Source organism: Lichenostomus cassidix, chromosome 26, assembly GCF_008360975.1.
Source record: "Lichenostomus cassidix isolate B80296 chromosome 26, HeHo_3.0, whole genome shotgun sequence".
In the NCBI taxonomy this organism is placed as follows: Eukaryota; Metazoa; Chordata; class Aves; order Passeriformes; family Meliphagidae; genus Lichenostomus; species Lichenostomus cassidix.
This window is the reverse complement of record NC_139506.1, coordinates 3,654,174-3,925,064: the sequence shown is the minus strand read 5'-3', so window position 1 is coordinate 3,925,064 and position 270,891 is coordinate 3,654,174. Positions and strand designations below refer to the sequence as shown.

The 270,891-nt window shown below is 54.0% G+C and overlaps 14 protein-coding genes across 33 annotated transcripts; 8 read left to right on the top strand and 6 right to left on the bottom strand.

Moving 5' to 3' along the window:
- Nucleotides 1–107: 107 nt before the first annotated feature.
- TAF8 (TATA-box binding protein associated factor 8) lies at nt 108–5,498 on the bottom strand. Its single transcript, XM_085082803.1, has 7 exons — nt 5,372–5,498; nt 3,799–3,955; nt 2,924–3,022; nt 2,665–2,727; nt 2,190–2,314; nt 1,348–1,495; nt 108–612 (listed from the first exon to the last, which is right to left on the bottom strand). The coding sequence occupies exons 1-7, from the start codon at nt 5,429–5,431 to the stop codon at nt 164–166; spliced, it is 1,101 nt and encodes a 366-aa protein (XP_084938929.1). The 5' UTR covers nt 5,432–5,498; the 3' UTR covers nt 108–163.
- A 24,616-nt stretch (nt 5,499–30,114) lies between these two features.
- On the top strand, nt 30,115–44,617 carry CCND3 (cyclin D3). Its single transcript, XM_085082805.1, has 5 exons — nt 30,115–30,766; nt 31,904–32,119; nt 39,172–39,331; nt 40,234–40,376; nt 43,044–44,617. The coding sequence occupies exons 1-5, from the start codon at nt 30,569–30,571 to the stop codon at nt 43,200–43,202; spliced, it is 876 nt and encodes a 291-aa protein (XP_084938931.1). The 5' UTR covers nt 30,115–30,568; the 3' UTR covers nt 43,203–44,617.
- A 723-nt stretch (nt 44,618–45,340) lies between these two features.
- Nucleotides 45,341–48,382, bottom strand: BYSL (bystin like). The gene is made up of 7 exons (XM_085082802.1): nt 48,100–48,382; nt 47,860–48,016; nt 47,460–47,598; nt 47,203–47,336; nt 46,903–47,063; nt 46,643–46,745; nt 45,341–45,970 (listed from the first exon to the last, which is right to left on the bottom strand). The coding sequence occupies exons 1-7, from the start codon at nt 48,371–48,373 to the stop codon at nt 45,622–45,624; spliced, it is 1,317 nt and encodes a 438-aa protein (XP_084938928.1). The 5' UTR covers nt 48,374–48,382; the 3' UTR covers nt 45,341–45,621.
- A 35-nt stretch (nt 48,383–48,417) lies between these two features.
- On the top strand, nt 48,418–51,517 carry MED20 (mediator complex subunit 20). Its single transcript, XM_085082806.1, has 4 exons — nt 48,418–48,515; nt 48,789–48,940; nt 49,702–49,955; nt 50,910–51,517. The coding sequence occupies exons 1-4, from the start codon at nt 48,502–48,504 to the stop codon at nt 51,123–51,125; spliced, it is 636 nt and encodes a 211-aa protein (XP_084938932.1). The 5' UTR covers nt 48,418–48,501; the 3' UTR covers nt 51,126–51,517.
- A 2,321-nt stretch (nt 51,518–53,838) lies between these two features.
- On the top strand, nt 53,839–82,335 carry USP49 (ubiquitin specific peptidase 49). 2 transcript variants are annotated; one of them, XM_085082799.1, is made up of 7 exons: nt 53,839–53,905; nt 69,472–69,609; nt 70,871–72,254; nt 73,737–73,941; nt 75,985–76,093; nt 78,011–78,216; nt 78,865–82,335. In XM_085082799.1, the coding sequence occupies exons 3-7, from the start codon at nt 70,899–70,901 to the stop codon at nt 79,053–79,055; spliced, it is 2,067 nt and encodes a 688-aa protein (XP_084938925.1). In that variant the 5' UTR covers nt 53,839–53,905; nt 69,472–69,609; nt 70,871–70,898; the 3' UTR covers nt 79,056–82,335. The 2 variants fall into 2 exon arrangements, with proteins under 2 accessions (XP_084938925.1, XP_084938926.1); XM_085082800.1 differs by having other exon boundaries at nt 78,011–78,065; nt 78,865–79,030.
- Nucleotides 82,336–82,345: 10 nt separating this feature from the next.
- TOMM6 (translocase of outer mitochondrial membrane 6) lies at nt 82,346–84,094 on the bottom strand. Of its 2 annotated transcripts, none has more exons than XM_085082808.1 (3): nt 83,924–84,094; nt 83,076–83,183; nt 82,346–82,581 (listed from the first exon to the last, which is right to left on the bottom strand). In XM_085082808.1, exons 1-2 carry the CDS (start codon nt 84,052–84,054, stop codon nt 83,087–83,089), a joined length of 228 nt encoding a protein of 75 aa, XP_084938934.1. In that variant the 5' UTR covers nt 84,055–84,094; the 3' UTR covers nt 82,346–82,581; nt 83,076–83,086. The 2 variants fall into 2 exon arrangements, with proteins under 2 accessions (XP_084938934.1, XP_084938933.1); XM_085082807.1 differs by having other exon boundaries at nt 82,346–82,588; nt 83,082–83,183; nt 83,924–84,093.
- A 3,529-nt stretch (nt 84,095–87,623) lies between these two features.
- LOC146427010 (uncharacterized) lies at nt 87,624–95,613 on the top strand. 10 transcript variants are annotated; one of them, XM_085082736.1, is made up of 13 exons: nt 87,626–87,889; nt 90,383–90,496; nt 91,886–92,041; nt 92,126–92,275; nt 92,393–92,481; nt 92,610–92,734; nt 92,821–92,960; nt 93,163–93,273; nt 93,514–93,630; nt 93,785–93,991; nt 94,105–94,284; nt 94,730–94,837; nt 95,118–95,613. In XM_085082736.1, exons 1-13 carry the CDS (start codon nt 87,872–87,874, stop codon nt 95,298–95,300), a joined length of 1,698 nt encoding a protein of 565 aa, XP_084938862.1. In that variant the 5' UTR covers nt 87,626–87,871; the 3' UTR covers nt 95,301–95,613. The 10 variants fall into 10 exon arrangements, with proteins under 10 accessions (XP_084938867.1, XP_084938866.1, XP_084938863.1 ...); XM_085082734.1 differs by lacking the exon at nt 87,626–87,889 and adding an exon at nt 90,058–90,191; XM_085082740.1 differs by lacking the exon at nt 91,886–92,041 and having other exon boundaries at nt 87,625–87,889.
- A 175-nt stretch (nt 95,614–95,788) lies between these two features.
- Nucleotides 95,789–104,425, bottom strand: PRICKLE4 (prickle planar cell polarity protein 4). Of its 3 annotated transcripts, XM_085082743.1 has the most exons (10): nt 103,460–104,425; nt 103,262–103,364; nt 102,852–102,984; nt 99,200–99,349; nt 99,007–99,111; nt 98,797–98,934; nt 98,505–98,705; nt 97,831–98,017; nt 96,943–97,236; nt 95,789–96,762 (listed from the first exon to the last, which is right to left on the bottom strand). In XM_085082743.1, the coding sequence occupies exons 4-10, from the start codon at nt 99,344–99,346 to the stop codon at nt 96,293–96,295; spliced, it is 1,542 nt and encodes a 513-aa protein (XP_084938869.1). In that variant the 5' UTR covers nt 99,347–99,349; nt 102,852–102,984; nt 103,262–103,364; nt 103,460–104,425; the 3' UTR covers nt 95,789–96,292. The 3 variants fall into 3 exon arrangements, with proteins under 3 accessions (XP_084938869.1, XP_084938868.1, XP_084938870.1); XM_085082742.1 differs by having other exon boundaries at nt 103,262–104,425; XM_085082744.1 differs by lacking the exons at nt 103,262–103,364; nt 103,460–104,425 and having other exon boundaries at nt 102,852–103,127.
- A 917-nt stretch (nt 104,426–105,342) lies between these two features.
- On the top strand, nt 105,343–116,749 carry FRS3 (fibroblast growth factor receptor substrate 3). The gene is made up of 7 exons (XM_085082810.1): nt 105,343–105,545; nt 107,350–107,494; nt 107,622–107,710; nt 108,871–109,057; nt 112,068–112,229; nt 112,714–112,865; nt 113,711–116,749. The coding sequence occupies exons 3-7, from the start codon at nt 107,645–107,647 to the stop codon at nt 114,590–114,592; spliced, it is 1,449 nt and encodes a 482-aa protein (XP_084938936.1). The 5' UTR covers nt 105,343–105,545; nt 107,350–107,494; nt 107,622–107,644; the 3' UTR covers nt 114,593–116,749.
- A 5,074-nt stretch (nt 116,750–121,823) lies between these two features.
- LOC146427007 (pepsin B-like) lies at nt 121,824–126,625 on the top strand. The gene is made up of 9 exons (XM_085082900.1): nt 121,824–121,879; nt 122,761–122,914; nt 123,226–123,343; nt 123,795–123,913; nt 124,796–124,995; nt 125,109–125,231; nt 125,354–125,498; nt 126,069–126,167; nt 126,300–126,625. The coding sequence occupies exons 1-9, from the start codon at nt 121,824–121,826 to the stop codon at nt 126,450–126,452; spliced, it is 1,167 nt and encodes a 388-aa protein (XP_084939026.1). The 3' UTR covers nt 126,453–126,625.
- A 675-nt stretch (nt 126,626–127,300) lies between these two features.
- On the top strand, nt 127,301–133,299 carry LOC146427006 (pepsin B-like). Of its 2 annotated transcripts, XM_085082987.1 has the most exons (9): nt 127,301–128,134; nt 128,719–128,869; nt 129,296–129,413; nt 130,286–130,404; nt 131,123–131,322; nt 131,503–131,625; nt 132,377–132,521; nt 132,787–132,885; nt 133,039–133,299. In XM_085082987.1, the coding sequence occupies exons 1-9, from the start codon at nt 128,079–128,081 to the stop codon at nt 133,189–133,191; spliced, it is 1,164 nt and encodes a 387-aa protein (XP_084939113.1). In that variant the 5' UTR covers nt 127,301–128,078; the 3' UTR covers nt 133,192–133,299. The 2 variants fall into 2 exon arrangements, with proteins under 2 accessions (XP_084939113.1, XP_084939114.1); XM_085082988.1 differs by lacking the exon at nt 131,503–131,625.
- Nucleotides 133,300–135,148: 1,849 nt separating this feature from the next.
- TFEB (transcription factor EB) lies at nt 135,149–150,737 on the top strand. 4 transcript variants are annotated; one of them, XR_014856645.1, is made up of 11 exons: nt 135,149–135,403; nt 135,452–135,600; nt 144,637–144,881; nt 144,953–145,207; nt 145,301–145,381; nt 145,943–146,063; nt 146,200–146,256; nt 146,624–146,699; nt 146,807–146,954; nt 147,756–149,872; nt 150,224–150,737. XR_014856645.1 is itself a non-coding variant. In XM_085083242.1 (9 exons), the coding sequence occupies exons 2-9, from the start codon at nt 144,687–144,689 to the stop codon at nt 148,194–148,196; spliced, it is 1,374 nt and encodes a 457-aa protein (XP_084939368.1). In that variant the 5' UTR covers nt 137,685–139,214; nt 144,637–144,686; the 3' UTR covers nt 148,197–149,768. The 4 variants fall into 4 exon arrangements, 1 of the variants encoding a protein (XP_084939368.1); XR_014856644.1 differs by having other exon boundaries at nt 147,756–149,966; XR_014856646.1 differs by lacking the exon at nt 150,224–150,737 and having other exon boundaries at nt 147,756–149,655; nt 149,707–149,768.
- A 21,805-nt stretch (nt 150,738–172,542) lies between these two features.
- On the bottom strand, nt 172,543–193,919 carry MDFI (MyoD family inhibitor). Of its 2 annotated transcripts, XM_085082933.1 has the most exons (5): nt 193,397–193,919; nt 178,600–178,767; nt 174,270–174,515; nt 173,279–173,955; nt 172,543–173,035 (listed from the first exon to the last, which is right to left on the bottom strand). In XM_085082933.1, exons 1-4 carry the CDS (start codon nt 193,449–193,451, stop codon nt 173,699–173,701), a joined length of 726 nt encoding a protein of 241 aa, XP_084939059.1. In that variant the 5' UTR covers nt 193,452–193,919; the 3' UTR covers nt 172,543–173,035; nt 173,279–173,698. The 2 variants fall into 2 exon arrangements, with proteins under 2 accessions (XP_084939059.1, XP_084939058.1); XM_085082932.1 differs by lacking the exon at nt 193,397–193,919 and having other exon boundaries at nt 178,600–178,872.
- A 12,419-nt stretch (nt 193,920–206,338) lies between these two features.
- FOXP4 (forkhead box P4) lies at nt 206,339–265,443 on the bottom strand. Of its 2 annotated transcripts, none has more exons than XM_085083178.1 (17): nt 265,174–265,443; nt 245,161–245,380; nt 234,522–234,611; nt 227,282–227,404; nt 225,521–225,607; nt 221,022–221,169; nt 220,088–220,292; nt 219,731–219,835; nt 217,359–217,446; nt 215,692–215,781; nt 214,838–215,039; nt 214,668–214,744; nt 214,408–214,509; nt 210,248–210,369; nt 209,935–210,001; nt 209,441–209,607; nt 206,339–207,915 (listed from the first exon to the last, which is right to left on the bottom strand). In XM_085083178.1, exons 2-17 carry the CDS (start codon nt 245,362–245,364, stop codon nt 207,771–207,773), a joined length of 2,022 nt encoding a protein of 673 aa, XP_084939304.1. In that variant the 5' UTR covers nt 245,365–245,380; nt 265,174–265,443; the 3' UTR covers nt 206,339–207,770. The 2 variants fall into 2 exon arrangements, with proteins under 2 accessions (XP_084939304.1, XP_084939305.1); XM_085083179.1 differs by having other exon boundaries at nt 215,698–215,781; nt 265,174–265,442.
- Nucleotides 265,444–270,891: the final 5,448 nt, after the last annotated feature.

Here is a 270,891-nt window from a genome sequence, read left to right as displayed (position 1 = left end):
CCAGCCTCGTTCTGCACTGAAATCTGCAGGGAGATGAAGAACCAGGATAAATCCATTGAGTTCCATTTCCCAGGAAACAGAGGCAGATTTCCTAAGCTGAAGAACCAGGACAATGCTCTATTCCATTTCCCATTTCCTAGCAGACAGAGCCAGAATTCCAAGCTCAACAGCCCTGGCAATGTTTAGATCCATTTCCCATTTCCCAGCAAACAGAGCCAGGATTTCCAAGCTGGAGAACCCTGACAATGTTCTGTTCCACTTCCCATTTCCCAGCAGACAGAGCCAGAATTCCAAGCTCAACAACCCTGGCAATGTTTAGATCCACTTCCCATTTCCCAGGAGACAGAGCCAGAACTCCAAGCTCAACAACCCTGGCAATGTTTAGATCCATTTCCCATTTCTCAGGAGGCAGATCCAGGTTTTCCAAGAGGGAGGAATGAGCCCCAGGAGCCCCCTCAGGTGTCCTTACCGTGCTCATGTGCAGAGGGAGGTTCTCAGTGTCTGTCTGCTCATCCTGCTCCGAGGAATCTGTCTCTTCCATCTGCTGCATTTCCAGCTCAGAGGGGAGCAGGGCTGTCAGGTAGGGCACAGTGAAAGGCCTGGCAGCAATCACTGGGATCAGGGGAAAGGAAACACAGTCAGCAGCGAGCTGGGAGAAAATTCCTGCCCTCAGAAACCAAAGTTATGCAGGTAAACATTTCACCAGTTCTGGACACAAACTTCCTTTTCCTGCTGCCCCCAGGGATCAGGAATGAAATCCACTGTCCCTAAAGGATGCCAGTCTGTACTTCCCAGTTTTCTGAGGTCCCTCCATGTTTCCAGCCAAGGACACAGCAGTGTTCCAACACAAAAAATCCTTCCTGACCTCCACTGTAAAATCCCAATTATCTGGGCACTTTGGGTTCCCCTTAAATGAACCTGTGCTTAAATGAACCTGTGGGAATTCACAGCTTTCACAGAATATTCTGAGTTGGAAGGGACCCACAAGGATGATCAAGTCCAACTCTTCCATGAATGGCCCATTCTCATCACTGCTCTGCAGGCAGGAAAACAGGAAAATTTCCAGCAGGAAAGCTTCAGGGAGAAGGAATTCTGGCTCAGGTTACAGAGGATGAGCCAGAATTGGGATGAGCTTTGGATTTAGCCCATCTCAGCCTTCTCCATCAACAGAAAAAAGGGAGCCTTGGGGATTTTAGAACTCATCTTCTGCTTTCCCCCCCCATTTTAAACCCCAAATCCCTCCTTTCCCAGCTTTCCAAACACCACGGGATGATTCCCAAACACCACGGGATGATTCCCAAACCCCAAAGGCGAGGAACAGGGATGCTGAGCCATGCAATCACTCACATGGGAATGTGCTGACATCATCCTTGAAGAGGCTCTGGGTCTCTCCTGTCTTGGCCATGAAGCGAGTGAGAGCTCTTTCCACATCCCTCCGTTGGGAAGCTGCCTTTTCCCGCAGCACCTGGTAGTCAGACACTGGCTCCCTGTAGGTCTGCAGCAAGGAAAAGAGGGATGGAACAGCTCCACTTCCAAACATCACAAAGGATGGAGGAGCTGCAGCCTCTGCTTTTCAGGATCCAAAAGGTTTTTGAGGAGTTGCAGAGGTCCACCAGCCAGAAATGCAGGGATTTTGTGCTGGGAAGGGTGTGGCTGCAGGTAATGGGATTGGCCAGGGAGTGGATAATGGGACGGGCAAGGGATTCTGAACTGGGAATGGACTGGGAGCAAATCATGGGATGGGCAAGGGATTCTGAACTGGGAAGGGACTAGGAGCAGATAATGGGATGGATCAGGGAGTGAATAATGGGATAGATCAGAGATTTTGAGCTGGGAAAAATCTGGGAGCAGGCAATGGGAAGGATCCCATCCCAAGGGATGTCCACACCCTGCAAACAAGGAATATTTTAAGCCAGGAAAAACAACACTTTGGGTAAATGGCAGCAGCACTGCTGTTAAAAAACACCACTCCTGGAGTTCTGGACTTCAAACCAGCAAAAAAATCAGCCAGAAATCCAGGGATTCTGGCTGATTTCTGGATGGCACAGGGTGTCCACAACCCACAAACAAGGAATGTATCAAGCCAGGAGAAATACTGTGAATAAAAAGTCCCAGCACTGCAGTAAAACCACACCATTCCTGGGCTTCAAAAAGACCCCAAACAGCATAAAAATGTTGGTTTCACTCACCGGTGTCTTGATGTAAGTGTGAGGATCTGGGAACTCCGGGAAATGGCCGGGAATGTGGGGTGGGTGAGGCTTGTTCTGCCCAGCTGTCAGGGCTTTGGGAGTCACAGGCTGGTTTGTCACTGGAGCTGCAGTGGGAAAACACAGCAATCAGGGAATTCCTCCTGCCACAGTCACCCCAAGGTGCTGTGATCCCTCCCAGACCTCACCCAGGGCATGGAGCACATCCCACGAGCTTGGGATTGGCATCCCAGGAGGGAAAAAAATCCCTTAGCTCCTCTGTCCTACAAACAAAACCACCCTGAGGATCCTCCAGAATGACCAAGGGCGTCAAGTGACTCCTGTGGTGTCACTCCAGGAACCCAGAATTCCCAGAATCATCCCTCAGGAAGCTCATCAGGAGCTCCCAGGAAGGCAGCAGAGAGGAATTCCAAAGCATTCCCAGCTCCCTGCAGGCCAGGAAGGGTTCCCCACATACGGGCAGTGATCACCATCCTCTGGGAACGCTTGGCATAGGCGGGGAGAGTTTCCACATTGAACCCTGGAAGGCAAAAGAGGAAACAAAAATCACACAGAGAGTTTATCCTGTCAAAATTCCCCTCCCTCCAGAATTTTTCCAAGGGTTACAAATGATGGGAGAAGGAAAGCTGAGTGTCTGCAGCAGTGGGCACCACCCAGATGGCAGATTTGGGGACAGATTTCCTGACCCAAAGGTGGGATAAGAAGGAGCTGCTCACCCATCTCCACGAGGGTCACCACGATATCCGAGAGGGTGGGCTGAGTCCTGGCTGTGTGCTCGCAGTAGGACTTGGCACTCCTCCCAATTTCTGAAATATCTGAGGGATAAAACCACCACATGTTTAATTGCCACCTCTGTCTCAGCTTCAGGGATGGGGAATTTTCCAAGAATTTAGCAAGGAATGAAAAATAACTCCTGGGATGGAGCATTTTGCAGGCTGGGTGTTTGAAATTAAAACGTAGGGACACTAAAGATTGAAGAATCAATGTTTGCCACAAAGGAAAAAGGCAAATCTGCATCTAGGCATGAAAAATAAACCCAGAAATTATCATTTCTGGATTCCAGAACAATCTGTAAGTGAGGTTTTCATCAAACACCCACAGAGGAAGGAGCAGAGCTGCTCCAAGAGGGACTTAATGAACCAAATATCTGGAATTTTGCAGTTTCTAAAGATTAAAGAATCAGTGTGTGCCACAAAGGGAAAAGGCAAATCTGCATCTAAGCATGAAAAACAAACCCGGAAATTATAATTTCTGGATTCCAGAACAATCTGTAAGTGAGGTTTTCATCAAACACCCGCAGAGGAAGGAGCAGAGCTGCTCCAAGAGGGACTTAATGAACCAAATATCTGGAATTTTGCAGTTTCTCCATTTATTCCAGCGATACATGGAGCTCCTGGGATCCAGAAATCACTGAATAGGATAAATAAGAAACCCTAAGCTGGCATAAACAGCAATCCACCAAAACCTACACCTCCAGAGCTGCACTCCTCCCACCTCCCCATTTCTCCAACCCTCAACAACCCCACCACCAGGCTCAGAGCCCTCTGGAAGCACAGAGCGATCCCTGGACGAGCCAATCTGGAGCACTCACAGCTCTGGATCATCTCGGTGAGCGTCTCCACCGCGGCTTTCTCGGCGCTCTCGAAGCCAGCCTCGGTGAGCAGGGAGCTGACCACCACCTGCAGCGTCCGGCGCCGCGCCAGGTGGTAGTTGTCGGCAGGGGTGCCGGCCTGCTTGCTGCCCGCCCGCTGGAACGGTGGGATGGGCGTTAGGGGATGGGGAAGGGTGGCTGGGTGTGCCGGGGAGGGGAGAGGAGGGGAGGGGAGGGGATGGGATAATGGGATGGGATTGATGGAGATGGAGATAGATGGAGATGGAGATAGATGGAGATGGAGATGGGGAGGTTGGGATGGGATGGGATCTATGGGATGGGATGGGATGGGATTGATGGAGATGGAGATGGAGATGGAGATGGAGATGTTGGGATGGGATGGGGATCTATGGGATGAGAATGGGATGGGATGGGATCTATGGGATGGGATAATGGGATGGGATAATAGGATGGGATGGGATGGGATGGGATGGGATGGGATGGGATGGGATGGGATGGGATGGGATGGGATGGATGGGATGGGATGGGATTGATGGAGATGGAGATGGGATGGGGATGGGATGGAGATGATGGAGATGATGGAGATGGGAATGGAGATGGGAATGGAGATGGGAATGGAGATGGGAATGGAGATGGGAATGGAGATGGGAATGGAGATGGGAATGGAGATGGAGATGATGGAGATAAGATGGAGATGGAGGTGGAGATGGAGATGGAGATGATGGAGATAAGATGGAGATGGAGGTGGAGATGGGGATGGAGATGATGGAGATGATGGAGATGATGGAGATGATGGAGATGATGGAGATGATGGAGATGATGGAGATGGGATGGGATTGGATGGGATGGGATCTACGCGATGGGATGGGATGGGATGGGATCCATGATATGGGGCAGGGATTGGGAAGGGACTGGGAAAGGTCTGGAAGCAGGGAATGGGAAGGGTCACAGAGCAGGGATTGGGAAGGGACATGGAGTAGTGACTTGGGAAGGGTCACAGAGCAGGTGGAAGGGACATGGAACAAGGTGTGGGAAAGATCTGGGAGCAGAAACTAGGAAGAGCCATGGAGCAGCTAATGAATGGGAAGGGTCAGTGAGCTGGGAAGAGTCTGGGAAGAGCAGACAACAGGAAGGCTCTGGGAGCAGGTGGACACACATTTACACATCTATCCATCCCCTTATCTACACACATACACACACATACATACACACACATACATACACACACATTTGCACACATGTCCCCATAGAACTCCCCGGCCGCCTTTGGGACGCGGCCCCTTTAAGAACCGCCCCCCCGCACACACCGCCCCGCCTCGCGCCGCCCCCCGCCGGCCAATCCGAGCGCACCATCCCCAGCCAATCAAATCACTCCTCCCCTCAGGCCCTCCAGCCAATCAGCGCCTCCCCCTCCCCACTCGCCGCCTCCTCGCCCCGCGGCCACCCCGAGGCCTCCTCCGCGCCCCGAGGGGATAGGGCGCTGCCACCCCTCGCGGCCCCGCCCGGAGACCCGCCCTCGCGGCCCCGCGCCCCGGGGATGAGCCGCCGTTACCGTGCCGGAGCCCCCGGCCGCTGTGTCAGCCATCTTGGAGCCATATGGAGCCGTGCGCATGCGCCAGGTGCGGCGGGGCGGGGGGCGGCAGCGCGAGGCATCATGGGAGTTGTAGTGCCGATGCGGTTGGGCGCGGGGCATTGTGGGAGTTGTAGTACAGGCTGGGGGGGCAACATCTGGATCCGCCCCCTCCCTCCTCCCCCCGCACAGCTGGATCCCCAGGGCGTGGAGCGAGGGGAGATTCACGGTCCCGTCCATCCCAAACCGTTCCGGGAGTGCACAGGACACACAGACCGCGAGGGTTTTGCCAAGTCGGCAAAGTCTGCATGGACATGGTGATTGATGACATCCCTAGAGCTCCTTAATTCAGGATGTCCTCGAGCAGCGATGGACCTGCGCCTCCTCCACTGATTAACTCTCCCTGCTTGCTGATTAGGCTCCAAAGCGCACAAAGACCTGACCTCAAAGAACACCCTGACTTGAGAGAATAATAATAAGAATAAGAATAAGAATAATAGTAATAATAATAATAATAATTTATCCCGCATTTTGCAATAAGCCCAGACCCAAACCCCCTGTCACAGCATCGCGTTCCCACTTGAAAATCATTCACCAAAACCCCTCGGAAAATCCCCGTAAGCACGGCGTTTCCTGTTGTACCCTGAGCCGCACCTCGGTGTCCCCGAGATCAAAGCGCTGCTGTCCCCGGAGCGCTCGGGGAGCTCAGCACAGGAAACCACCGCGCTGCAGCTCCCAGCCTCTCTTCCTGCTCGGCACACGTGTGGGAGAACCAGAGCGCTGCGAGAGCCAATTGCTGAGCGCCGGAGAACGGGGGGAAAGGGATGTAAACAACAGCTGCCACGCCGGGAATTAAAGGCGCTGGGGTGGGATGGAAAGGCAGCTCCCACACGCTGGTGGGTCTCACCTGCAGGAGCAGCGAAATCTGTGAAGAAGCAGAGAAATGAGGAGGTGGAGCTGGATTGTTCCAAGCTGAGGTGAAGGAAACTTCTGGAGCGGCAAAGGTAGGAGAAAAGAAATGGTTTCTGGGTTGATGATCTCCTGCCTTGTGTGCTTAGGGACAACGGGGTTGTGCCAAGGAGCTGGAATGTTCCTTGGGGTGGCTCTGGGGGTCTGGCTGTGGGAATTCCCGGGGTGTTGTGTGTGCCAGGGCTGGGGGACACGAGGGTCACAGGGATGGAAACAAGCAGGGATGGAAACAGCCGATCCCAGACTGGTTTGGGTGGGAAAGGACCTTAAAGCTCATCCCATCCCGTTCCCTGCCATGGGCAGGGACACCTTCCACTGTCCCAGGGTGCTGCAAGCCCTGTCCAGCCTGGCCTTGGACACTTCCAGGGGCTCTGCAGTGGCTTTGAGCAGCTGGAACAGAGGGGAGCAGCACAAAGGAATGTCCAGGAATGTCACTGGGAACTGCTGAGGCACCCAGAATGCTGTGTGCAGTTCTGGGCTCTCATTGCAAGACGGACACTGAGGGCTGGAGAGTGTTCAGGGAAGGGAAGGAGCTGGGGAAGGGCTGGGAGAATCCTGAGGGAGCTGGGGAAGGAGCTCAGCCTGGAGCAAAGGGGATCAGGGGGACCTTGTGGCTCTGCAGACTCCCTGACAGGAGGGATTTGGGATCTGATCCCAGGGCACAGGGACAGGAGGAGAGGGAACAGCCTCAGGCTGGGCCAGGGGAGGCTCAGGTTGGACAGCAGCAGGAATTTCCTCATGGAAAGGGTGGGCAGGGATTGGAACTGCTCAGGGAGGTTTGGAGGTGTCCAGGGAAGGCCTGGATGTGCCTCTCAGGGTGGACATTAGGCACAGCTTGGACTCGATGATCCCAGAGGGATTTTCCACCCTCAACAATTCCACGATGTTCTAATTCTATTAATCCAGTTTTCAAGGGACCAATTTTGGAAGCAAAACCCATCAGGCAGGGTTGTGTCCATATCTTTTCCACGAGTGCTCCCATCTGGAATTTCTATTCCATTTTCCCAAAGATCCCACAGGCACAGAGAGCAGGGAAGAGTTTCCAGGGTGCAAAAACTCTCTCAGGATGAGAATTCCGGTGGGGAATTTTTCCGGGAATCATTCCCTCTGTGGCTTCCCGGAGATGTTCCCCGGATGGGTCTGGAGCAAAGGATGGAGCTGCTGTGGTTGCTTTTCTCCCTCTTTCCCAGGATTTCCTGGCTCTCGCAGCCCCGCTGCCAGCAGAGGGCACGTTGGGACCGAGATATTCTGATTTCTGAGCCACTGCGTTCAGAAACCAGAGCACCGGCAGGGAATTAGTGTCGATTTTCACACCTTTCAGCTGCGAGGGTCTCAAAAACTATCCACCAAAATCCATCCTGCTCCCACTTGATACTGAAAAGCACCCCAAATTCCTTGGAATTTTGAAATTCCTTGGAACGTTTGAAGGGTTTTGGGGTGCAGTTTGACAAACACTCGATGTGCTCAGGAAGCTGCTGCTGGGCCAGGAGGGAATAAACTGAATTTCTGGGAGTGATTGGGTTGTTTTTTTTCCCCATATGGACATTGGGTTGTGCCTTGCAGGAATGAGAACTCCAACGTGGAGAGTTTAAATCCATGGGGTTGTTGGTTTCTATATTTTGAGTTTTGATTTTTTTTTTTTTCATATTTGAGAAATCTTAATTGTTTAAGTGTCATTGTTGGCAATCTGTGGTTATTAAAGGCTCTGGAAGTGAAAGCCTTGGAGTTTTCTCCCTGGATTTGTTACCTGGGAAAGGAATCTGATCTGGAAAGGAATTCCCAGTGAGGTGTGGGGATGTGGATAAGCTCTGAGTGATCCCAGCTGGAATTTACACTCCCTTCTCCCAAAGATGCCACAGAGGGTGGAGAAGAGTTCCCACCATACCAAACACCCCTCAGGGTGTGAGTTAGGATGTTCCAGGGGGGAATTTTTCCAGAGGAAAGCTTGGAGAGGTTTATCCAAACCTCCAAATAACCACAGGGGAGAAGCTGCCTGTGCTGGGAGCTCTTTGATCCCACAGAGACACAACAAATTCCAGGTGCTGGGAGTGCAGGGCAGCAGGAAATCACCAGGGAGTTGGGCTCCTCGGGGGTGCAGAGTGCTCCCAAATATCCAGCTTGAGTGGAAAAGTGTCCTAGGAGGGTTGGAATTCATCCCCAGAATGAGCTGGGGGGTTCACAGCCAGCCCTGACAGGCAGGAAAACCATTCCCAGGAATTCCCAGGGAATCCTACAAGGCATGGACACCCCGTGGTTCCTTCTGGGAGTGTTGCTCCATCAGGATGAGCCTGCAGCAGATGCCAGGAGCTCTCTGTGGCCAGATTGGGATATCAGACATCTCCCCCACTTCCAGGATTTGATGGATGTTTGCTTTGGGCTTTTGATTTCAACATCCACTGATGTCAGATCTGTTCCTTCCCATTCCACCAGCTCCTGAGTCAGGGCCACAGCTAATCCAGCAGGAATTTCACCCCCAACCTTCCCTCAGCCATCTCCAGCCCCACCAGTGACTCAGGGGATGTTCTGTCCCCCCTGCCTGGAACTTTGGGATCCAAAGGGATGAGGAGATGGGTTCAAGCTGCTGCTTTTTGTGCAACTGGGATGGGAACTTCCTTTTCTGTGGAGATGTAGGTTTTTGGTTTGCTGAGGGAACAGGGGAGCACTGCAGGTTTACCTCTCTGCACTCCCCAATCCCCTAAATTCCTTGGATTCTTCCACAAAATGCTCCTCCTCACCTGCCTGCTGCAGTGCAGAGGGTGACAAGTTCTCTGCCCAATGTCACCTGCAGATTGTCACTGTCACTTTGGGCAAACTGCAGCCGCTTTGGACACGCCAGAGGCTGGATGGGAGAGCAACTGGGACAATCCCTTGGGATCAGGGATGCTGGGAATCATCAGATCAACACATCCAGCAGAGCCAGGACTTGTCTGGCCCAGCCCTTCCTGCTTTGTCCAGGGATGATGAGGAGTTGATCATCTAAGGGATCTTTCAAACTGTCTGGAGGGACTCTGGGAGAAGGGACACGAGGCCTCTGCCTCATTTCCAGCATGGATTCCCTTCAGGAATCTTTCAAACTGTCTGGAGGGACTCTGGGAGAAGGGACACGAGGCCTCTGCCTCATTTCCAGCATGGATTCCCTTCAGGAATCTTTCAAACTGTCTGGAGGGACTCTGGGAGAAGAGACACAATTCCTCTGCCCCATTCCCAGGATGGACTCCCTTCAGGGATCCTCCAAAGTGCCTGGAAGGACTCTGGGACAAGGGACACAATTCCTCTGCCCCATTTCCAGCACGGATTCCCTTCAGGAATCTTTCAAACTGCCTGGAGGGACTCAGGGACAAGGGACACAATTCCTCTGCCCCATTCCCAGCATGGATTCCTCACCAGATTCTCCCTGAATCCTCCTCTTCCCACCCAGCCTCTTCCCCAGCAGCTGCAAATGCAACACTTAACCGCAGCAATCCCTGAATTCTCCATGTTTTTGGAGCCCTGGATCCCCATTTGGCTGTTCTGCCATGGGTCAGGAGCTCATTCCAGCTTCCTGCCTGGATTTTTCCAAGGCTCAGAGGTCAGGGCTGGCAGGGGAAGCTCTACACTCCAGGAGGCAGCAGCTCCTGGCCAGGTGAAGCCACCTGAGCTCGCAGGGACATCAGTGTCACCCGTCCCCTGCAGAGGGAAGCCTTGATGGCCCCACGAAGTGACATCCTGGCCCCGGAGCAGCCACATTTGGGTGACAAAACACCACTGTCACCGCAGGAAACCACAGCAGGGTGTTGCCTGCCGAGGGCAGGGGGGAGGGAGGGAATGCTGGGATGGGGATGGGGGTGGGATGGGCTCTGGGCAGCTCTTCTGGGCAGCTTTGCCCACATTCCCTCCTGGCATGGAGCATCCAGAGCCATTCCAGCAGTGGATCCCAGGCTGGCCTGGCTCTGCTTCAGAGCAGAGCAACAGGAAAAATATCCAGCTTGACTGGAAAACTCTCCTCAGAGTGTTGGAATTCGTCCCCAGAATGAGCTGGGGGGTTCACAGCCACCCCTGACAGGCGGGAAAACCATTCCCAGGAATTCCCAGGGAATCCTACAAGGCATGGACACCCCATGGTTCCTTCTGGAAGTGTTGCTCCATCAGGATGAGCCTGCAGCAGATCTCAGGAGCTCTTCTGAGGTGGAATTTTGTGCCAGAGATGGCTGATCCCAACTGGCTTTGGGGTCCTTTCGTGAGCAATTCCCAATTTCTGATGGACAAGGGGACTGATCCAGATAATTCCGGGTCTCATCCGTGGCCATGGCTTCAAAAATCCTCCCAGGATGGCCTGAGGGAGATGCTTCCCACAGTGAGATGTGGGACAAACTGCTGTTGGGATTCCAGGAGCCTTGGGGCTCTTTGGACCTAAAATGAACTTTTAGCTGGTTTTTAAAACGGTTTGAGAGAGGAAAAAGCTGAAGAAGCAGCAGGGTTGGAGTGGCTGAGCTGCAGAGCTGAGCAGCTCCTGGGTGTGACAGGATGGGTGACAATGACTGGGGTGACAGCGACTGTTGTCACCTCTTCTTGCTCATTAAATCAGTCGTTTTTAAGCTGCTGCTGCCTCTTAGCAAAGCACTTTGAGAAAAAACCCATAAATCCGAGCCCAGAGACTGATGAAAGTCCCTTTTTCCTTCCCAGTGGGATCCTGGAAGTACAGAAGGAACAGCAAGGGATGAAATGCAGGAAGTTGTGTGAACTCGTTGGAGCTTCTCAACAGCTCCAGCTGGGTTGAGAGCTTGGGTTTGGACTGGTTCTTGTTTGATCAGATCAGCTCCTCGGCCCCGTTTGCAGATGAAATGGAAATTGGCGCTAGCAGGGCAAGGAGCTGATAAAAGATCCTTCCTAAGAACAAAGCTTGGAGTTGATTCATCTGTGCTCCCAAAAAAAAAAAAAAAATCTTCAGGGAAGGGGGAGGTTTCTCGGGAAGAAATCCTGCAAAAGGCTGTTGGGAGAGTGGGGTTTGTTAAATCGCTGGAATAACATTGGTTTTCTTTCAAGGACCTCTTTTTTTCCTCTTCTCCCTCAAAAAAAAATTGCTTTTTATGGCTTTCCTTGACTTCAGACGGAGCTGTGTCCCTAAAAATCATCCTCTCACCCCTTCCCACCCAGAACTGAACCCACAGAGCTCTGCAGCCTTTTTGGGGTCCTGTTACCCCTTTCTAACTGAACCCACAAAGTTCTGCTGCCTTTTTGGGGTCCTGTTACCCCTTTCTAACTGAACCCACAAAGTTCTGCTGCCTTTTTGGGGTCCTGTTACCCTTTTCAACTGAACCCACAGAGCTCTGCAGCCTTTTGGGGTCCTGTTACCCCTTTTCAACTGAACCCACAAAGTTCTGCAGCCTTTTTGGGGTCCTGTTACCCCTTTTCAACTGAATCCCACCAGATCTCTGCAGCCTTTTTGGGGTCCTGTTACCCCTTCCTAACTGAACCCACAGAGCTCTGCAGCCTTTTTGGGGTCCTGTTACACTTTTCAACTGAACCCACAGAGCTCTGCAGCTTTTTTGGGGTCCTGTTACCCCTTCCCAACTGAACCCACAAAGTTCGGCAGCCTTTTTGGGGTCCTGGCAGCCTTTTTGGGGTCCTGGCAGCGCTCCCCACCAGCCTGGCAGGGCACTTGGTGTCTCTGGGGGCTGCAGAAGCCACCAGGGGTGAGGCAGAGATATGGGGTGGCAGCAGCTGTTCGGGATGTGCCGCTGATGCCGGGGACATCTCCCGCCTTTTTTTGGAAATCAAGAGTTGGGAGTGGGGCAGAAACAAAGGAGGAGCAGCTCCTGATAAAGGTCCCCATGGATGGCAGCCCCAAAAGGGGGACAGTCCCTGATAAAGGTCCCCATGGATGGCAGCCCCAAAAGGGGGACAGTCCCTGATAAAGGTCCCCATGGATGGCAGCCCCAAAAGGGGGACAGTCCCTGATAAAGGTCCCCATGGATGGCAGCCCCAAAAGGGGGACAGTCCCTGATAAAGGTCCCCATGGATGGCAGCCCCAAAAGGGGGACAGTCCCTGATAAAGGTCCCCATGGATGGCAGCCCCAAAAGGGGGACAGTCCCTGATAAAGGTCCCCATGGATGGCAGCCCCAAAAGGGGGACAGTCCCTGATAAAGGTCCCCATGGATGGCAGCCCCAAAAGATGAGCAGCCCCAAAAGATGAGCAGCCCCAAAAGAGGAGCAGCCCCTGATAAAAGTCCATAAAAGCCCTGAGAGCCACAGGCTGGAGCTGCCCCAGCTGGGAGGCCACGATAGGTCCTGTGTTGTCACCTCCCTGCCCTGGGCATGGGGACAGAGATGGTGTCCCTCCCTTCCTCCCTCCCTCTCTCTCCCTCCCAGCTCCATCTCTTCCTCTCTCAGCTGGAGGTTTCTCTGTAATTCTCCATAATTTCCTCTGGAAGTTTTTGCCTTGGCTCCACTCCTCTTGTGCAGCTCTCTGGGGGCTTTGAGGGATGCCTCTATCCCAGGAAATCCAATTTTGAATAGGAAAAATAAGTGAAGAAAGGTGCAGGGAAAACACAGATCTCTATCCCAGGAAATGGAATTTTGAATAGGAAAAATAAGTGAAGAAAAAGGCAGGGAAAACTCAGATCTCTATCCCAGGAAATGGAATTTTGAATAGGAAAAATAAGTGAAGAAAAAGGCAGGGAAAACCCAGATCTCTATCCCAGGAAATGGAATTTTGAATAGGAAAAATAAGCAAAGAAAGGTGCAGGGAAAACCCAGATCCCTCTATCCCAAGAAATGGAATTTTGAAGAGGAAAAATAAGTGAAGAAAAAGGCAGGGAAAACACAGATCTCTATCCTAGGAAATGGAATTTTGGAGAGGAAAAATAAGTGAAGAAAAAGGCAGGGAAAAACCAGATCCCTCTATCCCAAGAAATGGAATTTTGGAGAGGCAAAAGAAAATCGAGTGAAGAAAATACTTGTGGATAAAACCTGCTGCTGCCGGATCACATCCCTGGACAGCATTTCCCTTGAATTTGTTGTGAGGAATTCCATCAAGCCACAGGGATGCTGGTGGCACCCCAAAAACTGCTCTGAGCAGGTTTTCTGTGCCTTCAGGAGGGAAGGAGGTCTTACATCCCCATGGATTTGGGGTTTTTTCACTGGAAAAAGCTCAGGAATACTGAGCTCTTCCCCGATTTCAGAGGGATGAACAGCAGAGGAGGGAAATATTTTTTGGGGGGAAACATTTCAGGGTTGATCAATTTGAGTTCCCACGGGCCCAGCGAAGATCCTGTGGCTTGGGGACACCCGGGGGGGTAAGGGGGGGGACAGGCCACGCTTCACGTGCGCACAACTGTCACCCCGTGTCACTTGGGGCTGCTCGCCTTTCTTCTGTGACAAACGAGGTCCCCACATCTGCTGTGGCGGTTGGACTGGGACGATGTAATCACAGAGACACAGACAGGAGGGGAGGGGTGACAAGGGGGTGACAGGAAGGGGGGGGACAGGCAGGGAGTGGCAAGAACGGGGGACAGGCAGGGGGTGACAGGGGGTGACAGGCAAGGGGTGACAAACAGGTTGGGACAGGCAGGGGGTGACAGGAAAGAGGTGACAAGAAGGGGGTGACAAGAAGGGGGTGACAAGGAGGGGGGTGATGGGAAGGGGGTGACAAGAAGGGGGTGACAGGGGTGACAGGCAGGGGGGGACAGGCAGGGAGTGGCAAGAAAGGGGGAAAGGCAGGGGATGACAAGAAAGGGGTGACAGGCAGGGGGTGACAAGAAGAGGGTGACAAGAAGGGGGTGACAAGAAGGGGGTGACAAGCACAGGCCACCTGCTCCCCATCCCAGCACAGTTGGATTTTTCCAGCCAATTTTCCACTAGTTTTTCCCCCCTTTTTCTCCTCACCTTTTGCAGTGGGTGAACATTTTAATGGAGCTTTTCCAAACCTTTCCCCCTCCATCATCCCCTCCTCTCCCAACCTGGCTGGTAATTTTAACAGGTGGCAATTCCCAAGATAAAATCCACATGAAAATAGGACATAAAGGGGAAAAAAACCCAAAAAAATTGAGCAAAGAGAGCAAAGGATTTGGTGTCAACCCCAGCTGGAAGGGAACCTTGTGGAAAGGGTTAATCCAGGGCTGCTGAGAGCCTCTGGAGCCCTTCGAGCAGCGGTTTTGAAATCTGATTTTCTTTCTTGCAACCAAGTGAGGTTTTGATCAACTTCCTATGCGAGAGCAGAAGTGGGATGGGTGCAGGGAGGCCTGGGCTGCCTTCCCTCCTCCTCCTCGCTGTCACTCGAGTGTGGCACTGCAGGAGCCACAGCTTGGGAAAATGGGACACTCAGGGCAGGAAACAACCTCAAAATCATTCATTTTCAGTGTTTTGTTTCATTTTTGGTTTTTACCAGACCAGCCCTGCTGTTTGTGCAGCTTCTCTGGGCTCATCTCAGTGTCCACAGCCTGAATTCCTGCTGTCAAATCCCTTGGGGAAAACAAGAGAACAACACTTTGTGCCTTTGGAAGGTCCAGGGGATGAAACCTCCAAAATCAGACCCAAATTCTGTGGGTTTGGATCCCAAAAAAATACAGGAGCAACATCCCCTTGGAAATTGCTCCATCCTGTATTTCTCCTCCTCATGGGAAGCATTTTCCATGGATGTTGATCTTCAGGCTCTAAGCCCAGCAGTTTTGTGCAGTTTGGGTTCTTCCTTTCCTCTTCCAAGGATTTTTTTTTCCTTGGAAAAAGGCAGTTCAGGGTTCTGAACTCAGGTGTTCAGGGCCTGGTGTTCCCCAGCTCAGCTCAGGTTTCCCTGGGCAGGTTTTGTGTGGATTCCAGGTTTATGGAAAGCACCTTCCAAACCAGCCCTGCTTGGATTTCAGAAAATAAACCCATAAAAATGGCAGTTTTGCCCTTTTTTTAGTTTCTGATGTATTGAATTACATCGACAAGCAGAGCCTGGGTCAGCCTCATCACTGGAAATACCCCAGAAAAGTCTCAGATTTTGCAGAGATTTCCCCAAATTCTTCGTTTTAGCTTTATCTCAGCACTTTTCTGTCACCCTGCACAGGAGAGAGCCCCAAAGTGGTGGGGGACATTTGTGGGTCACTTGTCCTGTGTGGTGTGGCTTTGCCAAGGCAGGGAGAGATGCAATCCCAAAATCCAGGTAGGGAAAGGTGTAATCCCAATATTTGGGATGTTCCAAATGCTGAGTGCAAAGATGCAAAGATGTAATCCCAATATCGAGGTAGGGGAAGATGCAATCCCAATATTTGGGATACTCCAAATGCAAAGATGTAATCCCAGTATTTGGGATGTTCCAAACTCTGAGTGCAAAGATGCAATCCCAATATTTGGGATGCTCCAAATGCAAAGATCCAATCCCGATATTTGGGATGCTCCAAATGCTGAGTGCAAAGATATAATCCCAATAATGCTGAGTGCAAAAATGCAATCCCAGTATTTGGGATGCTCTGAATGCAAAGATGTAATCCTGATATTTGGGATGCTGTGAACACTGAGTGCAAAGATCCAATCCCAATATTTAGGATGCTGTGAATACTGAATGCAAAGATGCAATCCCAGTATTTGGGATGCTCCAAATGCAAAGATGCAATCCTGATACTTGGGATGCTCCAAAAACTGAGTGCAAAGATGCAATCCCAATATTTGGGATGCTCCAAACACTGAGCCCAAAGATGCAATCCCAATATTTGGGATACTGTGAATGCTGAGTGCAAAGATGCATTCCTAATATATGGAATGCTACAAATGCTGAGTGCAAAAAAAAACAACTGCAATCCCAGTATTTGGGATGCTCTGAATGCAAAGATGTAATCCTGAGATTTAGGATGCTGTGAACGCTGAGTGCAAAGATAAAATACCAGTATTTGGGATGCTCCAATGCAAAGATGCAATCCCAATATTTAGGATGTTCCAAATGCAAAGATCCAATCCCGATATTTGGGATGCTCCAAATGCTGAGTGCAAAGATATAATCCCAATAATGCTGAGTGCAAAAATGCAATCCCAGTATTTGGGATGCTCTGAATGCAAAGATGTAATCCTGATATTTGGGATGCTGTGAACACTGAGTGCAAAGATCCAATCCCAATATTTAGGATGCTGTGAATACTGAATGCAAAGATGCAATCCCAGTATTTGGGATGCTCCAAATGCAAAGATGCAATCCTGATACTTGGGATGCTCCAAAAACTGAGCCCAAAGATGCAATCCCAATATTTGGGATACTGTGAATGCTGAGTGCAAAGATGCATTCCTAATATATGGAATGCTACAAATGCTGAGTGCAAAAAAAAACAACTGCAATCCCAGTATTTGGGATGCTCTGAATGCAAAGATGTAATCCTGAGATTTAGGATGCTGTGAACGCTGAGTGCAAAGATAAAATACCAGTATTTGGGATGCTCCAATGCAAAGATGCAATCCCAATATTTAGGATGTTCCAAATGCTGAGTGCACAGATGCAGTCCCAGTATTTGGGATGCTCTGAATGCAAAGATGCAATCCCAATATTTGGGATGATCCAAACACTGAGCCCAAAGATGCAATCCCAACATTTGGGAAGCTCCAAGTGCAAAGATGTAATCCCAATATTTGGGATGCTGTGAATGCTGAGTGTAAAGATGCAATCCCAATATTTGCGAAGCTCCAAGTGCAAAGATGCAATCCTGATATTTGGGATGCCCCAAACATTGAGTGCAAAGAAAGATGCAATGGCAATATTTGGGATGCTCCAAATGCTGAGTGCAAAGATACAATCCCAATACTTGGGATGCTCCAAATGCAGACATGCAATCCCAGTATTTGGGATGCTCCAAACACTGAATGCAAAAATGTAATCCCAGTATTTGGGATGCTCCAAATGCAAAGATGCAATCCTGATATTTGGGATGCTCCAAATGCTGAGTGCAAAGATGCAATCCCAATATTTGGGATGCTGTGAATGCAGAATGCAAAGATGCAATCCCAATATTTGGGATGCTGTGAATGCAGAATGCAAAGATGCAGTCCTGATATTTGGGATGCTGTGAACGCTGAGTGCAAAGAAAGATGCAATCCCAGTATTTGGGATGCTCCAAATGCAAAGATGTAATCCCAATATTTGGGATTTTCCAGTGCAAAGATGCAGTCCCAATATTTGGGATGCTCCAAACACAGAATGCAAAGATACAATCCCAGTATTTGGGATGCTCCAAACACTGAGCCCAAAGATGTAAGCCCAATATTTGGGAAGCTCCAAGTGCAAAAATGCAATCCTGATATTTAGGATGCTGTGAATGCTGAGTGTAAAGATGCAATCCTGATATTTGGGATGCTCCAAACACTAAGTGCAAAGAGCTGAAGGAGCCTCAGAGCAGCAGCACTGTGACAACCAGAGGTGGCTGCGCTGTGACACCAACTCCCACACCTCCGGGCTGCCCCCCTCGAGCTCTGCCTCTCCCCAAACCTCCCGTGCCACATTTTTCAGCTCCTTCCACCCTTCAAACCCCACCAAAGCCCAGCTCTGCAGAGCTCAGCTCAGCACTCCCCGGCAGAATCTCTGCAGTTTTTGCTCCAAGCCCCCAAACACATCCTCAGCAGCACCTCGGGGCTGCAGGTGTGGGGCTGCCAGGAGATGTGGGGTGCAAAATCTGCTCGGGGTGGGCACCCCTGGAGCTGTCAGCTGTGCACCCACCCCGGGGCCCTGCAGGTGAGCAGAGATCGTTGCTCGGCAGCTATTTTTTCCCGCCCGCCTTTCACCGTGCAGGAAGTAAATAAACACTTTTTTTTTTGAATGCTTTTGAATGGGGTTGGAAGGTTAAAAATAAGTTGGTGGGGCTCGGTGGGGTGAGAGGTTGGTGGGGACCGCCTGAAATCTGGGGGGGTGAAGCCAGTCATGGTTTTAAGTCTTTTATTTGTTGTTTGTTGTTTATTTTCCTGCTGCCATCAGTCACAGTCTCCTGACTCCATCAGGGCAGGAATTGTCCAGGATTTTGGTGGTTAGAGCTGCAAAAATTGGGAATCTGAGGGTCTCTCCTGACTCCATCAGGGCAGGGGATTTTGGTGGTTAGAGCTGCAAAAATTGGGAATTTGAGGGTCTCTCCTGACTCTGTCAGGACAGGAATAATCCAGGATTTTGGTGGTTAGAGCTGCAAAATCTGAGGGTCTCTCCTGACTCCATCAGGACAGGAATCATCCTGGATTTTAGAGCTGCAAAAATTAGGAATCTGAAGGTCTCTCCTGACTCCGTCAGGACAGGAATCATGCTGGATTTTGGTGGTTAGAGGTGCAAAATCTGAGGGTCTCTCCTGACTCCACCAGGACAGGAATCATTCAGGATTTTGGTGGTTAGACCTGCAGAAATTGGGAATCTGAGGGTCTCTCCTGACTCTGTCAGGACAGGAATCATGCTGCGTTTTGGTGGTTAGAGCTGCAAAAATTGAGAATCTGAGGGTCACAGTCTCCTGACTCCATCAGGACAGGAATCATCCTGGATTTTAGAGCTGCAAAAACTGGGAATCTGAAGGTCTCTCCTGACTCCATCAGGGCAGGGGATTTTGGTGGTTAGAGCTGCAAAATCTGAGGGTCTCTCCTGACTCCACCAGGGCAGGAATCATTCAGGATTTTGGTTCTTAGAGCTGCAAAGATTGGGAATCTGAGGGTCTCTCCTGACTCCATCAGGAGAGGAATCATCCTGGATTTTAGAGCCGCAAAAATTAGGAATCTGAGGGTCTCTCCTGACTCTGTCAGGGCAGGAATCATCCTGGATTTTAGAGCTGCAAAAAGTTGGAATCTGAAGGTCTCTCCTGACTCCATCAGGACAGAAATCATCCTGGATTTTGGTGCTTAGAGCTGCAAAAACTGGGAATCTGAAGGTCTCTCCTGAGTCCACCAGGGCAGGAATCATCCTGGATTTTGGTTCTTAGGGCTGCAAAAATTGGGAATCCGGGGTGCCTTGTAGCATTTCCCAACCCAACTCATACAAGAGCCCTGGCAGCTTCAGGCCAAATGCACAGTCCCTGTTTATAGTTTATTATTTAGGATAAAGTTTATTACTTAGGGTATAATTTATTACCTAGGGTATAATTTATCACTTATTTCTAGTTTATTAATTAGGATAATATTAATCTCAAGCAGTATTTCTCTGAAAAAGAGGGATCTCCAGTTTCCCTGGATGTGTCCCCAAACAATTCCTGCAGACACCTTGCCTCAATTCCCAACAACCCACTGAGCAGAAAAACTCCAAATATCAATATTTGAGGTGATTTCAAGTCTCTCACACACAGAGTTTGAAGCAGGATGGAATTCCCAGAGGGGGCTGAGGAAAACTGTGGGATTTCCATTCCAAACCCTGTGGTTTCCTGGTGCTCAGGCAGCTCTTCCCCTCCTGAATCTGCAGGGTGGTGACACCTCAGGGCACGGGGACAGTGCCAGGGATCCCTCACTCCCGGGTGGTGACACCTCAGGGCACAGGGACAGTGCCAGGGGTCCCTCACTCCCGGGTGGTGACACCTCAGGGCACAGGGACAGTGCCAGGGGTCCCTCACACCCAGGTGGTGACACCTCAGGGCACAGGGACAGTGCCAGGGGTCTCTCATTCCCGGGTGGTGACACCTCAGGGCACAGGGACAGTGCCAGGGGTCTCTCACTCCCTGTCCCCAACACACTTGTTGGTCTCATTTCTCCTTTGAGGACAGCTGGATTCTGAGAAACCCAGCCTGGAGCTGCCAAAAAAAAAAAAAAAAAAAAAACACCCAAAAAAGCACAAAAAAGAGACTTTTTGCTTATCTCTGCCCTTTCTGGTGCCAGGGTGGTCACAGCAACGCCCGGGCTGGGCTGGCAGGATTAGACCCCGAGGTGGCACCTGCGAGGAGCTGGTGACAGCCAGATGTGGCACAGCTGCCCAGACATTGCTCCCCTGGGCAGCACAGCTGCTTTCCCAACAAACCTGGGTGGATTTCCCACATCTGGAAAGGCAGCAGGCATTCCTTAGTGGGACCTGAGTGTCCCCCTGTGGGTGTGACATCGTGGGATTGTCACACGGTGGAATCAGCCAAAGGATGGAGGATTTATGGGAAAGGGAAGACAGGCAGCTGGGTTGTTCCTTTAGGAAACCAGGCCAGAAGGTTTGGGTTCTTCATCCTGAAGATTTTTGTGGGATGGCAGGAATTTTTCCCCACAGGGAGGGTTTGTGTCACCCAAAATCCCCTTTATGACATCCCAGCCAGCACATCACAAATCCATTTTCAGGTAGAAAAACCAACCCCTTGCCAGCCTTTTTGGGACACAAACATCCTGAGCAGTTTGGGGTTTTGCTGAGGCCTCTGTGGGGTTGTTCCCACAGCGAGGGGACAGATCCCCAGGAAGGATGCTGCTGCTGGCAGCTCCACCCTGCCCCGGCCTGGGGTGACAGGGGACAGCCGGGGTGGAGTCTCTGATAGTTATCTCTGGAGGTTGTCAGGTTGGTTTTTTTTCGCTGGCCCAGTGTTTAGGTTCTGGTGAGGCAGCTCTGATTTCCTCTTTATTAATTGCACGAATCTCACTTTCTGTGTTGCTTCTAATAACGAGCATTTCCTCATTCCTGTTTTTATTCTGCACGGGGGGAACCTCTGGAGCTCAGGAATCTCTGCTTGCCGAGCTGGGGGAACTTTATTTACCACTTTTACCCAAATAATTCACCCACTTGACATCAACCCCGTTTCTTTTACATTTCTCCTGATTTAAATACAGTCACACCGAACTGGTTTCACCACCACAACATCCTTTGTGTGCAAAGCTTCGATCTGCCTGGAGCCCACCTGATTTGGAGGCAAAATCCCCCCAAATCCCCCCTGGGCACAGCTTTTCCTGTCGGGTTGCCCACGCTCCGGAGCCAGCCAGGTCCTGTCCTTGTCCCTGGCCTGGCACAGCACAGTGTGGGACAAACCCTTTGGCAGCTTCTCCCAGGAAACCAAATCCCACGTTTTCCCTCTTCCCTGGGTTCTCAGGCAGCTCCTTTGTGCGCCTTATCTCGAGGTTGGCACCTCCTGTGTGCCCAAAAAAAACCCCCAGATTTTGGGGATGGGGGTGCTTTTATCCCTCTGGGAAAGGAAGAATATTCCCAAATCCAGGAGCCTGTGCCACCCCTCGGAGCGGGCAGCACTTCAAAGTCCTCCTGGGAGCTGTCACTCAGCTCTGAAAGTCCCTAAATCCTGGCTGAAGCTGATTAATTCACACCGAGTTAATTACCAGGTGCCTTTCCAAAGGGGCTGAGCGTTTCATTTCCCGATGTCGTTTTTCAGGCCAAATTAAACCCTTTGTTTATGTGTTTGTTGTGGAGGTGTTTGGAAGATATCACCTCCCACCTGGGGATTTTCCACCGTCCTGAAGGCTTTCATTTCTTTTAATAAAAGAACCCAATTAATGATTAATCACCTAAATACGAGTGGGTTTCATGCCCTGGAAGTGCAGAATAAATGTGGTCAGTTGTAGAGATCCAATGCACACCTGGAGTGCCTGAATTCCATGGATCTTTATCCCACTTAGTTGGAGGGAAACTGAGGCCTGGAGCAGCTAAATGATCTGAAAAAGGCAAAAAAAAAGCTGGAAAAACCATCCCCAATGGATGGATTCTTCTATTATTCTAATCCATTCTATTCTATTCTATTCTATTCTAATTATTTCTATTCTATTGTATTCCTATTCTATTCTATTCTATTCTATTCTATTCTATTCTATTCTATTCTATTCTAATTATTTCTATTCTATTCCTATTCTATTCTATTCTATTCTATTCTATTCTATTCTAATTATTTCTATTCTATTCTATTCCTATTCTATTCCTATTCTATTCTATTCTAATTATTTCTATTCTATTCTCTTCGTCTCTTCTATTTAGACTGAAAATGGACATTGACTCCAAATACTGACCACATATTCTTATCTTACATCACATTAGTGGAAAAATGCTCATTTTTTCTCTCGGGAAAACTCATTTAGGAAAACCAGAAAATAAGAAATTGAAAGATTGGAGAGCCTGAAGGGCCTCAATGAGCTGAGTCAGGCCGGCAGGGCGACCTGCCCGGGATGATTTGCAAGAACCCTTATCGGGGCTGTGAGAACACCAAACCACCCAGACAATGTCCAGGCTCTCTGTCCCTGTCCCCCTGCCAGCAGCTGGCATCCAGGCCCCAGAGGAAGTGGCAGGAGCCAGCAGGGGCTGTCAGCTGTCAGCCCCACCAGCTCAGAGCTCGGGGAAGAGCGAGGTTGGGAGCGCTGCTGCCGATGGGAAAACATTGCCATGGGCTGCGCTGGTGTCTCTAGGAAACCTTTCAAGCACTCCCAGGCCCAGCAGTTTGCTCGGGAGACCCAGATCTCCTTCCTTTCACTGCTGCTGCCAGCAGAAAGAGGGTTTTTTTGGGTTTTTTTTTTTTTTAAAGCAGAATCTGCTGCTGGCTCCGCTGAGGCCAGGCAGGGCTTTTGTTGGGATTTTAAGCTCTTCCGCATCGGGCTGGGTGTGCTTTGGGGCTGAGGGAGCTCTGCTGTCCCTCTGTGCCTGGGGACACCCATGGAGCTTCCCCAAAAACCCCAAACGGCTCTTCAGGAGCTGCTCCAGGATTTCCCAACCGAGGATTTCCCAAGGGATCCCCTTTGGCAGGGTTTGTGGGGTTGGGGACACTTGTGGTGGCATGAAATCCCAAATGGCTGCTCGAAGTGGGGCTGAACCTCCTGCAGGATAAATAAATTCGATTTTAGGGTTCCACACCTCTGGAGTGCCTGGCTGAATTCCATGGATCTCCTTTATCTCCCACCTGGCCAGAGGGAAACTCAGTTTAAATGCTCTGAGAAAAGCAGAAAGGAGTGGGAAAATCAATCCCCAACCCCAGGCTCTTCCCAATATGCACTTTGCACTGCCAACGCTGACAACAAATATTAATTGTCCAGATGAGTGGGAAAACACTCATTATCCCCTCTGGGAAACTGGTTTGGGACACCCAGAGCTGTGTGTTGTGGCCATGGCCAGAGCTGAGCTCTGTGCAATCTTCATCCAGCCTGGGAAGGAGGGGGCAGATTCCCAAATCCTGAATTTCCACAGCCTGGATGCAAAAATCCCTGAGTGCCTTTGAAATTCCAAAAGCATTTGGTTTGGAAATCTTTTCGTTTTCCCTCCTTTTCTTCCTCTTCCTGGCTTTGGGATCATGAATCTCCCCAGCTCCTGTCTCTGCCTGGGCTGAGAAGTCAAAATCCTGAGCCAAATCTCACATTTGCCTCTTCCAAATGCAGGAAACCCCTGGAGCTGAGGTGGGAGGGGAAAGGAGTCCCTGTGCTTCCCATGCTGCAACCTCAGGGCTCGGAAAATGGGGAAAAAATGGGAATTTTCCTGGGTTGGATCTGCCCCTGTCCCTCCCTCATTTGTCAGCTTTTTCTCTCGGAATTCTGGATTTATCAGGGATTCCTGGGATCCCAACCCTGGAGAGCACTGGAAAGGCTCTTTGTCCCACTTTTTTCCAGGTCTTTGGAGCTCATCCTGGGAGGTGACAGTGAGGGGGAAGCCCTGGAGTGTCCCTGGGGTGTCCCTGGAGTGTCCCTGGGGTGACACTGAGGTGTCAACTCCTTCCCCCCTCCAAACCCCTGCCAGGCACAGAGCCCACCTCACTCCAAAGAACCAAAATCCAGCACGGATTGACGGGATGGAATTCCTCCTGCTCAGAACTCACTCCTGGAGGAATTCCCCTGATCCCTGCCCTGATTCCCTCCCTCCCAGCACAGGGAATAACCTCCTGGCAGATCTTTCCAGGCTCCACACCTCAAACTGGTTTTTCCAATGGAAAATGCAGTTCTCGTGGCAGGGAACAGCTGAACACAGACTGGAGGTGCTGAAAAACTTCAGGGATTTTTCCTGTTCCAGCTTTCCAGCAGGCAGAGCTGCTCCTTCCTCCAGCAAATCCCAGGAATTTCCCTTCGCCCCGTTCTGCTGAGCTTCCCACATCAAATAAAAAAAAAAATAACCCCAAATTCTTCGAAAAACCCCAAACTAATCTCCCTGGCAGGCAGCGAGATCAGGGCAGGGCGGGAAGGACAGCCCGAGGGCAGAGGAGGTGTAAAAAAAGCTGAATTTTAGATGTAAAATATCAAGGCAGCGTTTTTTCTCGCCATTTGCATAATTGGTGACCACAGATAATCCCCTGAAATGACCTAAATTTATCCCAACTGGGGGCTTTCCAAGGCCCCAGTCTGTTTTCTGAAATTGATTGGTTTCAGCTTTGCATTTTTAAATTTTTTTTTTACAGTTCTTTCTTTCTTTTTTTCTCTCTCTGTCTCTCCCAGCTGAGTCTGGCCGGTTTTTAAAATGCCAATTTGGGAGCAAAACCCCAATGTGTTCACCTGGGGATGTCTGTCTCACTCTGGTTCCGAGTTTGACTCGATGAAAATGCGATTTCCTTTGAGATTTCGGCAGGAAAAGGGAACTGAGGCAGCAAACAGCTGTGCAAATGACAAATGGGAGACCAAAAAAATCTGATAAAAATCAGGTGAAATGGCACTGAGGTGAGCTGGGCTCACATCACAGCTGCTCCAAAATTCACACTCCAGAGCCGTGGCCACTTGAATTGGACATTTCCTAAATTTCACATCTCAATTTTCTAGAAAATTGCCAATTTTTCTCCTGAATTATTTGCGAAATAATTAAAAATTCCTTCCCAAAATCCCATCTCAATCTCCCAGCTTAAGGCCATTCCCCCTTGTCCTTGTCCCCACGGAGGGACCTGGGCCAGGGACTGGTGACAACCACAGGCAGTGACACTTTGCCACCCTTCCTGTCCCTTGTCCCTTCCTGCCAGGAATAACCCCAAACCCTCTCTGTTTGGGAAAAAAAATGGATGTAAAATATGCCAAATTAAATGAGATCCTCAAACCAAACTCTCTCCATTTGGGAAAAAAATAAGATGTAAAATATGCCAAATTTAATGAGATCCTCAAACCAAACCCTCTCTGTTTAGGAAAAAATGGATTTAAAATATGACAAATTAAATGAGATCCTCAAACCAAACTCTCTCCATTTGGGAAAAAAATTGATGTAAAATATGCCAAATTTAATGAGATCCTCAAACCAAACCCTCTCTGTTTGGGAAAAAATGGATTTAAAATATGCCAAATTTAATGAGATCCTCAAACCAAACCCTCTCTGTTTAGGAAAAAAATGGATTTAAAATGCACCAAATTAAACAAGATCCTCAAAGCAAACTCTGTTTGGGAAAAAAAATTATTTAAAATATGACAAATTAAATGAGATTCTCAAACCAAACTCCTTCCATTTAAGAAAAAAAAGGTTTGAGAAAAAAAAAATTATTTAAAATATGCCAAATTTAATGAGATCCTCAAACCAAACCTTCTCTGTTTAGGAAAAAATGGATTTAAAATACAACAAATTAAACGAGATTCTCAAACCAAACTCTCTCCATTTGGGACAAAAATTGATGTAAAATATGCCAAATTAAAGGAGATCCTCAAAGCAGGGTGTGCAACACCCCCCTGGCTCCTTCTCACCCCGATGTCACTGGAGGTTGGGGATTTCCTGCAGCAGTGACAGAGCTCTGGGATGGCTGGATTTGGTTCCCAAGGCTTCCAGGGTTTCACTTGGATGTCACAATGACTCCGTGGTGACAAGGGAGGAGAGAGTTCAGCCCTGGGGAGCTCAGCAGGTGGGAGGTATTGAATCTAAAAAAAAAATTGAATCTAAATCTAAAAAAAAAATTAAAATCTAAAAATAAATTTAAAAATAAAGAGAAAAGGTGTTTCCTCTTCTCCCAGGGGGCAGGAGGAGAGGGAAATGAAGGGAAGGTTTGGGTTGGAATTCAGGAGGAATTTCCTCATGGAAAAGGCGGTCAGGTTTTGGAAATGCCCAAAACAAGGGGCAGCATGAGAGGGAATTGCCTGAAGGGAAAGTTTGGGTTAGAAATCAGGAATTTCCTCATGGAAAAGGCAGTCTGGCTTTGGAAATGCCCAGAATGAGAGGGAATGGCCTGAAGGGAAGGTTTGGGTTGGAAATCAGGAGGAATTTCCTCATGGAAAAGGTGGTCAGGTTTTGGAAATGCCCAAAACAAGGGACAGGATGAAAAGGAATTGCCTCAGGGGAAGGTTTGGGTTGGAAATCAGGAGGAATTTTCTCATGGAAAGGACGGTCAGGCTTTGGAAATGCCCAAAACAAGGGGCAGGATGAGAGGGAATTGCCTTAAGGGAAGGTTTGGGTTGGAAATCAGGAGGAATTTCCTCATGGAAAAGGTGGTCAGGTTTTGGAAATGCCCAGAACAAGGGACAGGATGAGAGGGAAAGGTTTGGGTTGGAAATCAGGAATTTCCTCATGGAAAAGGCAGTCAGGCTTTGGAAATGCCCAAAACAAGGGACAAGATGAGAGGGAACGGCCTGAAGGGAAAGTTTGGGTTGAAAATCAGGAATTTTCTCATGCGAAGGGCAGTCAGGTTTTGGAAATGCCCAGAACAAGAGGGAATTGCCTCAAGGGAAGGTTTGGGTTGGAAATCAGGAGGAATTTCTGCCTGGAAAGGACAGTCAGGCTTTGGAAATGCCCAAAACAAGGGACAGGAGGAGAGGGAATTGCCTGAAGGGAAGGTTTGGGTTGGAAATCAGGAGGAATTTCCTCATGGAAATGGCAGTCAGGCTTCCAGAACAAGGGACAGGACGAGAGGGAATGGCCTGAAGGGAAAGTTTGGGTTGGAAATCAGGAGGAATTTCCTCATGGAAAAGGTGGTCAAGCTTTGGAAATGCCCAAAACAAGGGACAGGATGAGAGGAAATGGCCTGAAGGGAAGGTTTGGGTTGGAAATCAGGAATTTTCTCATGGAAAGGGCAGTCAGGCTTCCAGAACAAGGGACAGGATGAGAGGGAATTGCCTCAAGGAAAGGCTCAGGTTGGAATTCAGGAGGAATTTCCTCATGGAAAAGGTGGTCAGGTTTTGGAAATGCCCAAAACAAGGGACAGGAGGAGAGGAAATGGCCTCAAGGGAAGGTTTGGGTTGGAAATCAGGAGGAATTTCCTCATGGAAATGGCAGTCAGGCTTCCAGAACAAGGGGCAGCATGAGAGGGAATGGCCTGAAGGGAAAGTTTGGGTTGAAAATCAGGAATTTTCTCATGCAAAGGGCAGTCAGGCTTTGGAAATGCCCAGAACAAGAGGGAATTGCCTCAATAGAAGGTTTGGGTTGGAAATCAGGAGGAATTTCCTCATGGAAAAGGTGGTCAGGCTTCTAGAACAATGAGCAGGACAAGAGGGAATGGCCTGAAGGGAAGGTTTGGGTTGGAAATCAGGAGGAATTTCTGCCTGGAAAGGACAGTCAGGCTTTGGAAATGCCCAAAACAAGGGACAGGATGAGAGGGAATTGCCTGAAGGGAAGGTTTGGGTTGGAAATCAGGAATTTTCTCATGGAAAGGGCAGTCAGGCTTCCAGAACAAGGGACAGGATGAGAGGGAATTGCCTCAAGGAAAGGCTCAGGTTGGAATTCAGGAGGAATTTCCTCATGGAAAAGGTGGTCAGGTTTTGGAAATGCCCAGGGAGGTTTGCAATCCTCATCCCTGGAGGTGTCCAAGGATGTCACACTCAGTGCCCAGCCTGGGGACAGGGCTGGGCTTTGTCCCAGGTTGGACTGGCTGATCCTGGAGGGATTTTCCAGCCCCACAATTCCCTGGATAACAAATGGCACAAAGCTCCAGCCCAGCCCTCTGTGTGCCACCAAACCAGCCCCACATCCTGCCTTGAAAAACTCCCAGCCACGCTTTTAACCTCATCACCAACATTCCAAAAAAAAAACTATCCCAATTTTATGATTCAGCAAAAAATCAGCATCACCAGGCCGAGCTCCTGGAAGTCTGGAGGCCACTGAGGTTTTTTTTTTAATCCATTTTTACTCCCAAAGAATTTCCTTTTTTAACCTTGCCCAAGCCAGGAAGCCTCCTATCTACTGCCAGCAGACCAAAATTTGGTTTCCCTGGAATTTTCCCTCCTTTCCCTCCACACACCCACACAATTTTAGGCTTCTCAGGATGCCTGCAGCCTGTAATTTTTGTCTTTCCATCCTGATAATTTGGCTTGCAGAGGCTCCACTTCTGCCCAGTCATCATCTGGAAGGAACATCGCCTTATGCAACATTCCCTTCCGGGACAGAACCACCCTACAAACACCAGGAGGAAAACCAGCAACTCTGGGAGGAGGGGGGCAAAAAAAAAAACCCTAAAAACTTTCAATTTCCAAAAACACAACCCCAAAACCAGCAGGCCCGAGAAGCCACCGCTGTGGTTTTCCCTTCCCTGAGTGGAGAGCTGCTGGTTTTTTTGCTGAAAATGTGGGATGTGAGTTCCCCTTGTGTTCCCCTCGGGAAGGGGGGATGCTGCAGCACCCCGGATTAAAAGCAGCTGACTGATCCACAGGGCTCTCTCCCCCGTGGATTCCTCAAATATTTCCTGCCTGCATCGCTGGGAGATTTATTTGTGAGGTGGAAGAAAGCTTGGAGAAAAAGCGATTTTTTTTTTTTTTGGGGGGGAGGGAGTTTTGATCTCACCTAGGAAAACTCCTCATTGAGATTTTGGTGGAGCTGATGGAATTCTTTTTCCCCCATTTCTCTCCTCCATTTCTGCATCATCTTTGGCCTCCTCAGCCAATCCCCGCTGGTGACATCATTACAAATTTGCCATCAATTGCAGCAAATTAAAGCCACCTGCCCCGGGGAGAGGAATGGGATTCCAGCACGTGGGGAAGGTGCTGTGGATGTTGTCACCAGGGGCAGTTTGGAGCCTCCAAACCTCTCGTCACAAAGATGGTTTTCATTTTTAACAACCTCCCAAAAAACCCCCTGAGAGGGCAGAACAAAGGCTTTGCTCGTCTTTTACTCGCACTTATTAACTTCGGGGTGTTGGTTTGTCATTAGAAGACTCTTTAGATGACAAAGAGGGACTGAATGTGTCAAAATGGCACGGCGAGAAGTGACCTGAGTGTCACTTGGGTGTGTGGGGGTAGCTGGGGTGGCACTTTTAGCCTAAAAATATGAATTTACAGAGGAATATTCCAGCAGAATCGGTCAGGGATGTCCAGCTGGTCCTTTTGGGGTTCAGGCTTTTGGCTCAGGATTTCTGCAGCTTCCATTCCTTCCCGACCAGAGTTTTGTGTGGACAATCTTTTTATTTTATATATTTTATATCTTTTAACCTGTTTTCTGACCCTTCCCGGCCGCAAAGTCACAGTTTCTGTAGCCAGTGACAATCATCAAGGTCCGAGTCACATCTTCCCAAACCGGGCAGGAATTCCTGTGGATTGAGGAGAATTAGGATCACTTCCAGCACTGAGCAAATCCCACGCCGGGGGAAGTCACATCGCGAAACTATCCCAAACGCTTTGAAATTCCTTTGAAGCCTAAGCAGCCTCGTCCATCCTGAGGTGTTCCCAAACAATTGTTAATGATTCGGGAGCAGCAGCCAAGGCTGACAAAGCCTTATCTCGGCAGCCCCCGCGCTTGTTATCTCCCCTACGGAGCCGCAGCAGGGCTCCAGCTGGGTGAGTTTTGGAAGCCGGCAGGCTCGGCACGGCCCGGCTCCAAAACATGTGCACAGCTGATTATTTCCAAAGCCTTGAAAAACTTCGCTTAAAAAAAAAAAAAAAAAAAAAAAAAAAAGAGGGAAAAAAAAAAAGTTACAGGGCTCGACACTGCAAAAAATGGGGTTGGCAGACGCCTCGGAGCGGGGAAACCAAGCGGGTGCGAGGGCAGTGTGCGGTGGGTGGTGGCGGGGGGTGACCCGGAGGCGAGGGTCGCGCTGTCCCCCCGCTGTCCCCCGTGTCCCCCCCCAACATGGCAGCAGCTCCCGCCGCGCCCCACGTGCGCCCGTCCCGCCGGCGCGCCTCTGACCCCGCCCACCGGGGGCGTGGCCACACTCCAGCTGCGCCACTCGGGCTTCTGATTGGTTACAGCCTGCTCTGACCACGCCTCCCAGCGCTGCCGGCGCGGCGGTGCCGCTCTCTGATTGGCTGTCTCTCGGCGCGGCCCCGCCCCCGGCGCTCGGGGCTCGGCGCGCCCGGCCGGGAGCTCCGCCAGTTCCCGGCGTCCCGCGGCCGCGGCGGAGCGGCGGTGGCTGCAGCGCCTCGCTCCGCCCGCGCCTCCCTCCTTCCCTCCCTCCCTTCCTTCCCTCCTTCCTTCCCGCCCGGCCGGCCGGCTCTGCAGCCCCTCGTGCTCCCCCTTCCCTGCCCCTCCGCCCCGCTCGCCCAGCCGCGGCCGCCCCATGGAGCTGCTGTGCGTGGAGTCCTCGCCCCGCGTGCCCCGCGCCGGCCGCGACCCGCGCCTGCTGGGGGACCGGCGGGTGCTGCAGAACCTGCTGAGCCTGGAGGAGCGCTACAGCCCGCGCGTGTCCTACTTCCAGTGCGTGCAGCGCGACATCCAGCCCTACATGCGGAGGATGTTGGCCTTCTGGATGCTGGAGGTATTCCCCGTGCTCCGCGTGCTGGGGGGCGCAGGGGTGCAGGGGACAATCGAGGTGACAATCCAGGGGACAGTCCGGCGCTGATGTCCCCTGTCCCAGGCACGCAGGGTGAGGAAGGCGCTTTGCCCTGGGCTGTGCTGGAAGGTGTGATTCTCCCCTGCAGGAGGTGCAGGAACCCCCCGAACCCACAGCTGAGAGATCCCCAAAATCTCCGGGCAGCCCCGGGGCTGGTTCAAGGGGGAAATAATACCTTTACTATGGACTTCCCTAAATGAAGAATTAATGCGGCTCTCTGCAGGGTGGAGTTGAGCGTGGGGAGATCTCACGGTGGGGTGGCAGGGAAAAGAATAACGATTCTGCAGGGATGAGTCCTGCCTGCCCGCCGGCCGGTGCTGCGGGAAGAAATCATGAATATTTTCATTCTTCTGCCAAAAGAAATCACGAATATTTTCATTTTAAAGGGCATTTCCCCCCCTTGCCGTTACCCTGTTCCTGCAATCCCCTTCTCAAGTAGGGTCGGTAGACAAACACCACTTTGGCGGCGAGATGACAGTGGCGGTTGTCACGACCTGCGTGTCATTGTCCCCGTGGCCGGGGCTGGCAGGAGGAGGAGGAGGGTGGTGTTTGCTGCAGAATTGAGGAGAAACCGCAATATTTTTATGGTTGTGTCGAGAGAAGGAAGTTCAGTGTGACAAGTGCTGTGATCCCGGTGGGAGATAACAGCGCGGGGCTGACATTCGGAGCTGCTGGACCCTGCTGGTGGCTCAGGGAGGGCGACTTGGGGACTCTTGGGTGCTGCCATCCATTCTCCCGGGCTGCTCCGGGTGGGATTGCCGGGATCCTGCTCTCCAGCTGGAGCTGCTCCTTCCCTCCAGAGCTCCCCAGGGCAGGAGGTGGCAGCTTCACCGCCCAGCTGGCACGGCAGAAATTGGGCCAAATCGGGCAATTTCAGCTTTATTCGTGCTCTCTCTGGAGCCACACCTCAGCTCTGCTGCTTCCCGCGATGCCCTGGGGTGTGATTTTGGGGCTCCTGCAGAGCCTGACAAGTGTCAAACACCAGCCTGAAGCCGCAGCAGGCTCTGGCTGCTCCTGTGCTCATCAAAACCTCCCTTTGCTCTGCTCTGCTCTCCCTGCCAGGTGTGTGAGGAGCAGAAGTGCGAGGAGGAGGTTTTCCCGCTGGCCATGAATTACGTGGATCGTTACCTGTCCTCGGTGCCCGTGCAGAAGAACCACCTGCAGCTGCTGGGGGCTGTCTGCATGCTGCTGGCCTCCAAGCTGAGGGAAACCATGCCTCTGGGCGTGGAGAAGCTCTGCATCTACACAGACAACTCCATCACAGCCCAGGAGCTCCTGGTGAGCACCTCGTGCCTCCCTTCTGGTTCTATTCCTGCTTTTCTGGTCCATTCCCTCTGATTTTCCCTCCTGCTTGCCCTGCTGGTGGAGGTTTTTCCATCCTCCCCATTTTTCCATCCTCCCCATTTTTTTTTCCATCCTCCCCTGGGAAGGAGAATTGTCCTCTCCTGGTTTAGAGGAAGCTTTCTGCACGCTGAGTAACTCCATCAGAATGGGATTGCCACACGAAATTTTCTCAGCCAAATAGATCCAGTTCATCCAAAAAAAAAGTCCAAATCGGCTCATCAGTTGTAAGGCAAAAAAATCATCAAGGTGCTGAAAAATAATCACCAGGTGATTTTTTTTTTTTTTTTCCCTGAGATCAGATGCCTGCAGCTCCCTTGCTCTACCTACCTGTGCTCTGCATCATCTTCCTTTGCCTTTGATTGTTACACTGCAAACCTACAGCAGAAGTTTTTCTGAGAAAAGAGGGAATCAAAAAAAAAAAAAAGGCACTGGGCTGTGACACTCAGCTGTCACACTGAGCTGTCACTGCGGTGACATCTCCACTGTGACATCTGCGAGGCTCCAGGCAGCTCTGCCTTCCCCCAGCTGCAAAAAAAAAAAGGGGGAATGTGGGAGATTTCACTTCAAATTTGCCTTCAAATCGAGTGTGAGGTGCAGAACGAAGGAGCAGAATGGGCTGGGAGGGATTTCTGAGCTGCTGAGGTCACTTGGGGCTGACAGTGCTCCAGGCTGGTGGGAATGAGTGGAATTCCAGCTCTGCTCCTCCATTCCTCCCATCCTGCACCCAGAAAGCAATATTCTGAGGCTCTGAAAAGCCAGATGTGTGCTGAGAGTGATGAAACCTCTGAGCTCCCAACCTGGGAGCTCAGCCTCAGCCACCAGGGAGGAAATGGGAGAAAAACCCCTTTTTTTGGGGGCCTGGGGAGGAAAGGGTCACCTCACCTCGGTGACAAAACACCCCTGGGGACCGTTGGCCTCGGGGAACTTCTCGGGGTTACTCATCACCTCATTCAGAAGCTGATTTTTTTCGGGTTGGGGCGATCAGAGTGTGATCAGAGTGTGATCAGAGTGTGATCTGTCCTCCCCTAGGTGGGCAGTGAACCCACAGAAACTTTCAGGTGTGACTCGAGGGCTCTGCTGGGAACTGGGGAGCTCTGAGACCAGCCTGGTTTTTTTACCAAGGCTGGGGAAAATCCCTTCCCCTCCAGAACCCTCTGCCCCGAGCCATTCGTGGGTGCTGATTGCCTTAATTAGCCCTCATCAGCTGCTGATGAGGGATTGGGATGCCCAGAGGAAATTTCCTGGGATGCTGAATCCTTTCCCCACCCCTGTGGATCAGCAGGAACATCCCAGGATCACTAATCAAGCACCTCGTGGGTCTCACTTGGGTTCCATTCTGATTTATTTGGTGATTTTTTGGGGAGGATTTGCCGTGGGGAGCAGGGCAGAGCATCCCTGGAGATTTCCCCTCATTCCCAGAATCCAGAGGGAATTCCTGCCTGCTCAGGCTCTGTTTTATTCCTTCCCCCCGAGGTTTTTCAGCAGGAAGCTGTGGTGCTGATCTTCCCTTCCCCTTCCTCCTGGGAGCTGCAGGAGGAAAACTCTGTTTTTACCCTATTTTTTTCTCATTTTTCCCCCATTTTTTCCTGTTTTTTTTCCCTCTGATCCTGCAGGTCTCAATCCTGGAATTCTCCTTCCTTCCCCTTTTTCCCCCCAGGATCCTGAATTGCTCTTGGATGCTTCTTGCTTCCCTCCAGAACCAGCATGGATGAAAATGGCTTTATTTTGGGGGTCAAAAATCCATTTTTGGGGGGTCAAAAATCCATTTTTTGGGGGGCTTTTCCAGGCAAGCTGGGTCCCTTTCTCCTTTCCCAATGGGAATGTGAGAATAAACTGTTATTTATGGAACCAGCCTGGCCCTGAGGGAAGGGACTGGGAGATCCCTGGGTGGGATTTCCCTGGATTTTAGCCCTTTTTGCAGCACATCCTGCTGAAACAAACAGGGATTGGAGGGAAAAGCCAGGGATCTGTGACAGATTTGCACCGACTTGAGGGAGTTAAATCAGATTTCAACACCCTGGGGCTGCAGCTTCCCCTCTGTGTCTTTCCCAACGCCCTGGAGCAGGGTGGGGACAGCAGGGCCAGGGAGCTTCTTCAGCCCTGCAGGACAATGGGGACATCCTGGCCTTCCTGCCCATGGCTCAGGGCCAGCCTGGAGGAAGTTGGCTCACATTCCCGGGGGCTTTGCTTCCTCCTCCTCCTCCTCCTCCTCCTCCTCCTCGGGATGCTTGGCACCAGCTCAGCCCTTCAGAAAGGACACAGAGCCCTGCTGGAGTTATTCTGGGGGAGAAGGAAATGATGCAAGGAGGGACTTGTCCCTTTGGAGGAAGTTGGATTTCCGTCCAGGCTGTTATCTGACCCACCTTGCTTTTTTTTTTAAATTTTTTTCCCCCCTTTTAGTTTTTTTTTTTCTTATATTTTTAGTTTTGTTTTTAGGTTTTTTTTCTCTCCTGGGCAAGAGGGGCTTCAGCTGCTCAGAGCTTGGGGAGAGCAGCTGGAAATCACCTCCATCCTCCTGCTTTGGCTTGGCTTGGAAATCTTGTTTTGCCGAGGGAAAAAAAATTATTCCCTGGAAAAAAATATTCCCTGGAAAAAAAAAAACAACCCAGGAGCCTCCAGGGAGAGGATGAAGGGACAGCAGAGAGAGTGAAAATCAGGGAAATCAGAGCTGAGGAGACAGAGATGTTCCCTTGGGACTCTGCAGGGTTTGTGTTTTCCCTTCTCGTGGCACAGATGGAGCCATTCCTCCATCCGGGGTTGTCACCTGTCCCTCCACACCCCAAACTCTGCTCAGAGTCTGGAAATCTGGTGTTTGTCCCACATTTTCCATGTGCAGATGGATTTTGGTGCTGCTGCAGGGGTGGGAGAGCAGCTTCCCCCTGTGAGTCACCTCAGGAGTGTCCCCAAGGGTGTGACAGTGTCAGGTGGGGACAAAATCCTGAAATTTGCAGGGACAAAATCCCTGAAATCTGCAGGGACAAAACCCCAGAAACTGCAGGGACAAAATCCCAAAATCTGAGGGGACAGAATCCCAGAATCTGCAGGGACAAAATCCCAAATCTGCATGCTCTGCCAGAGGACTCTGCTCACCTGGGCAGAGCAGGGAAAACGATGGGAATTTTCCTTTTCCTGCCTCCTTTTTTTTTGTTCCTTTCCTCTGGAATGCAACCTGGAGACATCAGCCTTCCAGGGTGGGATGATTTCCCCCTGCTGTGTGATTCCCACCCCACAGAGCTCTGCCCTGGGGGGAAATGATGAATTCCCAGCACCAGGAGGATCCCTGGGATACACTGGGATGCACTGGGATGTTCTGGGATGCTCCCAGGGATGCTCCAGGATGCTCCCAGCCCTTCCCCGGGGAAAGTTCCCTCAGGCTGGGGAAACAAAGCCACATTTCCCACTTTTCCTCCTCCTCTCCATGGCCCAGGCAGGGCTGATTCCACGAGGTGCAGAACAAAATGCCAGGAAAAGGATGTTTGCTCCACAGGCCTGGCTGCTGTTGTCCTGCTCCTTGCACGGATCCAGAGGGAGCTGGCAGAGGGCTGGGCTGGCAGGAGAGGCTGCTCTGAGTTTGGGGCTGTGGGATGGGGATGTTTCCTGGGTCAGGGAACAGGGAAAACGAGGAATCTGGGCCTGGGATGGAGCTGCTGGATCAGGGATCATGAGGAGAATCCCTGTCCAGTCAGATCTGCTGGGACAGGGATAACAAGGATAATCCTTCTCCCTGGGATGGAGCTGCTGGAGCAGGGATCATGAGGAGATTCCCTGTCCAGTCAGGGCTGCTGGAAGAGGGATCATGAGGAATCTGGGACAGACCTGCTGGAACAGGGATAACAAGGAATCTGAGCCTGGGATGGAGCTGTTGGATCAGGGAGGAGAATTCTGTCCAGTCAGGGCTGCTGGAACAGGGATAACAAGGATAATCCTTCTCCCTGAGTCAGATATGTTGGGATTCTCATGAGGACAATCCCTGTCCCTGGGACAGACCTGCTGGATCAGGGAAAACAAGGAATCTGGGCCTGGGATGGAGCTGCTGGATCAGAGATCATGAGGAGATCATGAGGAGCAAAAAACCTTTTAAAACATCTAAAGGAAGTAGTGTAATGTAGTTTAGAGGCTAGACAAGGTAAAAGTCTTGTTAGTCTCTAAAAAATGGGGGAAATGATGCCTGATGGTTTTTTGTCCTTTACACCCTTTTTACACCCTTTTTACACCCTTTTTACACCCTTTTTACACCCTTTTTACACCCTTTTTACACCCTTTTTACACCCTTTTTATCCTTTCCCATTCCTGTACTTTTCACTCCCTATATCTTGGCCCACATGTTTATAACCCTTGAACTCTAGCCTAGTTCAGGGAGAAAAAAGTACAGGAATGGGGAAGGATATAAAGTGTATAAAAAGGGTATAAAAGTATAATGGAAAAGGACAAAAACCCATCAGGCATCACCTGTCCCTGGGTCAGTTCTGCTGGAACAGGGATCATGAGGAACCTGGGATAACCCCAGTCCCTGGGATTATCCATGGCCAGGAGCAATCCCAGCCCCAGAGAGGTCTGGTGGGTCTGGAGCAGCTCCTTGGGGCAGAACATCCCAGCAGGGTGTGGTGATGATCTCTGTCACAGCCTCTGGTGGCTGCCAGCAGCTGGAGTGGCTCTGGGGGGATAAAATGAGGGTTGGGATGTGCTGGGAGCTTCCTTAGGGTCAGAGATCCCTTTGGGATGTGCTGGAAGCTTCCTTAGGGTCAGAGATCCCTTTGGGATGTCCTGGGAGCTTCCCTTGGAGCTGGTGATCCCTTTGGGGTGTGCTGGGAGCTTCCTTGGGGTCAGAGATCCCTTTGGGATGTGCTGGGAGCTTCCTTTGGGGTCAGTGATCCCTTTGGGATGTGCTGGGAGCTTTTATTGGGGTCAGAGATCCCTTTGGGATGTGCTGGGAGCTTCCCTTGGGGTCACTGACCCTTTGGGATGTGCTGGGAGCTTTTATTGGGGTCAGAGATCCCTTTGGGATGTGCTGGGAGCTTTTCTGGGGTCAGAGATCCCTTTGGGATGTGCTGGGAGCTTTTCGTGGGGTCAGAGATCCCTTTGGGATGTCCTGGGAGCTTCCTTGGAGCTGGTGATCCCTTTGGGATGTGCTGGGAGCTTCCCTTGGGGTCAGAGACCCTTTGGGATGTGCTGGGTGAGGAGGGAGCTGCAGGATCAGCTCTCCCAGCCCTCTGGAGCCCCTGGAGGGTGACAAGTGGGGACAGAGCCCTTCCCAGTGTCCCTTGGCTGCTTGGCAGCCCCAGGATGATCTCTTCCCACTCAGGACATCCCACACCTGTGGGATGATCCTGATCTCCCCTCTCTGCCCCAATCCCTCCCCTGGAGCTCCTCACCCTCTGGAATTCTTTCCCAAGGCTCCTTCCTGCTTTTATCCCACGGATTTGGCTCTGAAAAGCTCCCCAGCCCGGCAGGATGAGCAGCCATGGGGGAGGTGGGAGGCAGGAATGGTTTTCCCGGGGGAAAGTGGGGTTTGGGAGGGGCAGCTCGGGGTCAGGGTGGGGTTTGGGGCAGGTTGGGCAATGCTGCTCCTTTGAGCAACCCCGAGTGGGTTTGTTGTGTAAGGGGAAAGGAGGGAAAGAAAAAAAAAAAAAGAGAAAATTGAGAACTGAGTTTAGGGAAAGATGTCACTTCCTCAAATCCAGCTGGTCTTTGGCACCTCTAATGCTCAAATTTGGGGGAAAAGGAGATTTTTTGCCTGGCAGGGTGAGGTCCTGAGCTGGGGACAGCTGACCCAAATCCCACCCTCAGCTCCTGAGGAAATCCCTTTCCCAGCAAGGCCACTGTCACCTCCTTCTCGAGGACAGGAAGGACCTGGGGACACCTTTCCAGACCCCCAGCCCAGATTTGCTGCTGATCCCCATGATGGGAGTAAAATGGGCTGGAAAAATCATCATTCATGGCTGGGATTTGGGGGAATTGGGATCTGCAGAGAGCAGGTGGGAAGGGAAATAATCCTGGAAATTCACAGCTCTCCGTGGTGGTGTCACAGCCAGAGGTGACAGCAGTGACAGCTCCACGTGTGTGGCCTCCCAGTTGGATCCTGCTGCCTTGGCAGAGCAGAGATCCGAGGGATTTGGGAATCTTTGATGGGATTTGAATCCCAAATTCCGTGCTGAGGCTCCAAATGGGGCTCCTCTTGTGTCCACCTGAGCCTGGCACCTCCTGGGGGATTGTCCCTGTCCCTGGCAGAGCCAGGAGGGGCTCAGGAGCTCCAGCTGGAGCCAGGCAGAGCTCCCAGCCTTCCCACCATCTGCTCCCAGCCTGGTTGAGATCCCAAAAATCCTTGGAGGGAGGTGTTGGCAGCCCCTGAGGAGCTGCAGTGGGTGTTGCTGAGGCTGTGGATTCTCTGCTGGGCACAACTGGAGACTCTTTGGTGGAAAAAAGATGGGAATTCCCTGCCAAAAAGCTGCATTCCCAGCCTGGGAATTCCCTCCTGCCTCCAGGGTTTGCAGGGCAGGGTCACAGCCCCACAGGCTCCTCTGTGCCCTGAATGTCACCCTGAGCTGGGTTGGTCTGGATGTGATGTCTCTCCTCAGGAAGGGATGTGGGAATGGTGTTCCTATTGGATTTTTCTCTCTCCCTGCTCTGGATTTCCCTCTTTCCCTGCTCTATTTTTCCCTCTGTCCCTGCTCTGTTTTCACTCTATCCCTGCTCTGGATTTAGCTCTCTACTCTGGATTTCCCTCTCTCTCTGCTCTGGATTTCCCTGTCTCTGTTGTTTTTCCCCTCTCTCCCTGCCCTGTTTTCCCCTCTCTCCCTGCCCTGTTTCCCCTCTCTGAGCTGCTGCACACAAGGACTGCCCAGTCCTAATCCCTGGAAAGAACAAACCCCATTTCTTCCTTCCTCCTCAGCGCTTTGCCCAGGGCTGGAATTATCCAACATCCCCTCTTCCCTTCCCCTGGGGTGTCCTGAGTGACCCCATAACGCCCTGTCCTGCTGTCCCCACAGCACTGGGAGCTGCTGGTGCTGGAGAAGCTCAAGTGGGACCTGGTGTCAGTGATTGCCAACGATTTCCTGCCTCACATCCTGCACCGCCTGCCGCTGCCCGCCGACAAGGGCGAGCTGGTGAAGAAACACGCGCAGACCTTCATCGCCCTCTGCGCCACTGGTGGGTGCTGGGGTGGGGTCCTGGCCTTTTGTGGGAGCTGTGGGACACCTGGGATGGGATCCTTTCCTTTTTTGGGAGCTGTGGGACACCTGGGATGGGATCCTCACCCTTTCTGGGAGCTGTGGGACACCTGGGATGAGCTCTGCATCTTTTTTGGGAGCTGTGGGACACCTGGGATGGGATCCTTGTCTTTTTTGGGAGCTGTGGGACACCTGGGATGAGCTCTTCATCCTTTTTTGGGAGCTGTGGGACACCTGGGATGGGATCCTTGCCTTTTTTGGGAGCTGTGGGACACCTGGGATGAGCTCCTCACCCTTTTTTGGGAGCTGTGGGACACCTGGGATATGATCCTCACCCTTTCTGGGAGCTGTGGGACACCTGGGATGGGATCCTTGCCTTTTTTGGGAGCTGTGGGACACCTGGGAAGGGATCCTCACCCTTTTTGGGAGCTGTGTGTCTGCCTTCTTTCCACTCAGAGCCATTCCAGGTGGCATCATGGTCCTGTCCTGGTGGCTCTGAGATGCCAGGAGAGCAGGGCCACATGCCAGGCTCCTGCTGTGCCCGTGGGAAGGTGTCCAGGCCTGAATCCCAGCTTTTCAGGCCCAAATCCCAGCTTTTCATGCCCGAATCCCAGCTTTTCAGGCCCGAATCCCAGCTTTTCAGGCCTGAATCCCAGCTTTTCTCAGCCTCTCCCTCAGTTTCTAGAGCCACCTCACGTTGGTTTCTCCCAAAGTCCTGGCCTTGTTCCTTCATCCCAGTTTCATATCCCTCCATCCCAGTTTCTCCCTGCCCAGCTGCAGAGCCTCTTCCAGAGGCCCTGCCGAGCTTTTAGGGGAAAATCCCCATCCCAAATTCTGCCTGATCCTCACTAACAGTTTGTCCCTGTCCCTGTGGTGCTGCAGAGTACACCTTTGTGATGTACCCTCCGTCCATGATCGCCACGGGCAGCATCGGCGCTGCCATCCACGGCCTGAGCCTGTCCCTGAACGGCTTCAGCGGCGAGGCCATCACCGAGCTGCTGGCCGGCATCACCGGCACCGAGGTGGTGAGTGGACACTGGGGATGGCACTGGGAATGGCACAGGGAATGACACAGGGAATGACACCAGGAATGGCACAGGGAATGACACAGGGAATGACACCAGGAATGGGACAGGGGACATTGCCTCCCCCAGGGGATGACACCCAGAATGACACCAGGAATGGGACAGGGGACATTGCCTCCCCTGCTGCTCCTGCTCACAGGAAGGATTTTCCATGGAGGGTGGAACAGCTGCCCCAGCAGGGTGTGGGATTTCCCCCTCTGGGGACATTCCAAACCCACCTGGATGGTCACTGCCCCTTGGATGGGCTGCCATCCAACCCCAAACATTGTAGGGTTTCTGTGGAATTGTGGTCTTAAATCAGTTCTCTCCCTGGTTTGGGGAGAAGCAAGGCATGTGGGATGATCCCAAGCACAGCCCGGGCAGGGCAGGGAGGGCTGGCAGCCTTTGAAATGCCACACAAAGGGCAGGATCTGTTCCCTGCCCGGGCAGGTGCTGGCAGGATCGGGTTCAGGGTGTGGGATTGGGGACAGGGACACGTCAGGCTCAGCATCTGCTCCCCTCAGTGTCCGGTTGCAGGTGCTGGGGGGAAAGGGGGGCATGAAACCTTCCAGGTTTGGGGACATCAGGATTGGGAGGGGAGCAGGGACAGGGATCCTCTTGGGCTCCCCAGGTCTCTCCAATTGGGAATTTTTCCTCTCCCCTTTGATCTCCTCTCCTGCCCGGGGTTGGTTTCACTCCCCTGACAGGACCTGGGTCAGGAGTGGCTGCCACGAGGCTTTGTCCCCGCGGGAGGCTCCCTGTCCCTTTGTGCAGATGGAATTTTTTTGTTCTCAGGAGCCTTTTTGAAGAGAGAATCAGTGCAGCCACCTGCTGCCAACCTGCTGAGGGTCAGGGCTGGGCAGGGGACAGGTGGGAAGCAGGGAGGAGCTGAAATGGAGCTCAGCACCCTCCTGTCCCTCCCCAGCATCTGCTGTGCCCCCCTGCCCTGGATCCACATCCTGCAGGATCCTGGGATGTGGCCACAGCGTTTTGGGCTCCCAGGGGATCTCCTGGGCTCAGCCTGCCCTGCCTGTGGTGCTGCTGCTTCTCCCTGAGTGTGGCCCTGTGGTGTCCCCAGGCTGTGACTCAGTTTCCCTCCTGGAGGAGCAATTCCCATCCCACAGCTCCCAGACCCTGCTGGGAACGCAGGGATGGAGCTGCAGGGCTGGGCCAGCTCTGTGGCCAGCGGGAAACTGGCTCTGTGTTGCCAGGCTGGCTTTGGCATCTTGGCCAAAATGGCCAGTGGAGAGCCCAGGATGGGTGGCCATGGGGATGGAGAGACAGGGATGGGCAGCCTGGGGTGGACTGGTCATTATGGTGGAGAGAAGAGGGATGGACTGGCCATGGGGATGGAGAGAATGGGATGGACTGGTGTGGGGATAGAGAGCCCAGGACTGGGTGGCCATGGTGAGGGAGAGTCTGGGGAAGGTGAAGGAGACCTGGGGATGGACTGGCCGTGGTGATGGAGAGAAAAGGGCTGGCTAGCCATGGTGACAGCCTGAGATGGACTGGTCATGACGATGGAGAGCCCAGGGATGGAACTGGCCACAGGGATGGACAGCCTGGGGATTGACTGGCCATGGGGATAGAGAGCCCAGGGCTGGTGGCTGTGGTGAGAGAGAGCCAGAGATGGACTGGCTGTGGTGATGGTCAGCCCAGGGATGGTGCTGGAGAGCTGGGAATGGACTGGCTGTGGTGATGGTCAGCCTGGGATGGTGCTGGAGATCTGGGTGCCCATGGTGATGCAGAGCTGGGTGTCTGTGGGGCCAGGGCAGTGCTGGCAGCAGCAGGAGGAGGAGGAGGCAGCGCTGAGGGGAAGCTGGGGAAGGAGAGCCGAGGATGGGGAGCCGGGCGTTGCTATTTTTGCTCGCCACATCCTCTGTCAGTTTCTAAGAACTGCAGGCGGATTCCTGGTAAGAGATTTCGGGGTGTGACAATGTCCCGTGAGGTGCAAACTGTCACCGAGCCGGGCTGGGCTGCTCCGCTGTCCGAGTGGGAGTTTCCTCCTCTGCTTACAGCCTGTGGGGGAAAAACCAGAGCAGGGTTTGCATTTATGGCAAGGGAAGGCTGCTCTTGGCAGCCCCCAGCGCCTGCTGCGTGTGTCCCCAGCCCTGGGGAGTGTCACAGAGGGGACAGGAGGGTGACAACCTTGAGAGCAGCGTTGTTTTCCCAGTGTGGATGGGGTCGGGGTAGGAGCACCTGGCAGATTTGGGGTCAGAGAGGGTCCTGCTGCCTCAGGGGCACCCGGCAGAATATCCATGCCCAGCTCTGCTGCAGGAATGCTGAGCTGGAGGGGCTCCGTGCTCCAAGGACAGCCTTTTCTCCTGGAGCTGGGAAGTTCTGCCCTGCCCTTGCCGTGCTGCTGGAGCCACACCCTGCCCCGGGGGGCTTTGGGAAGCTCTGCTGGACACAACATCCCTGCAGAACTCCACCAGGGAGGTGGGGGGAGGACACCAGAGAGACCCAGAGCCCAGAATGGCTGGAGATGCCCCTGGATGGAGAAAAGCTCCTTTTCCCAGCTGCTTTGGGGGGTCAGGGATGCAGCCCAGCAGCTGCTCCGAGCTTTCCCCTAAACTCCCAGCCCCGAGGAGCACAGCACTGATGTCTCTGTGTCCCTCCCTGTCGCAGGACTGCCTGAAGGCCTGTCAGGAGCAGATCGAGGCTGCCTTAGCCGAGAGCCTGAAGCAAGCATCGCAATCCCAGCAGGAATTCAGCGCCAAGGCCGCGGCGTACGGGGGCAGCCAGCCCACCAGCACCCCCACGGATGTCACCGACGTCAACCTGTGACCAGCCCGAGAGCCTCAGCCCCTCCTGGACACACCCCCAGCTCGCCGCATCCCCCCACCCTCCCATCCAGCGCCTCCCAGGAGCCCTGCCCAGGCTGGGAATGTGGAGAGGGATCCGGAGCTGCTGCAGGGGACCGTGGGGGTGTCACAGGAACGCTGGGGACAGAGAGCAGGACGCTGGATGAAGTTGGAATTGTTTCTCTGTTGGTGTTCCGGGCTGTTCACAGTGACTTCAGCCCCGTGAGGGGCAAAAATCATGGAGAGCCAGCCTTGCAGGAGCCAAATCCTCATCACCCCCAGCTCCTGCGGGGCTATGGTGCTCATGGAGCAGCTGCTTGGTGGCCCCTCGGTCCCCATTGCTTCGTGCCACATCCCCACGGCTCCGGAGGGAAACTGCAGCTGCTTCTGCTTGGAGAGGAGCTGCGGGGCTGGTTGGGTGTTGCTGTTGGGTGTGGCATTTCGGGGAGGCGCTCCCCATCCGTGCCTTGCGAGGGGCTCAGGTTCGGGCGCCGTCCCCTCGGCTTTTTGCTGGCCCACGGAGGCTGCTTAATTTATTGTTCACTGCTGGGAAATGGGGAGGGAGGAGAGCTGGCGTTCCTCGGGGTGTGGCTCTCCCCTCCTTCCCAAAAAAAGTGCCTTCCCCCTTCGCCCCTTCCCTGGCTCCCTGGGCTTTGGGAGACTCTCACTCACTCGGAGGCTGTTTGGTCCTTTTGGTAGCTTAGGCATCAGACTAGGATTTAAGGAAAAACCTTTTGAATGTGCTGCTATAGTCTGGGATGCATCTCCACTCTTCCAGGGCAGGGATTTGGGATCCGAGCTGCCTCCTCAGAGGGTGGGAAAAACTTTGCTGCGCACTTGAGTTGGGAAAGCAATTACCGCATTTTTTTTGTATTGTTGTTGTTGATCCTGTTAGGTTTTTTATAAAAAAAAAAAAAAGTGTTTTAAAATGGGAAAAAAAAAATAATGCTGCTTTTTTTTCTATGAGAAAAACCTTTACAGAGTGGAATTAACCAGGAGAAGCCGGAGACTCCGCAGGAATGGGAGGCAGATGCTGCCTGGGGACCTCTGGACATGTGGCTGTTGTCCTCCCGCGGGGGATGTGACAAAAAGAGGTCGAAATCTTCCTTTTTGGATGCCACCAGCCACACAAAAATCAGGCGGAAAAAGGTGGGGCTGCTGCTCCCCCCTGAGGCTGCCTCGTCCGGAAAACCACGGAGCCACTGCCTCCTGCTAGCAGGAGGGCTGGGACAGAGCCTGGCTGTGCAAAAGGAAATGTGTTTCAATTTTTTTATATCTATATATATAAAAGAGTTTTTAATTTAAGAGTAAACTGGTTTGGTGTTCGCTCGCATGAGTCCCGCTGCCGGGAGAGCCAGAGAACCCCATGGTGTTGCAATAAAGGATTTTAAACAAGAATTGGAGGCTTGAGGGTTTCCTTGTGGTGTTCCCAGGGTGGAGTTGGGATCCCTCAGGGATGGGGATCCCTGAATTTCTGGGATGGAATGGGGAGAGGGCAGGCAGGACCCTGAGGGACAGCCAGGGATGGTGATGGATGAACCAAACACCTTCCTGCAGGTGTGGTGCCACAAGAGCAGAGGCAACACTTTGTTCCCAGGAGATGGGAAGGGGACAGGCACTGGAGCAGCTCAGGTGGTGACAAAAGCCTGCCCAGGGCGCCTCTCGTGCTCACCAGCCTGTGGCTTCGAAATAACAAAATCAGGAAGTCACAGAAAAGGCTGTGGTGTGTGGGGACTGAGCTACTGCTCCTGCTGCAGGAGAAGGTGACAACTCCCAGAAAGAGGAGGCAGCTGCTCCTGGCACTGCTCACAGCATGCAGCAGCAGCTCCTCTCCATGGGCCACACCTGCAGGAGCTGCAGGGCACAGACCCGGCAGTGTCACCTGCAGCAGGTCCCAGGGAAGCACAGCCTCATGGAAAAGTCTCCCTGGCTTTTCCAGCACAGTGCCAGCAGCAGGCCAGGCAGGTGGCCTGGGCCAGGTGAGGACAGTGGCCCTGTGGCTTCAGGAAATAAACCCTGGGGTGCTTTGAGTGTTTGGGGAAAAGCCCTGGGGCAGGGAGTTCCAAAGGCTGGAGGGGACAGGGACAGGCCAGCACCACACAGGGCAGACCCAGCCCTGACTGCCCGACATGGCTCCAGTTTTATTTCTAAATACAGGAACAAGCCAAAGTGTCCCCATGCTGGTGGCACCAGGATCCTGGCTGGGCCAGGGGCTGCCCTGCCCCGTGATGAGCACCACAGGACACCCAGTCCACTCTGTGGGCACAGTCTGATCCCAGTGACTGCTCGGAGCGGCAGGATCCACGATGGACATTCCCGATCCAGGATGGACATTCCCGATCCAGGATGGACATTCCCAATCCAAGCTCCCATCCCAGGCTGCAGCTCCTCCATCCCGCAGCTCACTCCATGGCCACGGGCTGCTCTCCCTCCACATCCCTCGTCTTGGAGTTCATCAGCTCGCGGCGGATCTCAGGCGAGATCTGCGGGTGGCTGTGGAACTTGAGCAGCTCCAGCAGCGCCTCCTTCTGCTCCGAGGACAGGTCCTCCTTGTAGCGCTGGGCCAGGGCCAGCAAGCTCTGGTGCCACAGCACGGGCAGCAGCCGCTGGTCCGTGCGGAAGGCCAGGAAGTGGAAGACCAGGGCGTCGAGCACGCGGAAGGGCAGAGCGTACTTCTTGTCGATGAGCAGCCGCAGGAAGATGCTGTTGGCGCCGCTGTACTGCATCTCAGCCAGCTTCAGCAGCGCCGCGCTGCGGGGACGGCACGGGGTCAGGGACAGGGGGACAAGGGAGGGGTGAGGGGTGAGGGGTCAGGGACAGAGCCATGGGGACAAGGGAGGCGTGAGGGGTGAGGGGTCAGGGACAGAGCCATGGGAACAAGGGAGGGGTGAGGGGTGAGGGGTGAGGGGTCAGGGACAGAGCCATGGGGACACAGGAGGAGATGAAGGGTCAGGGGACAGAGCCACGGGGACATGGGAGGGTGAGGGATCAGAGTCAGAGCCACAGGGACAGAGGAGGGGTGAGGGGTCAGGGACAGAGCCATGGGGACACAGGAGGAGATGAAGGGTCAGGGGACAGAGCCACGGGGACATGGGAGGGTGAGGGATCAGAGTCAGAGCCACGGGGACAGAGGAGGGGTGAGGGGTCAGGGACAGAGCCACAGGGACACGGGAGGGTGAGGGGTTAGGGGACAGAGCCACGGGGACACAGGAGGAGATGAGGGGTCAGGGAGTGCTGGGCTGGAGCCAAGGGGACCAAGAATGGGCACAAGAGGGGCCAGGTTGGAGCCACAGTGACCAAGGATGGAGCATGGCAGTCAGCGGGGCTGGAGCCATGGGGACCAAGGAGGGCTTAGGGATCCGAGGTGCTCCTCAAGGTCCCTGAAGGAGAAGCTGTGACCCTCCCAGCCCCTCATGGCCTCACCTGGAGTGCAGGACGGGGATGGAGCACTTGGTGAGGATGCTGCCGATGATGATGGCCTCCCTGAGCGTGCAGGTGCCCGACTCACACAGCGGGATGAGGATCCCTGGGAATGGGGACAGTCAGGCACTGACCACCTTCACCCACAGGCACAGCCCTGGGGCTCAGATCCTCCCTGATCCCAGGAAATCACCACTCCCTGCCACACCACAGCCCCTCAGGTACCCAGCCAAGCCCCAGAGGAGACCCTGCAGGACCCCTACCCTTGAACCAGGCTGCTGGCTTGAACAGAGCCTTCTTCAGGGCCATGTAGAGGTGGAAGTTGAGCCTCTTGTACTCGGCGATGTCGTCGCGGATCCGCGGCAGCAGCACCAGGTTGTAGAAGCGCTGGGCCATCCTCTCCTTCAGGTTGGAGGAAAATATCCTGGGAGCAGCAAAACACGAAGGGATGGATGAGGAAAGGAGGCCAAACAGGGAGAGGTTGGTGTTTGGTAAATCTGATTCCCATCATGGGAAGAAAAAGCAAGGAATCCCATGGCAGAGGCTGCCTGAGGTGACCTCACCTGGTGGCCTGGTACATGGCAGCAGCTGTCCACGTCTCTGGCTCGGTGATGTAGAGGATCTGCTCCCAGTTGGACAAGGCAGGAATGATTTTAAATGCCTTGGGGAGCTTCCCACTCCTGTACTTGGACAGCACCTTCAGAGACAGGGACACAGAGCAGGCCATGACCGTGGGCACTGACAGCAGGGACACCAGCGAGTTGTCCCCTCCCTCAGCACCTCAGGGTGGCTACTGTGGGTTCAGCTGCTCCAGCCTCACCTCCCTGACGCCCCTGTAGACCTCCAGCACACGGGGATCGAGCTGGGGCATGGGGCAGCCCGAGAGCTCCGACAGCGCTGTGTCCACCTCGGTCTGCTTCTCCGTGATCTTCTCCATGATGATGTCAGCCAGGGTGCGCCTGGGGACAGCACGGGATGGGGTCAGTGGGGGACAGGGGGGGCTGGCAGGGGATGGGGGCGAGTTGGCATCTGTGTGGGGCCGACAAGGGATCAGAGGGGGAATTAGGGGTTGCAGGGGGATGACATGGGATAGGGATTGAGTCGGGGGCTGACACAGGATGAGGGGCGAACCGGGGGTCGCACGGGTCTGACACGGGATAGAGGCTGAGTCGGGGTCCGTGTAGGGAAGCACCCCCTGCCCGGTGCAGCCCCCTCCTCACCTCAGCGGCGGGTTCTTGTTCATGAACATCTCGATAGCTTTCTCGTCCTCGGGGTCCACCTCCACCTCCCCGCCGTAGTCCCCGCTCCGTCCCGCGGCCGCCGCCGCCTTCTCCAGCGAGGGCCACTCCTCATCATCCTCCGAGTCCGAGCCGGGACCTGCGGGGAGCGCCGCTGGCTCAGCCCGGGGCTGCGCAGCCTCGGGGGTCCGGGGGGGTGCCGGGGGGTTCCGCGGGGCTCACCCAGAACCGCGCTGCGCTGCCGGGGTGCTGCGGGCGCTCCGGGGCCGTGCTCGGCCTCCAGCTCCTCCTGCTGCCGCCGCGCTTGCTCCAGGATGCGCCGGGACAGCCGCGCGTCCACGAACTCATCCCCGCCGCCATCCCCGTCCTGCTCCTCCGCCCCGCCGGGACCGCCGCGCCTGCCCCGCGCCCGCGGAGCCGCGTCCTGCAGGATCTGCTCGGCCAAGGGCAGCGCCGGGGCAGGGCCGGAGCCCCGTGCCCGCCGGGCCTTGGGCATAGCGGGGGGATCGGGGGGCGACCGGCACCGGGAAGCGACACGTGGGGTCTGTCCCCGCCTTTTCCGGGGGAGCTCCGCCTCTTCCCGGTGCTGCTGGTCCCGCCTGTTCCGGCGGCGGCACCGGCACCATGGGGGTCACCTGGTGAGGGCGGGGGGCTCCCGGACGGGCACCGGGGTGGGGGATGGCACCGGGATGGGCTCCTGGAACGGGGGTGCAGCACTGGGATGGGCTCCTGGAATGGGGGGGCAGCACTGGGGTGGGCTCCAGGGAAGGCGGAGGGCGGCACCGGGAGGGGCTCCCGGCGGGACAGCCCCGGGGACACGGGGAGGGTCTCCGGGTGGAGGGTGGGGAACAGTCCCAGGGTCGCGGCCGGCGGTGCCCTGGTGGGTGTGTGACTCCCGGTCCGTGTCGCAGCGTGTCGCAGGTGCCGGTGGCCGAGGGCAAGAGCGTGCAGCAGACGGTGGAGCTGCTGGCGCGGCGGCTGGAGGCGCTGGGCGCGGACAAGCAGGGGACGTTCGGCGTGGACTGCGAGACTTATCACACTGCGGCCGCACTCGGCACTCAGGGTCAGCCCTTCTCCTCGCTCCTTTTTCCCTTTTCCTCTTTTCCTTCCCGTCCTCTTGCTCCTTTTCCCTTTCTCCCTCCTTCCCAGCTTTCCCTGGAAGTGTTGAAGGGATGCCTGGATGTGGCGCTGGTTGATGTGGTTTAGAGGTTCAGGGGTTACAGTGGCAGTGCTGGGCTGAGGGTTGGGCTGGATCATCCTCAAAGTCTCTTCCAACTTTGCAGATTCTATTATTCCACAATTCCTTCTCCTTCCTTTTCCTTTTTCTCCTTTTCCCCTTTTCATTTCCCCTCTTTCCCTCCTTTTCTCCCTTTCCTTTTCCCTTCTCCTTCCTTCCCTCTGGATTCCCAGCTCCTTTACAGGCACTGAGCCCACACAACCCCAGGCTCTGCTCAGCCAGTGTTCCCAGACAGATCCATTGGAAGCTTCCAGAGCAGCTTTTTCCTGCTTTTTTAGCAGCTGGAACTTGGAGGAGAGGCTGAGCCCAGGCTCCCTCCATGCCTGTGGGTGGTGGGTGCTCCTGGGGTTCTCCCCTTCACCTCACCCCAAGTCGTGCTGGTGTTTTATCCTGGCACTGCCGAGGATTTCTTTTTCCCTGTAAATCTCCACAAGGAAATCCAAGCTATTCCCTGCACCGATTTTAATAAATACATGAGGGTTTAAAATCTCATGGAATCAAACCACGGAGGACAAAGGCAGGAAGAGGAGCTGCTTTCAGGCAGGAATGTTAGTTTTCCAGCCAGGTTTCCCTCGCTGTCATTCCAGGGCAGACAGGGAAGCTGATGTACGTCATGCACAACTCCGAGTACCCCCTGAGCTGCTTTGCCCTCTTCGAGAACGGCCCCTGCCTTGTGGCTGACGCCAACTTCGACACCCTCATGGTGAAGCTCAAGGGCTTCTTCCAGAACGCCAAGGCCAACAAGATCGAGAGCCGCGGCACTCGCTACCAGTACTGCGACTTCCTGGTGAAGCTGGGCACTGTCACCATGGGCCCCAGTGCCAGGGGCATATCCGTGGAGGTGAGAGCCCTTTGGGAAGGGTGGGGAATGCCAGGACAGGCAGGGAAATTCCACAGGGCAGGCTGGAGGTGGAGGGTTTAGGGGTGAGCTGATTGTGGATGTCTGAAGGGAGCCAACGGGGAAGATGGGGAGAGGTTATTTATTTATAACAGCCTGGAGTGGTAGGAAAAGTGGGAATGGCTTCCCACTGCCAGAGGGCAGGGATAGATGGGATATTGGGAAGGAATTGGAACATTCCAATTGTGAGGGTGGGGAGTGTTCCCAGGTGGAATACTGTCCTTCCTGGCAGTTCAAGGGGTCAGGGATGTGTTACCACATGGAATTCTGCCCCTGCCACCAGCTGCAGGGCTCTGGGCTGTGTTCCCAAGAGGAACAGTCCTCCCTGGCAGCTGCAGGGCTCTGGGCTGTGTTCCCAAGAGGAACAGTCCTTCCTGGCAGCTGTAGGACGGTGGGGATGTGTTCCCAGGTGGAATTCTGCCCCTGCCACCAGCTCCAGGGGTCTGGGGTGTGTTCCCAGGTGTAATACTGTCCTCCCTGGCAGCTGCAGGGCTCTGGGCTGTGTTCCCAAGCAGAACAGTCCTCCCTGGCAGCTCCAGGATGGTGAGAATGTGTTCCCAGATGGAATTCTGCCCCTGCCACCAGCTCCAGGGGTCTGGGGTATGTTCCCAGGTGGAATTCTGCCCCTGCCACCAGCTGCAGGGCTCTGGGGTATGTTCCCAGGTGGAATTCTGCCCCTGCCACCAGCTGCAGGGCTCTGGGCTGTGTTCCCAAGAGGAACAGTCCTCCCTGGCAGCTGCAGGGTTCTAGGCTGGGTTCCCAGATGGAATTCTGCCCCTGCCACCAGCTCCAGGGGTCTAGGGTTTGTCCTCCGTGGCAACTGCAGGGCTCTGGGCTGTGTTCCCAAGCGGAACAGTCCTCCCTGGCAGCTGCAGGACGGTGGGGTTGTGTCCCCAGGTGGAATACTGCCCCTGTGTGATCGCCAACGACTGCTGGAACCTGCTGATGGAGTTCATGCAGAGCTTCATGGGCAGCCACACGCCCGGCATCCCCTCGGTGTTCGGCACCAAGCACGACAGCGTCTACAGCCCCGGCGACACCATGGTGCAGTACATGGAGCTCTTCAACAAGATCCGCAAGCAGCAGCAGGTCCCCGTGGCTGGCATCAGGTGAAAAAGATTCCCTGGAGCTCCTGGACTGCATGCCATTTGCTGCCTGCCCAGCTGGATGAGGAGTCACGCCAAAATGGGGTTTTTTCCTTCCTGGTGTCTTTCCCCTTTTGAAGTTTTCCGGTGCTGGGTGTGTTTCTGGTTGTCCTGCACAGTTTGGGATTATTGGATCTGTGGTTCTTTGGACAGTGCTTCGTGCAGGGAATTGCTGTTAATCCACAGGGAAAAGAGAAATTCCAGCCAAAAGCAACGTGACTTTAAACAGCTGCAGGAGACGTCTCTTAAATTAAAGAGAGATCTCTTAAATATCTTGTTTTTTTATACCCGTATCAGTGTTTTTCTGTATTTCATCACAATAGAATGCTGGATTTTGGGAGGAGGAAGCAAAAAGGAAAAGGCTGATTTGTGGCTTGATTTTCTGGCTGAGAACTGCTTTTTTTTAAATATGATTCTCTGATTATCATGTATACCTGCAAACCTAATTAACAGTTAGAGTGCTCAGAGCTTTTAGTTGTGAGCATTTAATAAATTTAATCAGCACAGGGCCCAGAAAGAGGTGCTTAATGAGCCATAAGAAATGGCACAATGTCCTCTAAGTGTGGCAGAAATTCCAACACACTGAATATACTGGATTTTTTTGCAACTCTGAGCCCCAAGTTCATGACTTGTGTGGGACTGTTAACGTTCAGTGGTGAAAATTCAGGCTGCTGTTGTTCCACATAGTTAAACTGGGAAAACTAAGTTTTGTAGGGATGGTTATTCCTGTCCTGTTTCCCATTACAAGCCTTAAGGTTTAAAAAAAAAAACCCAAAAAAAAACCCTCTTAATGAGCAGATTAGTCATGGTGAATGTTGGTAATGCTTTGTTAATTCCCCGAGACTGCTCCGTAACCAGAAATGTCCAAACTCTGCTCACGTGCCTTAAAAACATGGGAAGTGTGTGCTGAAATCCCTGGGGATTTCTGGGCTTTTATTAATACATTGTGCTGTTCCTGGAGTTATAAAAAGGGACCCCTGGAGCCACGTTCTGCCTTTAATTAACCCCTTGACGTCAGTGGGTTTCCACAGACGTGAGGATGAGGAGGATTTAGTCCTTCGTGTCCCAGCAGAGCCTGTTGCTGCCTTCTGGGAATGAGGGAATCAGCTGCCCCACATGCCTCCGGGGCTTTTTACTCTCTTGATGGCCAAAATTACTCTTTTTTCCATCTTATTTGCTGCAAAAATCCTTATTTTGCCAGTCAAAACACTGTTTGGAAGGTTGTTTTCTTATTTTCTTGAAGAGGTGGCCACACTGTAGTCCTGTACCACCACGGATCCTTTTTTTTCTGCTTCTGCACCTCTCAAAACTCTCTTGTCAATGTTGTTTCATCCCCTAAATTGAAGCCTGACCTAGAGGAAACAGGGATTTTGGGAATGGGTGCATCACTCTTGCATAGTTTATTATTTTTATTTATTTATTTAGATAGGTGATGTTACCAGGGTCACAAGTGATTCAGTGACAGCAAGTCCCAAGTCTTGCTGCCACCCCAGGGGGGTTTTTGGGGCTTTTGTTCTGTTCTCGTGCTGTGGCATTTTGTTAATCTCACAAAGAGAGCGAGGATGGTTCATCTCCAGTTTTAATTCTTAGACATTACAGACTCCTTGCAGCCATGCCAGTGTGGATTTCCGTGCAGGTATGGGGTCAAAACAGGCCAGGCACTGGTGCCACCATCACCTCGGGGTCCCTGTCACCTCAGGGGCCGTGTGGGGTGTATCCCCCACTATCTCAGGTTCTCCATCACCTCAGAGCCTCCTTGAACCTTCCCCATCACCTCAGGGACCCTACCTCATCACCCGAGGGTCTTCATCACCTCAGAGCCCCAGAGCCCCACCTTGGTCACCGCCATCACCTCAGGGTCCCCGTGGGCTGTCCCCTCATCACCTAAGGGTCTTCATCACCTCAGAGCCCCTCTGCCTCCCCCATAACCTCAGGAACCCCTTAAGGTGTTCCCCCATCACCTCAGGATCTTCATCACCTCAGAACTCGCTTGCCCCCCTCATCCCCTCAGGGTCCCCATCTCAAGGTATCCATCACCTCAGAGCCCTCACAGCCTCCCCCTTGGTCACCGCCATCACCTCAGGGCCCCTCTGCGCTGCCCCCTCATCAGCTCAGGGTCTTCATCACCTCAGAGCCCCCCTGGGGTGTCCCCTCATCCCCTCAGGGTCCCCATCTCAAGGTATCCATCACCTCAAAGCCCTCACGGCCTCCCCCTTGTGCCCCCAGCACCTCAGGGACCCCCGTGGCTTGCTCCCCCATCCCCTCAGCACCCCCATCACCTCAGGGCCCCCGCGGCGTATCTCCCACCCCACGCCACCCCCCGCGCCGCCCCTTTCAGAGCCTCTTTGTCTCCGAGACACCCTTATTTACCCTCCCGTGCCTCGACCGAACTTCGGCCCCGCGATTCACAAAGCCCGGTACGTCACGGGGCGGGGGCGGGACTCGAACCCGCGCTGCCCGCCCCCCTCGGCGCCCATTGAACAGCGCCCCCAGCCGGCTGCGCGCCCTCCGCACACCGCGGGGTGCGTACGCTACGCAAACAACATCAATACCCGCGGCCTCAGCCAGCCAGCCGCGCTGCGCAATTGGAGTAAGCGGCGCCGAGGGAGGCGGGTGTTGGCTTTGAGCGACGCGCGCCCCAGCCAATGGGAGGGCGGGGCGGGGCGCGGCGGCCAATGGGCGGGGAGGGGGCGTGGCCGGCCGGGGCGTCTCGCGCTGGGTGACAGCTCGCGCGTGCTGGTGATGGCGGTAAATAAAGGGGACGGGGGGGGGTGAGGGGGGGCAGGGGACACACGGGACGCGACCCCCCCTGGGGACAGGGAGGGACAGACGGGTGGGGGGTATGGGGGCTCAGCAGGAGGAGAGGAGGGGAGGGGTCTTTGGTGCCCCCCCCCTCAAAGGGACCCCCCCTCTCGGCGGTGCGGCCGTGGGGCTGAGGCGGACCCCGTTACCCCCCCCCATCCCTCACGGGGGTCTTTGCCGCCTTTGTTTGCGGGCGGGACCTCGGCGGCTCCGCAACTTTCCCTTTGTTGAGGGAAACACTCCCCCCCTTTCTCTACGTTTCCCCCCTCATCCCCGGGATCCACTCCCGCCTCCCCAAATTCCTCCTTATCCTCCCCAAAATCCCTTTCCTAAACCCTCTCAGAGTCCTTTCTACCTCCTCATATCCCCCCTATCCCAGGACCTTCTCCCCTCACGACCTTTCCCCCTTCCTGGGACCGTGAGAGGGTCGTGGCTTTGCTGGAAAGGGGGTAAAAAAACCCTTAAAAAACTCCCTTTATAAACCCCCGTGCTGAGCGTGGTGAAAGGGGGAGAGAGCGTGAAAACGGGGAAAAGCCGTGCCGGTTTGAGTTTATTTAGGAAAAAAGAAAACAACCCCGAAAAGCTGTAGGTTTGTGTGCCCCACACTGGGGAAAGAGCACAGCTTGATCCGGCAGGGTTTGGAGGTGGTGAAAATCAGCAAAACTGCTTCAAAATCCCCCTTTTTAAACCTCCGAGGGGCTCCTCAGGGATAGCTGAGCCCCTCCAACCGGGAATTCAGCGCTGGAAAAGCTGCTAATTTTAGGAAAAGCGCCCTTTTAATCGCGTTACGTGGGGAACGAGGCTGATCCCTGTGTCAAAACAGCTCCAGGGACTCCCGGCGGGAGAGCGGCGTGGGGAAAAGCATCCCGTTATCCCGAAATATCGGCGCTGGGAGAGTGGGAAGTTGTCTTGACTTCGCGGAGTTCCTGCTGTACTTTTAGCCAGGGAAAGATGCCTGCAAGTCGCTGGGCTCGTCTGGTGTGAAACGATGCGAAATTCGGTCTCTTCACGCGCCGCTGCCTGCGGGAAAATGCTCGGGGAAAGATGCTCGTGGAGCCCTTGGGGAAAGAGGTGGTGATTCCTCATTCCTGGGCAAAACCGATGGACTTCGGCAGGAGTTTCTCCTGGAGTAGAGCCAGTGGTTCTTGTGTGGAGAAAGGCAGGGGAAAAGTGGATTAAAAGGGGTGATTTGGGGGGGGAGCTGGAAGCAGAAATAAGGTGGTGGGGAGGGGGTTGAGAGCTGAGCTGCTGCTGCTGGAGCAGAGGAACGTGGCTGGGGTGCAGGGAATGAGGGTGGGAGAAAGAGCTGGAGGATGAGAGGGGATAAATGGGTGGAATTGTGAATTAAAAACTCCGTGTGGATGCGAACAGTGTGGATTAAACTTGGATTAAACGAGCGTTGCTGCAAAGTGGCAGGAGCTGCCCCGTGAGGAATTTCCCCTGAATTTTGGCTGCTCTGCCTTAGGCAGCTGCACTCAGGGCTTGCCGTGCTTTATCCAGGGTCAGAGAGGTTGGGTGATGCTTAAAACCCCGAAAAGGAGAAGGCAACAAAAACGTTTGGGGTTTTATTTGGTGTTTTTAATTGCCTTGAGAGCGGGCTGGGTGCAAATATTTGGGAGTGATGTGCCAAGCGTGAGCAGCATTTGATGTCCCCGAGCTTCCAGCAAACCATGAATGTGCATTTATTCCTCCCCTGATCACTCTCCCGATGAAAACGAGCTGACTCCAAGTGGAAAAGGGCGTTTTGAAGTTGGCAGATTTTTTTCCAGTGTGGAATAATTCTCAAGTCTTGTGCAAGTTGGGTTTGTTACAGAGAATTTCGCTTGTTTCAGGAGCAGGGCTTTGGACAATAGTCACATATGCAACGGGTTAGGGGCTCGAAAAAGAGCCAGGAAGCCAAAACTGGGGATTTGTTTGGCTGTTGTGTGTCCAAGGATTGTTAGGAAGGAATCTCTTGCTGCAATTCCTGCCGAGATTCCGGCTCCATGTGGTCCAGAGCTTGACAGGAGGCCTGTGAGGATGGAGACATTTGGGGATCAGCCTCCTCTGCAGGGGCTGGGGAGCGTTTGGGTTGGGAGGGGAATGGTGAAAAGTGGTCACTGAATACAGAAAAAGGCAAATTCAGGTTCTGCCTCTGCTCTGGGTGTCTTTTTTGCAGAGGATTTCTTGGGACTGATGCAGCTTTGCCTGCATCACACACTGCAGGTTGTTTTCCTAAAACACACTCACTTGTTAATTATTATTTTTAAGCAGCCATGGGTCATCTCAGCACCTCCAAACAGGTGACAAGAAGCACTTTCTCGGCAGCAAAAGTGGTTTATTCAGGATAAATGGCTGAAAATGTCTTTTAGATTCTGTTTTTCTTGGCCTTTTTCCCCCTTCGTTAACTGTTTTTGTACTGAAATGTCACAGGACTTCTGCTGGGGCTCATAAAGGGAAATTTAGTGTTTTCTCAGCCCTCAGAAGACATTAACAGATTGATTTAGAACAGTTAAGAAATGGAAATACTCCAAAATTCTAAAAAATACTGCAGAATTCAGCTTCTGCTGTGTAAGGTGTGGATTCTTTCCCGTGTGTTTTCAGCTTTGGGGAAGTGTGAAAAGTTTTCTGAAGTGAACCCCAGCTCTGAGGCAAAACAAAACTGAGGGCTTTGGGTTGAAATTGTTATAAATAAACAGACACTGAATAAGTTGTCTGAAAAACTTTGCCTGTAACTGGGAGCAGTGGTTGAGGTCAGGAGGAATGGGAAGGTGGAGTTGTTCTTTGTGGTGGGAAGAGCTCCCAAAGATCCCCCTTTAATCCTTTATTTTCTTCAGGAATCCTCTCCAGCCAGCATGAGAAGTTTCCTTGCTTTGTTTAACAACCTTCGTGGTTTCCATGTTGAATATTTCATCAAGGGTTGGTTTTGTTGCTGGGTTTTTTTTTGGTTTTTTTTCTTCCCTTTGGGGAAAGAAACCTCGGGAGATATTCCTGTTGTTCCCAAACCCTTCACCTTTCCCAAACCCTTCACCTTTCCCAACCACTTCACCACAGGCTCTTGCATAGGAAAAAAAAAAAATTTCAATACCAGTGAAAGGAAGAGGATCCTCATTAGTGTGAAACCCTTAACGAGTGTTTGCTCCTGAGGGTGCAGAGCAAATCCAAATTGTTGAACAGAAATCATTTAAAAATCCCATTTAGAGATGAGAATATCTTGGTTGTTGGCTGATGTCTCCCTGTGTGCCCACAAATGCTCTTCACTTTGGGTTTTAGGAGATTTTAGCTCCATGATGGCTCAGGTGAGGCTGTTTGTGGTTCAGAAGCTAGGGAATTCCAGCTCCAGGAACCAGGGAATTCCAGCATGGAGCAGCCAGAAAAACAAAACAGATTCAAGGGGAGAGGAGGTAAAAATGGAGGTGAGATTTTTGTCCTTAGCCAGTGTTTTTGAGATGGAACTTCTAAGAGAATTAAAGCTGATTATTTGTGTGTTTGCAGTAATTTATATCCTGGCGTGCTGAGGAAAACGCAGGTTAAAAATCCACTGTTCTGCCGGGTGTAAAAAGGAAAAAAAAATCCCTTTTTGCAACAGTGTTAAGAAGTGTCTATAACAGGCATAAAATAACACAAAGCTGCCAAGTTTGTATTTTTTTCCCCTAATTGTTGTTAATGAGCCTTTAGCCTGCAAGATGCTAATGAGCAGCACGTGAGCTCTTCCACCTCCAACACGAGACAAATCAGTGGAAATCCCTCAGAAAACGGCAAATTGTTGGGACATACCTTGAGATTTTTTGAAAGAACACTCGCTAGGTGAGTTCCTTTCATTAGGTAATTATGCTGTAATTCACGGAGAAGTCTGGCTTTGTAAGAGCTTTGCCGAGGCGCTGGAAGATCTCTGAAAACCAGGAGCTTTTCTCGTTCCTCCCCACGGTGCTCCCACTTTTCTTGTCTCCCTGCTTGGCTCGGTAATTCAGCTTTCAGCTGCTTTTTCCAAATGGAGACGGAGAGCTGGAATCCAGGGATGTGACAGCTCCAAGTTCCTCTGAAATGTGTCTTGTGTAACGTGTCAGTCATGACAAATGGACTATTTAAAGAAAGATTCTGACTGAGGAGGTGGTTTTTTCGGCGTTTTTTCGGGGAGTTTGCTGACTGAAATGCCAAAGGGAAGAAAAAAAAAAAAAGGCACATCCTCAGGCATGGGAATCCCCACAGAAGGCTGGAATAGCTAAATAACTTGGATTTTAAAAGGAAATAATAGTTCAGGGGGGTGGTGTAGACCACAAAAACTTTCACACTCAACCCCTAACCGTGGAAAAAAAAAGCTGTTTTCCCCCCCCTCTGGGTGCAGCCAAGGATGGGTTTTTTTTTCAAAGCACCAATTTCCTGGAGCAAAGCTTTAGTGCATTTCTGCCCTTTTCAGGCTTTTCAGGCAAACCATGGAAGATCAAGCCAAGAGTTATGGGCCACAGCTGTGTCCCTGCATTGAGATGTTCTATAGGGGATCAGCTGAGCTGATTAAGGACCGAGGAACCACAATTCCCATCCCTTATTCCCTGTGAAAGGCAAATCCATCCCCTCCATGGAGCAGCTCTGCCTTGGGACCGGATTTTCCCACTCGCTTGCAGTGGGCGGCTTTGGATTTGATGAAGAAATACTGTCCTCTAATTGCATTCTGCCCCTCTCTCCCAGGCTTTGAAAAGCCTCCGAAGACAATTGGAGGGTTTGGAGTTGGAATAAAAGCGATGGGGAAGGAGCTGGGCAGGGTGGGGTGATGAAGTGATAAGTGGATTTTAGCTGGAAATTTTAAAAGTGTCCTAAGGAGAGCACTGAGTGCTGCTGGGGCTTTGTTCCCGTTTTCTGTTCCTGGCAGGGATGGTGTGTCCGAGCCTGATATTCCAGGAAATTCCTGACAAAACTGGATTTTGTGTTAAACCACAGAATCCCAGACTGGTTTAGGTTGGAAGAAACCTTTAAATTCATCTCATCCCACCTCTGCCATGGCCAGGGACACTTTCCACCATCCCAGGTTGCTCCAAGTCCTCTCCAGCCTGGCCTTGGACTCTTCCAGGGATCCAGGATCATCCACAACTCCCTGTGCCAGGCCCTCCCCATCCTCACAGGGAAGAATTTTCCCTAATATCCATCTAAACCTGTTCCCAGTCGGTTTAAATCCATTCCCCCTTGTCCTGTCACTCTGTGCTCATTTAAATCCTTTCTTTGGATGTGCTGGACCCATTCCAGCTCTTGCCTGGTGCTGGAATTGACTTTATCCAGGAATTTCAGCTGGTTGAGAGCTGCACCTTGTGCTGCAGGTTAAATAACAAGTGCTGTGTGTGTGTGTGAAGAAAATGATGGAGATTTGTGGCTGATTCCTACCTCGAGCATTAGCTTATTATTATATTTTTGTTCATAAATTCTGCACTGAACTGAACTGAAATCTCCATCATTTCTTCATGCACTGAACTTCAGCAAATGAAGTTAGCCATCAAAACCTCCTCCCTCCCCCCAAGAAGTAAGTCATGGAATGAGGAATTAATTAATGTTTTGTTGGTTGTTTTTTTTTTTATTAATTGTGTTTTCATTTATAGTCACTGTAGGGTTTTAGTAGTCAGTGGTTTCTGGGTGGATGGAGGGGATGTGAGGATGGAGTTACACGAGTCTTGGGATATATATTTAATTTATATCTGGATATATATTTGTGTGCATTGGTAGAACTGAACAGCACAGCCTGATTTTGGATGTTTAAGGTGTTTTCAAGTCATTGACAGTGAGAAATTAAATAATTCAGAGGTAGTGCTTAAAGGTGAATTGAGCAAAATTTGGACTGTGTTATTTAAAAACCCCTTGATGGGGATATGGATCAGTGGATCAGTGAGATTAAATCCTGGATTTCAATGCTCCAGTTTTCCCACCCAGTGACCTTCCAGGGCAGTTACAGGTGAATTTATTTTTGCTCTTGAGATTCCTCTTAGTGGAAACTTCTGGTGGCAGGGACAGTTTTTGGTGTCACGTTTGGAATATTTCATGTTTCATTTAAAAACAAGCCATGTTTAAATATCTGCTGGTTGCTCTATGGGACAAGTCAGGAGTTGGAATTCCCTGATCTCTCTGGGTTCCTCCCAGCTCAGGATATTCTGTGATTCTGTGAAATTTTGGTGTCTTCTGCAGCTGGAGAGAAATGTTGGGAATACCATGTGGGAAGAGCAGGTTGATCTGGAGAGCTGTGAGGAGATCCACAGAGGGGTTATGTCCTTTAAAACCACACAAGCCCAAAAAACATGTTTTAACTTTAAGGACAAACATCCTAGACTTAGCGTGGTATTAATTATGCTGAAAAAATCAGTGTAAAACCCAGCTATTCTTAAAAAAAAAAAACCTTAAATCAGCTGTTTATTCACTGGAGTTGTGAGAAAGAGCCCTGAGCTTGGGTTTAATGATGTTTAATCATTCTTTCAAAAACACAAAGGAGGCACTAAAAGCTGTTCAGCTGAGCTATAAAGAACTAATAGCTAGAACTCAGATTCAAAAGTGATTTAGTTCCAGAGGTAAATCCATAATCCGACCAGTCAGGAGTTAATCTGTCATCAGACTAAGACTAGAAGCAAATCTATTTAACTAAGAATAGTTAATTCACCTGAATCAGAGCAGGGATGAAGATCCTCCTCGCCAGAGTTTATTTTGAGGAAATAAAATATTTTTGATGGGGAGTGGAAACAGCAAGTGGCTTTTAAGAGAAGAAAATCTGGAATTTGCTCTTTTCCTGCCCTTCTCAGGATGGTTGGACCTGCTGGTTTGGGTGATGTGGAAATGAGTCAGTGAATAAGGAAGGAAATATCCTGTTTATCCTAAAATTGGAAGGGTTGAGGAGCAGCTTTTTGTGGCCTCAACCCCAAATTCACCTCTCCCTCCTCGCTCTCCTCGTCCTGTTGTTGTTTCATCTCAGGACAAATTGAAGGGATGAACTTTAACCTCTTAGGAGGATAATTTATTAAAATAACAGATGCTGCAGAATGGGGCCTGGCTTGATCTGCAGTTCTTAAGGAAGATTAACAACCTGAGCGTTCACAAATCGGGGTCCTGCTTCCGACCTCGGCTTGTGGGGAGGACAAAGGCACCACTCACATCCTGCCTGTAATTCACCAAAAAAAAATAAAAAAAGAAGATTTCAGCCAGAACAGGATCCATAATATGCAAATCAGGAATAATTCCATCAGGAAATGGGGGGGAAATTCTTCCTTTTGTGCCAGAAAACAGAAGCACAAACCTCGTGTGTGGCTGGGGCTGCAAACCCACAAATCTTAGTTTTATTTAACGCCACTCCAGGTCCCTGTTTGGCCACTGAGGAAGAGCAGGGCTTGCTGGATGGATTTGCTTTCCCCAGCACAACCCAGGCCCAGCAGCTGAGCAGGGGAAGAGGATGTGTAAATCCCTTAATTCTTTGTTGGCAAGAAAACACAGCAGCCCTCGGTGGAGCCCCAGGCTCTGACTGGAGGGGTCAGAGATTTGCTATTTCCAGAGCTGGGGATGCAAGCAGCACCTTCCATACGGGAATGTGGGAATGCTGATGGATCCTGTGCAGAAATCCCATCAAATCCCATCGAGCACCTTGGGGTTTGCTGGTCACACAAATAAAACACCCAAGTCCTCGCCGCGCTTGGATAAATTGGATAAACCGCTGTGATTTACTCCTTTCACCGAGGAACAGCATTGCTAAAACCCAGAGAAAATTCGCTGCTGTTACAAAACCCACAGAAGATTTTCCTGCCCTTACAAAACCCACAGAAAATTTGCTGCCGTTCTGCCTCGTTTGGGCTTTAAAAAAATTGATTGGCAAGTGGAGGAGAATGATGGAGAGCGTGTCAAAACCCGGCGTTATTTTTGTCTGGGGATCCCAAACCCATCCGTGGCACATTCCCTGCTCCCAGCCCAGCCTGTGGAATCGTGCCCTTCTCCTGAATGCTCTTTGCCTGTTCATTATGGCTGGGGAGATAATCAGGCACAGCCTGCTGGTGCTTTATCGCCTCCGAGATGCTTCTGACACCTCGGGGTGACTGATGGATCCCAAATCTCCTCCCTCACCCGCCGCGATGGGTTTGTTCCTAACCCCACGGAGGTTTTGCCGGCATGGATGTGAATTGTGCTCCGAAAAGAGCAGCGGAGGACTCCCCAGAACTTAGCAAGTGTTCCCTCCGTGCCGTAATCCCTCTTTGTGTCTGTCACAAAGAGATCCTGCGAGAGGCTGGGATTCCAGTGCCGAATCCCCGCGGCTGCTCCCGGATCCCTGCGGCAGCCGGAGCACCCCGAGGAGCTGGAGCTGCCAAACTTCCCCTCATCCCCGTGCCGTGGATTTGTTTGATTGAAATCCCCTGGGTTTTTGATGCGGAATTAATCGCGTTTGGAAATGCTGGAGGTGCTCGAGGTCGGGATGGAACCGGCTCTGCTTTTGCAGTCATGGAATTACTGAAGCTGGAAAAGACCTTTAAAGGTGATCAAGTCGAAAAATGCTGTTGGATTTTTGTTGTTGTGATTGTGAAGCTGGAGTAGGATTTTCCCTCTCAAAAGGCTGAGTGTGGGATTTTTGGTATTATTTAACATATAATCTCTGAACTGTTGCCGTGAACCTCAACTCTGGCTGTGTTGTTTTGCTGCCGATTGGTGATGAATGGGATGTGCCGAGTGGGAAAATAACCCTTAAAGAGCGTGGGGAAAAGCAAAAATGCTTCCTGCAGGCTGGAAAAATGCAGGGGGTTGTGTGGCTGGCTGTGATTAAAGGGAATGATAAAGCAGGCAAAGTGGGAATCCGAGGGAAAGGCTGCTGATCTCTGCTCCTGCTTTGTCACGTTGGGTGATTTGGTTTAACCTGTCCCTGGTTCCTTATTCCTTGGGCACAGATCTCTGTGTCTGGAGCAGCATCCCTGAGAGGTGGGAAGTGCAAAAGGAATTAAAGATGCTGGGTTTGGTGTGAATCCTGGCAGTTTTGGGGATGGGAGGCGCAAAAAAAGTGAATTTCCGGTGGGTTTGGAGTTGGTGCTGCTGATTTTGTGCTGTTAAAGCTCCACTCCTGCCTGCTCTGGAGTTTGGGGATGTTTGGGGTCAAACAGGTGGAAAACTTCAGGACATGCTGGTGTCACCCCTATGGAATCCTTTGGGAATTCCTGCGTTCTGCCCAGCTGGTGTCAAGTGAAATCACAACTTTCTATCACTCAGCATCGCCTCCCAGCCTGTCCTAATTCCTGATTTTCCCTGCTCCAGGCTGGTCATTCCAGTGCTGTGTGTTTGCTGGAATTGCTTCAGGCTTCTCCAGATGGGGGAATCAGGAGGTTGCTGGGGATTCCTTCCCTCTGGACTGGTTCAGCAGGGCTGGAGTTGGTCAGGAGTTGTTCCAATGCCCAGAGCTGCGTTCAGATCGTCTTTCCCAGCTTATTGACACTTCCAAAAGCCATCCCAAAAATAAAACCTGGATGCCTGTGGGGAGAAAGGGGAGAAGGGATTTTATGTGCTGGAATAAATGGAGAAATTAACTTCTAGAAAGCCATGAGCTGAGACATAAATAGCGTTTCAACAATGCTTGTTAACAGCCAGAGTTGTTAAATAGTAATTCCCACATTTTCAGGGTCTTGTTTATTTGGATCTCTTATTTCTTATTTATTTCACGGATCTTGTTTATTTGTATTGCAGTGACCCTAAAGAATACATAGAGAATTGAGCCTCAAAGCTAAAGCCAAGAGGTGAAAACTAAAAATACATCTACTTGACGTTTTAATCACTTACTTTTATTCATCTCATAGATGAGAAACCGAGCTTGGGCTTAATAAAAATATAAATATTTATTTAAAGTGTTCCAAATACTCCAAAAACTTCCAAATTTAAACTGGAGTGGTTTGCATGGCAGCGTAAACACAGAAAAACCCACGAATTGAAGGATTTCACCTCCTCTTTGCCTTCCCAGGATTATTTCCAAACCCTGAACTGCTGCTCCATTCCCAGGGAATGCTGCCCTGGCTCTGCTTTCATGGGATCTTCCTCGGGAAAAGGAATGTGGATAAAAGCCACATGTGCAGCCCTTTGTGTGGAGCTGGAGTTGCAGCTCCTGGAAGGTGCCAAGGAGCCATAAATTTCTCCCAACCACCCCCAGGAGGAGTTTGGTGGCTTCTCTGCCTCCTTGGAAGCACAGGGAGGTGGTTTGGGGTGGTGCAGCTCCGGCAGTTCCCCAGGAAAAATGAGTGGGAACAGCAAAAAAAAAAAAAAAAAAGGCAGAATTAGGTTATTTTATCCATTCCAGGCTTTGGGAATGGGGAATATTTCATTCCCTTTTCACCACAGCACATTCCAGTTTACAGGAAGCTCCAGGTTGAGTCTAAAGCAGTCTTGAAGACATTAAAGCTTTTTTTTCTGAAGTGCTCAGAATTCCAGAGTTTTAGGGGAAAGAGATTTCTCATCCTTGCTCTTCCCTGGGACTCCATTCCCTGAGAACTTCATTTATCCTGAGCAGTTTGGTTGATTTGGAGGTTGGACTGGGAGCAGGCAGGACCTGAAAAATGCTTAATTTCTATTTAAAGATAGGCCAAAATCCACCAACTTCAGCTTCCTGACAGGATCCAGAGAACCAAATCCTACAGAAATCCTGTTTATTCCCACCAGGAATGCTGCCAGTGCAGGGAATAGGATTTTCCTAATCCAAGTGCTTTGGGTTTTTTGACTTTCTGGGTTTGGTTGGGGTTTTATTTTTCAGTATTTCTTTGAAAACTGATTATTGAGAATTCCAGGTTTGAGCCTAGAGCAGATTTTGGGAGTTCCCAGGAAGAATTTAACACTTCCAGAACTGGAATTAACTGAGGGGAGTTCATAAACCTGAACCTTGTTGGGAAAGTTGGCAGGAAAATCCCATTTTTGGTGCCCAGAACTGGATTTTGGGACAGCCTGGTGGGGTGAAGCTCTTCCATGGCTGCTGTAGGATCCTGAGCTCCATCCTGGCCTGGAAAATTTGGGAATCCTCATGATTTGGTAAAATCCAGGTTGAAGATTTATCTGCCTCTGTGTCTTCCTCTTTTTTTCCTTGTTAATTTGCCTCTAACCCACTGGTTGTTGTGTCATCCTGGAGAGAGGGAAGCCAGCAATTGTGGGATGAAAAACTGACAGTTTTCAGGAAAAGAACTCCAGAATAATTGGGGAAAAATTCTCTCTGGAAAAAAATCTCTCTGGAAAAAAATTCTCTCTGGAAAAAAGTCTTTCTGGCCATTGTTGCTCCTGAGGGATGGAATTTGAAAGTCCCAACCCAGCAGGGTTTGAATGAGCAGAGGAAAGGGAGAAACCCTGATGGATTTTTGGAGAGAAAGAGAAAGAAAATGAGCTTCCTGCCTCTTTTCCTGGTTATTTTCCATGCTCTGAGTGAGTAATTCTGGACCATGAGGGTCTCTGAGGACAGGGGATAAGGGGGTGTGGTGGTGACACTCCTTCCTTGGAGCAGCAATTCCTATTTTCTAACAGAATATCAATTTTATATGGGTTTTTTTCCCTCCAAAAAGTGTCATTTCTGATGTATTTGAGAAGTTTGGAAGAATTCAGCAGGAATTTCCCCATGGAAAAGGTGGAAGGAGCTGCCCAGGGAGGTTTGAAATTCCCATTCCTGGAGGTTCCCAAGGAATGTGACACTCATTGCTCTGAGCTGGGGACAAGGTGAGGATCAAGCACAGCTTGGACTCATTTCGAAGGGATTTTCCAACCTAATTGATTCTGGAATTCCATAAAATAAAGGATTTTATCCTCCTGGGACAGCTCCTGGCAGGACTGGAACGTGGCTGTTGGAGAAGGATTTCATTCCCTGTTTTCTGTGCAGCTCAGATGACGAGTTTACATCACACATCTGGCTCCAGAATTGGTTCCTCACAGACAGGGAGCTCAAAACAATCAGGGGAAGAAAGTTTTCGAGCCTTTGTGTGGGATTCTTGGAGATCTCCCTGCAAACCCCATATTTTCATTTTTTTGAGTGTTTGCAGCAGGCCAGCAAGTGGAGAATTCCACATGAAAAGGGATTTATCGAGGTGGGAGGGTGGGAAGCGCTTGGGTTTTGCAGCCAAGATTTTTCAGCCTATTTCACAGAATCCCAGGGAAGGATTTCAGAGCTCATCCTATTCCACCATCCCAGTTTGCTCCAAATCCCACCCAACCTGGCCTTGGACACTCCCAGCAATCCAGAGGATTATGTTTTCCCCCTACAGTATTAAAAAAACCCATTAAAATGGGGCAAATATGCTTTATTTAATGTTGCCCAAATTCCCAGAAAGGCTGGAAAATGCTGCTCTGCTTCCCTTCTGCCATTCCCAGGAGAGGAATGAAGGAATGACTGAAAGAATCTGAGCTTCCCACCTGTCCTGGCAGATGCTTTCCAGGAGTTTTTTTTTTAATTCTGGAATCACCTCTTGGACAAATAAAAGCTGCATCGTTCCAAGGTCAAACACCCAGCACCTCTCCTGGCCCCTGGATTGCTTCTTTTGGCTTCTTGCAGATTTATTTAGAAAAAGAAAGTAGCTGCTGTCAACAGATGCCTGCAGATGGCTTTCATCAGGTTCCAAATGTGCAACAATGGCACAAAGAAGCTCGGGGAACTCGTGTGGTTTCTTGTAACACTTTTTTTAGGGTCAGCAGCCAAATTGTTTCTGCTGCATTTGGTTCTGGGAGCTGTTAGGGAATCTTGCAGGGAGTTTTTTTTTTCCAGGATTATGAGCTGTGCGAGGAGAGAAATAGGGGTTGCCCCGGTGTTTAAGTGATTTACAAGGTGAGAAGTTTTCAAATAGCCTCTAAAATGTGATTAGCTAAACGAATGCCCCGTATTTTCCCTTTATTCCCGGTTATTTTATTTCAGTTTTACTCATCTTTAGTGGATCGCAGTGCTCCGTGCAGAGCAACCAAGCGATTCCTTCTCCCTCTTTTCCTCTCCTCAATCCTTACCTGGAAAAGATCTAAATAGGTGAGAGAGGAGGAGTTTATGGAGAGGAAAAAAAAAGGGAATTTTATGAGGAAAAAAAAGGGAATTTTATGGGGAAAAAGAAAAAAACCCAAACCAGCAAAGCCAAGAGTTAAACCTGCTAATTGCAAAGAGCAGAGCTCTGAGTGTTTCTTTCCAAAGCTTTTAAAACCCAAGGTGTTCATTCCCCATCCCTAAATCCTGCTTTTCCTCCTGCCTCGTCCCATCCACCCTGGCAATTTTGGGATCTCTGAAGCAGCTCCAACCCTGTGATCTCGGCCAGGTTTGGTTTTTTTTCCCCCAGCTGGTGCCAGTTTTTCCAGGTTCTGACTCACAAATCTTGCTTTCCTTTAATCCCAACCCTGTCATTCCCGCCGGGAGAGGAGGAGATCGTGGCAAACTGTTTGTGTACATATGGAAAAGAGAGGAAAACTTCTCTCCCTAATCATCTGCCAGCGTTTTCAGGGGTTTATTTTGTTTTGTGGTGCGTGTGGGGGATGCAGGGCTGGACCTGCAGCTGCTCCAGCTGCTTTCCCAACATGTGAGAGCCAATTTTAATCCTTTTTTTTTATTTTTTTTTCACATGGGAAGAGTCAAAAATATGAGTCAGCAAGAGAAATCTTGACTGCGAGGAAGAACCTGAAGTGTGGTGGGTGGAGAAGCCCCACTTTCGAGGAAAAAACCTCTCACCCACGTGCTTTGGAGTTAAATAAATTCCATTTTTCCCCAATTTTCGGATGTGCATGGGATTAGGGCTTGGATTTGTGAGGGAATTATCTGTGGATACCTACAGAGAACCAGGTGGGAGATACCCCAGGCAGCATCAAAGGTGCTTTTGTGCTGAGAATTCCTGAATTTCCGTGTAACAAAGCTGCTTTGTCAACTGACAGAGCCGTTTGGAATCTCTTCCCCTTTCCAAGCAGGAAATCTCCTGGCCTGGCACAGGAAAATCCAAAGCACTGACAAAAGGCTGCTGATTTATGTCCTGCGTTATCCAGCACCATTCCTTAATGCTGTGGGATTGATTTCCTGGGAGCCAGCTGAAGCCAGCAGCTCTTCCTCCTTGGAAATTTGGGAGAAATTCAGTATTTTTTCAAAATTTCCTATGCTGAGACTTCACAGAGCCCGTGAGCAACGAGCTGCTTCATTAATCCGTAGGAAATGTTACCTCTAAACCCCATTTTTTTCATCCCACAGCACAAATCCCATGTTGTGGGGAGGCTGAAGGGTTAAATTCCCCACACTGTCGCATATGGCAGTGAGCAGAATCACAGATGTTGATGATACAACATAATTAGTATTCTTTTATGTAAATGAAGGCTGTCAGTGTTACCACAGTGTCTATACTCTTGCAAGCTGGAATCTCTGGGCTCACCGAGGCTAGACAGGATTCCTAAAAAAAATCCCACAATTTTTTTATATCCAGACCTGAGGAGAAAAAATTAAGAGGGAAGAGGAGAGGAAAAAAATAACTCAGGGAGGGGAAAAAGGTGGGAAAAGGGATGTTTGCAACTTGGAAAGAGGAGGTCAAATCAATCCTTTGTTTAGTTGAGGATTTCCAAAAGTGCTTTTCCCAAAGGAGAGATGTGGGGGAATTTCTGATAAATCAACACCTCAGTGATTCTCTGGGTGTTCAAGTGGCCACTTGAGCTCTCCTGTGGAGTTCAGGAGAAATAACTGAAGAAGCTTTGATTTTTCTCAGAGAGATTCCATCCTCAGCACCAACATCCCTGATGAAAGGTGGGAATTCAAGCAAATCTGCATCATTTGGGGCCACTAAAAATCCATTTCCTCAGCCTGGCCAGATCCCTGCCCACCCAGCTCAATCCCTGCCTCAGAGCTTTGGCAACAAAGCCTCTGTTAAACTTTGCACCTCATCAAACGATGTTTTAACCAAATATTCTGTATTCCAGCTAATTCAGCCTCTCGTGGATTATTCCAACAGATCCATTTTTCCAGTCTCTTCTACCTCTGGGCAGGTTTTTCCCCCATTTTTCTCTCCTCCGTGGCTCTTACTTTGTTGCACTTGACAACTCTTCATTGTTTCCTTTTTATTGTTTGAAAAACCACCTAGCGAATGAAATTTAATTCAGCACAGCTTTTTTTTTTTCTTTTTTTTTTTAAATCTTTCCCCCCTTCTCCTCCCCCTGTCTCTCACCAAGTGATCGAAGCAGCCAAAAATCCAAGTGATCACAGGAGGGGCACATTTTTCCTCCCTTTATTTTTTTTTTATTAACTCCCATTTTTTCCCCCCTCTGCCATATGTTGGGTCATCCACTACAAAAGCCTCACGATTGAAGAGGCTACAACATGTGATCAGCAGATTTTACAGCCTGCCCAAAAGGAAAAAAAAAAAATGAAAGGAGAGAATGAAATTCCAGAGTGCCTCTTGGGTGTGACGTGTCTCGACAGCTGAGAATTTGGGTGCAATTCTGGAGAATTCTGGAGGTTTTTTGGAAATAAATTAGTTATTTTTTCACTGAGGGGGTTAACGATGCTCCAAACCAGCCCTACCAGCGTTCCAGGGATGATTTCTTTGCATCACCAGGATATTTTTTCTCTCCCTCTCCAGGGCTTTGAAGCTGCCTTGCAGTGAGGACTTCCCTGGTAATTAAATTCTCCGAGCTCCTCCAGGACTCCTCGGGAAGATGAGGCTGCTGGGCGCTCGGGACGCGGCGGCGCGGAGGAAAGGATGTGTCACCTCCACTCCGTGAGTACCTGGCTGCCTCTGACTGTGCTGCTCTTTCAGGACACTCTCAGACTCCACCATGGTGTGGTGAAAATTGCAAAAATTCAAGGTTCTTAAACTGTTGGGTTGGAGTTTCTATACTTGTGAGGCACAACAAATATGCTTAACCACCATAGGCTACGATAGGAACAGCAGCAGGTGTAACCAGCCATGAGCACCGTGGTGTGAGCACTTATTGGTTCTAATAGTTTTACAATCATATAACTTTCAAATCCAAATTGTGCCTCTAAAATCCTTTTCCTTGTGTTTTTCACCTCCTGAGGTCAGAGCAACAACACCTTCTGTGAGACATGGATAGATGCAAATGTGGGGAATTTGGGGTGTCCTGTGCAGGGCCAGGAGTCAGATTTGATAATCCTTGACAATTTTTCAAAGTCAGGATATTCCATGATTGTATGAAAAGACATTTCAGATCCAAATCACGGCTCTGAAATCCTTTTCCTTGTGTTTTTCACCTCTCCAGGTTGGAGCAGCGATGCCTCCTGTGAGACATGGATAGATGCAAATGTGGGGAATTTGGGGTGTCCTGTGCAGGGCCAGGAGTCAGATTTGATGATCCCTGTGGTTCCCTTCCTTTCAGGATATTCCATGATGAGATTTCAAATCCAGATTTTGGCTCTGAAATCCTTTTCCTTGTGTTTTTTGCCCCCCCAAGGTCGGAGCAGCGATGCCTCCTGTGAGACATGGATAGATGCAAATGTGGGGAATTTGGGGTGTCCTGTGCAGGGCCAGGAGTCAGATTTGATAATCCTTCCAACTCAGGATATCCCATGACCCTACAAAAAGAGATTTCCAATGCATGCCACGGCTCTAAAATCCTTTCCCTTGTGTTTTTCCCCCCCGAGGTTGGAGCAGCGATGCCTCCTGTGAGACACGGAAAGATGCAAATGTGGGGAATTTGGGGTGTCCTGTGCAGGGCCAGGAGTCAGATTTGATAATCCTTGACAATTTTTCCAAATCAGGATATTCCATTATTGTATGAAAAGAGATTTCAAATGCATGCCATGACTCTGAAATACTTTCCCTTATGTTTTTCACCCCCCAAGGTCAGAGCAGCGACACTCCTGTGAGACATGGATAGATGCAAATGGAGGGAATTTTGGGTGTCCTGTGCAGATTTGATGATCCCTGTGGTTCCCTTCCAATCAGGATATCCCATGATGAGATTTCCAATGCATGCCACAGCTCTAAAATCCTTTCCCTTGTGTTTTTCCCCCCCGAGGTCGGAGCAGCGACGCCTCCTGTGAGACATGGATAGATGCAAACATGTGGGGCGGCTACGACTCGCCCAGGACCACTCGATCCTGAACCCTCAGAAGTGGCAGTGCGTGGACTGCCACACCACCGAGTCGCTCTGGGCGTGCCTCAAGTGCTCCCACGTGGCCTGCGGGAGGTACATCGAGGAGCACGCCCGGCGGCACTTCCAGGAGACCCGCCACCCCCTGGCCATGGAGGTGCACGAGCTCTACGTCTTCTGTTACCTCTGCCAGGACTACGTCCTCAATGACAACCCCGAGGGTGACCTGAAGCTGCTGAGGAGCTCCCTGTCGGCCATCAAGGGGCAGAGGAGCGGCAGGACGCTGCGCTCCATGGCGCTGGGGGAGGATGCGTGGAGGAGGAGCCCTCAGGGTCAGTCCCAGACCCTCACAGCGCTGTGGCACCGGCGCCAGGCCCTGCTGGCGAGGGCGTTGAGGACCTGGTTCCACAAGAGCTCCCGGGGGCAGCTGAAATTGAAGGAGAAAAAGGAGCTGGAGGAGCTGGAGAAGAAGAAGGAGGCGGCTCGGCGGCGGCGGCAGGAGATGAAGAGGCAGCTCCTGGAGGAGCTGGCCAACACCCCGCCGAGGAAGAGCGCCAGGCTGCTGTCCCACGTGCACAGGGAGAGTCTGATCCCAAGGAAATTCAGGGAGGTGGCCACAGCTTCCCCTACCTCAAGGCAGGTGCAGAGCAGCAGATTCAAGCAGTTCTATTCCATCCGGCGGCAGCCCCTGATGACCCCGGGGGTGACGGGGCTGAGGAACCTGGGCAACACTTGCTACATGAACTCCATCCTGCAGGTGCTCAGCCACCTGCAGAAGTTCCGGGAATGTTTCTTGACTCTCGATCTCTGCGAAACGGAAGAGCTTTTAGCTAAAACTGTGAACGGGAGGGCCAGGGTGCCTGGCAAACTGGCCAATGGGGCTGCTGGCGTGGAACCAGGGAAGCTTGACAAGGTGGGATCGTCCACGCAGAGCTCACCCGCCAGCCTGAACGGGAGCTCCTCCATCAGCCGCAGCTTGGAGCTCATCCAGCCCAAGGAGCCGAGCTCGAAGCACATCTCCCTCTGCCACGAGCTGCACACCCTGTTCCGGGTGATGTGGTCAGGCAAGTGGGCTCTGGTGTCCCCTTTTGCCATGCTGCACTCCGTGTGGAGCCTGATCCCGGCATTCCGTGGCTACGACCAGCAGGACGCTCAGGAATTCCTCTGCGAGCTGCTGGACAAGGTGCAGCAGGAGCTGGAGTCGGAAGGCACCAAGCGCAGGATCCTCATCCCCTTCTCGCAGAGGAAGCTCACCAAGCAGGTCCTCAAGGTGGTCAACACCATTTTCCACGGGCAGTTGCTCAGCCAGGTATGGAACTGCTTTTCCCAGCAGCTTTTCCATGGGTTCAGACAGGTATGGAACTGCTTTTCCCAACTGCTTTTCCATGGGCTCAGACAGGTATGGAACTGCTTTCCCAACTGCTTTTCCATGGGCTCAGACAGGTATGGAACTACTTTTCCCAACACCATTTTCCATGGGCTCAGACAGGTATGGAACTGCTTTTCCATGGGCTCAGACAGGTATGGAATGACTTTTCCCAACACCATTTCCCATGGGCTCAGCCAGGTATGGAACTGCTTTTCCCAACTGCTTTTCCATGGGTTCAAACAGGTATGGAACTGCTTTTCCCAACTGCTTTTCCATGGGTTCAGACAGGTATGGAATGGCTTTTCCCAACACCATTTCCCATGGGCTCAGACAGGTATGGAACGGCTTTTCCCAACACCATTTCCCATGGGCTCAGACAGGTATGGAACTGCTTTTCCCAACACCATTTTCTGTGGGCAAAGCCAGGTATGGAACTGCTTTTCCATGCACTCAGACAGGTATGGAACTGCTATTCCCAACTGCTTTTCCATGGGTTCAGACAGGTATGGAACTGCTTTTCCCAACACCATTTTCATGGGCTCAGACAGGTATGGAACTGCTTTTCCCAACACCATTTCCCGGTTGGAAAAGCTCAGGCTTTTCCATCAGGATCGTTTGAAGCTGTTCACCCTGAGGAATGAGGGCTCCGTGTTGAGGACCCCATTAAGGAGTGGCTCAGGAGCAATTCCTGAGGAAAAAATCCATTGAGTTGCTGTGCAGATGCTACTATTTCCATTCCTGTCACAAATTTATCATGAATTCACTTAAATTCTGCCACTTCTGGATGAAACCTTCACAAGTGCAGAACTTTCAAACCCCTAGTTTTAGTGTTTGAATGTGTTTCAAGGTGTTTAAATATGTTCTCCTATGAGGAAGGAAATAAATCCCATCAAGGTGAATGATTTTTTTGGTTGAGAATTGAGAAAGCAATTTCAATTATTTCAGACATAAAAAGTGTTTTCTCTCCACTGCCAGACCTTTGTCTGTGGAGCTGCTCTGCTCTTTGGGTCCCAAATTTCTCTGTCCTAGATAAATTTATTGAAGGCCTTCAGGTACATTTAGGGCAGACAGAACCTATTTGAGAGGCTGCACCCAAAATGGACCACGAGTTCTTCACATTTTATAAGTTGTGTCTATTAATACATTGAGCCTTAATCCTCCAATTACACCTTCAGGTGATGATGTTAATTACTCTGAGTTTGCTCCCCCCAATTCAGTGTTGTTCACATATTTTGGGGCTCTGAGACAGCAAAGTATCCTTGGATTTCCCAACTGAGAGGAATTATTTTGTCTAAAATGCTGAGAACAGAAGTTTTACAACTTTATAATCACTCCAGACTTACACACTAAATCACAGATCCACAAAAAACAAGCTAAAAATCCTGATGCATCACCAGCTGAGTGTCCCTCTCCACCCCCCAGGTCACCTGCAGGACGTGCAACTACAAATCCAACACCGTGGAGCCCTTCTGGGACCTTTCCCTGGAATTCCCAGAGCGTTACCACTCCCTGGAGAAGGGAATCATCCCAGTGCAGCAGGCTGAGTGCATGCTGACCGAAATGTTGGCCAAATTCACCGAGACTGAGGCTCTGGAGGGGAGGATCTACGCCTGTGACCAGTGCAACAGTGAGTGGGGTGGGACTGTCCCTGCCGGGGACACCTCCTGGGTGGGGCTGGGAACACGAATTGGAGCCTGGATGGGGAAAAAATCTGCTTTTCCTCGCTGCTCCTGCTGCTTGGGTTCCTCCTGGTGGTGGTTTTGGTTCCCTTGGGCTCCAGTTGGGCTCTGAGGTGCCATTTTTTGGCTCTGCTGTCTCATTTTTTGGCTCTGCCATGTCATTTTTGGTTCTGAAATGTCATTTTTTGGCCGTGTCATGCCATTTTTTGGCTCTGCCATGTCATTTTTGGTTCTGAAATGTCATTTTTTGGCTGTCTCGTGCCATTTTTTGGCTCTGCCATGTCATTTTTGGTTCTGAAATGCCGTTTTTGGCTGTCTTGTGCCATTTTTTGGCTGTCTCGTGCCATTTTTTGGCTCTGACATTGCATTGTTGGCTCTGATGTGTCATTTTTTGCCCCTGCCATGTCACTTTTTGCTCCTGCCTCATCATTTTTTGGCTTTGCCGTGTCATTTTTGGATCTGAAATGTCATTTTTTGCCCCTGACATGTCATCTTTTTGCTCCAACATTTCATTTTTGCCCCTGCCTTGTCATTTTTTGCCTCTGCCATGGAAGTTTTTGCCTCTGCCATGTCACTTTTTGCCCCTGCCCTGTGACTTTTTGCCTCTGACATGTCATTTTTTACCTCTGATCCCTTATTTTTCCCTCACCTCTGCCACCCAGCAGCACAGTTCACCCCAGGTTTAACACCAGCATGCTCAGAGCTGCTCTCCCTCGTATGGAGAAGACTTCAGGGATTTTTGGGGTGAGAATTTTTTGGATTTAAACACAAAACAACCAACTTTGCTCATCCCTGAGTGGCAGGAAAGCTTTTCTCACACATCACCTCTGTGCTGCCTGTTCTGGATTGAATCCCTGAGCCAGAAATCTGATTTTTTGAGGTGCCAGGTGAGAGTTTCATCTCTCATTTTCTCAGGAAGCACCAAAACCTGGCATTACCCTGGGAATGTGATTCCTCCTTTCCTGCAGCAGCTCGGAGTGAAAGTCCTTTTATCCCTGAAAATCACTTTATATCCCCATGCAGGACTGAAATTCTTTGGCTTTGGAATTCTTTCCTATTTATGGCAAATGTTCATTCCCTTGGGAGCAAAATGCCCATGGTTTGAGTGGCAACCAAGCAGCTGGAGCAGCAAATATTTGCAGGGATCTGTTCTCTATCAAATGGCAAATCTGTTACCAAACATCTTTCCCAGAGTGTTGGGAAATAATCCCTGCCTGGATGAGATTGGAACAGAGCCAGCTGTGCCCTGAATAAATCCTCATTCCCAAATTCAGCTTCGGCTTAACTCGGTTTGCTTCGATTCTTTGGGAGGGAAAAAACCAAAAAAGAAATGAATTTTAATGGCTACTTCAGAATTAAACGGCTTTTAAGGAATCCTAAATGCTAAGGAAATATTTTCCAGCTGGGAAGGAGTCAGGGAAAAGGCCCTGAGTGCCAGGAGCAGTCAGGACACTGCAGGAGCAGCCCCACTGAGGTGCACAAATCTAATTAGCAGGTACAGTCCTGACTGGGAGCTCTGACAGCCCCACCTGTCTGCCTTCTGCTCCTCTTCCCTGGCAAGAGCAGGGAGGAATTCTCCCTCTTCTCTTTGCTTTGTGGGGATTTCCTGTTGCTGGGAGCATTTTGTGCCTTTTTTTTTTAATACTCCTGAACCTCCTAAAAGCTTCTGTGAGGAACTCAGAGCAACAGAGAGAATAAAATACCAAATATTTCTCTGTTGGAATTCACCTGCTGGAATTGCTGCAGCCCAGGATAGCTCTGGATTGATATTCCTGGTGTTTTTCCACCTCAGAGGTGACAAATATTGGAGAGTTTTGATCCCACAGAAGTTCCTGCTCCCTGCAGGAATTCCTAAATATTTATCCCTGTATCCATCCCCGTGCTGGAATAAAATAAAATAAAAACCACCCTGGGCTGGTTTTTCTCTTTAGGGAATCAACTGGATCCTAACAATCTTTGCCTTGGTGGTTTTGGGGTTTTTTTTTTGGCAGGCAGACGGCGAAAGTCTTCTCCTAAACCTCTTGTTCTGAGTGAAGCTAAAAAGCAGTTGCTGATCTACAGACTACCTCAGGTCCTCCGGCTGCACCTTAAACGCTTCAGGTGAGGCACTGGATGATGTTTTTTTGGGGGAAAAAATCACCAAATGTGGGCTTTTAACTTCCCTCTATTCCTGCTAATGGGAGGTGTGTGACTTCTGACCCACAAGGTTTGTGAAATTTTCTCAGCTTGGCCTGTTTGCAGGGTGTTTTCTACCACAGTTTCATATTTTGTGCATGTTAATCCTTAATTTCCTTCAGTTTGGCTCGAGTTTGGAAGGATCAGTCAGTAAGCTGAGTGGAAGATTTGTTGGAGGTGGGAGATTGTGAGGGTTGAATGGTTAAATGCCAATATTGGCTGTTTAGCTGTTGAATAAACAGCAGAAAAAGCTCAGAATATTAGGATGATTTCCTAAAATGGTTAGGCTGGATGTGGAGGGATTATATTGATAGAAGTTAGGGTTTTAAAGGTGGTCACAGGAGAAATCTAGCTCAACAATATCCCACCTAAAAGAAAAATACATCAATATCCCACCTAGAACAAAAACCCTCAGTGGCAGGGGGAGATCCCAGCAAAACCAAAAATCATCAGTGGAAGGAGAAGATCTTACTAAAACCAAAAACCATCAATGGCAGATGGATGTTTAGATGAGTCTGATCTGTTTAAACAATGGCAATGTTTAGATCCCAACTGAAACAAAAACCACAAATAGCAGGAGATCCCACCAGAAACAAAAATCATCAATGACATGGGGAGATCCCACCTAAACCAAAAACCCTCAGTGGCAGAAGGAGATCCCTCCTGAAACAAAAACCACAAATAGCAGGAGGAGATCCCACCTAAAACAAAAATTGTCAATGGCATGGGGACATCCCACCTAAAACAAAACTCATCAGTGGCAGAAGGAGATCCCACCTAAAATAAAAACCCCACAAACAGCAGGAGACCCCACTTAAAACAAAACTCCTCAGTGTCAGGAGATCCCACCACAACCAACACCACCAACAGCAGAAAGAGCTTTATGTGAGCAAAAAACAACAACCACAACCCCCCACCACACCCACCAACAGCAGAAAGAGCTCTATGTGAGGGGTGGCTGGAGAGGATTTTGGGGTGAAATCAGGGGATTCAGGAGCCATGCTGATCAATTCCTCCCCAGCCCCGAGCAGCTCCACCAACAGCAGCAGGAGCTCTCTGTGAGGAGTGGCTGGAGAGGATTTTGGGGTGAAATCAGAGGATTCAGCAGCCCTGAGCTTAGCAATTCCTCCCCCACCATAACCAACACCACCAACAGCAGAAAGAGCTCTATATGAAGGGTGGCTGGAGGGGATTTTGGGGTAAAATCAGGGGATTCAGGAGTCCTGAACTGAGCAATTCCTCCCCCACCATAACCAACACCACCAACAGCAGAAGGAGCTCTCTGTGAGGGGTGTCTGGAGGGGATTTTGGGGTGAAATCAGAGGATTCAGGAGCCATGCTGGTCAATTCCTCCCTCACTATAACCAACACCACCAACAGCAGAAGGAGCTCTGTGTGAAGGCTGGCTGGAGGGGATTTTGGGGTGAAATCAGGGGATTCAGGAGCCCTGCTGAGCAATTCCTCCCTCACCATAACCAACACCACCAACAGCAGAAGGAGCTCTGTGTGAAGGGTGGCTGGAGAGGATTTTGGGGTAAAATCAGAAGATTCAGGAGCCCTGAGCTTAGCAATTCCTCCCCAACCATAACCAACACCACCAACAGCAGCAGGAGCTCTATGTGAGGGGTGGCTGGAGGGGATTTTGGGGTAAAATCAGAAGATTCAGGAGCCCTGCTGATCAACTCCTCCCCAACCCTGAGCAGCTCCACCAACACCAGAAAGAGCTCTATGTGAGGGGTGGCTGGAGGGGATTTTGGGGTAAAATCAGAAGATTCAGCAGCCCTGAGCTGATCAGCTCCTCCCCACCCCCGAGCATCTCGGCAGTGTCCCTTTGTGTTGCAGGTGGTCTGAGCGCAATCACCGCGAGAAGATCGGGGTCCATGTCCTCTTTGAGCAGGTATTAAACATGGAACCTTACTGCTGCAGGGACTCTCTGTCCTCCCTTGCCACAGAGACCTTTGTGTATGACCTCTCGGCTGTGGTGATGCATCACGGGAAGGGGTTTGGCTCAGGACACTACACAGCCTATTGCTACAACACGGAGGGAGGTGCGTGTGCTGGCAAAAAAAAAAATCCCAAATCACTCCTCTCCCCTCCCTCGGGATTCCCTGCAATCCACTCCCTGCCCTTCAGTAGTTTGTCTCCCCACGTGTGTTGCTATTTTTGGGGGTTTTTTTTGGGTGTTTCTGGGGTTTTTTTTTGGCTGGGAATGGTGTGAATGCTTCGTTTTCAGGGGAAAAAAAAAATACCACAGAGGCACTGCGTGGAGCTGTTCCAGCTTTGCTGGGGTGAGAGGATGAACAGAAAGTGTTTTGAGGCTGGACAGGAACTATTCACGAATAACATCCGCAGGGGGCTGTGAAATTCCAGCTGCTGGATCAAGTGTTGGCTCTGCCTCCCTGCCTGCACAGCCAGGGGACAAATTGCCCTGCCCCAGGGAATTTTTGTCTGCTTTAATTGAGCTTTTTGGGCTGTTTAAATGAAGATTTTTGATATTTCTAAAGCACATAAAAAAAAAATTTTAAATGTTTTCCGGGTTAGAAAATCATAGGTTAGAATAGAAACTCTTAGGTTAGAAACGTAGAGGAAAAGCTGGAACTGCTCTTTCTCCTGTGGATGTTTCCTCTGAGCAGTTCCAAAATCCAAAGGGATCCTGCCTGAGCTCACCACCTCTTTTTTCCCCCTTTTTTCCCCAGGTTTTTGGGTGCACTGCAACGACTCCAAACTGAATGTATGTAGCGTGGAGGAGGTGTGCAAGACCCAAGCCTACATCCTCTTCTACACTCAGAGAACAGTGCAGGACAAAGCAGGAATCCCAGAAAAACAACTCCAAGCTCAGGTGCCACCCAAACCCAGTGACAAGGACAGAAGACTGACATTCCCATGAGAAGAGGGGGAACTCTCCCAGGTTTTTTTTTTTGGGAGCTGTTGGTGTTGATCTTTGCCCCTGTTTTGGGGGAAAAACCTCTCGCTGCAGGAATGGGAGCAGAGCAGGATGTTTGTCTGGAAAAGCCTCTGGAGCTTGTTGGAAAAGTCTTGGGGTTTTGAGTGTTGGCTCCAAAAAAAAACCAGAAAAAAAAAGAAATTAGCAAGTTTGATGCTGTGGATTGATCCCCTGTCAAAGAGGAATGGTGGGAGAAATGGGCACAAGCAGCAAACAGGAGAATCCACCTGGCTTCAGCACCCTTCAACCCCTAAAAAAAAAAAATCAAATTCCAAGAGGAACAGGTACAGTACCCTTTGGCCACCCCCACTGCCAGGAAGGAAGGAGTTTGCTGCTCCCAGAGCTGTTCCTGCTGGAGAAATGTTTAAATTCTCCTCAGTTTTCCCTCTGCTGCCCCTGGGACACCAATTTCTTTGCCCTTCTTGAAGCTCTGGGTGTCAGTGGCATTGAGGCTTTGTCACCCTCTGGGGTTTATTCCCTGAGCTGGCAGCTAAATTCCCTCAAAATGGGATTTTAATGCAGTTCTGCTCTGGGGAAAATGTGATTCAACACCAAAACAAACCCCAGGAATGTCCCTGCATGCCACATCTGGCAGCCAAAGCAAATCCTGCACTCCAGGATTGGGAAGAATTCATAAAAGTTCATAAAAGAACATAAAAATTCATAAAAGTTCTGGCAGCAGAAGTTGGAATTTGGGGGTAAACTCCCCATTTTTGTCCAGATGGGGTTGTTTTTCCTCAGGGAGGGTTGGCACAGCTCTGTCCCTGCTTTTGGGGTGGAAGATGTCCCCAAATGGTGGCTGTCACACCATGCAGCCCCGAGGGAAGGCAATGCCCACAACCCCTCTGAGCTCTCCATTCCTGCAGAGTCATCCCAGGGGAGGAATGTAGGGAAATCCCAAATTCCACCGTGGAATTTGGAGCTGGGGAGGCTGCAAAGGAGATGTCTGTAGCTGAAATCAGCCTGATTTTTGGAATTCTGTGGCAAACACAGAGCCTTAGTGGACTATTCATGGTCACTTCTCAGCCTACAGTTGCACCTCAGGTGTGGTTTTTTTTTTTGTAATTTTGGGGCTTGGCTGTTGACATTTCATGTTTGAATCTGAATTTGAGATGTGATGTCTGTTCATCTGGGTTATTTTTTTAAGTGAAATGACCTAAAATACCAGGTTCTTAAAAAAACAAAAAGGTTTCATTTCCAGGCAGGGAAGTTCTCCAAGTGTTTTTCTTCCTCTGTTTTCTCCTTTTGTCTTGTCAGATAAACACAAGCTGCCCACCTTTGTTTTTGGGGGATGGAAGGCTCCCAAATCCCACTTTTTTCCTGGGATTTTCAACCTCCTCTCCCTGGGCAAAGTGAGCACAGCAAGCACAAAACTCAGATTGTGTCACACGAGGTCCCTTCTGCCCCTAAAAATTCCCATTTCCCATATTCTCACCAAGATGCTGCTGTGTGAGCCTAAAAGAATGTCTTTTTTAACAATGAAATACCATTTTGGGGTAGTATCCCTTTGTTTTTTTGGAGATCAGGCAGTTTGCAATGGTCCTGATGAGAAAGGTTTGGTTTTGCATCTCTAAATGTAGCAGGGTTTGGAAAAATCCCTTATGGATGTCCTGGGATTTAATTGGGAGGGAAATCAAATTAATCCCAATGCAATGGGACAAATTGAGATCCAGGGATGGGAAACAGGCTCAGCCAGGGAAAAAAAAACTATATTCCTGAAGGAATCAGAAGTGCTTGTGCTTCGTGGATTCATCCAAGAGCAAAACAGGCTCTGGGAAAGAGAGAAATTGAAAATTAAAAGGCATAAAAAAATGAAAATTAAAGGTGTAAGAAGTGACTTGAGCTGAGCTGGAAGATCCTGCAGTCAGAAATTTGCCCTGATTGGGAAGGAATTTATTGAATTTGCCTTTTCCAATCCCCTGGTGAACAGGAGGGATGTCCTTCCTTGGGATAGAGGAGCCAGGCTGGAGTTTGGGTGGATTCCCTGGATTTTGGGTGGATTCCCTGGATTTTCAGTGGATTCCCTGGATTTTCAGTGGATTCCCTGGATTTTTGGTGGATTCCCTGGATTTTCGGTGGATTCCCTCAATTTTTGGTGGATTCCCTGGATTCTCCAGCAGTTTCAGCCTCCAATTCCTGCTCCAAGTTCATTCCTGATGTCACTGCCTGGAGTGTCCTCCTCAAGGACATTCCCCAGGCAGCAGCAAGTGACAAGAGAATCCAATTAATTAATTAAGGGCTACAAATGAAGGAGACAGGGGACACTCCTTGGGTTCCTCCTGAGGGATGATCCCTCCCAGAATTATTCCATAATTCCTGAACATTCCTGGCTCTCTGTCCAGCTTTTCCTCCAGCCAGGTTTGTTCCCAAATCCCTCCTGGATCCATGGCAAGGCCTGACCCCCAGCTGGGGGGGATTAATGGGAGCAAATCCAAACTGAGATTAACTCCAAAGGGCCTGAAATGTCCTAATTAATCCCCTTTTCCCAGCTGCATCACCGGGATTATCCTAACTTCATAAAGAATTTTGGTTTCTTTGCAGGACATCCTAACAGCAGCTCTGAAAAACAGCATTTGGAAGGATTTTTATGGGGAGTAGGATGAGGTTTTTTAGGGTTTTTTTGTGAGGGAGGGGGGCACAAGAGGAGCAGCTCTGTCCCCAAACCCGAGGAGAATGTCCCAAACTCAACCCCCTGTGAAAAAAAAAAAATATCCAAAGAATGTGAAGCCATTCTGAACCCCACAGCCAGAGCTCGGGGCTGGGAGCTCCTCCTGCTCCTCCACAGCACCTCGGAGGAGCTGGGCTGTAACCCGGGAGTAAATCAGTGTGTAAACTGTGAGTAAATCCCAGCCGCAGCTCCCAGCTGCTGCTGCCGCTGTCCCCAAAGCTGTGACAAAGCTGTGACAGCCTCAGCCCAGGGCACTCAATGCTATGCAACACCCAACGGCTCCTCCTCCCTCCACAGCCATCATTCCTTCACTTTTCCCAGCTTCCCACTGACATTTCCCAGGAAACTCGGCGGTTGGAGTTTCCCCCAGAGTGGATTTTTCCCTGGCAGAAGCAGCTGATGGGTCTGGGCTCGTCCCTCTGCCTCTAGGGGTGTGAAATATAAATCATGTTTTTATGATTTTTTTTTTTTTTGGTAAATCTTTTACTCTTTTTACACCTTGTTTTTTGTAAGCTGAAGTTTCTTATTAAAAAGAAAAAAAAATGAAAAAAGAAACGCCAGAGGGTTGTGCTGTTGTTCCATAAATTTTAATAAACATTTAGGGTTGGGGTTACAGCAGGGAATTCCTTGCACATCCTCGAGGAAACAATTCCCAACAGAACGGATTGGAAATCAATTCTCCCTCTCAGCATTAACCCTTTTTTTGTCCTTGTCACTGCTCCAGGCAGGACAGGGAGGATTCAGAGCAGCCCCACGGCTCCAGTCCTAGTGGGAGGGCAAACTCTGCTCCAGCAGCTCCAGCTCCGTCCTGGGACAGGAATTAGCACCGTCAGGGAGGTGTTTAATACAGACACCCAAAAAACACACACCAAAAAACACACACCCAAAAAACACACACCCAAAAAACACACACCCAAATACAGCTTTACAACTTGGGGTAAAGGGATGGTTTAATACAGCTTTACACCTCTGTGAAGGGATGGGGTGGGAGTTGGTGCCCCTGGGGTTTGGTTCAGCCTCGAGGCCTCAGAGGGCTGCAGCTCCAAATTCTGACAAGCATGAACTCTGTCCAAACTCAGACAGAACCCAGGGGATGGCTGGAGCTGCGCCAGGGAGGTTTAGGGTGGATTTTGGAAAAGGTTCTTCCCAGAGAGGAAGAATGGGAACAGCCCTGAGAACTCCAGGAGAATTTGGGCAATGCCCCCAGGGATGCAGGGTGGGATTTGGGGTGTCTGTGCGGGGCCAGGGGTTGGTTTGGATCCCCATCCCACCCCCGTGGAGCCCCTGATCCCCACACTGACCGGGGCTAAGGGACAGGCTGTGGGGCCATCAGGTCGATGTCCGTCAGGTTCCGTGCCACCCACACCCCGGCAGCGAACAGCCCCAGGTTCACCAGCAGGTTCCTGCAATCACAGAATCGTCACCGAGGGTGGGAAATCCCTCTGGGATCATCGAGCCCAAGCTGTGCCCGATCCCCACCCTGAGTGCCACATCCAGGTGACACCTGCAGGGCTGAGCACTCCAAACCTCCCTGGGCAGCTCCAATCCCTGCCCACCCTTTCCATGAGTAAATTCCTGCTGATGTCCAAGCTGAGCCTCCCCTGGCCCAGCCTGAGGCTCTTCCCTCTCCTGCTGTCCCTGTGCCCTGCGATCAGATCCCAAATCCCTCCTGTCAGGGAGTCTGCAGAGCCACAAGGTCCCCCTGATCCCCTTTGCTCCAGGCTGAGCTCCCCCAGCTCTCTCAGGATTCTCCCAACCCTTCCCCATCTCCCTCAGGATTCTCCCAGCCCTTCCCCAGCTCCCTCAGGATTCTCCCAACCCTTCTGCCGCTCTTTCCCTTCCCTTCCCTTCCCTTCCCTTCCCTTCCCTTCCCTTCCCTTCCCTTCCCTTCCCTTCCCCTCCCTGCCCACTCTCCAGCCCCAATGTCCTCCCTGAGCCGCGGAGCCACAGCTGGGCACAGGGATTGTCCTCAGCGCCCAGCCCGGGGGGACAATCTCTGCCGGACACCATCCCGATCCAGGCCGGGAGAGACAGCGGCAGCGCGGAATCGCGATCCTCATCCCAGCTCTGAGCTCTGCTCCGGCCTCGACCCCGACCTCCATCTCGACCCCGATCCCGATCCCATCCCGGTCCCGATCCCGACCTGCGGAAGTCGTTGCGGTCGGTGGCGAAGCGGAAGGCGCTGCGCAGCCACGCTCGGATGCCCCGCGGCGGTGCGGCCACAGCTCCTGCCGCTGCTCCTGCCGCTGCTCCTCCTCCTGCCGCCGCCGCCATTACTGCCGCCCGCCCGCGCCGCGCGATGACGTCAGCGCTGCCGCGTGACGTCAGCGGTGCGCGCCGAGCCACGTGCGGGATTGGGATGGGATTTGGGATATGGGATATGGGATTGGGATATGGGATAGGGGATATGGGATGTGGGATATGGGATATGGGATATGGGATTGGGATATGGGATATGGGATATGGGATATGGGATATGGGATATGGGATATGGGATATGGGATATATGGGATATGGGATATGGGATATGGGATGTGGGATATGGGATATGATATGGGATATGGGATATGGGATATGGGATATGGGATATGGGATATGGGATATGGGATATGGGATATGGGATATGGGATGGGATTTGGGATATGGGATATGGGATATGGGATATGGGATATGGGATAGGGGATGTGGGATATGGGATATGGGATATGGATATGGGATATGGGATATGGGATATGGGATATGGGATATGGGATATGGGATATGGGATATGGGATATGGGATATGGGATATGGGATATGGGATGTGGGATATGGGATATGGGATATGGGATATGGGATATGGGATATGGGATATATGGGATATGGGATATGGGATATGGGATATGGGATATGGGATGGGTTAGGGGATATGGGATGTGGGATGTGGGATATGGGATATGGATATGGGATATGGGATGTGGGATATGGATATGGGATATGGGATATGATATGGGATAGGATATGGGATATGGGATATAGGATTGGGATATGGGATATGGGATATGGGATATGGGAGATGAGATGGGATGGGATGGGATAAGGATAAGGGATAGGGATCGGGATGGCATCAGGATTGGGATCGGGATGGGATGGGATGGATTGGATGGGGATCAGAATAGGGATGGGATTGGGACAAAGACCAAGATGGGGATCGGGATGGGCACCGCAGCGTCATCCCGGGGTCGCCCTTGCCGGGGATCCAGAGGGTACCCGGGACAATCCTCGTGTCCCCATGACCCCTCAGGCTGGCCCAGGTTGGCTCTCCGGGCACTCCCACCTCGGGAAATCCCACTCCAGCCCCGGCACAGCCCCACCGTGCAGCGATTTGGATCCCCAGGAGCAGCTGGGATCCCCAGGAGCAGTTGGGATCCCTGGGAACAGTCGAGATTCCCGGGAATATCTCTCTGTGCACGATAGTCTCCGTAGGTTCTTGACCAAAACAAGCCCAGTAACTTCTTGGTGAGGTTGTGGTTACAAGTTTTAAACCCAGCACTCTTCACTCCTGACACTTCACATTCTTTTCACTTGTAACTAACTCTTTTCTATGATTAAATCGAGTATCAGAGTATTTATAACTCTTTTCTATGATTAAATCGATTATCAGAGTATTTATAACTCTTTTCTATGATTAAATCGATTATCAGAGTATTTATAACACTGGGAGTGATGCCCGAAAAGCTAGGCTGGAAATAAATCCCCACAGACTGATGGGTAGAGCAGATATTTCTTCATTATTTGTTTATTATATTATTGTTATATAGCAGATATTTGTTGATTTTGGCGCTGGAGGTGAGGGGGATTGCTGCTCCTAACTCACCCACCTCTGCCAAGTGCTGTGCTTTATTTATTCAGTAATTATTGCTCAGTGTTGCTATGGCGTTACAACATCATCAAATACACCCTGGAAATAATTTACATCATGTTATCTCACGGTTATGAATAGTTCTTCTGCACTGTGCTTGTGCCTCCCAAATTCAGGTGGTCTTGGGGTCTCCAGTGAAGGCTCAAGGTGTTCCCTTTGTATGAACTTTCCAGCTTTGTCTCCAGAGCTTGAGCAGTTTTGGTGTTCCATGGTCTGAATTCTTTATTTCGTGGCTAATTGGCTTTCCAGTTGCCAATTTCTCATTATTTCATGCTGCTGCTCCCCAGTATATCTGCACATTATATTTTTTAAATTACAGTTGTCCATTTTTTGAAACTATCCACCTAGCTAGTTGAAGGTTTTGGGGGTTTTTGGGGTGGTTTTTTTTTGGTTTTTTGGGGTTTTTCTTTGATTGGTTTGGGTTTTTTTTAATTGGTCTTCAGCATTAAGCAACTAGTTAAGCATATATTAGCCATTACATTATATAGAAAGTTATGATTTAGGTTGTATTAGTATAGAAAGTTATTATTCAGGTTATATTGATATAACTTGAGCTAGATGAGCTTGTGACTTTGACCCAAGCTGTAGGAGCAGCAGGAGCACTGAGATGGAGCCTCAGGTGGAACCCCAAACCCAAGAGCTGCCCATTTTTGGGGTGCTCAGTGTCATGGGAATGAGGTTCCTTCAGGATCTCTTGTGGAACGAGGACTGTGGTTATAAGGAGGTTGTTTATTATTATTATTATTATTATAATTATAATTATTATTATTATTATTATATCAAGCTTTTAGCAATGAGACTAATTCCTGCACGGAATTTCTGAAATTAGCAGAGATTTTCTGTGATTTTCCCATTTCTCTCTGGGGACACCCAGGTCCCCAGGCCAGGCTTGGATGAGACCTGGATCCATGGGGACATCCTGTCCATCCATCCATCCATCCATCCATCCATCCATCCATCCATCCCTCCATCCCTCCCTCCCTCCCTCCATCCCTCCCTCCCTCCATCCATCCCTCCCTCCCTCCCTCCATCCTGTCTGTCCTGCTGCTGCATTCCCTCCCCAAATCCCAGCGAGCTAATTGATCCACCAGCCAGCCAGCAAATTGATTTATGGCAATTAGGGCCTCTCATTAAGGCACCAGCTGGAGAGCTGGGGGTGATCTGCCTGGGTTAGCAGCCTTGGGAAGCAGCCAGCTCCCACGGGCTGCCCGGCCCCACACCCTGGTGGGAGTTTTGGGAGTTTATTCCACTTCAGATTTAGGGTTTTCCCATTTATCCCCATCCTTTCCTGACTTTTGGGATCAGCGAGGCTCCCTTTTCTCCCCCCTCTTTTCTGATTTTTGGGATCAGTGAGTTCACCCCAAGTTTCCTTTTCTCCCTCCTCCTTTCCTGCCTTTTGGGATCAGTGATTGAGTTCACCCCGAGGCTCCCTTTTCTCCCCCTCTTTTCTGATTTTTGGGATCAGTAAGTTCACCCCAAGTTTCCTTTTCTCCCTTCTCCTTTGCTTAAATTTGGGATCAGTGATTGAGTTCACCCCAAGGCTCCCTTTTCTCCTCCTATTTTCTGATTTTTGGGATCAGTGAGTTCACCCTGAGTCTCCCTTTTCTCCCCCTTTTTTCCTGATTTTTGGGATCAGTGAGTTCACCCCAAGTTTCCTTTTCTCCCCTCTCTTTTCTGATTTTTGGGATCAGCAAGCTCAGCAGATCCTCCCTTTCCCCTCATCTCTTCCCCCTTTCCCGGGAGGTCACGCACTGCCCTCACCTCATCCCGCAATTCGCCCTGCCGGCTGCACCAGTTCACACCAGTTCCTTATCAGCTCCTCCCAGCCAAACCCCCAACTGCCGCCGCGGATGTTCCCGGGCCAGGGGAGGTGAGAAACCCGCCGGGGGCAGGGCGGGATGGTTGGAACCCCCCCGGCTCCGGGGGTGGCGATCCCGCGGGGAATGCAGGGCCAGGCGGGGGAGGAGAGGCTGGAGGCGCCTGGCTGCCCCGGGAGGTGATGAACTGGGTGGGCAGTGGGTCGGGAAGACCCTCCGAGCCGCGGCTCCGGGGCGTGGCGGTGCTGGCTGCGGTGCCCGCAGGGGACGGACACGCCGGGAGGTGACGGACACGCTGGGAGGTGACAGACACGCTGGGAGGTGACAGCCACCGGCGGCTCCTTGTCCCCGCCCGTCCTAGCTGCTCGCCGGGCATGGCAGCGCCGGCAAAGGTGGGTGTGATGGAGCTTTGTCCTGCCAGGGCTCTCCAAACCCTCTCACCCTTCTCTGCCCCTCCTTAGCCCCGCTCCGGCCCTGGGGATGGGGGTGCTGCGCCCCGGAATATCCCAATATGCAAGTTTGGGAACTTCCCGCGGAGCACGTGGCTGATGCGGATAACGCTGGAGCTGGAGGGCGGCAGGCGCTGGGTTTTTGTCCTGGGGGTGCAGGGATCCCCTGGGCACAGAAATTCCATATCCTGGAGCTCCAGGATCCGCTGGGTTTTTGTCCTGGGGGTGCAGGGACCAACCCTGGCACAGATACTCCATATCCTGGAGCTCCAGGATCCGCTGGGTTAGTTCCCTGGTAGTGCAGGGACATCCCTGGCACAGATACTCCATATCCTGGAGCTCCAGGATCCCCAGGATCCGCTGGTTTAGTGCTCTGGGGCTGCAGGGACATCCCTGGCACAGAAATTCCATATCCTGGAGTTCCAGGATCTGCTGGGTTGGTGCTCTGGGGGTGCAGGGATCCCTCCCGGGCACAGATATTCCGTATCCTGGAGCTCCAGGATCCTCAGGATCCCCTCTTCCCTGGATCCTCCCTGCCCTGGGGGTGCAGGGACCCTCCTGGCACAGATATTCCATGCCCTGGAGCTCCAGGATCCCCAGGATCTCCTCTCCCATGGATGCTCCATGCCCTGCCGGTGGACTTTTCGCGGGTTTTTCCTCCCACCGCGCTGGAGGATCCGCGGTTTCCGGAGGAATTTGGCTGGCCCCGGGCGGGCAGGGAAGCGGTGCTTCCGCCAGGAGCGGAATCTGTGCCGGGAGCGGGATGGGAAGAGGAAGGGAAAGGCGCGGGGGGAGGGATGGGAGCCCTCGGGAAAGCTCCGGGTGAGATCCTCGGGAGGGGATCGCTGCAGCCGGAGAGTGGGGAGGAATGAGAGATGGTGGGGCGGCGGGATTGGGGTGTAGGGGGGCGGGATTGGGGTGTAGGGCGGCGGGATTGGGGTGTAGGGGGGCGGGATTGGGGTGCAGAGATGCAGTATTTGTGCTCAGGGGTGCGGGATTTGAGTTCAGGGATGCGGGATTGGGGTGCAGAGATGCAAGATTTGGGGCTCATGGATGTGGGATTTGGGTTCAGGGATGCAAGATTGGATTCAGGTATGCGGGCTTTGTGCTCAGGGATGCAGGATTTGGGGTGCAGAGAGGCGGGATTGGGGTGTAGGGGATGCAGGATTTGTGCTCAAGGATGCAGGATTTGTGCTCAGGGGTGCAGGATGGGGTTCAGGTATGCGGGATTGGGGTGTAGGGGGGCAGGATTTGTGCTCAAGGATGCAGGATTTGTGCTCAGGGGTGCAGGATGGGGTTCAGGTATGCGGGATTGGGGTGTAGGGGGGCAGGATTGGGCTCAGGGATGCAGGATTTGTGCTCAGGATTGAAGGATTTGGGGTTCAGGGATGCAGGATTGGGGTGCAGAGATGCAGGATTTGAGTTCAGGGATGCAGGATTTGGGCTCAGGTGTGCGGGATTTGGGGCTCAGGGATGCAGGATTTCGGCTCAGGGATGTGGGATTTGTGCTCAGGGATGCGGGATTTGGGGTTCAGGGATGCAGGATTTGTGCTCAGGGATGCAGGATTTGGGCTCAGGGATGCAGGATTTGGGGTTCAAGGATGCAGGGCGCTCCATCCCCCCCCACCCCATGCTCCAGTGCGGCTTTGCCCGACCTGAACTGGCGCACCAGGCAAACCCACAATTTAGGGACAAAAGTTGATTTTTCTCTCTGTACCTCCGTCCCGCCCGGCGCTGTCCCTGCGCTGCCATTAACTCCTGCCAGCCCGGGCCGGGGGACAGCTGGTGGCTCTGGGAGCTCAGCCCCGGGTCGGGGACAGGCACTTTGGGGTCAGAGCATCCCCCAGTCTCTGTCCCGCACAGCCGGGCGCGGAGGGACTCCCCTGTCCCCGTCGAGATCCCAAATCCCGTGGGAGCTCAGGGGATGCAGTGCCAGGATGGCGGGGGGCTCATCCAAACCTTGGGGACATTCTGGTGGTGACACGTGGCAGGGCCAAGCAGAGCCCGGGCAGGCAAAGCTCAGCAGTGTCACCTTCCCTGGTGGCGGTGCCAGCAGCCCCGGAGGTGTCGCAGCGCTCCGGGTGGCACCTGGCTGGCAGCGTCCCCAAGCCGGCAGTGACGTCCTGTGGGACGTGCTCACCCCTCCCAGCGGATCTCGCAGCCCCCGGCGCCTCTCTTGGGACAAGGACAGCCTCGGGGCAGGATGTCCCCCCCGCGGGGCTCCGCTCGGGGTGTCCCCGGGGAGGTAGGTGGGTTGGGGACACTGCCAGCGCGGGGAGGGAGCGGAGGAGCCACCCGGGGTGACAGTGGGTGCTCTGTGCTCCATCCCGGGATGCAGGGGAGCCGGGAGAGCTTTGGGGTGGGACTGGGGATAATTCGGGCTCTGTGGTGGGTTCCTGCCGCAATGAGGGTCTCACGGCTCGGCTCTCTCCACAGCCCGGCCCCTGGTGGGATGGGCAGCGGCCGCGTCCCCTGCTCGGCCCCGAGGACACCTGGGATGAGCCACCCTGGGAGCAGCGGGGCAGGAGAGGCCGGCGGAGGTGGCGCCCGGTAAGGGACAGGGCTGGCGGGATGTGTCCCAGGGATGTGGCACAGGCACGGGGGAGCTGCGGGGGTGGTCAGGGAGACCCTCCCGGGCACGAAAAGGACCTTCTGGCTGGTTAAATCCTTCCCCAGAAGGAGTCTGGCCATGTTTGGATCAGGTCAATGACCCTCTGGCTTCCTAAATCCTTCCCCAAAAGGAGTCTGGACACATCTGGATCCAGTAAAGGACCTCCTGCCTCCCTAAATCTTTCCCCAAAAAGGAGTCTGGACATATCTGGATCCAGTCAAGGACCCTCTGGCTCCCTAAATCCTTCCCAAAAATGAGTCTGGCCATGTTTGGATCCAGTCAAGGACCCTCTGGCTCCCTAAATCCTTCCCCAAAAGGAGTCTGGCCATGTCTGGATCCAGTCAATGACCTCCTGCTTCCCTAAATCCTCCCCCAAAATGAGTCAGGACATGTCTGGATCCAGTCAAGGACCCTCTGGCTCCCTAAATCCTTCCCCAAAAGGAGTCTGGCCACATCTGGACCAGCTGTGGAGCTTGCCAGCAGTTTGTGTCTAAAGGATTCCACAGCCTTTGTGCAGCTTTGTCCCCCAGGGTTAAGAGTGGAGCTTTGTCCTCCAGGACTAAGAGTGGCAAAACAAATATATTTACGTAGGTTAAATAAATAATTTGTTTTAATTGGTGATGATGGTTGGGCTAAAGGAGCTTCATCAGCTCTCCACAAGGCAGTGTGGATGGTTATAACCAGGGCACTTTGAATTAAATCGATAGTTTCCAAGTTAAATCAGGAATTATTAGGAGAAATATAAAAATACAAAAGGAGAAGTTGATGTTACTCACCCAGATCCACACGAATCTCTCTGCCTCAGCCTCGAGGAGTGACCTTGAAGGGCTCCAGAGAGGAATTCACACTCCCTGCTAGGAGAGCTGTGCCGTTCAAAAGTGGGATTGAACTTTTCCGGCGTGAAATAATGGATGTTGGGGGTTTTTCTTGGACCGTTTATCCTTAACTGAGTGATTGCTGCTCTCTGGTTCCTCCCAGGAAACATCTGCCCCCCACCATCCCTGCCAGTCGCTCTCAGTTCAGGAAGCTCTGGGTTTCACATCCCCGTGGGGTTTCGTTTTGGGATGGCTGAGTCAGGCTGCTCTCAGCGCTCCCCAGCACCACGGGCAGCCTGAGCCTCCCCTCAACGGCTGGAAATTTTCGCAATTCGGTGAAATCCGAGCTGTTTCACCCTAATTGCATCCTCCTGCAAGGAGGGATTCACCCCCAAATCCAGGGCAGCCCAAAGCAGGAGCTCCTTTGGAAGCAGGAAAGGCAGGAGAGAGGGAACAGCAGGAAAACCACATCCCAACGTGCTGTGTCCTCACCAGTGGCCATTCCCTTTGCAGCCACATCCCAGAGCCTTCCCCGGCCCTGGTGACATCCCTTGGGGTGAGGAGGACAGGAGATGGGCACCCTATGACTGTCCCCAGCCAACCCCTTGGGACTGCAGAGGACCTGAGGAGGACTTCACCCAGGACACCTTCACAGACGAGTGGCACCGGGTGAGGGGGAGGCAGGCTGGGGGTGGCAGCTTTGAGTGTCCCCAGGGTGTCCCCATCCTCATGGGCAGCGATTCCCCATTGCAGCCCAATCCCAGACCCTTCCCCGACCGTGGTGACGTCCCTTGGAACGAGGAGGACGGGAGATGGGCACCCCACGACTGTCCCCAGCCACCTCCTTGGGATGACAGAGACTTCCCAGGACCTGAGGACGGCTTTGGAGAGGGCTGGCACCCGGTGAGGGGTGGAGGGGCTGGGGGTGGTGGCAGGGGCCACTCACTGGTGACAAGGACAGTGTGTAGGGACTCTGTGCAGTCACAGCACTCCTGCCTAAAGCCACCCTATTCCCTGCAGGAGCAGCCTCCCGAGCCCTGGCCCGAATTCCTGCCCGAATTCCCCGAGGAGGAGCAGCACCTCCCCTGGCCCCCCGCCGGCCCTCCAGGGTGGGTGCCACACCCTCGGGTGGCACTCGAGGACACCTGGGCTGGGCAGAGCGTGGCGACACAGCCACAGGTGACACCGGGTGTCCCCTCCCAGCCTAACCCCCCACCCTGGGGCTTTGTTCCCGCAGGATTCCAGGAGGTTTCCGGGGTCACCCCCCGCCCTGGAGCCACCATCCCCGGGGGGGAAGGCGCGGCCGCCGGCCCCGGCAGCTGACCCTTGTCCCCCGCGTGTGGTTTCCACAAGGCCCGCGAGGTCAGTGCTGCCCCTCGGTGCTCTCCATCCTCCCCCGGAGCAGGGCAGGGCAAGGAATCCCTCCCGTTGTGTTTCCTACCCCGCAGGGCACAAGCCACACTCCAAACCCTCTCCTGCCCCCTCCAAGCGGAGCCAGCCGGAGGCCAAGAAGGAGCTGCAGCCCCCAGATCCTCCCCAGCCTGCTGCTGCCAGCCCAGGAGCTGCAGAGAGCCCGGAGCAGAGCCAGGTGTGGGGTTTTCCCTGTCCCCCCATCCCATCCCATCCCATCCCATCCCATCCCATCCCATCCCATCCCATCCCATCCCATCCCATCATCCCATCCCATCATCCCATCCCATCATCCCATCCCATCCCATCCCATCCCATCCCATCCCATCCCCATGCCTGTGCTCGCTCTGAGCCTTGAACCATGTTGTGGTTTCCTCCAGGATGTGCCAGGGGGGAGTGGGAAGGTCCTGGAGCCCCCCAGTCCGGCTGGGACCCCTCTGGCTGCTGATCCCGGTGCTGCAGAGCCGGAGAAGGTGGCAGTGGTGACACCGGTAGGAGATTCCTCCACTCCCAAGGATGCTCCAAACCTCTGGAGCTGCCTGGCTCAGGGGTTTCTCTGGCTGCTGTAACTCCCTCTTCTCTCTCATCCAGCCCTTCTGCTCTCCACCTCGCTGTCTCTCTGCCAGGCATGGCATTTTTCCAGGCTCTTTTCCGTGATTTCCGTGGGGTTTTGGCGCTCTGTCCATCCCATCCCCAGCTCCTCATGTCCTCACGCCACTGCCTGTCCCCAGGTGGAGCTGGAAGCTGAGCAGAGCCCTGTGGGCAGCCAGGATCAGGATTCCTGTGCTTTGGGAACAGATCCAGCCCCTCCAGAGGAGAGCTCTGCCGGGATCCAGGAGCACCTTGAGGTATGGCACTGCTGGGGGGTAACACAGAGACTCCCCAAATCCTCATTTTATTTTATTTTTTTATTGCCACCCCAAAGCAGAGCCTGCAGGGAGGCACTGTCCCCTCTGTCCCCTCGCTGGGGATGCTGCAGCTCATCTGTGACGCTCTGCACAGGTAGAGCTGTGCCGTCCAGGTGTCCCCAAGGCTGGCCCAGGGGATGGGGCACATCCCCCGAGCCCAGCAGCTCCTCCAGACCCTGCCAGGAGGGAATTCCTGCAATCCAGCTCCTCTGGAGGGGCAGGGGCTGAGCTCAGCCCACCTTGCCAGGAGCAGCAGCTGAGTGGAGCTGGAGAAGCCAAAGCAGAAGCTGTCTGGAATGGGGTGAGTTCTGGAGCTCCATGGCGTGTCCCCACCTGGGTGACAGCCCCTCGAGGCCACAGCTGCCCATGTGGCCACACTGTCCCCCCACAGCCACCACCCTCTCTCTCCCACAGCCTCTCCAGAGCTTTCAGCCACCCCAAAACTCTGAGGAGTTCTGCCCTCAGCAGTCCTGCCCTCCCAGAGCTGCAGCACAGCCCGAGGCACAGCCCAGCCAGGCTCCTCCTGCTGCCTGCACCCCACCAGAGACCCCCCTGGCACCCCAACACCCGCCTGGGCCCCGTGAGACAAAACCAGTAAGGGGTCCTTGGGGTCACCATGGAGGTGGGGTGGGGACACTGGGCTTGGGGACATTGCTGTGGGCAGAGAGGGATCCCTGCAGGATCCTTGCTGGGGTTAAAGGGCAGCTTTGTCTGGAGGCAGAGCCCGTATCGGCCCGGAGATGTGAGGAACGGGAGACGGCTGGGAAAGCAGCCAGGGAAGTGGCTGGAGGCTCGGGAGTGCTGGGGCGTGAACGACCCTGGGACTGGAGCTCTGAGGAAGCCCAGGAGATCCCTCCAGAGCAGCTTAATCACTGCCTAACGAGGGAGAGAAACTGGGGCAGAGCGAGAGCAGGGACAGCTCTGGCACCGGAGGGAAGGGTGACAAACCCACGGCTCCATCCACATGGTGACAACTCCTGGGCCAGTTTGGCTCAGTCCCTTTCCCCTCTGACCCTTCCTTGCCTTTTCCAACTCCCAGGCTGTGTCTGGCCAGCACCAGCTCTGCTCTGTGCTCCCAACACCCTTCCCGGGCGGCATCGATTGTCGCTCCAAAGCTGTCCTCGCCAGGACAGCAGAGATCGAGCTGGTGAGTCCTGGCAGTGCCTGGGGAGTGTGGGATGAGCTGCAGGGTGGGGGGGACTCACCTGAGGACATCTGCAAGCGATGCTGGGTGCTGAGAGGTGTGAATTTGGCATTTTTGGGGGTGCTGGTTGCGGGAGAAGTGGTTTGTAGGCAATAAGGCGTTTGCAGGAGAAGTGGTTTTTGGGCAATAAGGCGTTTGCAGGGGCTCAGAGTCTGCGGGGAGCTAAAAATAAGGGCTGTTGCTGCTGGTTTTGGGGTGCTGACCCCGTGAACCTCCCCTGCAGTCGTACCAGCAGTTCAGCCTGACCGTCGCCGTGGTGGCCACCATGCTGCTGCAGAAGGAGCCCTCGATGGAGGCGGCGCTGGGGGTGGCACTCAGGGCCAACCTCCGCCAGTGCGGCATCCACCACCTGCAGGAGCTCGAGGACTTCATCAACAGCTATGACTCGGCCACTGCTGGCCTCTGATGGCAGCCAGCCCCTCCTGCCAGCGGGGTGGGGGGGATGGGGGGCTGGGATGGTGCTTTGGGGGGCTCAGGGGGGTGTTGAGCTCACGGTGGATGTGTTAGCAGTGCCTCTCTCTCCTGGAGGAGGGTAAGTTCGGTTTTAGCCCTGCCCCAACCTCTGCGTGCAGGAAAAGTTTTACTGGTTTTACTGGAGGGTGAGGGGAGGGAGGGCAGCAGCCCCTCTCGTCCATTCCTGATTCCCAGGGATGTGTCCCCAAGCCCCGGCGGGTGTTTTTTTGGGTTTAAATCTAGAAATAAACCACGTTCTCTTTGCAGCCCTGGCCCTGGCATTGTTCTGTTCCTGCTCTCCTGGGGCAGCTCAGGGAGGAGTGAACCCCAGCTGTGGCAGAGGGCAGAGCTCACCCCTGGGGCTCTCCCTGCCCTGGTGACACTGTCATTGTCACAGTGAGCTGGGGAAGGACTGCAGCACACTCAGGGGACTCTCCTGCATTCAGATTTCAGCCAAACTTTATTGGAGCTTCGTCATCAGCAGAGCTGCACCCCTGGTCCCCTCCCTGTGGTGCCACCAGGGATGGAGAGTGGGGCACAGAGGAGTCCAGGGAAGGATCCCACATGGCCATGGGGCACAGAGGGGTCCAGGGAAGGATCCCACATGGCCATGGGGCACAGAGGGGTCCAGGGAAGGATCCCACATGCTCCCCAGCCGTGGGGTGGTGCAGGCAGCTGCCCTTGTCTGCAGCTCTGGCCACTCTCCCCGGAGCTGCTGGGGACCTGGCTGGGCTGCCTGCCCTGCTCCCTACCTGCTTTACCTGTTCCTAATTGCGGGAGAGGCTGGCAGGAATTGCAGGCTCGGCTTTGCCAGCAGCCGCCGGGGGGGAAGGATCCCAGCAGCTTCTCCCACCAGCCTTGGGCTGCGGCCAGGATGGGTTTGGTGAGGCCCTGGCAGGATCTGGCAGGACAGCAGTGCCACTCGGGGACCCCCGGACCCCGCGGTTAGGACACACTGCAGTGCTTGGCCGTCCTGGCCCTGCCCCTCCCCGGGGGCTCCCTGCCCAGGGAGTTCATCCCGGGCTTGGGAATGGGCTTCCCGAAAAAGAAACCCTCCTCCTCCGAGTCTGAGTCCGAAGATGAGGAGCAGGTGGGACACCAGGAGTCCTCCTCCTCCTCCGTGCCGTCCTCTGGCCGGGGGCTGTGCCGGGGAGGGGCTGTGCCCGTGGGGAAGTGTGGGTTTCCATTCCCTGCGGGTCTTCGGGGGTCAGGGCTCCCCAAAAGCGGGTGGCCCAAGGCTCCGGGCTCGTTGGGCCCCTCTGGGCTGGGCTGGGGGGCTGAGGGGTGGCCAGCTGGGGGTCCAGGAATCGCTGTGTGCTCCTTGGCAGCATCGCTGCTCCATTCCTTCCCTCCTGCTCCGTGATCCTCGGCGCTCCTGAACGCGGGGTGCACTGGGGTCTGACCCGAAACCGCCTCTGGAAGAGGGAAAAGGAGTGTGAGGAGGGAGCAGGCTGAGCCAGCGCAGCGCAGGGACACAACGGGGTGGCACCACTCCCACTGTGGCTTTATCACCACAAGCTGTGACATTCCCACTAACGTCCCCAAACCTGGACTGGCTCCCTCTCCCCTCCCAGCACATCCCAGCAGGATCCTACCAGCCCCTTCCCCTGGCTGCCTGCAGCCCCCCACCGCCGAGGGGTCTCCACATCCAGCTCTGGACAGCGGCGTGGAGTCTGGGGATGGAGCCGAGGCGAAGGCCGAGTCGGAGGAGTCGGAGGTGGTGGACGAGGCGTCCTGGCCGCGGCCGCAGGTGTCCGAGCAGAAGAGGCGGCCGCGGCGGCACGCCAGGGGTTGTCCCCGCAGCGGCTTGCGGCACAGGCTGCAGCAGAAGCAGGCGGCTCGGGCGTGCCAGTGCAGCCCCTGGTGTGTGACCTCCTCGCTGTCAGCACCTGGGGGACAACCACAGCTCAAGGAAAGGCTCTTCCCAAAATCCAAAATTCATCCTCGGTGCTGAACGGCCGGGCTCTGGCTCTGAGGCCTCCCCAGCCTGCACAGGTGATGCTTTAGGATTTTAGCTTCTGTATTTACATGTAATCCTGTAACTTTCTAGTGTCTAACTCTGGGCTCTATACAGTGCTAATCTCTTCTCTCATTTTTAGACAAAACAATTCCTCTCTAAGCTCAGAACTCAAGGCCACCTCACTGTCTCAGGCCCCAAAACACATAAACAACAGTGAACTGGGGGAGCAAACCTGGAGTAATTGACTTCATTACCTAAAGCTCTAATTGGAGGATTAACCCTTGATATGAAAATGGACAAAACTTATAGAGTATGAAAAACTCGTGACCTTATAAAAAACTTATAAAATATTAAAAACTTGTGACCTGCTGTCCATTTTGGGTGTAGCCTCTCAAGTGGGCTGTGATTGCCCCAAGTGCACCTGAAGGCCTTCAATAAATACAACCGCTTTTTATTCTCTTAACTTTATCCAACCTCTAGTTTAGCTAAAACCACTCAGGCACCCCAGAGGTCACGGCCATACCGATGGGATCCCCGCAGGCCTGGCACGGCTCGGCGAAGAGGCTCTCGAAGCAGCCGCGGCAGCAGGGCCGGCCGCTCCTCATCACGTAGCGCTGCCCGCGCAGCGGCTCGTCGCATTCCAGGCAGCAGAAGTGCTCCAGGTGCCACCGCCGGCCCTCGGCCTCGATGCACTCCTCCATGAAGATCAGCTGGAACGGGAGAACAGCCCAAAATCTCAGCATTCAGCAGGGCACGGAGGGTGTTTGCTGTGCTGAGGAGCCAGGAGGAGCCCCCAGCCTGTAGGGCTCTCCACAAGGCTCAGGAAGGAGGAAAATAATGGGCAAAATTAGTATTAGCCCCCAGCCTGTAGGGCTCTCCACAAGGCTCAGGAAGGAGGAAATAACGGGCAAAACCAGTATTAAGCAATGTTTTTAATGTAGAATGATAGCGAAGTATTTGTGGTGTAACTGTAGGGAAAGTCCTATGGGTGGACTGTGAGTCATTTGTCCTTTCGTGTCGTGTTGGAATTTTTGATGTGGAAAACTTTTTACTTTTCCGTGTTTAGTTCAGTTGGGTTTTTTTTGTTGCTCTAATCTCAGATTGTACACTGAATTGCACATTGAATTGAATGCCTCCTGCCCATCAGTGTTTTTGATGGATTTTTCAGCCCAAGGGAGGTCAAAGCTTGGCACCCACCTGGTCACAGGAGGCACAGCGAGGCCGGAAGAGCTCAGCATGGTGCCTGCCGCAGTAGATCCTCCCATCCTGCTGGAAGTAGATGAGATCCACCAGCTGCTGGTGGCAGAAGTGGCAGGAGAAGCAGGACGGGTGCCAGAACTGGTCCCCCAGGCGCGACGCCGAAATCCCCGGGTCCCCTTTGTTCAGCCTGCGGCCGCACTGCAAGGCAGAGGGACACGAGGTTTGGGGACAAGCTGGCTTTTTGGGGACAGCTCCCCGCCGGGGGATGGGTGCTGAGGGGACACCTCACCTTCCTGCAGGGACAGCCGTGGCAGGGCCCTGGCACAGGACATGCCAACCCCTGGCCCAGGGCCTCCTGTCTCCGCCGGGCGCTGAAAGCGCGGAGCTGCCGCCGCTCCTCCTCGGCGAGGTCAGGGCAGTACCTCTCCTGCAGGGACACAGGGTCAGCGGGGCAGGGAGAACCCGGGGAGGGGGCTGCACCCCGAAATGAGGGTCTTACATCGCAGTCCTGGGGAGGCAGCTGCTGCAGGAGGGCTCTGGCGCGGAGCTGGGTCTTGTCGGAGGGAGAGCTCTGCGGTGAGCGGGCGCCGAAGCACGGCAGGACCTTGGGGTGTGGCACGGGAGAAAAAGAGATTTTAGGTGGGATTTTAGCTCCGAGTGTGTTGAAGCCCAGGAAAGGGGGTGCTGCCCACCTCGGGGGGCGCGGGGTCCGCGGTGGGCTCCAGGTACTCTTCCAGGGCACAGCCGGAGTCGCTGTCGGACGAGGCTGGGGGGAGGCTGGTGGTGCCGCAGGGGGAAACCTCGTCCTGCTGGGGCCATGCAGGGCTCGGCAGGGACATGAGCTGGGGACAGAGGGACACACAGAGCCGGTGAGACACGAGGCAGGGAGCAGGGATCCGTCCCAGGACGTGAATCCTGTCTCCACCTCCTTGTCCCAGGGAGGTCCAGCTGGGATGATGCTCCTCAGCACCTCAACACCTTTGGCTGAACCACTCAAGGAGTCCGAGAGATTTGGACTTTCTCTGCAGGGCTTGCAGCAAACCCACACCAAAGCTGTGACCACTCAGGGCTTTGTCTGCTGAGCAGGAGGTGCTGGGAGGGGACGGGAATGGATAGGAATGGGATGAACCCAGGTGGGGAAGACCCCAAACTCAAGCTGGAACAGGTTTTGGAAAACAGCCCCGGCCGTTTGCTCACCCACAGCAGGAGTTTTCCCCCAGCTGCCACCAGCCCTTTGCTGGCACGGCTAACCCCAGGGCTTGTGACCCATCCCTGAGTGGGAACTGCCGAGGTTTAGCCCAACTCAGTGGAAAATAATTCCTTCCCCTCGGGCTGCCATTGTTCTGCCCCAGCTGCTCTCCCAGCCCACACCCCACGCCTGGCTCGGGGTTACTCAATGGAAACCCATCCGGGGCCGTCCCCTCCTCCCCACGCTTTCCACCGCGCTTCCTTCCTGCCCTGGCTTTCCAAAACAAAGCCGAGATGCTGCTGTGGTGGCTCCTGGGGTTGCCTGGATGCCAGCCCAGAGCCTGACGCCCTCACCCCGTGCTTCCTGCCCTGCTGTGACCAAACACCCCCACGGATTCACCCCGTGCCCGCCACGGATGGATCAGCTGCTCGGGAAAGTGTTTAACGCAGAAAACACTCTCTGGGTTGAGGGGTGAGAACCCCCAGACCACGAAATTTTGGTTCTCCTGCACCTCTGCCATCACAAGGAGCCATTCCCTGCTCCACGCTGGTATGGAGTGTGTCCCCCCAGTCTGGGACATCCCAGTGTCCCCCCAGTCTGGGACATCCCAGTGTCCCCACTGCTCCCACCAAACCCCTCCAACACCCCCAGCTCAGCCCCTGCTCCCCGCCTGCCCCTTCCTGAGCATCATCCCGGGGTGCTGGATGTGCCACCCAACGGAGCAGGGAGCAGGTGGGATCAGCCGGGGCATCTCAGGTTTCCCTGCCCCGCTGCCGGGTCAATGATTAACGCTGCAGATTGGCTAATCAGCGAGATAAAACAGAAGGGCTGCCGGCTTTTTCCTGGGCTTTGGGGTCTGGAGCCCTGCGGGGATGCAGGGCTGGTTGCAGGGTGATGTTCAAAGCTGTGCTTTGGGATTGGGGTGAAATAATCTGGTTTAATGGTTTATTTGCAGGCCAGAAAGAACCCTGGCGTTGCTGGCTTGGCGAGGGAGCAATGCTGGGCCAGGAAACAACCTGGGCTCTCCGGGAGGAGCAGGACTGTGTGAGACCCTGGGGATGCCGAGTGGGGACCCTCGGTGTCCCCCCCAGCCCTGCTGCTGCCTGCTTTGGGAAAGCTGTCCCTGCTCGTCCCTCCCGCGGGACCTGGGTGGCATTCCTGGGCTCTGCCTGCCTCATTAAGCCTCCAAGCTGCATTTGTGTAATCTCTCGGGGCTTTGCTGTTTAATTAGACCCCTCCGATGCTCCGGGGACTCAGCAGGGCTGGCGGTGCCAGCCTGGCCCCAAGCCCGTGTGGCACAGAGCACCCCATCCCAGGGCCACCAGCACGGTGGGGTGACACCGGGGGACAGCGGCTTGGGCAGGGCTCGTGGCCGCTGTGAACGCGCGGGGATTTGCCGGAGAGCCCAGCCCAGCCCAGTTTGATGTGATTACGCTGGCTGGCAGCCGTCTGGGCTGTAAACAAGTCCCTGTAATTAGCCCCAGACGGTGACAGAGCTGCGCGCCTCCCATGCTAAAGAGGCAGGCAGCCCCGACAGGTCTGGCTCCTCTGCTCCCCGGCCCTGTCCCCTCTTCCTTCCTGCCCTCCCTCGCTGCCTCCGGGCACTCCGGCTGCTGCCCTGCCCTGCTGGCCTGCCAGGGATGCAGGGATGCTCCCAGCCCGCCCCAAACCCGGGGATCGGTGGCACCGTGGTGACACTTTGGGGAGCTCCCTGCCAGCAAGTCCCCGAGAAGGGACATGTGACAGACCAGTCGGGCAGGCTGGGTGGCACTGGCTGTCATTTACCCGGGCTGTAAAAGCCTCTTGTCCTGCCTGTGGCAGCTCCTCCGGATGCCACCGCTCAGCTCTGCAAGGGATCGGAAGCCGCCGCAGCTCCCTGGGTCCGAGAGGCTAAAATTCCTGGGAATACTAATCTGATTTGGCTGGCCGGGAGCAGCCCCTGCCTCCAGCTGGCTGTGGGAGCCTCTGTGGGCTCGCAGCCCTCTCCTGCCAAGGTCACACATTAACTTGGAGCGCAGCCACCCCAGCCCGCTCGGAATTCAGCACAGCCTCCCTGCTCCCAGCACAGCCAGCCAGCTGCATCCCTGCCCCAGCCCGGCTTTTGTAGAGTCCCCAGGAAGCACAACACCTCCAAAAAGCCCCTCCAAGCGCCCGGCAGCACTGGCAGCTCCCGGAGGCACAGCCCCACGCCGGCCTCACCCACGGGATAACCTGTTTTTGTTGCAGCTCCCGTCAACACAGCTGCGCTGGAGGTGCGCGGCATAAAGATGCGGAGCAATAAAGATGCAGAGCAGTAAAGATGCATCTTTTTGGGGCGAGATAAGCCGAGGTCTGGCAAGGAGAGCCGGAGCAGCGAGTCCTGCCCGACCTGGAGCCGGTCTAGCCCAGGAGCCCACGGTGCCTTTTGGACCTGGGGTGGCACCAGGAGGAGCAGCCCTCGCTGGCACTGGGTGGGCGCAGCAATTCCGTGGTAATTTTTTTTAAAAAGCTTTTGCAGCCCCCCGAATGCTGGGGGAGGCTCTCGGCATTCTGCTCTGCCCCACAGCAGCGTGTTTGCTCACGGGGGGATGTGCCCGTGCTGCAAAGGGCTCTTCCTGCTGTGTTTGGGTCGCGGCAGGGAGCAGTGACCCATTAACCCACCCTGATCCACCCACCCCTCACCCGCAGGTACGGATCGAGACCCCCCAGCCCTGCCAGTGGCCACCAGATTTCAGCCCGGCACGTCTGAAGGAGCCCAGCTCCATCCCCGACCCCGAAACATCCCATTCCCGCCCGATCCCGGGGGCAGGAGGGATGGTAGGACCACCCAAGCCCCCTTCCCGGAGCCCCTCGTCCTGCCGGGCACCTGCCGGCCGCGGGCTGCCAGAGCGTGCCACGGCGGAACACGCGTCACCTCCCGCTCTCAGGGGACATTTTCCCGAAAGCAACCACCGCGGCGACAAAAATATTATCCCCCGCCAAATCTCCAAACAGCCAAAACCTCCCTGTTCCACTCTCTCCCGTCCCCTTCCCTCGCAGCAACTCCCGAGCCGGCACCCTCCCGCTGCCGCCACCTCCCAACCTCCCTCTCCCCCACCTCCATCTCCGCCCGGAGCTGGCCGAGCCGAGCCGAGCCGAGCCGAGCCGGGCCGGCAGTCCCTCCCCGCCACACGTACCTGCCCTTTCCCGGCGCTCCGGGCCCCGCTCTCCGCCGCTGCGGGCTCTGCCGCCCGCTCCAGCCCCGCGCCGGCCGCCGCCGTCCCGCCTTGCTCCGGAGGACGCGAGGGAATGGAGCCTGGGCTGGGAAAACTTCGCAAAGCGAAAGGAAAACATCCGAGCTCAGTCAGGGAAACGCTTTTTTTTTTTTTTTTTTTTTCCTTTTTCCCTTTCCTCTCTCTTTTTTTCCCCCCTGCCTGCCCAGGCGCTGGCTCCGCGGCAGCCGGGGTCCTAATTACAGGCTTTTTAGCCTAAACCTCGGGAGCCAGCCAATGGCTGGAATTGCAGGGCAGGCAGGGAGGGGAAGGGGGTGGGGGTACATTAACCCTACAGGGGAAAGAGCTCCCGATGACATCTGGCTCGCTCCTACCTCTCGTTTCCCGAGCGCCCGCGCCCTTCCCTCCATCTGCGGCTCGGTTCACCCCAGGTTGCCGTTTGATGACTTTTATGATCCCGCGCGGTGATTTATTTCCCTGCCGAGATCAGACGGAGTTGAAGCTTCATGAAAGAGGGGGAAGTGTCATTACACCCCAATTTAGAGGTGGAGAAACTTTGGCTGGGCGCTCACAAAGGAGTTAGCCAGCGGCAAGTCAGGATGTCCTAGTTTCCACAAGCCCTGAACACCTGACGAGGCTCCTCCAAGCCATTCCAGACCGGCTCCGGCTGCAGCAATTCCACCCGGGCAGGAGTCAGGGTAAAAATTTATCAGAGCCTGACGCGAGGCTCGGCGTCCTTGGTGTGTTTCTGTGCATTTCTCACCGCGCCGTAAGATTTTCCTGCCTCCCGATGGGACTTTGGGGACGAGCAGGGATGCAGTATCCCCCAAAAAAACCCCCAGGGCTGCGGGGACCAGGCTGGATCTCTGCCCACCTGCGTGGTCGCAGGAGGTGCGGTTGGTTTTGGGAGCCCCGAGGGGGGCAGATGGCTCGTGTAGGTGCTGGGATCAGGGTCGGGACCGCAGCCAAAATCCACGGGGGTGGTAATTTGTCGGAGGAGGTGGCCAAGCTCCGTGACAAGCCGGTGGCACCGCTGGGCGAGGCCGTGCAGGGCGGCGCTGGGGCACAGCTCATTGTGCTGCTTTATGGAAGAGGTTGCCCCATCCCTGGAAGTGTCCAAGGCCAGGTTGGATGAGGCTTGGAGCAACCTGGGACAGTGGAAAGTGTCCCCGTCGTGGCAGGAATGGGATTTTTAAGGCCCCTTTCAACTCAAAGTGTTTGAGGATTCTCTGCAAAATTCCCCTGGGCAGGGCGGGAAGCAGGAGGAAGAGGAGGAGGGTGAGCAGCTCAACACGCTGCTGCTCTCCCTCCCTGCACGGGGGTCCCATCGGGGCTGTCCAGCCTGGGCTGTCCCTGCCCAGGGTCCCTTTAAGGTCTCCCATCTCCCCTGGCGGTTCATCCGCTGTTTGGTTTCGGTGGGAGGTTGGTCCCTGCAGCTTTATCTTGGCCCATTCGCTGCTCTGGACTTTGTCCCCGCGGGTGGTGGCAGTCCCCCCCTGCACCCCCCCGCTCCTCCAGCCCTCCACAGGGTGAAGGATCCGCGGGCAAAGTCCTCGGGAGAGACGGCGGGCATGGGGACAGCCCTGACGGATGGGTCACTCGGGGATTCCCGGGGTGGCACCAGCCACTGCTCCATGGGTGGCACCGGCGTGTGGCCGCAGTGTCCCCATGGAGGGCAGGGACCTTCCTTCCCAGACCCTGCAGGATCCCGCTGCACTGACCCCTCTTGAGCATCCCCCAACTCAGACACCCCAAATCTCCTTCTCCTGACCCCCAGCCCCTCTCCTTCCTCAGACCCCTCCCCAATTCCCCTCCACTGATCCCCCTCGAACATCCCCCCAACCCAGACACCCCAAATCCCCCTCCACTGGACCCCCAGACCCCATCCCCATTCTCCACTGATCCCCCTCGAGCATCCCCCAACCCAGACCCCCCAATCCCTTCCACCTACCCCCCAGCCCCTCTCCTTCCTCAGACCCCTCCCCAGTTCCCCTCCCCATTTCCTCTCTCCGACCCCCCTTGAGCATCCCCCTAACCTGCCCCTCCCAAATCCCCCTGCACTGACTCCCAGCCCATCTCCTGCCTCAGACCCCTCCCCAGTTCTCCTGCACTGATCCCCCTCGAGCATCCCCCAAACCCAGACTCCAAAATCCCCTTCACTGACTCCCAGCACCCCCCCAGACCCCTCCCCAGTTCCTCTCCACTATCCCCCAAGCACCCTAACCCAGCCCCCAAATCCCCTGCACTGACACCCCCAGCCCTCTCCTGCCTTACCCCCAAATCCTCTCCTGACCCCCAAAACCCCCATTCACCCCCAAAACCCACCCATTCACCCCAGCCAGACCACGCCCACCCTAACCACCCCACCCAAACCACGCCCACCACAACCACGCCCACCCCTAGCTCCGCCCCCCGGCTCCGCCGCGTCCCCCCGGCGCCCCCTGGCGGCCCCGCGGCGCTGTGGCGGTGCGGCTGCTCGGCGGGCCCGGCCCGGCCCCGATCGCTCCGGGCCCCACCGGGGACCCCCGGACCCGCCGGGCCGGGCAGGGGCAGGGGCAGGGCCGGGCCGGGGGCCCCGACGCGCTGCGGGCCCCGGGAAGGGCCGGGCCGGGGGCCTCGGGCCGCAGCTCCCGGACGGCGGAGCCGGGAGCGCCTCAGGTACCGAGCCGCGCCGGGAGCGGGGCCGCGGCATCGCCCGCTGTCCCCTCCGCTCGTGTCACCCCCGGGCTCCCCCCGCCGCCCCTCGCAGCCAATTCCCCCGTACCCCCGGCACTCGCCCCTTCCTCAGGCCCCTCGGTCCCGCGGGCTCTGCAGGCCCGTCCTCCTTCCTCCCTCCATCCCCGTCCTCCTCCCTCCATCCTCTTCCTCATCCCTCCATCCCCATCCTCATCCCTCCATCCTCTTCCTCATCCCTCCATCCTCTTCCTCATCCCTCCATCCTCTTCCTCATCCCTCCATCCCTATCCTCCTCCCTCCATCCTCTTCCTCATCCCTCCATCCCCTTCCATGGCCCTGCAGCCCCTTCCTCCATCCTTCTCCCCATCCCTCCATCCCTTCCCTTCTCTCTCCATCCCCTCCTTCCTCCCTGCAGCTCCCTCCCCAATCCTCCATCCCTTCCCTCCTTCCTCCAGCCCCTTCTCCTCGCCCTTCCTGCCCCCAGAGCTTTCCCCCTGCTCCCTCCTCGTCCCTGCCAGCCTGGGGGGATGTGTTGGGTTTGTCCCTGCGTGTCCTGGGGGGGTTGATGTGGGATCTGCTGTTTTTCCACGTGAGATTTTCGTGGGTCCCCATCGGGGGATGCTCTGATCCTTTGGGATTAGGAAAACCTTCTTCTTCAGTCCTGGGTTTAAGGGAAAGGCTTGCAGGATGGTGAAGGAGCAAGGGGGTTTTTGCAGGGTGGGGGTTTGGGAGGATGGCTGGGAATTTGGGAGCTGGGGAGGTGCAAGGAGGATCCCGAAAGGTGGGAGTCTGGATGGCCCTGGTGGTCCTAGGAGGGACACGGTCCTGCTGCAGGGAGCTGTTGGAGTGTTTTCAGTGCCAGGCTGAGGCTCTGAGCACCAAACAGGTGTTGGGAAGGTGTGTTGGAAGTGCTGAACAGCACCTTGGAGACTTGGCAGTGTCGGTGTGAGAGAAATGCTGCTGAAATATCCACCAGCCAGGAGCAGTGGGAATTGCAGAGGGAGTTCTGAGGGAGCCCACGATGGATTTTTCCCCTCATTTGCTCACTTCTCCCCATAAAAACTGCCCTTGATAAGCCACAGCACTCCAGGCTGACCCCCCAGAGATGGGGGTGGAGAGGAGATAAAGGAAGAGGGGAATAAAGAAAGAGGGGAATGGAATGTTTTCCCCCAGCTGTTGTTCCTGAGGGAATTGCTGAGGTGGGAGTGGGAGGGCACAGCACAGAGGAAAAAGCCCCCAGATCAGCTGGAGCAAAATCCAGGAGTATTTCTTACTACAAGTGAAAAAAACCCAAAAGTTTCTCACTTCAAGGGAAAAACCAGGAATATTTCTCACCATGCAACTCCTGCCTGCTTGATCTTTGCACTGACTGGGTCAGATATCAGAGTTTTAGGGGTTTTTTTTTGCTTCTCCTGCTCCAAAGCAGAGCAGCTGCTGGTTCTCTGACCCTGAAGGACCTTCCCTGCAGTGAAAGCACCTTCACATTCCTCAGCAGCAGCTGCCTCACCACCCCTGGCTGCTCCTGCTAGGTTTGATCCACCCTGGATAAATCCCACTCCTCTGTAGGATCCCAAAGCCAGGGAGTGAAATAGCTCTCCTTTAAATTTGCTTTCATTGTGTATTTTTCATAGCAGGGTTTTCCATATGGATATAAATGGGGTGAATTAAAAACAAAATTCACCTGCTTTCCTTGGGATGTTTGAAGGGAAGTTCAGTCATTCCCCCATGCCCTGTTTTTGAATTTTCTCTGCTTTTATCATTGGTTTTGTTTAATTGTCTTCTCCAGGTGGAAGATGGGACTGTTCCCCTCTTGTTTTAGGTGAAACCTGGCTGCCATGAAGTCCTGAGGGAGACAGAGGGACAGCAGTGGGAATTCCTTCTCACTCCTCCAAAAGACAAAACAAAAAAAAATATCCAACAATTGCCTAATGGTAAGAAACCTGTTGGTTTTAATTAGTGCTCAATTAATCAAACCCCCTGGGATGGGGGAGGGCTGGAAATGCTGTGAGGGCTGGGCTGGGGATCTGATTGTCCCCCTGGTTTGTGTCCTGTCCCCAGGGATTGCCTCTCTGCCTGGCGTCATGGGGAGCTGCTGCAGTTGTCTGTGCCCAGACAGCATCCCAGACAACCACCCCACCAAATTTAAGGTAAATTGTTGCCCCTTCAACCCCATCAGGGAGTCTGTGACAGCTCTGGCTGCTGGCAGAGCCCAGGATTGAGAGGAGAGCAAAGTCTGCTCCTGCACCAAACAGCACTCGAGGAGAGGATTGCAAATACATCATTTCTGGTTTTTTGGGTTTTTTTTTTGTGGTTTTTTCCCTCCTTTCCTTAAGAAACTCCTCCAACTGCGTTTGTCTTTGCTGCTAAATCACCTCTGCATGGGAAATGGGAGGAAATGGGGGACTGGAGAGAAAGCTTTTATTGCTCAGGGCTGTGTTCCAGAGCCTGGCCTCAGACACAGCAGCTGAGCTGCCAAGCTGGCCGGCTCCAGGGCTGACAGCTCGGCGCCTCCTGCCAGCCCTGAATCCCTGCTCCCAGCTGGGGAAAAGGGAAAAGGAAAGGGAGGGGAGTCTGGGGGGTTGCAGTGCCTCCAGGGTGGGATGGTTTGGGGGCAGCTGGGGGGCTGTGTGCTGCTCTGGGTGCTCAGAGCAAGGGGGACATGGAGGGGCTGGAGAGTGTGCAGGGGAAGGGATGGAGCTGGGGAAGGGCTGGAGAATCGTGAGGGAGATGGAGAAAGGGCTGGAGAATCCTGAGGGAGATGGAGAAAGGGCTGGAGAATCCTGAGGGAGATGGAGAAGGGCTGGAGAATCCTGGAGAAAGGTGGGGAGAATCCTGAGGGGACTGGGGAAGGTCTGGAGAATCCTGAAGGGACTGGAGAAGGTCTGGAGAATCCTGAGGGGACTGGGGAAGGTCTGGAGAATCCTGAGGGAGATGGAGAAAGGTCTGGAGAATCCTGAGGGAGCTGAGCCTGGAGAAAAGGGGATCAGGGGAACCTTGTGGCTCTGCAAACTCCCTGACAGGAGGGATTTGGGATCTGATCCCAGGGCACAGGGACAGGAGGAGAGGGAACAGCCTCAGGCTGGGCCAGGGGAGGCTCAGCTTGGACATCAGCAGGAATTTCCTCAGGGAAAGGATGGTCAGGGATTGGAACTGCCCAGGGAGGTTTGGACTCCTCAGCCCTGGAGATACCCAAACAACAACCAGGAATCAAAGCAGCGATCATTCCCCAGCCGAACTCCCCAATCCCACAGCTTTCTCCCAACCCCAACCACCCCACAGCTCTGCTCTCCCACCGTGTCCCCTGCAGGTGACCAACGTGGACGACGAGGGGCACGAGCTGGGCTCGGGGGTGATGGAGCTGACGCCCAGGGAGCTCATCCTGCACACGCACAAGCGCGACGCCGTCAGGTGGCCTTACCTGTGCCTGCGGCGCTACGGCTTCGACTCCAACCTGTTCTCCTTCGAGAGCGGCCGCCGCTGCCACACCGGCCAGGGTCTGTGCGGCTGGGGGCTGTGGGGTTGGGTTGTGGGGATGGAATGGGGAGCAAGAGATCCGTGCAGTGGGGTTTTAGAGCGTGGGGGTTTGTTGTGGAAGGGTGTGGGTGTGAGAAATCTGCTAGGGATGCAGGATGCAGCTCAGAGCAGGTCAGAGAGGCGAGAGAGAGAGGCAAGAGCAAGAGCATGATCTACCCTTTACAATTCAATAAATCATCCTCTGTGTTGAATATTCTAATTCTCATTAACCAATCTAGAACAAGCTCCAAACCCTACAACATTTACATACAACCTATAAGAATCATCCCATTACCATACAGGGTTATATTTTAAATATTCTAATTTTCGTTAACCAATTTAAAACAAGCTCCAAACCCTACAACATTTACACACAACCTATAAGAATCATTGCATTACCATATGGAGTTATATTTTTAATATTCCAATTCTCTTTAACCGATCTAGAACAAGCTACAAACCCTACAACATTTACATACAACCTATAAGAATCATGGCATTACCATATGGAGTTATATTTTGAATATTCTAATTCTCATTAACCAATCTAGAGCAAGCTACAAACCCTACAACATTTACATACAACCTATAAGAATCATCCCATTACCATACAGGGTTCTATTTTAGACCCTAAAAACTGCTTTTTGGACCCTCTGCCAAGCGGGCAGGGTCTGCTCTGACCCTTGGAGCTGTCTGCAGGCAGAGGGGATTGTTCTATCAAGAGGGGATTACCTTCAGTCGGCTATATCATTGTTTTCTAGTTGTTCAGTAACTCAGAGCTTGTTTTCAGCATCTTTTGCCAGGTAATCATAAAGGCAATTATATTATAAGGCTTTCCTATTTCATCTTCCCCAGCAAGGGTCAGTGCCTGGGGGGCTCTCTGGGGGTGATGGCTAAAGCAGGGTGGCCTGAAAGAGGCCAAGACAAAGTTAGAATAAACAGCAGATAAATTTATTAAAGGCTTTTTATACATTCAGGGTAAACAATGCCAAAACCCAAAAATGGACACTGAGCCACGAGCTCTTAGCATTTTATAAGTTCTGTCCTACCAGCACTCTGAGCCTTAATTCTCCAATTACACCCCTAGGTGATGATGTCAACCACCCCAACTTGCTCCCCTCAATTCACTGTTGTTTACATATTTCAGGATTCTAAATTTTAGGACTCTTAGGGTTATTTATTCCGCAGAGCAACAGTTGGTTGAGTTTTGTTTTCTTTGGTGCTTTCCGCCTGCCTGGGTCAGTGCTGGTTCTGCTCAGAGCTCTGATTTTGGGGCTGGCAGGGTCCAAATTCTCCAATTACACCCCTAGATGATGATGTCAACCATCCTAAGCTTGCTCCCCCCAGTTCACTGTTGTTGACATATTTTGGGGCTCTCTTAGGGTTATTTATTCCCGGGAGCAACAGTTGGTTGAGTTTTGTTTTCTTTGGTGCTTTCCCCCTGCCTGGGTCAGTGCTGGTTCTGCTCAAAGCTCTGATTTTGGGGCTGGCAGTGCTTTGTGACACAGAAAAAAAAAAGAATTCCACGTTTTCCTGATGTTGTGTGCGTGGAGGATGGAAGTGAGTCACCCAGGAGCACTGGGAATCATCTCCAGTTTCACACTGGGGCTGCTGGTTCCTTTACCATTCTGTCTCTCTCACTTTTAAAAAGAACTGAACGTTTTCTTGGCATCCTCATCCCCTGGGAGAGAGAAAAAAAAAAAAAAGTTGTTTCCTCATTCTGTTAATGTGTTTGTAAACTCCAAAAGGACTCCCACGAGTGCTGAGGGTCTGTGTGAATCTGCAGTGGCATATGCTGCTTTTTAATATTTATTTCAGTGGGGGTTTCCTCTCCTGTCGGTTGCCAGTGATGGGAATTCACCCTTTGGTTTCTGCTTTGCCTTTTGCAGGGTGAGGACCAGTGATGAAAATTTAATCCAGTGATGAAAATCCTGCCCTCTGTGTGGTTTGGTTCTGTCCAGGTGCAGGCAGGGGGGATGCAGCAGAGCTCTTCACATCCTGCAGGATTTTTACCAGATGAAGCAGAAATGAGAAGGGATGATGTGCTTTTGTTGAGTTTTCTCCCTTTCTTGCAGGATTTTATTAATTTTACCTCCTTCCCCATGCTGCTCCCCACTGATGCAAGGCAGATCCAGTGATTTTTTTTATTTTTTTTTGCCAGATCGTGGCAAAGGAGGTTCTTTGGGAGCAGCCCTTGTTGCCAGGCTGTTCCTGTTGCCATGGCTGTGCTGTGTGCGTGTGCCAGCCTGGGATTGGTTCCTGGGCTGGGCTGCTCCTTTGGGGGGAGACTCCTCAATCCCAGAGATTTTCAAAAAATATGATTTTTTTTGGTGATTTTCATCCCTCCCTCACATGCACAGAGCCCAGTCCAGCTTTGAGGAGTCACTGCATGGATTTTCCATGGAAAGGGATGGGCTGGAGTTCAGATAGGAGAGGTGACCAGTTCACCTTGGCCCTGCACACCTGCGTGGTTGTTGTGAGATAAAACAGAGACTTGGAAGGGTTTAAAGCCAGGCTGGATGGAGCTCTGACAAGGGAAGGAAGGTTGGGAATGGAATTGGATGATCTTGGAGGGGTTTGAAGCCAGGCTGGATGGAGCTCTGAGCAGCCTGGGAAGGTTGGGAATGGAACTGGATGATCCTGAAAGCATTTAAAGGCAGGCTGGATGGAACTCTGAGCAGCCTGGGAAGGTTGGGAATGGGACTGGTTGATTTTGGAGGGGCTTAAAGCCAGGCTGGATGGAGCTCTGAGCAGCCTGGGAATGGAGCTGGATGATATTTAAGGTCTCTTCCAACCCAAACCATCCTGCATTCCATGATTTCTGCTGTTATTTCTTGAATAACCCACAGACTGTTTTCCCGTGGCTGTGGGCTGACGGCACTAAACACAGAAGGAAAAACCAGAACTCATTTCAAGCTGGCAATAACACAAATTCCCAAAGCACCACCATCACTTCCTTGCTGTCCTAACCCTCCTCTCTATCCCTGGCAGGGATTTTTGCCTTCAAGTGCTCCCGGGCAGAGGAGATCTTCAACCTGCTGCAGGAGCTGATGCAGTGCAACAGCATCAATGTGGTGGAAGAGCCCGTGGTGCTCACCAGGAACAGCCACCCCTCGGACAGGGAGCTGCCCCGGACCCCACAGGCACCCAACAGTGAGTCCCCATCGGTCTGTGGGGACAGCAGGGGGACACAGGGCTGGGGGAGATGTCTGCAGTGCTGCCAAACTGCCCATGGAGCTCTCCTGTATGTTCTTATCCACGCTGCTCCTATTTTAGAGCTTTATTTCCAGTGTGGAATTTGGTTTCCGAGGAAACGGCTGCACTAAAAGCCCTTCAGGCACTCGGAGCTGTCACCCCTCAGCTGGGTTTCCCTGGGCCACCACTGCTGAGTGGCCTTTCCTGAGCAAGGCAGCTGTGGGAAGCCACATCTGGAGTGGCCCAGGCTGGCTCAATTCCCGTCTCCACGAGGAATTGACCAAATTCCTTGGATTTAGAGGAGGGTCTGACCCCTGTGTTTGTGCTGGGATGGCCCCTGGACAGGCTGGTTTTACCTCCCAGAAGAGCCCAGCTCACTCTGAAAGTGCAATAATTCCATTTTGCACCAATTTAACGTTTCTCTGCCGTGATTCCCTCGCAGGTCTGGGCTACACTGGACTTCCCAATGGATTTCACAGCTTCCCTGGAGAATCCCTGTCCTGCTCTGCAGCCCGGCACCCCTCAGTGAGCAGCCTGAGACATTCCTCTGTGGGGGAAGACTCCACTCACCCCCTCCTGGGGCCTGAGGAACAGGTAAACACATCCATCCTAAACTCTGCAATTTTGATATTCCTTCACTCCAGGCTCAGGGGATCCTCACACCTTGGCACTCTTTTTATTCTCCTCACTTCATTTTGCTCCTGGAGGTTTTTCTCTTTGACGCTTCTCTAGAACAGATGCTCTGTCCCAAAAATCTGAGTTATGTCCTCAATCTGCTGGTGTTTGGGTGGCAGTTAATCTGCCAGCTGTAGCACAACCCCTAAATTCAGACCCTTTTTATTTTGGAGGTTCATCTCTTTGCTCTCTGCTGTAGAATTTGAAGAATTTTCCTCCAAAACTCTTGTTTGAAGGGAGGCCTGGGCAGGTGTGAGGGCTGTGGGATCACCTGGGAGGTAGTTTGGGAGTGGCCAATATGCATCCAGCATGACAAAGAATCCCAGGATCACTGAGGTTGGAAAAGACCTTGGAAAATATTAAGTCCAAGGTGATTGAGTCCAATCTGTGGCTGATTCCCATTTTGTCACCAACCCAGAGCACTGAGTGCCACATCCAGGTGACACCTCCAGGGATGGGGACTCCAAACCTCCCTGGGCAGCCCCTGCCAAGGCCTGACCACCCTTTCCATGAGGAAATTCCAGCAGATGTCCAGCTGTGTGGACACAATGTGTATCTGGACTCTCCTTATCTCTCCTCCAGCCCACAAAACCTAAACCAACTTCTGCGTTTCGCCTCCCAAAACACTTTCCCACTTCCAAAATCCTTTTTTCCTCCTCTCCCAACACCCCCTGACGAATCCCCCCGTGCTGCTGGCGTCTCAGCCGCTTTCCTCTGCTCTCTGCTCTCCTCCTGTCACTGTCCCTCTGCTTCTCTCCTTGCAGTCCCACACCTACGTCAACACGGCCACCGGGGAGCCGGAGCCGAGAGGCCGGCACTGTATGCACTCCTTGCCTGAAGCCCACCCTCCTTTCCCCCCTAGGAACCACAGCTGCTCCCTGGAAGATCGCAACCCCCAGGTCTTCCTGCAGCCTGGGGAGGTGAAATTCGTGTTGGCTCCCAGCTCGGGCTACCGCCGGCTGTGCCGCCAGCCCCGGGAGTGCCGGCCGCACCTCTGCCCGCCCAACAACAACAACAACGAGTGTCAGGAGGGCTGTGCGTCCCCTCAGTGCGTCTATGAGAACCTCAACGGGCTGGTGGCACCCAACACCTCGTCCCTGTGCCGGGCTGGCCGCTCCAAGGCGCCCAGGGAGGACGGGAGTTGCTCCCATCGCCGCTCGGCGCTGCTGCACTACGAGAACCTGCCGGCACTGCCGCCGGTGTGGGAATTCCAGCCGGGCCGGCACGGGGATGAAGACACCAACATGGCACCCACTCCATCCCCTAATGGATTCTCCGAGGCTGGCGAGGAGGAGCCTCTGCAGAATTCGGCCAGCTCTGCCCAGCAGCCCCGCCGCAGCTCCTTCCTGCCCCGCGCCCGGCGCAGCCGCCTGCCCAATGTCTTCAGCTTCGACTTCCCGCGGCCCTGCCCGGAGCCGCCGCGGCAGCTCAACTACATCCAGGTGGAGCTGGAGCCCGACACCCGCAAGGGCCACCAGGACCCGCGGGTGGCACCGCCGGCCAGCCCCGGCGGCCGCCGCACCGACTCCTACGCCGTGATCGACCTCAAGAAGACGGCGGCCATGTCCAGCCTGCAGCGGGCGCTGCCCAGGGACGATGGCACCTCGAGGAAAACGCGGCACAACAGCACTGACCTGCCCCTGTGAGGGCCCCAAGTGCCAGCCCCGCGGCGTGGCTTTGCTCCCTGCCCCTCGCTGTGTCCCAGCCCCGTGTGGCTTCCATCGCTTTCCCGTCCCCTGGGCGCCTCGGCGTGGCTCCTGCTGATGTCGAGGCTCGTCCGTCTGTCCGTCCTCCCCTCTCCGTGCCGCTCGTTTTCCAAGCCTTGTGGGATGTTTGGTGGCTCTGAGGGGTGAATTGTGGGCAGGAGGTGCTGGCGGTGCCATGGGGTTGTGATCCCGAAACTGAGCTGCTTTAGGAGCTCCGTGCAAATCCCAGTGGATTTCACACCTCTGGGAGAGTTCTCTCCAGAATTGGGGTTTGCCTCGTGGTTCTGCTGCTCCCTGGAGGTGAGGAGGTTCATACTGTGGCCTTTCCCCCCTCAGCTCACTGTTACCTGTTTTCCTGAAGCTTTTTATCCTTCTGTCCCTGTCTCAGATTCAATTGCAATTGGGCAGCTGCAATCAAACGAGAGAGCCATGGGGCACACACTGTGATCACAGAAACCTGATTGCCTAAATCCTTAAAATCCCCTTCCCTGCTTTGGAAGAGGAGGGAAAGGCCACAACCGTGAGGGAGATCGGAGGTTTGGTCTAGAAAACTTCACTCGTGCCATACCCTGCTTCGTTTCTTTCCAGAGAGTTCTTTTTGGCAGCTGCTGAGAAGTGTTGTGGGTTTATTTATTTACTTATTTATTTACGAACTGCTCCTTCGCGTCCCAGTCCGTTGCCAAACTGGTGCCAGTGTGTTTGCTCCTGCCTGGGGGGACAGATCCTAAAAGAGCCTGGTGGCTTCGCTGAGCCACCAGCTGGGGGAAAAACTGCAGGAAAAAAACCTCTTTTCTGCGGAAAAGAGCAGCTGGGAATGGAGAATTTAAGACTGCCTGGGTCTGACTGTCACGGGGTGGGCGGGAATGGAATGGGAGCAGTGGGAGTGGGAGAGGAGCCGCCGGGCAGCCGAGCTTGGAGTGGCATCAAAGTCACTGCCAACACCCACGTGCCTGCTGGGGCCGAGAGCAGCCTCTGTGCCGTGTTGGCACCCAGGGTGGAATTTGTCCCCAAGGGCTAAAATTTCGGGTAGATTTGTGGCCTTTTTGCTGTGGATTTTTTGTCTCGATGCCGGGGCTGAGCTGCCCCAGGATGTCCCCCCTGCCCCTTCCCCGGATTTCTCTGTGCCTGTTTGGATGGAGAGCAGTGCTCTGGGATAATCTGGAGTTCCAGCACTTTCCCAAATTTCTCCATGCCTGTTTCGATGGAGAGCAGTGCTCTGGGATGATCTGGAGCTCGTGGCTCAGCACTTTCCCAAATTTCTCCATGCCTGTTTCGATGGAGAGCAGTGCTCTGGGATAATCTGGAGTTCACAGCTCAGCATTTCCCAAATTTCTCCATGCCTGTTTCGATGCTCTCCTAAGTGATGGAGAGCAGTGCTCTGGATAATGTGGAGTTCCAGCACTTTCCCAAATTTCTCCATTCCTGTTTCGCTGGAGAGCAGTGCTCTGGGATGATCTGGAGCCCCACCTTCCAGCACCCAGCGAGGCTTTGCCACCTGCCCAAGCCTCGTGTCCCCTTTGTCCTTCGATGTTCCCTGATGTCAGCGTCCGTGGAAGAGGAAAGACCTCCCTCCCCCAGCTCCAAGCTGCTCCTGAGGGCCAGCAGCTCCATTCCCAGGGTTTGGAAGCTCAGCCTTGTGTTGGTTTTCGGTGCTGTCGTGTCCTGTTGAGCCGTGACCCTGTCGGGAGCAAGGCCACGTGTCCCCAAGTCCGAGTGATGCCATGTTTGTGTCGCAGAGCGTGGAGTTCTTGGCTTGCTGTTGCACTATAAATTCCAAGTGTGCCAGATGCTTCAATCCACTGGTTTTATTTTCCATTTTTGGAGGTCCTTGTGCTCGTCTTCCATTCTTTTGTCCAGCCCATCCTTTGTGTCACCTGTAACTGAAAGGAAACCCAAGTAATATATTTTTATATGTATAACAAATGACTTTATTTGAAGGGAAAAAACAACCCAACCCCCCCGAGTAATGTATCCCCCTAAATCCAGCTTTCATTTAGGGAAGTGAGAGAAGAAATTGTTTATATCTATATATATAAATATATATATATATATATAAAAGTTAACTGCGTTAAGCTTTAAATAAAGTATTTAAATAAAGAGTTTCTAAGCTGTCAGTGTCACAACTCCCTCTGGAGCCTCTGTAGGAATTTGCCTTGAGCTGAAAAATGCAAAATCCCTTTTCCACTTTTTCCCTAGAAAGGGAAAAGAGGAGGAAATGTTTTCCATTTCCATGGAGGAGGAGGTGAGGGCTCTTTCCCACCCCATTTCCAGGTGGGTTAAATTCCTGGGAAGGTGCTGGGGGTGGCTCTTTGTGCCTTGGGTGGCAGCAGCTGGGGCCACCAGCCTGGCCACATGTCCCCAAGGGTGGGATGGAATGGTCCCTGAGCTCCTGGGATCAGGGAATTCTCTCTGCAGTTCCTTAAAAACATCTTGGTGGCTCCACGTGAGCTTTGCGCTGGGAAATCTACCTTGGATCTCTCAAACTGCTGCTTGTCACCTCCTCCAGGCAATCCAGGCTGTCCCTCCCTCCCCTCCTCGGCAAACCCAGCGCTCCCCAAGGACTCTGGGAGCAGCAGGGACAGGGATTTGCTCACACAGCAAACCCAATTCTCCAGCACATCCTGATCCCAGTTATCCCGGAGGATGCTGCACCTCTTCTAGGAAGGAGAAGAATTCCCTCGATGCTGGAGATGAGAAAGCCACCAGGACCCTTTGAGAAGTCGTCAAAATTCGTTTTTCCAGGTGGTGTGAAGAAAGGATGGAGCTGATGGCAGCTGCACGTTCCAGAGTGGATCATCCATGTCCCCTTGTGTCCCCTCGTGTCACCCTCCCCGGTGGCTGTGACCCTCCAGCGCTGCCCCAAACTCCCCGGGAGTGTGGGAATGAAAAAACTTTTGGGAATGAAAAGCCAATCTCAGCCCATTGTTGGCAGAGGGTTGTCCCAGTTCGAGCCATTAAATGGGAATTGCAGTGGCAGGAAAGCAGTTGGAATTTAGGGATTTCAGGGTGTCGTGTTCTCATCCCGGTGATTTTCCCTCTTTTTTGGAAAACATCCCAAGAGCTGTGTCTGCTCCAAGCCGCCAGGACCCTCTGAGAAATCCTCAAAATTCGCTTTTCCAGGCGGTGTGGGAGCGCCGGGAAGCAGCAGAGCCGTGCTGGGGCAGTGACCTCGCAATTCCCGGAGCTCAGGTGACACGTTTGGGATTCTCCCGGCGCAGTGTCGCAGCTTCCTCTAGTGGCCGTGGGGGAAACGGTGCGAGAGGAGGATCCAGGTCTGGATCGGGAGCTGGGGAGGGAATCCGTGTTCTTTCATCCCTTCCTTTCTGTGATTTGGGATTTTTTGGAGTTGTTTTCCCCCCTGTGGTTGTTTTATAACCCCACACAAAAAAACCACAAACCCCCACCCCCCACACCCCCCAAACCCCAACCACACACACCAAAACCCTGGGGAGGGAATCCGTGTTCTTTCATCCCTTCCCTTCTGTGATTTGGGATTTTTTTTAGTTTTTTTCCCCCCGTGGCTGTTTTATTTTGTGTGGGAATGTTCCTCCAATCTGTTGTGTCTTCATGGCTCCTTGTAAAGGTGGATTTTTTTGGATTTTCCTTTGGGTCTGGGGAGGGAATCCGTGTTCTCTCATCCCTTCCCTTCTATGATTTGGGATTTTTTGGAGGTTTTTTTTTCTCCTGCGGCTGTTTTATTTTGTGTGGGAATGTTACTCCAATGTGTTGTATCTTCATGGCTCCTTGTAAAGGTGGATTTTTTGGATTTTCCTTTGGGTCTGACATACATTGCTGGACTTCCCCCATGGATGCACAGCAGCAGGATGGGAAGCTGGATTGGGACACTCAGGGAATTCCACAACCTTTTCCAGTGGTTCTTGTCTGAGTCTGAGTTAAACCCATCCGATTTCCTCCCCTGATATTTCCTCCCTGCTGAATGCACAAGCAGAGCTCTCCCTCTTCCCTTTCCCAAGAATCTGTTGATAGGAACAGAGCTTCTCCCAGCACTTCACTGTCCTATCACAGGAAGGTTTTTTCTCCTTTAAACCATTTTCCCTCGGGGAATGAGGTGGAGAACCAGTGGAACCTTACAGGGAAGGGAAAGGAGAGGTGGTGAGGGTTAAAGGATCAATATTTCTACAGAGAGACTCCAATGTTTGTCATTCCTGAGGAATTGTTGCTTTTATTACCCAAGTTTTGCTGTTGATGGGGAGAAAACCAAACCAGGGGTGACATCCCAGCTCTGTGCTCTCTTGGAATCTCTCGGTTGTCTCTCTGTGGGATGCTGGAGGATCATTAATGAAATGATCGTTAATGAACCCATTGCTCAATTCCAGCCTCTGGGAGAGCTGCCCTGACTCTTTCTGGGAATTTTGTCTTTCCCCCAAACTGGGCTGGTCTGGAAATGCTGCTCCCAGGCAGCAGAACAGGTTTGGGCTCCTCTTCCTGGAGGGGAATTCATTAGTGAGAACCTTGGGAGCTTTGAAGTCGCAATTACAGGCCAGGGAATGGAAAAAGCTCCTTGTGAAGATGGGATCTGATGTCTTTTCCTTCCCTAATTCAATGGGATTTTTCCAGCTGAAAGGCTTCAGTGTCACCTCCAGCTCCTCCTGTGTCATTCCTGTCATTGTCACCTGTGCCAGTTCCTCTCTGAAGAGCAGCTCTGGGACCTGAGGAAGGCTGCTGGTGTGGCTCAGAGTGTGAATCTGTATGGAATAAATGGAATAAATGGACTAGGATGGTTGTGCCACGGGGAGATCCCTGCAGGACAATTCCTGCTGCTGCTCTCCCTCTGCCAAAACCACTTCCCTCATCCTATCTCTCCTCCCCTTGTCCAAAGTCCCTCTCCAGCACCCATGGAAAAATAGGAGCTCTGGAAACCACCTGGGCTCTAACTGAAAGGATAACAGCCCATTTGCCTGAAAATATTTAGGCTATGACCAAAAAAGCTTTGGTTTGTTTGCTAGAAAGTATTTAGATCATGACCAAACCCATTTTGGTCCATTTCCTGGAGAATATTTGGGTTCTAATTCAAAATGTTCTGGTTGGTTTGGGTGCCTGCAGGCAGTTTGGGAACTGTTTGTGGTTCTCTTATTTTTATTTTTTTTTTCACTGAAGAAAACCCTAAACCCTTTAGGTTTTCACCATCAACAAGCGGCAGATCCTCACCTGGCTGGGGAATTTAAATGCCTGACCTGCAGCCCAACCATTGATTTTACAGTTTATTTACTGATCTTTCCCTCACAGGAAAAGAGGAATCTCTATTTTGATGTGAGGGAAGCTGTTCCCGTGTGCTTCTGTTTTTTGTAAACCTCTGTTTTGGAAACAAAACACCAAAAGCAGCTCCGAGGGAAGGATCTGAGTGCTTTTGTGGGTTCATAAACACAGCTGCACAAAACCACGGAATCCCAGACTGCTTTGGCTTGGAAGGAACTTAAAAGATCATGGAATTCCACCATCCCAGGGTGCTCCAAGCCCTGTCCAGCCTGGCCTTGGATATTCCCAGGGATCCAGGAGCAGCCACAGCTTCTCTGGGAATTCCTTCCCAAGATCAAACCTAAATCTCCTCTCTTTCAATCTGAACCCATTGCCCTCATCTTGTCACTCCATCCCTCATCCCAGGTTCCTCTCCAGCTTCCTTGCAGCTCCTTCAGATCCTGGAATCCTGAGGGAAATCCCAGGAACAAGGTGTGTGATCCTCACTCTATGCGTGATCAGCAGATCTCTGCTGTTGGGAACTGTAAATCCATAATTCCTGCTGGAGTCATTGCCTCAGTGCCACCCCAGGGGATGACCCTGCAGGAAACAAGAGATAAAACCTGGGGATGATCCTGGAAAAACCAAGAGAAGGAAGGTGGGGATTACCCTGGAAGAACTGAGAGAAGGAACGTGGGGATGATCCTGGAAAAACTGAAAAGGAATCTGGGGATGACCTGGAAAAACCAAGAGAAGGAATCTGGGGATGACCTGGAAAAAATGAGAGAAGGAATGTGGGGATGATCCTGGAAAAGCCAAGAGAAGGAAGGTGGCAATCGCCTTCGAAAAAACAAGAGATGGAAGCTGGGGATCACCCTGGAGGAAATGAGACAAGGAATGTGGGGATCACCTTGGAAAAGCCAAGAGATGGAACCTAAGGATGACCCTGGAGGAAACAAGAGAAGGAATCTGGGGATGACCCTAGAAAAGCCAAGAGAAGGAAGGTGGGGATTACCCTGGAAGAACTGAGAGAAGGAACGTGGGGATGATCCTGGAAAAACCGAGAGAACAAATCTGGGGATGACCCTGGAAAAACCAAGAGAAGGAAGGTGGCGACCACCTTGGAAAAAATAAGATGGAATCTGGAGATCACCTCAGAGGAAGTGAGAGAAGGAACCAAGGGATCACCCTGGAGGAAATGAGAGAATGAACCTGGGGATCACCCTGGAAAAAACAAGAGATGGAACCTAAGAATCACCCTGGAGGAAACAAGAGAAGGAATATGGGGATGACCCTGGAAAAACTGAGAAGGAATTTGGGGATCACCCTGGAGGAAACAAGAGAAGGAATATGGGGATGACCCTGGAAAAACTGAGAAGGAATTTGGGGATCACCCTGGAGGAAACAAAAGAAGGAAGCAGGGGATCACCTTGGATGAAACGAGAGAACAATGACCCTGGAAAAGCCAAGAGAAGGAACGTGGAGATCACCCCGGAAAAGCCAAGCTGAAGCACCCTGACGTTCCCCAGCTCCCTGTGTCCCGGGAAAGCCTCCCCTCTCCCCATCCCCGCTCTCCCCAGCGGCGGAAGGAGCGCAGACAAAAGCCTTTCCCTGCCGAGCCAAGAGCCAGCAGCGAGTCCCTTTGTCCCGGGACAAGGTTTGCGCAGCTTCTGGCGAGCCCAGCGCCGTGACGTCGAGTCCCTCGTCCCCGATAAGCGCTGACCCTTTATCGCCTCGCTCCCCTTTGATCTCGCCCCCGAGGGCTCGCGGGCTCTGCCCTCACCTGACGCCGATTCCGCAGGATCCTCGTGGCCCCGACAACACAAAGAAGCCCTTGAGGTGCGAGAGGCGCTAATGGAAAGTGGAGGTCAGCAGATAAGAGCCGGCGCTGCCTCCCGGGATAAAAGCGGGAGCGCGGGCAGCCCGGCCCGGCTGCTGCCGGCTGCCGAGGGCTCAGCGGGGACTAGTCCGCACCATGAAGTGGCTCCTGGTGGTCCTGGCGGGTCTGCAGCTCGCCCAGGGGGCGGTGAGGTGGGTGAGGTGTGCGGGAGGAGCGGGTGGAGGGTGGAGGCTGAGGATGCTGAGCGGCTGGGAATGCAAATTCCTGCATCCCCACAGCCTGGGGCAGCTCCTGGGACATGGAGAGAAGCTCCTGGGACATGGAGAGCAGATTTTGGGTCACGGAGAGCTCCTGGGACATGGAGAGAAGCTCCTGGGACATGGAGAGCAGATTTTGGGACATGTAGAACTCCTGGGAATGCAGAGAGCAGTTCCCAGGGACATGGAGAGCTCCTGGTGACATGGAGAACTCGTGGGGATCTGGAGAGCTGCTCTTGGGACATGGAGAACAGATTCTGGGACATGGAGAGCTCCTGGGATCTGGAGAGTTCCTGAGGACATGGAGAGAATCTTCTGGGGACATGGAGAGCTCCTGGGGATGTGGAGAGCAGATTTTGGGTCATGGAGAACAAATTTTGGGACATGGAGAGCAGATCCTGGGGATGTGGAGAGCTCCTGGCACATGGAGAGCTTCTGGGGATATGAAGAGCAGCTCCAGGCACATGGACAGAAGCTCTTGGGTCATGGAGAGCTTCTGGGGATCTGGGGGGCAGCTCCAGGGACATGGAGAACATGTTTTGGGACATGGAGAGTTCCTGGGGATGTGCAGAGCTCCTGGCACATGGAGAGCTCCTGGGGATGTGGAGAGCAGATTCTGGGAGATGGAGAACACATGAGGATCTGGAGAGCAGGTTTTGGGACATGGAGAGCAGATCCTGGGGACGTGGAGAGCAGCTCCAGGGACATGGAGAGCTCCTGCCATGGCTCAAAGGAGCCCAGAGAACTGAGCCTTCGAAAATGCCCAAATCTCCTCATTTCACGCTGTTTTGTTGGGTTTTTTCCCCTCCATGCAGGATCAGTCTGAAGAAAGGCCAGTCCATCCGGGACAAGATGAAGGCGGCTGGAGTGCTGGATGATTTCCTGAAGCACATCAAACACGACCCCGTGAAGAAATACCAGCCAGGCCAGGGCTCTGTGGTGCACCAGCCCATCACCAACCACCTGGACGTGAGCATCCCAAATTCCATCACTGCCTTTTCCTCCTCCCCAGACCCCTGAGCCTCCAGCAATGAGAAATTCCATTTCCCCCACTCTTTTAAGCTTCTGGTTTAGACTTTGAGGAAGTTTTCCCCCAGCCACAAAGAGCGAGGTTTTTCCGTGTGAACAAACCCACAGTAATGATTTAAAATTCCATCTTTTGGGAGGAAAAGCAGGGTGAGAGCTCAGTCTGCTCCTGCAGGGTTGGTTTTGGGATGAATTGGGACGCCTGGTCTGCCCCTGAGCCCTGCAGCCGGATGGAGATTCCCTGTTTTTTGCAGTCCTCCTACTTCGGGGAGATCAGCATCGGGGAACCTCCCCAAAAGTTTTTGGTGCTCTTCGACACCGGCTCCTCCAACCTGTGGGTGCCTTCCACCGACTGCAAGAGCCCTGCCTGCTGTGAGTACAACCAGGATGCTCCTAGGAGTAATCAGCACTAACTGCTACTCCTAGGAGTAATCAGCACTGCGTAGTCACACTGGGGACATCACAATTCTGGACCAAAAATTATCCCAGGATGCTGATCTGGGATAGCTGGGGCTTTCCTTGGGAAGCTCAGAGCCTGGCTGAGGAAGGTGACAAAATCCCCACAGCCAGCCCAGGAATGCCAGAGGTCCTTCCTGGCAGAGAAAAAAATGGGAATTGAGGAGTTGATGTCCTGCTGCCAGCAGAGTTCACACCTCCTGATGGGAGAGTGATGGGGATTTAACTGTGATGGTTTTGCTGTTGTGATCCCTGGAGAGGAATCCAGGCAAACCCCACAGCCTGAGAGAGATCTGTCCTGCTCCCAGGGGATTATCCCAGTGAAATCAGCACATCCCCAGGATTTTCCCTCTTCCCTCTCCCCCAGTTAACCACGCCAGGTTCAAGGCCAGCGACTCGGCCACCTTCACCCCCAGTTGCCAGTCCTACAACGTGTCCTACGGCAGTGGCTCTGTCACCATCGTGCTGGGCTCTGACACGCTGCGGGTGAGTGCTGTCAGTGTCCCTGCCCTGCTGGGTCCTGCCTGGATGTCCCCACAGAATGAGCCCCAGATCTCCTGTCCTGTGCAGCCAAAACTTGGGCAGAACCAATATAAACCATTTATTGACACCCTCAGCCACCCAGCTGGGCTTTGGCTGTGTTTTACCCCAATTCCTGGGGGTTTTCCCCCAGTTTTCCATGCTGTTGTCACCAGCTGTCACCCTGCAGTGCTCTCAGAGCAGCAGCCACCCCTTGGCTTCACCCAGCTGAGCCCAAATCCCTGTCGGGGTTTGACTCTGACTAAACGCCAGGCACTTCGAGTTTCTCTTGCTACAGGAAGAAAACTATAAAAACACACCCCAATCTCGTGAGTCAAATGAGATAGGACACTGGTTGGTAGGAGGATGCACAGAAGGAAAAAAAGAGGGCAAACAGGCTCCAACTTAAAGTTGCAAAAAAGTGATTTAATTACTTAACAGAGTTGGAGGATAAAATGCAAGGCAATGTCGCTGCTGAGCCACTAGCAGAGAAAAAACCTGGATTCTCAGTGTGGCATAAAAAGAGAGCTTGTATTATTTAATTCCAACTTATATAGATTTTTCAGAGGTCACTCAGATTGGTCAGTCAGAAACCTCCCCCTAGGCCTGGTTGGCCAGGCCTGAACTGTCCAAATCTTGAGACACTGTTTTTAATAACATCCAAACTTTATCTTTTTTTATAAAACACAGGAGAAAATTCTCATGGGAAAGACCTGTGCTAGCCACAAGGCACAAATAAAATTTTCTTACATTATTTTGTTCACCCCCCCCCTTATGAGATCATTTTTATTCACCCCCTTTCCTCTTTTTAAAACCAACCAAAGCCACCACATTCCCCTTTCCCTGCAGATCCAGAGCATCACCGTCACCAAGCAGGAGTTTGGGCTCAGCCAGGAGGAACCCACCCAGCCCTTCTACTTCGCGGATTTCGATGGGATCCTGGGAATGGCTTACCCCCAGCTGGCAGTGGGAGGGATGGCCACAGCCCTGGAGGGGATGCTGGAGCAGAACCAGCTCCCTGAGCCCATCTTCAGCTTCTACTTCTGCCGGTAAAGATCTGCCCACCCTGCTGTGCCCAGCGTGGGAGTTCCTCGGGGGTTTATCCCCTCTGGATCACACGGATTTCCCAATCCCTGCTGCTGTGGCTCTGTTTTTCCTGCAGCCAGCCCACCTACGAGTATGGAGGAGAGCTGATCCTCGGGGGGATTGACCCTGGGCTCTTCCAGGGGGACATCACGTGGGCGCCGGTGACACAGGAGCTCTACTGGCAGGTGGCACTTGACGAGTGAGTGGTGTTTGTCCCTCCCGGCTCAGCTGCAGGGCTCGATGATTTTGGAGCTGACAGATCCAGGGTTTCGGGGACAGAGGCTGCCCAAAGCCACATCCTTGTCCCTGCTGTCCTCGCAGCTTTGCCATCGAGCAGTCAGAGGACAGCTGGTGCAGCCAGGGCTGCCAGGCCATCGTGGACACGGGGACATTCCTGCTGACCGTGCCCCAGGAGTACCTCGAGAGCATCCTGGAGGCTCTGGGGGCTCAGGAGACCAGCTATGGGGTGAGTGCAGGGATTTTTGGGGGGCCCTGGATGGGGAATCAGAGTTGTGGTGTCACAAAATTCACGTGGCACCTGCAGAACAAGGGACAGTGAGGACGAGGGGACATCAGGCTGAGAAGGTTGGGAATGTTCAGCTTGGAGAGGAGAAGGTGGTGTGGAGATCTCACAGCACCTTCCAGGAGCTGAAGGGGCTGCGAGGAAGCTGGAGAGGGACTTGGGACAAGGGATGGAGGGACAGGATGAGGGGAATGGGTTCAGATTGAAAGAGAGGAAAATTAGGTTTGATATCGGGAGGGAATTCTGCCCCGTGAGGGTGGAGAGGAGCTGGGATGGAATTCCCAGAGAAGCTGTGGCTGCTCCTGAATCCCTGGGAGTATCCAAGGCCAGGCTGGACAGGGCTTGGAGCAACCTGGGATGGTGGGAGGTGGAATTAGATGAATTTTAAATTCCTTCCAACCCAAACCATTCCATGATTCCACGCTGTGGCACTGCCAGGGGATGGAGTGTTTGTCACCCTGCTGTGCCAGGCTCTGTCTCCTGTCCCTGCCAGCCCTGTCCCTGTCCCCACAGTACGCCGTGGACTGCAAGGACACCCAGAGCATGCCTCCCATCACCTTCCTCATCGGCGGCGCTCAGCTCCCGCTCTCCCCCTCTGCCTACGTCCTGGACGTACGTTCCGACCTCATCCCGCCAAATCCCGAGGGAATTCCAAATTCTGGAACAACCCAGAGCTCCCTGGCTGGCTGTGCTCTCTCCCTGGCGTGTGTTTGAGGCTCTGACCTCTGTCACTCCCTCCCGCAGAGCAATGGCTACTGCACCCTGGGCATCGAGGTCACCTACCTGCCCTCCACGGACGGACAGCCCCTCTGGATCCTGGGGGACATCTTCCTGAAGGAATATTACACCATCTTCGACATGGCCAACAACCGCGTGGGCTTTGCCCCGTCGGTCTAGGAAAAGGAGGAAGGGAATTCCAGTTCCTCTCCCTGCCGACGCTGCTGGGGTGCCACGGCATTCCCAGGGACATTTCTGCTCCTTTCCCTCGGGATTTCCGTGTCCTCGCCGCCTCCTGTAACAAATAAAACGTCCCAAACGGTCTCTGAGCTCCTGGGTTGGTTGGGAGCATCCCGAGGGGTTCAAACTCCCTTTCTCCAGCAAGGTGAGTGCTGGGATAAACTCCACAAAGCCCCAGGGGTGGGCAGTGCCACCTCCAACCCTCGGGGAACCTCAGGGGGGAAGCCCCCCGACCTCCCTGGCAGCTGGAAAAGGGTTGAAAAAGCTGGGAAAAGCCCTGTGGTTTATCCAAGCTGGGAAGGTGAGTCACGACACCCCGGTGACCCCTAAACCCTGAGGTGGGGCTGTTCACTGAGGGAAAACTGCACTGGAATATCAGGAATTGTGGGTGGGTGTGACCGAAGGGGATGGGGAACACCCTGGGCGGGGGGAGGTTGGGTGACCCTGCTCTTTCCCAGGATCCAGACTAATTTCCTGGAATTTCTTTATCCCTGGAGCTCATTTAGACGCATTCACAGCTCTGTCACTCTCCGCGGGAAGGACACTCTTGGTGTCAAAATATTGACACAGCCTGAGCGTGCTGGGACAGATTAGGTGGGACAGCAGGGAAGGACATTCCTCCTCCTCCTCCTCCCTCTGGAATGGGAAATTCCTGCTGGAAATGAGGTGCTGGTGGCCAGAGGGGACAGGGAAAGGTTGTCCCTGCTGGTCTGTCCTGTCCTGTCCTGTCCTGTCCTGTCCTCTCCTCTCCTCTCCTCTCCTCAGGATCTGTCCAAGTCAAGGCAGATCCACCAGGATGCGATGGAAGAGGAAGGGGAACTTTAGGAGGTTTGCTGAAGATTCCAACCATCATTCCATCTCCCAAAAAAACCGGGATGGAATCAGCCAGGCCGTGCAGCTCTGCAGGCACTTGGATCGCTCCTGCCCATTCCCAGAACCCAGCAGCAGGAATTTCCCTTCGCCACGGAGGGTGTGTGTTTCTCCTTTGTTTTCCGGAAAGCTCGAGCCGGGAGAAAAAGCCTTTGAGATGGTGATAAGGACAGCGTTTCGCTTTTTATCGGATGCCCCGTGTTTGGTCTCGGTATCGGAGGCACTGGGTGAGGAGGGAAATCGGGGTGGGTGAGGTGACAAACTCACCGTGATTTGGTGACAAACTCGCTGCGATTCAGTGACAAACTCACCGCGATTCGGTGACAAACTCGCCGCGACTCGGTGACAAACTCGCTGCGATTCAGTGACAAACTCACCGCGATTCGGTGACAAACTCGCTGCGATTTGGTGACAAACTCACGGCAACTTGGTGACAAACTCGCTGCGACTTGGTGACAAACTCACGGCGACTTGGTGACAAACTCGCCGTGATTTGATGACAAACTCACCGTGGCTTGGTGACAAACTCACCGCGATTTGATGACAAACTCACCACGACTTGGTGACAAACTCACCGCGATTCGGTGACAAAGCGGCGGTGGAGGGTTGGAAGCAGGGATTGAGGGAAGGAGTGAGATCCTGGCTATTCCCAGCCTGTCCCGGAGCTGTCACCGAGCCTTGGCCACCAGCGGGGCCATGTGGGGACTGGCGATGGTCCTGCTGTGCCTCCCGCTCGGGGAGGGGACAATCAGGTGGGTCTGGGGCAGGATTGGGGTGAGGATCAGGGGTGTGGGGTGAGGATTAGGGGTGAGGATGAACGGTTTGGGGTGAGGGTCAAGGGTCTGGGGTGGTGGTGACGGGTTTGGGGTGAAGATCAGGGGGGTGGGGCAAGACTGGGGTGAGGATCAGGGGCCTGGGGCAGGATTGGGGTGACGATGAGGGGTTTGGGGTGAGGCTGAGGGGTCTGGGGAGGACAGGGGAGCACATCTGGATCTCGCTGCCTTCTCCTGCAGAAGGAGGGGCAGGATGGGGGTGAAGATCAGGGGTTTGGGGCAGGATTGGGGTGACGATGAGGGGTTTGGGGTGAGGATTGGTGGGAGGATGAGCGGTTTGGGGTGAGGATCAGGCTCTGAGCAGGATTGGGGTGACAATTGGCATGTGGGGCAGGATGGGGTGAGGATTGGGGTGAGGATCAGGGGTCTGAGGCAGGATTGGGGTGAGGCTGAGGGGTTTGGGGTGAGGCTGAGAGGTTTGGGGTGAGGATGAGGGTTTTGGGATTAGGATGAGAGGTCTGGGGAGGACAGGGGGGCACACCTGTGTCTCTCTGCCCCCGCAGGATCCCCCTGAGGCAGGGCAGCTCCGTGCGGGAGCTGATGAGACACAAGGGGCTGCCCGAGGAGTTCCTGAGCAGCCTCCGAGGGGATCCAGGGAGGAAATACCAGCTCGGAGGGGCTGTGGGGTATGAACCTCTGCTGAACCACCTGGATGTGAGTGAGAAAGCTTTGACTCTCCCCCCTGAGTCGGCTTGGCTTTTTGGGAATGCCTTCTTGCTCTCCTGGCTCCCTCCCATCCCCAGTTCAGCACCCTTTTTGGGGTTTTTTTGGGTTTAAAAAAACTCAAAAAGGGTTTTTTTTTGGGTTTAAAAAAACCCAAAAAAGTCATGGGGAGGACAGGAGGCATCAGCCGGGGTTGGAACAGGGAAATCCTTTCTCCAAAAAGCAGAGCTGATGGTTCTGGAGCAAATCCACCATTCCTAGCCTTGCTGCTCCACATCCAGGGCAAACCATTGTCTCTTTCTGTGTTCAGTGCCCTACAGGACCACAAATCTGGGGTTTGAGCAGAGGGCACAGAGCTGAAAAACTCCAAAAAACCCTTGGGCAGGAGCAGAAACCCACCCCCACTTTCCTCCCCAGACCTTCTACTTCGGGCAGATCGGCGTCGGGACCCCTCCCCAAAATTTCCTGGTGATCTTCGACACCGGCTCTGCCAACCTGTGGGTTCCTTCCACCTACTGCCAGAGCCCAGCCTGCGGTGAGACCCCTGTGGCAGCAGGGACAGGGACACCTGTGCCACTGATGCCTGATGGGTTTTTGTCCTTTTTCGTGATACTTTTATACTCTCTTTATTGTGGCTAGCACAGGTCTTTCTCGTGAGAACATTTTGCTGTGTTTTACAAACAAAGATAAAGTTTGGATGATTTTGCAAACAGGGTCTCGAGGTTTGGGCAGTTCAGGCCTGGCCAGTCAGGCCTAGGGGGAGGTTTTTGACTGACCAATCTGGATGACCTCTGAAAATTCTATATATATGGAAATCAAAATAATAAAGTCTCTTTTCTTGCCTGAGGACCTGGGTTTCTACTTCTCTGCTAGCAGCTCAACAATGACACTTTATATATATCCTTTTACCCTTCCCCATTCCTGTGCTTTTCACTCCCTGTAGCTCAACCCTACATGTTTATAACCCTTAACCCTACATGTTTATCACCCTAGTACTCTTGCCCTGCTCAGAATCCTTTGGGGAAGATGAAACAAACCCCAAAATCTCCAAAGCATGAGGCACCAGCCTTGAACAGAGTCCCATCACTGAGACATGTTTTTGTAAATTAAGTTGTAACCTTTTTGGGGTGAGGTAATTTTAATAGGGGGCCAATTACTTCATTTGTTAGGCTTCTTCTTGGAGAATTTTAGATAGGGATGCTAATCTAGGCTGTCCATAAATTGTGGGGATATCATTGGGGTTGGGTTGTCAGTGTGCATCTGGGATCCTATTAAACCAAGGCAATACCCTTTTCCTATACTGCATGTCTGTGTCTCAAAATTGTTACCAGTGATTTGGGGGCTTTGGGGCCACCAAACTGTGGGTTTGGTGGGGAGCTGGGGGTTGTCACCTTCTGTCCCCTGCAGAGGACCACGCCAGGTTCAACCACAGCCTGTCCTCCACCTTCGTGGGCATGGATGAGAGCTACACCCTGAGCTATGGGTTTGGGGACCTGGCCGTGCTGCTGGGGTGTGACACTGTGACAGTAAGTGACCCCCCGAGGGGCTGGGGTGTAGCCAAGCAGCCCAAATGGGGTTAAAAACCTCAGGAAATACCTTAAAAATGCCTTTTTATTCTGGGGGTTGGTGGCTGGTTAGTTTAAGGTGTGTCAGCGTGAATTCATTCTGATATTCAGACCTGCAAACAAACTCATTCCCACTCCTCTGGGCTTTCCAGCCCTGATTTGGGATAAGGAAGGGATATCTGCAGCCACAAGAATTTGCTTTATGTGAATCTGAGCTTTGTCCTTCCGGGATAATAAGGAATGTTCTGGGTGAGGCTTGCACGGAGTGAAAATGGGAATTTAAGCTGATTTAAGAGGCGAAGTTGAGTTTGGGGGTGTTTTAATAAATAAAAAATGGGAATTTAAAGTGATTTAAGAGGCAAAGCTGGGTTTGGGGGTATTTTAATAAATAATAAATGGGAATTTAAACTGATTTAAGAGGCAAAGCTGGGTTTGGGGGTACTTTAATAAATAATAAATTAACAATAAATTAATAAACAATTACAATAAATTAATTATAACTAAATAATAAATTTATAAAATAATCAATAAATAAATTTTTATGGAATAATAAGGGTAAGAAAGGACAAAACTGAGAGTCAGGCTGCTCAGTGATGGGGAAAAGCTCAGCCTCTCCCAGGGCAGATTCCCCTTTGTGACCAAACCCTGACATCTCCCATCACCTTCCCCATCCCTCCAGATCCACAACATCCTCCTCAGCAACCAGGAGTTCGGCCTGAGCCTGGATGAGCCCAGCAGCCCCTTCTACTACCTGGATTTCGATGGGATTTTGGGCATGGCTTACCCGGCCGTGGCCATCCCTGGTTTCCCCACGCTGCTGCAGAATTTGCTGCAGCAGGAGCAGCTCAGCAAACCCATCTTCAGCTTCTACTTCTCCCGGTGAGACCCTCAGGCAGAAGCTCCCTTTCCCATGGATCCATCCTTCCCTCCCTTCTCCCCTCACCCCTCTGTGCTTTGCCACTTTTTTGGGGCAGAAATGCAGATTTTTGGCCTGATTTTTGGCCTGATTTTGGGTCTGATTTTGGGTCTGATTTTGGGTCTGATTTTGGGTCTTTCCAGCAACCCCACGTATAATTATGGTGGGGAAGTCATCCTGGGAGGGGTTGACCCCCAGCTGTTCTCCGGGGAGGTTTTATGGGCTCCTGTGGTCCAGGAATTGTACTGGAAGATCAGCATTGAGGGGTGAGTGCTGCAAAATTCCGAACATTCTGGGGTTTGGAATGGTTTGGAATGGGTTTGGAATGGTTTGGAATGGGTTTGGAATGGTTTGGAATGGGTTTGGAATGGTTTGGAATGGGTTTGGAATGGTTTGGAATGATTTGGAGTAGGTTTGGAGTGGATTTGGAATGGGTTTGGAATGATTTGGAATGGGTTTGGAATGGTTTGGAATGATTTGGAGTAAGTTTGGAATGGTTTGGAGTAGGTTTGGAATGGGTTTGGAATGGTTTGGAATGGTTTGGAGTAGGTTTGGAATGGGTTTGGAATGGTTTGGAGTAGGTTTGGAATGGATTTGGAATGGTTTGGAGTAGGTTTGGAATGGTTTGGAGTAGGTTTGGAATGGGTTTGGAGTGGGTTTGGAATGGTTTGGAATGGGTTTGGAACAGGTTTGGAATGCTTGGAGTAGGTTTGGAATGGTTTGGAGTGGGTTTGGAATGGGTTTGGAGTGAGTTTGGAGCAGTTCAGAATGGGTTTGAAAAGGGTTTGGAATTGTTTGGAGTAGGTTTGGAATGGTTTGGAGTGGGTTTGGAATAGGTTTGGAATAGATTTGGAGCAGGTTTGGATAGGGTTTGGAATGGTTTGGAATGGTTTGGAGTAGGTTTGGAATGGTTTAGAGCAGGTTTGGAGTGGGTTTGGAGTGGGTTTGGAGTAGGTTTGGAATAGATTTGGAGCAGGTCTGAAGTCTTCCCCGACCCCTTTCCCGCTGCTCCTCCAGGTTCTCCATCGGGCCGTCGGTCACTGGCTGGTGCAGCCAAGGCTGTCACGGCATTGTGGACACGGGGACATTCCTGCTGACCATCCCAGCCCAGCTCCTGCCAGCCCTGCTGCAGGCTCTGGGCGCACAGGAGAGCGACGATGGGGTAGGTGGGCAGGATGGAGATGGTGCTGAGCTGTGGAGGCTCCCAGAGTATCCAAAAGAGCCAAAAATCCCACCTGGAACAGCCCTGCAGCGGTGTAAAAATGAAATAATCTGATAAACGAGGGCCTGGCGCTGTCAGAGCTGTGCTGACCCTCAGGGAGGGTGGCCAGGGTGACCACTGGAGAAAGGCCAGTGGCCAGGGTGACCACTGGAGAAAGGCCAGTGCCACTCCCGGGTCTCCTGACCCCTCCTTGCCTCTCCTGCAGTTCCTCGTCGACTGCAGCGCTGTCCCCAAAATGCCCACCCTGTCCTTTGCCATCTCTGGATCCTGGTTACCACTGCCTCCCGCTGTCTACGTCCTACAGGTAGGTGGGATTCCCCCATCCCAACGGGAATTTGCAGTTCTGCCCGGGAGAAAATCAGAATTTCTTTCCTAACACCCAACTCCACGGAGCTTTCGCTGCCTGCCTGTGGCCGTGGGGATGGAATTGGCCTGGAATTGGCTTTTTTTCCCCCAGAATGATGGTATCTGCACCGTGGGGGTGGAGAGAACCTACGTGGCCTCTTCCAGTGGCCAACCCCTCTGGATCCTCGGGAATCTCTTCCTCCGGCAGTATTATTCCATCTTCGACATGGCCAACAACAGGGTGGGCTTTGCCACGGCAGCTTAGGGATGCCGAGCGTCATCCTAAAAATTTCCGGGGAGATTTTATCCCTGGAACGCCTCTCTCGGATCCTGGTGTGGTGTGATGAGCAGGGAATAAAGGGCTGTGAATCCAGCTCGAGGTTTGCCGGCATTTTGTGGGATTTCAGGTGCTCATGGAGCGTTTGGATTGCAGAAATGACAGATTTGGGGACTTTTTCTTTTATTTTTTTATGGGCCTCAGATCCTTGCTACAGCTGGCTGGGGAAATTCGGATGAGTGGGAGAATTTCATGCTGCAATTCCTGGGATTTCAGATGCTCATGGAGCCTTTGGATTGCAGAAATGACAAATTTGGGGGCTTTTTTTGGTTTTTTTGGGTTTTTTTTTCATGGGCCCCAGACCCCTGCTAGAGCTGGCTGGGAAACTGCGATGAGTAGGAGAATTTCAGGCTGCACTTCCTGGGATTTCAGATGCTCAGGGAGCCTTTGGATTGCAGAAATGACAAATTTGGGGACTTTTTTTTGGTGTTTTGTTTTTTTATGGGACCCAGATCCTTGCTGGAGCTGGCTGGGAAACTGGGATGAGTGGGAGAATTTCGGGCTGTGCTCAGGCTGAGGATTCCCTGGCTGGAGGCTTCGGGAACCAGTTTGGAGCAGGATGTGCAGAACGAGGAGCTGCGTGTGAACAGCTCCAGGTCCCTTGGGGGTTTTTTTTTTCCCCCAAGGGCGAATTGCCCACGTGTATTTGCAAATAAATGAGGGATTAAATCAGGGATTAAAGTGTGGTGCAAAGAGCTCGGGCTGAGGAAAACACCTGGGCTGTAAAACTCATGGCTGCAGCCTCTGAGGATGGTGGTGAGGAGGGATTTGAGGTGCCCCAGGGTTGGGAGGTGTGGATGTCCCCTGAGAGGAGCTGCTGGACGCAGGGACAGATGGAATGGGATGGTTCCAGGTGCCTGGGGCAGATCTGAGGCTGTCCTCGAGCTCCAGCGGGTGTGACGCTCAGGAGATGCAGGATCATGGCATGGGACCACCCCAAAAATCTGCTGTTCCCAGCCAAATCTGCCAGCAGGAAGGTCCTGGCCACTGAAACCCCATCCTGTGGCCACGGGCAGTGTGGTGACACCGTGTCCTGGGGACTCGAGGTGCCATGGGGTGCAGCTGGGCAGGGTCCCCAGTGCCCCCCCTCCTGCTACAGTTCATCTCCCCCCAAATCTCCGTGCTCCTGGCACAGCTTCCCTGGAACCCCCTGGAGCTCAAGGGTCCCATAAGGAGGGGACAAAGCCCCCCGTGCCTCCAGCCTGCCAGCAACCCCCTCTGGGGTTAAAAGCATCTTGGTGCAAAGAGCTCCGTGATCCCTGTGTGATCCCAGTGCAAGGAGATCCATGATTCCTGTGTGATCCTGGAGCAAAGGGATGCAGGATTCCCGTGTAATCCTGGTGCAAGGAGTTCCATGATCCTTGTGTGATCCTAATGCAAGGAGCTCTGTGATCCCTGTGTAATCCCGGTGCAAGGGGATGCAGGATTCCCGTGTAATCCCGGTGAAAAGGGATGCAGGATTCCCATGTAATCCCGGTGCAAGGGGATGCAGGATTCCGGTGTAATCCCGGTGCAAGGGGATGCAGGATCCCTATGTGATCCTGGTGCAAGGGGATCAGGATTCCCTGTGATCCGTGCAAATGCGGATGTGTAATCCCGGTACAAGGGGATGCAGGATTCCGGTGTAATCCCGGTGCAAAGGGATGCACGATGCCGGTTCACAGCACTGCACACCCAAACACAGCGCTCCCTTCACCTCCCACCCCAACCCGCCTCTCCCGACCCCCTCTTGGGGTGCAAACCCCCACTTTTGGGGAGAAAACCCGCATTTTTTGGGAGGAGAACACCCCTCTTTCAGGGAAGGAAACCACCAAGCCCCAACTCCCGCCGCGGCCCGGGCGGGGACTACAAGTCCCGGCAGGCGCGGACTGCAGCTCCCGGCGTGCCCGGGGCCGGCGGAGCGGAGCGAGGGCAGCGGAACGGGCCGCGCCGGGCCGGGCGGGCGCTGCTGCTGCCCTCCCTCGGCACGGGGCCGAGCCGGGCCGAGCCGAGCCCAACCGGGCCGGACTGAGCCGAGCGGAGCCGAGGAGCCGAGCCGAACCGAGCCGAGCAGCCGAACCGAGCCGGGACGGGCAGAGCCGAGTGGAGCCGAACTGAGCCGAGCAGCCGAACCGTGCTGGGCCGAGCGCAGCCGAGTGAGGCCGAACAGAGCCGAACCGACGAACCGAACCGAGCCGGGCCGAGTGAGGCCGAGCAGAGCCGAACAGAGCCGAACCGGCCCTAGCGCAACCGAACCGAGCCGAGCAGCCGAACCGAGCCGGGCCGAGCGCAGCCGAGCGAGGCCGAGCGCAGCCGAGCGGTGCCGAAGCGCTTCGTTCTCTCGGCCGTTCCCCACGGGTGAGTGAGGGCCGAGGGGTCCCGGGGCTCCCCGGGGAGGGGGGGCTCAGTAACCGTGACCCCCTCGGCTCGGAGCCCACCTTGCCGGGGTGGTACGGGGCTGTTGGGGTGCTCCCCCTTCTCCTGCGCCATCCCGGGCCACTTCGAACTCCTAGTTGCTTTTTTTCCCCCTATTTTGCTGTAAATAATAAGCCCCCCCCATCCCCCGGGCCTCCCCTCGCCCCCGGCAGTGGCCCCCGGGAGGCTCCAGCCCGGCTGCGGGGGGAATTTTGGGGCTCTTCGGCAGCTCTTCCCGGTGCTCCCTCCCAAAAATCCGGTTGCGAGACCCCCGGCAGCCCGGGGGGGACCTGCCCGGGTCGCCGTTCCCATGGGGAACCCCCCCGAACGCGTGGGGAAACTGAGGCACGGATGCTCCGGAACGCCCGGGGGGTCCCCGCTTTGGGGGACACAAAGTGGGAACCCTTTTGGGGTCTGAAAGACCCTCTTTTGGGGTCTGAGAGGATGGGAAAAGTTGGGATAGCTCGTGTCGCACGGCTTTTAGGGGGTCACCGAGAGGACACACAGTGTCCCCAAACCCCAGGGAATTTTGGGGGGCATAGAGCCCCGAGTCTCCAGCCGCCCATTAATTATATTCATGAATTAATTGCGAGGCAGGAAAGGATTACGTAGCCCCCAGAGCTTCGGGGAGTCAGATGATGGGGGAAAAATTTCCTTTTTAAAAAAAAAAAAAAAAACAACAACCCAAAACAAACCCAAAAAAACCCCCAGAAACACAGGGAAAATCTGGTGGTTATTGTGCTCTCCTAAGATAAATAAATAAGCCGGTGCGAGTCCGGGGAAAGCAGGGCTCGTTTCCAGGAATCCCGGCGCTCCTGCGCGTTCCCAGCCCTTGGGGCACGGGGGGGAGTTGGTGTTTTTTATATAACACACACTCGGGCAGGCAGCGAAGGGGGGCTTTAGGGCGTTTATTTTTTTTTTTTTCTTTTCCCCCCCTTGCTCTGTACTTCCCTGCCGTGTTTGCTCGGCTTCATGCACGGCTGCTCCGGAATGGAGCTGGTTTCTCCCAGCCTGTTCTTGCTCACCTGCCGCAGGAACGATCCGGGGTGGAAAACCACGGCGGGGAATGGTGGGAATTTGGGGTGTCTGGGGATGGGAACCCCCCCGGATTTGGGTGGGGATGGGGATGGTGGGCCAGGCCAGCACGTGGAGGGCAGCCCGGTGTTTTCCGAGGGATGCTGGGTTCGCTTCCTGAGGGATTCTGGGTTGGCTTCCCGAGGGATGCTGGCCCGGCGTGTTTTCCAGGGGATGCCGGCCTTGCCCGCCCTTATCGGGAGGAAACTGCGCCGGGGTGGAGCTGGCTGCAGCGGGGCCATCCAGCATCCGGGTGTTTGGGATGGAGTTGGGATTCCAGCCGGGCCTTTTATTGCTTTTTCCACGCTCCACGGCGCTGGGTTTGCAGCTCGTGGGTGTTGCTGGTCCCCCCTGCCCTGCCCTGCCCTGCCCTGGGGTCCCTGTTTGCCATGGGGACAGGAAGAGCCCCATGGGTCACTGGAGAAGGGGGACATGGCCTGAGCAGCCTCACTAGGGGTGTCCCACTCCAAAAATCCACAGTGCTGAGAGGATAAAAACATCCTCTGGTGTCGTGGAGTGTTGGAATGGGGAGCTGGGATGGGGTGGCACTGATGGGATCTCATCCCTGGATTGCTGTCTCTCCCTCTTTTCCTGGGGTGCAGGCAGGAGGCATGGAGCTGCCACATGCCTGTCCCCTCTGTGCCATCCCTGGGGACAGCTGGAGTTTTTGGGGTGGTTTTGGAACGTCTCTCTCTATCCAAACTTGCCCAAAGAGAGCTGTTTTGCAACTGCCCTGTGCGGGGTTATCCCATTTCCCGGGCAAAGAGGAAGCAGGCAGGGGAAGCAGTGGTGTCCTGGGCGTGGGGCTGTGGCCTGGCAGTGCCACCCCTTGTCCCTGTGGCAGCATCGTGGCAGCTTCCCAGATCCCCTGCTTGCTGTGGGAAGTTCCTAGGAATCCCAGGAGGATCCCAGGAAGCAGTGCTGGGCGTTTGACACCCCCATAAGAGAGCAGAGGGGGTGCCAGGGGTTCTGTCACCACCCTGTGGTGGCTTTCCCGTGATGGCACCACCTCCATGAGCTTTGCCAAGTGTGATCCTGGTGTGGAGGCAGCCAGGATCACACTGGTGGTTCCTGGTGTGATTCCTGGTGTGATCCCAGTGATTCCTGGTGTGGTTCTGGTGATTCCTGGTATGATCCTGGTGATTCCTGGTGTGGTTCTGGTGATTCCTGGTGTGATCCTGGTGATTCCTGGTGTGATCCCAGTGATTCCTGGTATGATCCTGGTGATTCCTGGTGTGATCCTGGCGATTCCTGGTGTGGTTCTGGTGATTCCTGGTATGATCCCAGTGATTCCTGTTGTGATTCCTGGTGTGGTTCTGGTGATTCCTGGTGTGATCCCAGTGATTCCTGGTGTGATCCTGGTGATTCCTGGTGTGATCTCACTGGTGATTCCTGGTGTGATTCTGGTGATTCCTGGTGTGATCTCACTGGCGATTCCCGGGACCAGCCGTGGTCATTGTGACCATCCCTGTCACACTTGGAAAGGTGGAAGGGATGATCTCTTCCTGACCACTCAGGGATTACATGCCCATCTTTTTTCCCTCTCACTGGCCTGTCCAGGTTCAATCCATTCCAAGTTCCTCCTCCTGGCACTTGGCTTTGGTTGGAGCAGCTTTTCCATGCGGATTTGCCTGCCCAGGGTTCCCCCAACACGGTCAGCCCAGGAATGCAGGAGGCCAAGCTCTGGGATGAGCTCCAGGTTCTGCTCCTCACCTTCCAGGGAGGCTGAGAAAACCGGGAATGGGGGATGCTCCATTTCCAGAGGCACAGAGGGGCTTGAGGGGTGTTTTGGGGATGTGAGTCCTGCGTGGCTGGAGTTGGGATGAGCCCTGTGGGACGATTTGAAGGGCGGTGGGTTGGATCACCTGGGAAGGGTTCAAGGTCCCTACAGGTTGTGCCACCTTATCTCGAAAGCCTCTTCCAAAGAATCGCCCCCGGGGGTTTTGTCACCTTCCCTGCCAGGGCTTTGGGCTCTAAACAAACTCCCCACACCCTCAGCCCCCTCCTTTGGTTAAATGGGTGCAAATTCCGGATAAACCTGAAACTCCCCGCGTGGGGACGGCCGGGGGAGTTCTCGGAGCCTCAGGGACAAGCGAGGCTGTAACCTCCGCATTTTGGGGTGGGAATATTTTGGGGAAAAATGAGGAAATTTCTGCATCCACCTGCACAAACGGGGAGGGTTTCCTTCCCGAGGGAGGAGAGTACCAGCGGGTTTGGCTACACATTTTGGGGAGCAGGTGAAGGGCTTGCCTGGAGAAATCCAGGTGGGAAAAACCTCCTGCACAGCCCGACCGGCGCAACGTGCCCGGCAGAGGCGGCAGCGCCCCGGCCAGGAGCAGCCCCGGTGGCGCCGGCAGCGTGCCAGGCCAGGGGCTGGACTGGCAGCGGGGGCTCCCGAGAGACCAGTGTGACCTTCACGGAGCGGGGAAGTGCCGGGCTGAGGCTGGCAGAAAGGAGTGACAGCCCCAAGCTCTGCCGAGCGGGTAAGGCCGGGCAGGAGAGGTGCTGCCAGGGGGGATGGCGAGCCCTGGGCCGGTTTGGGAGGGCGAGTCACGGGTTGTCCCCAATGTATTTATTCCCGGTGTCCCCCCATGGCCGTGGGATGGTTACACGAGCTGTGCCTGCGGGCTGGGGGCTGGACAGGGCGTTATTTATAAATATTACCTCCTTGCAGCAGCATGGGGCTCGCAGGGAGGGAGGGAGGGAGGGAGGGAGGGAGGAGGGATGGAGGCGGCGCTGGGAGTGCCATTGGCACCGGGAGGGGGGCACGGGGTGGCCGCTGTCACCTTGTGCCGGTGGCGAGTGGCACCGTGAGCTTGGAGCGCTGGTTTTGCCGAGCATCCCTGGTTTTCTGGGATGGTTTCTAGGATTTTGGGAGCGTGCGGCGGTTCTGTCCCACCCCCGTGGATCCCCGTGCGGGCGGGATGTGCCATCCTGCCAGCTCCCCTGATCCCTCATTTATGCGGTTATTTAAAACAGCCAACACCCACATCGCCTGCAGTGACCCCGAGCCGAGGTTTTGAATTTAAAAACCTTCGGGGCCGCGCTCCTGGCTCCCTGCTTTCCCGCGGGATGTGGAGCTGTCCCCTCCAAGGTCACCGCTGTCCCCCGCTCCCGTCCCCGCCATCCGGGGCTGATTAATCACCGCGCCCGGGGTGGTGCTTCGGCCCATCCTCCTGCCTGTTCACACTTTTATTTTTAATTGCTGCCGGCGGGGGCAGGCTGCGGGCGGGGGGGCTGTGAATTCCCGGCGCGGTCAGTTGGACAGTGATGTTTCAATCAGGGCTTTGATCACCTTTTGGGGTCAGGCTCCGGCCCCTCTGGGGTCCTGAGGGTCCCCCTGCCTGTCGCTGTCCCCAAACCTCCACCTGCAGTGCCCGGCTGGGTGATGCTCCGCAGCCATCCCTCGCTATGTGGGATTTTTGGGGTGAAAGTGAGGATTTTTGGGGTGTAGAGACACACCGGAGCGAGGCTGTGTGTATGTTATTAACCCCATAATGACTGCCCTTCCCTAACGGGCTCTCCCGGCCCTATCCTGGCACCACCAGAACCACGGGGGCTTTTCCTGGTCCCCGTTTATCCAGTGACACTGTGACAAGGGACTGGTGGCACAAAGCACCAGCGATTGCTGCTTCCCCCTCCCCTGATCCCCTGCTCAGTGCCAGCCTCACCTGGCCGTTTGGGACGGCTGGGGACAGCCCTGTTAATGTTTTTCCCGTGCCGGATCCCTCGGCCTTTTGCAGGCTGGGTGTTTAGCGCGGGGCAGGGAAAGCATTTGGCCTCTGACCCAGCGCCTGTTAACAACGTCCCGCTCCACGTTCATGAGATGCCGCGGCTAAAAACAGTCCTGGTGACTCAGTCTCTCGCCGGTGGTGTCAACTGACCCCGGCGTGGCTCTGCCAAGCCCCTCCTTTGCCTGCTCCTTCTCCCTTTCAGGGCTGGCAAGGAGGCTCTGGATGGGGTTGGGGTGGCTCTGCCTCATCTGCCTGCCCCACACAGCTCTGGGGGGTTGGAGATGTGGTTATCCCACTGCTTTCCCACCCCCCTGTGCTCATCCCAGAGGCTGGGTGGGATGTCTGGAGCCTCTGCTCCAACCTCATGGCCGGTGTTGGTGTTGGAGCAGTTTCCAAGGATGGAGGTGGCCCTAGTGTCCCTGTTTGGGGGGAGGAATCCTGTCCTGAGACCCCTGTCCTGCAGCTCCTTCCTGCCCACCCCACACATTCCCAGGCAGGTGAAGGACCTGGCCACCCTCTGTGGGTGTCCTGGCAGGGCACAAGTCACCCCCGTGGTGGCTTTGCCGTGTCTGGTGAGTGACCAGCTGTGGGGCTGGGCACAGCTCAGGTGGCTCCAGCTGCATTCCTGACCTGGATCTCCCCCTTCCCTGGCATTGCCATCCTGCTGGGCAGAGCTGGGAATGCTGGAGGGACCCCGTGAGCTGCTGAGCTGTGTCACCACAGAATGCTTGGGGACCTTAAATCCCACCTCCTTCCACAGGCAGGGAGACATCCCACTATCCCAGGTTGCTCCAAACCCTGTCCAGCCTGGCCTTGGACACTTCCAGGGATCCAGGGGCAGCTACAGCTTCTCTGGGAATTCCATCCCAGGGCCTCCCCACCCTCCCAGCCAGGAATTTTATCCCAATATCCCATCTAACCCTATCCTCTGGCAGTTTGAAACCATTCCCCCTTGTCCTGGCTCTCCAGACCCTTTTCTCTCTCCATCTTTCTTGTCAGCTCCCTAAGCTTTTCCTTTTCCAAAATCCAGGTGCTCACTCTGCACCCACTCTGGGCACACAGAGGGTGAGGGATCCCCTGCAGTGACAAGGGACAGCTTTTGTCCCTCTGTATTTCCAGAGGGGTCCCTGCAGCCCCTGGGGGACACCACAGCCCCAGCCTGGCCTCCAGTCCACACTAGCGGTGGCTGCATCAATTTTTTCAGGCTTTTTCTCATCCCCACTGCTCCCTCCCGTGCTGCGGTGAGAAAACCAAGCAGGTTTGGAGGGTTTTTTTTGCAACTTCCCCACCCTGCACTCCTCGTGGCTGCCAAAAATGAGGAACACGGGGCTGGCCCGGAGCACGGAGGAGCTGTGACCTGCTGGCCCTGGCAGCTGGAGGGTCCCCAAACCCCGCAGTTCTGCACCCAGGTAACCCCTGTCCCCCTCAGGCAGGGTGGCAGCTGTCCCCAGGCTGGGACATGCCTGGGGTGGCTCTGTGTGTGTGTGTGGCTCGGTGGCAGCTCGGTGACATTGGACACTCCCGGAGCAAACCCTTGTGGCTGGCTGGACCCAGCCGTGCCTGGCCAGGTTGGTGTCCCCTGTGCCACCTCCCTGCCACCCTCGTGTCCCTCCCCACCCCCCGGCGTTTGAAAAACGAGAAACGAGGAAGGAAGGAAGGGCAGGCTGGGCCGGCCGCTGGTGACAAACAGCTGTTTTCACTTCTTTCTTCTCCTTTTCCTTTCCACTGCCCCTCATTTCCCGGCCCAGAGCGGGGCTGGGGTGGGTGGGTGGTGCCTGCCCTGCGCCCCCTCCTTCCCCCGGGGGTCTCCACTCCCACCCGGAGCTGCCGATTGATTTTTCCGCTCATAAACTGCCTGATCGACCGGGAAATAAGCACAGGAGGGAGGGAGCAGGGCTGGCCAGCAGCGAGTTTGGGGGTTCTCAGCTGAGCAGGGCATTGCTCCCCGTTTTCAGAGGGGTGTGTGGCACTCGCAGGGGTGCTGTGACACTCCCTGTGACGGTGCCACCTGCCCTGCCGGGGTAAGGCGATCCGCGGCGCTAAATCTGGAAAACGCCTGCCAGCAGCTTGGATTTGTCACCCACACCTGAGCATGGGGACGCTGCTGTGGCTTCCCCAGGTGCTGTGTCCCTTCAGGTGGCTCTGGGTGCCCCCAGCCCGTGGCTCTGTCACCAGCCTGGCCCCCGGCGTTGCGGGGCAGCGCGCAATGTCACTCACAACGTCCCGGCGGTTGCTGAGCAGCCGTCACCGTGCTGTCACCGCAGGGCTGGGGGACAGCTCGGGGTGCTGCAGAGCCCTGAGGGGGGTGAGGGAGGGTTGGGGCAGCTCTGGGGATCCTCCAGCTGGAGCCACCCCCGAGTGCCATGCCGGGACGTTGGGTTCTTGCTGAAATAACACCCCCGGGGGGACAGCAAGGAAGGGCCAGAAATAACCGTGCTGCTGAGTAGCGGCCGAGATATTTGGAAGGGAGATGCATTCCCTGGCTCTGGTCCTGCAGTGGGGCTGGTGGGTGCTGATGGAGCACGGCTGGAGCCTGGACAGCCCTGTGTCCCTCGGGAAAAGTGGGTTTGGGGTGGGGAGAGCAGGCAGGACCATCTGGTTTTTCCCTCTCCTTCAATCTCTCCATCCCTTTCCCAGCTTCTCCATCACCCACTCTGCACCAGGGTGAGCCTCGCCAGGGTCTCCTCCCAGTAAGGACCAGTCTGGGGCTCAGTTGGTGCTGGGGTGGCTCTGGCTCAGTGGGAAGCCCCTCCCAGGAGGGTGGGATGTGTCCCCAGGGTGGGATGTGGGCCCCAGGTCCCCATCGTGTCCCACTGCCGCCCTCCTGCCGGGGTGACTCAGAGCGAAAGCAGAAGCTGCTCGGCGTTTCGGGGGGCAGGGGGGAAGCCAAGCAGAACCAAAGGGGTTATTTTAAACCTGACCTGATTTCCCCACTCTCCTCACCGAGCCCAGCTCTGACCACCCTTCCCCAGCCTCATCCTCTGCAGCTCCTGGGAGCTTTTGACCCTTCCAGCCCCGTTTCCTATAAGGGGGCAGCCAGGGGGTCCTGCAGCTGGGCTGGGTGGTGGCCCCGTGGCCAGCAGGGCTCTGGGAGTGCTGTGCTAGGGGTGGCTGGGTGGTGGCCCTGTGGCCCAGGCTCTGGGCTCCCATCCCCCTCCGGACAGGCCACCCTGGCTAATTAATTCTCTTCCCCATGCCGTTCAATAGCTGCTCTCGAGCTGTGTAATCGCCTTGCCTTGATTTAATTTCCCCTCCGGGTAGCGCGTGGCACCAGCTCTGGGTGCTTCTCACTGCCGTGGCCCTTCCATCTCCAATCCCACCCAGCATTCAAGCATCAAAACCCCCCAGATCAGTCTGCTTTTCCCAGACAAATCTTGCCTCCTGCCTGTTCCCCTCGCAGCTTTTCCTTCGGTTTCCCCGGGATGCTGCACCCCATCCTCTCCCGCATCCCAACCCCGCGTGGGAAAGCAGCCCCGTGGAAAGCCGTGGGTGGGGCTGCTCCCCTTGCCCCGGCATCCTCCACCCTCCTCGGGCCGCCGTCCCCTTTGTCCGGGGGAACAAGGGCCGGTCTGTGCCGGGCGGTGTCCCCTGCGGTCCCCCCCTGTCCCCAGGCTCGCGTGCCGGCCCCGCACAGAGCCCGCCTTGTTCGCCCCGCGCCGCAGCCGAGCTTTGGCACGGCCTGGCCGGGGGGTTCGGCCTGCCCCCGGCTCCTGGCACCCGCCGGCCTTTTCTTCCTGCTCTGCCCTCGCTTTCTCTTTCCCTTTCGCCGCCGCCGGGCTCGCTCTGGGATTTGCGGTCGCCGTGGGTTTGGGAAGCGGCTCCGGCGGAACAGGCGGTATGTGAGCGCACGGGGTGGGTCCTTCATGTTCCAGCAGGGTCTCTTCCTGCCAGACCTCCATTTCCCCCTTCTTATCAATCCCGGCCCTGACCACCCTTCCCCATCCTCATCCTAGGCAGTTCCCCTTCTCGGGAGCTTCCTGGGGGTGCTTTTGACTTTCCCACCCTCGTAGGTCCAGGCTGGGTGGGGTGACCTGGTTCTCCTGGGTAGAGCCATCCAGCAGCATCGCCATGACCCCCTGGATTAGTCCCCATCCAGCATTTCCACTCCCTCCCCGTGCCTCAGTTTCCCTGCCGTGCCGGGCTGTCGGTGACATTCCGTGTCCCCTGCCAGGGTGACCTCGGTGCCAGGCGGGCTGCCCCGTGCCACCCGTCGGTCTCGCCATGGCGTCGCGCATCGGGCTGCGGATGGAGCTGATGAAGCAGCAGGCGCAGCAGGAAGCGGAGCGGGAGCGAGTGCAGCAGCAGATGATGATGAACTACATGCAGCAGCAGCGCATGCCCGTGGCCTCCAGCCCCGCCATCAACACCCCCGTCCACTTCCAGTCCCCGCCGCCCGTGCCCGGAGAGGTCCTCAAGGTACCCCGGTGTCCCCACCTGGCAGGGACAGCGAGAACCCGCGGGGTCCCTGATGGCTTTTGTCCCCTCAGGTCCAGTCCTACCTGGAGAACCCCACCACCTACCACCTGCAGAAGTCCCGGGACAAGAAGGTCCAGGCTTATCTGTCCGAAACCTACGGGAACAAATTCGCTGCCCACGTCAGTCCAGCCAGCCACTCTCCCAAGCCACCTCCGGCCGCGTCCCCCGGTGTCCGGCCTGGCCATGTCCTGTCCTCCTCGGCGGGCAACAGCGCTCCCAACAGCCCCATGGCCATGCTCAACATCGGCTCCAACCCCGAGCGGGAGGTGAGGGACTGTCCCCAGGCTGTTGGGGACACTCACGAGGTGCTGGGAAGGGCAGAGGAGCCCACGGGCACTTGTGCTGCTTTTCCCTTTCAGTTCGATGAGGTCATCGATGACATCATGCGCCTGGATGACGTTTTGGGCTACATGAACCCCGAAGTTCACATGCCCAACACGGTGAGTGAGGGGGGACAGGAAGGGACCAGGCCTGGGGGTGCCACAGGACAGAGGTGGCACAGAGGGGACCTTCTGCCACATCCCCACAGCAGTGGCAGCCCACACCAGCCTTGTCCCCAGAGGCAGCAACCCACAAGAATCAGTTCTCCAGCATTTTTCCTCCCTGAGGACAGTTGGGAACCCTTTTAAAAAGCTGGGAACCCTTTTAAAAACCAGGAGAGGGATGTGGGGAGATGCTGGGAGAGGTTTCCCCGCCAGGAACTTCCCCAGAGCAGCACCTTGTCCCGGGTCAGATCCATCTGATCAAATCCATCTGACAGCCTGTGCCTCCCAGAGGGATTCATCCCACTCAGCCCTCCTGGGATGTGATCCATCTGCCCCATTTTAGATGTTGGCCATGGCAGGGGATCAGCTGTGCCCTTTGCAGTCCTGTTTCCTTCACTACTCTGATGAAAGCTGCCCCAAGGGCCTGAGAAGACAATCCACCTGCCCAGACTGTGCTTTCCCATCCCTGTCCCCAGCCCAGGACAGAGCTAACCCAGCTGTCCCTCTGCCTTTCAGCTGCCCATGTCCAGCAGCCACATGAATGTCTACAGTGGGGACCCCCAGGTGACAGCGTCACTCGTCGGTGTCACCAGCAGCTCCTGCCCCGCCGACCTCACCCAGAAGAGAGAACTCACAGGTACATCCTGGCCTGGAGCAGGCAGGGGGACAGCGAGTGACACAGCTGGGGCTGGCCTGTCCCCATGGGGGTGCAGGGGCTGCAGTGCCAGCCCAGTGAGGTGTCCCCTCCGGATGACATCGTGGGTCTCTTGCAGATGCCGAGAGCCGCGCCCTGGCCAAAGAGCGCCAGAAGAAAGACAATCACAACCTGAGTGAGTTCAGCTCTGCCTTTCCCTCTCCTGACCAATTTTCCATCACTCTTCATCCTCATTCCCACTCTCTCTGAGCTGGGTCCCCCTTCCCATCCCAGCTGGAGAGACCCCCTGAGCTGATCTTCCTGTCTGTGCCAAAGGGGACACAGGAGACACCTCATTGTCCTTCTAGGGGGAGGCCAGACCTGCTGGGGCAGGGATGGAGCAGGGCTGACTCCAGAAATTCCTCATCCTGAGCTCCTCAATTCCAGAGGGTCTGGCTGGGGCTCGACAGTGGGATGTGGGACATGAGGGACATGTGGGACACAAGGGACACAGAGCTCCCCCTGCTCCTGCTGCTTGTCATTTCCATCCTTCTTGCCCGCAGTTGAGAGACGGCGAAGGTTCAACATCAACGATCGCATCAAGGAGCTGGGAATGCTGATCCCCAAGGCCAACGACCTGTATGTATCCAGGACTGGGATAACTGGGACAACTGGGGCCTTCTGGTGGAGCAGGGATGAGGGGACACACTGCTGGCATCCATCTCTTTTTCCCCCCCGGGTGACAGGGACGTGCGCTGGAACAAAGGGACAATCCTGAAGGCGTCTGTGGATTACATCAAGAGGATGCAGAAGGACCTGCAGAGGTCCAGGGACCTGGAGAATCACTCGCGGCGCCTGGAGATGACCAACAAGCAGCTGCTGCTCCGCATCCAGGTGGGCTTCCCTGGGCTGTCCCCTCCCTCTGCTCCTCCCCAGCCCCACCTGGGGTCACTCCTGCCCCGCTGAGGGGGTGGCCAGGGGGTCTCCTGCTTTTTTTGGGGCTGGGAAGTCGCCAGGAGCAAAGTGTTAGGCAAACCTGATGTCTGAGGGTCACTGCAACGTGCTGAGCTTTGCATGGATCACCATGGATCTTCCATGGGGTCTTTCTCTGGGAGCTCCTCAGCCCCTGCCACCTCCACCAATGTCCCCGAGCCATGTCCCCAAGTGTGACACTCCCACCAAAGCTGGAAATCACCAAGAGCAAAGTCTTGAGGCAAATCTGATATCTGAGCTGTAATGTGCTGAGCTTTGCATGGATCTCCCATGGGCTCCTTCCCTGGGAGTTCCTTCCCTGCCACCTCCATCAATGTCCCTGTGCTGTGTCCCTGAGTGTGACACTCCCACCAAAGCTGGGAAGTCACCAGGACCAAACCTGATGTCTGAGGGTCACTGTAATGTGCTGAGCTTTCCATGGATCTTCCATGGGGTCTTGGGGAGCTCCTCAGCCCCTGCCACCTCCATCAATGTCCCTTTGCCGTGTCCCTGAGTGTGACACTCCCACCAAAGCTGGAAATCACCAAGAGCAAAGTCTCGAGGCAAATCTGATGTCTGAGCTGTAACATGCTGAGCTTTGCTTGGATCTCCCATGGGCTCCTTCCCTGGGAGCTCCTCACCCCCTGCCACCTCCATCAATGTCCCCGAGCCGTGTCCCCGAGCGTGCCAGCCCCACCAAACCCTGCCGTGTCCCCTTGGCAGGAGCTGGAGATGCAGGCACGCGTCCACGGGCTGCCCACCTCCTCTCCCTCGGGCGTCAACGTGGCCGAGCTGGCCCAGCAGGTGGTCAAGCAAGAAGCCAGCGGCGACGAGGGGACCCTGGAGCCACTGCTGCCACCGCCAGACCCCGAATCTCAGCCACAGCCGACGCTGCCTGCGCCGCCCCAGTCTCCCTATCACCAGCTGGACTTTACCCACAGCCTGAGCTTCGACGACGGCTCCCAGGGCTTCCCGGACAGCCTGGAGCCAGGCCACAGCTCCTCCTTCCCGTCGCTCTCCAAGAAGGAGCTGGACTTGATGCTGATGCAGGACACGATGCTGCCGCTGGCCTCTGACCCCTTGTTCTCGGCCATGTCCCCCGAGGCCTCCAAGGCCAGCAGTCGCCGCAGCAGCTTCAGCATGGAGGACGCGGACATGCTGTGACCGCGAGCGGCCAGGGCGGGGACTGCGCTGCCAGGCGTGGCTGGGGGAGCCTCAGGACAGTCCTGGCGGGAGGATCCCGTCCTGCCCTGCACTCGGACCTTCCCAGGAGTTCCTTTCTCTATGCAAAGGGGGCTCGGGTGGAGCCCGCCGGGTGCCGCCGTGTCTTTCGCAGCTTCTTTGTGCCGCCAGCCGGGATGGACCTTCCTGGCTTTGCCGTGGCGTTGGCCTGACTGCAGATTCCACAGCCTGGCGGCGAGATCTGGGCTGCTTTGCCTTCCAGCAGAACCCTCCTGGCCTCTCCCCCTTCCTTCCAGCCAGGGTTGGTGCCTCAGAGCCTCCAGGAGCAGAGGGACGATGCTGCCAGCTTCGTGTCCCCTTTGGTGTCTCCTCGCCTTGCTCTGGGATCTTCATCCCCACGGAGTCTTCCCCAGCCCCTGGATGCCTCACAGTCCATCCAGTTCCTCCTTCCTGCAGCCTCTGGGGTCACAGGAGGGGGACAAGGTGTTAATTGGTGCATGTTCATTAATGAGGCGCTGGGGGTGTTGTCTGCAGGTGGGTGCTGAAGGCAGAAACCCCTTATATAGGATTATAGGGTTTAATGCTGTCACCCCCACCCTGTGGGGCAGCACCCACCACCCCAAAACCTCTGGGAGAGGCTGCCAGGTGACCCTGAGCCCCCTCGAGATGTCCCCACAGTGTCCCTTCCCCGTGACACCGAGCCCAGGCTCTTTCCTGGGAGGATAAAAGGGTTTTACACTTAGTTTTTTGGGGATACTTCTAGAAAGTCCTGCCCCAAGTGGGTGCCAAGATCTGGGCTCTGACTGGGGAATGGTTTGTGCCAACTGCTGCTCCCAGCCTTGGAATTTGGGGTTTGTTTCTCTCCCCAGTGTCACCAGCTTGTCCCCCAGGGGACTGGTCTATACTGGGGAGCTGCTCTGGGCTCTGCTGGACGCTGGGAGGGAGCTGGGAAGGGCAGGGGAATCCTGGAATGCAGGGAAAACACTCCATGGATTTATCTGGGGAGAGGAGACCCCTTGGTGATCATCCCCCCGGGCTGGGGGTCACTGGGTGCATCCTGCCAGGACCTGGATGTCATGGGGTCGGGAAAACCCAGGCAGGGAGGGACAGAGATGTCCCATCTTGGCTGGATTTGGGATTGGGATGAGGAACAGCCCTGGAGAGAGGCCTGTGGGATGTCAGGGTGTGGGGAGGTGAGGAAGGTGGGGAGGAGAGGGGGAAGGAGGAGGGAGGAGGAAGGAGGGAAGAGGTGTTGGAGTGGCTCTGGAGCAGGGCAGGGAGCAGGAGGGACCCCAGGGGACACTGAGTGACCAGAGAGGAGCAGAGAGGGATCCTAGGGGACACTGAGTGACCAGAGAGGAGCAAGCAGGGACCCCAGGGGACACTGGGTGACCCCAGAGGAGCAGGGCAGGGAGCAGGCAGGGACCCCAGGGGACACTGAGTGACCAGAGGGGAGCAGGCAGGGACCCCAGGGGACACTGGGTGACCAGAGAGGAGCAGAGAGGGACCCTAGGGGACACTGGGTGACCCCAGAGGAGCAGGGCAGGGAGCAGGCAGGGACCCCAGGGGACACTGGGTGACCCCAGAGGAGCAGAGAGGGACCCCAGGGGACACTGAGTGACCAGAGAGGAGCAAGCAGGGACCCCAGGGGACACTGGGTGACCCCAGAGGAGCCAGGCAGGGAGCAGGAAAGGACCCCAGGGGACACTGAGTGACCAGAGGGGAACAGACAGGGACCCTAAGGGACACTGGGTGACCCCAAGGGAGCAGGGCAGGGAGCAGGAAAGGACCCCAGGGGACACTGAATGACAAGAGAGGAGCAGGCAGGGACCTCTGGGGACACTGGGTGACCAGAGAGGAGCAGGAAAGGACCCTGGGGGACAGTGAGTGACCAGAGAGGAGCAGGAAAGGACCCCAGGGGACACAGGTGACCCAGAGGGGAGCAGAGAGGGACCCCAGGGGACACAGGTGACCCAGAGGGGAGCAGAGAGGGACCCCAGGGGACACAGGTGACCAGAGAGGAGCAGAGAGGGACCCCAGGGGACACAGGTGACCCAGAGGGGCTCTGGGCTGGCAGCTGGAGGGCTCAGGGTGCTCACAGGAAGCCTTGGCACCCTCAGTGCTGCCAGCAGTGCCTGCAGAGGGAATTGTCCCTGCAGAGAGAATTGTCCCTGCCAGGTCACCCTGGCTGTGCTGGGCTCCTGGGATGTGCACTCTGGGCACACAGAATCCCACTGGAAATTAGGATTATCATGGTTTTAGGGCACTTCTGGGCCCTTGGGCACCTGTGGGCAAAGCCTGCTCAGCACCAGATTTCTCCCCTGGCTGTGAGTAAACAGTTGTGGATTATAATTACTATTTTTTTTTTAAATATTTTTTGGGGGTTTTGTTTGTTTTTTCTTTTTTTTTTTTAATGCACTGTGCCCTGATTAAAAAATTTTACTACTGTTTTATAAATAAATGTATAAAAGAATGAAACTGGAATGGAAGAAGAAATCATTAAAAATATATTTATTTACAACATCCTGCAGCGTGGCAGATTCTTCTTTGGTGAGGAGGAGGACTGCAAGGTTCCCTCTGCTCCCTACTACCCTCAGCGTTAAAAACACACAGGAGGGGGGAAAAAAAAGGAAGAAAATCCACCTTAAAATGTGATTTCCAGGCTGGAAAAATCACAGGGGCTAATCTTGGAAACTTTATTAAAAGGAGAAGGAGTGGAAAAAAAGAGAAGAGGCTGAGAGGAGTGAGTGGTTCCAGACACTTTAGAGAAAAAAAAAAAAAAATAAAAAAAAAAAAAGGATAAAAAACCCACCCTGATTTGATTTATCAGGGGAGCGCGAACGCTAAATAGAGAACAACGCCTGAAGTGTGAATTATTTCCTATATTAACACAGAGGAAAAACTGATAGCCTTTTCATGTCAGGAGAATAGCAGGGGAGGGAGGCAGGGGAAGAGGCTGACATTGTTCCGACGCCGCCTTTGCTCACTCTTTATCAGGCCGAGATCAAAATTTATTCCCAGGATGAGTCCTGCGGCCCGGGCTGAGGCCCTGGAGATTTTGAAGGGCCTAATTAAGAAAACAGGATGAAAATGGCGAAATAAGAGGGCAATTTACTTCTCGCGGAATGGGGAGATCAAATCAACTTACGAGCAATTAATGTGCACAAGGAGAGAATAAAGGGATGCCGGGATGTGGGGAGAGGGGCCTCATTTTAATGACACGCTCTGGTGTTGGCGTAGAGGATTACTCTGAAGGTCAGATGGAGATTGAAACGACCTTGCAGATTCTTAACCCTCCTTCCAATTAGCAGAACCAACTCAGAAATGCAAAAGAGGAGCGCTGTCATCCCTTTATGTGCCGCGGGGAGGGTTTGGGGGGGGGAAATGGGATGGTGGAGGGGAGAGAGAGGACGAAAGGGGGTTTCCTTGGCTGCCGGGGAGACGGGAGGGGAGGCTCTTAATTACAGGGTGGGAGCCACCCACGGAAAATAGGGAGCTGGGGCTGCGGGTGGGAGGGGAGAGGGAGAGGTTGTGAGGTGGTGAGGTGGGGCTGGGGGTGGAGTGGGATGGATGGACAGATTGGGATGGTCTGGGTTGGACTGGGATGGACTGGGGTGGACTGGGATAGATGGACAGACTGGGATGGATTGGGATGGACTGGGATGGATGGACAGACTGGGATGGACTGGGATGGATTGGGATGGACTGGGATAGATGGACAGACTGGGATGGATTGGGATGGACTGGGATGGACTGGGACTGAACTGGGATGGATTGCGATGGACTTAGATGGATTGGGATGGAGTTTGATGGAGTGGGATGGAGTGGGATGAACTGGGATGGACAGGGATGGACTGGGATGGAGGGACAGAGCCCCGGGATGGGGACAGGACGGGAGCCACCGCACCGAGAGGGTCCCTGCTGCTGTCACCCCGCAGTGGCACTGCCGGTCTGGCGCTGCTTTTTCCCGATGTTTTTTCACGGCTGTTCCCGTGGAGAGGAGGGTGGGGACACCGGGAGGGGTCACTGGGATGGGACACAGGGAGGGGACAACGGGAGGGTCGGGGGGTTCTGATCTCTGTGCCCCTGCAGTGGCACCGCCAGTCCCGCGCTGCCCCTGCCGCTTTTTCACAGTGCTGGGGCTGTTCCCATGGAGAGGAGAAGGATGGGGACACCGGGAGGGGACATCTGGAGGCGACACCGGAATGGGGACATCGAGAGAGTCGGGGGGTCCCTGCTGCTGTCACCCCGCAGTAGCACCGCCAGTCCGGCGCTGCTTTTTCCCAGTGCTGTGTCTGTTCCTATGGGGACATCGGGATGGGAACGCCAGGACGGGGACACCGGCAGGGGACACGTGTCGGGGAGGAGCGGCGAGGCTGCAGCGGGGCTGAGCAGCCACAAGAGAGAGCCCGAAGGTTGCGGAGCTGCCGCGCTGGCGGGAGGAGCTCCGAGCGAGGCTCTCCCCGGGACTCGGCGACGCTCCGAGCTCCGAACACTGCCAGGGGTTTGGGGTCTGAGCCCCAAATCCATCCATCCATCCATCCATCCGCAGCCTCGGCTGGGTGGGCAGCAGGGTGGAGTGGGATGGACCGGGATGGATTGGGATGGACTGGGATGGATTGGGATGGACTGGGATGGACTGGGATGGACTGGGATGGATTGGGATGGACTGGGAGGAGCTGGAGCTGCTGGAGCAAATCTAGAAAATTGTGGAGCAACTCTGAGAGCTGGGAATGTTCACCTGGAGAAGGGAAGGATCCAGCGAGAGCTCAGAGCCCTAAAGGAACTCCAGGAGAGCTGCAGAGGGACAGGGGACAAGGGACGGAGGGACAGGACACAGGGAATGGCTTCCCACTGCCAGAGGGCAGGGATGGATGGGATCTTGGGAATTAGGAATTCCACCCAGTGAGGGTGGGGAGGCCCTGGGATGGATTTCCCAGAGAAGCTGTGGATTTCCCTGGATTTCCCTGAATCCCTGGAAGTGTCCAAGGCCAGGCTGGACAGGCCTTGGAGCAACCTGGGACAGGGAGAGCCCTCTGGGTTTTTGGGGAGCCCTCTGGATCGTTTGGGGAGCCCTTTGGGTTGTTCAGAGAGCCCTTTGGATTTTTGGGGAGCACTCTGGATGGTTTGGGGAGCCCTTTGGGTTGTTTGGGAAGCCCTCTCTCCTGCTTTAAGGGCTGTGAGGATTTCTGGAAGTGGCAGCATGCTGGGAACCGAAGAACTGAAGGCATGAAGGATGGTGGAGTTGGGCAAAGCCATGGATGTGCTGGAAAAAAAGCCCTGGGAAGAGGGAAATGAGGTGCAGGTGGAACATTCCTGCCTCAGTTTCCCCACAGCCCAGCTGAGGACACCCAGGGTGACCCGGGGAGGTGACCTGGCCCTTTGCTGGGCTGGATCCCATGGGATGCAAACCCCTCAGAGAGCAAAGCCCCACTCGTGGCTGAGCTCTGGCACTGTCAGACCCAGCTCAGCCCAGTTGGGGGTTCCAGGAGAAGCACAGAGTTCCACTTCCCAGGCAGATCTGCAGGAATTTGCACTCCAAACCTCCAAACAGCCCCACTCTGCCAGCCTGGGGTGACTGCAGGGCAGCTCTGACCCCACAGCCTCCCAGCCCAGCTGGATTTTCCATGGATTTTCCATGGATTTTCCATGGATTTTCCATGGATTTTCCATGCTGGATGATGGAGCAGCTCCTGGCTGGGTGTTTGTTTGAGTTCAGCTGGGATTGAGCACAGAGCTCTGTCCTGCCACCAGGAAAGGGGACAAGGGACACCTGGAATGGCCCAGAACCCCAGGGGACAGCAGGGAGAGGCTCCTGGGACCCCAGAGAGAGCCAGGCTGAGGGATGAGTGTCCCAACATTCCTGGTGTTTGGGAATCCTGTTGGGAATTCACTTCTCTTGTCCCATTTTTTGGGAATCCTGTTGGGAATTCACTTCTCTTGTCCCGTTTTTTGGGAATCCTGTTGGGAATTCACTTCTCCTGTCCTGTTTTTTGGGAATCCTGTTGGGAATTCACTTCTCTTGTCCCGATTTTTGGGAATCCTGTTGGGAATTCCCTTCCCAGGGCCACAGTGACACCCCAAAGAGGCCATGAGTGACACACAGACACCCCTTCTCCCACCCCACAGCCTGGAAATCCTCTTTTCTCCACCCTGCATCCCCATCCTGGGATTTTTCCCCCCAGCTGGACAACCCTGGGAATGTGGAATTCCTCATCCCAAACCCCTGCAGTGTGTTTGTCCATCTCCCACACCACCGTGGATTTCTTCTCCCCTCTTCCCCCACACTCTGGAGCTGCTTTAATCAGCTCAGAGTTTTCATTTCATGCCTTCCTCTCTCTCTCTCTCTCTTTTTTTTGAGGGGGCAGTGAAATTTATACAATATTTAAGCAGCATAGTGGAGTCCTGGAAGATATTATTAATGTAAAAGGGACAGGCTGGAAATGCACTTGAACCTGGTTACAATTAGAGGGTGATTTTTCTAAAGGTCAATGAATTCAGATAATATCCACAGGGGGGGAAAAGAAATTTAATACCTTTTTAGTGAATTAATTAATTATAATATTATATCAGCTTGGGGTTCTTTTCCAGAATGATTAAGGGAACGATCTGTCTTCGGAGAGGCTGGGGGAAGTCAGAGAGAGAAGGAGAGACTGACAGAGGCAAGGGAGAGAGGGGGAGACTTTAATGGGAGAATAATGGAGCTTTTTTTTTTTTTTTTCCCCTTCAAAACCTCGCTGCAGTTCCAGGCCTGCTGGGTCTGGACCCTGCCAGCCTCTCCAGAGGTTTCTGCAGGGATTAGTTGGAGTTTTTTTCCCTTCCCAAAGCAGCTTTGGGTGCTTTAGCTGGGTGTGAACTCTGCAGCCACTCCATCCCCGGGTGACACAGAGGGTTGTGACCACCACAGGGTCCCCAAAAGCCACCAAAAGCCACCCAAACCCATATTTTTGGCTCCCCTCCAGCCCTGAGGCCTCAGCAGTGTTGGTTTATCCCCAGCCCGAGCCGAGGCTGGAATTTACACTCCCTGCTAATCCAGCCAGCCCCAGAAATTAATTACGGCCTTGTACATTAAAAATTAACATAACCTTTCTGGATATATGTTCTTAAGGCACACGAGTGGGCCAGAGTCCCTGGGCTGCCTGTAATTGGAGCTGCTTTGCTTCTCATTCTTTTTTTTTTCCCCCCCTCAACACCCTCCCAGCCCTGTTTTTCAGAGATGTGGACATTTGAGCTCATTAATCACGAGGCTGGTAGCTGGTAAAGTTTAAGAGGTTTGTAATTGCCTCGGCTGCTGGCTGGGTTTGCAGGGCTGGGGGGGAGGAGGGAGGGTTTTTCTCTCGTGTTTTTGGGGAGGTTTCAATCAGCACCCACAGGCTGGGCTGGGCTGGGAACCCAAAACCCACCAGGGAGAGTCTCAGGGCTTGGCTGGAGGAGGAAAATGTTTTTGCAGAAGTCGCTCTGCTGTTCCTTTTACCCTGAAATAAAAATGACTTTTTTTTTCGGTGGGAATTACAGCACATTCCCACTTTTCTGCTGAGCACATTATTCCATTATCCAAATATTCCATTATTTATTGGTGGGATAAATCCCAAACTGGATGTCTTGGGTGCTGGATGGGATTGGGATTGCTGGGATGGGATTGGGATTGCTGGGATGGGATTGGGATTGCTGGGATGGGATTGGGATTGCTGGGATGGGTTGTGCCTCCCATTAATGGGTTCTGATCCCAAAAGTGGCTCAGGCACGAGGAGAATCTTCCTGCAGGGATGTTGGAGTTGAGTCCTCTATGGTCTTTAGTAGTCAAGTAAAAAATAACTGTTTTTAAGGTCGGATTAATACGAATTAGATATCTGCTTTCAGGTAGAAATATCACTGTATATACAGAAGGGAGAGAGGAACTACGTTCTTTCAATCAAGTGAATATATTTATAATATGTTTGTTAGCATATGTAATGCAGAATCATAACCATTGGATGTGATTACACCTTGGGCAGTATTTATTTATAAATATCTGTTGTTAAAAGAAAAAAAATAAAAGGAAAAAAAAAGAAAAAAAAATTTAAAAAAGGAAAAAATTTAAAAAAAAAAAAAAAAAAAAGAAAAAAAAAAAGAAAAAAAAAGAAAAAAGAAAGAAAAAAAGAAAAAAAGAAAAAAAAGAAAAAAAATAAGAAAAAAAAAGAAAAAAAAAGAAAAAAAAAGAAAAAAGAAATCTAACATGCACTGCTCCTGTTCTTCTGCACCTCCCAGGAAATCTTCATCCCTCAGCTTCCATCCTCCTCCTCCTCCAACCCTTTCCAAGAGCACAGAGAACTTCCCAAACCCTTCGGCCACATCTCTCCCCTCCTTCCCCATCTCCCCATCTCCCATCAACCCAACCCTTCCATCCCTCCTTCCTCCCCCTCCAACCCTTCCCTCCCACCTCCTCATCCAGAGAGAGAGAGAGAGACAGAGACAGAGCCAACTCCGCTCCCATTGTGCTATCTTTGGGTCCTAAATTAAAATTTATGACATCTTGAAATGAGCAGTGAGGGTAATTTTGCTTCTGAGCGAAGATGCTAATGAGTCCCCTTAATGGCGTGAATAAGGAGTTGACGGGTCGTGTGTCACTCGGCGCAGCCCGTGCTGGTGGTGTAATGGCCGCAGTAAGTGTCTGTAATTATACCCTGTCTCGCTGTATTTTGGCAGCCGTTGTGGGAGAGCAGCGCCTCGGCAGCGGCCGAGGGAGGGGGGAGGGAGAAGGGAGAAGGGAGAAAGGGAAAAAAAAAAAAAAATCGGAGCCCGTCCTGGGGTCCCTGTGCCCTCCTGTGACATTTCGGAGGGGTGGCTCTGCCAGGTTTGGCTCTAGAAGGATGGTTGTGGCTGTTGAAGATGAGCTGCTCTATCCAAGGAGAGAAGGGAAAAGGGAAAAAAAGAATCCCAGCCCCTCCTGGGCTCCCTGTGCCCTCCTGTGACACTCCAGAGTGGTGGTATTGCCAGGTTTGGCTCTAGAAGGATAGTTGTGACTGTTGAGGATGAGCTGCTCCATCCAAGGAAGGGAGAAGGGAAAGAGGGGAAAAAAGAATCCCAGCTCCTCCTGGGCACCCTGTCCCCTCCTGTGACACTCCAGAGTGGTGGCTTTGGCAGGTTTGGCTCTAGAAGGATGGCTAGAGCCATCCAAGGAAGGGAAGAGGGAAAAGGGAAAGAGTGAAAAAATAATCCCAGCCCCTCCTGGGCTCCTTGTCCCCTCCTGTGACACTCCAGAGTGGTGGCTTGGCCAGGTTTGGCTCTAGAAGGATGGTTGTGGCTGTTTAGGCTGAGCTGCTCCATCCAGGGCAGAAGGCAGGGAAAAGGGAAAAGGGAAAAAAAATAATCCCAGCCCCTCCTGGGGTCCCTGTGCCCTCCTGTGACACGCCAGAGGATGGCTTAGCCAGGTTTGGCTCTAGAAGGATGGATGTGACTGTTTAGGATGAGCTGCTCCATCCAAAGAAGGGAGAAGGGAAAGAGGGGAAAAAAGAATTCCAGCCCCTCCTGGGGTCCCTGTCCCCTCCTGTGACACTCCAGAGCGGTGGCATTAGCAGGTTTGGCTCTAGAAGGATGAATGTGATTGTTGAAGATGAACTGCTCCATCCAAGGAGAGAAGGGAAAAGGGAAAAAAAGAATCCCAGCCCCTCCTGGGCATCCTCTACTTCCCAGAATCCCTGTGCCCTCCTGTGCCACTCCAGAGTGGTGGCTTTGCCAGGTTTGGCTCTAGAAGGATGGATGATTGTTGGGAATGAGCTGCTCCATCCAAAGAAGGGAGAGGGAAAAAATAATCCCTGCCCCTCCTGGCCCCCTTGTCCCCTCCTGTGACACTCCAGGGTGGTGGCATTGCCAGGTTTGGCTCTAGCAGGGTAGTTGTGACTGTTTAGGGTGAGCTGCTCCATCCAAGGCAGGGAGGAGGGAGAGAGGGAAAAGGGAAAAAAAAAAATCTGAGCCCATCCTGGGCTTCCTGTGCCCTCCTGTGACACTCCAGAGTGGTGGCTTTGGCAGGTCTGGCTCTAGAAGGATGACTAGAGCCATCCAAGAAAGGGAAGAGGGAGAAGGGAAAAGGGAAAAAAAATGATCCCAGCCCCTCCTGAGTGTCCTCTGTGCTCCCTGGACTCTGTCCCACAGGTAAGGAATGCTCCACACCCACCTGGCCCTTCCCTGGGGACACCAACAGCCTCGTCCTGGTGCCTTAACCAGGCTGACCTGAAACAGAGGCCAGACAGAGTTGGGAGAATAAAAAGCAGATAAATTTATTGAAGGCCTTTAGGTACACCCAGGGCTGACAAAGTCCCCTTGTGAAGCTACACCCAAAGTGGACCTGGAGACATGAGGTCTTCACATTTTGGAAGTTCTGTGTTATCAACATTTTGGGTCTCAATTCTCCAATCACACCTTCAGGTGATGATGTTAATTACTCCAGGTTTGCTCCCCCCAGTTCTCTGTTGTGTCCACATTTTGGGGCTCTGAGGCAGCTCCTCAGATTCCCACTCGGAGCAATTATTTTGTCCACAATGCTGGGAGGACAGAGGTTTTTAACACTTTAAACAAAGCCCAGAGCTCCACCAAACCTCCCGATACACGAAGAACTGAAACTAAAAATTCCTAATCCCACTGGCAAGCCGAGCCCTGCCGTGTCCCCAGCTGCCTGCAGGACCCACCCAGGTGACAGTGACAAGCCACACGTGGCAGGGTTTGAAAAGACAATATCAACAAAGGCAGGATTTCTGTTCCCAGGCTCTCCGGGATCGTGACCACTGAAATATTGAAGTACTCGCATATAAACGGCGCTTTCAAGTATTTTTGACAAGGGTACTAATTAAATCTTAATTGACACTGCACTAATTAGCTTCTTAATTACATGGAACCACATAATTAGCCGCACAACTCTGTGCTAATTGTTAATTAGGAAAACCAGGCTTCCCCCCCTATCCCTCCCTTCCTGTTGTCGCTTTTAAGCAAAGAGGCTCTGGTGGGAGGAGGAGGAAGATGAGGGAACTCCAGGTGGGATTTGGGACAGGGATGGGGTGAAGGGACACCTGTTGTGCTGCCAGCACATGGCACGAGGGTGGCGTGGGGCTCCAGGTGGGATTTGTCACTGTCACCAAAACCCCTCACGAAGAGTCAGAAAATCCCATGATGAGCATCCTGAGGTATCAGGATTTGGGACAGGGATGGGGTGAAGGGAGGGGATGAAAGGATGTTGTGCTCCCAGCACATGGCATGGGGATGGTGTAGAGCTCCTGTGGGGCTCCAGGTGGGATTTGTCGCTGTCACAGCCACCAAAACCCCTCAGGAAGACTCAGGAAATCCCAGGATGAGCATCCCGAGGTATCAGGATTTGGGACAGGGATGGGATGAAGTGAGATCTGTAGGGTGTTGTGCTCCCAGCACATGGCATTGGGGTAGCATGGGGCTCCAGGTGGGATTTGTCACTGTCACAGCTACCAAAACCCCTCATGAGGACTCAGAGAATCCTGTGATGAACATCCAGAGGTATCAGGATTTAGGACAGGGATGGGGTGAAGGGAGATCTGTGGGATGTTGTCCTCCCAGCACGTGGCATGAGGGTGGTGTGGAGCTCCAGATGGGATTTGCCACCAAAACCCCTCATGAGGACTCAGAAAATCCCAGGATGAACATGCAGAGATATCAGGATTTGGGACAGGGATGGGGTGAAGGGACATCTGTGGGGGATTGTTCTTTCAGCACATCTCATTTGGGATGGTGTGGAGCTCCTGTGGGCCTCCAGGTGGGATTTGTCACCAAAACCCCTCATGAGGACTCAGAAAATCCCATTATGAACATCCAAAGGTATCAGGATTTGGGACAGGGATGGAGCAAAGGTGTGATTGGAGAATTAAATCTCAATATGCTAATAACAGAGAACATAAAACATGAAGAACTCGTGACTCCAGGTCCACTCTGGGTGTAGCTTCACCAGGGGACTTTTCCTGCCCTGTGGGAGTTGTTGGGGACAATGTGGTGGTGATGAAGCACAACCCCACTCCGGACTCATCCCCATCCCAGCTCCTTCAGGATGACCCCAAACCCCTCAGACCACTCCTCTACAGGGCTGAGGGTCAGTCCCACCCCAAACTGGGCTCACTGGGGTCACTGGGTGCTCTCACCTGGCTGGACACCCCCAGGAACCTCCCAGGGTGGAATTCACCTTTCCGTGGGCACGGCAGGATTTTGGGATTGTGGATCAGCCTGGCACTGTGTTTAACCTCAAAAAAGGATTTTGGGGTTGTGGATCAGCCTGGCACTGTGTTTAACCTCAAAAAAGGATTTTGGGGTTGTGGATCAGCCTGCCACTGCCTTTAACCCCAATACCTAGATTTTGGGAGAGGAATCACTCCAATTCTAGCTGTGCCACTGCTGGGAGGCACCAGGGATGCTCCATCCCAGTCCCTGAAACCCAAAACGCTCTGTTCCCACTGGGAATGGCAGCCATGGGGTGATGTCCAGCATCCTCCACCTCCCCCATCCCCAAAATCTGCCCAAAATCTGCTCAAAATCTGCTCCAGCATCTCCCTCCCCACCCCATCCACCCCACAGCGCCCATCCTCTCCTAGGAGAAACATCAAAACCCCAATGCTGGAGTTTTCCAGCTCTCTCCCTCTTTATTTCTTTTTTAATTACTTTTTAACGGTGCAGTTTTCTGGGATTATTTTATTTATTTTTTTTTTAAATTGGCCTAACACCTGCTGCAGAGCCTGTCTCTCCCAAGAGCCTGGAGAAGAGGGATGTGCAGCTGGGATTGCAGCCCTGTGTTTATGGGAAAAAGAAAATATCTGTTAGGGGGAAAGAAAGAAAATATCTGTATTTTCACCAGGGGGACAAGAGGAGGAAAAGAAAAGGGGGGAGAAGGAAAGGAAAAAAAGAGAAGAGGTGAGAAAATTGTGCTCATTTGACAAATCTTTCTAATTAGGGGCCAATTATGTCCTCAGATTCCTAATTGGGATTCCGGCAGGTTTTCAGGCTTGTAGGGTAATTACAGGCTCGTAATTCTATTAAGATGGAAATTTGGGAGAAATACCTTATCATAACATTTAGATTTTGCCATCTGTGTTGATGGGCTGCAGCTCGGGTGGGGAGGGGGTGCTGCACTCCCACGCTGAGCCTGAGCCTGATCCCAATCCTGATCTTGGTCCTTGTCCTAACCATGATCCCAATCCTGATCTTGGTCCTTGTCCTAATCATGATCTTGATCCCGATCCTGATCCCAATCCTGACCTTGATCCTGATCCCAATCATGATCTTGATCCTTGTCCTAATCATTATCTTGATCCTGGTCCCAATCATGATCTTGATCCTGGTCCTAATCATGATCTTGATCCTGATCCCAATCATGATCTTGATACTTATCCTTGTCCTGATCCTGATCTTGATCCCAATCCTGATCCTGGTCCCAATCATGATCTTGATCCCAATCCTGATCCTTGTCCTAATCCTGGTCCCAATCCTGATCTTGATCCTGATCCTTGTCCTAATCCTGATCCCAATCATTATCTTGATCCTGATCCTGGTCCCAGTCATGATCTTGATCCCAATCCTGACCTTGATCTTGATCCTGGTCCCGATCCTGATCCCAGTCCTGACCTTGATCCTGGTCCTCATCCTGATCCCAATCCTCATCATCATCTGGATCCTTGTCCTGACCCTGACCCCAATCCTGATCCCAGTCCTTGTCCTGATCCTTGTCCTGGCATTGATCCTGATCCCGATCCTGATCCTGATCCTCATCCTGATCCCAATCCTCATCATCATCTGGATCCTGACTCTCATCCCAATCCTGATCCTAATCCCAGTCCTCATCCTGATCCTGATCCCAATCCTACTCCTGACCCTCATCCTATTCCTGCTCCCAAACCTCAGGTGATGCTGCCAGCAGAAGGGGAAAATGGGAATGGGGGATCTGAGCCTGGTCCTGGGTTTTTGTATCCTCAAGGATTGGGGTTTGGGTGGAGATTCCCAGGATCCTGCAGGGTTTGGATGCTCCCAGCTCCATCACCACCAACCCCAAACCCTGATGTGTTTCCAGCTGGGAATATCCACCACCAGCCTGGAGGAACAAACAGCTCCCTTGGATCCCTCTTGTCACCCGTCACTTGTCCCACCCCTGGAATGTGTTGGGACACTCCTGTCCCATCAAAACCCCCACGAGAAACTCCATCATTTGGGGTTCCCCAAACCCCCCATGCTCATTTTTATTTCCCTAACGAAAAACCAGCTGCAGCTAATTATTTTAATCTGCATTCCCGGCCGGGAACGAAGCTTCTCCTTCCGGATCGGCGAATTTACAATAGCCCCGCGAATAAAAAAATAACAAAAAAAGGGGGAAAAGAATAAAAATAAAATAAAAAAGAAAAAATACCTCCTCTCTCCACGAGAGTCTGGCTGCCTTTGATCTTTTGTGTGAGGCCTCTTATCGGGACCAGAGTAGGTTTACATGCAGGAAGATACGGGAATAATACTCGGCAGAGATAAGCGCCAGGCTGGCTCTGCTTTGTGCGGAGAATCCGATAGGATTGGGAAAATGTTTACTGGGAGATTCTTGGGGAGAATTAGTGCGGCTGAGGGGAAAAAGAATTGCTTTGGGTGGCAATTAAAGGATGATGGGGTCAGCCCCGGGATGGGGTGGTTTGGTGGGAAAGCACTTTGGATTTTTGGGTTTGCTGGGAAATCCTTTGGAGTTTCGGGTTTGCTGGGAAATCCTTTTGGATCTTCAGGTTTGGTGGGAAACCCTTTGGATTTTTGGGTTTAGTGGGAAAACCATTTTGATTTTCAAGTTTGCTGGAAACCCTTTTGGGTTTGGTGGGAAATCCCTTTGGATATTTGGGTTTGCTGGGAAATCCTTTGGAATTTTGGGTTTGCTGGGAAATCCCTTTTGGGTTTGCTGGGAAATCCCTTTGGATTTTTGGGTTTGCTGGGAATCCCTTTGGATTTTTGGGTTTGCTGGGAAAATCCTTTGGATTTTTGGGTTTGCTGGGAAAACCTTTTGGAATTCTGGGTTTGGTGGGAAATCCCTTGGATTTTCTGGTTTGGAGGAAAAACCCTTTGGATTTTTGGGTTTGCTGAGAAATCCCTTTGGATTTTCAGGCTGGATGTGGCAGGTGGGACTTGTCACTGCCATGGCCACCAAAACCTCTTATGAAGACTCAGAAAATCCCAGGATGAACACCCAGAGGTGTCAAAGTTCCACTGTTGGATTATTTCATTGGGATGAACATGGCAATGGGATTAAACAAGTGACCCCGAGGTGCTTTTGGGATCACAAACATCATCTTTGGGGCTGGATGAGGACCCAGAGCATCCCAGAAGCTCAAAACCATCATTTGGAGTGAAGGGAGGAGATCCAGACTGGGAAAACCACCAGGAACATCCTGCTGGATTTCTCCTCCCAAAGCAATTCCCCAACTCTCACAGGTCGAATTTCCCAACTTTTCCAACATTTCCCAACTTTTCCAACATTTCCCAACTTTTCCAACATTTCCCAACTTTTCCAACCTCCCAGCCACCCCTTGGCAGGACAAGGACATTTCCCCCTCCCAGGGATCATTCCCCACCTCCTCCCTCCCCCTAATCGCTTTCCAATCAATCCCCCTTTTTTTAATTTTTATTATTATTATTATTGTTATTATTATTAAACACCTCTCTTCTCCCAAATCATCCCCGAGCCGCGGCGAGGTCCCCGCTAATAGCTCCATAAATTTCAGCCATAAAAAGTAATGGAGGGAGACAAATGAGATAATTAGGAATAAATCTTGGCGAGGTCTCTATTCATCAACATCCCCCCAGAACCCGGCCAATATTCCAAATCATTAGCAAAGCCCGTAATTAACGAAGAGCCGCGGCTTCCAGCATTAATAAAGCTGGAGATTATCAGGTAGCGGCTGACGAATCAGCCCTGGTGATATTATGGCCTTTGTTGAGGATCTTCTTGAATTTTTATTTATTTTTTTTTAAAGCTAAAAACCCTCTCTCTTCTCTTTTTTTTTTTTTTAAATTTTTTTTTCTCCCCCCCTCTCTCTCCTGCTCAATTTTAATTCGATTTTGCATCTGTAGAAGGGACAAAGGGACAGGTTTGGTTATTTTTAAATTTTTTCTCTCTTTTATGCTCAGCAAAAGAAGAACCTAATAGATTTTTTTTTTAAATTTTTTCCCCCCATTTTTGTTACTACTTTTATTAATTCCTCTGCACTCCACCGCAGGGAGTCCTCCAGGCTGATACCAATGAACAGCCAACTTTTATTTTTTTTTTTTTCCCCTAAAAACCTCAGGATCTCTGGAATTTTTGAGTAAATTTAAGGTGTCACCCCCAGCATCTCATTTGGGCTAAAACCAGAAAAAATCAGGCAAAGAGCAACTGCAAGGATTGCTTCTTTTCCTGCCATGAATTAGGAATTTGGGTTTTTTTTTTGGGGGATTTCTGAGCAGTTTTTCTGTTTCCTTCCCACCTGAATTCCCACTTTGCCACCCCAAGCTCAACCCTTCACATCCTCCCCAGCAGGGAGGTGTCCAGAGAATGAAATTTTAACTTATTCCACTCAAAATGAATCACTTAAAAAGAACTTTAAAATGCCTCAAACCCCATTTTGGAAATCTCACTGCCCTCAGCAGCATTTCAGCCTCTGCCATCTCTTTAAATTCCATTAAAATCATTTATTTTGGGGGTTTTTTTAGACTGGAAACTTGAGATCAAGCTGAATAAAATCTTTGCTTGTGCTGTGGGTGTGTCTAGATGAGGTACAGGTGCTGAACTCTTCTGGAATAAAAACGTCATCCTCTTGTCTTGAATTTTCCTTGAATTTTCCCTGAATTTTCACTGAATTTTCACTGAATTTTCCCTGGATTTCCCTTGAATTTTCCTTGAATTTTCCCTGAATTTTTCCTGAATTTTCCCTGAATTTTCCTTGAATTTCCCTTGAATTTTCCCTTGAATTTTCCCTGAATTTCCCTTGAATTTTTCCTTGATTTCCCCTTGTTTTATTCCTCGATTTTCCTCTCGACTTCCCTGTGATTTTCCCCTCAATTTCCCCCTGATTTCCCCCCTGATTTTCCCTTGATTTCCCCGTGATTTTCCCCTGATTTTCCCTCGATTTCCCCCCAATTTTCCCCCTGATTTTCCCCCCATTTTTCCCCTCGATTTTTCCTCCATTTCCCCCTTGTTTTCCCTCTGATTTTCCCTTGATTTCCCCCTGGTTTTCCCCTTTTTAATTTTTTTCCTTGATTTTTTCCCCTCGATTTTCCCTCGATTTTCCCTTGATTTTCCCTGATTTTTCCTTGATTTTTTTCCCCTCGATTTCCCCTGATTTTTCTCTGATTTTTCCCTGATTTTTCCGAGTACCCTCCGCTCACCCGGCCCAGTTTGGGGTCACTGGTCGCACTGGTCGCACTGGTCGCGGCTTCACTAGAGGGCAGCATCCTGCCGGGAAACCTCCCCGAAATCCCGGGAATTTGGGATCAGCATCCTGCCGGGAAACCTCCCCGAAATCCCGGGAATTTGGGATCAGCATCCTGCCGGGAAACCTCCCCGAAATCCCGGGAATTTGGGATCAGCATCCTGCCGGGAAACCTTCCCGAAATCCCTTTTGGAATTTGGGATCAGCATCCTGCCGGGAAACCTTCCCGAAATCCCGGGAATTTGGGATCAGCATCCTGCCGGGAAACATTCCCGAAATCCCAGGAATTTGGGATCAGCATCCTGCCGGGAAACATTCCCGAAATCCCGGGAATTTGGGATCAGCATCCTGCCGGGAAACCTCCCCGAAATCCCGGGAATTTGGGATCAGCATCCCAAGGATTTCGCAGCTCGGAGGGTGACAGGGAATGTCACTCCTGCAATCCTCCCTATTGGGATTTGGGGAGATTTGGGGATTTATCCCAAATTTTTCCTGGGGTTTGGGTGGTGAGGATCATCCCGGAGATGGTTGTTCCCAAAATTTGGGAGGTTTGGGATGCTGGGATGGGGATGAGGACTACCAGGAAGGTTTGGGAAGCTCCAGGGGGATAAAAGTGGCTGGGAGAGAGAATTTCTGGGAATTCTCCTCGAGATTGGCTAGGCCAGGGTGGGAAAAGAGAGAGTTGTGCCAAAGGAATAGAAATAAAAATAAAAAAATAAAAATAAAAAAATAAATAAAAATAAAAATAAAAATTAAAATTAAAATTAAAATTAAAATTTAAAAAAGTGAAAACCTCAAACAAAATAGCTATAAATAATATTTAAACTGATATATAATATATATAAAAATATAGAGTGTATAGTATATCATATATATAATACACATTAGATATACTATATATCTCACATATATAATATATATTATATATCACATATCAAAAGTATATCTTATATATAAAATATATGTAATATATAACATGTATCATATATATAGTGGCATTGGGGCGAGAATATTAAAAATATATGAAATTAAATACAATAAATTAAGATCTATTTGGGCAAAATGTCATGCAATCATTAGAATCATCAAATCATTAAGGCTGGAAAACATCTCTAAGATCATCAAGTCCAACCATACATTTATATGGAAAAATTTATATATATAATTATGTATATCTATCTATCTATCTATCTATCTATCATCTATCTATCATCTATATCTATCTATCATCTATCTATCTGTATCTCGATATTTATTTATCTATCTACTTATATATATAAAAGTATCTATATATATCGCCACTAGGGCAAGTACAGAAAAATATATATTTTTCTGCGAAATATCTACATTTGCACAAATCTTTATGTATAAACACATAGCCAGCGAAATAATGCAGAAAATATCTCTGGGGCTAGTATAGAAAAATGAGTATTTGTGAAAAAATATCCTAAAATCATTAGAATTATTCGGGGTGGAGAAGAGCTCTGAAATCATCAAGCACAACCATAGATCTGAGTGCAAATATATATATTTTTTCTATTATATATATATGTATTTCTATTATATATATATGTATTTTTATTATATATATATGTATTTCTTTATATATATATGTATTTCTATTATATATATATGTATTTCTATATATATATATATATGTATTTCTATTATATATATATATGTATTTCTATTATATATATATGTATTTCTATTATATATATATATGTATTTCTATTATATATATATATGTATTTCTATTATATATATGTATTTCTATTATATATATATATTTTTATTATATATATATATATATTTCTAATATATATATATATGTATTTCTATTATATATATATGTATTTCTATTATATATATATGTATTTCTATTATATATATATATGTATTTCTATTATATATATATATATTTCTATTATATATATATGTATTTCTATAATATATATATATGTTTTCTATTTATATATTATTCTATTATATATATTGTTTCTATATATATATGTATTTCATAATATATATTTAATATATATATGTATTTCTATTATATATATATATGTATTTCTATTATATATATATGTATTTCTATTATATATATATATATTTCTATATATATATTATTATATATATATGTATTTCTATTATATATATATGTATTTTATATATATATATGATTTCTATTATATATATATATGTATTTCTATTAATATATTATATATATATGTATTTCTATTATATATATATATGTATTTCTATATATATATATATATGTATTTCTATTATATATATATATGTATTTCTATTATATATATATGTATTTCTATTATATATATATATATATTTCTACGATATATAATTTAATATAAAGTTTAGCTTGACGCATTTTTCCACCCAACATTTTCCCGGAACAGCTTTCAAAACCCAATCTCCATTTTAAACCCGATCCATCTCTTCCCACCCCATAACTCACCCGATTTTCCTCTCCCCCCCAAAAAAAAAACCCCAACAATTCCCCTTAATAACTTTCAAATGTCTGCACCCCTGGCTGCAGCAGCTCCCAGATATTCCCCAATCCCAACCCCTCTCCGGTTTCAGAAGGAAAACAACTCCGGCAGGAAATCACTGTTTGGCTTCGGGAGGCACCTCTTCCTGAGGAGCCGCCTGGAAAAAAAGACTCTGGAAAAGGTGCTGGAAAAGGTGCTGCCAGCCCCTGGCGCTGCGGGGGACAAGGGGACATTCCAGTGTCACTCGTCCCCACTGGGGGGAAGGATTTTGGTGGAGGTTGGGGTGTTGGTGTTGATCCCAAAGGTGAGATAAGGGGTGTGGGGAATGCTTGGATAAAACGAGGAACGCCTGGATAAAATAATAATAAAAAGTCTCTATAATAAAATAAAATAAAATAAAATAATTAAAAAAAAAAAAAAATAAAATAAAATAGTGAGTATCTCAATAAAATAAGATGTGTCTCGATAAAATGATGAAGGTCTCAACGAACCCAAAATTTGGTTGATTTTATTGGTGGTGATTCCTGGCTCGGGCAGGACTCAGCACCCAAATTTGGGCTGCGAACTGGGAGCCCAGTGGGTGTAACTGGTGACACACAGGACCAGGAATTCCCAATCCAGGAATTCCCAGCCCACCCACCGAGCCCTCCAGCAACCCCTCCGGAGCTCCTTGTTCTCCCTCTGGAAAAATCCTCTCCTCCCTCCAAAACCTGGTTCATCCCTGCCCTGAGCTCCAGGATATTCCCGAATCATGGAATTCCCACCGGAGCAGGATGGGATCAGCGTGTCTGTCCAACTCTCCCAACCTCCTTTTGGGGCATCAAATCCTGTGGGATTGATGGATTTTTGTGTCCTGTGGGATTGATGGATTTTTGTGTCCTGTGGGATTGATGGATTTTTGGGCCCGGGAATATTTCCACCTCCACCGGTGGATCCAGCTGTTCTGCACATCTGCACATCCCGATTTTTCTCCTAGCATCCCTCGGGATTGCAAACTCCTCTCCATCCCGGAGGGGGTGAGCAGCTCCCCGAGCTTTTCCCGCTCTCTCCGGCCACCAGGAGAGGGTTAAACCGGAGAATTCCTGCCTTTTCCTCCTCCAGCTTGGTAGCAGAGCCGAGCTCGGGGATCTCTGCTCTCCCGGATCCCAGCTCCAGGCACGGTGCCTTCTGGCAGCCGAACCGCCCCCAATCTGCCAATTCCGAGCCCAGACAGCTCCTGCACCCTCCAGACTCGGGAATTTGGGGGGAATCTCTGCTGGGGAGACGCTCCAGAGCCATTCCAGCTCCCGGCACACGAACCCTGCCCAGCTGCTGTCACACGGAGCCGAGGGGGTGTTGGGGACACAACGAGTTCACCCCAAAAGGACAGCGTGACTTCACCCCGAAGTGACAGCAGATGGGCCAACCAACCCTTCCCTGCCCCTTCCCTGCCCTCCCCGGGTGTTTTTCCCTCCCCTGGCAGGAGGCCGGGAGGTGCCAGATGGCCCCGAGCCACCTCGGTGTCACCACACCTCTGTCGCAGCGCCGCAGGACCCAGACTGGGGCTGCTGCCAGCGCAGGCACTGGGTTTGTCATTCAGCGGCTGCTCACGCTTCTGGCAGCGTCGGGAGGAAAGGAATCGGCTCCGGCCAGAGACTGTGGGACACCAGGGAGTGGGAAAAAGTGATGCCGCCGCGCCTCTGGCCCCGAGCTGGTTTTTGGGGAAGGGTGAAAGCGAGGAGAGGAGCTGGTGGACCTGAAATGTTTAATTCCTTCCAGCTGTTGTCAGCCTGGCAGGTTCTCAAAGGAAGTTTAATAGACTGCAGTCGTCTCCCCTCGTCCCCCCATGCCGGCAGAACCTGGGATTACATGAGCTGCTCTGCCTTCCAAAAATTTGTTTTATTTTTTATTTTAGTTTTTTTTTTTTTTCTCCTTCCCCTTTGGCTCTGGAAGTGTTTTCTTTCATGTGTGAGTGTGCGTGCGCAGGCACACACGTGTGAGAGGCCTTTCTCCCGGTTTCCAGCTGAGGATTGCAGGGAATTGTGAGGGAATTTTGGGGTTCTGGAGAGGAGGGGTGGGGGTAGGAGTTGGGCACGAGGAGGAGGAGGAAATGGCTCCCTGGGCCTCCCTGCTGGAGCATTCCCCAGCCCGCCGTGTGAACTGGGAGGAGACAGGATGGAGAAAGTATTTGGAGTGGAAAAATAAAAATCCTCTCCCGCTTTATTGATCGCGATCGAGGACAGAAATAGCCCAGGCTGCTGACAGCCCTCCTCGCCCAGGGAGCAGCCAAATGTGGGGCTCAACCCGAGCTGCTCCATCCCTGGAAAAACGGGGTTGTGGGGTGAGCTCTGGATCCCTGGGGTTCCTGCAGAGAGCCCAAATCTCATTTCCCCCCTCTTGCTCTGCTCTCTACACCCACACCAGGCCCATCATTAATGATCTCCCATCATTCAAACCTCCAATGTCCCAGGAATAATCAATCAATCAATCAATCAATCCCCAGCAGGGGGAAAGGAACCCCAGCTGGGATCACCCCGGGGAGCACTGCACCACAACCCCTGCAATGCCAGTTGAGGTGACTAAATTTCGGAGTTTTAATGGATTTTAGCCCATTTCCACTCAAATCTCCACCAAACTCAGGGCCAGCCTGGCTGGGAAGGTGGGCAGGGAGGCTCAGGGTGCCCAGGGAAGCCCAGCAGGGTCAACATCTGCGTGGGCACGGTGCTCCAGCTCTGAGAAAACCATAAAAACCAAGTGCTGGCAGGAGAATAATTAGTTAAAACCAAGCACATCTGTTGTTAATTAATTCCCAGGCAGGAGGGTTTAACCCTTGCCTCCCCCAGTGTGTTGCAATCTGGATGGGCAGCGCCAACTTGCATCCAGAGGAAAGATTGAACTTTGCTTTCCTAAGAGCAACTTGAGCTGCTCTGGGTTGTCATTCCCTGCTCTGGGTTGTCGTTCCCTGCCCTGACCCATCAATCTCCCATCCCAGAACCATCCCTGGGATTCTCAGGAGTGAGCAGAGCAACCAGCAGTGCTCAGGGCAGGAAACACGCCTCGAGTTTGGGGTTGGGACTGAAACAAATCTGTCTTTGCCCCTTCCAACATCCAGCCCTGAGGAGCTGCTGCTGAGTGGGAGGCACTGTTTGCAGAGGGCAGAGATTCGGGGAGCCCTGTGCTGATCATTGCGATTTTAATTGCATTTTTTCACAGGCAAGTACATTCACAGGAGTGAACAGTACTCGCACGAGGAGCCTGACTCTGCTCCCAACCTCCTGCTCTGGATGGGGACCTAATCCCTTGGGATCAGCGTTAAAAGGGCTGGAGGGGTGCTCGGGGGGTGCTGGGGGGCTGTGTGACCTCCACCCCACCGCTCAGAGCCCGGCCAGCCCGCAGGTCCCTCCCTCGCTGGGGGAATCTGTTCCCCATTAAGCCTCTCCGGCTGGAGGCAGCAGCCCTGCCAGCTCCGAGCTCCCTAATTAGCAGCAGAAGCGAGGCCAGCCTGGGGAAGGCCAACTCCTCCGTGCCAAGGATGCAAAGGGTTTGGAGCAGAGCCTCCGCCGGAGCCTGTGGAAAAGCTCTGACCGACCCTGCGAGAGCCGGATGGGGCCCTGATCCTGCGCTCCAGGGTGGGCAGGGATGGCAGCCCACCTCCCTGCTTTAGGAAGGGGTAAAACCCCAGCCCGGCGCCCCCAGCCCTGCCTGGGGTGTGTGGGGTGGAGGAAGGCTGCCAGCACCACCCTCATCCCCTCGCTGCACTTGCACCGCGCCGAGCTCCCGCCGCCTCCCGCTCGCCACTAAAAATAGGTTTCCCGGCTGAGCGGCAGCGCCGGAGGGCAGCGAGCCCAGATCCCAAACCAGCCCTTGTCGCCGTGACCAACTGACCCATTTGGCCTCGCTCTCTAAGTGTTTTTCCCTCCCCGCTCAGCTTCAGGCCAGGCAGCGGCTGAGCTGGGACAGCTGAGCCCTTCCAGTGGCAGTGAGACCTCGCTGTGGTCCCTGACCTTGGTGACACGGCCTGGGGTCCCACAGGTGTGGGGGTGGCAGCAGGAGTGGCCAAAGCCACCCAAATTCTGAGGGCTGCCATCTCCCACAGCCTCGTTCCAACCTCGCCGGGAGGGAATTTGTATAATTTATTTTCTCCTTTGGGGGATTGGTGCCCTGGGGTTGGTGGGAGCAGGTGACATCCCAGGGGTGTGGGGACAGCAGGGCCAGGGTTTGTCCCAGGGGAGTTGGGGGACGCCAGGACCTCAACCTGTTCCTGGGGAGAACACGGAGTCCTCTTGCATTTTCCCAAAGCAGCAGCACCCTGGGGCTGTCACTGACCTGTCCCATGTCCCCAAAGCCAGCTGGGAGCAGGACGGGCTGCAGAGACAGGGGACACGGAGGGACAGCCCTGCAGAGCACGTGCCGGGGCGGCCGTCGGTCAGAAATGAAGAAAGACCTTTATTTACAGTAAAAAGGAACAAAAAAAATACATATAAAATACCGTGACACTTCCCTCCGCGTCTCCCCAGCCCCTCAGCGGGGTGTCTGCCACCCCCATCCAGCCCCAAGCCCTGTCCCCGGGGTGGTGGCATGGGGCCAACAACTGCTGGGGGTCATTTGGCACCAACCGAGCCACCGTGCCTTGGGACACACCGGGGTTGGGGACAGCTCGACACAGCTCCGGCCGCAGGGAAAGCTCCTTCCCGGGAGGGGGACAGTGCGGGTATTGCACTTGGCTGCGGGGCAGCACCGAGGGGAGGCAGGACGGGGCTCCGCAGCATGTCCCGGTGCCACCCAGCCCCGCAGGTGTCCCTGGAGGTGTCCCCGGATGGGGATGCTCCGTGTCACCCCCGTGTAACCCCGCCGGAGCGTTGTTCTGGGATGGTGGCAGCGGGACGGGCTGTCCCCAGCGGTGGCTCTGCGGGGCTGGCTGTCCCCAGCGGTGGCTTTGCAGGGCTGGCTGTCCCCAACGCCGGGAGCTCTGCGGGGCTGGCTGTCCCCAGCGGTGGCTCTGCGGGACGGGCTGTCCCCAACGCCGGGAGCTCTGCGGGGCTGGCTGTCCCCAGCGGTGGCTCTGCGGGGCTGGCTGTCCCCAGCGGTGGCTCTGCCGGTTCGGGCTGTCCCCAGCGGTAGCTCTGCAAGGCTCGCTGTCCCCAGCGGGGCTCTGCGGGACGGGCTGTCCCCAGCGGTGACTCTCCGGTCCTTTCTGTCCCCAGCGGGGCTCTGCGGGACGGGCTGTCCCCAGCGGTGGCTCTCCGGTCCTTGCTGTCCCCAGCGGTGGCTCTGCGGGACGGGCTGTCCCCAGCGGTGGCTCTGCGGGACGGGCGCTCCTGCTCTCGGCTCAGGCGGCAGGAAGCTCCCGCGGTCCCCCCGGTGCGGGAAGAGGTAGAGCGGGACAGGACGCTGCCAGAGCCCCTGCGGATTCACCCTTCCCCGGGCAGGATCTCGCTCCGGCTCCAAGGATGGCTTTCCAGCGGGGAATTCGGGATTCGCTCTCCTCCCCCGCGAGGTTTCGGCGTTTCCCGAGGGACCGGCCGGAGCATCGCCCGCTGCGGGACAGCCCGGGGGGTCCCAGCGCGGCTTCGGGGGACCCTCAGGAGGAGAAGCAGAGCCCGCAGCACTCCATGCAGATCTCCAGGCAGTCGGCGGACTCGCAGCAGGCGTCGATGATGCCGCAGTCCATGTCGCAGGGCAGGTCGCAGTCCGCGCACTCGCCCGAGTTGCAGCAGCAGCAGCAGATGCAGGAGTCCTCGGAGGTGCAGGAGCCGCAGGTGGCACAGTCCAGCACGATGTTGCAGAGGGTCAGGAACTCGCAGAAGAGGCACGAGAGGATGCAGTGGACGCAGCAGTCTAGGGGGGAAGGGCGGGGTGAGACAGCGCCCAGCTCGGGGAGCACCGCGGGGGTGGAAATCATCCCTCGGGAATTCAGGGGAGGGCTGGGGAAAGGGGTCGGGAGGCAGGCACTGCCCCAGGGGTGTCCCTCAACACCCACCAGGTATCCCTGGCCCTCCAGCTTCGGGGGACAGCAGATGGCCCCACTCAGCACCCACCCTGCACAGGCTGCCAGGAGGGTCTGGGGTCCCGCTGGGATGCCACCCAGAGACCCCAAGGGATGAGAACCCCCAGGAGAACTGCAAACAGACCCCCGTGGGGAGCTCCAATACCTTCCTGCGCCTCAATGGGGATGTGGGAAGAGGCCGACTTGGAGCTGCCCTTGCTCTTCTTGCTGCCCTGGCTGTTGATGGAGTGGTGCGACTGCAGCTTTCGGTGTGGCTTCTGCACGGCGCGGCAGCTCCCGTTCCCCGCGTCCCCGTTGGCACCGCCCGGCTCCGGACAGCGCCCCGCGCCGTTGGGCAGCAGCTGGGTGCAGGGCCCGGGGGGCTGCGGGGGGACTCGGATTTGGGGCTGGCCTGGGGGGAGAGCAGAGTGTTATCCCTCCTGCCCTCTCTGCTGGGAGAAATGGGTGCTCAGCGCCCTGGGAAACACGGGAATCCAGTCCCTGGTGCCAGGAGAAACATGGGAATGTGATCCCCAGCTGGACACATGGTGACTGGGAGGTGAGGCTGATGCCTTCAGAATTTCTAGCCTCTGTTCTTCGTGTATTTGTAGTTTTGGCGTGTAGTTTTAGGCTTCATATAAAATAGCAAAAGCCTCTGTTCCCAGCACCTTTAGCCAAAGCAATTCCTCTGAATGGAAATCCAACACTTTGCTGCCTCAGAGCCCCAAAATATGGAAACAACAGTGAATTGGGGGGAGCAGGCTTGGCTGACATCATCACCTGAAGGTGTGATTGGAGAATTAAGGCTCAATATGCTAATAAGACAGAACTTCTAAAAGGTGAAGATCTCATGACTCAGTGTCCATTTTTGGGTGTAGCCTCTCCAGTAGGCTGTCTGCCCTGAATGTACCTAAAGGCCTTTAATAAATTTGTCTGCTTTTTATTCTCCTAACCTTTTCTGGCCTCTGTTTCAGGTAACTCTGCTTTAGGCATCAATGCTGACAGATGGATGGTCCAGGAGGATGGAGGTGGAGCAGGAGAGGTGGAAAAGATGGCTGGAAGGAAGGAGGCAAAGCATCCAGAGAGAGGAAGGGATGAAAAAAACCCAAGAAATGAAGATTTGTCGTGAAGGATGTGCTGAAACTTATTAGAGACCTGAAAGAGGAGGAGATCTCCTGGGACAGCCAGGAGGGATGAAGCCACCAAGGCTGCTGGCAGAGCTCCTGGATGTCCCCACTGCCCTCTGCAAAGCCAGAGGAGATGAGACAGCATCACAGAGCCAGGCTGCTCCTCTCCCCAGCACTACAGGAACCACTTCCCTCAGGTCTCCCCAACCTCTGGCTGAACTTCCCTGCAGGAGGAGGAAAATAACTCCTTGCTCTGTCTGTGCCTCCCTCCAGCCTCTCCAGGATGTGCCACAGCCAGGGGGGTGGCTCAGCCCTCTGCTCCTGCCCTGTGTCCCCAAACTGCCATCCTCACCCTCCAGAGCACTGGGAACCAGCACAAGGAATGGGGGGAATTCCAGCAGCCATCCTCCTCCCTGGCAATGCCACAAATAAAATCCCGTCTGGTGGCCAAACTTTGCTTTTCCTCTCCCCTGGCGGTAAACAAGGGATGATTCAGGACAGAAACTCGAGGGCAAAGGCACCTCTTGGCACCAGGGGACAGGAGCTGCTTTCTGTGCAGTGGGCACAGGCCTCCCTGTCCTGCATCCATGGAAATAAAATAGGTGGGAGGTGAAAATAAAATAGGTGGGAGGTGAAAATAAAATAGGTGGAAAGTGGAAATAAAATAGGTGGAAGGTGAAAGGCACAAGTAGATGGTCCCAGTGCTCGGTTTTACCAGGCTGAGCTGGGTTTGGGCTAGAACTGGGAGTTTGGGCTTTGCCACCCGCTGGGAAGGGAACTTAAAATAACCAGAGCTGAGCGGGAAGAGTGGGCTGGGCAGATGGGAGGGTGGAGGGACAGAAACCAGGGCTTGGGTAAGACAGGAATTGTGTCCCCTCCCTGAAAAACCTCCTTGTCCAGTGGCCTCTCCTGCCTGCTGTGTGCTGAGATGGCGCTGAGGGTGCCCAGGGTGCCCAGATTTGGGACAGGAAGGGGTTTTGCCTGCAGGGATCCAGCAGCAGCTCTGACAGCAGCTGGGATTGCTGCAGGATGCACTTGGCTCTCCCCATTTCGCTGCATTCCTCAGATTAAACTGTTTGTAAATCAAAATCACGCAGCCAGAGGCAGCCAGGAATCCCTCCTGCTCACGGTTAGGGAAAATAACTCCCATTTTTAGGACAGCCTTTAAGACACGAGGCCAAATCTCTTCTGAAAGAGGCACCTTCAGTCCCAGCTTGGTTGGACAAAGTCCTCCAGCAATGTGGGTGTCTGGGCAGGATGGGGGACCAGCTCTGGAAAACCAGGATTTTAGGGAAAAACTCCTGCCTGCAGCTCTTCATTGACCAAAATCCTGTTTGTTCACTTCGGTGATGCTCCCGGATCCCCTCAGGTCGCCCCAGGGCAACCCTGCTGTGACCTGCTGTGACACCGGGGGTGACACTGCTCATCTCCTGGGGAGGAGAGGGGAAAGTCCCTTCACCCAGTGACGCCTCAGGATTTTAGCTTCTATATTTTTCGTGTATCTGTAATCCTGTAGTGTGCAACTCTGGACTCCATATTGGGTGCTAAACTCCTGTTCTCAGCGTTTTTAGGCAAAACAATTCCTCTAAGCTCGAAACCCAAGGACACCTCACTGTCTCAGGCCCTGAGATATGTAAATAACAGTGAATTGGGAGCAAATTTGGAGTGATTGACTTCATTACCTGAAGCTGCAATTGGAGGATAAACCCTCGATATGCAAACGGACAAAACTTATAAAGTATTAAAAACTCCCGGCCTTATAAAAAACTTACAAAGTATGAAAATCTCGTGACCCACTGTCCATTTTGGGTGTAACCCCTGGGTGGGCTCTGTCTGCCCTAAACGCACCTGAAGGCCTTCAATAAATTTAACTGATATTTATTCTCCTAACTTTATCTAACCTCTGCTTTAGATAAACCCCTCAAGGCATCACCAGCACCCAGCCCGGCGGTGTCCCTTGTCCCTCCCAGCCCCGGGGGGCTGTGCTGGGGAGGGGGCGGGCAGGGCTCGGTGGCCGCGGGGTGACTCAGCCCTGCAGAATGTCGCTGGGCAGCCAGCCCAGCTCCCAGATGCTGCACAGCTCGGGAAACGTGCGCTCTGCTCTCTGCGCTCCATCTCCCGCACCTCGCCGCCCTCCCCGCCGCTGCCCTGCCCGTTCCCACCCTCCCTCATCCCGCCGGGAAGCTTCCATCCACTCTTGGAAGGGGAACGGCAGCCCGGGAGCAGCCTGGGATCCGGGCTGGGGGCCAGGGGGAGGATGGATGGTGATTCCAGAGAGCCTCCCAGCCCCGCACGGGAGCGGAGCGAGGGCACCGCGCTCCTCACCGCGCTCCTCACCGCGCTCCTCACCGCGCCCTGCGCCTTTTGCGAGGTGCTGCCTGGCCCCGCCGCCGCCGCCAGCAAAACCAACTCCTCCGTGCGGCTCAGCCGGGCTTGGCGCAGCCTCACCCCTGCCCTGGACTCGCTAAGGCAAGAGCTGTCCCGGCGGGAAGCTTCTCCCTTTGCTCCAGCTAGCAGAGACATCCCAGCACATCCCGGGGCTGTGCCCACGAAGATATCCCAGAGCTGTGCCCGTGGAGATATCCCAGAGCTGTGCCACGGAAATATCCCAGAGCTGTGCCCATGGAGATATCCCAGGGCTGTGCCCAGGGAGACAACCCAGAGATGTGCCCATGGAGATATATCCCAGAGCTGTGCCCAGGGAGATATCCTAGAGCTGTGCCCACGGAGATATCCCAGAGCTGTGCCCATGGAGATATCCCAGGGCCGTGCCCACGAAAACGCTCTCTGAGTGTCTCCCAGAGAGAGAGCAGCTCCCAAAATGCCCCCAAGAAGAGACAACAGCCCTGCTGGCACAGCGAGAGCTGAACAGACACTTCCAGCACTCTCATCCCACAGCTCCCAACTTCCTCTCCTCCTTCCAATCCCCCCAATCCCTGTTCCAGGGCTGCCCTGCCGAGCTGAGGCCCCTCTGGATCCTCTCTCCCAGCAGGCAGGGATTGGCTCCTTCCCTCCCCTGCTGCCACCAGAACAAGACCAGACCTGACCTGAACCCATCAGCTTTCAAACCAACCCGCATTTTGGGGAATGCTCCTTCCCCGGACAGGCTCACCCCTTTTCCCCTGGCACCCCGCAGGACCCCAACACTTCCCAAAGCCTCTCCAGGGTCACCTCGGGGGGACAGCGAGAGCCATCCCGTGCTGCCACCCTTCACTTTCGCCTCTCCAGGTGACTCACGCTGGGTTCAGCCTTTGATGCGGGGAGGAACAAAGCGAGGAGGAGTAGAATTGCCACCTCCGCCCTGCTTCATACTGATGGGGTGGCAGCGGCCCCAGGCACCCGGAGCTGGCCGGGAATGTCACCACTCACATGTCACAGCTTCGGGAGCGCCGCAGAGCTCGGCTCGGGGGCCTTTCGTCAGCACTTTGGGGGATTTGTCATCTTCCAGGGGTTTCTCCTTCTTCGGCACGGCGGGGCGGGCGGGAGGCTCGGCCGGTGGGATGTGCCTCGGGGCAGGGCGGGAGGGCTCGGCCACCTCTGCAAGAGAAAAGGGGTCACAGCTGAGCCCCCCGGGGCCACCCGGACACACAGCGCGGCCCCGGACACTGCCCATGGCACCGGGCAGGCTGGCCGGGCACAGAGTCCCAACCAAATCCCTGCTGCAAACAGGAGCGGGGAAGAGCTGGAGCAGGATTTGGGGCTGGAGCGGGATTTGAGGCTAGAGCGGGATGTGGGGATGGAGTAGGATTTGGGGCTGGAGCAGGATTTGGGACTGGAGCAGAATCTGGGACTGGAGCAGGATGTGGGGCTGCAGCAGGATTTGGGGTTAGAGCAGGATTTAGGGCTGGAGCAGGATTTGGGGCTGGAGCAGAATTTAGGGCTGGAGCAGGATTTGGGGTTAGAGCAGGATTTAGGGCTGGGCACCGGCGCTGCATCACTCCGCAGCTGCTCACCCCGCGCAGCGCCAGCGCCATCCCAAAAACCCTCCCGAGGTCCCACATTCCTTCTCCAAGAAGCCAAGGGATCTGGTTACACTCGGCAGCTCGAGCTGCATTTTTCATCCCCCTTCCCATGAAAGAGCCACTGTCCTCCCCGGCCGGCGCTGCCTGCCACCTTCCCTCATCCCGCTGCCACCTTCCCTCATCCTGCTGCCACCTTCCCTCATCCCGCTGCCACCTTCCCTCACCCCGCTGCCACCTTCCCTCACCCCGCTGCCACCTTCCCTCACCCCGCTGCCACCTTCCCTCACCCCGCTGCCCTCTGGAGCGACAGAAACCCCCGCAGGACCCTCCGTGGGAAGAGAAAAACCCACAGGGAACCGAGTTATTCCCCACGGGAAAAATCCTGATGTCAAACACCCGCTGGGGGAAGGCAGAGAGGGATCACCGCTGCACCACCCCATGGGGAATTTGGGGTGCTCAGGGGGGTCTGGGGGGGCTCAGCGCCATGCCAACCCCACCGAGCCACCCCGAGCCCCCTCCCCGCCGCCCCAGCCATCTCCCCATCCCCCGGAATAGCAACGTCTTGCACAACAGGGCTTGGAGAGCACTTTATATAAAACTAAATTACAGGCTGGGCAGAGGGAGGAGGGAGAGCAGAGCCATAATTGCCCTGGCTGTGACGAGAGGTCCTGCAGGCAGCCGGGGAGGGGAGGGGAAGGGGGAAAAACGGATTTGGGATGTTTCATTATCCTCCACGAAATGAGGGTCCTGCACACCGGGAGGGAGGGGGGTGATTGTGGGTAATTAAGGGGAGATTAATGAGGGAAATTTGGGTTCCCGGCTGCACCCCGGGCTGGGCTGGAGGCTGGAAATGCTGCAGGGGGGCTGCAGCCGGTCTGGGGTGATGCTGCTGCACTCCCAGCGCCACAAAACCCCCCAAACTCATCCACGTGCCTCAGTTTCCCCACAGCACCACCCTGGAGCTCGGGGGACAGGAGGATTTTTGGGAATAAAAACTCATCCCAGCACAAAGCCCTGCTCCCAGCGTGAGGAGATTTTGGGGCTGAAAACAGGAAATCCAGGAACTCCAGCTGAGTTCTGCACAGCAGCATTGGCAGAGTGAGCATTGGGAACCCCAAAAGGGAGAAAAGCCATTCCCAGGCCTCTGGAAAACCCAGAGAGGTGAGGAGAGGTGAGGAGAGCAGGCTGTCACCTCCCCACGGGTGCACAGGTATGAGGTGGAGGTGAATAATCTCCATGCTGCTGCACCTTGCAGTCAGCCCTGATCCAAAGCCAGACGTGAAATCCTGACAGCTGAGGAGCTCTGAGTGAAGCCAGAGGTGCCCAGAGCAGGGCAGAGAGGGTGAAACTCCCGTTCAGACCTTGGGAAGGAATTGGAGAAGATTCTCCTCTGAGCACAGCAGCAGAGCCAGGGAGCTGCTCTGGTTTGTGCCATGAGGCTGTTCAGGGCTTCAAAACCCCCAGAGCAGTGCCAGCACCACTGATCCCCTTCCCTGAAGGTTGGTGATTGGGGAAAATGCTGGAAATTCGGGGGCAGCAGCAGGAGAAGGGTTGGCAAAGGGAGAATTCCAGCAGATCCCCTTCCCTGAAGGTTGGTGATTGGGGAAAAAAGCTGGAAAATCAGGTGGAACATCAAGAGAAAGGCTGGCACAGGGAGAATTCCAGCAGATCCCCATTCCTGCAGGTTGGTGATCGGGAAAAAAGCTGGAAAAAAGCCCCAGAATAAGGGCTGGCACAGGGAGAATTCCAGCAGATCCCCACCTGTGCTGCCTCCAGCACATCCCTACCCCACCCTGTGCCCATTCCTGGGGACAAGGACATTCTGGACAGGCCTGGAGCTGGTGGGACAGGCTGGATGGATCCACAGGGATATCCAGGGTGCTGCTCCAGCAGGAATGGAGCTCAGGCTGGTTCCTGCCGTGCTCACTTCACACTCGTAATTACCCAGCACAGAGGCCACAGCCAGGCAGGGAGGAAGGTGGCAATTAAATTAACTCCCCCGGGAACAAGCTGGGCTGGAGAGGGACAGAAATAGCCAGGAATGGAGTTTGGGTGAGCTGGTCCTTCCCTGCCCTGTGCAGACATTCCACAGGGAATGTGGGGATGGGGCTGAAGCACCAGGAATGGGATGGGAAAGGGCTGTGCCTGTCCTGGTGGTCAGCTTGACCCCAGGGATGGGCTGGGAGAAGCTGGACAGGGGTGGGATCAGCACTGACCCCCCGGGTGCTGCCCCACAGCTCCCTGCCCCGTCTGATCTGCAGGGAAATGCTGAGGGAATGCACAGGGAAATGCAGAGGGAATATCCAGGGAAATGCTGAGGGAATGTCCAGGGAAATGCTGAGGGAATATAAAACAAAACCAAAACAAAACAAAAAAAAAACAAAAAAAAACACAAAACAAAACCAAAACAAAAACCAAAACAAAAACCAAGAGGGAATATCAGGGAAATGCAGGAGGAATGCCCAGGGAATTGCAGAGAAAATGCCCAGGGAAATGAAAAGGGAATATTCAGGGAAATGAAAAGGGAATATTCAGGGAAATGAAAAGGGACTATCCAGGGAAATGCAGAGAAAATGCACAGAGAAATGCAGGAGAAATGCCCAGGGAATTGCAGAGAAAATGCCCAGGGAAATGAAGAGGGAATATCCAGGGAAATGCAGAGGAAATGCCCAGGAAATGCCCAGGGAATTCTCAGGCACTGGGTGAGCAGCAGCTCCCAAAATGCCCCCTGAGCCCTGCTGGCACAGCGAGAGCTGAACAGACACTTCCAGCACTCTCATCCCACAGCTCCCAACTCCCTCTCCTCCTTCCAATCCCCCCAATCCCTGTTCCAGGGCTGCCCTGCCGAGCTGAGGCCCCTCTGGATCCTCTCTCCCAGCAGGCAGGGATTGGCTCCTTCCCTCCCCTGCTGCCACCAGAACAAGACCAGACCTGACCTGAACCCATCAGGATTCAAACCAACCACGAGCCTGGGCAAAGCCCTGGGGATGGGACATCCTTTCCCCCAAATTCCTGCATTCCCAGACCATTCCTGGCCAGGGAAAAACCCTCCTCGGAGCCTGGGATGAAAATCCAAAGCTCTAAACCCCCAGGAGATGTGGAGGGGATGTGGCAAAGGGGAACAGCTCAGATCTCTGATTTATGGGAACAGAGGTAACGAGGCATTCAGCAATAATAAAGCCCAGCTTCAAGAAACCCCAGCAGTGCCCTGAGGTACCAGGGATGAGGAAAGCGATGGATGTGGAACTCCTGCCTCTTGCCAAGCCCGGGAGATGCACATGGATCTGGTTTTCTGACTATTCTCCCCAGTTCTGAAGTCCAAATCCATCCGTCATGGAAGCCCTGAGATGTCAGTGAGCTCCAAAATCCATCGAGAGGGTGGGAAAACAGGAGGGGGGAAAGGAAAGATGCAAAGAAACTGGAAAGTTTCATTACTGTGACCGAGGATCCTGCAAAATTCCTGTAAAATTCCTAAGAAATTCCTATAAAATTCCTGTAAAATTCCTACAAAATTCCTGTAAAATTCCTGCAAAAATCCTTTAAAATCCCTGCAAAATTCCTGTAAAATTCCTATAAAAATCCTTTAAAGTTCCTGTAAAATTCCTGCAAAATTTACCCACATCCCACTGCCAGGAGAGACAGAATGGGAAGGAAAACTTCTCCAGAATGAGAAGGAAAACTCCAACATGGGAAGGAAAACTTCTCAGGAATGGGAAGGAAAACTTCTCCATAATGGGAAGGAAAATTCCAACATGGGAAGGAAAACTTCTCAGGAATGGGAAGGAAAACTTCTCCATAATGGGAAGGAAAATTCCAACATGGGAAGGAAAACTTCTCAGGAATGGGAAGGAAAATTCCAACATGGGAAGGAAAACTTCTCCAGAATGAGAAGGAAAACTTCTCCAGCATGGGAAGGAAAATTCCAACATAGGAATGAAAACCTCCAGAATGAGAAGGAAACTTCCCCAGAATGGGAAGGGAAATCCCAACATGGGAAGGAAAACTTCTCCAGCATGGGAAGGAAAACTCCAATGTGGGAAGGAAAACTTCTCCAGAATGAGAAGGAAAACTTCTCCAGCATGGGAAGAGAAATTCCAACATCGGAAGGAAAACCTCCAGAATGAGAAGGAAACTTCTCCAGAATGGGAAGGAAAATTCCAGCATGGGTAGGAAAACTCCTCCAGCATGGGAAGGAAAACTTCTCCAGAATGGGAAGGAAAACTTCTCCAGAATGAGAAGGAAAATTCCATCATAGGAAGGAAAACTTCTCCATAATGAGAAGGGAAATTCCTCCAAACATAGGAAGGAAAATTTCTCCAGAATGGGAAGGAAAACTCCAGAATGGGAAGGGAAACTTCTCCAACGTGGAGCCAAAGAGGCTGGGCAGTGTGGAAGAAAATCCAATCCCTTGGGCACGCAGATGTTTGGTGTCGACCGGAAAAGAGTGGGAAGCATCTCAGCACATCTGGATCCACATCTGGGCACCCAAATCCAATGCCATGGGATCCAACTCCTGCCAAGGAGAGCTCCCCTTCTCCCTGCCCTGAATCCCTCGGGAATGGCTGGACAGGGAGCAGGTGATGGATGGAATGGATGGATAAACAACAATATTTTTTGCCTTGGGAACTCTCAGATCTCATTTTCAAGCAGATAAAATGACCCTGAAAATCCCTCCTGGTTTTCCTGTCCCAATCCCTGACCTATTCCCGGGATATTCCAGAGCCTGATGGAATGGTTTCAAGTGCAGGAGAGACGGCACAGGAGCAAATCCTTCCAATCCCACAGGCCGGGAGGGAGGGAAGAGAAATTCTGGGCTGAAAGTTTGCCCGGCTGGGAAAAAATCCCAATGCCTTATTGACATTCAGTCTGAAATTAATGCACTGAAACCTTCTCAGATTCTGGGAAAGCAGGATGGGAAGGGAAGGAGAGATTCCCAAAATTCCAGAGGAGATCCAACAGCTTTGCTTCCCACCTGGAAAAGCTTCACCCTCTGCTCACCTTTGGATAAACAATCCAGGGACAATGAGGTCCCAAAAAAATAGTGTTTTCTCTGAAAAACCAACTTCCTAAATGCGAGAAAAGCAAAACAAAGCAGAAAAACCCACAAAAACCCCAAACTGCTCGGCAGGCTGGGAGTTGTTGTTATTTGTTATTTATAGAGTTTGGGTGGGAAGGGAGGAATTTTGGGGCCAGACAGGCCAGGAGCAGAGTCCATCCGTGCTCTGAGTTTGACCTTGGTGACAAAAACCCTACAAATCCCATCCCTCAGAGATCCTCGTGGATCCAACCAAACCAAATTCATGGAAAAATTGCTCCTACCCAAGCGATGACCCTCAAAAAGGGATTTTGGGGGAGATAAAATGCGAATTTCCTGCAAGAAGCACCTCTGAGCTGAAGCGATTGGGGAGGAATTACTCCTTAAGCAGCAAGAATTGATTTGACATAAATATATTTATATTTTAGAGGTGTTAAGGCATCAATCTGGAGTGGAGCTGTGGGGGGGAAAAGGAATCTTTAAGCCTTGAGTGGAAAATAGGGACAAAAAAACTTCCCAGGACACAAGCTTGAGAAGGACCTTGAGCTCTGCCTCATCCCAAAAACCAACAAAAAACATCCCAAACACCCTGTGGGGTCAGGAAATCGGGAAAAATGATGGAAAATCAACAAAGGAAAGACCTGATTTTGTGTCTGAGGAGCACCTGGGGCAGGATGAGGATGGAAAATCTGGGAAATCAGGAGAGCCTGGCAGGGAGGAAGGAGGAAATCAGAAATCCTGGATTTTCTTAAGGACAAGCAATTATCCCTGGAGGCTGGAAAGCAGCTGATTGGAATCCCATCAGATCCAAGGAGATTCTGGGAATTACAGAGCAGGGCTGGGAGAAATTATGGAGGGAGTAATTAGGGAGCAGTAATTGGGTAACCTTTGGGGTTAAACCAGCCCAGGTCCTGGCAGGGGAAATTTGTGTCTTCCCAAGTTAAATCCTTAAAAAAAAAAAAAATGTTAATTGAGGAGTGGATCAGCGGGAGCTGCTGGACAGTGTGATTAACCAGGATGAAAATTTGCATTTATCCAGCCCTTTTCATCCCAGCACTGACTTAAAGCAGGGATCAGCACACCTTGCCTGAACTCCGGGGATTTTCCTGGAAAAATATCTCGGCATTGGTGGGGAAACTGAGGCACAGAAATGGGGTTTTTCCCCAAAATTCTGATTTTTTCTGATTTCTGATCCCAAAAACTGGGACGTGGGAAGGGGTGGTTGGGCTGTTGGTTGGCAGCACCACCAATGCCATAGGATGGAGAACTCCAGGCATGGCAGAATTCCGGGAAAAATCACCAGAACTCCAGCAAACACCCCGAGGAGAGCTTGGGTTTCTGCAGCTCCCAGGCTTTCCAAGGAAATTCAATCAGGAGCTGGAGCAGGAGCAGGGGTGACACAGCCTGCAGGCCCAGCTTGGTTTTGCTCCAACCCAGAAACACTGAAAAAAGCCAGAAATCTGCTTTTCCTTTTTTTTTAAATTTTCTTTCTGCCTGGATTTATTTTCTTTTTTTTTTTTTTTTTTTTTGGCTGGTTTTCTTTTATTTTTCTCTCTTTTTTTGGGCAATTTTTTGCCGTTGTTCAAAGAACAAACACCAGCAAAGCATTTTCGGGAGCTGACCAGAAAAATAAAACCAAACCAACTTCGAAACAGAAAACCAGAAATCGATTTTTGCTGCGAAAAGCTTTTCTGCGGCTGAAAAAAAAATAGAATTTTGTTTCTTTTAAGGCCTTTTTGGGAGGGGGTTCATTTCCCTTTGAGGTTGGCTGCGTGCAACGCTGCAATCCTGAATTTAAATCAGCGCTGAGACGAGAAAAAAACCTTTTAATTCCGATTTTGGATAAGATTTTCTTTGTTCCTACCCTGCCCCAGAGCACGACAGCCCCATTAAAATTTCCTGGGTGAGGTGGCAGCAATTCCTGCTCGGAATTCCTCATTTTCCCGCTGGGATTTTGGGTCTGAAAGCTTCGTTTTTAAGGGCTGAGCACGCAACAGCTTTTTCCTCCTCCTCCTCTTCCACCTCGGGGCGAACAGGCAGAAAGAATTAAGGGAAAAATGTGCGTGAGAGTTCCATCCCTGGGCTGGGATGCAGGCAGGGATTGGGGACACGGAGGGGACAGGGAGAAAATGTCCCCAAAGCTGGGAAGGGAAGGGAAGGGGGGAACGAGCAGAGCCAAACCCAAGGAGGGTAGATTTTAGAATTTTTCTAGAATTTTTCTGGGGTAGAAAGTGGATTTTTCTCCACCATCTTCACACGGAGGAGGAGGAGGAAAAAACCTCTTGTACTCCCAGCTGTCCCTGATCATCTCACCAACAAACAACTCTGCTTTCCTCCTGTTTTTTTTCCTGTTTTTTCGCTAATTCCTCCAGAAAAATAATTCTCCTCCCCGGGCAGACAGTGGCCTCTTCTCTCTGCAAACTACCTGTGGCTATTTCCGTGCCTCGGTTTGCCGTGTCCCCGGGGTGGAGGAGGCTGAGGTGGCACCCAGCCCATCCCAGAGATGCCAGGGAATAAATTTTGGGAAAAAAAAAAAAAAAGCTGGGAAATAGCTCAGCAAACCCACCCCGAGCTGCTCACCGCAGCGCCAAACCATTTCCATTTCCCTGTTTATTCCTCAGCCCGGGTGAATCCAAAGGATCCTGATGGGGTTTTTTTGCCTTTTTATATGCCCTCCTATAAAATTTTAAACCCTTTTTATATTGCTGTACCCTTTGTATAGTTTTTTACCCTTAAGCCTACGTGCTTGTAGTTTTTGTAGTTTGGTATTTTGGTTTAGTTTTGGGGTCCTGAAAGACCAAATATTCACAGTAAAAGACCAAATATTCACAGTAAAAGACCAAAGAAATCTTTACTATCTCAAAACTCGAGGCTTCAATCTCCTCTGTGAAATATATTTGGCAAACTGGGCTCCAGCTTCATTTACTGGGGGGAATAATTAGAATAAAGGCACAATTACTCCATTTATTAAGTTTCTTATTGGGGGATTTGAGGCAGATATGTTAATTTTCAATGTCTATAAAATTATATATATCTAAAATTTGTGCATCTGGGTGTGTTCCACCTTTGCAGAGCTGTGCACCTCCTGTTAAAACACCAAAATAAACCCCTTTTACCCCATTTTTTAACTGTGCCTGCATCACATTTCTACCAGTTGAGGGGCAAGGAGCCAATCTGGTTTGCAAAAGTTGGGAAAGGGAATGGGGAGAGAATTCCCAGGCTGGGCAGTGACAGAGTGACAGAGGGGCTGGCACCTGCCCAAGCCACCAGGGACACGCAGGGACACACACAGGGACACACAGGGACACACACAGGGACACACACAGGGACACACAGGGACACACACAGGGACACACACAGGGACACGCAGGGACACACACAGGGACACACAGGGACACACACAGGGACACGCAGGGACACACAGGGACACACAGGGACACACACAGGGACACGCAGGGACACACACAGGGACACACAGGGACACACACAGGGACACGCAGGGACACACACAGGGATACACAGGGACACACACAGGGACACACACAGGGACATGCAGGGACACGCAGGGACACACACAGGGACACACACAGGGACACGCAGGGACACACACAGGGACACACAGGGACATGCAGGGACACGCAGGGACACACACAGGGACACACACAGGGACATGCAGGGACATGCAGGGACACACACAGGGACACACACAGGGACACACACAGGGACACACACAGGGACATGCAGGGACACGCACAGGGACACACAGGGACACACAGGGACACACACAGGGACACACACAGGGACACACAGGGACACACAAGGACACGCAGGGACACACACAGGGACACGCAGGGACACACACAGGGACACACAGGGACACGCAGGGACCCACAGGGACACACAGGGACACACACAGGACACACACAGGGACACACACAGGGACACACACAGGGACACACAGGGACACACAGGGACACACAGAGACATGAGAGGGACACACAGGGACACACAGGGACACACAGGGACACTCAGGGACACGCAGGGACACACACAGGGACACACATAGGGACACACACAGGGACACACACAGGGACACACACAGGGACACACACAGGGACACGCAGGGACACACACAGGGACACACACAGGGACACACAGGGACACACATAGGGACACGCAGGGACACACACAGGGACACACACAGGGACACACACAGGGACACACATAGGGACACGCAGGGCCATGCAGGGACACACACAGGGACACACATAGGGACACACACAGGGACACACACAGGGACACACAGGGACACACAGGGACACACAGGGACACACACAGGGACACACACAGGGACACACACAGGGACACACATAGGGACACACACAGGGACACACGCAGGGACACACACAGGGACACACACAGGGACACATAGAGACACACAAGGACACACAGAGGGACACGCAGGGACACACACAGGGACACACACAGGGACACACACAGGGACACACACGCAGGGACACACGCAGGGACACACACAGGGACACACACAGGGACACACACAGGGACACACACAGGGACACACAGGGACACACACAGGGACACACGCAGGGACACACACAGGGACACACACAGGGACACATAGAGACACACAGGGACACACAGGGACACGCAGGGACACACGCAGGGACATGCAGGGACACGCAGGGACACACACAGGGACTCACAGGGACTCACAGGGACTCACAGGGACACGCAGGGACACACACAGGGACACACACAGGGACACGCAGGGACACACACAGGGACACACACAGGGACACACAGGGACACACACAGGGACACGCAGGGACACGCAGGGACAGGGTCTGGTGGTCATCCCAACCCCAAATCACACGGAGGGGAAAGGAGAGGTGGGAGAGAGGATTTGGGATGGGACAGCACGGAGCTGCTCCATGAGGGATGGGATTTGGGCTCTGGGAACTGGGGAGAGCTCTGAGTTGTCCCCAGGATGAAGGAGGATCAAGGAGGGAAATTCAGGGCAGCTCTGCTGGGGTTCACAGCCTGGGGCTTCTCTGGAGGAGCTGAGGAGGAAGGTTTGGGGTTGGGGTGGAGGTGAGACCTCTCCAGGATGGGAACACTGAACTGGGGACTGATGGGGACACTGAACTGGGCACTCATGGATGTCCCTCCAAGATGGGGACACTGAACTGGACACTCATGGATGTCCCTACAAGATAGAAATACCAAACTGGACACTCATGGATGTCCTTCCAAGATGGGAACACCGAACTGGACACTCATGGACACAAACACCAACCCCCAAAACAACAAACCAACACCAAACCACACAGATGTCCCTCCGAGATGGGGACATTGAACTGGACACTCATGGATGTCCCTCCAATGTGTACACACCAAACTGGGCAGTCATGGATGTCCCTCCAAGATAGAAATACCAAACTGGGCACTCATGGATGTCCCTCCAAGATGGGAACACTGAACTGGACACTCATGGATGTCCTTCCAAGATGGGGACACTGAACTGGACACCCATGGGGACACAGAACTGGACACTCACAGATGTCCCCAAGATGGGGACACCAAACTGGACACTCATGGATGTCCCTCCAAGATTGAAATACCAAACTGGACACTCATGGGGACACCAAACTGGGCATTCATGGATGTCCCTCCAAGATGGAAACACTGAACTGGACACTCATGGGGACACCGAACTGGACACTCATGGATGTCCCTCTGAGATGGTGACACCAAACTGGGCATCCAAGATGGACACACCAAACTGGGCATGGGGACACCAAACTGGGCACTCACAGATGTCCCTCCAAGATGGAAACACTGAACTGGACACTCACCGGGACACCGAACTGGACACTCATGGATGTCCCTCCTAGATGGGGACACCAAACTGGGCACTCATGGCTGCCATTCTGAGATGGACACACCAAACTGGGCACTCCCACATGTCCCTCCAAGATCAGAACACCGAACTGGACACCCACAGATGTCCCCAAGCACCTCGGCCAGGTCCCAGTGCCCCCACTGAGGACACCAGCACAACTGGGAACTGAACCCCACTGCCCACCCTCAGCTCCCGTGTGACCACAGGGAAAGCAGAAAAGCCCCAAGGCCATTTCCCCCAAGCATTTCCCAGATTTTTAAACCACATAAATCCCCAGCTGGAGGCACAGGAGCTGCACACATCCCTGTGACCCGGGCTGGGGACAAACCCTGTCCAAAACCTCTCTGCACCACCAGCTCCCCATTCCCCACCTGGAAAACGAATCCAGGGAGAGGAAATCCAGGGAAATCAGCCCCCTGCAGCTGCCTGGGCCCCGAGATGCAGCCAGAGCTCGGAGCAGGGAAGCAGAGCAGCTGGAAGAGCGGCGGGAAGAGAACAAGAGGATGCATTCTCCAAAATCTAGGCTCGGCCGAGCTCGGGGCCAAAGCCAACACGGGGCTGATCCAGCTGTGCTGAATCCTGAGTGCTGCTGTGCCCAGAGCTCTCAGAGCGTGTGGGAGACAATCCCAGGCTGGATTTGGCCCCTTTTGTGTCTGGCAGGACAGACATGCCATGCTGAGCTCCACCAGCCTCCTGCTCGGGGGTGTTTTAGTCTCTCATTGGGGTTTTTAGCTTCTCATTGGGATTTTTCATGCGGTTTCTGCACGTGAGGCTTGGCAGGGACACCAGCCAGGGTGGCTCTGTGGGGCTCAGCTCGGCCTGAGGGAGTTTGAGTTCCCCAAATTTTCCGTGTTCTCCACGGTTTGATCCCTGTAATCCACCCAGAGCCTCCGGGGGATTGAACTCACACCCCCCTGGCTGCTCTGGGGTTTGGCCCCTGGACAGGAACTGCTGGAGAGTTTGGGATGAGAACTCCCCGCGGGCTGCCAGCAGCTGCTGAGCTCACAGACAAACAGAGACACAGGAAAACGCTGTCAGGGGTACAAACATACACTCAGATGGTGGTAATTCTGCACAAACACGCAGAAATTCACACACAAACACACAGAAATACAGACAAACTCTGTCAGGGGTACCAGCACACACTCAGATGTTCATAATCCTGCACAAACACACAAAACCACACAGAGAAACACACAAAAATTCACACACAAACACACAAAAATATAGACAAACACTGTCAGGGGCACAGAACATACACTCAGATGTTTGTAATTCTGCACAAATGCACAGAAATTCACACACAAACACAAAAATTCACACACAGACACTGTCAGGGGCACAAACACACACTCAGATGTTCGTAATTCTGCACAAACATGCAGAAATTCACACACAAACACAGAAATTCACACACAAACACACAAAAATACAGACAAATGTTGTCAGGGCGCAAAGCATGCACTCAGATGGTCGTAATTCTGCACAAACACACAGAAAGTTACACACAAACTCACAAAAATACACATAGACATTGTCAGGGGCACAAACACACACTCAGATGTTCGTAATCCTGCACAAACACACAAAAGTACAGACAAACACACAAAAATTCACACACAAACACACAAAAATTCACACACAAACACTGTCAGGGGCACCAACACACACTCAGATGTTCACCAACACATGAAAGTACAGACAAACACACAAAAATACACACACAAACACTGTCAGGGGCACCAACACACTCTCAGATGTTCTTAATTCTGCATGAACACACAAAAATTTACACACAAACAGAAATTAACACACAGAAATTCACGCACAAACTCTGTCAGGGGCACAAACACACATTCAGATGTTCGCAATCCTGCCCAAACACACAAAAACTCACACACCAAGTCACAAAAATACACACAGATACTGTCAGGGGCACCAAGATACACTCAGATGTTCACAATTCTGCACAAACACACAGAAATTCACACAAACACACACTCGGCCATATACATTCTCAGCCCCCAAACCCAGCTCACAGCCCTCCCCAGTCTCACACTCCCCGTGTCCAGCAGTGCACCCCACACTGGCACTCACAGCCCCAAACTGGAGCCAATTCCCCCATAAACACACCCCCAGCCGTGGGGGGACATAAACCAAATCCCCCATAAACACACGGCCCTACAGCCCTTTACATTTATTATCCATCCCCAAGTCGGCACCCCCTGAGCCTCACACACACCCCCCACTCGTGCAGAGCCTGCCCGTGATCCTACAGCATTCCTTGTGATCCCATAGCCTTCCCAGTGATCCTACGGCATTCCTTGTGATCCCACAGCCTTCCCTGTGATCCTACAGCCTTCACTGTGATCCCATAGCCTTCCCTGTGATCCTACAGCCTTCCCTGTGATCCTACAGCCTTCCCTGTGATCCTACAGCCTTCCCTGTGATCCTACAGTCTTTCCCTGTGATCCCACAGCCCCATTCATGCACACACTGCCCGTGATCCTACAGCATTCCCCATGACCCCACAGCCTTCCCTGCGATCCTACAGCCTTTCCTGTGATCCTAAAGCCTTTCCCGTGATCCTACAGCCTCACTCAGGCACATACTGCCTGTGATCCCACAGCCTGCCCGTGATCCTACAGCCTTCCCCGTGATCCCACAGCATTCTCTGTGATCCTACAGCCTTTCCTGTGATTACACATCCCCCACTTGTGCACACACCCTGCCCGTGATCCTACAGCATTCCTTGTGATCCCACAGCCTTTCCTGCGATCTCACAACTTTCCCCATGATCCCACAGCCTTCCTGCGATCCTACAGCCTTTCCTGTGATCCCACAGCCTTTCCCGTGATCCCACAGCATTCTCTGTGATCCTACAGCCATTCCTGTGATCCCATAGCCCCACTCGTGCACACACTGCTCGTGATCCCACAGCCTTTCCTGTGATCCCACAGCCTTCCCTGCGATCCCATAGCTTTCCCTGCGATCCCACAGCCTCCACTCGAGCACGCACCCTGCCCGCGACCCCACAGCCTTTTCCCGGTGATCCCACAGCGTTCCCTGCCATCCCACAGCCTCCCCCACGCTCCTACAGCCTTTCCTGCGATCCCACTCGAGCACACCCACCCACACTCACACCCTCACCCCTCCAGCCGCGCCCCCAGTGCCCCCAGCGGTCCCCACGCGTGTCCCCCACCCGTGTCCCCCACCCGTGTCCCCCCAGGGCAGCTCCCCCCGTACCTGGCGGCGGCACCGGCTCGGCTCGGGGCTGCTCGGGGCTGCCGGGCCGGGACATGGGTGCGGGTTCCGTGGGGCTCCGTGGGGCTCGGTGGGGCTCGGTGGGGCTCGGTGGGGCTCGGAGCCGGCCCGTCCCGTCCCGCCGCGCTCACCTGGGGCCCCGCGGGGCTCCTCGCCCGCCCCCGCTCCCGCCCCGCATCCCCCCGGCGCTGGGGGCCGGCCGGGCCGAGGGGCTGCCTCTGGGCTGGGCTTCGGAGCTCTTTTTTCTATCCCAAATCCTTTAAAAAAAAAAGCCTCGAAAAACTAAATTAAACCGAAAAAAAAAAAAAAAGAAAAAGCAAAGCTGGGAGCTCAAACACGCGGCCACCGCGCCCGCAGCGCTCCGGGAGCTTCTGCTGGAGGCTGGAGCGGCGCCGGGAGAGGGGAGAGGCGCGGGGCAGGCGGAGGTGGCTGCGGGGCCAGCGGCGGATTTGGGATTTCGCAGCTGTGCCGAGCTCCCGGCGCTGGGCTGGGCTGGGCTGAGCCCCCCAGGGAAACTGCGGGGGGAGCGGCGGGGCTGAGCTGAGCTCGGGGCCCTCGGGTGGGCTTTGGGACCCCTCGGGTGGGTGTTTGGACACTCTGGTGGGTGTTTGGGACCCCTCGGGTGAGTGCTTGGACACTGTGGTGAGTGTTTCACCCCTCGAGTGGATGTTTGGACACTCGAGTGGATGTTTGGACACTCGAGTGGATGTTTGGACACTCGGGTGGGTGTTTGGGACCCCTCGGGTGGGTGTTTGGACACTCAGATGGGTGTTTGGACACTCGGGTGGGTGTTTGGGACCCCTCGGGTGGGTTTTGGGACCCCTCGGCTGGGTGTTTGACCCCCCAGCTGTCTCTCCCAGCCTGTCCGCTTCCCCCAGGCAAGAGGCAGCTTCCCTCCCTGACTCCCTGGCGTGTCCAGGGAACGCCTCCGCCTTCCCCACCCCTCCCTGCCTCAGTTTCCCCAACTGGAAAATGAGGTTCGGCTCCTCGGGGCGCTGCCTGGAGCTGGTGGCACCAGAGGGGACAGCGACACTGCCACCCTCAGCCCCGAGAGCGCTGCGAAATCCAGGTCCGAGCAGCAGCAGCAGCAGCAGCAGATCCCGAGTGAGCCAGCCCAGAGGTCAGGGTTTGCTCCAGGCCGTGTCCCCGCAGGGTTTGTCCCCGTGCTGAGCGTCACGCGGCCCCGGTGGGATGTTTGCGGAGTTGTTGTTTTTTTCTCTCTCTCTGCTGTGTTTTCCTGTGTTCGAGAGCTCCGAGCTGCAGAGCACCGCGGGGAGAGGCTGGAGCACGAGGCTGGAGCGGGGACTGTGCCACTGTCCCATTGTCCCCCTGTCCCACTGTCAGTAACGGGGATTGTCCCCTTGTCCCCCTGCCAGCAGCAGGAACTGTCGCACTGTCCCCTTGTCCCCCTCCCAGCACCAGGGACTGTCCCACTGTCCCCCTGTCCCTCTGCCCTCCATGCCAGAACCGGGGACTGTCCCCCTGACCCCCTGTCCCTCCTGATCCCCTGTCCTCCTGTCCCCCTGCCAGCACCAGGGACTGTCCCCTTGACTCACTGTCTCTCTGCTCTCCATGCCAGCAGCGGGGACTGTCCCCCTGTCCCCCTGAGCGTAATGGGGATTGTCCCCCTGTCCCACTGCCAGTAACAGGGATTGTCCCCTTGTCTCACTGTCTCCCTGCCAGCACTAGGGACTGTCCCCTTGTCTCCCTGGCAGCACCGGGGACTGTCCCACTGTCCCCCTGTCCCCCTGTCCCCTTGTCTCCCTGGCAGCACCGGGGACTGTCCCTCTGTCTCCCTGTCCCCCTGTCCCCCTGTCCCCCTGTCTCCTTGTCCCCCTGTCCCCTTGTCTCCCTGTCCCCTGCCCTCCCCGCAGAGCCGGTCAGGGTCACCGCCAGCCAGCCCTGCCCTCGGCCAGCACCTCCCAGCCACGCCGCAGTCTGGGCAGCTGCTGGATTTTGCAATCCAGAGCTCGGGCTGGAGCCGGGGGACAGCCCTGGACACTCCCCACGTCCCCTCCGGCCTGGCGGTGCCACCACCCTGCTGCCAGCGCTGTCCCCAGCGCTCTGAGGAGGGACGAGGGGAAGGTGCTGAGCTGTCACCGCTGCGGCCACATGGAGAGGAAACAGGTCGGGAAGTGGGAATGAGACATCCTGGGGCACGAAGCGCGACTGGGGGGATCCGAGCGCTCGGGATTTTTCCAGAAGGCACAGCCGCTTGTCCCTGAGGGTGAAACATCACCTCAGCCATGTCCTGACCTTGGGAAATCCACCCCACCTGGGGCTGGCGCCGGGACACTCCTGTCCCCCCTCAGAGCTGGGAGGACCCAGACCACTGAGGTTGTGCCTCAGCCTCCCAAATCGTCTTTAATTTCTTGTTTTCTGGGCTGTCAGGCCGAGCTGGGAGCGCACAGGCAGAGAGGTGCTCATCCCACCCATCCCTGAGCCCAGCAATGCACTCCGTTCTCCTGGAAAAGCACCCTGGAAAAGCTCAGTTTTCCTCCTGGAAAAGCATCCTGGAAAAGCTCCGTTTCCCCCTGGAAAAGCTCCATTTTCCCCTGGAAAAGCACCCTGGAAAAGCTCAGCAGTTTCCCCCTGAAAAAGCTCAGGTTTTCCCCTTGGAAAAGCTCAATTTCCCTCAGGAAAAGCACCCTAGAAAACTCAATTTTCGCCCTGGAAAAGCATCCTGGAAAAGCTGGGTTTCCCCCTGGAAAAGCTCAGCAGTTTCCCCCTGGAAAAGCTCCATTTCCCGCTGGAAAAGTGTCCTGGAAAAGCTCAGTTTTCCCCCTGGAAAAACTCCGTTTTCCCCCTGGAAAAGCACTCTAGAAAATCTCAGTTCCCCCCTGGAAAAGCACCCTGGAAAAGCTCAGCAGTTTCCCCCTGGAAAAGCTCAGCTTCCCCCTGGAAAAGCACCCTGAAAAAGCTCAGTTTCCACCTGAAAAAGCTCGGTTTCCCCCGGAAAAGCCCCCTGGAAAAGCTCGATTTCCCCCTGGAAAAGCTGAGTTTCCCCCTGGAAAATCTCCGTTTCCCCTGGAAAAGCTCAGTAGTTCCCCCCTGGAAAAGCTCAATTTCCACCTGGAAAAGCACCCTGGAAAAACTCTGTTTTCCCCCTGGAAAAGCTCCATTTCCCCCTGGAAAAGCACCCTAGAAAACTCCGTTTTCCCCCCAGAAAAGCACCCTGGCAAAGCTGCCTCTGCCAGCTTTCCCTCGGGCTCCTCCGGGCATCACCCACGCGGGGATCCGGGCGAGCTGCGGGGCGTGCCGGGCTAGCAGCGCTGAGTCACTGCGGGATCGCACCGAGCGCAGCGCATTCCTGCCTGTTTACCTGCCCGGACACCTGCCGGGACAAACCGCACTCCGGACAGCCCGAGGGACGCGGCACAGGGAGTCCTGGGATGGCCTGGGATTGGGAGAGATGGCTTGCCCGTGTGGAGGATGCATTTCCAGGGGAAGATGGGAGCCGGGAGGGCGCAGGGATTGGGGTGGGGATGAGCATCTCTCGCCCTGTGAGCTCACAGCTCGGCCTGATAACCCAGAAAACAAAAGATTAAAGAGTGGTTGGGAAGCTGAGTCAGAATTTCGCTGGTGTGGGACCTCCCGAATGTGCAGCCCCGGCTCGGAGGGGGAGCAGAGCTCCCCGGGCTGGCAGAGCCCAGGAAAGAATTTTACAGGGATTTTGATTCCATGCAGGAAAGTGTTTTACAGTGATTTTGGTGCCATGCAGTAAAGCGTTTTGCAGGGATTTTGGTGCCATGCAGGAAGGTATTTTACAGGGATTTTAGGGCCATGCAGGAAAGTGTTTTACAGTGATTTTGATGCCATGCAGGAAAGCGTTTTGAAGGAATTTTGGTGCCATGCAGGAAAGTGTTTTGTAGGGATTTTGATGCCATGAAGAAAAGTGTTTTACAGGGATTTTAGGGCCATGCAGGAAAGTGTTTCTCAGGGATTCTGGTGCCACGCAGGAAAGCATTTTGTAGGAATTTTGGTGCCACACAGGAAAGTGTTATACAGGGATTTTAGGGCCATGCAGGAAAGTGTTTCACAGTGATTTTGATGCCGTGCAGGAAAGCGTTTTGAAGGGATTTTGCTGCCATGCAGGAAAGAGTTTTTCAGGGATTTTAGGGCCGGAGAGCAGCAGGGCTGTACCCCCAGCAGCCCCGGGGCTGTGGTGCTGCCTGTGCCATGGGCAATCCCGCTGGGACACCCTGGAGAAACCCTGTGCTCTGCTTGGCATCACTGCTGCCCAACAGGGATGGAGAATGGGGACACTGGGTGCTCTGGGGTGGCTCCAGCCCTGTCCTGGCACTGGAAATCACCAGGGATGGAGCAGGAAAACCCTCAGTGTGTCCTGCCAGGGGTTGGCAGTTTGCTCAGCACACTGAAAGCAGCATTCCCCACAAAAATAAGGATTTTTTCCCTCCCCAAATACTATCATCCTGCGTAAAGAAATCTCCCCCGGAGCAGCCCGAGCAGGGGCTGAGGGCAGCATGCAACCGGATCCCGCAGCGATTCCACCCAGCCTCATCCTGTGCTGCCGGCGGGCCGAGCAGAGCTGTGGGAGCTTGGCTGGATTTGGGAAAACAAGGCCGTTCCTGTAGGTGTGTGACTGCTCTGACCCACATTCACTGACTCTGGCACCCAGCGCCGCTCCCGGCGCCGCCGCCGCCAAAATAAACGCGGAGCGGCTCTGCCGGCTGCCGGCTGCTCCTCGGGGAGGGGAGCAGGGGATGGGCTCTGTTTGCCGCGGAGCTGCGCCCCGAAACGCCAGGATTTGAGCGCCAAAACCCCCAAATCCTCACCCCGAAACACCCGGATTTGAGCTGCAAAACGCTCAGATCTGCACCCTAAAGCTCCCGGATCTGCGCCCCAAAAGCCTCAGATGTGCACCCTAGAACACCCGGATCAGCACCCCAAACCCCTTAGATCTACACCCCAAAACACCCGGATCAGCACCCCAAACCACCCAGATCAGCACCCCAAAACCCTCAGATTTGCACCCCAAGCCCCCCAGATCTGCACCCAAAAACTTCTCTGATCTTTTCCACAAAAACTCTCGGATCTGCGTCCCAAAACCCCTCGGATCTGCACCCCAAAACGCCCAGATCTTCACCACAAAGCCCCCAGATCTGCACCCCAAAACCCTCAGATCTGCACCCTAAAGCCATCAGATCTTTACCCCAAAACCCCTCAGATCTTCACCCCAAAACCCCCAGATCTTTAACCCAAACCCCTCAGCTCTGCACCCCAAAACCCTTCAGATCTTCACCCCAAATCTTCACCCCAAACCCCCCAAATCTTCACCCCAAAACCCCTCAGATCTTCACCCCAAAACCCCCAAATTTTCACTCCAAAACCCCCAAATCTTAACCCCCGAACCCTCAGATCTTGACCCCAAACCCCAAATCTTCACCCCAAACCCCCAGATCTTCATCCCTAAACCCCTCAGATCTTCACCCCCAAACCCTCAGATATTCACCCCCAAAACCCCTCAGATCTTCACCCCAAACCCTTCAGATCTTCACCCCAAATCTTCACCCCAAACCCCCAAATCTTCACCCCAAAACCCCTCAAATCTTCACCCCAAACCCCCAAATCTTCACTCCAAAACCCCAAATCTTAACCCCGAACCCTCAGATCTTGACCCCAAAACCCCCACTTCATCCCAAAACCCCCAAATCTTTACCCCCAAACCCCTCAGATCTTCATCCCAAAACTCCCAAATCCACACCCCAAAGCCCCTCAGATCTTTACCCCAAAGCCCTCAGGTCTGCACCCTAAAAGCCCCAAATCTTCACCCCAAACCCCTCAGATCTTCACCCCAAAACCCCAAATCTTCACCCCAAACCCCTCAGATCTTCACCCCAAAACCCCAAATCTTCACCCCAAAACCCCCAAATCTTCACCCCCAAACCCCTCAGATCTTCACCCCAAACCCCCAAATCTTCACCCCAAAACCCCCAAATCTTCACCCCAAAACCCCTGGTTTGTGGTTAATCCCCAGACCGGAGGCGTCGGAGATTGAAACCTCCTTGACCTTCCCGTCTCCGGCGAGGATTTAGCGTTCAAACCTCGACTTTTCGGTTCAAAGGAGGTTTTGCAACATTCCCGGCATCCATCCCCGGGCGAAAGGGCTTTGAAAATAAAACAAATAACTCAGAGAAAATGCGTGTGAGTCTGAAAAACAAGGAACGAAACAACCCTGGAGTGTGGTTAACCCGCGGTTGGATCCCGGCAGAGATTGGGGTCCAAAACCACCCCAAAAGTGGATTTTTTTTGGGGTTTCATCCATCTCCCCCCAATCCTTGGGGCAGAATTGCCTCATTCCTGAGCGCACAGGGAGCCTCGAAACAAAATAACCTTCTGGAGGAGGGGAGGAGGCTCTGCCTGCCCCGCCGGGTTCGCAGTGAATGACCCCAGTGTTGTAGGTTTGCTGCTGCTCGAGGAGATTTTTGATGAGTCACGAGCTATTTCTGGAAATAATTCCCCAAAAAAATAAAAAAAAAATTAAAAAAAAAAAAAGAGAGAGAAGAAAAAGAAGGAAGAAAAAGAAGGAAGAAAAAGAAGGAAGAAAAAGAAGGAAATGGACATTTAATACTAAAAAAAAGAAGAAAAAATTTTTTTTGGAAGATGGGAAAATTAAAGATTTCCGCCGGGCTCCAGCTGGGGGGCTGTGGGTTGGTTTGGGAGGCACGGGGACAGCTTGGGGACAGCTTGGGGACAGCTTGGGGACAAGAACTGGGGGTTCAGCAGTGCTGGGGGGTTCCAGGACAGGGACTGAGCACCCTTGGAACTGGAAAAGCCCCTGGGGGACACCAGGGATGGGGAATTGTCCCCTCAGCCGTTTTGGGGTTCTGGCTGAGTTCTCCAGCAGGATCAGCTCAGCTCTCCAGGCTGGAGCTGCTCCACCATTCCCAACCATCCCGGAGCTCCGCGGGCAGGACGTGGAGCTCACTCTCAGGGACAAAGTCCCCTTTGTCCTCCCTCCTGTCCCCCACTGATGTCTGTCCCCAGTTTCTGCACAGATGGGGATCAGCTGAGGCTTTTGGGGTGACAAAAATGGGATTTTACACCCACCCAGGGCCTGCTCCCACCATTCCTGGGCTTTTCATTCCCAAAATTCTTCTTCCCACTGCTTTTTGAGCCCCCAGGGTGGAGGTTTCACAGCGACCCCACAGGGTTTTGGGGTCTTTTTTCAGCCCTGATCTTGGGGTGACACAGCCAGAGACCCCAAGACATCAGAGCCTCAAGGAGGGTGCAGATCTTGGAGCAAAAACCCTTTGGCCACTTCCCTTCCTGCCCTTGATATTCCAATTTCTCAATTTCAAAAAATAACTAATTAAAAAAAAAAAAAAAAAAGCCAAACCCAAACAACCCAAAGCTCTCCCACCTTTTTTTTTCCCTTCTTTTTTCTTTTTCTTTTGTTTTTGGGGGTTTTTGGTTGGTTTTTTGGGGTTCTTTGTTTCGTTTTTTTTTTGTTTTCGTTTTTTGAACCTATTTGGAAGCTGTGCCAGCTCTGGGTTATCCAAGTGCCATAGCTGTGCTTCAGGGATGTGCAAAAATCCCATATATCTGGGGAAAAGCATTTCAAAAATCCCATATATTTGGGGCAAAGCACTTCAAAAATCCCATATATTTGGGGAAAAGCAATTAAAAAATCCCATATATTTGGGGAAAAGCATCGGGGGGTGCAAACATCCCGATTTTTGGGTGCAGGAAGTCGCTGTGCAGGAGCAGATGGGGACACCCAGGAGGAGGAGGTGACAGGTCCCAGTGTCCCCTCCCATCGCCGCACTGGTTTAGCAATCAAACTGGGAAAGTTTCACGTCCATTCCAAGAAAAAACAAACAAACAAACAAACAAACAGAAAAAGTTAAAAAAAGAAGTTTCTGGTTTAAAATGAAAAGCTCCAAGTGTTATATCCATCAGAGCAAGAGATGATCCCAGGCAGGACCCCAAGGGAGCTGAGGATGGGGACACTGGGAGGGGACAAGGGACACTGGGAGGGGATAATGTGGACACTTGGGGATAATGGGGACACTGGGAGGGGATGGGGACACTGGGGGATAATGGTGACATTGGGAGAGGACACTGGGACACTGGGAGGGGACAGGGACACTGGGATGGGGACACTGGGGATAATGGGGACACTGGGGATAATGGGGACACTGAGGATAATGGGGACACTGGGAGGGGATAATGGGGACATTGGGAGGAGATAATGGGGACACTGGGAGGGGACACTGGGACACTGGGGATAATGGGGACACTGGGATGGGATGGGGACACTGGGGATAATGGTGACAATGGAAGAGGACACTGGGACACTGGGAGGGGACAGGGGACACTGGGAGGGGATAATGGGGACACTGGGGGATAATGGGGACATTGGGATGGGACACTGGGACACTGGGAAGGGAACAGGGGACACTGAGGATAATGGGGACACTGGGAGGGGACAGGGACACTGGGATGGGATAATGGGGACAATGGGAGGGGATAATGGGGACACTGGGAAGGGACACTGGGACACTGGGAGGGGATGGGGACACTGGGAGGGGACACTGGGACACTGGAAGGGGACAGGGGACACTGGGGATAATGGGGACACTGGGAGAGGACAGGGACACTGGGAGGGGATAATGGGGACACTGGGAGGGGATAATGGGGACACTGGGAAGGGGACAGGGGACACTGGGAGGGGACAGGGACACTGGGATGGGATGGGGACACTGGGAGGGGACACTGGAGATAATGGGGACACTTAGAAAGGACAGGGACACTAGGAGAGGACAGGGGACACTGGGGATAATGGGGACACTGGGAGGGCACAGGGGACACTGGGACAGGATGGGGACACTGGGAGGGGATAATGGGGACACTGGGGGATAATGGGGACACTGGGAGGGGACACTGGGAGGGGATGAGGACACTGGGAGGAGACAGGGACACTGGGAGGGGACACTGGGATGGGGACACTGGGGATAATGGTGACATTGGGAGAGGACACTGGGACACTGGGAGGAGACAGGGGACTCTGGGAGGGGATAATGGGGACACTGGGGATAATGGGGACACTGGGAGGGGACAGGGGACACTTGGAGATAATGGGGACACTGAGAGGGGACAAGGGACACTGAGAGGGGACAAGGACACTGGGATGGGGACACTGGGGATAATGGGGACACTGGGAGAGGACAGGGACACTGGGATGGGATAATGGGGACACTGGGAGGGGACAAAGGACACTGGGATGGGACAGGGACACTGGGGATAATGGGGACACTGGGAGAGGACAGGGACACTGGGAGGGGACAAGGGACACTGGGAGGGGACAGGGACACTGGGAGGGGATGGGGACACTGGGAGGGGATAATGGGGACACTGGGAAGGGACCCAAACAAAACCAAACAAAATAACCCAACCAACCCCAAAAAACCCCCCAAAACAAAACAAAAAAAACCCCAAAACACCCCAAAACCAACCAACAAACCAACAAAAAACAAAAAAAACCCCAACCAAACAAGCCAAACCCCCCAATAAACAACAAAAAAAAAGGAAAAAAAGTTTAATTTTTTTCCCTTTTCCCCCCCAACAACCTCAAGCAAGCAGGCAGGCCGGCGGCACGATAGGTAATTTCTTTTATTGCATTTTATAATGCCGTTGTCCATACAGATTACATGCAGCTAGACCTACTGTACACGGGTTTACCGTCTGCCCTGGCAGACGCACGGAGCTCGGAGTACAAATACACAGCCAGGCGATTCCTTTACACAGCCGGGGAAGGAAAAAGTTCTTTTTTTTCTTTTTTTTTTTTTTTTTTTTACACCTCCGCCCTCCTCTCTGCCCCCTCGGGCCAACCCAGCATCACCTTCCCGCAGGGATTGGGGAGAAAAAGGGGGAAAAATGGGAAAAAATCGCGGTAGGGTTGGTGCGTCCCGCGGTGGGATGTCCCCAATTTGTCCCCAAATCTGTCCCCAAATCTGTCCCCAAATCCATCCCAAATCCATCCCCGGCTCTGTCCCGACCTTCCCCAGCGCTTCCAGGAGGAAAACCAAGATCCAGGGAGATGCTGGGAGGTGAGCCAGGGGTGTAAACAAAGCGAGAAAAACCCTTTGGTTTGGTGCAGGTTTGGCTGCTGCCCTCCCCTCCCCTGCTTGCTGACTTTTGGGGGGGAAAAAGGGAAATTATTTTGGAATAAAATTAAAAAAAAAATATGGAAAATGGAGAGATTGATTCAGTGGGAGATACCAGAAAAATGCCTTTAGGTCCAGAGAGGTGCTCATGGTTCCCTTCACAGAATTGACCCCCAAAAAAGTGGACAGAAATAGGAAATAAAATATAAAAATACAGAATAAATCCTTCCCCCAAAAAACAAACAAACAAACCAACAAACCCCAGTTTGTGTTGGTGGGTTGACAGCCAGAATATCAATATCTCAATATATACAGACACACAATTCTGCCTCGTGTTTGGTCCTTGCTCCTCCCTGCCGCGGCTTTTTTGAGGTAAAACTCGCGGAATTCCGGAAAATTCCACCCGAAAAGTGAAGCGGAGGGGGGGTGGGAGGGGTAAGAGAAGGAATTCAATTCACCCCTGAGAATCACAATTCCCTGGGAATTATGGAATTCCCGGAGGGGGAAAAGCATCACTTGGGATTTTTCCAAACCTGCGCCTTGCGGTTCGAGGGGGAAACAAACAAAAAAAAAATTTGTATTTATATATTTATTTTTTATATATATAATATATAGGGAGTGCTCTCGGGAGGTGGGATGGTGGTTGGGATGGGTTGGGAATTCCTGGAGTGGGAGGGGAAGGAGCCGGGTGGTCCTCAGGGGGGGATTTTGGCTGAATCTGTGGGGAGCTGGGAGGAGTTTTTGGGGTGTTTGGAGCTCTGGGAATGCTGGAAAAAAAATCATCACACCTCGAGGAGGTGGGAAAAAAGAGGATGAGGAAGGGGAAAAAGTGGAGCAGCTACTGAATCCCCCCAAAAATTGGTGAGAGGTGAAAATCAGTGCCCAAAAAGGGATAATAATTCCCAAAATCCCAAAAGCCTGGAGGGAGGCAGAGATTCCCTGCGGAGGGTGAGGGGTGGCTGAGCATCCCAAAATCCATCCCTTCCCGGGAATAAATTCCCTTCCTGGGAATAAATTCCATCCCTGGGAATAAATTCCCTTCCTGGGAATAAAGCAGCAAGAGGTGAAGCTATTTCCCAGCAACACCACCACGGCAGCTGTAAACTTGTTCCAAAAATGAGTTAAATTAAGAGTGGGGAAAAGGGAAAAAAGGAAAAAATGGGGGGAAAAGGAGGAAAAAAGAGGGGAAAGAGAAAAAAAAGGAAAAAAGAAAAAGGGAAGGGGAAATGGGAAGAGGAAAAAAGAAAAAGAGAAAAAAGGGAAAAAGAAAAAATGGAAAAAGAAAAAATGAGAGAAAAAAGGAAAAAGGGAAGGGCGAAAAAGGGAAAAGGAAAAAAAGGAAAAGGAAAAAAGGAGAATAAAAAATGAGGGGAAAAAAGGAAACTAGGAGGAATAAAGGAAAAAAAAGGAAGAGAGAAAAGAGGGAAAATAAGGGGCATTAAGAAAAAGAAAAAAAAAAGAGGTAAAGGGGGAAAAAGGACAAAAGGAGAGAAAAAGAAAAAAGGACAAAAGGAGAGAGAAAGAAAAAAGAAAAAAGGAAAAAAGGAAAAAGAAGACAGAAAAGAAGAAAAAAGAAGAAATAAGGAAAAAAAGGGGAAAAAATAAAAAAAAGGTGAGCAAAAAAAAGAGAAAAAGAGGAAAAAATAAACCAGTCGGGGAAGATCCGCGGTGGCTCCCGGCTCCCTGGGCAGGATGAGGGGTTGGGATCGCACAGCACAAGGGGGGCTCGCTGGGTACCCCCAGGCCGGGCAGGGCTTTGGTGTCAGCAGGACCGGGAATGAACCGGGAATGGAGCTGGGAATGAGCCGGGAATGAGCCGGGAATGGACCGGGAATGGACCGGGAATGGACCCGGGAATGAGCCAGGAATGAGCCGGGAATGGACCCGGGAATGGAGGTGGGAATGGACCCGGGAATGAGCCGGGAATGAGCTGGGAATGGAGCCGGGAATGGACCCGGGAATGAGCTGGGAATGAGCCGGGAATGGAGGTGGGAATGAGCCAGGAATGAGCCAGGAATGGACCGGGAATGAGCCGGGAATGGACCGGGAATGAGCCGGGAATGAGCTGGGAGTGCAGGAGCTGGGAATGGAGCTGGGAGTGCAGGAGCTGGGAGTGCAGGAGCTGTCCCGCGAGCTGCGGGTGACACCTAGAGGGGTGTCGGGGGGAGCAGCGACAATCCCGGGATTCGGGCACGGGGACAGCGCTCGGCAGCCCGGAGAGCCCCGGGGATTCCCTCCTGTGTCCCTCCGCGGTGACACGGGGCTGACACGGGGGTGGCACAGCAGGACACGGCTGGGGGGCTCTGCTTCTGGGACACCCCAGTCCCTGCAGCCACCCTGGGGACACCCCACAGCCCCTCGGGGACAGCACAGAGGTGGCACATGGGGACAGATGAACACCTTCCCCTGACCCACAGCTGGCTGGGGCATTCTGAACCCAAACCGCAGCTCCCGTGGTGACAAAACCCCCCCGGGAATGTGTCATCCCGGGATGATGGGGACAGAGAGGGACGGGGAAGCCCTTGGGGTCACTCTGGAGTGACCACAGCAGCTCCAGGGCCACCACAGCAGGTCACTCCCAGCCCCTCCGGGTGCCAGGACAGCCAGTGCCAGCCCGGCTGTGCCAGGGAGGGAGGAAGGGGATGATCGATTCCCAGGGAAAGGGATGCTCCTGCAGGAAGGTGATGCTCCCCAAAGCCACCACGGGCCACTGGGAATGTCACACTGCCTCCCAGGAGGAGCCTGGATACCCCAATCACCACCCCAGAAAGAAAGAGCAGGGAGAAAAGGGGTGTTTGGTTTGTGTTGTTCTCGTTATTATTAATTTTTCTTTTTCTTTTTTTTTCTTTTTTTTTTTTTTTTGGCACGAATACCATCTGTTCACCTGAACTACGGACCTTCTGTCCCTAAGAAAATCTTTTGGTATCTTCCCATCTGGACGCAAACAAAAGGATAAGGAAAAGAAAAGATGAAAAGCAGAATTTTCCCCCCCTTCCTGTCAGCAGCAGCAGGCTCTGCTCGGGGGTCACAGCCAGGTTTGGCCACCATGGTGACCCTCCAGGGCTAGTCTGGCCACCATGGTGACCCTCTAGGGCCAGTTTGGCCACCACAGGGACACTCCAGGGCCAGCTTTGGCCACCACAGGGACACTCCAGGGCCAGTTTGGCCACCACAGGGACACTCCAGGGCCAGCTTTGGCCACCACAGGGACACTCCAGGAACAGCTTTGATGACCCCCAGCTCCTCTGCAGGTGCCTGGCTGTGGCTGTGCCTGGCTCTGCTCCACCAAGCCCCTGTCCCCAATTTTGGGGTGGAATGGGATGCACAGGGAGCCTTTTCCTGCAGTGAAATCAGCCCTGTGGCCATCCCTGATGGCTGGGAGGCGTTGTCACCCAATGTCCAGCAGGAAGGAGGGAGCTGTGTCCTCGCTGGCCAGCGCTGGTGGCCGTGGTCAGCACAGGTGGCTGTGGTCCGCACTGGTGACGATGGTCAGCACTGGTGACTATGGTCAGCACTGGTGGCAATGGTCAGCACTGGTGGCCGTGGTCAGCACTGGTGGCCGTGGTCAGCACTGATGATTGTGGTCAGCACTGCTGGGGCCAGCAGCCTCCAACCAGCTGGGGAGGGTGGGCAAGCTGGGAGGCCGCTCTGCTTGCCGGGTAGAGGTGACAAAGGGACACTGTGCCACCGCCGCGCTGCTCCGTGTCCTTCCCAGCGCCGTGCCCAGCCCCACATCCAGACTCAGCCCCCATTTTGCCGTTTCTTCCCCCAAAGCTGGCTGGAGGCTCCAGGGTCCCTCCTTAGTGCAAAACCCACCGGGGACGCCGAGGTGACAGCGGTGCCATCGCTCCCCAGGGGCTCAGCGGGGACAGAGGGGACAGAGATGCCTTCCCTGCAGGAAGGAAGGAGGGACCATTTCGGACAGAACGACCTACCATCCTCGTCCACCAGTCACTAACCGAGGGAGGAGGGGAGGAACAGTCCAGCTCGGGGGGGGTTTTGCTTCTCGTGTGGTGGCAGTGGTGGCATGAGGGACACGCCAGCAGCATCAGGTCGGTGGTGGTGTCATCGTCGTCGTCCCAAGGAAACCCTTTTTGCTTTGTGGAAGTGCCTTGAAAGAACAGAAGAACGCCGAAGGGCACCTCGGGGAGGTGGGAGCGTGGCTTGCTCTCCGTCCGGGAGGGTGGGGAGGGTTTGCCCCTCGCTGGGGAAGGAGGAAGGAGTCCTTAGGACAAGTCTTCCACCGGCAGCTCCTCCTCCAGGTCCCTGTCGTCGGGGATCGTCACATTCTGGTTGGTGCTGGCCATCAGCGACACGGGTCTGCTGTCGTCCTCCGCCTCGGCTGGCTCCTCCTTCACGTGCACGGGGTGGCTGCGGGGAGGGAGAGCCTTCAGCCTCGGGGAGGGAGAGCCTTCAGCCTCGGGGAGCTCAGCCCCGCAGCCTCGGGGAGCTGATCCCTGCAGCCTCGGGGAGCTGATCCCTGCAGCCTCGGGGAGCTCATTCCTGAAAACTCGGGGAGCTCATTCCTGAAAACTCGGGGAGCTCAGCCCTGCAGCCTCGGGGAGCTCATCCCAGCACCCAAAATTCCCTGAATTTTTTGGTCCAGAACCCCCCTCATCGTGGGGACAGGAGCCCAAACTCTCCTTGCCCTGCAGACAGAAGCCAAAACCCACCTCGTCCTAGGGACAGGAGCCAAAACCCCATGTTGGTCTAGGGACAGGAGCCAAAATCACCCCTTGCTCTAGGGACAGGAGCCCACAAGCAGTTCTCCGTGGCTTTGGGGAGGGGGAACCTTCAGCCTTGGGGAGCTCATCCCTGCAGCCTCGGGGAGCTCATCCCAGCACCGAAAATTCCCCAAATTTTTTGGTCCAGAAGCCCCCTCACCCTGGGGCAGCAGCCAAAACCCCCCTCATCCTGGGGACAGGAGCCAAAACCCTGTCTTGCTCTAGGGACAGGAGCCCACAAGCGGCTCCCAGTGGCTCTGGGGAGGGGGAACCTTCAGCCTCGGGGAGCTCATCCCTGCAGCCTCGGGGAGCTGGTCACAGCACCCAAAACTCCGCAAAGTTTTTGGTGCAGATTCCCCCTCATCCTGGGGACAGGAGCCAAAACCCTGTCTTGCTCTAAGGACAGGAGCCCATAAGCAGCTCCCAGTGGCTGTGGGGAGGGTGATCCCAGCACTCAAAACTCCCCAAAGTTTTGGGTCCAGAACCCCCTCATCCTGGGGACAGGAGCTAAAACCCTCCTTGCTCTAGGGCCAGAAGCCCCCAAGCAGCCTGGTGGCTTTGGGGAGGGGGAGCCTGCAGCCTCGGGGAGCTGATTCTGTCACCCAAAACTCCTCAAAGTTTTGGGTCCAGAACTCCCCTCGCCCTGGGGACAGGAGCCAAAATCCCCCTTGCTCTAGGGACAGGAGCCCACCTGCAGCTCCAGGTGTCCAGTGTGCCACCATCCCTCAGCACCAAGCCCTCCAGCACTCTGTGCCTGCTGCCACCACTGTCCCCAGTGCTGTCCCCAGCCCCATGTCCACTGTCAGCACTGTGCCCAGTGCTGTCCCCAGCCCTGTGCCCGCTGTCAGCACTGTCCCCAGCGCTGTCCCCAGCCCCATGTCCCCTGCCAGCACTGTCCCCAGCCCTGTGCCCTCTGCCAAGACTGTCCCCAGGCCAGTGCCCGCACTGTCCCTAGCCCTGTGCCCACTACCAGCACTGTCCCCAGCCCTGTGCCTGCTGCCAGCACTGTCCCCAGCCCTGTGTCCACTGCAGCACTGTCCCCAGCACTGTCCCCAGCCCCATATCCACTGCCAAGGCTGTCCCCAGCCCAGTGCCCGCACTGTCCCCAGCCCTGTGCCCTCTGCCAGCACTGTCCCCAGCGCTGTCCCCACCCTGTCCCCAGCCAGGCTGACCTGTACTGCTGCGGGGACAGGCGGGGGCTGTTGCTGCCGTTGCTGTTGACCTGCTCCACGGTGCTGCTGACGTCGTCGTGTCCCACGTGCAGCATGGCGCTGGCCGAGCTGGTGTTGATCATGGTGGGGCTGTTGAGCAGGGGGAAGCTGCTCTCCGCCAGCGCTGCCTGGGATGGGGAGCAGGGGGGTCACGGAATTTGGGTTGGAAGGTCCTCAAAGGTCATCTCATCCCACACCTGCCACCATCCCAGGGTGCTCCAGCTTGGCCTTGGACACTTCCAGGGATGGGACAGCCACAGCTCCTCTGGGAAATCCATCCCAGGGCCTCCCCACCCTCACAGGGAATAATCTATCTATCCAACCTAAATTTTCCCTCTTCCAGCTTGAAGCCATCCCCCTGTCCCTCATTTCCTGATGAAATGCAAGACCCCAGTGGAGAACAGGGCTGTGGAGGGGTTCAGTGTCCCCCTGTCCCCATCAGGTGGGGTCCTTACCTGGTAACTTGCATTAAGTGCTCCGTAACCGAGTCCTGAAATCATGTTTTTGACTAAGGTCGGACTCCTGCAGGAAGAGAGAAAGCACAAGGATGCAGAGCTGAGCATCCCCAGCCTGGGGACCATGATGGCAGCCTGGGGACCGCGGTGGCAGCCTGGGGACCGCGGTGGCAGCCTGGGGACCATGATGGCAGCCTGGGGACCGCGATGGCAGCCTGGGGACCGTGATGGCAGCCTGGGGACCGCGGTGGCAGCCTGGGGACCGCGGTGGCAGCAGCTCCCAGGCTGTGTCCTGTGAGACAGGAGCACCCACCCTGTCATCTTTGGTGGCCTTCGCTTTTGGTACTCGTGCTCGTCCACGGTCCACACGGCGCCCTTGACGTTCTCCACGCGCACGAAGCACTTGTGCAGGCTCAGGTTGTGGCGGACGGCGTTCTGAGGGGACACAGGGCATGGGATTAGGGCCACTGACCCCATCCCGCTGTCCACACCCTCCTCTTTCTCATTGGCATCCTCCCTGCCCAGCCTCACAGCTCTTGGGGTGTCCTGAGTGCTCCCCAAATCACCTGAGTGCTCCCTCACCCCATTGGCACTGAGGGTGGTGAGAGGTCATGACCCCAAACTGCACACTGGACATGACCCCAAAATGCACACTGGACATGACCCCAAACTGTGTATCGGACATGACTCCAAACTGCATGTGGGACATGACCTCAGACTGCACACTGGACATGACCCCAAAGTGCACACAGGACATGACCCTAACTGCACATAGGACATCACCACAAACAGTGTATGGGACATGACCCCAAACTGCATGTGGGACATGACCCCAAAGTGTGCATGGGACATGACCCCAAACTGCATGTAGGACATGACTCCAAACTGCACATAGGACATGACCCCAAAGTGCACACTGGACATGATCTCAGACTGTACATAGGACATGACCCTAAACTGCACACTGGACGTGACCCCAAAGTGCACACTGGATATGACCCCAAACTGCACACTGGATATGACCCCAAACTGCACACTGGACATGACCCCAAACTGCACACTGGACATGACCCCAAATAGCACGTGGCACATGACCCCAAACTGCACACAGGACAAACCCCACTTGGAGGCCCTCACCCCGATGCTGAGGACGGTGGGGACAGGGTGTGACAAGGGACACAGCGAGGAGCAGTGCCACCCTCTCCGCTGCAGCTGTGGCCATGCTCAGCAAAGCCAGCTCCTCTTCCCTTTCTCTCCCTTTCCCCAACCCCTCCCTCCCGTTTCGGTCCTTTCCCTCCCTTTCTTCTTTACATCGCCCATCTTTACATTTCTAAATGTAAAATAAAGAGACACACACGTAGGCAGACAGCGCAGCCCCGAGAGATACCAGCTCCCTTTTCCCCTTCCAACTCCCTGCCATTTGCTACTGCCCCTATTTCATTACCAATTTTAATTTGCCTCTAATTAAATCCTGTGTATTTTTCCGACTCACTTGCTAATCCATGAGGGAGGCAGGAGGCTGGAGTGGAATCTCTCCGAGCTATAATTACAAAGGGCCTAATCACGCCGGGGCTCTGCCTTTGAATAAATTTCCTTGCATTAAGGTTCTCAGATTCTCTGCCTTGCAAATGAGAATGACCCCAATTTCAGGAAGTTGGCCTCGGAGGGGTTTTTTTTTTTTCTCCCTCTCCTTTTTTTTTTTTTTTTTTTTATTTCGAGTCCTGATTCGTGATGAGAGACTAATTCGTTACGCTAAAACATTAACAGCAATTTAAAAGGTCGAACGGGGGCTGTATAAACAAAGGAGCCTGGCCAGCACAACAAGGCGAAAGGAGACACAAGGACTGAGCCACCAAGTGCCACCGTGCCCAGGAACTCGGGGAATGGCAGCAGTGTCACCTCGTCGGCTTGGAATTTGAGGGGGAAAACAAACAAAGCTGGGCTCTTCCCTTGTCATCCAGCCATAAACCCATAAATCCATCCATAAATCCATCCATCTATCCATCCAGCCAGCCATGCCATGGTGACACAGTGACATGGTGACAGGCAGCAGGGACAGGCTCTGGCTGCTCTCACCCCCTGGCACAGGCAGCCCGAAGGGGAACTTTGTGAGCAGCTCACAGGGGAGGGAGATCCAGGCCTGGCTGGTGGTGCTGGATGGGATTTTTGGGGTGTCAGGGTCACACCAGGACCCTGACTCAGGTCATCTGGGTGGCAGCCTGGTGCCACTGTCACCCAAAGGGACACACTCCATCGGGCCATGCCCTGTCACAGAGCCCCTCTTGGCCCCAAACCCACAGAAAAGGATCAGGCTGCACCCCACAGACACCCCAGCTGTTCCCAGAGGGACCCCAGGGAGCAGGACAAGCCCTTGTCCCCACCCTGTCCTCACTCCATCCCTGCCAGGGCTGCTCCTGTCCCTCTGTCCCCACCAGCACAGCCAGGCTGTCCCCCCTCTCCAGGCCAATCCTGCCCACACTCCGTCCTTCCCTTTGTCCCAACAAAGCCCTGAGAGTGCCAAAGCCTCAACCTGCCTGCCCACAGTGTCCCTGTCCCCTCCTTCCCTCTGTGTCACCTCTCTGCTCCCAGTCCCATGTCCTCAGCTGGGGACAAAACCAACCCTGGCTGTGATTCTGCACCCCTGAACCCCCATCCCCGTGCTGCTCCCAGGCCAGCCCCCCGATTTGGGACCCCCACAGCACGGGGGACATGTATCCTGCCTCAGCCCGAGGTGGCTTTTGTGTTCCCAGGCAGTGTTTGCTCAGAGCCAGGCCCAGCTGCTCTGTTTGCTTCTCATCTCTCTGCTCTAATGATGTTTGCTCTCCACCCTCCACCCATCCCTGCGCCCTGCTGGGGTCTCCCCGTGGGTTCTCTTCACCCACCTTGGTCCCCATCCCAGGAAAAACCCCAGAAAAGTGGTTTTCAAGGAGAGGAAATGCAGTATTTTTCCCTCTGCATCGCCTTCCTTTAGAGGAAGCCTGGCCTTGGACACTGGAAGTTGGGAAGGGAATTATCTTCCCCACCTCCAGCTCTTTTTAATCCCCTTTTATGGGGGTAAAACAGGGAAAAATAAAGAATAAAAAAAAATAGGAAGCAGAAGACTGGGGGATGCCCTGCTCCAGCTCTGCCTTTGGCAACACTGTGTGTGGGGAAAACAAAAAAAATCCCAAAATATTTATTCCTTTCAGCTACAAAAAGGCATTTTCTTCTTGCAGAGGGGCAAACAGCAGCCTCTGCCCCATTGCTGCCACCCTGAGGTTCAGCCAGGGAGCCAAAATTCCTGATATCCACCCCAAAGCTTCCTGTGGCAGCAAAGCCTGTGTGTGCAGCAGCGACACACGGGGGCCCTGAGCTCCAGGAGAACGCATTTCTCCTCCTCAAGCCTCTCCAAAAGCTCCATCTCGCTTGCACCTTGCTGATTTTAATTATTTTTATTTAAACTCCCTCTGCCACTTCCCTCCTGGCTGCCCCGAGCAGGAGGGAGCTGAGCTGCCTCTCAGTAAATACGTGCAGCAGGAAACAATAAATAAATCAATCTTCCCCGGCTGAGGCAAGAGGGGAATCACAGAAATCACAGAAGTGTTCCTTCCACACCTCCCTGCTCCTCTGAGAGGGTTTTTCTCAGCTCTGGTTGATAAAAAACAAAGGGGGAGATGTCCTAAAATTCACTGCATCAGCTCAGGCTGGTGACAAAACCTCCTGAGGGACAACAACTTTCATTAGGTGCCTTTGGGGCAACCAGGGGGGATGGCAGAGGAGTTTCCCTTGCTGGTGGTCCCTCTGCCACCCCATCCATCCATCCATCCATCCATCCATCCATCCATCCATCCATCCCTGGGGACAAAGACCTGCAGCCCTGGCCACCACCAGGGCCACCAGCAGTGTCACCTGCCCCCACGTTGTCATTATTTGCTATTTTGAGTCTCTCTCTGCCCTTGCTCTCCACAGAAAATCCCTGGATTTTACCCCACAGCCCTCTGCTGTATCCCCCTGCAGCATCTCCACAACCCAGTGAGGTGTTTTGGGGGGCAAAAAAAGTGGCATTTGGTCCAAAAATCACTTCCTGCACCATCTTAAGAGCTAGGCAATGAACCTGTCCTTTGGCACAGGAGCATCTCGTGCTGCAGCCAGGCCTGGGGGGAATGGGGTGAGGTCTGGAGGGAATGGAGTGAAGTTTGGGGTGAGCCCAGGGTGGGCTGGGTGAGCCCTGGGTGGGATGGGGTGAAGCCTGGAGGGAATGGGGTGAAGTTTGGGGGGAATGGGGTGAGCCTGGGGTGGAATGGGGTGAAGTTTGGGGGGAATGGGGTGAGCCCAAGATGGGATGGGTGAGCCCTGGGTGGAATAGGATGAGCTCAGGGTGAGCCCTGGGTGGAATGGGGTGAGCTCAGGGTGAGCTGGGTGAGCCCTGGGTGGAATGGAATGAGCCCAGGGTGGTCTGGGCCGAGCCCAGGGTGCCAGGCAGGGCTGTCTCACCTTCCAGGTAGCCGTGTTCCTCCGGAAGTAGGCGAACATCCGCATGAACCAGTTATAGATTTCATTCAACGTTAGCTGCCTGTCGGGGGTCTCCAGGATGGCCTGGGGAGCCAGAGAGGGGACAAGGCCGTCACTCGTGGGGTTTGACGTCCAGCCCGAGGGGCAGAGATGGGGGATCAGCAGCTGAGGGGGCTCAGGAAGGAGTTTTGGGGTCTCAGGGAGGAGTTTTGGGGTCTCAGGGAGGAGTTTTGGGGTCTCACCTGCCGGATGAGCGAGGCGTACGTGAAGGGCGGCCGGACGTCGGCGTTTTTGTAAAACTCGTGATTCTGTGCAAGCTCTGCAGCAAACAAAATAATAAAAAAAAAAAGGAATGAAAGGACCCACTCTGCCTCCCACCCTGGAGGCTGCAGAGCCCCGTCCCGGAGCTCACCTGACGAGATTGGGGTGCAGAACTTCTCCGAGTTCCTCCTGCGGATGGGCCCCACGTTGTGCAGCGTGGAGGAGCTGATGACGGAGGGGCCCTGGCGCAGGGGGGTGATGGGGGCCGTGGCCGAGGTGGGGGGATGAGGTAAACCGTCGGGAAACGTGTCGGAAGTGCTCTTGGAGAGGGTGGCACTGGAGACCAGGTTCAGCTGCAGGGACAGCGGGGAGGGAGGGTGTTGGGAAGGGTGGGAGAGCGCTGGGAATGCTGGAGGGTTCTGCCCCAAAGGAGGTGGGGAGGGGCTGGCAGGGGGGGATTGCTGGGCTTGGAATGGGTGGGATGTGGCCAGAGGATTGGGATGCAGCTGTGGGGTGGGGATGAACCCATGGGAAGAGGATGAACCCATGGGATGGGGGTGATGAACCTGTGAAATGGGGATGAAGCCATGGGATGGGATGAAGCCATGGGATGGGATGAACCCATGGGATTAACTCATGGGATGGGGATTAAGTCATGGGATGGGGATAAACCCACAGGATGGGGATGAACCCATGGGATGGGGATGAACCCATGCGATAGGGATGAACCCATGGGATAGGATGAACCCATGGAATAGGGATGAGATGGGATGGGATGAATCCATGGGATGGGGATAAACCCATAGGATAGGGATGAACCCATGGGATAGGGATGCACCCACTCCATGTCAGAGCTGGTGGAGCTGCATTTCCCTCCTGCTCTGGCTGTGCCAGACAGTGCTCAGGACACATCCATCCACAGAGCCCATCCAGGTGACAGTGCACAGGGCAGGGAGGGGACAGCAGCCATCGGGGAGGGGACACAGAGGGCAGGAAGGGACTCACGCTTACAGGCTGGCTGAAAGGCTTTGGCTCTGAAGGTCTCATGTGAAGATGGGCCATCATTGCCTGCAGACGCTCGCTCTCCTTGGCCAGCTGGGGAGGCAGGAGGGGACAGTCAGGCAGTGCTAAAGCCACCGTGGAGGTGCCATTGGCCTGGAAGAGCTGCCCATGGCCTGGAGGAGCTGCCATGAGCCCCCGGAGTGTCCCCAAGGTGCCACCTCCAGCTCCATGTGAGCACTCAGGTGAAAAATCCATGGAATTCCCCGAGCCTCCAAGCTGCCACCCACCAGCAGGGCCACCCACCACAGCCCTGCCTCTCCCTCCTGGCCGCTCTTGTCCCCCTGTCCCTTCTGCCCTCTTCCCAGCAGCAGCTCCCTGCCCAGCCCTGCCTCCATCCCCCCGCGTTCCCAACATCGCTCTAATTGCTCCCTGCCGCCTGTTTACTCGCCGGCAGTGCAGGGAGGGTGAAATATTCACTGTGGCACCAGGAGCGACTTTGAGGCCGGCGGAGGCGATGGGATGTGACACCCAGCTCCCTTCCCGTCACCTTCCCTCTCCACCGGGACCCCTCAAGCTCGGGGGGTCCCTGCTCGCCAGCCGAGCCCCCTCCCCGGGCGGGTGAGGAAGGGGTTAAAAGCAGGAGGCAGAGCGGAGTTTGCCGCAAGTTTGGAGCGGCTCCGCTGCTCTGGCGCTGCCGTGGAGCTCATTAGAGCTGACAGCTCTCCCCTCGTGATGCAGACGCTCCGCGCCGGCACAGCGGGAGCTCCGCGCTCCAAACTTTCTAATTGGTGGCTCCGTGGCAGGTTCCTCTCTGCACACACAGCTCTGCTCTCACCCTTCAGCTCGCTTTTTTTCCTCTTTTTTTCTCCCTCCTCCCCTCTTCCTTCCCCTCCCCTCTTTAAGCCCCACTAATTACTTTCAACCTCTGGCTTCGGCGAGGGATGGATGGGGAGCAGGATGGATCAACCCGGGAGGGTGCAGCTTCCCCACCCACCCAGGTTTGGCTCTGTCCCCCCATCCCACAGCCCCTGGGTGTCCCCCAGTTCTGGGTGGGAGTCCCAAGGGTGCTGCTCATCTTGTCCCACCGTGCTGGTGTCCCCTGTGGTGGCACACGCCACCCTGAGCTCCTGCCAGCCCCAAGCACTGTCACACCACGGGGGTCTCAGCGAGTGACCCCCTTGCCCCATCCCATTTTCAAACTCCCCCTTTTTTCCCCCCTCCTTTCTCCATTAACTGAATCATGCTCAGCACGCTGGGGGCTCAGGGAGGCTGGGAAAAATGCTATTTAAAGAACTGCCTCGCCCAAAATAGCGCCCCAAAGCTGGGCTCCCAAGACCACGCTCAGCCACCAAAATAAGTGGCCTGGTTTCCAAGCAGCCCCGTGGCTCCCACGGAGGTGGCACAGCCCGTGTCCCCCCTGTGGGGACAAACCCCCTGGCAGCACTGTGGCATCTCCTTTTATCCACTTTGGGAAGAGTGGGGAACTCATCTGAGAGCTTGATTTCCACCTGGATGCAGGATTCCTATTGGGGAATGGTGTTTAAAACGAGTCCCCAGGTGGGTGGTTATGGTCCCCAGCCCTGTCACCCTTCCATAGGGGAGCAGCCACGGCACAGAGTGACAAGGAGGTGGCTTTTTGTCCCTGTGGAGGGCTGGGGTGGAACACCCACCTGTATCTCCAGCTGCTGTACCACTTGCATCTGGACTCGACACTGGGCCGTGCTTCGGTCATCAAGTGCATGTTCTGTGTTGAGGTGTCTGGGGAGGAGAGCACGAGGGTTGGTTAGCCCTGGACGTGCCCAAACCTTCTGCTGGAACCACATCTGGGATCAGCCCCGACCTGCAAATTCCTCAGGGATGCTCTAGCAGCGCTGCCCAAAGCGGGAGGAGCAAAGGGAAACTGAGGCACGGAGGTGACTGAGCAAACCAGGCTGTGCCACAACCCCAAACCCGGGCTGGAGGGTGGCTGAGACACTCAGCCCTACCCTTGGCAGCCCCGGGGCGTTTGGGAGCAGCCTCTGGATTTTCCTGGAGCAGGAGGAGCTGAGGAGCAGGTTCCCAGGACAAAGGCAGCATTGTGGGAGGGTGACTGACACCCTCTAAGGAAAGCCCTGAAGGCAGGAGGTGGCATTTCCTGGTGGCATTTCCTGGTGGCATTTCCAGGATTTTCCCCATCCTGCCACTTCCCTGCCTCGTGTTTATGAGGTGCTTTGTTTAGGAAGCACCAGGACCTTTGATCCTCGCTGCCTTCTCTTCTCCTTGAAGGGGGAAGGACTCCTGGTGACAAGGCCAGGGACATCTTGGCATCACCTCACCCCCAAACCCAGCAAAGCACCAGCGTGGGGCACAGCCAGCCCTGAGGATGTCACCAGGCCATGTCCTTGCTGGGGAGGGCACAACCCGGGGGGTCCTCACTGGAGGGGCAGGATGATGGGTTGGAGGGCGATCTGGGCAGATGCCACCCTTGGAACACCCCAAAAGGCGATGCTGGAAGGTCCCAGGGCCCTGTGCTGGATGTTCCCCAGCACTGAGATGGAGAAAGCCAGGAGGTGGCTCAGGATCCCTGCTCCAGGCTGGCTCAGGATGTGGAAGATGGCAGGAGTCTCTTCCCAGAGCCTTCCAGCCCCAGCTTGCACAGACACGCCAGGGAGGCAGGCCCTGCTGCCAAACCCATCCACAGCTAACCCCACAGAGCCCCAGCCCTGCTCCCCTCCCTGCATGGCACAGCCAGGCTGCTCCTGCAGGGAACCAAACCCATGCCATTTCCCACTGACCCTCACCCTCACCAAGCTCTGCCCCAAGGCCACGCTGCCCCTTCCCACCCCAGCACTGCCCAGCCCAGCTGCCCCTCACAGGGGATGCTCAAAGCTGCCCAGGCTCAGGGTCCAGCTGGGCTTGGCCTTTGGGGCTGGAATTTTCTGTCTGTCTGTCTGTCCCACACCCCAATCCACACCCAGAGAGGGGATGGGAAGCCCAGTGCTGCTGGGAGGCTGCCCTGATGCCCAGGGTGACAGGAAGGTGGGACAGAGGGATGCTGGCTGGCACAGCACAGCCCTCCTGGCACTGTGACCCAGCCCTGGGCATTCCCTGGTCACTCCAGCCCCAGAGCTTGCTCGTGTGCCCCTGGAACATACCAGGGAGGAGATGCCTTGTCTGGCTTCACCCCATGACTCAGAGAAGGAGGACACAGGAGGCTGAATCACACCTCTCTCACCACCTCAACCTCCCTGGGAATGAGGGGCTGGCACAGCCCAAAGGCTATGCCCCTGAGTGCACAGCAGAGGATGGGATGAGCTCGGAAAACCCCAAAACCCGCCCGGCGCAGAGCGCGGCGCTCGCCGAGCAGACAGCCGGGGAGGCGGGGGAAGCAGCCCGCCAGCCCGTCAGCTCCTTCTGATGTCTTTGCTAAAAATCCCGGCTACAAAGAGATCTAATTGCAAATGAACTAATTAAGTAAACCTCTGACGAAGCGTGAAAACAATTTGTTTGACCCTGACGCTAGCAGAGGGCTCTCCGACAGCAGAGTTAATCAGTCAGCGCCGAGCCCACAAGCGGTGTCAGCGGTGCCATCTGCCATCTGCCGCCTCCCCCCGCGCCCCCACCAGGGGCTGCCAGCCCCCCTCGCCTGCTGCTGGCGCCTGCCCGGGCTCTGGCCTCCTCCAAATCATCCGCTCGTTCAATTTTTTTGGCTTGGTTTGGCTCGTGAAGCTGGTTTTTCGGCTCGGTTTGGCCGGGAAGTGCTCATAAAGCTCATCCCGTTGCATGGGCAGGGTCAGCTTCTGCTCCAAGCCAGCCTGGCCTTGGACACTTCCAGGGATGGGGCAACAGCAGCAGCACCCCTGCGGTGTTCTCCCCATCTCCATGGGGTCACCAGCTCTGGGAACACACTTTAGGTTTTCCCAAAGGACCAAAACACCGATTTTCACTTGGCCAGTTTCACATTTTGGGATGTCTGGACCCATTTCCAGGATCTCCCCCTCCCCCAGCTCCGTTCTGTCCCAGCCTGAGGCAGAAAAACCTCCCCAAAAAGGGCAGCACTTACTTGACAAACTGCCCCAAGTCCTCACAGAGGGTTTCGCAGCCAGGCCACTTGCACTCTCCGTGGCCGTAGAGCGGGTGGGAGCCGGGGGTCTCTTCGTGGGAAGAGCTGCACAGGAGGGAAAGGAGCCATCAGATGGGGCAGCCAGGATGCTCCAGCATTCCCAGGCACGAGGATCCATGAAAAACCACCCAGTGACAGCTCCCTGCCCGCTGTGGGTGCAGCAAAACAGCAGCAGGGTTCATTGAAGGGGTGGGCAGGACCCCCCAACTCCTCCCAGCCCTGTGGGGTGGTGGATCCAACCCCTTCCACCTCTCCAGGAATAAAAACACAAAGTGCCAGGGCCCGACCCGGCTCTACCTGTCCCTTCTCGGCGTGTGCATGGTGCTCTGTCCATTGGGCAGAGGGTGATGGGAAATGGGAGGCGAGACCTTGGCGGCCGAAAACGAGGTAGAGTTGGAGGTGTTGGTGGTGAGGTCGAGACCTTCCTGCTTGATGCTGTCCTCGACGGGCTGGGCGGCTGTGACCTCCTTCCAGAGCTGCTGGAGGTCCGAGGGGCACACAGCTGGGGCACAGGAGGGAGTGACCAGCGTCAGCAGGGCCATGGGGAAGCAGCCAGGGCATCCTCACTGCCCCCTGAGTGCCCAAATGTCACCCGGAGCTGGGCATGGCAAGGGGAGGCTGCACGGCCCCGTTGGGAGACCCAAAGCAAGGCATCCACAGGGCTGTGCCCAGAAGGGAGGAGAGCCTGGATTCCCACATCCTGGCACCCCTTTGCCCGAGAAGAAGTGTCCCAACCCTGCATCTCCCTGCCAGAGGTGCCCCAGAGAGATGGCACATGATGCCATCTGGCACATGATGCCCCAGAGATCTGGCACATGGTGCCCCTGAATCTCTCTGGCATCATGTGCCAGAGATGCCTCAACCCCACATCTCTCTTCCAGAGGAAGAGATGTCCCAACCCTGAATCTCTGCCAGAGAAGAGATGCCTCAAGTCTGCATGTCTCTGCCAGAGGAAGAGATGCCTCAACCCCACATCTCTCTGCCAGAGGTGTCCCAGCCCTGCATCTCTCTGCCAGAGGAAGAGATGCCCCAACCCCACATCTCTCTGCCAGAGGTGCCCCAACCCCGTGCCCTCTGCCACAGGTGCCACATGAACCCGAGAGCCCCATCCTGCACGGCACCAACCACCGATGCCACCACCCCCCAAACTTCGGGGCACCAAAAATCCCAACCCCACAGCCCTTCCCACCCCTCCCTGCAGCCCAGGACCGCCGCGGGCTGTGCCCCTTACCTTGGGGCAGGCTCTGCAGGGGCACCGTGCCCTGCCCCGGCGGGAGGCTCACCAAGCCCTGGCGCTGCAGGTTTAACAGGTGCTGCTGCTGGAGCTGCTGCATCTGCAGGAGCTGCTGCTGGAAGGCCAGCTGCTTGTTCCCCAACGGCTGCCGAGACAAAAGGAGGGACAAACCCCAGCATTATTCCCAGCCTGGCGGGGCAGGCGGGGGTTGGAGGCTGCGGCGAGGGGTGGTGGCGGCGAGGGGTGGTGGCAGTGGGGACACCGTGCCCGGCGGTGTCTCCATCCTGCTGCGGGGCCTGCTCGGCTCCCGGCTGAGCCGGACGGAGGCTTTGATCTATCGGAAGAGGAGGGGAAGGGAAGGGAAGGGAAAAGGGGAAGGGAAAAATAAAGCGCTGTGAGGAAAGGGAGAGAGAGGAGCTGGGGGCTTGCTGGGAGCTGTGCTGGGAGGAACATGCAGAGATCGGCTGGGGGGTCCCATGGGGAGGACTGGCTGGATAAAAAGGGGGTCCCAGCAGGCAGCAGGCACAGAACCCTCCTCTAAGGTGGAAAATGATCCCTACTTGCCAAAAATGATCATTGTGAGCCCCTTCTTGGTGAGGGGCTGACACTGGTGCAAGGCAGGGGGTAGTGGCAGCATGGTGTCCCCACCCCAGCCACCCCCCATGTGGGTGACTGTCCCCCCACCCCCCGGAGCTGGCCAGGCTCTGACCAGCAGCGCTGGCCCTAAACTAGTTAGGCAGGACGAGTCCCTGGGGAGGCGCCGAGAAATCCATGAGAATTAAGTGAAGGGGAGAGAATTCAATTAGGGCTGGGGACAGGCAGCTGCTAATCCGAGCTGGCCGGGAGAGGGGAGCAGCCCGGGGGCTGCCCGGCCTCATTAGTGGGGCAGGCGGCTCCGTGACCCCGTGAACCCCCCGAACCCCCCTGTTTGGGCAGACGGTGCCGGCGGGGAGCGAGGAGCCGGGCTGGGGGCACATCCCCCCCTCGCTGCACTCTGCAGCCCCCAAAGGAGTGTTTTCATGTTCGTGTTCTCGCTGAGGAGACAAGAGCTCTGCAGTGAGAATGTCCTTGTTTTTTAACACGAGCAACTCGGGGATTCAGGCCCCCCAGGCGCTGGGAATTCCAGGGAACTGGTGATCCCTGAGGCTGCATCGACAGGGAACAGCAGACAGGCGCTGGCAATCCCAGTCTGAGACTGAGTTTGGGGCCATCCCAGTCCATGATTGAATTTGGGGCTATGACTGAGTTTGGTACAATCCCAGTCCATGACTGAATTTGGGGTAATCCCAGCCTGTAACTGAATTTGGGGCCATCCTAGTCCATGACTGAGTTTGGGGTAATCCCAGCCCATGAATGAGTTGAGGGCAATTCCATTCCAGGAATTAATTTGGGGTAATCGCAATCCATGACTGAATTTGGGGCAATCCCAATCCACGACTGAATTTGGGGCAACCCCAGTCCATGACTGAATTTGGGGACATCCCAGTCCACGACTGAGTTCAGGGCCAGCTCCCAGGGTCCCACGGGATGCAGGTGGGTCCCTGTGGATGCTGCTGATGCTCAGCCATAGTGGAGGCTGAGGATGGCCTCCAAACCCCCCTCTGCAACATCAGGCATGACCACAAGTCCTGTCTAGGGCACAGAGAGTTAAATTCCATTTTCCCAGCCTCAGAAGGACGTGTGGACTCTCCCTGTCCTCTCCACCTCTTGGAATTGCAGAATTGCCTCCCTCGAGTCAGATCTGGATCCTCCCCGGCTCTGTCTCAGCCCTGCACCTCTGAGGCTTAAAGATCAAGGCACAAATCAAAGCAATTCCTGCTCAGAGAAGAGAAATCCCTGGATCCTGAGCCAGGAGGGCTCCAGGCTGTGGGATCAGCAGGATGGAGGGAAAAGGGCAGGGCCAGGCTGCAGCCTGAAGGCTTTAACAGAGGCTGCTCTGTCCCCTGGAATGTCCCCTCCTGGGGTGCCACCCTGTGGGATTGACACACTGTCCTTGTGCTGGTTAGAAACTGCAGCTGGGTTGGGATGGGACGGGATGGGATGGGATGGGATGGGATGGGATTCTCCTCCTCTTCCCGGCTGCACCACCGCCCTCCCCGAGGGCCCCAGGGCAAGCCTGAGCTCTGCTCCAACACAGCCTCACCCACGTCACTTCCAGGCTGTGGAACTGGGAGTGGATGAAGGCAGGAGGATCCCTGGGCATGCTGCCTGCATCCCACAGCCCAGCCAGGCTCTCCCTGGCTGGATTTGGACCCCCTGAGCCCCCCGGGCAGCTCTGACCCACACGTGGCTCTGGCAGGGATGGTGCTGAACCTGCTGCTGTGAAGGTTGGAGCTGCACCTCCACCTGCCTCAAATCCATGTCCCTCCAGCTCCCACAGAGCAGGAACGGGAGGAGCTGCCCCAGGAACACAAATCCAGGCCAAACCAAGGACTGATCCTGTGGGGAAGCCAATCTCCCACCCCTAGGGAGAAACTGTGGCACCACAAAACCCTAAGTGATGGGGGAAGAGGTGCAGAGCCACCCACCATCCTGTGGGCTCCAATCCAAGTTTCCCCTGGACAAACCAGGGTGGGGAGAGCCTGGATGACACCCCCAGCCTTCCCAAAACCCTCCCGCCCTGGTCATCCCAAATTCCTGCTGGAAAAGCCACTCCCAGAGGTGCTGGGCTCTGCATTGGGACTGAATGCTTGGCCACCCCACTCATTCCTAACCCATTCCCAACCCATTCCCAGCTCATTCCCAGCTCATTCCCAACCCATTCCAGCTCATTCTCAACCCATTCCAGCTCATTCCCAACCCATTCCAGCCCATTCCCAACCCATTCCTAGCCCATTCCAGCTCATTCCCAGCCCATTCCCAACCCATTCCAGCCCATTCCCAGCTCATTCCCAGCTCCCATCCCAGCGCGGGGCTGCATTAGCCGCAGCTGAGCGGGTGCAGCCACCGGGGCAAGAGGCGCCGTCACTTTGATTTATGAGCACATCAGGAGGAGTTTGCGCTGTGACACGCGGGACTGACAGCAGCACTTCATTAAGCTGACACCGGGGTTAGGCGCCAGCAGCTCCCCCTCCCCACCCGGGCTGCCTCGGGAGAGGGACAATCCCTGCCCTCGGTGGCTTTGGGGACACACAGGTGTTGTCCCAGAGGGTTTTGGGGTCTCAGCACTTGGGTGATGCTTGTGGTGGGTTTGGAGAAGCGGGATGGATGCTGGAGCATCCCAGCCCTGCAGCTCAGATCCTGGTTTCCCCCACAGCTAGGATGCTGCTGGGGGTTGATCCTCACACCCCGGCACAGGAAAATGCTCCAGGATGGGCTGGGATGTGCTGCAGCTCAGCCCCGTCCCTGGGGGATGTGTGGGTTCATGGATCAGCTGCCTCGCTCAGCCCCTTCCTCGTGCCCCCACACAAGGGGACACCGAGTGTCCCCACATCCTTAGGGACAGGATGCTGCTGGCAGGCTCTTCCCACACATTCCCATCCTCTTGTCTGTCCTCCCCTTCTCCAGGGCACCCCCAGCCAGGGAGATCTGAGCCACTCCTCCCGAGATGCTGCTCCTGACTCCCTGCTCCTGACTCCCTGCTTCCTGCTCCTTCCCGGCTCCATTCCCACCTGCTGATCCCCCTGCTGGCTCACAGTGAGCCCTGGGAATGGGGCAGAGGGGAAGCAGAAGGCGCTGGGTTTACAAACCCTGCGGCAGGGCTGGAATTAGATCCAGCCGAGGTTTCCATGGAGGAGCCAAGGGCGGCTCTGTGGAGTCATCCCACACACTCCAGCTCTTCCCTGAACCTCCAGGGAAGCCACAGCATCGCATTCCCAACAGGCAAAGGCGAACAGAGACTTTAGGAACATCAGCTCCCCAAATTTTCGGGGTGAAAGCAAGGATTTTGAGGAGGGGAGACACTGCCATGCCCTCGCTGGGATCCCCTCAGTGTTTTTCCCAGCTGGAAAGCTGGACTCACCCACCTCCAGCAGCATCCAGCACCTCTTCCCTCCCCCCTCCAGCCTCTCTTTCTTGTCGGATAAATTTCCCGTCTCCTCTGTACCATTTAATTAAAAGTTAACACACGCTTTTTAAAGCAGAGCCCGCTAAGCAAGCGCTTTGTTAGAGCTTAATTATATCCCTGCTCGGTGCTGCAAGAGAACAGCGGCAGGGCCAGCAGGAGAGTCCTTGAGGAAGCTCCCATTTATGCCTCCTGCCTTTCCTGGAGCACCAGCAGCTCCTGGAGATGGCTCTGATAAACCTGACCCTATAAATGAACTGATATCCCACAGTGAGAGGCTGGCAAGTGACCCTGAGCCACTCCAGCCACCCTGGTCCCCTAATGCCAACGTGTCTGTGACACCCCAATAAACCATCCAGGCTTAAAATCTTCCCTCCCTGCGAAAAAGCAGGATTTTAAGTGCTGGGTGCCCAGCAGGGTGTTGGATTTTGGGAGGGGTGATGGCCACGAACAGCCCCAGCACCCCAATTTCCCAATGCTCAGCCCGGCTCACCTCTTTGGGTTGCTGCTTTCCGGCTTGCTGCTGGGTGAGCAGCTGCAGGTGGAGCTGCTCCTGCTGCTTCTTGTAGTATTCCTGCAGCTGGGAAGGGGAGAGAGCAGTGGGATCAGCAGCAGAACCACCCTGTGCCCACCTCACCACCCCGTGCCCACCTCACCACCCTGTGCCCACCTCACCCCGTGCCCACCTCACCCCGTGCCCAGCACCAAGGCTTTGTCACAGCCATGCCACCCCCTGGCACTGCCACCAGGGCAGGCTCCCTGTGTCACCCGGGCAGGGTGGGAGGGAAAGGACCCACCAGAGGTGTCAGGGCAGCAGAGGAACCCTGCGGACACATCGCCAAGGATTCCGGATGCCCGTGGCAAGTGAACCCCCAAACACCACCAGTGCCCCACCTGCTGTTTATGTAATTTATTTTATATTTTATTTTAGCGCCAACCCGCTGCTGCTGCACAGAAAAGCAGGCTGGGGTGCTCTGGCACATCCCACAGCATTTCAGCCACGGGAAAACCCCATTTTTGGCATGGTGGGACCCCAAAACACCCCTGGCAAGTGCTGTGAGAGCCAGGGGTTTCCAGCTGGGAAGGGCCAGCCCCAAAGCCTGGTCTGTGAGACCTGGGGGTTCAGCCCTGCAGCCCAAACAGCTCCTCAGTCACAGCAGAGGTGTTTGCCAGGCCAGAAAAACAGGGATAAACCCCCAAGGACCACCGGAGAGGGTGGCACAGCACCAGGACCCGCTGGCATCACCACCAGCTCTCTCCCAACCCCTGAATAAACCGTGAGTGATGGATTTGCTGCGTGCAGGGGAGTGGGAGAGGCACGGGGAGGTCAGCGAGACCCCAGAGCTCCCTGCCAGCCCCGCAGGGGCTCAGGAATGTCCCTGGGGATGCCGGGAAGCCTTTATCAGCTCGGGGCCGCCGGCAGCGAGTGGCTGTTTGTGTCGGAGAACAGGTTTGGAGGGGTTGGGTGTTTACCCCCGAGCCAGCCCGAGCCAGGGAGCTGCGGCGTGGCCGGGCTGGGAGCAGGAACATTGGGTCAGGGGTGAGAGGTGTGATGTTTGGTTTGCTGCCGGTGGAGAATGTGAGCTATTCCGGCCTGGGTTGTTTAATTTGCAGTCAAACGTGTTTCTTTATCCGGCTCCAGAGAGGCTTGTGGAAGGACCCACCCAGGGTAGTGTTTACCCTTTGTTCTTTCCCTGGGGCCAACCTTGAATCCTTATCAGCCTGTTTGGAGTAAACAGGTACTGGAGGCAGGAGGAAGGGTGTGGAGGATGCTTGTGGGGTTTCTCCCTCTCTCCCTCCTTCCCGCCGGCAGAGCTGTTTACCCGAGCAGACCTATTTTGTTTCAGAGTGGAAATCTGCTTTTTTTTTCCTCCTTCTCCTTTTTCTTCCCTCCCCAACCGAGTGAAATCTCTGGAAAAGCCGAGCCTTGAGAAACAAACCTCAGGGCTGGAGCTGGACACAGGCAGCTGCCCAAAGCCCTGCGGTGGCCACGGGGACCACATCGAGCCAAGAGCCTCCACCCTGACCCCGGCAGCCCCAAATCAGCCCTTGTGAAGGATATTTTCTGGATTTTAAGGCCCTGGCTCAGGGTGGCAGCATCAGCAGCTCTTTTCACCCCTGGACGTGCTGGGAATCCCAAAGGAAACGTGGAGAACAGAAGAACCCAAGGAGGAAAGGACCCATTTTTCTGCCTCCAGCAAACTCCAGCATTCCCAGACCTCAGCGGGAATTTCCTGGCTGGATTCAGCGTTACCTGTTGCAGCATTATCGCCTGCTGCTGCTGCAGGAGGGCCTGGAGCTGGGGCGGGGAGAGGATCTGCTGCATCTGCTGCGGCGTGATCATCTGCGGGGACATCATGGCCACGGACACGGGGACCTGTGACAGCAAGGACATGTCACCACTGCCAGCCCCAAATTCACCCCAAATACCCACAGTGCCTCCCCCGGAGCATCCTCCATGTCCTCCATGCCTGTGTCACCTGCAGGTGAAGCCACTGGGACATGGCAATGGCAGGGAGATGTCCCACGGTGCTGCTGGCACCGGGATGGAGCTTCCTAAATCATGAGCTTCCCCCAGGCTGAGGGTTCTTCTCAAAATGCAATTTAGCTGGGGGAATTGGGCATCAAACCCCAGCTCCCCCCAAGTTAAGAGTTCTCGAAATGCAATTTAGCATTTCGAATTTGGCATCAAACCATGAGCTCCCCCCAAGCTGAGGGTTCTTCTCGAAATGTAATTTAGCTCGGGGAATTGGGCATCAAACCCCAGCTCCTCCCAAGCTGAGGGTTCTTCTCAAAATCCAGTTTAGCTAGGAGAATTGAGCACCAAACCATGATCTTCCCCCTTCTCGAAAGGCAATTTAGCTAGGGGAATTGGGCATCAAACGCCAGCTCCCTCCCCTGCTGGGAGCATGGGAAAGGTGCAGGGAAACGCCAGGGAAGTGGGAAGATAGGGATCACCCAAATAACTCTGCAGAGCAGAGCGCCGAGGAAGAGGTTATGGGGTTCTCCAGACACATCAAAGCTTTACCTCCAGCTGACACCAGTAACTCCCGTCATTACCACGCCAAGGGGAGGGAGGACCGAGGGAACCTGCCAGCCCCTGCCTTTGGTTATCAAAACACAGGTCCACACCCCCTGGGAAAGCTCTGGAGGTGTCGGTGATGGATCCCAGCGCTGCTGGGTCCTGCCCAGGTGGAGCAATGCCCGGATGGAGCCACCGGGAGCTGCCTTGTCCCGGCTTTTCACCAATCCCACCAGTTCAGAGCCCTTCCCGAGGCTCAGGGCAGGGTTATGGATTTGCTGTGGTTTAATAACCCTCCTGGATGCCCCATTTTCATGGGAAAGCAAATAAGGATCGCTGGTCAGGAGGCACCAGGGGATCCCAGGAAGGGACAATGACTCCTTGGCATGAGCACAAGCCAGGCTCCTGCTGCCAGCTAGAGACCCAGTTCTGATCCAAACTAAACTCCTCACCCCAGCATTTCAGGATCTCCAAGAGCAAAGAACAGAGAAACCCAGCAAAGTCCCACGGATAGCCTGGCTCCTGCCAGCCCCTCCTGCTCAGGAGCCCCAGTGCTGCCCAGACTGCCCAGTCTGGACCTTCCAGCAGGGATGGCAGCACAGGGTGACACCGTGCAGTCCCTCCTGTCCTGGTGGGTGTCCAGCTGACCTTCAAGGGAGATTGCAGCGCCTTATCTATTGACTCAGGCATTCTGCTGCAGGGAGGTGTCGGCCACCGGGCCAGCTCTGTTTGTCACCAGCGTTTCCCCCTCCAGCCACCTCGGTGGCGGAGTTATCGATTCATTCCTCCGCCTTCCCACCCAAGGGCTGCAGCTCCTTCCCCTGCATCCTCAGGACGAAGCCACAACGCCCTGCAAGGCTCTGCCACCCACCGTGGCACCAGAACCCGGTGAAGAACTCCTGTTTGGGCGCTCAGGTGCTCCCAGCCAGCTGTGGAGCGAACATCTGGAGAGGGGGAAGCTGGCGAGGCGAGCGAGGTGCGCGCCCGGAGCGCCGCTAATTTCCCTCCGCAGATTCATCAGCCGGGCGACGTGCTCGGAATGAGAGCCCCTAATTAATTGCTCCCCCGCATCCCCCCCAGGCCGGGCGGGCTCCCCGCCCCCTCCCGCGGCCCCTCGAACACGTTTGCTGGCATTTTCAAATCGGAGGCATCCTAATTACCGGAGAGTTATAACACCTTCCATTTCTCGCCCAGCGGACTGACACCCTGTCAAGAGCAAAGAGAATTGCCAGAGGTTTTGACAACACTAATTGCCCCTATAATCTAAAAACACAAAGGAGAGGCGATTAGTCGAGAGGGCCCCAGCTCTCGATCCGACACGAGGTTTTCACAATGTTACAAGAAAACAAAAGTGACGCTTTTTAGAGTTTGATGGCTGCTAACAAAAGCGGAATTATATTTTCATACAACCTTTGTCTGCATTAAATGGCTTTTTTTTTTCCTCTTCCCCCCTCCACTCCGTGCTCGGATGCGGAGCTGACACGGAGAAACGGTGGAGGATTTGTATGGGGGTGAGGTGGGAATGGGGTGAACTTGTGAGGGTTCTGTTGCTTCCTTGGTTCCCGTGAAGAATTTCCCCACAGCATGGAAAACATTCCTCTCCCAGTGAAGGTTTCCAGGGAAAGCAGGAACTTTCTTTAGCAAAAGAGGAAATTCCCACTTACAGCAGGTTTTGCTGCCACTCATCCCACGCACCAGTGCTGGGAATGTTCCAGCACTGCCTCGACCCCACTGTGGGCCAGCAAACCCCAGGGCTGGGGGTTCTCTGCCCTGGGCTCTGGTGACAGTCCCAGCTGCCTTTCTGGGGACAGCGAGGGCTGGGAAAACGAGATGGGGATGGAGATGGGGATGGAAATCAGGCTGGAAATGGGGTTGGAAATGGGGATGGAAATGGGGCTGGAAACGTTCATCCCAACCCGGCCAAAAACCCCACGGGGCACACCCCAGGAGGGTGACAGCACAGTGTGGCCCTGGAACTTCCCTTCCCCTGCAGCCACAGCCCAAGATTCCCCATGGCAGGGAACGAGGCCAGCCTGGCATCCCTGGCTAACACAGGCTCTGGGCGGCAAATCCTCAAAATCTGCGATGCACATGCTCAACAACCGAGAGCTGGAGGGCAGAGCAGCACAGCGGGGTGAGGCTGAGTGTCACCCAGCTGCCTCCACCACCGGAACAGCCGGGGAATGTCCTCACAGGCAGCACATCCCTCGGGAAGCAGGTCCTGCAGCAGCAGCGGTGGCTGGGGACCAACCCGCCGCGTCACGAGCTGGCATCTGCCAGACACCGACTCAGGAAGGCTTTGACTCACGCCTTGGCCGGCTGCCACCCCGCAGAAAGTGCTTACTAACAGCTCCGGCTGCTCCCAGAAACAGCCGGCGCTGCTCCGGCCGCCCAGCCGCATCTCCAGGGGCTGCTTTTCCAGGCTGGGATCCCGGCGTGCCAGAGGGAGCGGCAGGCGGTGGGTGGAAAACCGGGCAGGTATTCCAGGGAAACTCGGCCCGAGCCAAGGAGGATGAGGGAAGAGGGATTTGGCCGCGTGGAATGAGGCAGGACAGGCAGCGAGGCTCTTGAGAAATTTTTCCTAGATTTTTTTCTTTTTTTTTTTTTTTGGGTTGTTTTTACGGGAAGCGGATTGAACTGCCGCGGAAAGCCGCGGCCTTGGCTGGGAGCGCGGCGGGGTTGTCATCGGTGCCCTCCCGACCCCGGGGACAGCTGGCTTGGCACGGCTTGGGGACATCCTCCGTCAGCCTCCAAACATCCCTGCTCCGGCCGTCACCTCCCTGTGTGCCGTCACCCCTGCCGGGAGGTCACCGCGGGAGCTGCGCGTCATCACCGCTACGGGAAGGGGCAGCTCCTGGTGCACAGCAAAACCACACAGCCCAGAGCTCGTCCCCTCCATCCCTGCTGGCTCTGGGATCATGGGGATGAGCACCCTTCTCTCTCCAGAAGGTGCTCCAGGCTGACCCCAGAGCTGCACTCCCTGCTCTGATCTGATTTTGGGGTTTAACTCCTGGTTAGAAACAGCAGAAAACGTGTTGGTGCTGTTTTTCCTCATTTTAACCACTCTTTTCCATTTTAACCACCTCCTCAAACTGAGGAGGTTGGGAGTAGAAAGGGGGATAAAGCCACCAAAAGCAGCTTTGAGCAGAGCTGTTCTAGGGGCAGGGGGTGAGCAAATCCCACCCCGGAGCACCCGATTCTCTCAGAAGAGCAACCCCAACCCCTCAGACACATCCTGGTGTACCTTCCTGCCCTCAGCATCCAAACTGAGCTCCGAGATCCAGCTGGCTCAGACAGTCTGGGAATGCTCCCAGTGCCCGGGGCCAGGCAGTGATGCCACTGCCACCGAGGTGACCTCAGCCATGGCTGACAAACCCCGAGGGGTGGCACAGGGCCACCCAAACCCTGCTGTGCCCCTCTGGGCCTCACCAGCGTGGGAGGAGACAAAGCACTACAATCTACCCAGGGGCAGAGGAGAAATTAAGCTTAGGTTAATATGTTGGGGTTTGAGGCTGTGGGTTGTTTTAGGATCAATTTTAGGAAGTCAGAACAGCCCTATCACCAAAGGCCCGAGTGCCCTGGGTGGGCTGGCAGCAGGGTGAGCAGCTGAGGGGACACCAGCACGGATGACACCAGGCCCTGATGTTCAGCTTCACGTGAAAAAAAGGAGGAATCAATCCCCGCCATGTTCAGCCCAACGCGGATCCTCGTTAGTGCATCCTCATTAGCACGTCCTCGTTAGCACAGCCTTCCCGCTGGGGAGGCCCAGTCACACCTGGGGACAGTGGCAGCAGAGGTGACAGCACTGAGACCCCACAGGAGCCCCTAGTGCCACCCAGGCAGGGTCCCCACGTCCCCTCCGTGGGCACAGCGTGCTGGCAGAGCTCCTCACACCCATGAATCCACAGGGATTGAAGTGATTTTCTCTTCTGTGAACCCAAAATGCCAACCCCCGAGAGGGATGGTGGAGCTCCTTCCCAAACTGGGAGCTTTGGGATGGACAGAGATGCTCCAAGTTCAAACAGAAAAACCTCAGCGTGAGCCCAGACGGACAGGCTGCTGGATATTTTTTTTTTCCTGGAGAGGGAACGCAGAAGGGCTGGTATTGATCTGTCTTCATTACCCATTTCACTCAAGTTTCAAATCAACAAAATACACTTTTCCGCTCCGCTGCCCTCCCCGCTGCAGCAGACAAAAGAAAAGCAATTTCCCGCAGTTTGCTCCAAACTCCTCTCCCTTCCCCGGGCGCCCTCCTGCCCCTCTCCCCTGCCAGCCAGTTGATCCCACAGAGGCTGGGAGAGCCAAAAAGGGCACCCTGGCCTTCCCTGAGAACTCGGGGTGCTGCTTTTCCAGCACCTCATTCCATGGGTTTGCAGATCCCAGTGGGATCTGCATCTCCCACCATCCCAGGATGCCAACACCCTGCAGAGCATCAACACCAAAAACCCCCCAAAAACAACATTTCAGCAGCAAGCACCAAGTTTCCAGGAGTTTTAAAGTAGCACAGAAATAAACCTATTCTTAAATATTTTAGAACACCCAAAGATGAGGTTTTTGGGTTTTTTTTTTCCTTTCCTACAGCTATAACCGGAGTGACAACGTGAGATTCTCCACACACACCTCTAGGCCTCTGTGGGAAGAGAGTCCCTACTCCAACAACAAAAAAAATCCCACCCCAAGATGCTGCTGAGCCCAGCAGCTCCCTGGTTGTTTTCAAGCACATGCCTTTGGGAATGTCATTAATATTCCCGCTGGCTTGGTGCCCCAAAAACGTCCTGTCCCCATCAGGGGGGTGACAAGGGCCAGCACGGGGGGTCTCCTCTCTCCCTGCCAACACCCAGACCCTCCTGCTCCCTCTCCCCTGGGATGGGGGGCCAGGAGCCGCCTGGCACGGAGCTGAGAGGAGACAAAACTCCCCAGGGATGTGGAAATCCCTTCCCCAGCTGGGGGGGGCTGCACACCCACACGCAGGGACCCCAAAACACCCCAATTCCCAACCAATCCCACCCTGCTGTGCTTCCTGCTGCCTCCCAGCCGGGGTGGCTGCGCTGAGACCCAACCTTCCTCCTCCTCCTCCTCCTCCTCTCCCAGCCGTCCTGGCCAGTCTCATCCACACCCCTGCGCCTTAGATAAACTTCCTTTCAAAGGAGTCTGCCTAATCCCCTATCTCCCCTCGGTCAGATCCCGCTCCAGCTGCCGGCGGGGCCGCGGGGGGAGCAGCGGCCGGGCGCTGCTGAGTTATGAGCTATTTCTGACTCACGTCTACAACTTTCACAAGTCCTTTCTGCAACACAGAGAGAGAGAAAAAAGGGAGGAGGGGAGGGAGGGAGGGAGGGAGAGGAAGGAGATCCAGTTCGCTCCGGCAAAAGCCGCTGGCCAGATGGGCAGGGAGGATGGGGAGGCAGGGAAGGGAGGATGGGATGCTCGGCTAATTCCAGCCGGGAATAGCAGGGAGAGCGAGGAGGGCTAGCAGGAGGAGGAGAGCAGGGACACACACCCACGGAGGGGAGCGAGGCGCCGGTTACCGGAATCTGACTTCACCCTCGCCGCCTTTGTCCTCTGCAGACATTTTCCATGCAGTGACTGCATTTCCTTCCTGCCGGCACCGCTGGAAAAAGCCGCCTGTTTGTGCCGTAGGAGCCCTGACTAATTCCCACTGCTCCCACCCTGCTTCCCAACCTTCTCGGGCTCTCCTGACCCCTGGGAGATCTCTGGGATTTGCTGCTGGATGGCTCAGCCATGCCCTGGCACTCCAAGCCTGGAGAAGATCCCAGGATTGCCCATCCCATCCCGCTGCCCACCCGGCTCAGCCTGGCACAGGCAGGACCTCCAGCTCCGAGAGCGCTTGTGCTAATTACTTTCCTTTGTTAATTAAACCCACGTGGCTCTAATAAGGTAACCTGCTGTTCTCCGATAAATTTAATTAGCCTGAAGGGAGAGCCCCTCCGCACAGCTATTTAAATTGTCACTTCCCATCGCCTGGGCTTTGCTTCTCCCTGCCTCCCCTCCTCTCCAGATTTCACACCTCTTCTGCCCATTTTCTGCCCCTTTCCTTTGGCAGGAGGGGAGCAGAGGGGAGATTCCTCATCCCTGTGGGATCAGGATGCTGAAAATGGGCACCCAAATCCCATTTTCCTGCCAGTGCCACAAACCCCCATCCCAGCTGGGCCTCTGTCCCACGCTGGAGGACCTCCAATCCCAAAGGATTTTTCCCTCATCCACTCTCACAGCGCTCAGCATCCATCCTGGGCTGCTCCAAGCTCTGTGTCACCCTGCCCAAAACGCCATCCCAAAATGTGACACAGAGCCACCTCCCCATCCCCAACCCTTTCCCCTGTCAGCACTCCAAACAAAACCTCCCAATAAGAGGTTTCAGATGATTTAACTCCTGGAGGGAGTGCTCCAGCCATGGAGGTGACAGGGGTTGGCATTGTCCCAGGGGGAAGGGGTGACAGGGGACACTCGGGCTCACCTGCACTGCTGGCTGCTTGCCCTCGTTGCTGCTGGGGGAGCTGAGCCCCGTGGCTTGCTGGAGCAGGAACTGCCGAGCCACCTGCAGAGCCTGCAAGAGAGACACAGGGTGGGCAGGGGGAAGCCATCCTCCTCCTCCTCCTCCTCCTCCATGGGTTGGATCCACGGGGTTGGGGTGATGCACAAGGAGGGAAGTGATCCCCGATGATCCCTCCTGCCACACCAGGACATCCCAGTAGAGACACACTGTTCTCATCACCGTGGGGACAATATTCCAAAAATCCTACCTTTCAGTAGCCACCAGGTCCAGCATTCTCATGTCACAAGTGTTATTCCCAAATCCCAGCTCTGGCACAGCCACCAGCTCCAGCATTGCCATGTCACAAGGGTCATTCCCAAATCCCACCCTTTAGCAGTGACCAGCTCCAGCATTCCCAGGTCACAAGGGTCATTCCCATGTCACAAGGGTCATTCCAAAATCCCATGTCACAAGTGTTATTCCCAAATCCCACCCTTCAGCAGCCACCAGCTCCAGCATTCCCAGGTCAAAAGGGTCATTCCCAAATCCCAGCCCTGGCACAGGGTAATTCCCAAATTCCCACCCTTCAGCAGCTACCAGTTCCACCATTCCCACATCACAGAGGTCATTCCCAAATCCCACCTTTCAGCAGTGACCAGGTCCAGCATTCCTACATCACAGATATTCCCAAATCCCAGCCCTGGCAAGGCCACCAGCTCCAGCATTCCCATGTAAAGGGTCATTCCCAAATCCCAGCCCTGGCACAGGGTTATTCCCAAATTCCCACCCTTCAGCAGCTACCAGCTCCAGCATTCCCACATCACAAGGGTCATTCCCAAATCCCACCTTTCAGCAGTGATCAGCTCCAGCATTCCCATGTCAAGGGTCATTCCCAAATCCCACCCTTTAGCAGTGACCAGCTCCAGCATTCCATTCCCATGTCACAAGGGTCATTCCCAAATCCCAGCCCTGGCACAGCCACTGGAAGTTCTCTCTCCTGCTGGATTTATTCCAGAGCCACCACAACATTCCTGCTGCTGCTGCTGCTGTCCCTTGTGCCCAAAGCCACTGTGGATATTTAATTTTATTGATTGGATTGTGGCATTGGAGCAACAGAAAATTCCAGTCACCAGCCAGGTTTGGGTGAAGCCAAGTGAAGGATCCCATCCTGAATCAATCCAGGAATGTGTGCAAATGGATTTTATGGTTATCCAGGAGTCCAGCAACTCCCACAAATGACCACCATGAAACCTGATTGTTTTTAGGGGTGTTTGCCCAGAAAAAGTGATGAGTTTCCTTGATTTTTTTACAGGGATGAAAGGTGTTTCACCGGGAAGCACACAAAAAGAGGGGAAAAACCAATATAAATGGATAAAATGCACTTGTGAAACACACAGAGGCACGAGAGGCAGCACTGTGGACAGCTGGAGAAAACGGGAAATTAAGGAAAATCCTGTGAAGAGACGAGGAAATGTGAGCTGAGAAAAGGAGTTTGGGAGCCAAGGAAAGGAATAAAGCCCTAAGGAAAGCAACCCAGTGCTCCCAAACCTGTTTGCTCCTCATTTCTGCTTTTAAATTCATCTTTTCCTTCCTTCTGGGTTATTTTTTGGCATTTTTGTGAATAACCTTCACCCCTCCTCCCCTCCCTCCCAAATCCACCTGTACCTCAACCTAAACCACCCAGAGCTCCTCCTCAAATGGAGCATCTGTGAAAAGTCATTCCCTGCATTTCAGGCCCCATTTCAGGTCCTCCCTGTTCTCCTCTGCCCAGGGAATTCTTGGGAAAAAGCACATGAAAAGCAGAGGATGCCCAAGCTGTGCCACAGCTTTGTTTTGGTGGAAAATCCACCTGAAACTGCTCTGTGCAGGTGGACAGGCACCACCAGGGCAGCTGGAAAACGAGAGGGGATTTTTAATTGCAGCCTGAGAGTGAAGGGTTTAACACACAGAGCCTTATTTTATAAAAAAATCTTAATTTCATAGCAATTTCATTTCATTCCAACACTCCAGTCACAGCACTGATCACCCTTGGCTGTGTTTGTCACCATCATAGGAACCAAACAACCCCAAGAAAATCAAAACCTAGGGAATTTTACAAGCAAATGGATCCTAATTTCCTATTCCTGTGGCGAATTACCAGTGCTGCATCCCAGATTGTGCACCCCATGGGCCACTGAGCATCCCCAAAACTGCCCAACCAACAACTCCCAAACCCCCTCGATCCAAACAATTCAAAACTCAGACCCTTGAGGACAAACACAGCAATTCCCCCCTGGGAATCCCCGCTGGAACAATCCCACGGTCCACATCCCGGTGTTTCTCCAAGGGCATTTTTTATTTCCCTGCTATTAGCAGGGATAGATGTGCGTTGGTAATGTGAGCACAAAACCCGTGTGACAGTTATGACAGCTCGAGGTCTGATGTTTTAATTACTTTTGGGAACGAAAACAGTAATTCCGGCTAAAAGGCAAGGTGGAGGAATCCGCTCGGCGGCGGCTCAGCGCCAGGATGCATCCCACATCCCAATCCCTGAGATTTAGCTGCTTTTCCAGGTGCTTTTTTGGCAGAGTTTTGCATGGATTTGGTTCCTTGATGTGCAATTCCTGCCGTGGATTTGGCTCCTCCACGTGCAATTCCTGCAGTATTTTAAGGATCACCTCACAGAGGAGATGTGGTGAGGGCAGTGTGCAGCAGGGATGGAAAACACAGCGGGAAAAGCCTCAGGAACAGAATTCCAGCACATAAAAAACGGGATTTTCTTGTGCTGCACTTCTCTTGGGACTTCTCCCGGAATTTCCCTTCCCCAAAGCCAACTCCTGGCCGGCTCGGGGTGCAGCCCTGCCCGGCTCAGCCCTGCCATGCTGCCTCTCAGGGGGGAATTTCATTCACTCCCCGCTGGCTCCCTCACTTTGGTGTGCTCTGAAGCACGAAATTACAAAGATTTACAGGGGAAAAAAAACCCCGACATGGCCTCACAATTGCACACGGGGGCCTCTCCAGCAGTGCCCTGGAGTTCCCTCTCCCTGCTTCCCTCTCTCCCCATTGCCCAGCAGCAATTCCCACTCCATCCTGCAAATGGGTAACAACCTGTTGCAGGGCTGTGGAGCAGCCAGGGTGGGATTTTGGGATGCAGAGGTGTGTTTGTCACCCAAACGGGGCAGGAGGAGCAGCCCATGTATGGGGGATAAAGCTTTTCCATAAGGAATTGTCACTCCCAGCATCTCCTCGGGGATGAGGAGGTGGGAAAGCAGAAGGAAAGTTTCCCCATCGGAGTGGATCGGTTTTTACCTCTGTGAACCAGAGGAAAAATGATTTAAAAATAAAAAAAACAACCCAAATCCTGCTTGCCTGGTGTTATCCAGGAGTCACTAGCCCATCACCTGGAATTGGGAATTGATGGGTTGTGTCAAACTCCTCCTGGATGGCTTCAGATGATCCCAGAAAATGATCCCAAAAAGATCCCAAAAGAGTTGATGAGGTTTGGCTCTGCCCTCCCCAAGAGCAGCTCATTGCAGGAAGAGGAAGAGGATGGAGAGCTGGGCATTGCTGGGGGAAGCCCCAGAACTTCCTCGGGATGAGGAAAGGCAAGGAAAACATCTGGGTTGGGATGGGCAGGAGGTCCATAAATACCCCAACCGTGCTGGGATGAATCCCACCCTGCCAGGACCTGCTTCCTCAACACTGGAACTTTCTCTGCTCCCAGGATATCCCCAGGGATGCTGATTTTGGGATGCTGATTTTGGGATGCTCACTTTGGGATGCTCATTTTGGGATGCTCATTTTTTGGGATGCTCACTTTGGGATGGTCATTTTTTGGGATGCTCATTATTCTTTGGGATGCTCATTATTTTTTGGGATGCTCATTATTTTTTGGGATGCTCTTTTTGGGATGCTCATTTTTCGGGATGCTCTTTTTGGGATGCTCATTTTTTGGGATGCTCATTTTTTGGGATGCTCATTTTTTGGGATGCTCATTTTTTGGGATGCTCATTATTTTTTGGGATGCTCATTATTTTTTGGGATGCTCATTATTTTTTGGGATGCTCATTATTTTTTGGGATGCTCATTTTGGGATGCTCACTTTGGGATGCTCACTTTGGGATGCTCACTTTGGGATGCTCATTTTTTGGGATGCTCATTTTTTGGGATGCTCATTGTGGGATGCTCATTTTTTGGGATGCTCACCCCTCCCCTCACACCCCAAATCCCTCCAGTTCTCTGCATCATTCTCCTGATTTCCTCCCCCTCCAGCCTGCCAGCCCTGGATGTGCTGAAGCTTCCTCCTGACCCCAAAAAGGGCAGATTTTGGCTGCTTCCCCCATGGAAAACACCACAAAATTCCCTTTTTTCCCCATGAGGAAGTCCAGATCCCACCTGGCTGCAGCCCTGGAAGAGCCCAGGAGAGGAGAGGAGAGGGCAACTCCCATCCCATCCAGGGAGGCTGAATAATTTGGGATTAATCCCTAAACCCTGCCTTTCCCTCCCCAAAATCTGCTCCAGGGATTAATCCCTCATCCCTGCCTTTTCCTCCCCAAAATCTGCTCCAGCAGAGCCTTTCTGGGGCTTCCTGATTGGGGAAGAAATTGGTGAAGAGCTCCAAAAAAAGGTTTGGAGAGCATAGAGATATCCACAGGTCATCCTAAAAGCAGGAGCTTCCCAAAAAAGTCTGCAGGACAAAGGGAAAATCTTGCCTGGAGTATTTGAAAATCCCCATTTTTTAGCAGGTATTTCACTGTGGGAGGATGGAGTTTTTAATTCCAGCCTGGATGCTCCTGCTGGGAAGAGCTGCCCAAAATCAGCCGAGGGATTTTCCACCTGCATCTCACTTTGCATGAGTTTTTACCTTCCAAAAAGAGGAAAAAAATACCTGAAAAAAACTCCATTAAACCAATTATTTTGCACGGGAAGAGGGAGGAAGGGAATCTCTGTATCTTCCTTTTTCCCCACAGATCCTTTTGGAGGATGGAAAGAGGTTGGGAAGGGCTGAAAAAAACGGTATTTAAAAAAAAAATAAAAATAAAAAAAAGGCAGATTTTTTTTTTTTTTTACACGAACCTCATAAAAAAACGACATCGTCACATTCCAGAATTAGAGCCATTAAAACAACCCAGAGGGATATTTTTAGCTGGATGTGAGCAGTAAATGATGCCATATTGAGGAGCTCTTCCACCAGCCCAGCCCTGGCCTCGCTTAACCAGAACCAAATGGCTCCGAGAGATCCAAAAGAACAAAAAAAAAAGACAAAATTCCTCGCAGGAAGAGGAGAAAAAAAGTGCTTTTTACACCCAGCAATGTGTTTGTTTCCCAGATCCAGCTGTTCTCCCCTTGCTGCAGTGCTCCTGGGTTTTATGCCTCTGCTCCTGATGATCCCACCCCGTGGAAAAAAAGGAAAAAATGGGAAAAATGGGGGGAAAAGGGAAAAAATATAATGGGGAAAAAAATAATATAAGGGGGAAAAAATATATAAGGAGGAAAAAATATATAAGGGGGAAAAAATATAAGGGGGAAAAATGGAGAAAAAATGGGGAAAAATGGGGAAATGGGGAAAAGGGAGAAAAGGGGAGAAAAGGGGGAAAAGGAAAAATATGGGAAAAAATAAATATGGGGAAAAAAATAAATATGGGGAAAAAAAATATGGGGAAAAAAAATATGGGGAAAAAAAAATATGGGGAAAAAATCAATATGGGGAAAAAATAAATATGGGGAAAAAATAAATATGGGGAAAAAATAAATATGGGGAAAAAATACGGGGAAAATATGGGGGAAAAAAAGGAAAGAAAGTGGAAGAAAAAAAAGAGAAAAAAGGCTCCTGCATTCGTCCTGAGTGAAATATTAAATATAAATCAGGCAAGCGAAGAGAGAGATGAGTTTCACTGAAGTGCTCCGGCCTCGTTTTTATCTCAAACACCCTAATAATAGAGGATTACACAACATATCCGAGATGTGATCACATGCTTCATGCAATGGGATCTCTCCCCGGGCAGCAAAGTGCCTCTCCTCCCCCTCCACACCCTTCCCCAACTCCCAAAAAAGTCCCGTTTGCTCCTTCTCCAAAACAAGCCTTATTTTGGTTTATTCCTCCCTGCTACTTTTGACATCCATCTGCAGCGAACTGAGGATTTTTTTAGGTTTTTGGGGTCGTAAAACGACGCTGGAGCAGCTGGATTTTTCCAGATGGTTCCTTTTCTGTGGATTTTGAGGTGGAAGGAGCTGCTGTGGGGTGCCAGACTTGGGGATTTTCTCCTGAATTTTCCCGGCGCGTCCCTGAATGGATTTGGGTTCTCCACGTGAAATTCCTGCTGTGTTTGCAGGGATCTTTTCCATCTCTTTTTCTGCATTCCCTGCACCCCAAAGCTGCAGTGACCCCATGGATTCAAACCCCAAATCCAGGCTGGCAGTTGGAATTTTCTGCAGGAATTCAGCAATAACCCCAAATCTGCAGCGACCCCAAAACCCCAATGGATTTAAATTCCAGGCTGAGAGTTGGAACTTTTTGCAGAAGTTCCGCAAAACCTTGAAAAACCCCAAAGTTGCAGTGACCCCAAAGGATTTAAACCCCAGCTCCAGGCTGGCAGTTGGAATTTTCTGCAGGAATTCAGCAAAAACCCCAAATCTGCAATGACCCCAAAACCCCAATGGATTTAAACCCCAACTCCAGGCTGGCAGTTGGAATTTTCTGCAGGAATTCAGCAAAACCTTGAAAAACCCCAAAGTTGCAGTGACCCCAATAGATTTAAAACCCAGCTCTAGGCTGGCAGTTGGAATTTTCTGCAGGAATTTAGTGAAACCCTGAAAAACCCCAAAGCTGCAGTGACCCCAATGGATTTAAACCCCAACTCCAGGCTGGCAGTTGGAATTTTTTGCAGGAAAACCCCAACGGTGGCAGAGCAGTGCTTGTGGCCAGCACCATCCCCACTCCCAGTTCCCAAACCACAGAGCATCCCCACCCTCATCCCCCACCCCATCACCCCGCTGCCCCCATTTCCTTCCTCCGCCGGGAATTCCAGGGGGATGCAGCCTGGCAGGAGGGGCTGGCCGATCCCTTTGGAGCCCCGGAGGTCCCTCCACGTTCCCACAGCAACGGCCGGGGGGGGTCCCGGACCTTGGGCTACCCCCCGGTGCCCCCGGGCGACCTCTCCCCTCGGCCAGCCCCGGCACAAAGCGGGAGAGGCTATTGAGGCTTTTCAGCATTGAAATCCCGGGATTTAACCCCCGGGCTGCGGGAGAGGGAGGGAGGGAAGGGAAAAAGAGGAGGGGGATGCCCTTTGGAACTGCCTGTGCTCCCCATCCAGGCTGTCCGGGATGCTTGGAGGGGGTGTGGATCGGGATGGATGGATTGGGAGGGAAGGAGGGAAGGAGGGAAGGAGGGAAGGAGGGAAGGAAGGAAGGAAGGAAGGAAGGAAGGAAGGAAGGAAGGAAGGAAGGAAGGAAGGAAGGAAGGAAGGAAGGAAGGAAGGAAGGAAGGAAGGAAGGAAGGAAGGAAGGAAGGAAGGAAGGAAGGAAGGAAGGATTGGGATGGATTGGGATGGATTGGGATGGAAGGATTGGGATGGAAGGATTGGGATGGAAGGATTGGGATGGGAGGATTGGGATGGGAGGATGGACGAGGGAATTCTGTGCTCCAGAGTGGGACAGAGCTGGGGTCTGACCCCACCCCAGCAATCCACCCCCTCGCTCTGGGGACACCCCAAACCAGGGTCCCTGAGCACCCCACAGCACCCCCACCCACCTTAGGGAAGCACCCTCGGGGAAGAGCTGCTGCTAGCAGTTTCTGGGTCTAGTTGTGGTTGCTATTATTGTTACTGCTTGTTTATAGATACTAGTAAAGAACTGTTATTCCTTTTCCCATACCTTTGCCTAAAAGCCCTTAATCTCAAAATTAAAATAATTCAGAGGGAAGGGAAATCACATCCTCTGTCCTAAAGGGAAGTTCAACCTCTCTTAGCAGACACCTGTCTTTCGAACCAAGACAAGCTGGAACCCAAAGATTCCCTGCCAAGACCCGTTTGGGTTCACCCTCGGAAGCAGGGAGCTCACAGAGGTCAAATCCAGCCAAAACCAGGAGTAAATCCCCACAGACTCAGACTTTGAGGCCACCAGGATGAGCCGCGGGTTCCAAACCCTTCCCAGCGTTTCCTGGGGAATTTCATAAAGTTCAGCAAGAACGAGGATGGAGAGCTGACATTTCGGGATGAGGGAAGAGCCCAGTGGGCTGAGAACCCTGGGAGAACGCCGGATGCTCCCAGCGATGGAGCAAAACCTCCATCAGGCACCTAATTGTCCAAAACTCCTGCCGTGGGGACATTTATTCCTCACCCCAGCTGGTGCTCAGCCTGCTCCCTGGAGCAGGAAGATGGATAATCCTCGGGATGGTTCCTCCCCCTGCCCCAGGTGTCACTCGGTTTTTTTGGGAAGTTCACCAAAACCCTCTGCTTTAATAACTCCATGGTGTTAAAGACTCCCAGCCAGCTTCCCGGGGTGACCCCACTGGGAGTCCGTCAGGAGAAACGCAAAGGGGGTGAAATGAAACATCAGGATTCACCAGGGATGAGCCAACATTGGAAAAGCCCTTTTATTCCTGATTTTCTGCAGGAGATCCCCCTTTTCACAGCCATGATTTGCATCATTTTGGCTGGGGGGGGAACATGGATCTCCTGTTATCCCGTGGAATTCCGGGAGGGAGAGCAAGTTGTTGGCTGTGAACCTGAGAGTCCCTTTTTTGGGGAAAAACTCCCAAATCTGCCTTTATTCCCGATTTTCTGCAGGAGATGCCACATTTCACAGCCAAAATTTGCATCATTTTGGCTGGGGGGGGGGGAAATGGATATCCTGTTATGCCATGGAATTCCAGGAGGGAGAGCAGATTATTGGTTGGGAATTTGAGAGTCCTTTTTTTCTGGGAAAAACTCCTGGATCTGGGCTGGCACTGGAGGAAACAGGACCACCACACCCAGCACTGATCCCAACCAACATCTGCCTTTATTCCCAATTTTCTGCAGGAGATCCCCCATTTCACAGCCATGATCACATCATTCTGGCTGGGGGGAACACAGATTTCCTGTTATCCCATGGAATTCCAGGAGGGAGAGCAGATTGTTGGCTGTGAACCTGCGAGTGACTTTTTCTGAGAAAAACTCCCATATCTGCCTTTATTCCCGATTTTCTACAGGAGATCCCACATTTCATAGCCATGATCGCATCATTTTGTCCAGGGGGGGAACACAGACTTCCTGTTGTCCTGGAATTCTGGGAGGGAGGGAAGGTTGTTGGCTGTGAACCTGAGAGTCCCTTTTTTGGGGAAAAACTCCCGAATCTGCCTTTATTCCCGATTTTCTACAGCAGATCCCTCATTTCACAAATTGCATTATTTTGGCCAGGGGGGAACACGGATCTCCCGTTATCCCATGGAATTCCAGGAGGGAGAGCAAGTTGTTGGCTGTGAGAGTCCCTTTTTCTGGGAAAACCTCCCGAATCTGCCTTCATTCCCAATTTTCTACAGGAGATCCCCCATTTCCCAGCCAGAATCCCATCACTTTGCCCAGGGGGAACACAGCTCTCCCGTTATCCCATGGAATTCCGGGAGGGAGAGCAAGTTGTTGGCTGTCAACCTGAGAGTCCCTTTTTTGGGGAAAAACTCCCAAATCTGCCTTTATTCCTGATTTTCTACAGGAGATCCCACATTTCACAGCCAAGATTGTTTCGGCTGGGGGGTGGGAACACAGATTTCCTGTTATCCCATGGAATTCCAGGAGGGAGAGCAGGTTGTTGCCTGTGAAAGTCCCTTTTTCTAGGAAAACCTCCCGGATCTGCCTTCATTCCCGATTTTCTACAGGAGATCCCCCATTTCCCAGCCAGAATCCCATCACTTTGCCCAGGGGGGAGCACGACTCTCCCGTTATCCCATGGAATTCCGGGAGGGAGAGCCAGCAGCTCCTCGGAGGGGCACTGGCAGCAGCATTACACGCATGATTACCCTGCGGATCCGGGGAACGGCGGCTTAGCGGCGCGCGGAGCGGCTGTTATCCAGGTAATGGATTTACAGCACTCCCCGCTAAACCGTCGGACACAGCGATTTTTTACAGCTTTCACACCGGAATTTATGGCTCAGGGAGGCCATCGCCGCGCGAGGCGAGGGATCATTGCCTTATTTAGTAGGCGAGGAGGGGAATTGATGGTTTTTCGCCAAAGTTTGGTTGGGAAGGTAAGCTGCAGGCGCGGCGAGGGGACACGAGTGACAGGGGCTCCCTGAGGGACACATGTGTCATTGTCACACGTGTCCTGGGCCATGAGGGTGAGGTTCAGTCCTCAGGGAATGGGAAAGCAGCTCCTGGAAAACCAAAATACGCTCAGGGAGCAGCTGCTCCTGGCGTTGTCACCAAGATTTTTGGTGTCCCAGCCCCTCGGGGTGACAGGGACAGAGCAGGCAGGATGTGACCCCAAAACCACAGATGGGCTCTGCTTCCCAAGGGATGTGGGACAAGGACAGACCCCTGGGTTTTGGGGCAGCTCGAGCAGCGATGGCCAAACCAGATGTACCCTCCCTCGGGGACAAAGCCAGGTGTGCCCCCAAACCAATGGAACAACTCCATACTCCCCGCGGAAGCAGCAATGTCCATCCTACCTGCTGCTGCTGGAAGTGCAGGAGCTCCACGGGGCTCATCTCTCCGTTGGCCTCGGCGGCTCCGGTGGCTCCGTCGCGGCCACCACCCCCAGGGCCACCCCCGGGGCCACCGCCGGGGCCATCGGGCTGGTTGCTGAGGCTGCTCACCCCGTTCTGCGCCGAGGGCGTGGAGCGGATCGTCTCCGAGGCTGATTCAACCATCATGACTCGCTAGCAGGACCTAGAAAAGGGGAGAGGAGAGCTTGAGAAGGGGGGCTGAGATCCCTGGCTGTGCCTGATCCCAGCAGGATCCCGCAGGGATGGGATGGCAAACCCTGTTGGGTTTTAGGTGTGTTGGATTTACCCCAAAAAATAAACGTGCAGCTGCCATGAGCACGCTGCACATCCCTGGGCAAAACAAGACCAATTCCTTAGGACAACCCACAATTCCAGCTTTTTCCGAGCCTGGAGCGAGGCACAGAGCCCCAGGAATCTGTGAATTTTCCCCAAATCCTGACGTATTTCACAGCTGGAGACAGCACAGCCAAACTCCCTGCACACCGAGCACCATGGATTCCACCCTGAAAATCCCAAAGAAGTCGAAACATTTCCTCCAAGAGCTTCCTCTCCCAGCAAACCACCACTTCCCAGCAGGAAAAACCACCTGGCAGGAGGTTTGGTGCCAGGCTGGGGAAGCCCAAAGGCTTGGGAAGAGCTGGGATGTGGAAATGAGAGAACAGCAGCGCACGGGTTGGAAAATCCTTCCTTTTCTCCCAGTCTTTGCTCGGTGGGATTTGTGGATTTGTGAACCTGAGGGTTTCTTTTTCTGGGAAAAACTCCTGGATCTGGGCTGGCACTGGAGGAAGCAGGACCCTCTGTCAGCCACATCCAGCCCTGACACAGAAGAGTGGGATCCACCCTGGATTGGTCTCTCCCTCCTTCCCAAAACACTCTGGAAAAGCAGAGGACACAGTCTGATCCCGTTCCATCCCCACCCAGCACCGCTCAGAGAGTTTGCAACGAGTCAGGAACAAAAACAGAGCCATGAGGGGGAAAAAAAAACCCCATCCCTGCTTTTTCTTTTCCCCTCTTTTTTCCCCGATTTCCCCCCTCCACACCCCAAAAGCCAGCGAGACGAACCAGGAACAACATAATTGCTGAAATGTGGCGTGTAATAATCGCTATTCAGGGGCTGATCATTCATATTAAACAGGGAGCAGCGAGCTGCTCATTTGCATGTTGGAGATTATCTGCATTTCAAAAGTCATTTCCGCAGGGGATATGAGTGACATCCATTCCCAAGGGGAGCTCCTGGCTCCCTCCCACTGTCCCAGGGCTCAGAGGTGACACACCGGTGGCTGTGGGATGGCTCAAGGTTAAGGGGATTACTGGGATTTGGGTTTGGTTGGAGCATGGAGAAGCTTCCCGAGGATGGGATGCTCACAGGACGCTGCGTTAGGAGCAAAAATCTGGAATAAACCCCCCATTTTTTGCCTTAAAACTACATTTTTTCCTTCCTCCCGCTTGAATCTCAATGATTTCCACCTCAGAAATATGAAATTATTGCTGTTCCTATTCCCATTTTCCTTCTGAAAATCCACCAGGCCCTGCGGGGAACGCTCCATGTCCAACACTCCAACAGCATCACCAGGGCCAGAAACTCGTCAGGATTCAAGCAGGGATTTGACTTTTACACGGAGAACAGGAATGTCCAGAGTTACAACAGGAAGGATTAAAAAAAAGACCCAAAAAAAAAAAAAAAAAAGTTTTGGAAAGGATATAAAACTTTCCTGGCTTCGGGCATAAACTGGAGCTTAGCTGTTGGGAATTAGGAGGAAATCTGTGCTGGTGGAGGAGCCGTGGGCTCACTCCGGTGGTTCCAGCCCCTGCCAGAGGCAGGATGGGATGCTGGAGCAAATTCCCTCAGCCAGGGTGATTCCCGGAGCTGGGGACACCAGGCCAGCTGAGTTCCCTCTCCAAGTCCTGTAAAACTCGACTTCCCGTTCCCAAACCCCTCCGGGACGCTGGAGTGTCTGCGATCCCAACGTTGCTGCGAGGGAAGTCGTAAAAGAAAAGTCATCACCGTAATAATGGAAATATTTCCATTCCTATAAAAAGTTTCTACAAAACCCTTACAGAAAAAAATAAAAGGGAGGGGGGGAATAAAACCGAAAGCGATGTCTGCGAGGTTATAAAGTGGATTTAAATTAGGAACGAGCACTTTTCCAGCCAGGATGGATCCGGGATGGCTGGGGAGAGGAAAAGTCGGCTGGACGATGCTGGAGCACACGTGCCTCGCTGCACACAGCCGGGAGGGATCCGCAGCATCCCAGCTCCTGCCTCTCATCTCCCGCGGTTCAAACGCGGCCAGCGTCGCGGGGATCCGGAGGGGCTGAGCAGGATCAGACCTTCCCGCAGGCAGGAAGGCAGCGATGCTGCCCAGCCAGCCTGGGAAGATCCAACAGCACCCACATCCACCCGGGAAGGGTGGGCTTGGTTAAAAGGGGAGGGAGGAGCCCCCTCACACGGCAACGGCAACAGCAGCGGCATAAATGGATTGTTAATTACCATTAATTACCATTTCAGACTCCGAGCTCCGCCGCTGAACCACCGCTCTGCCTTTTTTTGTTCCCCCCTTTCATCCAACCACGCACCTTCCGCAGGACAAAGGGAAGGAAACGGAGAATTACAAACGGAGCAACCAATCCCCCCCATCCCTGCCTTCGGCAGGACCATATGGCAACGAGGGTGTATTAATTACCGCGGCTTTTAATTAACAATTGCTTCCTCTGAGCAGTAACATTGCCTTGACATCCCCCGACTCGCCGCTAACCTGCGCGGAGCACTGCGCCGTCCCAGTCATCAATCCCGCTTTATTGACATCCATCCCTCCCGCAAACAGCCGCGATCCCAGGGTTTTCCAATTAACACCTCCGCACTCTCTAATTAGCGCAATTAACAGGCTGATGGATGCCCGGAGCTTCCCTGGGAGGGAGGGGCTGGAGGAGGCGCCGAGACGTGGATCCCACCGCGTGTGCCACGATTCCCGCGGGAATGCCACCTCGTGTGCCGTGCCAGGGAGCCTGGCACTGCCATGGAACCTTCCAGAAGGGAAGGATCGACATGGAGGTGACCAAAATTGCAGACTCAACGCAAAGGGTGTGAGATTTTAGGAGCAGGAATGGCAGATAAAGCAGAGGTTTTTCCCCAAAATTTTGGGCTATCCACACCCATCCCAAGCAATGCCACTTCTCCACCTGATTCCATGGACAGAGGAATTCAGGGACACTTCTCAGCCCCCAGGACCTGCTGGGACAACCAGAGCCACACCACAATCTCCTCAGAAACCACTGTCCCGATACCGATTTCAGCAGCTTTCCTTATTTTTAATTATCCTCAGCAGCTCTGTAACTTTGGGCTGCCCTTCATGGGCCACGTATGGCCCCAAAGTCACCTCCACTGTCCTCGAGTCCCCATCCCTGACCGCTGTGGGTGACCTCACCCTGGGCTACCTAAGAGCTCCAAACCATCACCCAGGAGGGAGGGATGAGGAAAAACAGTGGGAAACACTGCTGGGAAAACAATCCTGCCACACCTCCACGAGCTCGCTCGGGTGACGGGGACAGCGCGGGTGACAGAGACAGCACGGGTGACACGACAAACTGACACACAAACCCACACTGAGCCATTCCAGAGGCTGTTCTCACCCTTCCCATCACATCCCCATCCCAAAGAAGTGTTCCAGAGTTTCCTCCCAGCTCCAGCCTCGCCAGGACGCAGAGGGGATCAGGCAGACTGTCCCGCGGGTACCAGCGGATCCTCCAGGAGCACAGAGCCAGCAAATCCTCCCAAAGCCTTGGAAATCTGTGGGATGCTCCTCTGCACAGCTGGAAGGAGAAGAGGACTCGGGAAAGCCGGATCCCAGGCTCTGGATCTGCTCCCAGCTCCGGAAAGTTGAGCAACCTGCCCGTCCTGCTCCGGCGGCGCGAGGCTTTAGGAAGAGGTTGTTAATCCTAAAAGGATTCGGCTGGGAGAGAAGCAGCAGCCCGGGATTGCTCCGAGAGTGGCTTTTTACCCTTTAATTAACACATAAACACATGGAAATGTGGAAAGGGGATTAAAATAAAAGTCTGGGGGAGCTGAAACGAAGCCGGAACATTACTGTAAATTAGAAGATATTTAAGGAACCAGGGACTGGCTAAGCCCAGGCACTGCTTTAATGGGATCTCACCTCTGGGCACTTTCATCTCCCACTTTCATCTCGCTCCCAGCAACTTCTTTGGGAAGAGCCAACCTCCAGCGCTTCACCTTCAGCCCCTGGCTCTCCTCACCTGCCTCAGAGCCAGCCCAGCCCGACTCGTGGCCACCAGGGACTGGCAGGTGGCAAGGAGCCTTTGCTGCTCCAGGGATGGACACAGCGAGGTTCTCCACCCCAAAAAGGTGGCTTGGATCACCACAAAGAGCTGGAAAACTCCTGGAAGTGTGAGCACTCCAGCGTGGGAAGCCCTGGGATGTTCCTGCCCTCCTGGCAAACCCCACCTGCCTCTCCAAAACCTTCCACCCTCCGAGCATCCTTCACCCTTCAGAGCTTCTCCAACCCCACATGGGACATTCCCAGAGACACCACCGCCCGCCTGGCACCTCTCCCATCCCCGCCGAGCCTCGAGGAACACAAAACCCCATCCAGAGAGGGTGTGGCAGTGGCCGGAGGTGGCCGGGCGGTGTCGGGACAGCGGGACAGCCGCTCCATCCCGGAGCACGTGCCGAGCACCAGGGCTGCCGCTCCACCCCGCTCCATCCCTCGCTGTGCTCTTGAAAAGATTAAAAAAAAAGGAACCCCACTCCATCTCATTAAGAAAGTAAACACAAGAGCCGTCTAAGTGTCTAATTAAGCTTCTAATTAGTCCCTGCTTGTTACTAATGCAAATTAGATTACGCCGCTTAACTACAGCATGTCCACAACACCCTTGTTAATTGCGGCCTTTTGAAATTAAATTACTCCCTAATTAGCATATCAAAGCCATTGATTCGGAGCCAGGAAAGATGAGGGCAGGAGGAAGCCGAACGCCAAGTTTTGTTAATCAGGGACGTCTAATTAAATAGTGACGTGGAGCACGGGGCTCCCACCTCACCGCTCCGGAGCCACCACACGTGGGGACCCGGGGGACACCGGCTGGGGACACCCCTTGGTGGGTGCTGGTGGGCTGTGGATCCCTGTGGAGGTGCTGGAGCATCCTGGTGGGTCGGGATGCAGGTCAGGTACTTGTGTTCCCACTAAGCTGGGATGGAGATCCAGCAGCTGTGGTCCCGCTAAGTTGGGATGCAGGTCTGGTATCCATGTCCCAATGGTTTGGGATGCAGGTCTGGTATCCATGTCCCAAAAGGTTGGGATGCAGGTCTGGTACTTGTGTCCCAAAGGGTTGGGATGGAGATCCAGCACTTGTGGTCCCACTAAGTTGGGATGCTGGTCTGTATCCATGTCCCCAAGGGTTGGGATGCAGATCTGGTACCTGTGTCCCAAAGGGTTGGGATGGAGATCCAGAACCTGTGTCCCAAAGGGTTGGGATGCAGATCCAGAACCTGTGTCCCAGAGGGTTGGGATGCAGATCCAGCACTTCTGGTCCCATTAAGTTGAGATGCAGCTCTGGCACCCATGTCCCTCTGGGTCAGGATGCAAGTCTGGCACTCATGTCCCATCAGGCTGGGATGCAGGTCTGGTTTCCATGTTCCCATCAGGTCAGGATGCAGGTCCAATACCCCTGTCCTGGTGGGATGGGATGCAGATCCAGCATCCTTGTGCCATCAGGTGAGGATGCAGGTTTGGTACCAATCTCCCATCACGTTGGGATGCAGGTTTGGTACCCATGTCCCTTCAGGTCACGATCCAGCATCCCTGTCCCATCAGGCTGGGATGCAGGTTTGGTACCCAAATCCCAGTGGATGCCCACAGGGAGCAATGCCAAGGGCAAATCCCAAAATCCAGGAAGGTCCCATGGAGTTACAGCAGCCACCACAATATCACCTCCAGCTCTGGCACCAGCTTGAATCATCCCCCAATTTCTCATCCCCCAATTTCTCATCCCCCTAAAAACTCCCTTTCCTTCAGCCCAGCATGATCCAAATGGGAATTCACAGACAAAACATCCCAAACCACACCCTCTATGCACACAGATCAGGGTCACCCCCTCCCCAGCCCCAAAATCCTTGTGACCCCACAGAGGAGCAGGAGAGGCACCTCAGTGAGGACAGGTGGGGCTGGAGGAGCCTCTCACCTGTAGGATCCCAAAGCCAGCTCGGCACAAGGTGACAGTGACACGGGGGGATGTGACATTAGGGTCTTGACACCAAACTACCCCTTAGGGCACCAGACTGGGGGGACATCCATGTCCTCAGGTGGGACATCTCCACTCCATCCCCATCCCAGCAGGAATTCACCAATGTCCACCACAAATCCCAACCTTGGAAAAACCCAAACCCACCTCTCCTCTCACTCCAGTTTTCCCCCAACACCTCCAACCCCAAATTCCCAACAGGACATCAACAACAGATCCCCCAGGGAACAGACTGAATCCAAAGGCAGAATCACTCCAAGGAGAGTGAAAGTGAAGCCTAATTTCAAAGTTATTTCAATAACTTCCTGAATGACCCAGTTCTTCCCATTTTATAACTTTTCCTCTTTTTTTTTTTTTGGTGGTTTTTTTTTTTTGTTTAAAGAGGTGGGAAGGGAAAAAAAAAATAAAGGGACGAAGATTGGAAAAGTTTAATAGAGGGAGAAAAAGTCTATTAAAAAAAAAAAATAAGGCAGGCAGCTCGTCTCAGGGGAAGAGCTGAAATATTAAAGAAAGGAAAATCGCTTCTCCGGCTGCTGAGCCAGAGCAGGAGAATGGAGAGGCTGGAAGAGAACGAACGGGGCACTTTTAATTGAAAAAAAAAAGAGAGATTCAAATGAAATATCCAATATCCCCGTTAAAGAAAGGAAGAAAGACGGACCTTGGACGCCGAGAAATTGCGAGAGAAGCCCCAACTTTTCTTTCTCTCCCCCATTCCTCGGAAGTTATAGGAAAGAGGGATGAGAGAAAGGAAGGGAAAAAAGGGTTTTTCATCCGAGAGGAACTCAGGGGGAATGAAGGAGGAGGGCGGAGAGAGAGAGAGAGAGAGTGTGTGTGCAAGTTTTATTCATTTATTTTATTTTACGAGTAAAAATAATATATTTAAAATTAAAAAAAAAAAAAAAAAAAAGAGAAGAGAGAGAGAGAGAAAAGGCCGAGTTTTATAATGTCCCAGTGTTTGGAAGCAGCGGAAAGGAGCGGAGAGGGGGGAAAGCAACTAAGAACAGAAGGGCCGATCCAACCACCCGCCGCACGAGCCTCTCTCCCAACGAGATTCAATTAATTGATAACAAGAGGCATCAAATTAATTTTTCAAGGATGTTAGATTTTGATGAAGGAAAAAATCTCTCTGATTTTAATCGGGGCGGCGTTTAAAAGGCATAAATGAATATCCCTTTCTAATCATCTGAGGCGCCGAGGAAGCACCAAGCGGTTAACGTGGAAATTCAAATCGTTTAATTAGGGGGGGGGGGAAAGAGGGGAGGTGGCCGTGGTGGGGGAAGGGGGCTCGGGGTTTTCTTTTTAAAGAGCTTTATGAAGAAATTATTTTTTAAAAAAATTATATTTCTTTCAAGCATCTTCGCTCTCCTCCCCCCCTTCTCTCCTTCTCCCGGCCGCACTTGGAAAAACCCATCTAGGAGCTTTTTGCTTTTGAATAGAGACCGTTCCCTGGCACAATCTAATTAACAAAAATGATAATGAAGAGGGTGGGGAAAAGAAATTTTCAGAGGGAACGAAATAAAAAGAGCCCTCCAAAGTCTCAGGGAATAAAAAAAATAAGGTGAGATTCCCACCGCGCGCAAATCCCGTTTGCCGCTCTGCGCTTCCACACGGGACGAGGGGTTTGGGATGTGGGATGAGGGGTTTGGGATGTGGGATGAGGGTTTTGGGATAGGGGATGAGGGTTTGGGATAGGGGATGAGGGGTTTGGGATATGGGATGAGGTTTTTGGGATATGGGATGAGGGGTTTGGGATGTGGGATGAGGGTTTTGGGATGTGGGATGAGGGGTTTGGGATATGGGATGAGGGTTTTGGGATATGGGATGATATTTTCAGTACAATATCCCCCCCAAATCTCAATTATTAAAATAATTTCTGCTGCTCCCATCGCTGGTTTGGGATGGGATGAAGCTGAAACCGACACAGCGTCACTCGCTAGGGTTTTCCAAAGGTTTCTCCAGCATCTCCCCGAAAATCCCGGCTCGGTTTGAGCCTCTCCCACTCACGTTATTCATAATATTTATAATAACTCAGGTTATTTTTGACCCCATCAGCAGTGGGGGGTAAAAAATTGCCACAATCTCTCTCAGAATGTGGGTGCAAATCCCACCTGGAATTCCTGCTGCAGCATCCCAGCAGCTCCAGAGCCTCCATCCCACCCAGAGCACATGGAGCACTCCAGCCAAAATCTCCTCCAAAATGCTCCCACACTCGCCTGGGGCACCTGAGGAAGAGGAAGGATCTTCCTCGTGGATGGAGGCATGAAGGACATTTCCCCGTGTGAGTGAGGAAGATGAGGGACACGGGAAAATGTCCTGAGAAGAGCAAAAGCTCCCGGAAAAGGGGAGCGATTTGGGAAGCTCTGAAATCAAAATAAACCCCAAACTGCAGGAGATCTCTCACCTCATCCCCTCAGGAGAGGCTGCAAAGAACGGAGCCAGGGAGGAAGAAAATGCCCTGGGGCAGGTGAGGGACACTCTGGGGCAGGTGAGGGACACTCTGGGGCAGGTGAGGGACACTCTGGGGCAGGACAAGGAGCGATGGGACTCAGCCTCCCACATCCCACCCCGAGCGAAATTTTCCAGCTGAGTTCGCGGCAAGTCAGCCTGGAAGTTGCTAAAAGTCTCTCCTGGCCTTCAAACAATCCAGAGGGGAGCAAAAAAACAGGCATGGTACCTATGGAGCAGGAGGGAGGAACTCGGATGCCACAAGTGTTCCCAGACTGTGTCACCTCCCTGCAGAAATTCATCCGGAAAAGGCTCTGCTGAAGGCGCTGCGATGTTTTCCATGGCAAATCCCATTTCTATGCAGGAAGAGGCCTGGTTTCCATCCAGAAATTATGCTGCTCACGAGGAGGGAGAAGAAGAAAGGCAGTGGGGGAGAGAACTATCCTTGGGCATTTTCGAACTCCTGGTCTGAAGCCCATTTTCCCTTCGCATCCCAATCGGAGGCGGCGTGACCCGAGGCTGGCTCCACGCTTCCAAACGGCTTCCCTGATTTTATTCCTGCTCAGCTTGGCTTCTCCACGGACAGATTCGGCATCTCCTGGCTTTTCTGGGCACCTGCCACCCCCACGGAGCAAACCCAGCCCTGCAGATGAGCACAGCTCCTGATAAACCCCGGAGATTTCTCCAGCATTTTGCTAAAAACTGGGAAGCGGAGTGTGTGGCAGGAATCCTGCCCTGGGTGCCCATGGAGGGGAGTGGGATGGTGGCATTCAGGATTTGAGGTGCTTGGGATGAGAGGCAGGAGCATCCCTGGGCTGCAGGAAGTGCTTCCCACCTGTGCTGAAATCCAAAGGTCACCGGTGTCACCTGTGTCCTTTCTGTGTCACCACGTCCTCTTCCCGGGAGGAACATTCCCCTCTGTGACTCTTCCACAGGGAATCTGAGAAGCCCAGCATGCCCACGGCTGTGGGTTTGTCCTGGAGGGATGGCAGCAAACCTTCCATGGATTCAGCATCCCTCGGGACGCCGGGTTGGGAGGGCAGGGCAGGGATTTGGTCCCACAGGGTCACTCCAGGGTCACACTCGGCATTCCCAGCTCCTGCTGATCCATCCAGCCTCCCGAGCATCGCCACGGCTCGGCAGCAGCATCTTCCCAAATCCCAAAGCACATCCCTGCTCCGTGGATTGGGACAGAGCTGGGCAGGGGGGATTTTATCCACGTCCTGAATCCCTGCTTCCTCCCGGGAACTGCGAGATCCTGAAGCCCAAATTCAGGGTGTCCTGAGCCCCAGGAGCAGCACCCTGCTGGCTGCTGCTGCTCCAGGCTGTGTGGCCGAGGCAGTCCCTGGCACTGTGCAAATCCAGGGGATTATTCCCGGGAATTGGGCTCCCCCACCCTTCCTAAAAATAACCCTCACGCTTTAAAGTATTAATTAGTGATTCACCAAGTGCTGTCACCCTCCCCTGCAGTCCCAGGGCCCTGTTAGCACCTCGGGGTGCTGGAGAAGGGAGGTGCTCAGGGTCCCTGTGCCCACTCAGCTCCTGATGTGTCCCTGAGCCCAAAAAACCCAAAAAACCCCAAAAACCCCGTGAGCAGGACTCACCACCAGACAATGGGAAACTGCTTTTTTAGGGAGAACCCAAAAACCTTCAGCCCAGGGCTCTGGCACAGGGTCAGGTGAGGGTGGCCACCTCGGGCTGGTGCCACCCTCTGGGTGCCACCTCTGTCCCACAGCTCCAGCACAGTCCCCAAGCCCTGCCAGCACTGCTCCTCCCAATCCATCCCAATCCCAATCCTCATCCCGAATCTCCTGTGCCCCAGGGGCACCCAGAGCCCTCTCCCTGTCCCCAAACTGTCCCCGGGTGGGCACAGAGTGCTGGCACAGGCAGGGCACCAAGCCGGGAGATGTCCCCTGCTGTCCCCAGAGCAAAAATCATCCCATCGAGGTGAGGGAAGGCAACGACACCAGGATAGATGGGAACAGGACACAGCTGGGGACACCAAACCCCTCAGGGACAGGAGCCACATCCCCAGCCTCGTGTCCCCCACGTCCTTTCCTGCCAGGAGTCTTCAATCCCCAATTATTATTTTAAACCTCCAGATAATCCCAGCAAGTTCTGCTCATTCCCAGAGCGTTTGGATCTCCAACAGCGCTTGGAAAGGACCAATGCTGCAGGGCAAGATGTCCCCTCTGAGGGGACAGGGCTCTGTCCCCCTCCAGCCTTTTCCCAGAGGGATGGGCATGGCTGCTGTCTCCTCCTGCGGCTCCATCCCAAATTTCCAGCTGGAAATTCGGCAGCACTGACGCTCCTGATGCACTCCCTGCTCCGGGGGACACAAGGGACAGGATGGCACTGACCCTCCCCAGAGCCAGCAGCGACCCCCAAACCACCAAAACCCCAAACTCCATCCCACTGCGTTCCCAAATGGAGCAGACTCTTCCTCAGGAAGGGTTTTAAACCCCCCAGCCCCATAACCTGGGGGATCACTCTGGCATTCCTCCTTCCCAGCCACAGCCCGCGATGCTGGGGGAAAACCGGTGGAAAACCTGTGGATGCAGGGATGAGGAGGGGTTGGATCCATGGATAGAAAACCTGTGGATGCAGGGATGAGGAGGGGTTGGATCCATGGATAGAAAACCTGTGGATGCAGGAGGGGTTGGATCCACGGATAAAAAAACCTGTGGATGCAGGGATGGAGGGGTTTGATCCATGGATAGAAAACCTGTGGATGCAGGAGGGATGAGGAAAGGTTAGATCCACAAAGGGAAAACCTGTGGATGCAGGAGGGGTTTGACCCATGGATAAAAAACCTGTGGATGCAGGGATGGAGGGGCTGGATCCACAGACTGAAAACCTGTGGATGCAGGGATGGAGGGGTTGGATCTATGGATAGAAAACCTGTGAGTAAAGGGATGAGGAAGGGTTGGATCCATGGATAAAAAACCTGTGGATGCAGGGATGAGGAGGGGTTGGATCCATAGAAAGAAAACCTGTGGGTAAAGGGATGAGGAAGGGTTTGATCTATAGATTGAAAACCTGTGGATGCAGGGATGGAGGGGTTTGATCCACGGGTAAAAAACCTGTGGATGCAGGAGGGATGAGGACGGGTTTGATCCACAAAGGGAAAACCTGTGGATGCAGGAAGGGTTTGATCCACGGATGGAAAACCTGTGGATGCAGGAGAGGTTGAATCCATGGATTAAAACCCTGTGGATGCAGGGATGGAGGGGTTGGATCCACGGCCAGGGCTGCTCTGACAGCTCCAAAGTCTGACCCAGATTCGGAGCTGCGGCTCCACTTCCCAGGGCAAACAGCATTTGTTCAGGGCTGGAGCCCACCAGCATCAAGGGAAAGACTTCAAGGGATTTGGGAACAAACCCTGTCGTGTGCCCTTTTATAAATAAAACCTGGTTTTTAAAAGGAAAAGTGGGAATAATCTGGACAGGGCTGTGCTGACCCTGACCTGCTGCTGCATCCGGAGGGTTCTGAGCATCCCTGAGGATGCAAATTCCAGCCTGGGATCCATCCTGAGGGAAGGAGGAGCTGGGAAAGTCAAACCCCAGTTCCAGCCCCAATTTCACTCCTGTCCCTATGGAAAAAGGGGTGAAGGGAATGTTGTGCTGTGCTTTGGGATCAGAGCTCAGCCAGGAATCCTTTCCTGGGGTTTTTCCAGCATGCTTGCACTCCCAGCCCTCCCAGGATGGATTTTTGGACGTTTCCCTTCACCTGTTTCTTTCAGGAGCACATTGAGGTCATCTCCCTTCTCCAAAATGCACAAAAATCCAAAATGAGGGAGATCTTCCCCAATTTCCCTCTCCTTCCCCAATTCCCCCTCTCCTTCCCCTCCATGGGCTTTGCTGCCAAACCCAGACCGCCCTGCAAGCAGCACCCTACAAACCCCGAGTGCTTTGGGGTCAGAGGGACAGGAATGAGTCCCTCTGGAGGGGCAGCAGCGAGGCTCAGAGCCCCAGAACTTGGGTGCCAAGAGGCTGAGGCAAACTGGGAGCAACGGGATGAGCAGGAGCATCACCCTCCTCCTCCTCCTCCTCCTCCTCCTCCTCATCCCCAGCCCAGCTCTACCCTCCCAGCAGGTGCCAAGAGCCCCTTTTGTTTTCCAAATGAGGAATTCCTTCAGTTTGGAGGGTTTAATTTATTGCCAGGGAACATCTGTGGCAGCCTGGCTCCCCAAACGGGGCAGGGCAGCAGGAGATGGGGAGGAGGAACCCAAAAACCCAACCCCATCCCAGCTCCAGAAATGCAGGAGGAGAGTCCATTCAGGGAAGGCAGGTTGGGGTGTAAAGGAGAAACCTAAATTCTTGGGGAACAATCCCAGAGAAAGGCAAAGCTGGAGACTTGATAAACCCTCAGCTTCTCCCCACCCGAATCCACCTCGGCAAAAATTCGGGATTTTGCAGCTCAGCCTGGCACAGCACTTTTCCAAAATCCACATCTCCTGCCCCAAAAGTTACAGGACACTTCTCCCCGTGCCTTTATTTGCTCTTCCATTTTTTAACAGCTTTTGAACAGGTAATGCTGTATTTCTCCTCCCGATCCAAGTTACCCCATGCTCCAGGGAATTTCCCTCCCACTGCCAGGCCTGGCAGCATCCCAGAGGAAGGACCAACCTCTGGGGTGACAGAAACCCTCCCAAGGGCACAAGGGACTTGTCCTGCTGGGACAAGGCCTGACAAGTGGCAGCCAGAGGGGACACAAAGCCCCAGGTCACAGCAGAGCTCTTCCACCTCTCCAGCACAATATTCCAAATATTCCCAATATTCCCGATATTCCCACACAGATCCTCATCCAGCTCAGCCCAAAACTGAGATCCTCAGCGAGGAATTTCAGCTCTGCCAGGTATTTCCTGCCACAAGTTGTCCCCTCGCCCTGGGTGGCTCCTCTGTCACCACCCTGAGCCCCAAACCTTCTCCAGTGGGGACCTTCCCCCCATCCCGGGATGGAATCCTCTGCCATTCCCATTCCCCAGGAGCTGGAGAATCCAGGAGCTGAGGAATTGTCCCTGCAGGGAGTGGGAACACTGCTGCACCAGGAGAAACCTCCCAGCAGCTTCCAGGAGTGTGTGGGATCACGGGAAAGCAGGATCTCCTGTCCCCCATCCCGACGGATTTGCCACGATCCCAGCAGAGCCTGAGCCCTGTGACAACTCCAGGACATGACAAGCTGTCCCACAGCCATGGAGAACCAGGAGAAGGGCACTGGGACATCATTCCCACCCACAGGCAGCCGGGAGAAGCAGGAATTCAGATCCAAGAGGCCTCCAGACGCTCCTGGGAACACAAAATCCCAGCTGGTCCTTCGCTCCGGAGCACAATTCCAGCCTCTGGGCCACCAACCTCCTCCACTGTCCCTTTTCCCAATCCATGACAGCTCCTCCCAGGTGGTCCCATCCTCACCCTGGGACAAACCAACAGGCAGCAAAAAGGAAAAATCACTCACCTAAAATCTACAGGCTGTGGGATAAAGCGGGACTTGGAGAAGGCAAGGGAAGGGTGGGAGGGTTTGGGATCAGTGGGATGCTCATCCAGGAGGCTGGGATGGCTCTGGGAAGGGTGGGAGGGTTTGGGATCAGTGGGATGCTCATCCAGGAGGCTGGGATGGCTCTGGGAAGGGTCAGAGGGTTTGGGATCAGTGGGATGCTCATCCAGGAGGCTGGAATGGCTCTGGTTTGTGCTTTTATCCACCTCGGAGCAGAGAAATCCCTGCGGGGAACTCCCTGCTGGAGGAGTTGCTCCATCAGCACCTGCTCCATCCCAGCCTCAGATCCATGGGAACGGGAGCAGCATCTCCCCGAGCTCTGGAGCTGCTGGGAACAACCTGCAGAGCACCACCAACCCTTCCCACCGAGCCTTCCTCCTCCTCCTCCTCCTCCTCCTCCTCCTCCTGCTGCTCCTGCCAGGGCCATCCCGCTGCTCCCAGCCCTGCCTGCCCATTCCAGCTCCTCTCACACCGCAGCAGTTCTCCCAATGAGGCAGAAAAAATTCTTCCAAATCACCTCCAAACCACTCCTCAACACGGGATTTTTTTTCCTCCTCCTCTACCACCTTAATTTTAAATTTTTTTTTTTGCGCCTTCCCGTAATTTCGAAAGGAATCTTCTGTAAAATCATTTTATCACCCCTTTGATAAAACACGCCGGGGAGCCCCGAGCGGAGCAAGGTGAAATTTCCTCCACATCCACCCTCTGCTCCCTTTTTTTTCCAGGAAAAATCCCTGGTTTTGCTGCCAACCTGGCAGCACGGCTGGGGAGGAGGCACAGGAGCCTCGGGAAGTGTCACCCGGAGCTGGCAATGCCACCACCACACTGTCCCACCCCACCGAGCGCTCGGCACAGCTCGGCAAACATTTTTGTTTTTCCTTAAAAAAACCAAAAATCCCAAAAAAAAGGATCCTGACTCACCCCAAGTTCCTTTCCCTGAGCATCTCAGTACCAACCCCGTGCCCATGGCAGAGGAATCCCTTAATGATTTCCCTTCCTTCCAGCTCAGCCCTGCTCCAGCAGGATCCCTAAAAAAACAAATTATGCCTTTGGACCTCTCCTTGCCTCTCCACTCTCCCCTTTCCCCGATGCCATTCCACTTCCAGACACATTTTTCCAGCCTGATCACCACCACACGTTTTCTGCCTGTGCCACGCCAAGAGCCGTTTCGATTAGGGAAAAGTTTGTTAAAAAAAAAAATACAAAACAAAACCAAAAAAAACCCTCGAGCAGCGTCTTGGCTGGATTTTATCTACCAAACACTTGGAGAGGAAAAAAAAAAAAATTAGGAAGTTTTTCAAGCTGTGCCCGGCCCCATCTTGATCTACAAGTTGTATGTGAGTTGGAAAGGTGCAGCACGGGGAGGTTTTGTAAGAGAGAAAATGGGTGCAGGTCCTTGCCCTGAGCTGGCCCAGGAGCCCCAGGGCCACCACAGGGCCACCACAGGGCCACCAGCTCCGTGCAGGACACTGTCCCATCTCCTGGGGTTATTTCCCAGCCAGCTGCTCCCCCTGAGTTCCAATCAGGTGCATCCCGAAGTGGCTCACGGAGGATTTTTACACCTCCCGAGGAGAACGCGTGGAATTTCCGAGCTCCCAGCGGTTTGATTTTCTCCCTTTTTTCCTTCCCTCTCCGCTAACGGAGCTCATCCCTCCGTGGGAAATGCCCACAGCACATCCCTATGGAACAGACTGAGCTCCCCACCCTGCAGGATCCGTGCTGGAGGAGCTGCAAAGCCAAGAGGACGGGACAGGAAATTTCAAGTTCTCACTCCCAGAAGCGGCAGGTGACACCGAGGAGGCAGCAGGGTCATTTTGGGAGCAGAGGAGAAACCCAGGGTGGCCCTGGAGGAGGAGGTTGGGAGCCTCACCCGCATCCAGAAATAGGGGAACAACCCCAAAATCACATCCCAGGGATCCGCTGGGCTTCAAACCCACCGGGATGAAAAAAAAAAAAAAATCAGGATTTCCCCAAATCCTTCAAGCTCCAGCACGGAGAGAGAAAAGCACAGAGCCATAAATGTGTATGAGTTATAAACCCGAGGACCTCCGGGCTTCTCCTCCCGCCTTTCCCGGTGGGAAGAATGAGCCCATTCCCCTTGCCCCCCACCTTGCTGCCACAAAGGCAACCCCAGCCCCACAACTCCCCCGCTCCCTGCCGGACCGACAAGAAAAGACGGGGGAAAAAAGAAAAAAAAAAATAAAATAAAAGGGTGGGGAGGGGGGGAAATAAAATCAAAGGAGAGAGAAAAACCCCTGAAAGCCGGAGCCCCCCGGCCCCTCCCCAGCCCCACAGCGAGACACAAACATCAGCAGACTCAAAGCATCCCCCGAGCCAGCGGCGGAAAAGAAAAGCTTGCCGGGCTCTCCGGGCAGCAACTTCACAACTGAGTGCACTCGCATTCCTGCCGGGTTATTGGGAGAGAAAGGCCGAGGGCCCGAGGAGATATTTTAGTGTCACTCGGTTTTATACATCGCACTGATTTTTTTTTTTTTGATTTTTTTTTTTTGGGTGTTGTTTTCCGAACGCTCCCTGCTCTTCCCTTCCCGAAGGGAGTGTAAAACACCACGGCCGCCCCAAATTTTAGGGAGGACAGCGGGGCTGGACGTGGGTTTTAGGGACATTTTGGATATTATCTTTTTCTCAGGGTTGATTGCAGCCCCTTCCCCGCCTCCCTCGGCAGCAACTTTAATCCGTTTTATTCCATTTCGCTCCGTTTGCTCAGCCTTTCCCCCAGCCCACCCCAATCTCCTCCTGCCCTGACCCCACTGATCCCGGGGTGCACAGCTTTGGGGGGGATTTTCCACCCTGATCCCGTTCTCCTGCACTTTTTTCCCTCCACCAAATCCAACTTGGTGCCACTTTGGATTTTATCCCCCGAGCGATGCTCGATCCGGCCGGGATTGGGATCACCCCCATGCCCACACTGAGAACCCCATTAAAATGGGATTTAGGATGGGGGAGACCCAGATAAAACCCCCTGCCAACAAATAATAAATTAAAATTACCCATCCAAATGGACGGGGAGCAGCTCGAAGCGGCAGCTCCCAGCGTTATTTGGGAGCAGAGGGAGCGGGAGGGATTTGGGATCTTCTCCACAGCCCCAATCCCACACCACAAAGGGCAGGAGAAACCGGAACCTCCGAGGGCTCTGCAGGGAGAATTCCCCGGCTCGGCACAGGGAATTCTCCCCCTTCTCCCCCACATTTCCCCCTTTCCCAATTCGATCGGAGCGACCTGAAGGAGAAAAAAAAAACCCAAATAAAAAAGGGGAGAACGGAGTCATTTTTCCAAACCTGCTTATTTCCTCCATCCACCCGCTCCCGCAGCTCGCTAGATCATTTTTCATCGCACACTTTAAGGCGGGGTGGCCATTAAAAAATAAAAAAAAAATAAATTAAAAAATCCTTAATTCAGAGGGAATATTTTTGGAAAACCTCGAGGCTTTTGCTGCATTTTCAGCGAGGGTGTGGGGAGGCATGAAAGGGAACACGTCCCTGCCGACACCGGGACCAGGTCACGCCGCCCGCCTGAGACACACGTTGGGTTGATTTAACATCAAATCCCAGCTCTCCGCGGAACCCATTCCCCGCGTAAATTCTTCCCACACCGGCAGAAAATTTGTTAAAAGTAAATCCTCCTTCTGGTTTGGGTTAAAAGCAACCCAACCTTTTAATACAGAAACTAATAACGATTTTTATTGTCTGCCCCACAGCTTTACGACGCTCGCGGAGGAGTGAGGTCTCAATCCGATGGAAGTTGGGGTGGAGGGTGGGAAAAGGGAAATCTTGGGGTATCAACTGACAGGCAGGGAAGAGCTGCCTGAAGCCGAGCAGCGATCCCGGGCAGGAATTCGGACGTGAATTCCTCCAGGACTATATTAAGAGCAGCAGAGAAAAGAAAAAATAATAATCTCAGCGCAAGTTTTCCGAGCGGCCACTTCCCAACCACGACTCCCGGGAAAGTGGGGTTTGCAGGCGCCTGTGAGTTATTCCCACTTTCTCCTCCGCACGGTTTTAATTTGTATTAAAAACTGCACAGGAGGGAGAGAGGGAGAGCCTCAGGGCCCTGGGCTTGCTGGTGTTTTAAAAGGGGAAAAGAGAAAGCAGCAGCATCGCTCCCAAACGGGGAAAAAGAAAACCCAATTACGCTCCACTTGTTCTCTCCCATCCACACCTCCGAACGCGCCTGCCAACTCCAACCAGATTTCCTACACCCGGAGAAACATCCAGAGCCATCCGCGGCACTTCCCCAAGTGCCCTTTCCTCCCGGAGAGGGGGAGAGGGGAGAGCAGACAGAGGCGCGTTTGTTTATCCCACGGAGCGGGGAAGAATAGAAATCCCTGAACTTTGCCAGCGCCGGGAGAGCATCGCGACGACGGCGAGCAGCGGGGTGGGAAGGGGATGGTGGAGGTCGATCCAGAGCTCCGGGGTGAGCCGCACGCGGTCTGCCCGGGAATTTCGGAACTCCCAGAAGACGATGCTCCGTAATAAAAACTCTTCCCAAGCGCGTTATTGCTGCCGGTGCCATCAGCAGGCGTCCCCGCCGAGAGCTCCCGGGATTCGAGAGACCCCCAAATCCTCGGGAAACACCCCCCGACCTCTCTCCCCGTCCGAACAAAGGCACAAGGAACCCACGCAAACTTTACACCCGGGTGAAAGGCGGGCACGGGAGAGCCGCGGGGCAGCCGGCTGCCGTCAGCCCCTCCGGAATCCAAACCTGCGGGGGTTTCTCGGGAATATTCTCCAGCTCCATCCGAAGCCGTGCCTTGTCCTGCTCTCCCTCACCTTGCAGTCTGGGTTAGGATTTTGGGCACGGCGGTGGATTTTCCCAGGGCGCTGCGGGAGCGACGGCCGGGCTTGGCTGCAGGTTGTCGGGGACGGCGGCGGCGGCTGCTGCTTCTCCCAGGAATTGCAAAACTTGGGGCAGACTTAGGGATTTCTCTCCAAGGAGGGAATCACACCCCCGGGCTCGAGGAGCGGCGGGTCGAGGCCGAGTTAAAACGCGATCGGGGGGTTGGGGGGGGAAGAGGGGGGGGAAAAAACCCACCCAAGCTCTCCAGCAGCCGGAATTAAACCAAAAGTGCCGGAGAGAAAGGAAGAGATGGGGAGGAAATGGGAAGCACCAACAAAGGGAGCGCCGGGGCGGCTGCAGGGCAGGGGCGGCCGGACCCCCCCGGTGCGCTGCCCCCTCGGGGGGTGCGGGACCCCCGAAGCGCCGGGCGGAGGCGGGTCCGGATCCGGCACCGGCAGCGCGGCTGTGCCGCCGGCGGCAGCGCAACTTTCCCGGAGCCCGACCCCCCCTCGCCGAGGGGGCTGCGACCCCCCCGAACCCCCGCCGGCCGCCCGAACGCCCCCGGGGGCGGCGGCGACCCCCGCGTTTGCCCGGAGCCGGCACCCCGCTCGCCCCGGGACCCCCGCGCCGCTCGGGGCGCACCGAGCGCGGGGACCCCCCGGACCCCCCCGAGGCTCGGAGCGCTGCGACCCCCGACCCCCCGCCTTCCCCCGCGCCCCGCCGAGCCCCGGCCCGCCCGCACCCCCGCTCCCCCGGCGCCGGCCCCGCTCCCTTTGTCCGGGCGCCGTAACTAAACTTCCGAGCGCGGCGCGGCCGAGCGCGGGGCACGGCCCGGCCGGGGGCAGGGGGGACACCGGGGGGGACGCCACCCGAGCCCCCCGCACCTGCCGGGGGTCCCGCCCCGCTCCCCCTCCCCCGGGGCCACCCGCGGGGCCAGCCGCGACCCTCCCGCGCCGCTCGCACCCACCTGGTCGCGCCGAGCGCCGCGCTCCGGGGCGGGCATGAGCCGCGCCGCTCCTTCCCCCGCTCAGCCCGGCGCAGCCCTCCCGCACCGGCACCTTCCCCAAACTTCGACGGGGCGGGCGCGGCGGGGCCGGAGAGCTCAGAGGCGGCGCGGCATGGCCGGGGGGTGCTCCGTGCTGCGGCGGGGCCGCGCTGCGGAGCGGGGCCGTGCGGGGCCGGGCGCGGGCAGCCGGGCAGCCGGGGCCGGCCGGGCCGTGCCGCGCTCAGGTCCGGCTCGGCGCGGCGGCGGCGCGGGCGCGGCGGCGCGGGGCGGGCGCCGGCCGCCCTACCATAGTTCCTCTAAAGCAGGTGCAGCCGCTTTCCCCGCCCGAGCGTCCCCCCCGCGCCGCCCCGAGCAGCCGCGCCGCCCCCTGCCCGCTCGGGGTTGGTGGTTTTTTGGGGGGGTCCCCCCTCTGGATGGATGGAGCCCCCCCGCTGGATGGTGCCCCCCTCCCCCCGGCGGTCTGTTCCTACCCACCCCCCTGCGTTTTGCTCATTAATGCCGCCGCTAATTGGTTTCTGCCGCGGTTGGTCCCCGGCGCGCAGCGGAGCCCTGGGCTTGGGGAAGGGGGAGCGGCGGGGAAACTGAGGCACGGGGGGATGGGGACACGGCTGCAGCCGCAGAATCGCCCGGGTGGGGAAAGAGCGCTCCGAACATCGAGTCCAGAGCCAGGACAGAGGCGCTGACCCCGATTTGCAGATGGGACCTGGTGACCCCAAAACTGCCAACCCCGCTCTGTGACACCTCCTGGGACACCCCGACATCCCAGAGCCCTGTCAGGGCGCTGCACCCAAACCAGCGCCCAGATGTTGGACCCAAACATCTGCACAGAGGCCCCAAAACCCCGCGAAGGGGCTGGAGCCAATCCAGCAGCCAGCTGCTGGTCCCAAAGCCTGGCCAGTGCTGGGGACACAGCTCAGGGTGACACTGAGGAGTGACCAGCTCTCCAGCCTTGCCACCGAGGCTGCCCCAGGGCGATGGTCTGGGAGGTGAATTCCCACCTGGAATTCCCACCTGCCACATGGAGAAGTTTTCCAAAGCCAGCTCCATCTCGATGGCACCAGAGTGGCCACTCTGCTCCCTTTTTTTAAAATTCAAAAGTAGCTCTTTTGAAATTTCCATTTTACGGACAGCTAAGGTAGCTTTAAAACGTGAAATTGGAATGAAAAGTATTTCAACCCACCTGGATTTTTTTTTCTGCCCAGAATTAAATTTTTTACAGGAAGACTGTTTTTCATTGCTTTTGGTTTTTTAAAATAATCTGTTATTGAATGAAAAGTTAGGGAATTCCTGTGAGATGGGAAAGCTGGTTTTCCACAACCAGATTCTGGTTGCCCAGCAAAGATCAGCTCGGTATTGTCCCCAAAAATCTTCCCTCAAGGGGACAAAGGGCAAACACCAGGCTGTGCTGAGCCTGAAACACAGCTCTTAACCCACCCCATGCAGGCCTGGGATTTTCCAGAGGGTTTGGCTTGCTCTCAGTCCCCTCTGGGGCTCCACTTTGGCAGAACCCAGTCCTGCTGGAAGGAGCTTGATGTTCGTGGAAGAGGTGCACAGGGCCTGTTTCTCGGAAGCAGCACAGCTCTGCTTCCTGCCAGCACCTCCTTTTGGGGGCACAGCGTTCCCTCTCCATTGCCATGAAAAACCAGGGGAGAAACCCCCTAAGCCAGCCCCTGATCCCTGATCCTGGCTGATCCCTTGGATCTGGGCTGAGCAGGGAGATCCCATCCATCCCATTATCCCATTCCATATCATCCCATCCCATATTATCCCATCCCATCCCATCCCATCATCCCATCCCATCCCATCATCCCATCCCATCCCATAGATCCCATTCCATCCCATTATCCCATCCCATCCCATCCCATCCCATTATCCCATCCCATCATCCCATCCCATCACCCCCACCAGAGCAGGACACTCCCAGCCCCATCCCACCTGGCCCTAAACACTTCCAGGGATGGGGCAGCCACTTCCTGTCCCTCCATCCCTCGTCCAAATCCCTCTCCAACTCTCCTGGAACCCCTTTAGGGTCTCCAAGTCTCCCTGGAGCTTTCTCTTCTCCAGGCTGAACATTCCCAACTTTCCCAGGACGGCAGGAGAGATCAACCCTTTTGGGTTCAATCCATTCCATGCTCAGCATTCAGAGCCATGGGACACCCCATCCCATTTCAGGGGTTCATGGGACACCCCACCCCATTTCAGGGGTTCATGGGACACCCCACCCCCTTTCAGGGGTTCCCACATGGCAAGTCACCCTGCTTCGACCCCCCAAGTTCAGCCCAGATCCCTCCTGGCACATTCCAAACCCTGGCAGTGCTGGAAGCTCGGAGACCTTTGTGAGTTACCCACCGCCGGACCATCCCCTGACAAACACAAGGCACACTTTTATTTCATCCCAAACCGGCGCTTTTCTGAGCGAAAAAAACAGCTTTGAGCGCCGAGCCTCGTCCAACGTGCTCTTGCCCTCTTTTCCCAACATCAGAAGAGCCTTTTTGAAGACATCAAATATCACCAGAGCGGGAAGGATCCGCACAAAAAGACGTGGGCAGCTTTCCACCGAGGGGAGTTTGTGAACCGAGCGTGGCCCCGAGATCCCTCTTTGTTCAACTGTGTCAGCCTGGAGACGAAACAGAGCAGGGAGGAGGGATCGGGGTGAGGAGATGTGGATGGATCGGCTCAGGCTGGGTTTGTGGAGATGTTTCCTTCCTTCCCTGGTGGGGTTTGGTCTCTGGGGGACAACCTCGCTCCTGGGAAGCCGATGGGGATATTTGGGATGCTGCGGGGATGAGGAAATTCCAGGATATTTGGGATGCTGCAGGGATGAGAAAATTCCAGGATATTTGGGATGCTGCAGGGATAAGAAAATTCCAGGATATTTGGGATGCTGCAGGGATGAGGAAATTCCAGGATATTTGGGATGCTGCAGGGATGAGGAAATTCCAGGATATTTGGGATGCTGCAGGGATGAGGAAATTCCAGGGAGGAGATCACAGGTGATGCTGCAGCAGTGCTGAGCTCCCAAAAGAGAGGGGGGAGGGAAGGGGAGGGAAAAGAACTTCCTTTTGTTGTGCAGCAGGTGAAGCCTCGGGTGTGGATCACCTCCGGAGGGTCCGGCGGAGGCAGGAGGGTTTGGAGCTCTGGGATTGAACATTTTGGTTCATATAATGAACATATAAAAGCACTGAGCGGCGTGGGCAGAGAGCAGAGTCAGGGTGGGGTGAGGGATCAGCCCCAACCACCAAACCCTTCAGTTCTTCCAGGAAAACTCCACCTTCCTCCTCTTCCCAGCTCATCCTCGCTCTGTGCATCTGCAATCCACCCCCGAGCTCTGCACTGTGGGAAATTGTTTTTTTCCTAACCATGTCGGGGTTTCTCTCCTCTAGGAATGTCTGATCTTGTAACCAGGAGGTTAAAAACCTTTCAAACCCAAAAATTTTCAATCAAAGGACTGTGATCCCATATTTGCCAGGAATAGGAACAATCCCAGTTTGCTGTGACGTTGACAGAAAGCTGAAATCTTCCGTGGAAAAGTTTGGGTTTGTCCTAAATCCCACCCTAGGCAAAGCAGCTCTGGACTGGGAAGCAGCTTCATCCTTCCAGAAAAGTCGTCTCCAAGATGAATCCAAAGCCTGGATCCAAGTTCTGAACTAGAATTTCTGGCACATGGGTGGTGGAGAACATCTCCTTGGGTTTCTGTTTTTTTCTCCCAGGGGAAGAGCAACTTCAGGAAAAAAATTGACTCCTCAGAAGGTGCTTGCTTGAAAAATCAGTGTTTGATGATGGCAACAAGTCCCCTGAACTCCTCTACTCCCCACCTTGCCTTGGGTTCTCTATCTTCTTTCAGGGCAAAATAAATAATAAAAGTCTATGGAAATATGAGGAAGAAGAGAATTTGGGATGGGAAAATAGGGAGAAAGGGGGAAGAAAGTGATGTTCCCCCAAATTCCCATCCCTTCCAAGCAGGAAATTCCACCAATGAGCAGCAAATCTGCTTTTCCACCCAAATCCTGCACCTTTTCCACCACATCCCCCCAGCACCCTGAGATGTCCAGCAGTGCCCAGGCCCAGCCTTCTGCCCACCCCCTCTCCTCCCTGGGTGTCCAGAGCTGCCCCCCTGGGCTCATCCCAGCACCCAAATTCCCACCCTGGGGCAGGGAGCAGAGCAGGGAGCAGGACCAGCCCTTCCCGGGGCAAACCCAGAACTCTGTGTGCTGCACGGAGAGGCCGGCTGGTCCCACAGGGACCCCCGGAGGGTCAATCCCAGCCTGTCACCCTGCCGAGCGCACGGAGCAACTCGGCTCTGCCCTGGCGAGGCCACCGCGCAGCTCTTGGACACTCTGCTCGCCTCTTGCGTAAGCCGAGGGCTGATGATGCACCGAGTTCCTGGAAGCGATGAGAGGCTGCTGGCTCCCTGGGAAAGCCACAGGCTGCTGCCTGTCCGGGGCTGGCGCTGCTCCCCTGCCCGGCCAGGGACATCCCGGATCCTCGGACTGAACATCCCGGTGATTCCCCGGACAGGGAATCCTGGAGCTGCGCGGAGAGGGGATGGAGGGAAGTGTTGCAGCAGCTCTAGAGCCCAGCTGGGGGCTTTGAGGGGCTTTGAGGGGCTTTGAGGGGCTCTGCCGTGCCTCAGTTTCCCCGATGGCACGCTGAGGGTTGGGCTGAGCTGGAGGGCAGAGAGAAGGGAGAGACAGCGGCAGGGAATCCCTCAGTGCCTGAACACGAGGATGGGGCTGGGAGGGTCTCCAGACAGTGCCCGATGTCCCTCTGTCCCTGCAGAGCCTCATCCCTGGGCAGCAAGGAGCTGCAATTGCAGTCCAGACAGAGCCAGACCCGCTGGGAATTCCCTGAGCTCTGCCCAGCCAAGCTGTGCCACCAGCACCACCTTCCCTGTCCCCATCCGCGCTTTGCCTGCGGGATTTCCTCCCCTCTCCTTTATTTTTTCCCACCATTTCCCCGCTTTTCCAAGAACGTTACTCATCCGGAGCTCCCGGCTGCGCTCGCCGCGCAGTTTCCCGCAGCTCCTCCGGGAGATGCTCAGCCGCACGTGGGGCTGCGTGTCGGAGCAGTCCCGGAGCCGGCCGGGAATTACTCACGGTGCAAGGCTGGAGGAAGGCGGGGGGAGGCCACGTTCGCTGCTTTGTCTGCAGTTGTTCGTTTCTCACCCTTTGATATTTATTTTTTTTTTTTTCTCCCTCCTCTGTTTCTTCTCCTGGCAGTGCTCTCCGTGCTGGCTGCCCGAGCTCCCTCCTCACAGCGGGGCTGGAGAATTTGGCTGGATCCCTGCGGGATGCCAAATGCCCTTTGCTGTCCCATGGTCACTGAGGGGTTTCCTCTGGATGGGAGAACCATTCCCTGCCCTCTTCCCTCTCTTCCCACTCCCACATTTGCCCATTTCTGCTCGTTTTTCGCCCAACTTTCCCCCATCTCTCTCACAACCTCCCCACACGTCACCAACCAAGGGGGACAGAGCCACGGCGTGTGACCCCTCAGGTGGGACAGAGGTGACAAAAACACACCCAGAAAGCCCCAAACCCTCGCTCCAGGCTCTCCAGAGGGTCCCTGCTGTGGGAATTCCTGTCCCGGCGATGCCGGGGCACATCCCTGGGAAGACTCAACAGAAAAGCATTCGGGACACTCGCTCCTTCCCCTTCTCCACGCAAAAGCCGCGGCAGATCA

What these genes read in the sequence shown, in the direction of transcription:
- MED20 (XM_085082806.1), top strand. An exon ending in GGCCGCACTCGGCACTCAGG is followed by an intron (nt 48,941 to 49,701) that starts GTCAGCCCTTCT and finishes CTGTCATTCCAG; the next exon opens with GGCAGACAGGGAAGCTGATG. An exon ending in CCAGGGGCATATCCGTGGAG is followed by an intron (nt 49,956 to 50,909) that starts GTGAGAGCCCTT and finishes TTGTGTCCCCAG; the next exon opens with GTGGAATACTGCCCCTGTGT.
- PRICKLE4 (XM_085082742.1), bottom strand. Translation starts at nt 99,346, where the DNA reads ATGTCCCTGCCGAGCCCTGCATGGCCCCAGCAGGACGAGGTTTCCCCC. An exon ending in GCTGTGCCTCCTGTGACCAG is followed by an intron (nt 98,018 to 98,504) that starts GTGGGTGCCAAG and finishes CTCCCGTTCCAG; the next exon opens with CTGATCTTCATGGAGGAGTG. An exon ending in GCAGCCAGGGGAAGGGGCTG is followed by an intron (nt 96,763 to 96,942) that starts GTAGGATCCTGC and finishes TCCCTCTTCCAG; the next exon opens with AGGCGGTTTCGGGTCAGACC.
- LOC146427007 (XM_085082900.1), top strand. Translation starts at nt 121,824, where the DNA reads ATGAAGTGGCTCCTGGTGGTCCTGGCGGGTCTGCAGCTCGCCCAGGGG. An exon ending in CTCGCCCAGGGGGCGGTGAG is followed by an intron (nt 121,880 to 122,760) that starts GTGGGTGAGGTG and finishes CCCTCCATGCAG; the next exon opens with GATCAGTCTGAAGAAAGGCC. An exon ending in CCATCACCAACCACCTGGAC is followed by an intron (nt 122,915 to 123,225) that starts GTGAGCATCCCA and finishes TGTTTTTTGCAG; the next exon opens with TCCTCCTACTTCGGGGAGAT.
- TOMM6 (XM_085082808.1), bottom strand. Translation starts at nt 84,054, where the DNA reads ATGGCGGCGGCGGCAGGAGGAGGAGCAGCGGCAGGAGCAGCGGCAGGA. An exon ending in GACCGCAACGACTTCCGCAG is followed by an intron (nt 83,184 to 83,923) that starts GTCGGGATCGGG and finishes CTGTGATTGCAG; the next exon opens with GAACCTGCTGGTGAACCTGG.
- FRS3 (XM_085082810.1), top strand. Translation starts at nt 107,645, where the DNA reads ATGGGGAGCTGCTGCAGTTGTCTGTGCCCAGACAGCATCCCAGACAAC. An exon ending in CCGCTGCCACACCGGCCAGG is followed by an intron (nt 109,058 to 112,067) that starts GTCTGTGCGGCT and finishes TATCCCTGGCAG; the next exon opens with GGATTTTTGCCTTCAAGTGC. An exon ending in TCCTGGGGCCTGAGGAACAG is followed by an intron (nt 112,866 to 113,710) that starts GTAAACACATCC and finishes CTCTCCTTGCAG; the next exon opens with TCCCACACCTACGTCAACAC.
- FOXP4 (XM_085083178.1), bottom strand. Translation starts at nt 245,364, where the DNA reads ATGATGGTTGAATCAGCCTCGGAGACGATCCGCTCCACGCCCTCGGCG. An exon ending in ACGCCTCGCTCATCCGGCAG is followed by an intron (nt 214,510 to 214,667) that starts GTGAGACCCCAA and finishes CTGGCTCCCCAG; the next exon opens with GCCATCCTGGAGACCCCCGA. An exon ending in GGAACACGGCTACCTGGAAG is followed by an intron (nt 210,370 to 214,407) that starts GTGAGACAGCCC and finishes GTGTCCCCTCAG; the next exon opens with AACGCCGTCCGCCACAACCT.
- TFEB (XM_085083242.1), top strand. Translation starts at nt 144,687, where the DNA reads ATGGCGTCGCGCATCGGGCTGCGGATGGAGCTGATGAAGCAGCAGGCG. An exon ending in TGCCCGGAGAGGTCCTCAAG is followed by an intron (nt 144,882 to 144,952) that starts GTACCCCGGTGT and finishes TTGTCCCCTCAG; the next exon opens with GTCCAGTCCTACCTGGAGAA. An exon ending in AAGTTCACATGCCCAACACG is followed by an intron (nt 145,382 to 145,942) that starts GTGAGTGAGGGG and finishes TCTGCCTTTCAG; the next exon opens with CTGCCCATGTCCAGCAGCCA.
- CCND3 (XM_085082805.1), top strand. Translation starts at nt 30,569, where the DNA reads ATGGAGCTGCTGTGCGTGGAGTCCTCGCCCCGCGTGCCCCGCGCCGGC. An exon ending in TCACAGCCCAGGAGCTCCTG is followed by an intron (nt 32,120 to 39,171) that starts GTGAGCACCTCG and finishes CTGTCCCCACAG; the next exon opens with CACTGGGAGCTGCTGGTGCT. An exon ending in GCATCACCGGCACCGAGGTG is followed by an intron (nt 40,377 to 43,043) that starts GTGAGTGGACAC and finishes TCCCTGTCGCAG; the next exon opens with GACTGCCTGAAGGCCTGTCA.
- TAF8 (XM_085082803.1), bottom strand. Translation starts at nt 5,431, where the DNA reads ATGCGCACGGCTCCATATGGCTCCAAGATGGCTGACACAGCGGCCGGG. An exon ending in GGTGACCCTCGTGGAGATGG is followed by an intron (nt 2,728 to 2,923) that starts GTGAGCAGCTCC and finishes TTTGCCTTCCAG; the next exon opens with GGTTCAATGTGGAAACTCTC. An exon ending in TGATGTCAGCACATTCCCAT is followed by an intron (nt 613 to 1,347) that starts GTGAGTGATTGC and finishes CCCTGATCCCAG; the next exon opens with TGATTGCTGCCAGGCCTTTC.
- USP49 (XM_085082799.1), top strand. Translation starts at nt 70,899, where the DNA reads ATGGATAGATGCAAACATGTGGGGCGGCTACGACTCGCCCAGGACCAC. An exon ending in CGCCTGTGACCAGTGCAACA is followed by an intron (nt 73,942 to 75,984) that starts GTGAGTGGGGTG and finishes TTTTTTTGGCAG; the next exon opens with GCAGACGGCGAAAGTCTTCT. An exon ending in CTGCACCTTAAACGCTTCAG is followed by an intron (nt 76,094 to 78,010) that starts GTGAGGCACTGG and finishes TTTGTGTTGCAG; the next exon opens with GTGGTCTGAGCGCAATCACC.
- LOC146427006 (XM_085082987.1), top strand. Translation starts at nt 128,079, where the DNA reads ATGTGGGGACTGGCGATGGTCCTGCTGTGCCTCCCGCTCGGGGAGGGG. An exon ending in TGGGGTGTGACACTGTGACA is followed by an intron (nt 130,405 to 131,122) that starts GTAAGTGACCCC and finishes CCATCCCTCCAG; the next exon opens with ATCCACAACATCCTCCTCAG. An exon ending in CCGCTGTCTACGTCCTACAG is followed by an intron (nt 132,886 to 133,038) that starts GTAGGTGGGATT and finishes TTTTTCCCCCAG; the next exon opens with AATGATGGTATCTGCACCGT.
- MDFI (XM_085082932.1), bottom strand. Translation starts at nt 178,843, where the DNA reads ATGGGCAGTGTCCGGGGCCGCGCTGTGTGTCCGGGTGGCCCCGGGGGG. An exon ending in CGCTCCCGAAGCTGTGACAT is followed by an intron (nt 174,516 to 178,599) that starts GTGAGTGGTGAC and finishes CTCTCCCCCCAG; the next exon opens with GCCAGCCCCAAATCCGAGTC. An exon ending in CCCCATTGAGGCGCAGGAAG is followed by an intron (nt 173,956 to 174,269) that starts GTATTGGAGCTC and finishes CTTCCCCCCTAG; the next exon opens with ACTGCTGCGTCCACTGCATC.
- BYSL (XM_085082802.1), bottom strand. Translation starts at nt 48,373, where the DNA reads ATGCCCAAGGCCCGGCGGGCACGGGGCTCCGGCCCTGCCCCGGCGCTG. An exon ending in GCAGCGCAGCGCGGTTCTGG is followed by an intron (nt 48,017 to 48,099) that starts GTGAGCCCCGCG and finishes CGCTCCCCGCAG; the next exon opens with GTCCCGGCTCGGACTCGGAG. An exon ending in ATCCCCGTCCTGCACTCCAG is followed by an intron (nt 45,971 to 46,642) that starts GTGAGGCCATGA and finishes CCGTCCCCGCAG; the next exon opens with CGCGGCGCTGCTGAAGCTGG.
- LOC146427010 (XM_085082731.1), top strand. Translation starts at nt 89,356, where the DNA reads ATGCAGGATTTGAGTTCAGGGATGCAGGATTTGGGCTCAGGTGTGCGG. An exon ending in GGATCCAGGAGCACCTTGAG is followed by an intron (nt 93,631 to 93,784) that starts GTATGGCACTGC and finishes CGCTCTGCACAG; the next exon opens with GTAGAGCTGTGCCGTCCAGG. An exon ending in GGACAGCAGAGATCGAGCTG is followed by an intron (nt 94,838 to 95,117) that starts GTGAGTCCTGGC and finishes CCTCCCCTGCAG; the next exon opens with TCGTACCAGCAGTTCAGCCT.